Source organism: Leptosomus discolor, chromosome 1 (assembly GCF_034619465.1).
Source record: "Leptosomus discolor isolate bLepDis1 chromosome 1, bLepDis1.hap2, whole genome shotgun sequence".
Lineage (NCBI taxonomy): Eukaryota > Metazoa > Chordata > Aves > Leptosomiformes > Leptosomidae > Leptosomus > Leptosomus discolor.
Genome location: NC_141391.1, coordinates 147,073,935 through 147,362,292, shown reverse-complemented (window position 1 = coordinate 147,362,292; position 288,358 = coordinate 147,073,935). Strand labels below are relative to the sequence as shown.

The 288,358-nt window shown below is 38.0% G+C and overlaps 1 protein-coding gene across 4 annotated transcripts; it reads left to right on the top strand.

Moving 5' to 3' along the window:
- Positions 1 to 100,200: 100,200 nt before the first annotated feature.
- Positions 100,201 to 269,806, top strand: PLEKHA5 (pleckstrin homology domain containing A5). 4 transcript variants are annotated; one of them, XM_086466887.1, is made up of 30 exons: positions 100,219 to 100,298; positions 100,440 to 100,516; positions 103,554 to 103,611; positions 199,606 to 199,689; positions 200,662 to 200,782; positions 207,810 to 207,914; positions 212,271 to 212,343; positions 216,117 to 216,217; positions 217,112 to 217,227; positions 224,675 to 225,142; positions 229,694 to 230,162; positions 232,085 to 232,168; positions 234,882 to 235,001; positions 235,715 to 235,768; positions 242,098 to 242,178; positions 248,114 to 248,176; positions 249,322 to 249,402; positions 249,537 to 249,686; positions 251,090 to 251,191; positions 252,292 to 252,403; positions 252,655 to 252,701; positions 253,624 to 253,812; positions 254,363 to 254,480; positions 258,263 to 258,378; positions 259,935 to 260,144; positions 262,865 to 263,023; positions 264,364 to 264,491; positions 265,321 to 265,466; positions 266,653 to 266,737; positions 269,788 to 269,806. In XM_086466887.1, the coding sequence occupies exons 5-30, from the start codon at positions 200,675 to 200,677 to the stop codon at positions 269,804 to 269,806; spliced, it is 3,504 nt and encodes a 1,167-aa protein (XP_086323013.1). In that variant the 5' UTR covers positions 100,219 to 100,298; positions 100,440 to 100,516; positions 103,554 to 103,611; positions 199,606 to 199,689; positions 200,662 to 200,674. The 4 variants fall into 4 exon arrangements, with proteins under 4 accessions (XP_086322989.1, XP_086322997.1, XP_086323004.1 ...); XM_086466863.1 differs by lacking the exon at positions 269,788 to 269,806 and having other exon boundaries at positions 100,201 to 100,298; positions 266,653 to 266,747; XM_086466871.1 differs by lacking the exons at positions 242,098 to 242,178; positions 253,624 to 253,812 and having other exon boundaries at positions 100,201 to 100,298.
- The last annotated feature ends 18,552 nt before the right edge of the window (positions 269,807 to 288,358 follow it).

Genomic DNA, 288,358 nt, shown 5'->3' with positions numbered 1-288,358 from the left:
TTCTCTGGTTTTCCTACCTCATGTGTTGGTTTTTTTACATTTTGTCTTTTATTGCTCTGAGCTGTGTTTCTGATGATAGCATCAAATCTGGGGCCTATTTAAGTTGTTTCAGTTTAAATGCATAAAAGTAAATAATTTCCAGTTATGTAATTATTGTCACTCCAAATAGCTGTGTCTTTGTGATTTTCTTTATAACTACTGTCACTTTCCAGTGACTACGAGGCATTCAAATACCGGTAGTCTGGCTGAGAGCCATCATTAGCAAATCAAAGCAGATGTATTTGTATGTGTATTTTTCCTTCTTGGTCTTCAGAGTTTTCTGTACTGCTGCTACCTTAATGTTTGACTCCTGCCAAACCATTAGTCTGCCTAGCAGCAGACACTGTTTTGTCTGAATACTGAGATTTTCTAGCAAGTACATTCCTAATATTAAGAACAGAAAAATGGTGTCTACAATGGTTTTATATAGCCTTCAAGGAAGCCCCGTGGCAAAGCCATGATTCAGATGAATTTGTCTGAGTCGTGTTCTGGAGAGGCCAGCCTCATTCCTCTTCGCTGGATTTCTCCCTGGGCCAAGGAGCCGTCCTCTCGCAGGTGCTGTCTTGTCTCATCCTCAAGTGAGGAACCATAGCAGATTTACCTTCCGCAAGTACTGCTGTTTCCTGCTAGGATAAAGTTGATGGCCGTTAGATTTCTTTGATTAATACATGGATTTTCTTACAAAACTATTTTTTCCTTGTTTAGTAGGAATCTTCAACAAGGAAATACTATGATTAAGAGTTCTTGGAGTGAGATGTATGAGATGTGATTTAATAACTACTTCACCAGAGACTTTAGGAAATGACCCACAGACTTTGAGCCACAGCTTGCTCTCTGTCTGTTGAACGAGGATGAAATAGTCTCATTGTTTCAACCTTCTGTCAGCTGTTTAGATTGTGAGCCCCTTGGGATGTAAGTGGTGCTTTGCAAAGCAGAGGTCCTCATTTCAACTGAAGAACCTTCAATACTGAATTCATTACAGGGGTCAGGAAGATATTAGGCAGATTAAACATTGCAGAAATGTCAATCACTGAAAGGGTGAAAGATTTCTAATAGCCAATTCTCACTGAAGAAAGAAGGGGAAGAAGAGCATGTTTCTGTGCAATCATACCTACTCATTAACTCAGTAATAATCATATCTTTGGCAAGAGAACTTATTGCATTTCAGACCTGGATTTTATTTAGCTGATGCTACACTTATCATCAAGTGTCACTCCTCTCTCTCCAGATTATTTTTTAAGTTCACCGTAGCGATAAGCTTAAAATAGGTTAATTTTTGCATGCCTCTATGGCCTTCATGCACTAAGGTCATCAAATTCGTGTCACTACTTTATTTCCTACTGTAAATGCTGACGCCTGGAGTGTGTAGATCACGAATGTGTTAATTTTTTTCATTGCCTGGAACATACAGTTTTGTAACAAAAGCCAAAGATGCAAAAAAACCCTGATCGTGATATTTCGGGAAGACATAAAAAAACCAAAACAAATTTAGAGCATGATTTACTTTAATAGCAGGAAAAAAGATGCAATAAAACCCTAGGTTTGCGTTTGTTTAAATTTTTTTGTTGTTGTTCTATTGTCCCCAGCTGCCCTTAACAAATAGTGTCTAGAAATTAAAGCGTCTTATTCTGGAATATGAAATAAGATTCTTTGTAGAGTAAGACTGAGTGGAAGAATATGGAACTTTACTGACGTGGTACTTACCTCTTAAAAAAGGCTAAATAAACCGATTTTAACATTCATTTTGGAAGAGGAAGGGAAAAGAAAGTGTTAAATAGGTAAAGAAAAAAATAATCGAGTAGGAAGAAAGGTGATGAAAACAGGAAGGACTAAAAAAGCCAAGGTCAGAAAGAAAGTAAGTTAGTTATTCTGCAGAATGACAGCTCCTAATCTGTTTCATCGTTGTTTTGGCTACTCAAAGTCCCAGTTTTACATAACATATTGTGCATTATATCCTGTTTTGTAAACACAAACAGAACAGGTTTGTTTCTGATGTATTTAAAAGCTTTCAAATTCAAAATAGTTGTGAAGAGTACAAAAAAGGAGTGATCTTAAAAAATGTCTCTTGATCACAAATTTGCTTTCAAAAATTTCTTTTAGTAGGGCAGTCAAAAGTTATAAACGTATTGCCAGCAAGGAAAATATTATCCCAACAATATTTTAGAAGACCTTTTATGAAAAGGTAATGCAATATATATATTTACGTCTTTTAGCCATTAAACATACCATTTGACAACATAAATGCTTTGCTTGAGTCCCACAAAAATGTCTTTTCACAAGGACAATAAAATTGCAGATGAAATGTTTTTATTAGTGATTTGGGGATTGTAAAATTAACTGCTGTAACAACATTGGCAACTTAAGGGGTTTGGAAAGCACACTAAAACACTCTTAACCTGCACTAATTGCAGGTCCTTGGTTTTCTACTATTCTACCCTAGTTTATCTCGCAAGGATATAAATTAAAAGACTTAGCAACTATCCGTGTTAGTGAGTACAATATTTTTTTGAGCAGAGTATAAAAGACAGAAGACTAAAATAATAGTGTGTAACACTTGATACCTAAGAAGTGCTGTGTAAATAATTATACTTGTAAACAACAGCTTCCTGACACAATATGCATCTCAACATCTTTTCTATATATATAAGCAGCAGACAAAGCTCAAAGCCAGTCATTTAAAACCTCAGGCTTTGATGTAAGTATTCAGCAGAGATGTGTCCTTCTGACAGTGTTAGGAGAATCCCTGCCTTGTGGAATACTTGAATTACTGTTGAGGTATCTCAGCTATTGCACCACCTGCAACCATTGCTGTTCATGTTTTAGGGGTGGCAAAATTGAAACACTGAAACTGTAATCTGAACCTGCCCAGTGTGCCCACCAGATCAAGCCAAGAACCCAGGAGAGGTCTCTCTTGTGACTAAAACTTGATTTTTTTTTTCCCAGGAACACGCTATACCCTCCAAGACCACTGCTTTGATCTTACCAAGTCTTTAAATAACTGCCATGAGAAGCTAAAGCAGATTATCACTGTTGTTTTGTTAAGGTTAAAAAACCAACAGACAAAAACAACCAGTCATAGAATATTCCTACAGAAATGTTCTTCTTGATATTTGGTGTTTGGTGTTCGGCTTCCTCAGCAAATTCTCCAGAAAAAAATTGTGTAGTGCCGTATAATATGTATATACTCTGCATATATAAAGCCATACACAAATCTAGACATCTAGGTAACTAATCAATATTATACAAAATACATCTTCCTTCCAATCCAGTGCGTGGGAGTCTGTAACCACTTTGCATGAGGTCAGTTCCAGTGTAGTACTTAGACACTGAACTCTGTGTGCTCAGGAGTGGTGCCGCAGACAGCATTACACATCTCTAAGTGGTTTGTTGAAGTTAACATTGGAACTGGACCTTCCTAGTGCTTAATCAGATTTACACAAAACAACTGCTTTGCTTTTAATGGGCATGCGATTACAATAAATACATGTCATGCAGCAGAAGTAACTGAGCAACTGTAACTGGTAGGTTGTGAGAATCCCATTTTCCATTCATGACATTTGTAACTGAATTGAACTATTTTAATGTTTTGATTGGTGAATGTGATAGAATGTTTAACCATTAAATTCAAAATAACCAAGTAGAGTCCTGGGTTTGTCTACGGCAAGAAATAGAAAGAACATAGAACAGACCAGGCTTAGCAGAAAGAGCAAGAACGTAACTTATATGATGTTGTGACTTTATTCTTTCAGTTGTGTAACAGTCTACAATGTAATAGTAATAGGATATCCTCCAGCTGTCCTGGAAAATAGGAACAGAGGAGTTTATTATGTGGTGAGGCTATAATAGTGAACGTGTCTTTCATACTGCCATTTGTTTCTTCTGTTCACAGAACACTGTAACATACTTCTGGATAGACTAGCACCACAAATAACATGCTCTGTGTTTTCAGCTACTAGGAAAGTGATGGCTACTGTGTATTCTTCATACAGATTTTATGCTCTAACAAAGCACGTATTATCCTTGTATATAACAAACGAACACTGATAGCCACAATGAACGTGCCTAATAACTTAGATGTATGTTTTCAGAATAGCACCCAAGAGTGCCCTATTCACTGCCTGATTAGAGGAAGCAGGAGGATTCCCAACTTAAAAACTGACACTTTGTTGTTTCATATGCAGTTCATTTGAAGAAGAATTATTGGCAGAAATACAGCACATTCTAATTAAATGACCATTATTATTTTCTTTATTAATAAAATGACATTTTTGAAGTTACCTCAGTACTTGCCAGTGAGTATCATGTAATTACTACAATTTGGCACTGTGAACAATATACATGCTGGTTAAATAGGCTCAGCAGATAGGAGTTGGAGGTGTCTCTTAGCAAATGCTGGTTTTTTTGCCAGTAAACTCAGAGGTCAAAGTAAAGTTGAAACGCAAAAAATACTCATTACATAGATCAGAAAGTGTATTAAGTTAAAGACAAGAAGGAAAGAGAGAAATTATAGCAACAATTTTGTTGGAAATGAGTATGGCTGAGTAGAAAACCCTTGGGAAATTAACAAAAGTTCCTGAGACAAAAAGTCCCATGTTGCCCCTGCTAAGTCCATTTTGTCTTTATAGATGGCATCCAAAGGATGTGGGTCATACATAGCAGTCTAGTTAAGCAGTCTCTAATTCCAGACATCTAAAATTTGGTGACATCAGAGATTGAATTAAGATTCATGGTGAGCATTTCAGTGACTCCACTGGAGCAGGAATACTGAGGAAAAATCAGACAATAGTTCTCTTCTGTCAAATTTACTTGGGAGTGAAGAATAGACCTGGGTCTTTCTTCGGTTGTTGGCCATTCGCTACGTTAAATACGCCTATTTAACAGACATTCCAAAATTAGTCTCCAACTGGAAAGGAGGACTAATGGGGAAGGGAACAGTACACTTTTATTTACTGTCATAAATTGTGAAGAAGGGAGGCCACAGCCTGGTATTAAAAATTATCTTGAGCTGTTTCTTTCAGTCACAAGAAGAATAAAATACCAAATTAATGACTTTTTTTTCACTTGTGATGTCTTGCTCTCTGCTGTGTTCTTCCAGGTAGCTCAACAAATAATTTTAGTATAGTCTTTATGGGAGCTGTGAAACAGTAGTTGAAAAATAACTTCTTCAAACAACCAAATAAGTAAAACTTTTTTCTCCATCAGACTTTTTTTTTTCTTCCAGAGATTGTTTTTAGAGAGATAAACAAAGTTGTCATATTCTAAATCACTGCTGTCAAACTTTTTTGCCCCCAAAACACTTACTTAATTAGATTTTTAGATAACAAAGCTTGGTAAATTCTTTCAGTACTGTCAGCATTCATTTACAGGAATGTTAGCTATGTCACGTCATCTGTGGTCTTTATTTTGGAACAGTACTAATACTGGAAATCAAACTGTCTAGCAAGCTGTTTAAGAACACAAAAACTGTCTTTTGGAAGAGACAACAAACTTCCATCTGCTTTCATTTGATCAGTGAGCTCTCCCTAAAAGCAGAACGGTGAGTGAAGTGATCCTAGATGGCCACTGCATAAGAAATGGTAGAAGAAACCAACTTCTCCAGGCCATCAGATGAATGACCTACAGTTTCCCATCTAAAGGACTGAGCCATATTAGTGTCAGCCAATATAATCCAGAGTCAAGGAGAGAGGTAAAAGCAAACTCTGTCAGTATTTCTGGAAGACTATGTGGCTTGGATAACAGAGCACAAGTTTTATATTTCTTACAATGACAAGAGCTTGTCACAAAAATTTTTATAGCACAGTATCTTTGCATTACTCCACTCTCTGCATGTGATGTTTTCTGTAGTGGGCTATACTAAAGTTGTCAGCGTTCAGTGTAACTTATTCTGTGATTGTTCCTGACACTGGTGTACCAATCTATTCTTTACTCGTCTAGCACCACAACTTTCAATGGGCTCTTACAGTGTTCTCTTACAGCCATCAACAAAAGCCAGTTGATAGATGGAAAGGTTAGATAGAAAGCTAGTAAAATAACCATTGGACCGGGTACATGCTACATAACTGATGTTATGGTGATTTTGTAAAAGTTTTCCAGTAAGATGGTAAACAGTATCAAGATTCCAGCTAACAGAAAAGAGCAATATTTTGCCAATTTTATGCCATGCATGATGGCTATATCCAGGCCTTTTTTTGTTGCTTGTTAATTAATCATGTTTTGCCATGTCCAAAACTGCAAAAAAAAACCCAGAGTATTAAATGTAATACTTTGCATATAGGTTAATAAACTCCACAGACGATCCTGGTCTCTTCAACTTTCCTTATCTTCTACTGTGTACCTGAAGTGGTGATCAGTATTCTAAGTCAGGCCAACCATTCATTTTCTCACAGAAAATATGGATCAGGCCTTTCAACAAGCAGATGAAACAAGGTGATTATTGCCAGCCTTGATAAATTTTGCTTAATTGGACCTGGCAAACACACAACAAACACTGTGATGTGGACTTAATATAGCACCTACTCTCCTGAACTTTGTCTGTAGTGCAGTTGACATAGCATACAAAAAGTTCTGCTCTCTACATTTAAAGTACTGCAATAATTTATTCTAGAGATTCACAAAGAAATTCAATGTTTTTTTCGGGGGGGGGGGGGGGGGGGAGGGGAAAGAAGAAAAGAAAACAAAACCCACAAGCAAAACAAAACCCACGGCTCAAACTAAGTTTCTTTTCACCCTTTTCAGTCCGTTAACAAATACAGTCTCTGGGAACAATCTGTTCTGGAGAGATGACCCTGCATATAACCTCAATTAACCATCAGAAACCAGAAAAGCCTTGTGGGGCCTACAGCTATTTAAGAACTCTAACACTTAGACAAGAGATGTAGATGATGTTATTTGTTTCATTATAAAGCTACACTAGTGAGGTCTTACCTGAGCCAGAGTAGGTTCCTATTCTACTGATCTGTACAAACCCAACAGGATACAGCCTCTGTCTTATAATTAACCATTTCCAAAAGACAAAATGACATGAATGCTGCATTACACAAGCCATGTAAGCATTTGACCTGATGCCAAACCAGGAATTACTCTCCAAATTTCTTCAGTCTAAGAGCACTGTATTCACCCCAAGACTGCCTAGTACTTGCAGCATAACAAAGTAGAGATCACTGACAGCACCGCAGGAAGGGACTGCTGGCAGAGACCTTTTGCATCATGTCAATTCTGTACAGAGATAATTATTTTTTTTCTTTCTCCTACTGCTTTCCTATTTATAAAACTGTAATGTTTCTGTTCACCATCATGGGCAACACAGACTTGACTCAAGGAAACTAATTTAATTTCTTGCCAATCAAACCCAAGTAGGATAATGAGAAAACATCTCGCCCACTCCACCCCCTCCCTACTTCCCAGACTCAACTTTTCACCCAATTTTCTCTATGTTCTCCGCTGCAGAGGCAAAGGAGGATGGGCAATGGGGCTGCAGTCAGTTCATAGCATGTTTTCTCTCCCACTCCTTCCTTCTTACACTCTTCCCCTGCTCCAGTGTGGGGTCCCTCCCATTGGATACAGTCCCCCCTGAACTTCTCCAGCATGGGTCCTTCGCATGGGCTACTATTCTTGTCGAACTGCTCCAGCGTGGGTCCCTTCCATGGGGTGCAGTCCTTCAGGAACAGAGTATTCCAGCGTGGGGGGTCACAAGTCCTGCCAGAAAAACTGCTCCAGTGTGGGCTCCTCTCTCCGTGGGTCCACAGGTCCTGCCAGGAGCCTGCTGCAGTATGGGCTTCCCATGGGGTCAAATCCTCCTTTGGGTGGACCCACCTGCAACAGCATGGCATCCTCCATGGGCTGCAAGTGGATATCTGATTCACTGTAGACCTCCACAGGCTGCAGGGGGACAGCCTGCCTCACCATGGTCTTCACCACAGGCTGCAGGGGAATTGCTGCTCCGACGCCTGGAGCATCTCCTCCCTCTCCTTCTCCACTGACCTTGGTGTCTGTAGAGTTCTTGCTCTCACGTATCCTCACTCTTCTCTGGCTGCAATTACTGTTGTGCGGGGAAGGGGGTGGTCTCCCTCCTTAAATACATTATCCCAGAGGTGCTGCCACCATCACTGATGAGCTCATCCTTGCCCAGCAGCGGCTCTGTCTTGGAGCCAGCTGGCACTGGCTCTATCAGACATGGGGGAAGCTTCTAGCAGCTTCTCACAGAATTCACCTCTGTAGCCCTCCCACTACCAAAACCTTGCCATACAGACCTGATACAGTCACTTTTTCTTGCCTGCTCTCACATCCTTGTACTAGTACTAGATTATTTTCTTGTAACTTTTCCCCAAATCCTTGCTTAAATCTGCAGTGGACAACCACTTACACTAATCTACTTTGACAGGAAGACTGTATCAAGCATATCTATTAAGTAATTTGGTGGAGATGAGAAGAAAACACAGTAGCCTAAGGAAGACAAGTACCATCTCCCTGAAAATGCTAGAAACACAGCTGCACACAATGGTACAAGCACTCCTTTCATAACAGTTCCAGAACAACTAAGGTGATTACAAGGACCAGACCCAGAAAAATTTGATTTAAATATGTATTTGGAAATATATTTTAGTTCCCTTTCAAGAAATTCTTTTTGTAAAGTTGAAGAAAATATGGTCTTCATTAGGTGTGAGAAATTTTGGACAACCTGGCTGGACTCTGCTTCAGAGTGAAATAATCGTATAACACAAGTCTTTAGAGCTGCAGTTTTAGATGCAGAATCCTTGGCAAAAGAAGCTGTAAGAGACAATCTGTCTTTTTAGGGGATTTTTAAGGAAGGGAGCAAGGATTCACTCAGTTTGAGGTTTTTATTGTTTGTGGGGTTGTCTTTTTTTTTTTGTGGGCAGGAATCTGTCTTCTGCTCACCCCTTATAAAAGAACTGGGATGCTGTAGATTGCTGTGATCTGACTCAACAGCTCTGGTCAGAGCTTTGGGTAGAAATGGTCTCCAGAGAGCAGATTAATGGGAATGGCTAACTGCAAACCAGATTCACAAGACAAAGTGATAGCAGATAGCATGTCCGTCAAGATCAGCAGCCCAAAGCAGCAACTTCACCGGCACTTCGGCTTTCTAGTGAATGCTGACCGTTGTGGGTGGGTTGGACAGCAGCATTCCCAAACCCGGATCCCTGCTACCCGCTGCCCTTGGGAGAACAGATCCTTCTGCTCATGAGTTGTTTTCATCCGCACCTAGACACTAGTGAGCATGTACGATACTGCTGAGGATGGCTAATGGCTGGTTATTTTTACTCTTGCTCACTGTATTCTGAGTGTGATGGCCTTGCACATTTTGGGTTGTTTGGTTTTCCGAGTTGTTAGTCTCACTCAGTTTCTTTTTCATCTCTGCTCCCTAGTAATGTTCTGCTTCTGTAAATCAGTTTAACCCACTGCTTGCAAATGGAGATTCACAAGCACTTCTTACCAAGAAGCCAGATGATTCATATTCATGAAGGACTGAAACGTGGTTTCATGTTTTGTTTCATATTGTTTTAAGTAGTTTTCCAGCGAACCTGGCCATTGTTTTTGCCAGTCAGTGCCTGTCAGAAAGGTTACAGCACTTTGCAAAAATCTGGCTGCCACTTTACTGGATGTAGATAGCTGGATTAGCACATGTGGGATTCGCTGTACAATAAGCACCTTTGTTTAGGGCTTTTGCGAAGTCTGGGAGCGCTGGCTCTGTGCCTGGTTCAATGTAGCTATTAGAGTCTTTTCATTGACTTTAATTGGAGCTGGATTAGGGCCTAATCATTAAAAAAAAATCTTCATCCTGCAGCGAGCAATGGTCACATTTGACCTCAAAATTTCAATAAGAGGCATTGGTAGGGAAAAACTAGAACATAGAAGATGGAAAAATAATATTTTCCTGTCAAACAATGAATGATAGATAACTATATGTAGTACAGTGACCATATGCCTCAAATTTGTCTTGAACTCCCCAAATTTCTTTCAACTTACGATCTGTCCAATTTTGATTTTTGGCAGCTGCCAAAGCATAGTGGAAAAGAGAGCTGTTTGTCTGCCTTTAGCTGGTGTGGGATTTGCTGTTGGCAAGCACAGATGACAAACATTTTGGTTCTGTGACCAAATGCCTTTGCCATTGTTTTTGTTAGACTGTGGGATGTTTTGTCTGATACGAGACAAGATATTTTTGACAAATTATTGCAGTTTAATAAATGAATAAAATATCAGAGAGTAGCGTATTTTATGTGTGTGTATATATATATATTTATGTATAAAGGTCTCAGGGGTTTTTTTAGAAAAGATTTTACCATTCACAAAGCCAATGCCATACCATTGTTATAGATTTGCACTGACTGTCCGTCTGTGTCTCTTGCTGTTCACTTCAATTTCTTTACATTATCTGCGTACTACAGATGAGAGATCCCATGCCTCATGCCCTGTGAAATTTCAAGTGGAGTATGTGAAGTGTAATGGAAGCAGAGCTGAACTGAGGCAGAAAGATTAGTAATGTGGGAAACTCTAAGTGCTGTAATGTTGTTAATATTGTTATAACGAATTTCTGTATCTAAAGTCTATTTTCATTTTCAGGGAAATCATTTTTTGACAGTACTATTAGGGAGCTGTGTTTTGGGTTGGATTTTGTAACATATTATATGACTTGTTACTCTTGTTGCATTCAAAACATCTGCCATTTGGGAGGCATGAGAAGAAAATATTAGTTTTATTATATCTACCAATATGAGATATAAGATCAATGAGATATGGCAAAAAAGATGATAATTTATCAATGTCAGTAACCTGCAGTTATGTGTCTTGTGAAATGAACCTGTCTGATATATTAAAAAATTAAATAGTAATTTGGTAACACTTTCGTTAAAGAAAGACGTTTCTTTAGCAGTTTTTTATCATGTTTCTTCTCAAGATTTGAAGGTTTTTATTCCTGGCATACAAAATGCTATTTGGGTTTTTTTCTCCTCTTTCTCATGATGACAGCATTATTATTTGCATGCAGCCAAATGCGGCAGACAATTGGAAAAACTTCAACATGGGAACAGTATTGTTAGGTTTGGCAACTTGCACGGAAAACAGTTTAGTCAGTGTTCTGATAGTAAGAAATGAAAGTTGCTGCAAAGAAAATCTGTCTTTCTCTTTTTTTTTTGTTTTGTGTTTCCCTTCTCTCCAAGGCAAATAATTTCAGGCTAATCTCTTTGATTCACATACTGATGGACAAACGTGTCAAAACTGCTGGAAGCGAATGCTGTAGGGCATGCGTTTTAAAAGGCTCTTGATTCATTTATGTACTTACAAGTTTTCTATTTTTATTCATGGTGAGCATACTGCCACACCAGCTCAGAGACTGAATGGAACTTTCCCCCTTTAATGTTTTTGTCTTCTGAAATACCTTTAAAGCATATTAGTTTGTCCTTTTTTTTAAATCCCTACTAGATGCGTAACTACACATTCAGTTTAATTCACTATGACTACAGCACACCTTTGCTATCCTCAAAATTGTCTACTCTTGGTTATATCAGATGAAACTCATTTGCCAGTTGAATAATGGAGACAAAGATTTCACATTTGTGCTCCTCTACCTTCTTCAATTTTATTTGTTTTTTTTACTGTTGTGTTTAGTAGCAGTTAAACAGGTTCAAAACACACCCTTGCTGTTTTCATGCTTTTGCTTCATGTGTTTTCATTTTATGTGCAATGAAACCACCTAGATGATAAATACTTTGCAATTCAGGCCACATTTTAGGTGTATAAATAAGAAGTTAATGACCAATTTCCTTGTCTTTATTTAGGGGGTGGGTAGGTAAGGTGACCTAATTATCATATATCTCTGAAGAATATACTAGAATATACAGGATTTATTTTAAGATTTTACTTCTATTTGAGGTGACAAAAATTCTTGTTGGCTTCAAGGAAAGTTGGTCAGGACCCTTCTAATGAATATGAAGCATCTAAAGCTAGGAAAAAGTGGGTGTGGTGAATGCTGAAGAGATCTTTTGGAGAAAAAAAATCATATACATCGTTCTGGAAATTCTGGACTGTTCTAGGCCTTGAAGTACTTTGAGACAGTTGCCATAAAAAGCCCTACAAATTCTGAACTGTTGTTCATTCAAGCTATGAAGTGTGTCACATCCCTCTGCAGCTCGACTCTTGTTTTGGCATATTTCAATGTTAACGGTTTCTGCTGTTTCTCCATCACTTCAATTCTTGGTAACGCGTTTGCCGTGCAGAGGCTAAGGATGGCAAAATGCTTCCTAGGATTAATGGGACTTGATAGCAACATAATAAATGCCAGCAGGAAGCATTCCTCCTGTTTGCTGCATGGCTTTGACTTTCAGCTATGTACATGGAAGACTGTACATTCTGATATAAGTGCAATTTCTTTATGGATCATTTAGTGCTATGTTCATAATGTCATTGCTAGACTTTTAACTTTCAAAGTTGGGGAATACAGGAGAATATAAGGTAATAAATCTGCCATCCATCATAACATGTATTACCTTTCCCACAGTTGTACAACTTTCCTCCAAACATAAATTTTAATCACTATCAGGACATGGATTGAATTGGTCTCTCCAAGCCAATATAATGACCATCATCTAATCAAATCCTCTTTTCCATTCATCATTCAAAAGAAAATTCGGATAGACAACTCTTGTTTTGTTGATGTAATTATTTCATGTGACATTAGAAGCTTCTTGCTTTATTTGTTAACCAAAGTAAAATAAACAGATTTTTCATACGGAAATCTGCAGTATTGCAGATGCACTATAGAACTCTGTAAATACGTGCTTGTTTCTTCTCTGAAAATGGCTGAGCCTATTACCTTGCTTCTAGTGCATAGGTAAAAGTCGTGTCAACTCCAAAGAATTGGTACCACTGCCTCTTAAAAACTTTAATAGTACAGAGAGACGGTAAAAAATATATTCAACTATATTTTCAAAGGGGTATTTTGAAACCAGCCTCTAGTTTTGCATGCCTGCTGAGCTATGTGAATATCCCAAAATCTGTGTGCACAAACAGGACAGGTGTCAGCAAACTGTGAAGCAAATTGCCATACCAGTGTACCCAAAATAATATCTTGAATGACGGAACCTGCTTTATTTTTCTCCTGTAGCTCACTATTACAGCTATTATGGTCATCTCTGAGCCCTTTACAATCTTCCCAGAGCCAGCTTCAGGCTTCTTGAATATTTCTTTATCACAGGGCCAGGAGCTAGGGCTGGTGTTGCACTGCTCCTGTCATGGGAGGGAAAAGTAAGGTGAGGGGAAAGTACAAAAGTGAGATGAGGAGATGCTGTTCACCACTGGGGCCACCTCCAGCCCTGGCTACCACTGTGCCTCAGCCTCCCCTGGCAGCAGCAGGAAGCAGGCTGGCATGTGCTCTGACATTGCACCAAGCGAAGAGCAGGGCTATGACCTTCAGCGAGCCCCACGCAGCCAGGTGCACGAAGTGCTGCCTGCCACACGCAGAGCCAGTGCCGTGTTCTCCCTCCAGCCGACAAATGGGACTGTGTGATTATTTGACATCCCTCGATGTCTGGTTGAGCAACAGAATCGCTAAGTCTTGCTGCTTAATAGGTAGCTTTTGGCAGGTCGTCAGCCCAGATGTCAGTCACAGCAGTGAATTTTTTCCAGTAACTGTATCCAGATGTTAGCTTTTTAAAGCTTTCTTATGCATCCTTTTTAATGTTTCTGTTCAGTTCCACTGTTGGCTCTGCTGACAAGTGCAGTGATGCCAACAGCCTAGCACAAGGACTGCAGTATTACTGTGGTAGTACTTTGTGTCTCTGAATGTCCTCCTGCTTTCAGTGATACAGGATGAAGAATGTGTGCTCTTTCTCTCTTTCTTGCTGAGGTCAAATTCATAAACGCTCTAGGAGCAGAAAAGTGGGTAAGACCCCTTCAGGGTTATCAGAGGGCATTTACTGACGCACGCCACACCCCACTCACACTCCCAATGCTTCTCTTATAACTGACTTTTGTCATTACAGCAAAAGGTAGAATATAGTTCTGTAAATATTCTAATTGCAAATGACAGTTTAAATATCGACAAGTCAGTGACTACAACAACAAGCATGCAATACGGCTGTTGCCTTGAGACCATTGTTTAGCTGCCCAGAAACATGTTATAATGCATCTTTTCTCTCAACCCACAGATTTTACTCTAGTCTTGTCTCTAGTTCTTTGCTAGCTGTCAATTTCCCCTTTCCTCTGCCCATTGCTGCAACCACCTTGAATTTTCGGTGGCTGTGATGTTGTAAGTGTAGAGGTGGGAGGAGGGAAGAGCAAGTGATGGTTCTTCAAACCCTGTGGGAGGGTAAGATAGTCTACATAAAAAATACTCATTTTTTCCCTTTTCCTTTCCAAAATTCCCAACTTGTGAGTGTGTAAATGTACTGTGGTTCTATTGTGAATCCTGTTGGAATAGTATGATTCAGCATGTCCTTAAGTACTCTGTTTCTATGGCTAAAAATAAGAGCCTTATTTCTTTAAATGAGATTGTTCTATATTTGTTACAGGAGAAGTCCTCTAAAGGTGAGGAAGCTAGGACCTTCATAACTGCACGCGCTGTTACCGGATCCTGCGGGGAAGTGATCAGGTGTTCCCTATAAAGAACTAAAAAGAGACATTTCAGGGAAGGATTTTTTTCTTCTTCTTTTCAGAAGATTCTAAAACTAGGGAATTAAATGCAAAGAATTTGCTAGACTAGGGTAAACTGATGTGAATGTATTACGCAGCTGAGTCAAGGACTAGCAGGGGCAAGACAATGAACAAAATTGCTGTTTTGTTTTGCAGCACCTAGTTGGCGTTTTTAGCATACATTTTGAACCCCATTTAAACTGCTGATCTATTACAATCCTTTGCTGTGTGCAAAGTAAAAAAGATTTAGGCTACTGCACTCAGTTCTCATGTAAGTCATTTATATATGCCAGTGCTATCTCTCTAGCTGTTAGCTATAGGTAAGCACTAACTTTTTGACAGTAAATGTTGTGACAGAATGGGTCCTTGACTGATGTTCTGATTGCTGGCCACATCAATAATAATAAATACACATAACTCTCTTGAAAGTGTTTTTTCCTCGAGTGTAATATCTCTAAGTGCTTTGTTTCTTCCCATGTTTGGATTTTGCATAGCTGATTTTTGGGGTTTCAGAAAAGTAAAAGTACTTTAAAAAGACATGTAATGTACAATACTGTGTCTCGGTATTACTCAGGGAACTTCAAATTCCAGTTAGCAGTTAGCAAATGTGTACTGGTGATTTCTCTTAAACAAAAGGCTTTTGAGAACCAGTGTTAAGTTCTGCTCATGAATTCTGCTGGTTATAACATTTTGCAAAACACAGAATTACTAACCATGGTTTGTACAGTGAAAACTCTATCTGAAAACTTTGACCTCTGTATAGGAAACGTATGAAACGCTGCCTAATCCTTTTCCTTTTTTCCTGCCTGATTGTTCTGTGTTATCAAAAAGATTTATTTTCCAGTAATTCGTGCTTCCACCTTTTAATAGCTTTAGCCTGAAAATGTAATGGCAACATCTATGAATTTCTCTTGTTTGCTGTGGTGTTCTCACATTCTATCACAGCCTAGAAAATGCTTTAATAAATGAGAGGCTTGATTGATTATACAGTCAAGGTTCAATGACAAAGCGATAGCTGGAGGATAAAGCATCTTGCTGGTCAAGCTGATAGAGCTTTAAACTTTTACCTATATCCACAAAGCCAACAGTTAATCGGAATGGTACAGTTCACTTATATAAATCTTCAATATGCATGGTGCATTTTGACACAAATTGCAATAGCAATTCAGGATTGTATCATTCTCTGTGAAATATAACGCTTGTGATCTCTCGTAGGAAAGAATCTACAACACTGTGCTGGAAAGTGAACAGCTACAGCAGGGGCTCTCATATAGGCAGACTGTAATTACTAACATTTTGCCAAAAACACGCCGCCTGTACTTTTATTAAAACAGTCTGTGAATCCTTTTGAAGGAACATACAGTTTCCCCTTCATCCTAAAAACATGATTAGGGATGCAGAGGTAAGAAGTGACTTTTTTTTTTGTTGGAAACTTCCAACATATCCTCACAAATGGTTCACTAAGGATACTATTTAACAGTTCGATACTGGTTTGCAGAAAAAAATACTGTGCTGTTGTGGATTCTGGAAGTGTAGTGGGTTCTGTATGTGGTGTTCTCACTTCTCAGTTCTCAGTCAATACAGTTCTCAGAAGGGCTGAGCTATGATGAAAAGAGTAGGGTTCTAGTCAGGATTACAATTGGACACAGAAAGATGAGCTACCATAATGCACACACAATTAAGAGAGTTGGTAACATTAGGAGCCTGACTCATAGGTGCTTTGGAGCAAGTTTTGTAAATCCTAGTTTCTTTAGCCTGTACCTCATCCTTATCTTTATTCTTAATACCGTATCAGAGAACATGATCCTCTCCTACAGTGAAGTATACGGCAATATCTGCCAGAAACAGATTCCTTCCTAATCTTATTGTTTATCTGATGTTTAACACTAAACGTAGTTTCTAGATGCTACAGTCCTAACCCCTAACACTAATTTTAATCCTTGTCACAATTCATAGCCCATGGATATTTACAGGATGTATAACTAAACAGGTATTTAGCGCTGCTGTAATTAGCATTCTCTGCTGTACTTTCTCAAAAGTTACCCTTAGAAATCCTAACCCTAGCCACAGCTCCATACCAGGACCTAACCAAACAATCCAGGAGCACTCCATCACGTTGTGATAGTTAGAGCCCTATAGTCATCTGTTCCCCAGTATAACTAAGGAAAAGCCACTTGCCCTTACCTGTACAAGTTCTTATTGTCGTCTTGCCTTCTTTGAACTCTGCACCACTTCACTAACTCCTTCTCTATAGAGAAGGGCTGTACTACTTGTGGAGTGGTAATTATTCACTGTGATACGGAATTGAACTGGAATTGGGGGTAGGTTAAGGAAATTGAGAGGCTGAGGACTTGTGACCACTTCTGAATGCAACTAAGTCCAACATCTCTTGCAGTAATGAAACTGTAGTTTCCTGTTGCCAGGAAGTCTTAATTCTGATAAGGTTCATGTTGGTTGATGTTGAACTGTTAGCACAAAGCTAAGTCAATCCTGTTAGTCAGCTGTATCTGAAATAAAGAGTTTGAGACTGGGCCAGTTATGTTCTTAAGAAAATAGAGCCAGATTTCAATAGATCTATCTTTCTGAGTAGTGTAGCTGATGGTTTCCACCTTATGCTCCATTAGTTTAGCTACAGAAGCTCATGCTAATCATCACAACACATACTAGTCTTCCCTCCAATTCCTTTCTCTATAGTAGGATAATGAAGAGGGAGATGTCTGTAAATGTAGACCAAAGCATTTGATATGTGATGAATTATTATTATGCCCAGAGACAAATGGAGACATCTATATCAGAAAGTAATCATAGCTCAATTGTAAGCACCTTAACTTCTAATCTCTAGCCAGTTATATAAGTTTTTGGGTCTACTAGAGAGGAAACTTGAGGGAGGCACTTAACGTCCAGTTGCAACTTCTCTCACCTTTCATGCAATTCATCGTCCAACATAGAAAGAGAAAAGGGTTGACACAAGGAGCAGCTCATTAGGTGAAGGACAGGACGCTAGCTCCTGAGAGAGAGGGCACTGCACCTACCTGGTTGGAGAGAGTTGTCTCCTCCTGACTAATATTATTTGGGCAACGTGGCCTAATTCTTTCGTTTCTGGTGGAGGAAGATGATAGCAGTTTAAATTCTGAATTGTTGTGATATTGAGCTGGCTGTCAGCAAGCCTGACCTAGCGACATATGGGCATGGGCAAAGGACATGTCTACCGCCTCCTATCAGCAGCCTCCCAAAGCAGCTGCCTATGTCTTGTGCCAGTTCTTCTAACAGGTCATTTGACTATTGAAAATAATAAAAAATAATAATACCCCCCCCAACATTCTTTGAAGGATATGTTTGCATTGAAGTTATTTCTGTTGTACTCAGAGAGTTAGTTGGCTTGTGTGTAGGTAACATGAGTCATTTAATCCAAAAATAGGATTTGCACACACATTTTGCAAATCTGCTACCAGCCCACATTAGTTCTGCACTCAGTTGTGTTTGCAGCAATGCCTTCTGGGTGCATGCATATCCCTGCTTTCTTGAAATCCATTTTGGTCTTTACTGTTTTCCACTTGTTCGTGTCTCATCTTTTTCTGTTCAGCTGATTAAAGAGATGAGTTCAGTCAAGGACTTCAGTTTTTATATCAAGATGACAGGGAAAGGCCATTGTTTCCAGATTTTCTGATATATACTGATTCTTCTTCTGTGATACCTTTGTACCATAACAGGAAAATTAAATTAAAGAACACCTAAAAAACTCTACTCTCTTGGAGTACTAGAAAAATAGGATTTAGTAGTCCAAAGTTTCTTTGAAAAGCTGCAGGTAAGTGTACCTGTGATAAATCAGTGCCGGTGCAACAAGGCACACAAAATATAATCATTTGAAAGACCATTTATATACATCTCATAATCCTTAAGCAGACTACAGAAGCTGTCCCAAAATGGTGTATTTTGAAACAGATATGGTGTTGATGCCTTTGTATTGTTCTAGTAGATATAATTGATTCAAACCCAGTAGTCAGGAATTATAGCATGTAAAATTGTATATGAATCAAAAATGCCAAACTACTGGTCATTTAATGTGTCACTGCATTTTTCTAAACAGGAACACCTTCTTTTCTGATTGATAAAGAAGTTAGGGGCAGTTAGGGGTTTTTTTGCATTATTGTTTTCTTAAGAAAAAAACCAACTGTTCTTGAAATTTTATATTGTGGTGTTCTATTGTCACAGTGATTAGAACTGTTCAGTTTCCAAATAAGAGCAGCACACTGGGGATCAGACCTGTACAAATCAAGAAAGCGACAGACCATGTTTGCTCTGCCATTAGATACGGAGATCCTTTGGCACGCACAGAAAACTTGAGCCCTGATCCATTATTGGAAACCATTAGCATAAATACTCTGCCAGGTCATTGACATCTGCATTATCAAATCCCCCTGTGGGACTAGATATTCAGTACTTAGATCTTGCTATTAGTCTATCGTATGGTAGTTAAATAATCAGCAAAATTGCATGCCTAGGAATTCCTGAGTTAACATAGAATGTAAATAAAGTTGAAACTGCACACAATTCCATATAGTCTGAGATACATGTTGTATAGTGGATTGCTCTAATGTTCTAAGCACCAAGCTTTGACTCATGTTCAGATTGATCCAAAGACTTAAGCGCGAGTAGAGGAGGTCCTGCTCAGCTCATAATGCTCTTTAAGTAGCTAAATTATGCGCAGTAACCGTATAACAACAGTAGTTGCCAGCTTCCCTAATTCCATGCTCTAATCTTTGTTGACTGCATTACGTCTCATCTCAGAAAGACTTTTGTCTATTTCTCGATAAGGGCAGTTCAAAGCCATTCATTGAAATCTGTGTTAAATATACCTTTCCAAAGCGGAGACAGAAGTACAGGAGGCCAGAAACTCCTTAAGTTATCTTTGATGCCAAACAATTTGCCTGAGAACTAATTTTAGTCAAAAATTCAGAGATAGACGTTATTCTTTCTTGGGAGAGAGAAGGACCGCAGGGGCAGTTTATGTATCTTTAATTTTCATCTTATGATTCTCAAATACTTTTGTTTTACCACATCATCAGAAGACCATCTATATTATTAGGCCATTGTAGGGATTTTTTCAGGTGTAGGGAGCTAATCATCACTCTTGCAGACTGTGAGTGTAAATACGCTTTAAATTATACAACTGCAACACCTAGGCATTGCGGAGAGGTGTCGGGGACATGAATTTGTTGTTCTTCGAGCCTGATACAAATAAAGCCAGCCATAAACTGAGCAGCACATGTGTCTTACCTTAAAATCATATTTCTCTACAACTGTTTATGGTGTTTGGTCTGATGTGTCCTATGCAGAATGTTTTTGGGAATTAACTGGAATAGCCATTTTATTAGAATTAATCTTAACCTAAATGCCTTGATTTGACAACTTAACAACTGTGGAGCAGGAGACAAGCTTTACAACTGTCTTTATCCTAGTAATTCACGCCAGTGTTATTAATAAGTTGCGTGAGATTTACAGTAAGACCCTAGGAGGTAGATTTAAGTTTAACAGCCAGGCAAACTAAATATTATTTGCTCTAGATTCAATGCAGAGAATACTAGATTGTTTTGCTTTACTTTTCAGTAAACTACCTTACAAATAACACCATAAATTTTACACTATAACTTCAATTACTGAAGGCTTTAGGTACCTGAATAGAATAAGAAATTTGCATGCAGATAAATAGATGCAACATTCCTTTAAAACAAAGAAATAAAATGTCTTACAATAAATAAAAATACAAGATCTTCCATGGATAAAACATGTGTCTCATACAAATTGTGAGAAATATAAACAATATGAAAAAAAAGAACAAACTCATAATTCTTACCCAGGAATAAGTATGCAATCATCAACAGTGTCTTACAGTTTTCAGTATTTATGATATTTATATTATAACTTTCCCTCTGCCATTTCAAAGTGTTTTCTTTATATTAAGTTTCACGGAAGCCTTATGCAATAATATTATCATCATCTAGGCAATGGAAATGCAAAGGTAACAGTAGTTGACACCTAAAAAGCAAGTGCCATGCTCAGAGTACAACTAACTCTGACCTTCTTGCACCAGCTTTTATACACATACTCATGTTTGGAAGTATCTATTCAAATATGGGGTTTTTTCACTTTATTCTGAATTTTTTTAAATATATTCTCCTTCTGGAAAAAACCCTATGATCACCAAGTTTTCTCTCTCAACTCCAATATGCAGCAGAGTGTCTCTTCCACACCTACATTAGCACTCAGTAAACACACAGGAAAATGGCTTTCTATTTGGCAAAGTGTGCCGGACACCTGAATACATTTTTCACTTATTTTGGTTGTTGTAACACACTGCACAGTTTGTGGCACAATAAGTTAGGGTCTTTGTGATCTGTATAGAGATGTCACCACAAGCCCAGTATGAAGGTCATGATATAATCATTTCCTCTCTTGGAAAATTTACAGCAAGGTGGAGATACTCAGCATATTGAAAGTATAGCTTTATGCAGTACTCACTGAAGAATGAGTATGCTCCTACAGTCCCCTGTGGCATCTAAAATTTCCTTGGAAACCTCTCCTGAAGTTACTCTGACTTATTTGCCTAACATGACCCTGTTCTGTTTGTGAGATCACAGCTCACAAATAAACAAGCTATAGCAGCTTTAGGCATTGATCCTATTACTCCAGTACTTTATAAGGCGGCACTATATAATTACCCTCGAAATGCTGGGCTGAAGTGTTATTATTACCAAGATACCCTAGATTGCTGGAAGTAACTAAAAAAAAATGTTGAAAAAAATATTAGAGAGGGTACAGAGCACAATTTCACTTACAGATTGCTTTGATGCTTTCTGTCACTAGATCATCTAATTAGCAACTCATGACATCGCCAGACTTTAACCACTTTGGCTGACATTTTCTACACTACTTGCCACAGGCAGACATTGCCGTGGCTAACTTTCCCTTCGTAAACAGGAAGCCATAAGGCCATTTAGCTCATAAAAGTCTTAGGAACCTGTTTAATTAATAATGGTTAGGCACTTAGATATTGTAACTTAAGTAGAAAAGTCCACAAGGAAATGAAAAAATTTTGTTTTCAGAATGTGGTTTGAATCTGTGTGAGGCCTGGGGCTGCACACTGAACCAAATGTCGAAAAATCCTTAGGCAGCAAGTACCATCCATTCTGTGCATGACTGAGTCTGGAGTCTAGAGAAAAAATTAATATGTGATCATGTAATTAGACTGTAGAATAATTAATATACACAAGGGAAGGATAACTTCAAATACAGGTAATCTTAATTCTATTTTTTTCCTATAGTTCATTTTGCAGCCTTTATTTTCTTTCACTGTAGGTTTTCTCTATGTGATACATGTCATAAAGGAACACAGAAGTGCAATACTATTAGCTGATTTTATTAAATGTTCATGTAAAGTCTGCAACAAAGAATGCAATTTCCCATTTAATATTAGACAACATTTCATCTGTCTTTCAATCAAACAGAACTTCTCAGTCACTTAACAAAAAAACCCAGTCAGAATCTTTCACCTTATCTGACAGGCTTCTAGCTCTCTTAAGTATACGCTTGAACTTTGAAATTCCTAACACTGTGTGCAGAAGTCATTAATTATTTCTAGTTCACCAGGAAGGACATGTCTCTATTGCAAATATAGCTATGTTAGGTTATTGCCTTACAACGTTGTTACGCCTTAAATTGGTTTCAACAGTATTAAAATCTGTAGAGTGCTAGGAATTAGCTGTGTTGTGACCGGACTGGAGGACAATCCTTTAGATTTATTACTAGTTATATTGACCTCCCATCTGAAAGTTCCATCCAAGTTCAGAACTTTATTTATGACATGAAAGTACAATTCAGCTTTCAAACACCATTCATAGCTTACCTTCCTGGCATATACTGCAACATACAGCTCATCCCACTGAGGAAGTACAGTCATGAATATGCCTTTGCAGATAAAATAAGCAAGCATGCACATACAGGTATATTCATAGGGAAGTCTGTACATATTGGTATCAAAAATTAGTATGTTTTCCTTATCTTCTAGTAGACTTTTGTTCAATGAAATTGGATTGTAAAATACCCCAGAGCTATGTATTCAGTAAGCAACATGCATTTGTTGCTCCTCAATCGTTAACTCTCATTTTATGCCTAGTTCTCAGGTAGTTTCATGCTCCCCTGTATTTCCTAGAGCTCTGATCCTACTGTTCATGCCCATGTGCAAGCCTCGTTAACCTTTCTCCTCAAAGGCTGCAGGGACAAAGCATCTGTGCTGATACTACGTAGTTTAATTCAACAAACAGGCTTGACAGTAAAAATGAAGGTTCCAAAATACCGAAAGTATTGTCACAACGTTGACAGAATATGCACAGCTATCCTAGGGGAGTGGGCGCGGGGCATCCAATTCTATGTGCTCAGAAGTGAAATGCAGAGCATGTAAAACAATGTTTGTTCACATGTATCATTATTACAGACAGAGATAACTCATTAATTTTAAAGATTCCTCTTTTTTTTCTGATTACTTTAAATATAGAGGTCAGTGATTAGGGCTGCTCACATTTTCCTGTTCACCTTTTTCTCTTCTTACAGGACTGGAAATATGACTCCACTGAAGCTGTAATTTCAGCTTCCAGTCCTGGCTAGGTCACCTCTGGAAGAGAACAATCTGGGGTTTACTTTTCGTTAAAGACATCAACACATCTCTCAGAAGTCAACAGCAAATCTCTCATTGAATTCAGTTATGCAAGATCAGGTTCTAAACTGGAAAATTCAGCAGATATATACCAGTAACTGCGAGAAAAATCAGACCGCTTAGGCAGACAACTTTGAGGGTCTTATTTCTGTCCCTCTATAGTCAAAAGCACACATTGTGGTAATTCATGATTCTGGCTGAGAAACGATTTTTTTAATAGCCTCAAAAATTTTGAAAATATTCTCTTCCAAAAGATGAAATTTAAGACTTAGCATGTCCTATTACAAAAAGATCAAGAAATAATCTTAACAATTTTGAAGGGATTTGCTTTCTAGTGAGTGAAAACTTTGATGAACACAAAGAATACTTTTTAAAATTCCAGTTCTTTGTTCAATAAATTCAGACAAATGTTTTTGACTCAGATTTAAACTTTAACTGTGTAGAATCCAAGGTATGTGACTCAACCACAAAGTTAAATAAACGCCATACTGTTCTTTTGATACTGCATTACAGTTAGAGCTGGGAAAACAAATAAGGTTAACTTCTTTGTCTAATTCCAATAGAAATTGTTTCTGGCTTGCTCACTTTTTTCTTGAAAGTCAGTCATTTCACAGCACCATTTTCAAATATTTATTCTGAGTAGTTGTTAATATTTGAGCCATTTTTATTGTTACTGTACAGAAAGGTTACCTAGAATGATCCTCCTGCTCCTTCTTCTCAATTTTGTATGAGCTTCCTGAACTACAAACTAAAGAATTGCTGTAACAAGTCAAAAAGTGAAGTCATTCTTTAAGGATTAAGGTCAGGAAAGTATATGTGCATGTGGTATAACTGTTCATGTTCTTAGTGTCTTTTTGCCTCACAAGCCTCATCATTTGCATCATTTGCTTCAGCAGATCTTCCCACTTGAGTTTTGCTACAGAGCATAACGTCATCTTAAATAAGACCTACAGGATTCTCAAACATAGACATAATCATTGAGAATATACAACTGATGAGAAGTCTTATAAAAAAATTAAGACAAATATTGATAGAAAAAGTATTGTGGTATCTGCCAAGCTGTCATTGTGCTGTAAAATCACCGTTCTGTCATGCCAACCTAATTAATCAGCCAAATTTATTTCTAAATGTAATGCAAGCTCTACACTTCACCCAACCCTCCTTGAAAATTCTGGCTAAGCTTACAAAAATGAACAAAGTTTTAATTTGGGGATTGTACTGCAATCTGAACCCAAGTAATTTTCACATCATTTAGGAATTTAAAAGGAAAGAATGGAACAGAACTGAACAGGATTCCATTTTTATCTAGAGTATAAAAGTAAAAAAACTCTAGTCCAGTCACAACACAACTAATTTACTTACAGTGGGTGAGATAATCTTTCTTACCATGGATTGCTGTGGAAGAATACCTGACCAAAAAAGAGACAAAGACTGTTCTCAGCCTCATTTAGAATTACACGTGTTAATTGCCATTATTTACTACCATGAAATTTCTGAAAGGAACCTAACATGACACGGCCACAGTCTGTGTTAGGACCACAGTCTGTGTTAATCCCTGGTGCTGTTTTCCTAGATAAGTAGTAAGAAACGCATCTTGTTGGACACGTTCAATCTTTCCGTGAAACTTCCAGTTCTAAATGTGACAGCAACTGATCATCAGGAAAATATTTAATAGCTAGAAAGAAACACCTAATTCATGCAATAAAATGTCAGATTATTACTTCATGTCACTAAGACTTTATTTAACAAAGGTTTATTCCTGCTCTCAGACATATGACTGGATTTGCAATTAAGGTCTTTGTTTAATTTCTTTAAAACATTATTCCTGTTTATACATCTTCTGCAATTCCATTTTTAAATGTAATTGCTTCTAAATCTCAAAGAATATTAATAGCTGCCTGAACTGATATGTTTTAATACTAAGAACTGTGATTTAAACTACTAAGCAAAAACCAAACAAAGCAAACTAGACGCAATTTTAATCATGTTCTCGCAGTTGATTCTTTTTATTTTCTATATTTATCACTTATTTCAGTGTCTCAGATTCAGCTGTAGGTTTACAGTTCCATAAGGCTACGTTGCCTGTGTTTACAGGCATGATGTGAAAACTTAAGCAAGCCATTCCTGCATTAGAAACCACCCTTCCTTCACCTTTACTTAGGGTGAGGACATTTTCTGCTGAATCACACTATTGGTAACTGCATTGCATATTCCTGGTCATCTTGCATGCTTTTCCATGCTTCCATGGGGAAGCTATCACTGAGCTTGTAGCTATATCTGCAGCTCTGTTCAACAGGAACTTAAGCAATAAATTTCTCAATGTGTCCACTGTTAGAGCAAAGGACACCTCTGTTGTGCAGATACCCCAAAACGGCACTGGAAGGCTCTTTCCTCCTTCACTGAGAAGTCAAATTTTCTGTTTTCTTCACAGGTAGACAGTGGAAATGACAGTCTTTAGCTTAGAGAATGCCTGTAATGTGTTTCAGAAACTGACGAGAACAATTTCTTGTTACAGAGAAACAGAGAAAGTGCATCCTCTCCAGACTTTTTTATTTTTTCCCCATTCCCTTTCTGGCTGAATGAATGTCAGACAGGCAGGAATGAACCACCTTCATTTAGTGTATGTGCTTATTGACTCCAGCCACATTTCTTAGAGCACAGTTTCTGCTCTGTTTGAAGACACCCATGACATTTACGATTCGTATGGATGAGCTAGTGTAATCTTCAGAGAACTAATCTTGGTATGGGCAAAGATATACCATCAATGCCACTTTAATAGCAGCATGATCCAGCCAATCTTTTCCATACTCAAGTTCAGTAGATAAACTTCTAGATTATGAGGAATTTTAGCAGTCCACCTCATTACATCCTCTCCTCGGTGCCTTGCAGTTAGTAAGACAAAACTCTGGGGTTTTTTATGTCTTATAGAGGGTTCTGATCTTTCTTGGTTGAATTTTTTTCTCTCCTTTTACTGTTCCATATAAAATCCTGTTTGTCCTTCTCATATATATGTATGCGTGTGTGTATAACATATGACTGAAATTATTTCAATAGACGTGTTCTTCAAAGTGTCTAAAGAAGTGTTCTGATGCCAGTAACATTTTACCATACAGTAAGCAATCTCAAAAGCATTTTGCAAATTGATTCCACCTTTTCTACCATGAAGACCTTGCTGGTGTCTGAATGAGCAGATGAAAAGGCATTTCTGTGTTCTCTGCCTTAACCAAATTTCCCTAAACAGTAGTTCCTTTTTTTTTTCTTTCAGAGAGCATCTTACGCTCACTGAGGAAGGTAGCTATGCCAAACAAAAGCTATATGTAGAGCACCTCCAGAGAAAGTGGAGAGGTAGCAATAAACTGGCTGAATGCTCCCTGGTCACAGATTACAGCAGTCTCAGCTACCCCTAATTATGTGTAGCTGCCTATGGCTTGAATGAGTCATTCTAGCAACCCTGGATCAGCACTGGAGTACTTCACCTGCTGTCCTTTCCATGAGACAAATCCTCTTTTTCAGATTCCAAAAAAAGCCTGGCATAAAATGGTTTCATCACCTCTCCAGCACCTGTGAGTTTAGGCAAAGAGTTTGTGAAGCAGCTGAGTCACAAGTTCTATTCTTTCTTTCAATAACTTTTTCTTTCTTTGCCATTCCTTCTCTTTCAGTCTGCAGCTACTTTCAGTCTCATATCTGTCCTGTCACTGTCTATTCACTTGTCATCTAAGTTCTTTTCCATGGCATTGCATTTTATGCTTCCTGCTCTTTCACAAACATATTCCATACAGCCCTTGAGAGAGCTGTCTCTTCCAGTTCTTGAGAGAGCTGTCTCTTCCAGTTCCATCACAACAATCTGTTCACTTCCTTTCTCCTTGAGTGATGCTTTTCTCCTGCATGGCCGTTTTCTGATCTACTCCGCCTTACTGCATCCTGACTGTGCTTTCAGAATACAAATGCATTTACCTTGTAATATTCTTTCTTTTCTTGTTATATTTCCAAGTTGTTCATAGCTTTCCACGCTTAGCAACCTGACTCTGTGATTTACATCACACACCTACTGTCCAGCAGTCCTTCTAATTATGCCACACTTGAAACTGTGTTATGAAGCCCAGACTAATTAAAGTTTTGTAAGACGTGTCTATGTAGGTTAAGTGGAGCTGCTCCAGCGAACTGCACCTGTGAAACTTTCCAGGGTGGAGACAGCCTCGCCTCCTCAGCATAAGAGCTCAGGCACAAAACTACATGATGAATGCCATAATTCTCAGATCAATAAGATCCTTCATTAACCACACAGGGATGCATTTAAGACATTTCTGGTTTCCCTTCGATTATATCTACCCTGAAGATTTTGCCCAGGCCAGCTGTAAAGACGTTGGCTCAAGAACAGAAACAGTCCAGCTGCAACAGAACGGAGCTAAATTTAGACTGATTTTCCCATTTGCTTTTCACAGCTACATGGGGTGTTTGCAACCAATGGTGTAAACACACCACTTTCATTTCCAAGACTGATAATCAAGGCAGTCAGGCAAAAAGAGTTCTAAATCCTGAGTGGGTGTAACCACCCAGGTTGTATAGCCACCTCCCTTTCACATAGATCCATTATTCTCTCCACTGAATTTCACTGAGATATTGTAGCCAGTCTTACTGGATCAGTTAGAAATGTGGATTAACAACTGCATCAGCAGAGGCTTTGGAAAAGGGAAACAACTAAGAGATTAAGTGTTGCAAAACTGGTAACATATTACATATAATTAGCATGTAACAACGATAACAGTTCTGAAAACCTCCCTCAATCTAAATTTGGTGTAATTAGTTCGCTAGTACTTACAGAGTTGATTTGTGTATTATGGTTAGAAAAGTCTTATTTTCCAGTATGAATAACACCTTGGGTGTAAGAGAAAAACATCTTTTTTTAAAAAAAATCCAAACTTTCTTCCTTTTATAATAGCAGAAATAATGGTTTCGTTTTTCTGTATGATTTATTTGAACAAAAAATTACCTTTTATAGGATCAGTTTAGCTTTACATTAAATACCTTAAATAGATCTCAGCATGATGACAAATGAAAATGTAATGAAGTGTGGGTAAAAAAGGGCAAATTAGTAAGTAGTCCAGTGGTTTTGAACATCATTCTGAGTAGAAAAAAGCCATGAACAACTGACACTCTGTGTTTCCGATGATGGTATTCTTCAATATCCTCTGTGGTTCATGAGTTGTTATATCTTGAATAGCCAATGAACCTTTTGGTTTGGACAAAAGTCCTGTGCATGTACCAGGAAAGACAAGAAGCTCTCAGCAGCTTAAATATTTCTTTCTCTGTCTTTTTCCTTTTCTGTCTTCACTCTCAATGTGCTTTTCAGTGTATCTTTTTTCTTACAGACTAGTGTAAGACTATTTGGAAAGTTTAGAAAGAAACCACTTCCCCAGTTATCTTTTCTTCTGGGTAATGCAGTGTCAGGAATTATGGCCAAAGCATCATTTACACATAGGAAGCTCAAAGTGTTGCAGGGTTGGGAAAAAAAACTCTACATTAAAAAAAAAAAAAACAAAAAAAAAACAAAGAAAGACAAAGCCAGAGAAACAGAAAATATTACAAAAGCATACAGGTTACCTAAATAGTAAGCACATCTTTGATGTATCACTTCACTTCAAACCAGTTGTATTCTTTCCTTAACTGTTTTCTTTTTCTGTTTGGAAACTCCTCTTCTGCAAATAGACATTGCTATTTTCTGAGTCCCTTTCAGCCAGAAAACATGCTCCGACCTTCAAAACAGCACACTGCTAATTTATTCTGTGGAATCCATCTTACTTCAAGTGTTCTAATTCAGCAAGTATATTTTCAGAGCAAGTGAAAAAACTCAACATTTTCATTCTCTCCTGCCTCTTAACTTCAGCTGGGGCTGTTCACAGAATTAATTCAGCAATAATTTAAGTCCATTTGAGGTCTTTGGACAGAATTCACATTTGTTACAATTTCAAGAGCTGGAGACTAAAATTCTTTTCTTTTCCTATAAGCTCATGACTTCAGCAGCAAATGTTTCTTCCTGTACTATACAAATCTGCCTTGTTTGAGGAAAGCTTAGTCATTCTGTTCCATGTCTACAACCTCTCCCCAAAGCTATAATGCTGATACTTCTCCTTCCAATGATATTTTTCCTCCTGAGGCAGTTCTTTCTTCATGAAAGTGGTCAGAGCACTAACATTAGCTTGGAACTCTTTGAAAAAAGATGTCATGGTTTTCACAATAATTACCCCAGAGTGCACCATACTTCCTATGTGACTTAGCTTCTGCTATGGAGTGAAACCACTCAGTTCCTCCAGTCTCAGGCTGAGCCATGTGCAATACACCCTGAGTACCAGAGGGATCATCTCTACAGTCTAATTCAGAGCATTTGCTGGCCCAAGAATAGAGATACAACACCCCCCCCCCCACCCCCACCCCACCCCCAAGGCTTCTGGAAATAGAAATCACAGAGAATTGGATAATGCCATCAGAATACTTCATTGGTCCCTGTCCATACCTGGCACCTGCCAGGTACCAGCTTTCTGGGAGCCATTTGTGCGTGTGTGGAGACCAGTATCACACATATAGCATGTTTACTATTTGGGGAAGCACCAGGGCCACTGCTCACGTACAGCTGGACTGTCCTGTGGCCAGCTGGATCTCGCGGGGAGGTAGGAGGAGGGCTAGCATGTACAGTGCTTCCCACACTCCTGCAGCAGCTTGAGCAGCCTAACCTGCTGCGGCACACAAAACAGTTACTGCACATCAGCTATAAATGTGCCACACAGACCAGGGTACAACTGCCTTTAAAAAAATACACAGCATTTCAATAACTGAAGATGAAGGGATACGACAGTTATTTCCATCAGCATCTCAATCATCTTGTAGAACTCAGTATTTTCAATTTTGCTTCCCTTCTCTCCTCCTTTTCTGACCCATATATCCTTTAATTGTTTGGTAGGGGATCATCTTTTGGCCACATGGTTTCTTGTTTGTTTTCCTTGCCTGACCTCCAGAGGGATCTGTCAGATAGGGATTCTTGTCTTCAGCCCATAATCTCTTTAAAGTCTTTCCCAGCTCATGGCACTCTAGTGTATTCTATTCAAAAGAACGTAATAGCTGTATTAGGTTAGTTGGCTTTATTATTTTTATATTGTTACTCATTAACTTCAGATGAGATTTTAAAAAACACCATGGGAAAAAAGAAAAGAAAAAAAACTCATACAAAATTACACGTATATTCACTTCTATGCAAGTCAAATTCTGCCCTGTACCACATACCTATCATAACAAGTTTTAAGTACATATCAAAGACAAAGCCATGAATAGCTCTGTATTTCAGAGATTGATTGCAATTTTCTGTTATTGCAAACTAGTTTATCACTTTTATTCCATATAAAGATCTTCAGAAAGGCCTGAATATGTATCTACTGCAAATTTAGACACAATTTTATTTGAGATCATAAATAATTATGCCTTTTAGCTTTATGATGACTTGGAAATCAGGTCAATATTTATATATCGGAGGGGAGGCCGTCCCCTATGAGTGGATTCTGCAACTATATGCTCTATCTGTGAGATGTGGGCTACACTTCTGTTTTGTAAATCAACGCTTTTCTCAATAATATTTATATGTAAATAAGCTAGGCTACAGCTATAACAACCTTTGCCAACTCACTCCCTTTGCAAAGGGGGAAGAATCCACTCCTGGAAGGCAATCATTTGAGTGTTTCAGCATGCCTGGACTATACAGAACAGTGAATAGTTCAACTTTGTTTCAGCGTTAGGCTTGCAAAGATAAGCCAAGAACAACAATAAAAATCAAATGTAGATGCTAGTTGATGCTGCTATTGTGATTGTGCAGTTCAATAAGTCAGAAATATCCCATTGCTTATAAATAGAATTTCATCCTACTTTCACCACTAATAAATAAGTAGCTGTTAGTATGTTCAGCAAACCCAATTGTGGGCAAAATACCATAATACAGAGATGCTTGCCAAATGCTATTTGGACACTGACCATAGTTCATGCAATTGTTCTGACATTTTTTGTTCAATGAAAACTGACACACTGTTATTAAAAACAATCAAATATTTGCCAACTAACAAACAGGATACACACCAGCAGCATTCCTCTTTGGCACCGGAGGACAGTCAAACACAGTCCTAAAGAACTTTGTGTCTCTCTCAGACTGTACTGAAAGGTGCATATCCTTTGTCGTGTGCCCAGGGCATGGATGAGGGTACCAGAAAACGTGTGATTCCTCCTGAGCATCTTATGAAGATGAGTTTCTAAATGAAACTTCCAAGAACTGCAGACACTGTAGGGAAATAGTGCTAATGAATTAGATTATTTTTGCATTGTATTAACTATAAATGTGAAAAGATGACACGAGCAACACACCGCAATGTCATGGTAAGGATACAAGTGAATATGGAAAGATTCAGCAAGTTCAGCTTTATTGGGCTCACCACCTTTCATTCCTCTAAGAATGGGTGATGCAAAGAAGAAAAAAGGATTGGAGTAGCTTGTTCCACTAAAGCAATTCTCAGCTGCATCAAACCATATTCATTAACGTTTAAGAACCCTTACATCTCTTTAATAAATAAGCTAATGATGTATATAATGGTACAGTAATAAAAATGCTAATTATTTAATATTGGGAAATAATAGATCTGCTTGCAGTAGCCCCATGTTAATTAGTAGGATTATTTTTTTTCCCAATGGAGTTTTTTTTAATGAATAATACTATGCTGTTTCAACAGAGAATGGCTTCCACTTTGGGATTTCACAACTCTCCAGGGCACACTAGAGAGTGAATCAGTTACACTCAACATGCAAACATTAAGCAAACAGGAGACTCATTGAAGTTATTTCGGTACCTTCTCTTTGATTTATGGGGGGAAATATCCTACAGAAAGAGTGCAAAACTTTTCTGCACATTATGTGCTAAATTAGACCTACTTAGGAAAAACATACATATCGTGCTCAGTATTACTGTGGGGTATTAATTTGACTTGGGAAACTATGTAAAAGATATTACGACTAAAAATGTCTGAAGAAAAGAAAGGAAAATCATTATAGCATTTCATATATATTCTGTAAGGTTTTGATTACACATTAGTAAAGCTTTTGTAATACAATGTTATTGTAGATATTTTTTCCAACATCTATGTACCTCGTGGGTAAACTGAAGATAAAAATATTTACCTAAATTATGCTAGTAGTGTTGAAGCTGTCTTTATTTCCCCATCAGTAATCTAAGCAATGGGGTCCTTCATAGTGTAAACACAGCCTCTAAATTCCTGCACACTTTTGGGAAATTCTCTCCTAAGTGGTAAGAAATACTGAAAATTATCACCTTTACATTAATATCCTGGATTGCACACTAACATTTTTCCATTCAGTCCCTCACAACCGTAAAGCCAGAAACCACTTATATATAATTTCAGTACTAAATGAAGTATACTTTTTTAAATTTCACATTCTGTCTTCACTTTTTTTCCTGTGAGATGGTGAATAACAGTTGCAAACTCTTTTCCTTTACTAATATCTGTTCGACTTGCATAGGGGAGGGACAGAGAGAAAAGATGGCGGTTGAAACAGAAGAACATTTAAGAATGTAATGAAGATCTTTAAATACAGCTATGCCATACAGCTGTAATAAGTCTCTCAAAGGTAGAACCAATTTGCTTGTTTCACCGTAATCTTGCCAACCTTGAAAGACAAACTACATGATCTTTTCTACTGTGTAGATTCTGTCCCATTGTGTGATCAGAATAAAAGCAGCCTTTAAAAATGTAATGTCATGGTGCTATTCTCAAATGATAAATTGTAGTGTCAATTATAATTTACTCACAGAGAGAAAAGACAATATAATTTCAAAAGAATATTACAGGGAAATCTTCCATAACAATCAAGGAAAACTTATATATTATGAGTGACTGCTGGTGGTATTACTATTATTACTAAAGTTACTATGCTTATTATTAAGATAGCCAAACACTACCATTATAATAGAGGTTTTATTAATCTGGCAACCTTTTACTGAAAGGGCTAAAACTTGCCATACTAAATATCTGCCTTGGTCCAAATGTTAAGTATAGCCTGAGCCACTTAATCCAACTGTATCGGTGAATAAGGATATTCACCGACACGAAAATATGAAAAATATTTTTTTTCAAGTTATGCCCGTTGGGAAAGTGAAATGTGTAAGTGTAACCGCCAGTGAAGGGTGGATCTGCCATAAGGGAAGATTCATTGGATGAGGAGACTGAAAAGTGAGGCAGGGAAAGGGAGTTGCAGTGAGTTATCTTGACCTGATGTAGCACTGGATCCCAGAGGACATTTAACAGGGACAAAAGACATAGGGCAGAGCACAAGGAAGGAAGCTCCCCAGCAAGCCATAAGAGAGAGTCTATGTGGCCAGGAACAGCATAGTGTGGAGACCATGGGAACAAGGGGGAAACAAGCTGGACAAGAAGCTGAGGGCAACCGACTGGAGGTTGGCAGTGCAAGGAGCCCAGAGGAAGAGCTGGGAAAGAGCTGGGCCCAGTTAGGGTTGTTTCTGAGTTTTACTATTTTTCTGTCATCAGTAGATAAAACCATATAACAAAGAGACCCATGCTTCTGCAAGAGCAGCTCTGTGGAAAGTGCTGGGGTGCATTACTGCTTGTTGATATAATGCTAGTATTCAATTAAGTTAAATTGCCTTTTTTCGGTTTATTTAACTAAAAAAAAAAGGGAAGGGGGGGGGGGGAAATGGGCAAATTCCGTAGAGTTTCTTTCTCCTCTTTGCCACTCATGTAGGTAGTGTGTCCTTCATTCACATAACATAGTTTTTTGTACTCTTATTCTGTTATTTGGCATTCATGAATATCATGGCATCCACAGCTCTAAAACTCTTCTTCCTGTCAGTAAAGCAAACTGATTTCCCCCCTTGCCCTAAAGAAGTCTGATAAACTTCATGCATTAATAGAAGCAGAAATAGAGAAATTAAAAAATTAAGCTGATAAGAAGCAGGTTGCCCAATATGAGTCGCAGAGGGGTTGGAATCAGTGAGGGTCAGATGGGGACTCAGAGTGGCTCTGAAGAGCAAAGAAATCACAAAGAAGTTGAAACGCCAGAGCATCAAAGGAAAAGCAAGGCAAAAGAATGACCACAGTTATGTGTGTGAGTCATCAGAAACAGCATTTGACAGTCCATGCCCAGCATTGCCATAAGGTATATTAGTATAAAAAATGACGTCGTTATGCTACTTTCTATATCTGATAACTTGAAAATATAAACACCTCTTCATGTCCCGTTAAAATCAGTGGCATTAAAGAAGGATTAATTACATGAAAGGAAGAGATTTACTAAGATGTTGTAGTAGGTTGACACTGGTTGGGTGCCAGGTGCCCACCAAATCTGCCCTTCTCAACTGGACAGGGGAGAAAACATATAACAAAATGCTTGTGGCTTGAGAGAAGGTCGAGATCACTCACCCATCACCGTCACAGGCAAAACAGACTTGACTTGGAGAAATTAATTTAATTTCTTGCCAATCAAACCCAAGTAGGACAATACGAAATAAAGTCTTGAAAACACTTGTCCCCAACACCTCCCTTCTTTCCAGGTTTAACTTCTCTCCCAATTTTCCTCTACCTCCTCCCCTGAAGCAGCACCGGGGAATGGGGAATGAGGGTTGCGGTCAGTTCCCCACATGTTGTCTCTGCTGCTCCTTCCTCCTCACATTCTTCCCCTGCTCCAGCATGGAGTCCCTCCCACGGGAGACAGTGCCCCCCCGAATTTCTCCAATGGGAGTTCTTCCCATGGGCTGCTGTTCTTGTTCAACCGCTCCAGCGTGGGTCCCTTCCACGGGATGCAGTCCTTCAGGAACAGACTGTTCCAGCATGGGGGGTCACAAGTCTTGCCAGAAAAACTGCTCCAGTGTGGGCTTCTCTCTCCGTGGGTCCACAGGTCCTGCCAGGAGCTTGCTGCAGTATGGGCTTTCCATGGGGTCACAGCCTCCTTCAAGCACATCCACCTGCTCCACTGTGGGGTCCTCCATGGGCTGCAGGTGGATATGTGCTCCACCGTAGAGCTCCATGGGTTGCAGGGGGACAGCCTGACTCACCATGGTCTTCACCACGGGCTGCAGGGGAATTGCTGCTCCTGTGCCTGGAGCACCTCTTTCCCCTCCTTCTTCACTGACCTTGGTGTCTGCAGAGTTGTTGCTTTCACATATCCTCACCTCTCTCTCCAGCTGCAGAATGCACAGAGGTTTTTCCCCCTTCTTAAATATGTTATCCCAGAGGTGCTAGTACCATTGCTGATGGGCTCAGCCTTGCCCAGCAGCGGCTCTGTCTTGGAGCCGGCTGGCACTGGCTCTATCGGACACAGGGGAAGTTTCTAGCAGCTTCTCACAGAAGCCACCCCTGTAGGAACCCCTCCCCTCCTGCTACCAAAACCTTGTCACGTAAATAAAATACAGGTATCTTATCATACATGTTCTGTTTCCAAAGCAGGGAGAACCAAGGACAATCTGCAGCCTTTAAAAAGGATACTTTAATTGTATTTTCACATTTTCAAGCCCAAATGCCATTCATACCAATATTTGTGGCACTTCAATTGACTAGTTTTTTTAAATTAAATTATTTACACAATGGGAATGTAAATGATTTACACAAAAGGCTTTGAACAGCTCCTTTAGAAACATTATAGACTATTGCACAGAAGTGTACCTTTTTCAAAGTGAAATTATAACACAACGGCTTTGAGCAGCTGCTCTCAGGCCTCTGTGGTGCGCTGTATGAACCCTGCCTGCAGTACTCCATGCCTCATTTCCTCTAACTTGACATTGTGTGTATTTGTTGAATAATCAGTGAAAACATATCATCATTAAAAATGTTTACTGTTCTATTCTAATGGGAATAGCAATAAAAGAGTAAGGGCAAAAATATGTCATTTTACACAAAAAGCAGCACAACTGCACCATCCAGAGAGGCCTCACAAGGAACAATGAAAATCATGCTGTTGGGAAACTGTTTGGCTTCTTTCAGATTTTCTTACTGCTTCTTTCTTTTTTCCATGTGGTGGATTTTTGCATGAAAACAAGAGGTCAAGTTCTACTCTCAAATCAGCATAAATTTGAAATTCAGCAGAGTTACGATAAACAAATAGCAGTGTAAGCAAGAGAAATCCCACACTGGCTTTCTGAATGTGTTTTATGGCCAATGACCTAGATGTTGGAATGAATTTTTACCCAAACTGCATTGCTCTCAGACCTCTGGAATTATTCCGCTTCTGTCTGATTTTTAAAGGAAAACCTCTAGATTTTTTTTTCTTTTCCTTTCTGTGTTTTTTTTTTTTTTCCACTTTGGATTTAGAGGGCATCTCATTGCTTAACTGATGAACAGCAAGTGTTGTTCCTGGAAGTGTAGAAAATGTGCGCTGGTGCCTCTTTTTGCCCATACATTCTGTCTGACAACGGACAAGCCAGCTGATATATTTGTGCCTTAGTTTCCTCACCTTGGTAGGAATGCAGACTAGCTTTAATAAAAGTTTTGAGGACCACTCAGTGGTACGCAAGAAGTGCTTTGGTTGGAAGGGGATACTGAACTGCAGAGTATCATTATTGGAACAACAGCAGAATAGATTCAGTCATTTTTTATCCAAAGCATCAGAGTAAACAATACAAGTTGGAACAATGTGCCGTTTCCGGAATGTGGTTTTAAAGAATGTGTTATAAGACGATGATGATGTTGTTGCTATGGTTACAAATCCATCTCAAGAAGTGAACGCACTAAACATTATTATGAAAATTAAGTAAATATTAAGCAACAGTTTAAAACACAGGTGTGTAGGAGTTAATGTTTTTATTTTTGTCATTTTAATTACTCTTAATATTTGTGAAAGCAGCAGGCTGAAAGAGCTATCTAGAAAAGGGTGTGATGCCTCGTTAGTGCTTGGAAGGCAGATCTCTAAGGAGCATCTAGATGTTGATAGTCACTTTGTGGAGACCCAGCATCCTTCACCATTTCTCTCCATTTTCTCCCAAACCTATTTAACACACAATGGAAAATCATGCTACAGGAAGAAATGAGAACAACACATCCTTCAATAAGAATCATTGTAGTAAACACAGAATATTACACAGCAGGTGACAAAAAGCTTTCTTTTTACAGCTTACAGATGAGGATAAGAAAGAAGCTCTGCAAGCTCATGGAAAATGTGGGGTGGGTGGCATTTAATTCTCTCTTTGACCATGGTAGCACTTATAGCCCTTACTCAGTATAGCATGACCACATGACACCCTAAGGGGCTTCTATGCTCCTAAGTAAGTGAGCTCCCCAGCCTTGGTTGCCGATGATTCACAGTGCAGGTGTGCCAGGGCCTTCCCAGGCTCCTTTCTGAATGAGCAAACTTTTTTCCTCCAGGAGGAAACCAAGGCACAGTTGGCACAGCATTTTGCTTCAGGGTTCACTCCAGGCAGAAAGCATGAAATAGATGGTGCCAAAATGGATTCCTTCAGCCTGGGACAGACTTCTGACACGATGTCAGCAGGCCCTGTGCCCGCAAAGACAAGCACATACCCTCAGGACAGGCTGCAGGGCAAGCAATGCATGAGTTTGGCATCATGCTCTGGAGTCACTGCTCTGGTAGGCTGCAGTACACAGATTTCACTTTTTTTTTTTTCAGATTATCTCACTTTATTATCACTTTGAAAACACAAAATATTCTAGTTATGTCTCAGGGCCGCAGAGCCAGGAATTGTTTCCTGAGGCAGATGAGTTTAGTAATGTACATGTAGCCAGACATACTTTGCACTTGTCTTGAGAACCATCATGAATGTATTCCCTTCTACCTGAATACCAAAATTTCAGGAAAAGATGGAGCTATTGATTATTAATGAACCTTGAATGTTTAGTACAAGTGTTCACTTTCTGTAATTATAAAAGGAAAATGTGATTTATAATGCATACATTCAAATACAAAACAGGTGGTTGTCTGTCAGAAACTCAAATGTTCTCTAAGAGTTTGTACCTAAAAGAGTTGAGCTTTGGGAGAGACTCGGCATATGGTAGTTAGAGAAAAGCTGTTTTTAAAATTGTACTGCCGCTATATCTAAATATAATCCTAAAAAGAGAGAAGAAAAAAATATCAAAAACCAGAACTGTAATTATGCTTCCCAACCTACTTCATTTATCAAAGTACATTATAAAATGAGCAGAGAATTTAACTCAGGGAACCTGTACCACTTTCAGTTATCAGCCCTATAAATTACACAACCAGTGAAATGCAATGAGATCAAAGACTATGAACCATTTGATTTTCTTACACTTCAGTGACTGGCCACTGGGCATATTGATTACTCACTACTGTTGAATAACTAGGACAATGTTGAACTCTATATGTGTGGCACCGCCAACAATGGCAGAGAAATGAACCAGTGGATACTCTGGAGGTTTGTTCAGCAACAGAAGGCTGGTGTACAGATAAGCAAATGTCTTATGAATGTGCCAATGAGTTTGCCTTCAACCCCATCAACTAAAAACACTGGGGCTAATTTATTTTTCTTTCTCTCTTTAGAATATATGTCATCTCTATAAATTGAAATGCAGTCTCTCAAGTGTATTAAGAACAGTTTCTGATTTCTAATCTATTCAAGGCATCCTCCAAAATTTGGATTATAGCAGTATCAGGTGCCCTATATTATTTCAGTTTATATTTCTTACAGACTATTCAACTTCATGATTTCATCATCTCTCTGAACAGAGAGGGTAGATGGTTTGCCAATATTTACAAAGTGAATTACATAGAAGTTTTAGGAGAAATGATAGAAAACACTGCCTTTAGTTATGAGGCTGATCCAAGACTATTAGCCTTCCTGTTTTCTTTCAATAGCTTTTACTCAGGTCTTAGCTGTACAATTCTGCTTTTGTTTTTTCACATGCACTCCTGAATAACTTCTATATCTACAGTGGGAAAGGAAGCAGGGAGAAGGGAAGGACAAAAAAGGCCATGCAAAAGCCTTTTCTCTCCTGTGCCTCGGAAGTGTTTTGACACATATTTTGCATGCTAAATAATCTGTAAATATTTCCAGCCGTGCTTCTTCCTATGCAGGAATGGAGACGAGCATTGTAGGGTGTACAGGCTCTGCACCGGCCAGCTCCACTGAGTCAGCTGTCGGGGTTTCAGCTGGTACTGGAACAGCAGACAAATCCTTCCTTCTCCGCCTCCTCCCAGTAATAAGGACAGTAATTGAGAAATCGCAAGTCCATCCCTAGGCTTGTCAAAACAACTGTGCATCATTCCTAATTTATGGTGTACTATAAACTGACAAGCAAGCCTTGTGTTCTTACCTCAGACTTTACTTTGTTTCTTTTTATGTATTTGCTTTTACAAAGAAAGATGGAGATTTTTGCTAGTCACACAGCCAGTCTGTGTGAAAATCTGTGTGTGCCAAACTAAGTTTACTACAGAGAATGTTAAAGCAAAGAGTAGACAAGAAGAGGCAGTTCAACTTAATTGATGTCAGAGTTTGTACAATCCACTGAATGTGTAAAGCACTATATAATTGCTAGTTATTACTACTAGTCTTGAGTGACTAATTCATGTTGAATTATCTGTTTGCCAAATGTCATCTCTCTGTTTGTGAACTGTCATTGAAAGAGCATGATTCTTTTTTCCTGGATTTGTTCAAAACTCCTTTCCAAATAGCTTCTGTCAGTAATTCTTAGCCTGCTGCTTATTCATAAGCAATTCATTGTAAGTGTCTGATAGTTGCAATTTGAGCCGTTTTGACTGCCCAGTTAGGTATTTGATATACTTCCTCTCAGACATTTGATGACTGTAACTTTGAACTGTGTAGTACAGATACTCATCCAAGCCAGTATTAAATTTGCTTTCCATAAGTCCTGGCTAATATCTGCCGTAATAGGAAATGTAGCTCTCTTTTAACATTCATGTTGTGGAAGCTACTAGAAGTCAACCAATTTGAGCATACTTTATTTTGAGAATCATACAAATATTGAGTAAATGATAGTCCCTGTTCCAAATTTTTTCTGTATAGAAGAAAGGACTGATCTGTCTAACATTCTTGTCTGTAGGAGAATAAATAGAGTCCCAGTAAGGTGATCTGAAATTGGAAATGAAAGTGAAATGTTTTTACAAGAAAGCATCCAGACCTATTTATCAAATAGCTACAGATTGCTGTATTTCAGCAAAATGTCTGTACATACAAAATACACCCTAGCACATTAGGCTAACTGGACAAAACCACATGGAAATACATTTAACATTTTCTGAAAGAAAGGAAATTAAGATGTAAATCTGGAATGCCAAAGGGATGTGCACTAATTTCTAGAGCATTTGCCTAATTGTATATCAATGCTGCTCCATGCTGAGAGTGCACCCAAGGTTATATTAACTACTATTGTCTGCAAAGCAAAAGTAGTTGCAAACTGTGAACAAGCCTAATTTTAAAAAACATTTAATCTCTGAAGGCCCTAAAAATTCAGGAGTAATATCTCTGTGAAGATCTCATTTCTTATTAAAGTAAGGTGTTTCTTTAAGAAAATAAAATTGTATAACAGTTTGCTACTTGCTGGCATCTAAGCAGCTAACAGACAACGATATGAGAGACCCATAAGAACTGGATGCACTAGGTTCCCTTCACTCCACTTAAACTATAGCTGGTGTCATTCCAAAAAGAAAAAAAAAAAAAAAAAAAATAAATTCTCTGCAGGAGAGGGTTTCCTTTTCAAGGAAAAGAAACAAATTTTAAAGTAAGGGTTGAAATCACTTTGTCAATATATTACAGCATGCCTGTGGAACTGAACAGTCCCATCAGTCTCAATGGAGTCAGAGTTGTTTCCCCCTAACGCTTTTCAATGCACACTGTTCATTCTTTTTAATTAATCACTCTTTTAGTCTGAATAATTTCATTTTTCTGTTTCTTGAATTTGAAGTTGCAGAGCATTTTGGAAAATCGGTGTGCTTACCTGATGTCAGAAAAGAATGCCTTCTGCTCTCACAGAAGGTGCCAAGGAAGGTGGAGAGAGTAACCTGCTATGATTCATCCCTGATGTTATCACGTGTCAACTCTACTAAGTACAAAAGTGCTCTGTTCACTGCAGTTCTTTGTACAAAAGGGGCACAGAAGGCAGAAAAACTCTTACTGTACATGTCCATAAAAAACAGATGCTAATATTATTAGGAACAAGGAAAAAGTTACTGTTTAATTTTACTGAGAAAGATTATTTGCAAGAGCAGCCTTTCAAATGGAAGAACTGGAAGTACTTTGTGTGATGACAGAACTTTCAGATTATGGAGGAACTCCATGTTTCTAAGTACAGTTTACGCACTAGCGATGGAATTTCAAGATTTCTGGAGTATTTGTGCACCTAAAAAGGAGATAGACAGGACTGATATGAATTCTAGCTACTTGCACCTGATCTTGCGCTCTTGGAAATGAGTGGCAAAACACTTACTGACTTCAGCAGAAATAAAACCAGGAGCCATTTAAAACACATATTGATCCATATTCTACCCTGCTGGATGGCTCATTTTATTACTTTTCAGTAAGAATGAAGAAGGCATTTGTAAGTATTATGCCCTCTCCTTAGAAGGATGACTAGATATTTCGTTTTAAAAATCAATTTCTCTTAGGTATCTGGAGTTTCAAAAAAATGAAATAACATAAAATACCAAACTAAAAGAGTTCATGGCCTTATTCTGTCATGATTTATATCCAATGCATATTATTTGACTTTAGTGGGGTTACCCAGACATATGTTAGGATAATTATGGGGGAAAGAATTTAATTGTAGTGTACAGTGCTGGTTTAAGCCGACAGATAACAGGTTGTTATGTATAAAACATGTGCGTACATAGAGTAACAACATGTTAAATATCTGATTACATCTTGATAGATAGATAGTGTTGGGAGGATGGAAATTAGAGAACCAATTATTCTGTTGCAGTGGTAATGAACCATTAGCGTCTTTATTCACATGCATCTATATTTGTGCAGCTAACAATGACTCTCCTTAGGGAAGCAGATTGAATGGCTTGATGTTGACCTCCAAGCTATTGCTCCCACTTTTAAAATTTTGTGTGTTAAAGATGCATGTGTGTGGGAGGAAGGACACCAGTGACAGTGTAAGAAAACAGAACAGAACAGTATAAGCAGTGTATTTTAGAGTGCTTTATTACATAAGAAAACTAGGGAAGAGGGGACTTGAGGTAAAGGAAAACAAGCTATGGGAAATGACATACAGAACAGTGTTTCAGACAGGACAAATACTGTAGAGAGCCAGGAAATTGTCATCATATGTAACATCAGTCTCAAACACTGATTCACTGCTCTCTTTTAAAAGGTTTCCTTACGCATCTGCATTCCACAGTTATTTGTCAGTCTAACAAATACAAGAACTAAGATGAAATGTCAGAAAATATATCAAGCTCTTGCATTCTTCTGTATGTTGTGCTTTCACAAACTGCCAATCCAATCTACCACTCTTCCAGCTCGAAAGATGTAGCTTATTTCAGATCTTGTAGGAGCATGGAAGGGCTTGTATTATGGCAAAAGCATGTTTAGGTTGGATAGAAGGACCAGACTGGCTCTTTCTAAAATTCCTTTTGAAAGTTGGGTGTCTGTTTTCCGCAGATTTTAAAACTGTCTTTTTTAACCTCTTATCTAAATAACTGTTAAATCATGCCAACGAATCCCCCTTCATCTGGTAATAAATAGCTCAGACAATATTTTGAAACAGCAGAAAATACTCCATGCCCTCAGAGATGTCAGGAGACACAGTCTCATGGGAAATGAAGCCTAGTGAAAGCTGGAAAGTATCTGGAGGAGTGCAATGGTCATCTATTGGATTTACATCACGAATGAGAGAGGTCTAAAAGAAAGAAAAAGGACAGAAAAAAGATTGGTAAAAAGTCAATTTTTTCAACAGGATTAACTGAAACACTGGATGGAGAGCATACACTGTCCGCTTAGGTCAGAGACCCAAACAGGCCAAGGGAAGGGGCCACCAGGAGCCCAGGGACATTCAGCAGGGCCGAAGGCAGAGCCCTGCCCCAGGGAGGATGAGCCCCGGCAGCCACACAGCCTGGGGCCTGCCTGCCGGGGAGCAGCTCTGCCAAAAGGCCCCCGTGCCTGGTGGGCAGCGAGCCGGGCACGAGCCAGCAGTGCCCCGGCAGCAGAGATGGCCAGCAGCCTGCAGGGCCGTACCAACGGGGACACGGCCAGTAGCTCGTGGGAAGAGAGGGATCATCCCCCCTGCTCAGCACTTGTTAGGCCGTATCCAGAATGTCGTGTCCATTTTCAGACCCCCAGTAGAAGAAAGTCATTTACAAACCAGCACGGGTTCAGTGGATGGCTGCCACAATGGATAGGGGCTGGAGAACCTGTCCTGTGGGGAGAGGCTGAGAGCTTGGAGAAGAGACGGCTTTGGGAGTCCTAATAGCAGCCTGCTCAGCCCTGCAGGGAGGGTATCAAGAAAGCAGAGGCAAGCTCTTCACAGTGATGTAAGAGAAACAACAGACTTAAACTGAAACAAGAGAGGATCAGACTGGCCGTGAGGAAAATCTTCCCCATAAGGAAGCCATGTAGTGGAGCAGCCCTGAGAGGCTGTGCACCCTGTATCCTTGGGGGCAGTCAAAATGCAACTGGGCCCAACACTGAGCAGCCTGGTCTGATCCAAAAGCTGACCCTCCTTTGAGCAGGAGTTTGGAAACATGACCTCCTGTGGTTTTTCCAACATGAATTATGATTTGATCCTTTGATTTAGGTATCTCCCATTTGGATAACATTTGAGAAATTCTTATTTTTAAGACTTTTTAAACATCCCTGCATAATTCACCCTGCACCTGGAAAACTACGGCAGAGATGATGCAATTCTTCTGACCGAACTTATGTTACCTATCTAACTTTTGGGTGGTATATGCTAATTGACAACACTTTTTCCTTAAGCTGGGGACATTTCAGGGGATACCATACACTAGAGGTTGTTCAGAACAGGATTTTGGAGGTGACTATCTTGTTTTGGGCAGAAGAAAGTTTGGGCATGTCAATATGAATTGGCCACATCACCTGATGTGGGGCCAGGTAGTGGATTCTGGCCTCTGATACTAACTAGAACAGACATAGCCTGTTAAAACCTTACAATGGCATCCTTAAAGGATCATCTTTAGTAAAATTTACTTCTCTAAGTGATATAGATATAGAATTCATATCTAAATTATACTAAGCTGCACAAGTTCAAGGACCTACAAACGATGTGCTGCAGCAGCCTTATTCTCTGAACAAGAGGAAAGATTAGGGAGAGTGATGAGGTGCCCTCTCAATCCATGGGGTTTCTGCAGGAATCAATTTCCATTCCAGAAAGACGTTGTGTGTCTCCTCTGAATTCAGTCCCCTCTCAGCTTACCTGCTGCTTATAGAACATGAGGAGTCTAGCTCATTATTTAGCAATAATTCTGTGCAGAAAATTAAAACACTTCAAGTCCAGCTGTATTACACGTGGAGGGCCTTTCTGAAGGATGAAGCCTGATACAGTATTGTGGAACTCACCATCACATAGAACAAGGATATGTAGGATATCACCAGATACATGGTGAATTCTGATATTGATAAGGAAGCCAACACCTTGAAAGACTCTGTAGGATATTGTGAGAATTTCAACCGAACTAAGGAAATAGCAGGGATTTCAAGGAAAGTAGGACATTCAGATTCCTACTTTGCTTTTTCATTACTTTTGAAAATCAGACCTAGATAGTATACCAATCAAGTATTAAAAAGATGAGCACTGGGAAAGGAGATATACATCCTGGTTGTATCTCTTTTTTTCTTTAAATAGCATTTTAAAACCAAAAATATTCAATGTTTGAAATATCTCCAGCAATTTGCAGAAATTGCACAGTAAAAAGATAGTAATAAAATTTGACTCCAATTGGTGTCTCAGAGTTCTTGTGCGACATTCAAAGAGGAAGAGTTATAATAAACAGCTAGGTACAATAGAGTATAATATCAGAGATACATTGCATGTTTTCTCCCTTAAACTTGGGGGGTTTTAATATTCTTTAGCATCATTTATATACAATTATCAAGTGGGAAGCTTCAGTGGATTTGTCTGTTCTTCCTTGGTTATTAAAAGAAAGAAAATAAGGGAAATCATGGACAGATCATTAAATGCAATAACAAAGCCATGGAAAAGATAAAGGGAAGACATCTGTTTCATGCAGGATTTATATTTAGTGCTGAACAGTGGGGATTTTTCCCTTGTAGTTCTGCAGATCAGGTCATTGGAGGAGGAAAGGATTATAGGAACAGTTGCAGTGGGAAATGGTATTATTTAGGTTTGAAACTGATGAATTGTGAAACATTGATGAAAATGAGGAGTGCTACAAATCACTGCTGTTAAACCCTTTTTGATCATAGTGAGAAGCTGACAATTGAAAAGAAACTAGCTACTTTCTAGAAATATATTGCTACAGTTTGGCTTGAAAGCTCTTTTTGTGAGTCACTCCATCTCTTCTGTAAATAATCATTATTAGAAAGACTTGAACCAAAACTGTTGATTCTGACAACCCTGAACTTCGTGAAAGTCCATATTTGAAATCAAAAATTCTTTGACGCTTGGGATCATTTCAAACTACAAATATATAAAGATTTCTTCATGTGTTAATGTTTTACAAATAGAGCCTTAAATTAATTAAAAGATAACATGGTCTTATGAAATGCACAGAAATTAAGCTACTGTGGAGTAAACCAAAATACTCAGTACTATACTGTGTGTTTTATTTCAGAGTAGGTTACTCTAGGGTAGTTTCTTCTCTGGTTAGGAACAAAACAGAAAAAAATCTAAAATATTTAGTCCCTAATCAGTCAGTCCCAGTCAATCCCATGTGTAGCCTTGTGTCAATTGTCAGGGCCAGGCTTCTTGAAGGACTTGTATCCACTGGGGTATGTGTTTGCTATGGTTAGTCTGTACAGTGAGAGGGCAGTGTCCTCTCTGGGACATTAGCTGGTTCCTCTGCAGATAACATCCCCAGTGCTGCTGTTTTCTTGGCTTTAGTTGCCATATGAGACTGTCAGCCAAGATAATAGCTTGCCCTTCCCCAAGGCAGAGAAGTTGTTATGAACACGAACAGTTAGGTAGCATGGTTATCACTGCAACAATTAGGTGCTGACCCGAATAGCAAAAGCAAGGAGATGCAAGGAAGAAGTGATACTGTTTACCATATGATCAGTATATTGAAGCTTATATATTTTAAAAAGGCGATTGGAAAACACCATCACTCTTCACTCGTTATGTACATTAAAAGTTGGCACATACTTTTAACTTTATTTTGATTAATGACTTAATGTGAATTTGGTAAAACTGTCTTTCATCTGCTCATTGACTATATAGATTTTACAAGTTACTTCTAGATCTACTAAGTCTACTAACATCTTCAGTAATGCAAACATCCAGCTTTTTGCAGTCATATTGGTGAATTAAATGCTAATAGGATTGATATTGGCAAAGATATCAAAAAGAAAATATATGCAGAGCTCAGAAGTGATCGCATCTGTTTAAAATAACACAATTTTAATGGGATATTTGGACAAACTGGAAATCGTGATTAACCTATTTACATTTTAGAAGTTTTCTAGTTTGCAAGAGCTTTTGAAATACCCTACATAATTACCCTAATGATTCATTAAAGGATAAGAACAAGGCTTAGAATAGAAGGTGATACCTTTATACACAGTGATATAGCTGGATATACCAGCTCTGAGGGACCCAAGCTCTCGTTCAGAAGCCACTGATCTCAGTGTAAGTACAGTTTGAGAACTGTTGTCATCAGTTAAAATGACTCTGTTAATCAGACGGGGACTTGAGTCTAACCTGAGAGAAACAGGTGGTTGGAATATAAGGAGCAAGAGGAAATGTTAGAAGGAAACAGGCAAGAAAGTTGATAACTCCAATAAGTCAGAAGGATGGGCAGATAATTGTTGCTGATGAGACACAGAAGATTTTGTAGGAGGTGAGGATCATATGTGCCATCAGAATAATAACGCTAAAAAATCCACGATTTTTGAGCCAGGGACCTCTTCCTTTCTCAGTAAAGATTTCCTAGTGTATTCACTGATAAATAATAATCATGAGCAGCAGAAATATTTTATATATCCTAATTTCCTTGCCTTCTTAATATTTTCTGTGATAGCATACAGATAAAGATTAGAAGTGGAGATGAATAACCAGATACAGATATAGATAGACCTATAATCTCTACCTATCTAGGTATAGCATATTATCTATAGTAACCATGCTACATCAAAAAAAAAAAAAACCTTTGCCAATTTCAAAGGCTTTGGTTTTTATTCTGTAGCTAAATTGCCTACAATTAATTTCTATAAGCTGATGCAGAAAAATACTCAGATGTCTATCAGACTGAACCTTCTGTTGGTCTGAGACACTGCAGGTTATCAAACTTTATAAAACAACTGGTAAGCAAATCATTCTAACCGTCAAATTTTTTACAGTAATTTCCCTTGCAACTTCAACTTTTTCATCAAGTAGCAGAGGCAATATCTAAATTGAGGTGCTATACAGGTACCTGCTGGACAGAAAATACAGCAACCTCTTAATGTTAGAAATACCGCTAGAGAAAAGGAGAAGGAACCTGTCGTTAGAAGTCAAAGTCACAAACAATGTATACTGGTCCATAAAAGTAAACAGGGGAGTGAACTTAAGAATGTAGTGACAAGGAAAGGTGGCCATTCACAGCGGCAATGGGTATTGCCTCAGAGCACCGAGAGGTCCACTGGTCACGATTTAAAACGGGCAAGATGTTAAGAATGCTTCCAAAAACTGCTATATGATTCTGCCAACGTTCAGGCATGAATTTGGATTCCACTTACTTTAATAAATAAGGAGCTCTTGAGTCACACTGGTGGATACTTAGAGAGTATTCTGGAGGTATAAACTGTACATTTGCCATGTCTTTACATCTTCTCTGGGCATCTGCTTGTAGCTGTGGGCAGAGAGAACAGCCCCTTGCTGAGAGCTGTTGTGGCTCTCCTTACAATCCTAGGTACTTTGTCTGATTGATTTTGCAGGTTGAGCTGATAGAGGATGTAGATTTAGAGGGTGAGAGGTTAATAGATGTACATGGGAATGGATTTTTTAACTGAGAAAAGTATCGTGTTGGTTTCCAAATATTGTGGCTCTTTGTACAGCCATTATGGTGTCCCCTGATTTATACAAGGTATCTGACAGATGAAACAGCTACAGCATTGTTAGTTCAGGACTTGCTGTGCTACATGAACTGCATCACAGAATCACTTGTTCAGGATGTGAAGGAGCTGGTGCTCTGTTAACTAGTATTATTGAGCAATCTAATACTAATTTAAATTGTTTGTTATTGTTTCACAGTATTAAATTTTAATTAGAGTGCACAGATCTCTTTCGACTACTGTAAAGTTAAATAATTAAATAATGTTTTAATCCCAAATATTAGCTGCTGTTTTCAGTAACTTCAGCAAGCTTTGAAACACACTGTAGAATGATACAAAAAAAAAAAAAAAAAAAAAAAAAATAGTCTTTGTGTTAGAGTGAATATCTCTCTTGCGCTCTTTGCATTTTAAGCTTGCTTTTGCAATGTATTCTGTTCAATTATTTCTGAATTCCTAATCAGGGTTACCTATCTCCTGTGATGTATTGAATCACCCAGGAAATTGTCCACTGTTTAACAATTAACTAAGCTCATTTCTACTTCTAGCAATAAACACTTAAGACCTTTGAACTGATATTTGCCTTTGAGCTTTTAAAAATGTACCTTTGTATAGCAAATAAGTTAGCTACCAGAAAATTACAATTTCTTGCAGATATCTAGAAAAAAAATTAAGAAATCCCTTGCTTTCACGGGTGTTAGCAAAAAAAGCAAGGTATTGCTTAGCCTTAAGGGCTTGTCACTCTAAATCTACTCTAAAAATGAAATAATGTTTTATTCAAAATGGAGGATTTATCAACAAACACATGGAAATTTACTGAAAGCTTCCAACTGTGGCAACTTGGCAAAGAAACACAATTTGGCATTTTATTCTCTCTGTACATATGTTTCACTCACTTAAATGTCATTGAGAATTAGGATGCACATTCATCAAGAAAGACTACCACTTTAGGACCAGATTTGTCATCCTTTATCTAACAAGTAGTCCCATAGAAGTTAGTGGGTGTAATCCTAATTCTGAAATAGTAAGAGGAGTCAGTAATACACATTTTCAGTAAGGACTGTGGGTTTGTATCACACACTTTTTCCTGGGGAAAGAAAGTGTTTAAGTATAGTAATCTGATGCTGTGGCTCTATCTTGATTTCTTGAGTTTATTTACCTAAATTCCTTTGGAGTTTCACTTGGACAGCCCTGTATTTCTCTTTGCTGTTCCCTTAGCCCAGGTAGTTTATACCATCACCTCTGAGAACTCACTGGTTACTTGGGCTTGTTTTCAATTATGAGAGGGAGAAAAACACAGGCTTCTTTTATTTATTTTTTTCCCTGGTAAATTTATAGCATTTTAATTAACCCCAAACCAGAAATCTTGCAATTTTCAAGTGACGTGCATGCTTTCTGCTGCTAAAAAGCAAAAATAATCTGTCTTTAGTATGATATTGAAAATACTAAAATAATAAAAGAATTCATCTCCTTAAAAATTAATTTTGCCAACTTTTTTCATGAATAGGGGTACTTCAGCTCCCCATATTTGAATAGGTGAGTTCGTTCAAAGCCAGACAGTATAATACAGGCTCTCAACCTGACGCTTGCTCTGTTAGCGCACCTCACGCAGCAGCATACAGAGTAGCAGCTACTAAAGACCGACCTACTGCTTTGTTCTGCAGCAGCAGACCGGTCCTTTAATCTGTATGAAGTACTGATGCAGTCTGAAAGCCTCATACTTAGGAACTCCGTAAACAAAAAATAGGGTGTTTTTGACTTTCATTCCAGCAGCAGTAAACAAAAATGTGTCTGCATATGACTCACATAGACATCAGGCCTTATTCTTAGTTGCTGACAATGAATGTGAGTGTAGCGTGCTGTTTTAAACTCCCACAGGAAAACTTAATAATCTGGCCAAAATGTATCAATTTACATTTGTCAGTCTCCTTCACATCTTTGTAGTGAAGAGCTCTTACAAATCTATGCTGGTACCTTTTGTTATGGAAGAGAACACAACATGTGTAAAACTGAGTTTACAAGAATTTTTACAGGCACTCTTTTTCAACGCAATGAAATATTCCAATATTTTAGGCATCATCTTTCCATCTATTTTAACACAACAAGTTAATAAATGCTTTATTTTTTCCTCTCTGCTGCAAACAGATAAATGGAAATGATAAGTCACTATTTGTGATTGGATTTTCAAGAAAAAAAAACTGAACAGTTACTACAAATGCAGTAATATTACTTACTCTAGTCAGTGCACTTGTACAGACTATTTCCAGTTTCACCTGTGAATGTCTCATGCAAGACCCAGTAAAAGTTTCTTCGATGATACAACGGTGTGGTGGTCACTGGTGCTATACAATCTTATCATTATTCACACAGCATAAGGTTTTCAGGTAAACAGTGAGTTTCACTGCTACCATATTTTGGATTCCTCGCCTTACCCAATGTAAAGCTGACCTAATTGTCAGGAAATGCTGAGTGCCTTTCCTTGTTTATGGTACTTCAAGGATAGGTAGACATCAGAAACAAACCTGGTTGATTTTGATACTGCAATGTACTTGTTGTGTGAAGATAGTGTGAATGCTGTGAGGGCAGAGCTGTTCTTTGGTAACCCCAGTGTGAAGAAGTCCTGTAAGAATCAAGAGGAGGGACTCCACATAACAGCCACAAGAGCACAGCACTTCACAAAAACATGTATAAAAATATTCCCACAGGGGAATAAATTGGTACCTTTTGATTTCTAGAATAATAATGTTCGTAAAGCTTTTTCTGAATTGACAGAAATAACTCTGACTTTAAGTTCCTTCCCCTTCAGCTGTTACTGTAAGGTAGAATGTGACCTTTTAGGACATTTATGATGTGAACCGAACTGCCTTTAAAATTATAATCCTTCAACTGTCAGCATATCCTTGCAAAGTTCAATAGATTCATAGATAATGGAACTTAATATTCCACTACAATACTTATGTAAATTATAAAGGCAGATATATATGGGCTGGAAACAAAAACACAACACTTTTTTCCATTAGTATTACTTCAGGTTCAGAAGAGAAAAAATTACAAGGGTCAAATTCAGAATAAAATTTGTACTCCTGATGCTAGTAAGCTATTTCTTTCTTTAAAGAATGTTAATTCTTGCATTTTCCAGTGTGCTGGATTTAGTCCTTTTGGCACTTACCCAAATTCAAAAGTAGAATAAAGCCTTGATGCTGCAGTAACATTTCCAGCCTCCTCTTTATCTCCATTGTATTGCAAATATTTATCCTTTGCTCTCATGCAGCCTCCCACCCAGAACAGTCTGCCAATCTTTTTAAAAGCTTAGGTCAGGAGATTCCTCTCAGCACAGCGAAGCTTTCTTGGAAACACAGGAAAGGTCATACAACAATAAGAGTAGCATCAACATTTTGGCTACAGGCCTTCATACCTAAATGGCTATGACTACTACTAGCATAATCATTGGTTCAGTAATAGATGCTTACGGTGAAGGGCTGTAATTTAACCTTCCAAAACTGGTGGTGATTTTTCTAGCAGAGCTTTGTCTCAAGCAGGATTCACAAAGGTATTGTTTGCATATATTACTGAGCATGTATTAACGTGTTGGTTTTATCCTTTCTTTACAGAGTTGGGAGCTGAGGTCCAGTAAGATTAAGGATGCCTATCAAATAACAGACTTGCTTATCCAGAAGTAAAAGTCTGTAACTTCTAAGCACCTGCACCTTCTAAACCGCGTTAGGCATCCTAGTTGCCAATATGTCGCATAGAGAACATGAAGTATTTCATAATAAGATTTAGAACAACTAGTATGCAAAGAATCAGCAGCATGTCTAAAACCAGCACATTTAAGAAGACACAAGCTAGTGCCAAGCAGTAAGAAAACAGTAGTCATCAGTCTTGCCCCTTGGAGGTGCTGGGAAGTAGATGCTTTCTTTCCTTTCAAGAACCACCTCTTTTCTTTTTATTTCTTTGAAGAGAAGGGGGAAGGTTTTTTGGTCCACTTTTCAGATCCTACTGTGGGTTTTCGAGGAAGGCTTCACCTCACTGCTGCTCATCTGCAGTCTTCCTGTAGTTAATGAAGAAAGACAGGAGAGAGAGGCAGTTATCTCTGTCAGCAGATTCATCCTATTGTATGATAGAAGACTAAGACAGACAGAAAACATTGTCACCATCGATGTCTGTCACATCTGGTGCAGCAGAGAATATAAACCAAAGCTGAAGGAAGGTGTTTGCTGCACCTGAGAAAAGGCTACACAGGACTTGCTCAGTCAGAAGTGGACAAGCTGTATCCATCCACATATAGCCTTGCCCACATTTACTCCTCCACTCCCTTACTCAGGAGGGAGCAGTAGCTGCCCCTGATGCAGGTACTTGGAAGTCAGCAGAGGTTTGATTTGGAAACACGTGTATGTCCAGATGGTTTCAGACTTCACTTGTCGCAACAGAATTCTGCTGCACTGCCAAAAATCATAAGCCAGCAAGTCACACTGGCAACATGACTTCTCTCTAAACTCTCAAATATGTTGTGAGAACTGTTCAACTGTTTACAATTGCCCCGGTATCTCAAATACTGGGCACTCGCGTTCTCTTCTGTTGTAATTAAAAGAAGTTGAAACTCCAGCAAAAGAAAGAAAGGTCCAAAGGAAAAGAAATTAACATAACTGGATGTAGGTTGCACCAGGCAGAATAAATTCTTTAGCTTTCATCTCCTGTTTATCAGTGTATTGTAACAGTATTCAGGCTATGCTTTGGTTTGGGGATGGACTGGTAAGCTTCTAGAGTGTCCAAAATCTTGAGGAATCCTCTTTCAAGGAATAGCTAGACACATGGGTTTTTTAGCTTTTCATTTTAAAACACTCACCATGGACAGTTTTAACTAAGCTTAAAGTAGTCTGAACATCATTCAAAAAAGTTTGTAGACAATGACTTCAGTGCTTAGTTACATTCTCGGGCACTGCCTTCCTATGGTAGACTCAACCAAGTGCAATTTAAAAACTCCTTTAGGCTTTAAATATCCAATTTTATACACAGTGAAAATCTCTTCTCTTTTTAACCTTTCACACTATTCAGACAAGGGAAAGGTTTCCTGCTCGAAGATTTTCCAGGAATTGCCATACCTTTTCACCCCTCAAAGTTTAACTATTGCCTGTTTACTGTATGTTAAAGAAATTTTCTGCCATCTGAATTTAGTCACCAATCTGGAGCCTGTCCAGGAGGACAACTATTTAAAAATCAAAGTTTTAACACTCGTGGGATAAAAAGAAGACTGGCAAAATGAAAAAAAAAAAAAAAAGTAGAACCGGATACATCTGCGTATTTGTCTTCCAAAGCGAACAATAAAACTGGTTAGCCATGTAATATTTTACCACACAACACACAAAAGTTTGTGCTTTTATGCAGGGGATATCCATCTCAGTCTCATAGCTCACATTTGAGAAGATTTACTATTCGAAGTGGTATAAAAAACCCAAACTGTCAGGTTAATTGTATGTCCGTAAGGAACACAAGCAAAAAATGTGAGCAATACAAAATACTATGAGCTTTTATTCCAACTAGAATATAATGCTTTCCTTTCTTTTTATTAAGCTTTTCATTTCTTCATTTGCATACTAATCACTGCTTGAAGTTCAATAAGGGCAGCAAAACAGAAAACCTCTTTGGTGCAAACAAAACTTTAAAAAGCTATTTGACTTCCATTAATACAGAATTATTAGCTACATTTCTTATTATCACATTTTCTAAGAACTGTGGCAAAACAGAGCTTTTTATTATCTATCTTTGATGTCTTCTAGCAGTTTGGACGGGAGCATATATTTTCACTCCAATTTTTTGTGTGTTCCTGAGATATTTTGTGCTCACTCCCGCTGAAAATCTAGCCTTATGGATACATTTGCATTTCGGTGCGCATGCTGTCAAGACCAAAACTGGTAGCTGGCCACAGGAGGTAAGACCTAGAGTACTCCCAGGGCCAGCTCTAGAGAGGATTTCCTATAATTATTAGGGAAAATCTTGACATACAGAGCACTCTTTAGCAACACCCAAAACATAAAGCAGTCACATGTAGTGTGAAAGGGCTCTGGACCTCGAGCTGTCCCATGTGTCCTCTGAACTCTAGTTTTCTTTGTAAAAAGCCCTAATGGTACCTGCCACAAAGACAGATAAGATTCTTGAGTCCTGGGAAAGGCAAGTTTCAAGGCAAGCCTCCCAGAAGCACTATGACAGGACTGGTATAGACACAGGCAGGGTGTCACAAGTTCAAACCATTCCACTATTTAGCCTGTAAGTGCGTGCCACACTTTTTCTATACACTTTGTATAATACTGCCTGCCTGCATTGAATCTTGTGAGAGTTAACAATTGTAAAGCTCTTTGGAGGGTTAGAAACTTAAAAAGCTTTTAGGAAAAAAAAAAAAAAAAAAAAAAAACCACACAAAAACCAACCAAGAGAACTTTCTCTTGGCAGAAGGAAAAACTTAAAATCTTCACTCATTTTTTGAAGTGTGTCTGGATGGACACATCTATTGAAGCAGATGTAGTGGAACTAATACATAATGACTGACTGACGTTCAATCCGTGACTCTTCTGTGTTAGTTAGCCTAGTTTGCCTAAGCCTTTGATTTCACCTAACTCCAGGCATAATTGCATGAATTCTGCAAGTTTTTGTTTTGCTTTTAACAGTTGTTGGTGATTTTTTTTATTTGCTCTTCCAATGTGGCCACAGAGTGCTATATTTGCAAGTTCATTGTACAATAAAAAGATTTGTCAGTCTACCTTGCACTTTCTTCCATTGGCTTCTGGATGCTTTCTTCTTTTCAGCCTCACATCAATCATAAGTGTATCATTTCATTCACCAAACTCCTTGAAGCTAAAGCCTAAACTGAAGTAGAGACATTGTAAAAAGATAATTAGTCTGGATACTTAAAGTGAGTGAGCATCCACAGGTTAAGTCAATATCTTACACACATTGTACTCATTTTTCAAATCCAAACAGCATGAGCACTTTGTTAGGATTTTCTTAGGTTTTGGTTAGAGCATCTTTAGGTATGCAAGAAGGACAAAGAATAGCCAAGAATACAAAAAAAAAAAAAAAAAAAAATCATTAACTATACATGGGAAGTTTTCTCAATCTCTTGAACAATTCTTTTCTCCCTTCTTCCTCTGGAGAAGGATCAGTCAGGAGCCCATTTTTACTGACAGCTAACACATGGCAGAATGTTCCTTACCACTTGCTGCTATGCTTTAGTACAAGAAGAAGAGCCTATTTCTTTTGTTCTTCACTAAATACATTCTGCATCACTTTCAGATGCAGTTGAACTGTCATAAAACTGATGCAAACAGCAGAATTGCTGTCTCGAGTGGGCGCTAAACATGTTTTCTACAGAGCCTGCCCCGCATGGCCCTAATCACTCCACAATAACTGATTTGTGATTTATATTCTTCTATGAGCTAATCTAAGGGGAGAAGTTTAATATGGTCACTGTCCAAAATACTAGAGCTCCAGAAACGCTGGAGAATTGCTATCTGTTCATAGATATATAGTGACTTAGGTGCACACCTATTCACCTTCACTATTTGTAATCCCACATGATGTATCAAAACCTCCTTTGTAAAGTGAAAACTCAGGTTCAAAAGTTGCTTTGATGTGAAGACAAAAGGCCTGATTCTTCTTTTGACTAGTTTAAAGTAAGTCTGTTGAAGACTGCACTTGAATTCCAAAAAATAATTTCAGTCTCAATTTCACACCCATTTTCTATCATTTACTTTTACTTAGTATCATGATTTAAAATACATTTTCGGGCAAAGAGTAGAAACAATCAAAGAAACAACTGCCATAGTACTTCCCTCAAGAAGTTACTTCCATCTAGAAACAAATTTATTAGTTTGCATTAATTTGCTACAATTATTTCTTCTTAAACTCACATATTTAAATATAATTATCTGCTGAGAACCCTATAGTACAATCAACATTAGTCACCAAGAGTTGCCTTTCTTGCAATGAATAAGTTACAGAAATAGGTATTTTAAGTGAAGGCAAAGATTCATTTAAATAATTTCATATTAGGAAGAAATTCTTCATCCTGCACAAGCTTATGGGAAAAAGAAGCTGTTTCGTTTCTCTACAAACTGACAGAGCATCTGTCAATACTTAGAGAAAGAGTTAGGGGTGGGGTCTATTCCTCCAATGCTACTATCAACACAGGACTAGAGTGCTAAATGGGCAAAGTGTTTTCAAACCAGTGTTATGACTTTGATATGCTTATTACTCCCCATTACTTAATAGACCCTGAAACCACCAGAGAGAATGCACTACGGCCACCCAGCCACGATTTCACAGCCACAGTTCCCTGGTCAGGAGCCTACAATGACTTTGTGCAACACAAGGGCTGACCTAACGCCTTTCCTTTAAAAAGTAAGATTTTTTTCTGTGCTCTGTGTGGAACCCTTCACCTTACACTGCCCTTACACTATGATTTCCTCGCTCAACAAACTTGCCTTAAAGGCCTGACCTACCAAGTATCTCTCCTATCTAGAAGAAAACACATTTTTGTAATTAGAAGAAAATAAAATGATAGCAAGGAAAGAAAAGCAGGAAGAAAATCTAAGAAAAGATAACAGAAAAAGTAGAAACTTTCGTTAGAGTGTAAGAATCACATATGCAAAGTAAATTGTTCAGCAAGTGTATCAACAAGCACCATCTGTGGATACTGACTTGCTAATCAGTTGTAAATGAAAAAAGAATTCTGCACAAAGACGGAGAATACAGACTGGGGGTAGGAGGGTTAGCAGGGGAAGTTCGTGGTATGTAACCAATTCTTTTGGACCTTCCATAACACATTTGACTCAGAAAGGCAGAGAGCATTTAGGATACTCCTACAGAATTTACACGGAAGTCCCATAAAGCAGAGAACCTGCTCTATAAAATTAGGGGATTTTCCAACTGTGCTTCTTTAAGCAAAACCAAAAGAACAACAAAATTTACTTATTAGAAAAACAAGCTACAAGCATATGCAAAACCAAACAAGCTGCCACAAAGCTTGAGTACTGCCTTTCTTCTTTGCTTACCAAGGATCACACACTTTCTGGGAAGCACACAGAGATTCTGAATGCCTGAAAACTACAGTCAAAGAAAGCCTACCATTACAAAAGCAGATGACAGCTCTGTTTGGTGTGAGTTGGGAAATCCAGAGTTTCCTCTCAGGGTGGCCAGTGAACAGAATGTTATTCTTGACATCTCAAGTTAAAATTTGGGATTGTTTTTTTTTGTCCTTTCCAAAAAGGGACAGACACATCAACAGCAAACCAAGCTGGACTGCGAAAAAATGCCAGAGAGATTCTTCAGTTTCAGTAACTCAGTGTCATCTAGACTATGAAATTAGAAGATGTAACTGTTAAAACTGACGTATAAGACATTTTCAAAGAAAGGAACGTTTTGGAGTAGCTGAAAATGCTACCTGCTTTTTAGTTCAGTCAAAACAAAAAATAAGGAAGAATAACTTTAAGATTTCTACCTGAAGTCACAGGGTGTTATTTCCCAATCTGTAAAGAAACAAAAGCAAATCCGAGCATAAAATCAGTTTTCTGCATACCCACACACTCTTGAAAACAAAGAAAATACAGCAAATAAAGGGAAAAAAAGATCTTGATAGCTACAAGCAGCTCAAGTCTAAACCTCAGCGTGCCACTGGAAGTGTTTAGAATATACAATAGAATTACCTTGTTCAGCATTTCTAATTTTGAAATTAGGATCCAGCATTTTAACACCAACTTGTATCAGAATGTTTAGGCCATGTATTTACAAGATACAGTGAAACAATGTTTAAAAACTGGAAGACAGATTATTAGCAGAGCACAGCATAATCTAATGCACTTCCCTTCTCAGTATCATTATAAACATGATCCTCCAAAGAGCCTACACATAGTAAAAGTTCCTGTATGACTGCTAAGTGGAAAGGACATTGCAGACTGCAATATGCAAGGAAACATTTTTATGAATACCAGTGATGTTTCATACCGAGTGTCTGGTACATGTTAAGCAGCCACCTGCTTTTAGGAATAACTGTTACAAGGGATGGCAATGGAATTAAGGCTAAATTGAGATCAGGTGACTGGTACTTTTTCCTTTTTCTTTTTGCTGAGCTATACAATAGCTTATAAATATTCAATCTTGATAAAACACATGAATGAAAGAGATGACTAAGAGTATGCTCCTGCTTAGATAACAAAAAAGTCTTGTTATGACATGCCTGAACATTTTGTTCTGATGACAACCTTAGAGAATCTATTGCAAAATCCAGAGAGAACAGGAGTGAATTGTATTAATACTTAAAATGAAATTAACTGAATTTTCTCTGTATCTTAGAAAACTCATTATTGCCAGTGTCAAGCTGAGCAGGAGAGTGCATGTGTAGCCTGGTTCCAGTGGCTGAGTAGCAAAATGTGCTTTTCTTGCACAAAAGAGAAGATTTGATTTTTTTTAAGTTGTGTATTTTTCAGGAGTACTTGAATTACAGTCCAGCGGTGCTCTAGGAATATAACACTGCAGTATTTCACAAACAAGTTTAACCTCCATTGACTAGCAATAGAGTCACATCAGTAAGCAGCTGAGGTTGTCAAGACTAGTTAGGCTCATAAAGTTGACACAGCCTACTGTGTTCTGCTACAGGAAACCTACTAAGGCCAAGGACAGCCCAAATGGTGCTTTAGCATCTAGTGCCATCAGTCTGAAATGGCACTTGTTTTCTGGTCAGAAAAGAATGACAGTATCTTTAACTTGAAAGGAAAAAGAGTTTTGAACTGCTTTGTAGTGTAGGGAGCTTTTGCCACACTTGGACAGGTGTTTAAAAAGGCGTAAGAGCCACCAGTACCTCATGTTGGTACTTCTGTTAACGTTATTACCTCTGTCTTACATTTGAGGCTTTGAGTGAAGAGGAAAGACTTGGCTGTGACTCAAAAGCAGTAATATTTATTGCAATTAAATATTTTTTAATAATGAATGGTCAGAATTTTGCCTAACTGATATTAATACTATATTGGATGAGGTGCCTTGGTACTCCCATAATTTGACTACTGTATACAACTTGATTAGACAAGGCCCTGCACTGAAAGATCTATAATCTTGTGTTGTATCAAAGGGCTTCCATCTGCAAAATTAGAGTACAGTCTGATTTCAGTATGACTAGTGAATTGATCAGATATATTGCTTCTGGATGCTTCCTACAGCAGGTGGTACTAAAACAATTTCTAATCTCTACTAAACATGCTCACTAGGCCATTTTCATTTTGCTCTCTGTAATGCCTAAGATATTTGTAACACCGCCAGCCCTCAAGTGTGTAGCTTTGTAAACAGCAGACACGAAAAATGAGAAGCAACAACATGTGGGCAACTGGTTGATTCTGGAAAGGCTGAATAGAAAAAAAGAAGAGGAAAAATATATTTTGACTTAATTAAAATTAATTTACGCTTCCAAGTCAAGAATTTGAAAGCCAATTCATCAGTCATTCATCTGCAAACCTTGGGGATTTTTTTCTTCTGAACTAGTAGATACCATTTTACTCCCAGAATAGTACCAGATGAAAAATAGAGACATTAAGGAGTAACCTGAGAGAAATGAGTCAGTAGTTACACAACATTTGGCCACTAGTGGCAATGTGACAGAAGTAAAAAAAAGACTGGAGAAGCAAAACACAATTTTTCAAAACATCTGAAAATGTTAAAGGCTCTATATTATACAGGGCTTTGCACCCCTAAAGCTCATACTAGGCTTCAGTCTGTCACAAGGATTCTTTATGTCATGTATGTTTTCTTTACAAAACAATTTGCAGTGCAGCCGCAGTCTCACCCTGTGCAGTGAGTCTGTGTAACCAGCGCCTAGTCTGCTTACCAGGAACCGTATCAATAAACCGGATAAAAGGCCCTACCCAGGTGGAGACAGGAGACAGTTGTGGGTTCAGCAAGGGAAAAGCAAAGGAGCTAAAGCTTTTCAACTTTCACACTCTCAGACTTGTTGGTAACAATACGCACAACCTGCGTCTGCACAAATGATTATGTCAGAGAGGAAATCACCTTTCCTAACCCCAGAGGGTTGGTAAGACTTCTCCAGAGAACTGTCAGGAATAGCCACATTTACCATTGACACCTGAAATTCAGACTCCAAAGATATCCCATTAGGGAAAGAAAAAAGTCTTTCAGATTGCACAGACTCTTGGTAGTGTTAGCAGATATCCTAAACCTCATTTTAAATGCTGGAGAGCCCCTTAGGTATTCTAGCAAGCAGACACCGGGCGATTAGAAAGGTATCCAATTACCAAGCGAACCTAGGATTGCACTTACGTTTGCTCTGCTTGTCTACCTGCTTTTAGTAGTCTGGCTGATATCCTGGCACAAAATGTTGCTCAATAAATGCAAATGTGTGTGTTTGTGTGGTTGTTAGGGGGGAGTTATACTACCCTTGCCTACCATTATGAGTGCAAAGCGCAGTGAGGTGAAACAGGCAAACCCAGGTTACTCCACCTCCACGAAGGTAGCAAATCCGAATAAAGCCGAATATGTGGATACAGTTGAAGATTCTGTGCTTGCAGAAATATCACAGACATAAGCTGGTAGTATCTCTGCCAAGATGCTTAGGGCCAATGTGAGGGCTGGCACACACAAACATTGGATGTTAGGGATATTTCCTCTCTGTCAAACATAAGCTGGAGCAACAAGCAGAGGAGTTATTTACTCCTCCTGCTTTGAGCAAGTCCAAACAAAACTCCCAATTTATTGAACAGAGTGCAGAAAGTGAAACTGAAATGTAGTTTCACGCTTCTCCAATGAAATACTTATTATTTTCACTGTATTTCCTTACACAAACATCACTCGTAGAAATCGAGCCAATGTAGAACAGAGCAACACTTGTGTCTTGGCCTCCTGTTCTCTGGCCAACATAAAGCAGAAAGTTTTGGTAGTCTTCCAGAATACAAAACGCAATGCAGTGCTAATATTCTGTGTGCTAATAGACAAAAACTGAGTAGAAACTCACACAACCACATGCGGCAATAACAGCTTTCCGGAGCTGTTCACCGAGGGTCAGTGTGCCAGGTGCAAGTATCGAACATGAACAACTGGGTGAAATGTCTGGTCTTCCTGGAGAACAGGAGCACACTACATTTGCGCTAACCCTAATTAAAAGACTCAGAGGTGCTACTCCCCAGTGACAAAGCTAGTGACAGCCACACGTAGTTTTATATAATCACACTGCCGCGCTCTATTTTGCACAAAATAACCCAGCGGGCTACATGGGAAAGGGGCATGGGAAGACAAGATGGAAAAAAACAAGGAGGCCCAGTTAAGGGCCATCGTTTTCTTTATTTTGTCACTTAGTGGTATTTTACATTTCAGCATTAGGCACGGGCGGCTGAGTCGCACAAGGAGCTGTCAGAGCAATGCAACAAATCATCAACTCACCTGCAGCAGCAAGAGCGATTTTTCACTTCTTTGTGGTAAAAGGTAATGGTGGTTAATGAAAAAGGAGCACGTTAGGAACCAATACCAGAAGAAGGTTTTCAATACACTAGTGTGTGAAACAGGTGTTGTAATAGTTTTAAATAGACAGGAACTTGGGGGAAAGGGAAGAACCCTTAAATGTGTACACTTTGACTTTCAGTTTCAATGGGAATATAGTCTGGTTGCAAACTGCAGGAGCAGGAATCCTTTGTCTTATTTATTAGCATGAATTCCAATTCTTTGTGTGTTTGTTTTCCTATTCAAAGTGCAATAAGAGCTTTAAATTATTATATTAAACCTTTGAAATGGCCTTGAAAGCACAGGGATTCAACAGTGCACACAGGGTAAAATGCATCTGCCAAACTTTCTATTTTTATCTCTTTTAAGCTATTTTAATACTACTTCACTTGGGAAAGAAAACAGCATCTCTTTTACTGTTAATAATACATTACTCTGCTCTTTTGATACTCATGTTTTGCTTTCTAATTACCTAAATGTCATGCAGGCCTAATAAATTGGATAAAGGGTATTGATTGCACCTCTGTTTTTTGTAGTTAAACCACAGAGTCAATTAATCTGCATTGTATATTTAGGAAGATCATCAGTTATTAAAATTGAAACAAGGCAGGAAAAATGAAACTGAAGAGTATTTCAGCAAATGAGTCCATATCTACTACATATTCACAAGATTTTCATACAGTTGTGTTTCAAAATAGTAAGCACTGGATATTATTGGAGACCTTGAGCTGCTGGTTTCATGTTTTACCTGCCTTGCAAATCAGGCAAACAAATGGTTTATCAAGCTTCCCAGGGTTTTGCCATTTCTTTAAAACAAAAAAAAAAGCAACTCAAAATACAACAAAAAAAGCACAAGACTTGGAGTTGTCAATGTGAATGTATATATACTTAATCTTCTCACACGCAATCTGAGATAGAACAAAGGAAGAGAAAGATACAGGCAGTCATAACGTTTTACCACTGCCTTTGCTATCGAAATACCACATGATTTTGATAATGTTCAAATAGATGGGGTCAGTCTGGTTGAGGCTGCTGCTGGTATTACAGCTGCCCTAGTGCAGCCATGGCCAGTGTGCAGTGCCCAGGGCCAGAGCCAGCGCACCACCGCTGAGGTCCTAGTAGGGTCCCTTCTCCTCCATCCTGGGGGAAAGTTGCTGGTGGGGTGGGGTGATGTGGGGTTGAAACACTTTGGCATGTGGGGTCACGAAGAGGCTTCCTCTCTGGCAGGTGGGCTGGGAGCTCCCGGACACCCCCAGCACCCTGCAGGCCAGGACAAAGGGAAAAGGGAGGGAATCTGCCTGCAGTGGTCCTCCAAGGGTGGAGTGCCCCAACTGAGCTAAGTATGTGAACGCTGTGTGAAATGAGGCTAATGCTTTCCTATCACAGGGAGGGAGAGTGAAGATAAACATATTAAAGATGTTCACTTACTGCAGCGCTGGCGGCTATATAAGCCAATGATGGCTGCATAGATTAAATGCCAAAAAGCCCTTCAGCAATGATTAGTCTGTGGCTGCACTGACTGCTGCTTCAGCTGTGATCATAATCACCTCCCTCCGACTGTGTACCACCCCTCGTCTGCTCTTCAGTTGTTTCTCATATTCTGCTTAGCTATTGCTTTAGAAGAGTTTTACAATGAGCTCTTCAACGTGTTTGTACAGCACACACACAATAGGGCCCAGTCCCTGACTGAGACCTCCAGGCACTAGAAGCGTACAAATGGCAGCAGTAATTGCATGCTCGTTGAAGGCTGGAGTGTCTCACTGGAGAAAATGTGAGTGATGGCAGGCAAAGCATGCCAAAGAATTGGGCTTGTTTTCTGCCTTTCTTTTCAACTTTCCTTTAATAGTAGCATTTGTTTCTTTTCCAAGGAATATGACTATAAGTGCATTATTGCATTTGTGGGTTTGTTTTTTCACTCTTATGTTTTATGATTCTATAAAATAATCCGAAGGAACCTGCAAATCTTTAATCTTGAAAAGAAAAATGTTATCATTTCAGATATAATTTAAAATATCTATTTTCAGAGGCAAATAACATTCTTAACTTTCAGCCTGAGACAGCTGGTAGGACATACAACAAAATATTTGCATTGTTCTCATCTTTAGTATATGCAACGGTTCTGAGGAAAATGTTGCTTCTGGTCTTAAGGATTTCTAAAACAATATGGAGTGCTAGAAAAGGAATTTTTCTCCAGACTAGTTTAAAAACTGTAATAATTTTTCTTCTGTTAAGGGACTATGTCTAGAATCCTTTTAATATTAGCAAATTCTACATGCTGGAAGGATTGCATTTTCTAATCGAAAGCAAATTAAAAACAGCAGTAAAGGTCATTTTTTTTTTTCTTCAAGTTTTATTTAAGCAACTAGGTAAAAGGGAAAGTTGATTAGGAAACTGTGAAGTTTTGTTTTAAACTTGCTTTTCAGTTTCCTGGCTCAAGCATAAACACACAGCCAACTGTGCTCCCATTAATACGAAATGCTGCGTAAGGGATTCCACTTCCCTCAGGAGGAACTGAATCCAGATTCAGGGTACACAAAGCAGCACCAGTTCCACAGAGTAAACCCACTGAACATCACATGTTGGAGGGGTCCTCTGGAGGTCCTCTGTTTCCATCTGCTGCTCAAAGCAGGGTCAACTTTGAAAGTAATTCAGGTTGCTGGAGGCCTCGTGCAGCTGAATTTTGAAGGCCTCCAAGGATGGAGACTCCACAGCCTCACTGGGCCCCTACTTCACCCCTGCACCATTCTCCTGGTGCACTCTCCATACACTAGACAATCTAAACCACTATTTTGTTATGCAGCATGTATTTCATCAGCCAGCTAGTACATACATATGCAAAATCAGTACAACCAACAATTTGAGCAGAAAAAGAAAGGTTTGTAGAAGATAACTACTCTCTTTTGTCATATCAGTAGTGGTTGGTTTTTTTCTTCTATAATATTCTCTTTTACATTTGGACTACAGTAAACATTAAGAAAAGAAAAAAAATAAACCCAGACACATTCGTGCAATTCATACTCTTTCCCCTTTCTTTCTGTGATTAGTCTTTTTCTAACTCACCCAAAATAACTTGGTTTTAATCACTGTTGCAATCACATTTCCATTGTAAATACGAATGGGAGTGCTGAAAGGGTAAGAGTCACTAAGGCCTGAAGGGTAGTGTCTTGGGTTTAGGCATCAGAACAGCTGTATCATATTCCTGCCTCTCCTGCCTACTCTGTGAAGTACACCCAAGCTGTTTCATCTCCTTATGCCTTTCACCATTTCTTTTTTCTAGGCCCTAAGTCTGCAAAATACATAGAGAAGATTTGCAAGATTGGAGACTTCTTTGAAAACTCTCTTAAGGAGGTATTGTCTCTCTCCATGGTTCTTCACAACTCCTCTGACAGTACCAAGAATGTTACTAAACTCCTGGAGGCTCTCCCCCAAAACTAATAATTAAAGATAAAATTGAAGGGTTCAAAACTGATACTTCAAAAAGCCAGTTTCATTTCATTAACGTGCACTGCACCCCCCCTACTTCAATTAGGATTTTTGTCACATATGTTAAAGTTCATTAATTATCACACTTTGGGATCTTGGCAGGCAGTTCGAAAATAATCACAGAGCCTTCATTATACTCCGAGATTGTTGTATAAGTATCACGCTTGTGCTATTTGACAAACAACAACAACAAAAAAAAAAAAGGGGGGGGATATTTAAGTCAGATTTTTTTTTCTTCATTTTTTTGTTTAAACGTATTTTCATTGTTACTCTGCTCTGAATCCAGGCAGTCAAACATCAAAACATTGCCAATTGCAAAATCCAGATGTCATGGAAGCTTAACTAGCCATATTAGTTGCTTTATGATATATACACATACAATTAAAATCAAGATTCTGAAAGGTATCACTCTGTTGCTCACCTAATCGATGTGCTACAGATATTTAGAAAAAGAAGAAATTGTGCTGTTACATTACAGAAATACCGTAAAAAGTTGGAGGAAAAGAAAACACAGCAAATACAAGACAAGATGAGTTTTTCTCTTGTGAGAATGAGCAATTAGAGAAAATTCCAGGTTACTTCTAAAAGACAGCTGATACTCTTGAAGTGGCATTATTTAGTGGATTACTAGTCTGGCTGGATTCTGACATTGTCAATTTCTATCTGTACATTGCAGGTTATATGTTAGAAAAAGAAAAGCTAATAAAGAAGGTCATGATAGTGGGGGCTATGAAGAGAAGGAGGGAAGCATAGGTAAAGCTACGGTGTGAAAGCAAAACTGAGTGGCAAAACTGTATTTTTTGTTATTGGGGTTTTTTTTTGGTTTGAGGTTTTTGGTTTAAAAATGGAACACAGACATTTTGTCCGGACTCAGTACACAGAGATCCCCATGAGAACAGTTGTTGTTCTTCTGCCAGAATATCAGAAACCTCTGTGCAGCTCTTCCTCCTTCTCCCCATCACCCCTGTGATCTATGATTCATCCTCCAGGGAAGAAACAGTGGGAAGGGTACAGCAAGGCTTGGTAACTAGTACAGACTACATCAGAAAAGAGGTGTGATGTCGGCAATATACCCAGGAAAAAGACCCTTAGCTAACTCACGTAGCTCTAAAGGAAGTATATTGCCAGAAGGTGGGAAAATACACTAGGTGCTCTCCCTTCCAGCAGGTCTCCAGGATACCCAGCAGGTAGAGAAGGAGGCCACGGATTTTCAAAGCCAGGCACACAGCTCTGGCTTTAGCCTCTCTCTGCAAGGATTTAAGGGCATCTCTAAGAATTTTCCTTCCCATACTTTTTTTTTATCAAAAAAGCCATAATCTGGCCAGTAGATTAAAATTTAAATCACACATTTCCTCCCATCAGGGCTGTCATGGCTTCTAAGCTGCCTTTATTACTTTATAACCAAGCAACAGTGTGATGAATGGAGATATTGTGGCATGGGAATAGAGAGAGGTTGGTATCTGCCTGATGTTAGGCACATATGAGAATCTAGTGTTCATTTGGAAGTACCAGCCTTGTTTATCTCATACTGTTGACAGAGGTCTGTGGGAGAAAGTGCTGCCTCATTTAGTTGAGTGAGGCTTTGGAATGCAAAATTTCGCAAATAAAAAGTCCTGTAGACTGGGATGAACTCAATTATTACAAACTTAAGAGCACGTCTTAGGATGTCATAGGAACATATTTAACACTCAAATCCTCTTCTGGAACAGGTCTCAAGTCAATAAAAGTATGCTGAGTGTCTGGCTCATGATATTACATTATATTATATTTTTCATCCCAAAGAATTACAAATTACTTTACAAATTATATACACAGCCTGCCTAACCACTTAAAAGCAATTGCTGACGGGGACAAGCTCAACCAGTGTCAAGAGCCAAAGGAAATGTAGCTGGTGGAAAACTGAGGCTGTAACTTGAGTGACCAAGATTCAGTTTGCTACTCTATGTAAAGCTGACAGGTTGCCACCTAAAAAGCTGTTGTCACTGCATGGTGTGATCCAATAAACAATGCAGAGGTGACCAGAGAAAATTATGATTGTCACTTTTATAGTTCCTTTTGTATATAGCTATAAAGGAGAAATCCTTACCCAAAAAATTACGAAGAGGAGCATTATTTAGTTTTCAAGATCTCATATGGAAAGAAAACACACCAAGTAAATTGTATGAAACTCAGTGTCTGTATCTCAGAATACTGAATGGCTCAGTGGATCTTGCAAGACTGAAAGTGTCTGGGTATTTTAAACATGATGCTAAGCTATGTTTAAAGTAAACTATCCCCTCTGGGAACTGAGTTAATGTTTCAATTTCAATTCAGTTAAAAATTGTCTTACTGGCGTGACAAGCTAAAGGAGTGTTGCCAGAGTCAAGGAAGGTATTCCAAGTGTTTGTCAGGGGTGAATTATTTCATGTTTCAACATCACAAGGAAGCGCTTTCTTCCAAACCTACTCCTACAGCCACTGGAGACCACAGAAACAGTCAGACGGTTCCTCAGCTCTTTGTGTGTGACCACGATGGCCGCTGTTAAGATGGCTACACTGAGATACAGGACCCCTGAAGCTGAGAAAACTGGAAGATAAAGCAAAAGAGTTCAGTAAACAGGATATAGATTCTAGATCTGTAAAAGACTATGAAGGAGAAATTGCCTTGGATAAAATCAGCTGCTGGTTTTCTAAAGGGGAGGAAACGATTGACGGACAGAAACATTGTTGTAATAGTGGAGACTTCTTTCAAATCCATCTGTTGTCGCTCAGGGGAAAAATCAGAATGCTGCACTCGCCGAGAAAAAATGAAGTTGTTTTCTGAGAGAGGGAGGAATAGGGGGGCTGTGTTTCAAAGTTTTTTCCGTCTGAACAAAATGTGCTATCGTCCCTGTGTCTTGCCTACTGCTACTGGCCAAAGGGGCTTGTTCCTCCAGGCGAACTGGAACCTGGTTTTTGCTCTGGCAAAGTCTGCAGTGAGTACCATATTTTCTGAAAATACTAACTACAACCCCTTAGTTAAAATTAGAGATATGCTAATTTGTCCTTTAAAAATTAGCAGCTTCATGCAAATTAAAAACAGACGTCTGCGTCTTCAGCCAATGCCAGTCGGTTTATGCACTTCACACAGCCTGTTTTACCATCTTCCCACAGCCACAACCTCCTAAAACACAGCTCCACCACTGATCGCAGGGCATGTAGCACAGCTCCCCCATCACTAGTGCCTTCTACACACCTCTTCTGTGCTAGGGAGCTCTGTAGCTCGGCAGTAACCATTTCTGTCATTTTAGTATTGTTTTCTTTAGTGGGGTGCTAACCTCTGATGATTTGAAATTCTAGGCCTGGAGCCAATACTCTAGGCTTTTTGAAATTTGCTTGTCACAAGTGTAAACCTCAGGCCACTACTGTGGACAGGTGACAAATTCTCCCCGTTTAAGGTTGTAACCAGCTCTCAGTGTATGTGTTGTTAGTACAGTCAACGCATGTAAATCAAACTGCTAGCACTGAGAATAAACACTGACACTGCTTGAAAATGGTTGATGGTGTGGTGTCAATGGTGCAGACAGAATAAACCTTTTCTGAGTTGCTTTATCACTGAAAATCCATAATCCACACATTTTCATTTTAATTCTCTTTTGAAGTCCTACACTGGTTTTAGGTAACAAATTTTAAATGGCTTTCCAAAGACTCTTGCTCAACAGTATCTGCAGTGCTGCTTCACTATTGCCCAGTGAATCACAGTACCTGCAGAAAAATGACAACTCTGCCTTTGTAGAATACCTACTGCAGTGGGGGAAATAAGCTCAGTGGAAATATAAATAATAGATTCTAATAGTCAGACCTGTTCATAAATGACGATATATACAGACCAATAAGGTCTAGTGAAACAGGTACATTTTTCTCAAAGATTGGCTTGCTGAATGAAGGAATTGCTTTGACACTTTTTGGCTCAGTTTCCACATATGAAATATAAACTGATACAATTCTTACCACTCAATGTAAATAAAATTCTTCAAGAACACGAATAAAAATCAGTGTAGAAGTGCTAACACATTGTTTTCCACATTCTGCACGTGCAACCAGAGAGTGAAGCTGGATTTTTGCTTTTTGCACATCTGTGCCACTAGTGGAACTTTTGCAAGCCAGATTATGTCCTTGGGGACATAAGTGCATTCCTACTGCTCACAGTGTGTTTGTACAGTTGCAAAGTGGCTGAAACTGCTAAGCAATTCTGCTCATGTATGTACAAAAAATAACAGCCATCATCTTACCATGCTAGCTGCACCGGCTCTTCGGTGCTAAGCAAAGGAAAAATTGCACCCATCACGTGAGAAATAGGGAGATACATTATTCATAAAACACAGAAGGAGTTTACAGCCTTATCAGGATGGGAAGAGACCAGCTCTGCCTGAAGAAGCTATTGGCTTCTACCAGCAGAATATTTCTGCTAATTCTGCTTGTTAAGAAACTGTTCTTGAAACAGCAAGAGGCTTCACTTAATTTAATGTTAGCTAGCGCCTGCATAATTTATATTTCAGTTTGGTCAAAAGTCATCAAGAACCCCAAAATACTGTGGCAGAGCTGCGTGCTAAATTCTGCCTTCATTTATATGGCTGCAGTTCCACTGAGGTCTACAGAATACTGTGTGATGATTAGGTCTTCTTAAATTCATTTTACATGGAAGATGAAATATTGGGAAGCTAAATAACTTGCCCAAGGTCAGTGACACAATGGGGAGCTGAATTACCAGGAAACGACGAGTTCTATTTGCTTGCTGAATTCATTAGACTCATTGAAAATTTAATTTCTGCTCTGCTGACTCACATGTAGCCACATAGGTGTGGCTTCAGTATAGGTCTTAAAAGTCTTTCTAGGGACACTGCTGAATCACATCTTGTTTGGGCCAGTTCTGTGTGTACATTCAAAAAGGTCTGGTCATGGCGATAGCAGCTGTTCAAACAGAAATATGATGCTGTTCCTGCTGCCATCAAGCACCACAGTTTTTCTATTAGTTAATACACAGATTTTCTATTTTAAGGTTAACCCACAAAATGTCGTCGACTTAGGGAACAATACTTTTCAATAAAGACAGAAAAACAAAGTTAGATGTCTATATTTACACATACGCTGTCAAAACAAATAATTTGAAGGTATTAATGCACTCTTTAATTTTGAAGTGTACAGCTTTTAAAATATTTTGAGAGACTGTATGACTCAGGAGAATAGTGACAGCATCTATATACTTCCTTTTTTTTTTTTTTCCTAGAATTCCAATCCAGCCTGGGGTCATTCTCCTGCTGCGAGTTAGACAGCAAAGGACTTGGCACCAGCTCTCACTAAGACTTTTACATACGCTTATGCCCAATGACTAGTCCTATCAAAGCTATCAGGGATACTCATATTGTAAAAACTCTAGCATATGTTAAATCTCTAATACATCATGGACTACATCAGCATTAGTTACTGCTGACTAAGTAAGGAAAAACATTTAAGTATTAGAAGTAATCTGACAATCTAAAAATAACTTTGCAAATAAAATCAGACTATATTTTTGTAGCGTTGTAACCCCTTGTAAATAACTGATCCATATATATAAAATTGAGTGAAATACGTTATTCACAAACAAATGACCTATTCACAACCATGCTAATAAGAGATGTGTAACTAACTACATGGTCTTCTATCCACGCATTAACAATTCTCTAGTTTTTTATCATGGCACTGAAATTAAATGTTCGAATGGGGAAGAACAGCTTTCAGATCTTATGTTTTTTCATCAAAGAGAACAAAATTACTTCCATCTGTAAAGTGGAACTTCCACCTGCAAATCAAATGCCAGCTAAATATCCTGAAGGCGATCCTTTTCCTTACTCCAGAGGACAGAAATTACTCACTTTACAATATATTACTCTTTTAGGTGCTCTCTGAGCATGGCTGCCATACTGTGCCCCCTTTCCCACATCCACCCTTGGCATGCAGATGCTGAGCAGGAGCCAGGTTCTTTCCACTCATGATACATTTCAGGAAGGGAGCACATTGCAGAAGCTATGCCATCAAGGTTAAAAGAAATTGCTGGTGAAAGTCTTTGTACACCTCTGAAGAAGCTGTGTATATATCACAAATAAAAGCCCGCCGTAAGGAATGTCTTGAGGAATAAACGTAGCTTTAAGTAATCTTTCTTCATCTGTATCTGAGATGGGCAAGGCTGCGGCATAGCTCCAGTGAAGACCAAGGGGAGGGCCTGGGCTTAGATGTAGCTCCTATGCAAACAGAGGAATCCCCCAGACAGGTTTTTCCCAGCTCTTGTTCATCCAGCTCTTTGCCCAACACTATCAAGCAAAGTCACCACTGCACCGTACCAGCATTGGCTTTGAACGTGGGCAGCCAAAGCCCTTGGTGCAAACAGAAGAGGTAACAGAGCCTTTGCACTTCACTCAGAGACTTGATGGCAAACAGGTTTGAAGGCTCATGGCAATTTCTTCTTTGAAATTCTTGTTCAATCTTGTCAGTATTTTAGACAGAGATTTTCTCCAAAAGGTTTAGAATATGGGGTAGCCAATGGCTTCATGAGATTGTACCTCCTTTTTGTTACAGGATGGTTTTGAACACATTAGGATGGATCTGTGCCCTCTGCAGAACTTCTGTAACTTTTACTTTTGGTTTTATACCTTAGAGGCATAGTGCAGATAAATCGATTAAAGTCTATCGGGGTTAAATATAAAATGATGAGGGCGATATTACAACCTGTGTAAGTACATGAGAGTATTTTGTTTGATACCACTGCTCTCATGTGCAATATGTCTTTGTGAAAAGGACTAACTGGCATCCCAGCAGTAGTCTTGACTAAGAGTGGGTAGCCACACCTTCTTCTAGTCGTGACTGCAGAAAGCATCTGCTTACCCTGCCTAGGAAGGAAGAAGTGTGCAACTGCTTTCAGGATGGCAGAGCAGCAGTCTTTCCCACATGAATCTCACCTCACTTGAGAGCAAAATTGCATTTTCTACAAACCTGCAAACAGTGTTGGTAAAGGTCATCCTTTACAAAACTGCATTCTGTGTAAAGGTGATCTATACATGAAAAAACTTCAAAAAATTAATGAAATGGCAAGCATCACAGCAAAAACAAATTCTGAACATATACTGAAACACAGGGTTGGTAGTTTTAATTTCTTTAATTTCTGTGGTTACTTAATATTTTGGAGAAAAGGGCGTCACGAGAATAGAACACCCCTTCACAAAGTGTCAGAGTAAACATGCTTGTAACTTCCAAAGCAAAAATCTTCATACTACTAACACGCTTCCAAAACTCAACACTACCAGAAAAAAAAAATTCTATAAGAACTTTCTATTTTTATATTTCATGAACAGAAAGGTCACAAGCCCAATTTAAAAAAACATGCCTTGTAGGCATGAAGGGTAAAATGCTGAACATGAGATGTAGTTTATTATAAAATATTGCACATCACTTGTGACAGGGATGTATTCTTAACATAATAAAGCAAATCCAGGAGAGATTTGCCACTTGAATTTACCCTCTTACTTGACCATTAGATGCTCATTCTTCCATTTCTTACTGGACAATTTTAAAAGCATCTCGTTGTCACTGCCATGTTATTCTCCTGACCTTCTGTGCTGAGCTGATCCATTTACTGAACTTAAAGAAGCAGAACTGCCTCCTCTAAGTCACTGAGTACTCGTACCAGTGCCAGCAGGAAACAAGCAGAGAACAGTAGGGTTTTAAAGAGGGGAGGAGGTTTGAAGGTAGGACAGAAAGGAGAATGTTTGACAAGCTTTTGACTTCTAGTAAATTTAAGAGAAAGTTAATAAATGCAGAGAAAAAAGGGGAAAAAATAATTTGTGGATAGAGAAGGTTGCTGGGTAGACATTAAGATTTGAACATGTTGGGGCCACATAGAAAAAGGAACTGAAGACAACAGGCATGAGTGGAGATCTGAGGAGAAGTACCAAGAGTAGAATTGAAGTATTAACAGCTATGCATTAAAGGTCAAATCCTACAGAGAGCATTTAAAGTTTGGTTCTTCTTTCATTTATAATTGCTTAACATTGATGTAACTCTACTGACTTAACTTAACCTTCACCATCTCTGACTTAACTTAACCTTCATCATCTGACCTTGATTATTTTTTTTTTAATAGAGCCAGTGATTCCTATTTCAAACCATCAGATGTATTGATATTCTGAATTGGATTTTAGCCATAAGCAGGAAGGCAGGAAGTGCAAAAGAGCATTTCTTTTAACAAAAGTATTTAGGGCAAAAGATATTGGACATCTGTTAATCTTGATTGCTCTGATTAAAGACAGAGAGAGAGAGAGAGGGCTGAATCTTCAGGTATTCCTATCTTCATGTATTCCTATCATGTTTGTTTCACATTTTTTTCTCAACGCTAGTGTCACAGGGATAGCTGAACACAACCATTGCTATTTGTATATGGACAGAGCCTGTAAACACCAATTCCCCCTTACAGATAATGACTAAACTCCACTTTCAGTTAAACTGGAGTAAAATTTCAATAGTTCCACTGGATCAAGGAGGTGATCTGATTCCAGTTATTACAAAGGCAGCAGATTGTAGCCTATTGAATACAAAAAAGTAGAAAATTAGCAGCCTAATAAGTTACCAGGCAACAGAGGCAAGACATTATTGCTACAAAAACCTTAGCTTTAATATTCACTGATTTTTACCCTAAGTTTACACAGATAAGATGACACTATCCTAGGCTTTTGCCAAGAAAGGTCCTGTATCACTAACATCTTTTTTGATTTTCATGCCAGTCAGCAGCTTCCTCACCAGGACCCCACCAGAGCCCTTAGTCTTTTCTTTCTTAGCTGTCTAACATAGCTGAGCTCTTTTAACATCTGTCACAGATACCATGTTTACACTTCTTAGTGTCGTGTAAAGATACCCAAGTTAGCTTCTTTACAAAGCAAATTATTCTGTGCAGAGCACGCCAGCAGACGCTGCTTCCAGCACCCTACCTAATCTGTAAGAAGTATCTTGAGTATCTCAGCTTGGTACCGCACTGTGTGCTGGAGACATATTATCGTTTGCTTAACAGCTCATACGAATGCCTTGGTTTCTACTTCCAGTATCTTAAACTGGGGTTATTCTGCTGCCTTGTGGGAGTGCTATAGGGATGAAGTCACGCATACTACTGAAGTACTCAGCAGGGTGAAAGAAGCAATGCAAAACTCCACCAGCATCCTTCTGTGAGTGGTGCAAGCTGAGCCGGCTCCTCAGTGAACACGAGGATTCCTCTGGTCTCTCAATGCCCCATGTGACTTTCTCTCTTTCTTCCAAGCACAAGTCAAGCAGTGGGTCAAACATGGAGAAACAAGAGAAAGAAGGATTTCTTCCTATCATCCCCAGTCAGACTAGCGGCCATTCAAACATGCCGTTTGAGAGGAATATGTAAAGTAAGAAAAGAGAAAAATGACTAGGTTGTAAAAGGGCAAGAATGCAGAGTAGCTTAATTAAATTAACTGAGGGAATATTTACACTTCCCATTTCTGAGATTTGCAATTCTGTAAAATAATCTCCCAGAGGAAGATTTCTCCCAGAAAACCTCATCACTGAGCCATTTTAAGTGAGTTGTAATAGCTCTAAGGTGAGCAACAATGTCGGGGCTGTGGACTGGCTTATGGTCCCTCTCTCCCTCTCTTTCTAATCAAGCATGCTCCCCTTATATCTCTGTGGCATGAACTGTGGGATAATCCACATCAACACGTTAATGTATTTTACTTTTAAAAACTGTGTAGATACTTACCCCAAATAAAAATTAGTAAGATTACCAACAGGATTAATATACTGTTGTTTGTCACTCTTCTGTTTTCTGTGATCATACAATATGAATGTTAACCTAAAACTTTTGGCTCACTCTTGAAAACATTTCATGATGTGGATTCCCCATGCACACACATATCTATTGATAGCTTTCCCCATAACTTTGCATAGTACTAAATATTTCTTCTTTTATCTAATCCTAGGAAACTAGGTAAAATGAGACCCATATGGGTCAAGATCCTTTGTATTCTCTTATTGTGCATCTTAGCATAAACATTTCTAAGTTAAAAACTGAATATTTCAGAGGATTTCAGTCCGCATTGCATGGCCCTAGGGACAGAGCCCATCCTGGCTATATCCCAAAGGGATCCTCTGCAGAATTGATGAGAACAGCTGTATCGGAGTGCCTCATTTAGCATTTCTGTGTCTTTACAAAGTGTAGAGTCTTCCATTTGATAATTACCTAAATTGTGCACTGTTGTTTTGCCTCTAATACCTGGTGCTATAATTGTGGAGTAGCTTTTTCAAGTGTTTGTTCACCTATCCATGTGCCAGCTGAGATAGGTAACGAGGTCTAAAAATGTAGGCTTTGCATAGTACACAAGCTTACTCACCTCAGAGTAACTGATTCTGTAGCTACTCTGCAGAATTAATTCCAATTTAGCTTACTCTGATAGTTTGTTTACTTTATGCATAAACATCTTGATTCTTTAGCATAAAAAATATTAAAATTGAAATAAGAAAGAAGGCTGTAAACGATATTATGAGGAGGAAGAGAGTAGTTACAGGATCCACTGACGTTTTTCCTAGTATTTCAATCAGAGACAATATTATGCTTCACTTTCTATTGGAAAATTACTTTTAAAGTTTCCATGAAAAACAGCTGCTGTATTCCACCCCAGCATTGGCAGTCGTTCAGCAATAGATTAAATCACTTATTCCATATATGCTAGTAAATTTAGTCTCCCTTCTGCTAAAGTTGTTATTGACCATGGCTTATCAAAGGACTCATTTTGTAAAAGCAGATTTCTGACTTTTTCCAATTTGATTACTCTTTACAAGTAAATATCTTACTTTTATCTTTCTCTACCATTTGCACCTTGAATGCAAAGATGGCTTCCAGACACACAGCGTTTAGGAAAATTGGGCCATCAGACTTTCACAACCATAACTTAACTTTTATTTTAATCTTGGCTTTTGATGATGATGCAGACACTATTGTTCAGAACTTTTTGTTTTATCACAAAGATCTAATTACAACATGGGCAAAGGTAATCAGGATCCCAGGTGGTTACTTTTCACATTTTCTATCTTGAACTATGAGAACAGCTCATTAGAGCAGGGTTGCAATACAACAAGCACCAGTCATTCCCTGAGCAATGGGGCACATTTGTGCAGCTCACACAGCAGTAGTGTTTTTTTACATATTTGGATGTTTTGGTGTAAAGTGATTTAGTTATCTTAAAACTAAATATTAATTTGACAAGTGGGTTTCATTATTGCCTTTTTGCAATAAGATAAACCGAGCTTTGAAGATCCCTAGCAAAGACAACATAGCTAAATCCACCAGAACACCCCTCCGAGATCTGCGGTTTCCTTCTTCGAGCCACCAGCAAAGGTATTTCAAGGAGAATTATAGAAGTTAAGCACCTAAGTCTCAATGACACTGTCTAGACCATGGGGTAGTTACGCTTCGTGACATGTATTACACTCCTGGTCCACCAGTTATCTGGAACTTTTCCAGAGCACTGTAGCTGTCTCTTATCCCATTCATCCAGGTCTCACAGGTGCACACCCAGGTCTCATCCTGAAGAGAAACTTGGACATGACTGGATACGCACCTGGACCTGAGGTCTGGGGAATGTTCATCGAGCCACAGAACCAACACGGACTGTTTAAGCAAATGGGAGTTAAGGCAATGCGTTAAAAGTTGGGGTTTGTTTTGGGTCTTTTTTTCAGTCCAAGTAGAGCCCAATATTTAAAAACACATTAAGTTCTTAAACCAAAAATGAATTAATCCTATTTTGTGTTTGACCGAGTCAGGATTCTGAATTTGCTACATTGTTGATTTTCATGCCAATGCAATTTGAATTTCCAAGACATACAGAAGTGTTTGAAAATGTTTACATGCATACTTGAGCCTTGTACAATAACTACCATTATTGCACAAAGACCTCTCTTCACCTTAGTGTACAAAGAATCAGTTGCAGAACACTACATGGATCGTTAAGTGGTAAATTATTAGTATCTCTAGGCGAATTTTGTATCTGCCAATTTTTGCACTGCAGAAATTGCCCCTTGTATGTAGTATACAGTCCTCCTACTGGTACTTAAAGATTATTATGTTTGAGAAACTGAATGATTACTTCTTTCTTATAATTCATGTAGTTTTATAGATTTTTATACAGAATACATATACTAATATGTAGGATTGTAATTCTTCTATTGTATCCAGTGCAAGCAGAGGACTGTGAAATAAAATGTCTACTTACAACCTTTATTAAAACAAAACCTTGTTTAAACATCAAGAAATAGACTGTCTATACCTATCATCATTAAAAAAAATAGACTGTGAGTGAGTCCAAACAGGATCTTTCTAAAACTACTCGGAAACTTCCTAAGAGTCATCAACAAATGTGTCTTATGAATGTATGAAGAGAAAGTAATGAGACTTAGATATGCTATGTATGTAAAAGGAACCTGACTGGAAAGTACAATCCTTACGTCTTTCTTTTATTTCTAACGCAAACATTAGCTGAGTAAAGTTAAAAGACAAAATAAAAAGTCTGATTGGAATGAAACCTCTGCAGCACACAGACTGAGGCTTTCAGTCACCAAAAATGAAAGTAATGAAAATCAGGACGTGAACACTCACTGTGTCAGGCTTTGGGGAAATAATAGCCGTCTTTCAAATTACAAGGCTTCGCAAAGCCTGTTAGAGGGTGCACAGCAGCATCGCATATAACTCTGCCCTCATGTTAGAGAATCCAAAACACAATTCCACCAGCAATGCGGCATGCAGGCTTCACAAATATTTGATTATATCTCCTCTAAGAGCCTAACAAAATCTAAATGAATATTTGGGAAGATGACTAATAGCTTAGCATGAATATTCCAAACAAGCCTTCCTAGGTATTTGTATAAAGCCACGCAAATTAACCTGCTCTTTTGTGTGTGTCTGTACATCTAGATCAGTGCATTTTCATTCCTTGTATTTGTTTCATAACATGCATACACACCTGCATGCTGGACAAACATGAATTAAACAAAATTACCTACTATGTAAGAAGAAGCAATTAATTTACAGTACATAGCATTAATATCCAGTAAAACATTATACTTTGAGAGTAATTTGTTCACCTTCAGATATTTTTAACTAGCTGGTCCCTTAATCAAGCTTAACCCATCACCCAGGTTACTCTACCATTTGCCTAATTTTAAGCTCACATTTCTCATTAAGCATATGGCAGGCCGTTTGAGGCCTTAGAACATAGGAGTCTTGGATACATCATCCTCTTCAGCTCATGAGAGCAGAGACAGCTGAAAGATCACAAAAACAGCTCCAGTGGAAAAATCTATTAAATTTTATTAACCGGGGCCCTGAACCAGGAATCATTACTATAACAATGCAAAGTGGAAGTAAAATATCACCTCATCAGTGTGATAGTATTTTACAACCATTTCATACTTATGCAAATGATTGCATATGTGAAAGGCAATAATGAATTAATGGACCAACCACATAGTAGCATCAAGGGTAAAAATACACATTTACTTAGGATTCACTAGAGTGACAGAGCAAAATTTTAAACTACAGAGTGACTCTTTTTCCCTGAAAAGTTCTTCCTCACATTCACATCACACTTTGGCTATCATCAAATTCTAATATGCCTTCAGATGAATGTGAAAAATGTTATAATGCACAAAATTCATAATTGCTACAGGATGTACTAGTTGCTGGTGGAATCGGAAGGCGAGACTCCAATGAGTTGACAATCTTTCAAATAAAAGGTTACATTTCTGTTCATTAGATGATAGGAATGGTAGGGTTTTGATGAGAATCTTTCCTGGATGGCTGCTAATCTTTTTGTTCCACACAGAGATACACCGTTGCCTATTGTCATGGTAACAGGCAGCTCTGCTCCGCTCTGCTCCTGCCTTTTCTTAGGCTATGGACACCCATGCACTTCTCCCCAGGTACAATCCTGTCATTCTGCCAGTCTTATCCTGAAAGTTTTGCATTGGCCCCTACCTTTTTACACACTGGATATCCCACGCAGGAAGGCACTTTTCTTTGTTCTCGTGGACAGGACAGAGTGATGCGAGTTATTTTTTATTGTCCTGCCATGGAAGGTACAGGCACCAGCTTATGTTCACCCTCTACCTCACTGTCTGTACAGGTGCAATTGGATCACACCGCTTGGCTCCTAAAACTCAAGCTGACACTGGGGCACGTATAATGTGATGTAGGCACGCACCAACACACGTCATTATGTTGAAAAATTTTATTTAGTAGCTGGAATAATGCACTATAGAGAGAAAGATTCAAAATCAGCAGCCACATTGCAAGCATGTTCAAGCTTATCCAGTCTTTCACTTGCCTGCAAACTCTGCCCACCTGGCTTTCCAAGCAAAGTGCAGGGACGGACCCAAGAACGCACCCCGCTAACCAGCCTGCTTGCACCTGCCTGCTGTGGCTCCTTCCCCTGTATTCCCTTTGCTATTTGCTCTGGCTCTGCACCTTAAAGACCTTTCTTGTATTCAGATAAAAGGACAATTTGCTTCTGCCTAGGTGCGTAGTTCTGCTAACTAGACAGACCTCTCAAAAGCGAAATATTTATCCTGCTCATAATGCAAACACGCCACTTGAGTGACAGCCTTTTCTAAACTATTACAAATCACCCAGGATCACCCCCACGCTTGTCACACATACCTAGTCTCAAAATGGAACCACACATTGGCAGATTTTTCAGTCGGTTCAGTGAAGGGAAAGCGCCCGATAAGAAGCCCGAGGGCTGTTCTAAACTACACCAACTGGCAATGCTCCCAGAGGGGAAGTACACCAGCTGGGGAGAGGCGTATGTGCTCCAGGGGCGAGCCTCAGCCCTCCCTCCTTTGGGGGCTATGAGAGGGAACAGTGCAAGACACGGAGACGGGAAGGCTGTGACTGCTGAAACCAGTTATCTACAAGGAGAATTTCCAGAGCCAGGGACTTTTTGAGCTCCTTTGGGTAACTTAAAGAGCATAAAATCTGGAATAGACAAGGGTATCTGGCAAAAAGATTGCAACATAATATCAACTGAAAACCTTTGCCCTCAGTTCTAGGCCTTTTATTATCATCTTGTCACTTCTTTCACTGGTCTGGCAGTGTAAAAAGAATCTGAATTTCTGATGTAAAAACCACAGCAGAAAAAGAAAGAACAAAAAGTTGTTTCAGACCCTCCTTACTTTTCATTAAGGAATAAAACAGCATGAGGGGCACTATTTATATTCTTTTTCTGGCCACCTTTGTAATGAACAGGCCAATATAGCCAAGAAGCCTCTCTTGACTCATTCAGTTAGGTTTATGAGTAATTCTTGGTTTTTTTACTTCAGGCTTGTCCGAGTAAAACTTATGTTAAAACCTGGATGGAGACCTCAGGCCCAGTATGTTTTCTGGGTGCAAACGGAATGAATGAATCCATGTATGAATGCATATTTAGTGCTACAGGCAATACTTGTCGTATTTAATAATAATGTTGTGTCCTTACTTAACACTGTTCATTTGAGGCTCCCAAAGCAGTTACTGTTTGCAGTGGTCATATAGTATTGTTATTAATTATTATTGTGTTTACAGATACAAGTTGAAATAAGATACAACATGTTCTCAAAGCCATACAATCTAAATCTGTGGGTTCTTGAGGAAAAGATAAGCTTAGTAGTGACCTGGTTTTCACCTCTTCATGATCTAGACACTTGGCCTGTCGTTTGTTATGGCCCATATAATTTGTCCATAATTATTAATAACAATAGGAATTAAAAAAACTAGGGAGGCTCAAAGGACTTGTTGTCCATAAAAAACTAAAAATAATAAAGGCCACTGGTACAGTGGAATGCCAAAGGGAAACAGTCTTTCTCAACCATGATAATCTTACGAAGCAATTGTAAGTGACATTGGGCTTTAGATACTGAATAGATAATACAGTACTATAAGAATCCTATGAGTAGATTTTATTTTACTTATCTTTTCTACTATAATCTTTCTTTTCTCTCTATTTTTTTTCCTAGCCTTTCTACCCATCTCCCTTATGTGCTTATACACAGAGACTTTCTGAAAACACAAGGAATCTATTCAATCTTCTTTGGAGAAAGTAAACATGCACGAGAAAAGATGCTGGTATTATTCCACACTGTCTCACCCAGCTCTCCGAACGCAAGTACAAAATGTGAGCACCAATGAATGACAGCTGGGGGCGGGTTTTCCATATAAGAAAGAGCTCATATTTACCCCAAAGCACTTATACCTCCAGCACAGCACAGTTTCTATGTTAGTGCAGCAACTGGCTCGTATGTGAAAACCCTGTTATGCATGCTATAGATGCGGTGACAGCTAGTGGCATTAGAAGCAAGCAGACAGACAGCACAGTTGTAAAATAAATGAGCAATAGGAAAATAATGTATGATGTCAAGAGTGAGGACCCCAAACTGCTGATGCTGTACAGAAGGAAGAGAGGGGTGTATAGAAACAGAAAAAAGAAATATCAGTCCACTGGCCAAGACAGAGGCAGAACTTATTGTGGAAACTGTTCAGCAAGATCAACAGAAAAAGGGGAATTTCTCCTCCCTCCGCCCCTTAGATGCAGCTGTAGCTGAGAGAGCGGTATGCCATACACCACTTTTACTTTTACTGATGCTTCACAGAAAGTCACAAACAGGCTGCCCTGTTATATATGACCTTTAATAATCTCACTCACATAAACATGTGCACTAAACCGGAGGATTGATTGTAACTTGTTCCCAGATAAAACATGAAGCATTTGGGCCACAGTCTGCAGTCAATTTCCAGTTTCTGCAAAGGTGAAGAGAGACCTGAATATTTTTTCTCATTCCTAAATTATTACTGGCTCAAATGTCCTGAATATAGATTAGAAGAATTACCTGATTATATTAACCTAGGGAAAGAGCTGAATAAAATCCATGATCGTATTTCAGGAAAATAGTCTCCATTAGAGAGTGAAATCTCCCTCCCTCTCCCCCTCTCTCTAGTACTTATACCCAGCATGTAGTGCTTTTTATAATCCATTTTTGGGGTACTTGAATCCAACTGAATATTGTTTACTCTGTTTGAAAATTATGAAGTTACCTACGACTCATCTCCTAGGACAGCAATAAACCAACCCTCCTGCCAGTCATAAACACGTAACATGCCTGCATTTAATGTTTGCTCTGTTCCGTTTGAAATGTTAATCATCTCTATGTAAATTCTAGCATACTGAAACTCAGTTCCTATTAAATTCAAGTTACCTGATTTAGATACAGTACAGGACAACCATTTATCGGCCTTTTTTTAAAGATCAAAGAAGCTTGTCCCTAAAATATGTCCCATAACATGCAAATGAATCCTAATGTCTCTAATTAGATTATAACTCGAGGGTGCTTTCTGCTGTTGAAATAAAGTGTTACTGTATCACAGGCTTAATACACTCCAAGGATCTGATCTTCTCAGCAAGTCACAAACACACTTCCTACCCTGGTCTATGACTTGCCTACACTCATTGGTTTTGTGACAAAAAAATTCCCATCTTTTTTCTGACACCTCCTCTTTAGCTCTCACACTGATGACATTGTGGAAACGCTCGGGGAGACAAGACTCCCTCATGATAGGTGTACGAGTTACTGTGGCTCTGTTGTGTAAGGTGTTCAGCAATTGTATAAGACAAGGTCTAGAGGCTCTTTGTACTTGCTGATGAATAAGAAGCTAATTCACACTTCAAGCTTATTCTCCAGTGCTGTATGCTATACAGGGAGATACGTATGTCACAGTGGTTATCTAGCTTTAAAATCCCAGTGGTGAGAAACCCTTATACTTCCACTGAGAGGTAGCAAAGTGAGGTCAACACTACATCATATGCCTGTAAGTGACTCCACCTGCTATGTTTCACAGTAAAATAAGAATTTGCTGTTTCCACAAAGCTTTAAAGTGGGAAACAAAAATACAGAGTAGTCATCATGTAGGAAAACATTTTGCTTAACTTGGGAAGAAAAGCCTTAGTCACCTGGTGCAAATGTATGTATTTAAAAATAACAAGGTGTGGTCGGCAACTGGACTAGCACTCCCATTTCCACAGGGGATACTGCAAACTCTTGAACAGAAGCTACTTGGTAAGCAGGAGGTGAGAACAGAAAACGTGCAGAGATGGCTGAATATTTGTTAGAAATGCAGCCCTTCTTCATGCTCATGAATCACATCTTAACTGATGCTGATTTCTTCAAGTATACTTGTTGATATGCTACAGGGTATATCTTTGAAGCAACATTGCAAAGAAGCAAATACCATTGAGTTATGTGCACAGGAAATGGGAGATCTGACCCATCTCTCTCTGCTGTCTTATTATATCAAAACATTATACTGTAAGGTGTTTGGGGTTTTTATCTGTTTTTTCCCGTGTTTCTGGTGGTGTTTTTTTAAATTTTGGTCTCTTAAACCATTCCTCAGTAAGCTTCTCTAGGGCTTCTCTAAGTTAACATTAAAATCAATATATATGTTTTTCAACTCATTTGTGAGAATTAACTTAAGCATTTGGATTTTCTGGAAACACTGAAGTTGGGATATGTGTAAGGTCACTGGGGTCTTGTTACACAAACACTGGATGGCACAAGAGCAGAGAAAGAATTTCTATCTAACAGAATCAGAAAATGGTGCTAATGAATAAGAATTGGGGGACAAAAATTAATAACCTTAAGATGTGTGATTATTTTCAAGAATATTCAACTCTTGCTCACAGATATTTGGTCAACAACTACTGAGGCTGCACAAATAGCAAAATAAACTTGTGATTCCTATTTTTCAGCATGTTTAAAACACAGTTGTTCATTAAAATAAAACAAGCAGTAATTCCAGGATCTGTTTTTAGATTCAAATGGGTTGTTTCATTGTATATTTTTCCCAATATGTTAGAATACTTCATTTGCATGTTCAGCACAGATTTCTAAGAAGAAAAAATGTGCAGAATGGATTTGAGGACCACCTTTCACTGGCGGCCTCCAAGTTTCACGCTGAAATCTGATGTGCAAATGCTAACATTCTTGAGTAATCAGATAAGCACCTGAGCATTATAGACTTTTGGTGTAGGATTTGACCACAGATTGTTTTAATGGTTGGATAAGATGAGAATGGGTGTCAGGTGGTATGAAACGCGATAGGCCCAGGGCAAGGAGAAGGGGCTTCAGATGGGGCTCAGATGGATCCGCTCAGTCTGGGGGGACATGGACAAGGACTTGGGCACTGATGAGCTTTTAGAACACTGTCTGCATTCTGAAGAAGCTAATGAAAGAGAGTGGGGGTAAAGTCCCTAAATAAAATAAAAGTTTTGAGTCTAGGAATTAGAGAGAGAAGCAGAAGCCTGTAGCTGAGGCTTCCCAGAGAAACTGCAAGGCTAGTTTCCTTCACGAGAAGGAGTTGGCAGAGAATTAGAGAGCTGAAATCTTTCAACGAAGGTGTCCTAACACTGAGCTGGAATGGTCAGAAGAGGCTGGCTCATGCAAGACCTAACGATGTGGAGCTTACCAAAAGGAAACTTTTTTCCATATGAGTCATGTTTTTGCAAGAGCTGAGAACCTTACTGTGTCAACAGCGTGCAAGGAATGGGAGAGCAGATGGATGAGACTATGCCTGAGCCCTGCATACAGATATGCAAATTTAAAGAGAACCACCCAAAAAAAATCATAAGCTTATGGTAATAAAGAAATAGATTTACATGTAAAAATTCTAGGTCATTCTTCAACAACAGCAAATCTCTCACTGAAGGAACCTTGCATGTTCCTCACCACTAATTTAAACCAAAAACATAGTCGAGTCATGCCAGATATAGTCAGTATTACAAGATCTACAGGTCTAATCCACTTTCCTGTAATATGAGTTGAATAGCATTTAACCTGTATGCTGCAAGTTAGTGTAGATCCATTTGAGAATGAGCATTTTCACTTCTTGTCTTCCTAAAATCGGTCATACTTGTGTGAAGACGAAAAATTAATAGTGGAAGAGGAGAGCTAAGCTTAATACATAACAAAAACGGGATATAATGAGGATATTTTCTTTTGCTCTTCTACCAAAACAGATTTACTATGTAATTTTCTTATCCATGACTCTATTTGACTAGCACACAGTTTGCTCTAAAATGCTACATGTGTGCTTCTAACACTACTTTAAAGCAATGTTGGATCAGATGTAGTCAAAACTGGCAACAGTAATGTTTTTTCTAATATGTCAGAATAAACATAGAACACTAGGTTTATTATTCTGAGGTTAAATTGCCTTTTGGTTCTAGTGTGGTAAATATTACTGGGATTATTTTTATTCTAGGAGTATCCATAGCCTCTAATGACACTGGGCCCTCACTGATCTCACTATGGTTACAGTCTGTGTCCATTTATGTAGCTGGTGATGTGTAACAAAGATGAAACATTTGGGGTTTGTTTTCTGGATGTTCACTAAAGTAATTTCTAACTGGATTTCTTCGAACCAAACCGAAAAACCTATTTTACAACAGGGGCCTGAGTTTATTAGCCACTTTTTTTCTTATTTATGTTTTGAAACATGAAATACTTGTAGTCCACAGGAGCCTGAAGCTTTACTTGTAAATAAATTATTTGCAATATCTTCATTTATTGTGGTATTTTGGGGCCATTTTCTTCTGCCTGAGTGACACCAATTAGGGTCAAGAGGATCTGCCCACAGTAGTCTGATTTCACTTCTGGCTACCTGAAGCTAAAAGAAGCAACATGGGACTCTGACAGTATCAGACACTTTCTGAAGACAGACCTTTAATTCTATGCTTGCATCAAGCAGAAAACATTGCAGATAATGCACGAATATCAAAATGTTTTGCTCTCTTCCACAGAAAGCTGATCTAAATGAGTTTAAGGACTCAAACTACTCTGTGTTAGACATCTGGAGACAGTGATGTAAACTTCATTACATTATCCTGGATTACAAGATATTTGGACATGTAATTGATCCGGCACAGCTTTAGAAATCTGTCCTAAAATGTCAGGTGAAAACTCCCTGAATTGGTCTCCAGTTTGTTGAATTTGCTCACCAACAGGCAATTCTGAAGTTGGCAGCTTTCTTGGTGGGTCACAGGCTAGAGACCTAGAACTGAAAAGCAAAAAGAATACAATATGTTCCTATTGGCACCAAAGGCTTGGTTTCCTCTGTAATTTAGCGGACTGTGGTTGGTCTGCTTTAGTTTTGATCTGGTATGTAATTGTTCCTTCTCTATCACACGTGTGCTCCTGGGAGCTTCTGGTTCTTGGCAAGCTTGAAAATCAGGCAATTTATTTTGGTAACTAACTATGGCCATAGGAGCCCAGCTTCAGATATCTATTTTCCTTGCTGATAATTCACTGCCGGGCAGCTTCCTGCCAGCAGCACAAATGCCATGAAGGGCTATACTGGAAATTAAAGAGCTTTTAGCCAAATCAGGGCTTCACGAGTATCATGTATTGCAATATTGATTGCTATTGCTCTATGGATGAGATTCTTTAAGCATTATTGCCTGCTCTGTATATTTAGAGATGAAAATAACCAAAACATTTCCATTCCAGAAAAACAGCTTTGTGGCCTACTCACTTCTGAAATCCATTAAGTGACTCTGCAGGGTGGGAAAAGAGGCTGTTTTTTCTCTTTAGGTTATATATTTTTCAGCAGTGTGATAGAGTATGAGCCTGTCTGTGTGGCGAAGGCCATCCATCTGACTGCTGTATTTTTGTCCCACATTTGTTTATATCAGCATCCCCTGTGAATGTCATAAAGCGCTTATTTTCAAAGCACTGACATTTTAAAAATACACTATTCTTTGAGAAACACTTCGTCAGTGATAGGAAGGTCATGGCCAAGATGATAGTGAACCAGGCAGAGGCTTGTTCCTTCAGCTCCACCCAGCTTTGTCCAAGTTTCCAGCAGGCTTTTTAACTGTGCATCTCTAAGTGGCTCCAGTCAGCTGGCTGATGCTGAAATTGCTGTTGTTGTAAGGTCAGCAAAGGCCTCGGGTTTTGTTTGGTTTTATTTTTTTTTCCTTGATTCTAAGCTCTTTCCTGTTGTGTTGTTGCGTAACTGGAGCTCTTGACAAAACATGTGTCCCGAAGACTGCGCTCTCTGGGAAGTGCTCGGTTCGAAAAGAAAGTTGCCAAATTGCAGTAACAGCATTTGTATTCTGGGCAAAAATTTGTTTAATGATTTTGGATTCCACCATGCCTAAAGGCTTAAAGAGGCATTTTTACAACAGAGACAAACCATACCAAATACTGAGTAAGCTCTTCAAATGTCTGTGTCATTACTAAGACTTTCATTTCCACTGGGACATAATGCTGCGTTGGGTTTGTTTGTATGTTTGCAATGCTTGAAATACGTGACAGGCTTCTGGTTTTCCTCTTCATTTGTTCTTACTTCTCAAACACAGTTGTTAAGTGTTACAAAGACGCACTGTTTTCTACAGCACTGAAGCACACAGTGAATAGACCTTTTTGGTGAGCAAAAATTCTACGATTCTATGCATTACCTTCACTTGAGATTCCCTACAGATTTTGGTACACACAGAATCTCTTAAAAATAAATTTAAAAAAATTAAAAGTAATTCTTCTGATCCTGTTTAAAAGTTATGTATGTTAAGGCTTGAAACACTTCTCATTTCCTCTTCAGATTTTCTAGAGTTTTATGTTTCCTTCTATGCAAGGCAAGGTTGTCTTGATAGACCTACATGTGGTATACATTTTGTTCAGCTTTGTGTCCTCTGTCAACTATACCAGTCAGATATTATGCTAGTAATCTGGTCCCCATAAGGCTGATTCTTTCTGAAGACTAACAGAGCACTGAAGAAATGTTTAAGGGATGAGTCTGTAAACACAGGGGCTGTAGTTAGCATTGATTCCTTTGCAGGAAAGCATTTGCCAAAAGCTTCTTGTGTCACTTATTTCGAGTAGTATTTCGACTTTGGATAATCTAACAAATGTCTGACATGCTGAATGAAGCGAGTATCATTCCAAAACCATACTTGTATTAAGTTCTGTGATGTCTACGGAAGTAATTGGTTTTTTACTTTAAAAGTACTTATCCAATGCTTTCTGTCTTGGAAACAACTACAGTGCCTTGATAGTGAAAAGCAATGAATGAAGGACTATGACACCAAAGGAAGTGGCAAATTATCTCAATCTTATTTTGTTCCTTTTTTCTAATCCTGTGAATACCTGTGAAATGCATTTATTTATAGATTCCTCTCAATCACCAGTGTACCAAGCTCCCCTTCTACAGCTAACTCTTTCATTCCTGACAATTACATTAAAAGCAGCTGATAATATCTCCTCTTTTTCTTGGAATATTTTCTTTCCTTTCTCTAGTTTCCTTAGGAACACCTTATAAACAACTTTATTTATATATATATATATATATATATATATATATATATATATATATATATGCAGGATAGTAATACTGCACATATCCAGAATTAAATCAGGTCTCTGTCAGGTTTGCAAGTGAACAGGCTTGGGTTTTATGAGGGTTTTTTTTCTCAGTGACAACCGCTCCAAAACCAATTTTGTCTTTCTTCCACTTACATTCATTCTTCTGTATTGTGGTTCTAGTGGTTCCCTAGGAACTGTCAATCAACATCCAACATAGCTTTACTGGCTGAACATAGAATCTATAGTCTTTTCAGATATATGGCTGAAACAAATGTATTCTTTTGGCACAACTGTCCCTTGCACAACCACCCCAGAATCAATTTGAATTCTCATCCATTTAGATTTATCTTTTGTTTAATATGGTGTTGCCTATCCCATTATGTTATCTCCTGTGGGAATGCGGAGGCATCTTCTGATCTCAGTCCTCTTTGGGTGGTTTATAGTATTTCTAGCTATCTGCATGCCGCTGCGATGCGGTTACATACCACGGCCTTTCCTCCTTCTTGTCACCTGTGCTGGATGCAGCCTACAACCATGTCCTCTTCTACAGTTTATGGTCATTCTTCTCTTTTATAAAGGTGTTCTGGTGTGGCCATTTCTATGGCACTAATATTATTATACTGGAAATACATCTTTCTCATTTCTCTCATATTTCTTTTGTTTGACTTCATAGTGCTACTGGAAATGTTGTATATTCTTCTGGTGGCATAAACAGTGCTGCTAGTCTACATGGTCTTTTCACTACTGATGAACAAAATTTAAGAAATTATTCCCTGGCATAGCTGAACTGGTAAAACTTTCTTTTTTTTTCACAATCACATAAACAGCACTGAACAATTGTTTTTAAAAAAGCATATTCCTTCTTTGCTTGCTTTTTGTTGCAACAGGCAATCTTTCTAAGTGGTGCTAGAAACAAAATCTATCATCAAGCAGGAATCAAGCATGTCCTTTCCTTGCAAACTTTCTCCTTTCCTTTTGACATTAGTAAAGGGACACACAGATGATAACTGCATAGTCCCATCTCCTACCACAAATATTAGGACGTTTATCTGATAGTCTTGTGGCTTCTCAGAATGCAGTTTCATAGACCGACTAGGGTTTACATAACTTCTCTAGCATGGTGGCCATGGGGCAGGGAGCTCTGCTGTTGCAGCTTGCTGTGAAACACCAGCAGCCTTCAGGGCCTCTGGCATACTGCTGCTTACTGCTTTCTTTTGAGCAGAGTTGCTTCATTTTTCTGTGCTTTTGCAATCCCCTCTGCAGTTGCCCTTTTTATAGGATCCATTTAAATGTCCTTCCCTATACTCTGACTCAGGAATTCTGATTTTCTTTCTCTGTCATTTCCCAAGATTTGGGATTACCTAATTTCTTTCAGTTTCAGAGTTCTCTTCTCTTTCTTTCAAGCTTTTCCCAGCAGGCTGATCTCACTGAGATTTTCTTGTGTTCTTCCTAATTTAAGAACAGCATCCATTTTTTTCCCCACAATGTTTTAGGAATAATAATGCACGGTGGCAAAGCTTCGAGAAGCTAATCTCTTCAATTTGCAAGCCTGCCATATGCCTTCTTGTCCTCTCTAAAACCTGAAATATTAAAAAGTCAGAGTAGAGTTTAATGTTCTCAGAAGCTTGGTTGATGGAAGGAACAAGAGCACGCTGAAGTGGCACAAGGAAAGCAAAACAAACAGAGTGCTTATCTGGAGAAATAAAGCAGCTGATTTAGACTTACAGAGGAGGACAAATCTCAGGGTAGAAAATGAAATCATCAGCTACAGAAAGAGCAAAATGGAAAGCCAGAAGCCAGTTGTAACAGAAAGCATAGTACAGGAGTGGTGTCACATGGGCATTAAACATAGGAAACAAATAGGCAGGTAGAAAAAAGAAGTGATAGCCAGAGCAGACTGGAGGGCGGGAATCCTCATTATTCACAGCACCAACATGACTCCTCTGGGGATCAGCTGGAGGTGCAGTTTTGCAGAAATTATCACAAGAGAGGACAGGTGTACAGCCAGTGCTGGAGAGAAGACAGAGCCTTCAGGGAAAATGAAGAGCAGAGGAGAGGACATTCTGTCACGGCTTTTACCTGTTTCTGTGCTATGCTGGTACTCTTCAGAAGGAGCAGGAGGGAGAAAGTGGTCAGAGTAAAAGGGAAATACTGGGAGAGGCAAAGATCGTGATGAGGAAGTAGGGTTCAAGGCAGAATGGGCATCAGCCATTTCAGAGGTAGGAGTTGAGAAAAAGAGGCAAAATGAGAAAGTAAAAGCTAGTGGGAGCAGTGGAGCAGTAAGGCAGAAAGGAAATAGAGGGAAAGAAAATTGATGTGTTAGTGAAAAGTGGTATTTAAAATACTCAACAAACAGAATACAGTGGTATTTTCTGTAAGGTTCTTCTGGTGGTAAGGGAATTGACTGGTGAGGTGACCGAATTAAAAAGTTAAAGGAACTTGATGCAGAAGACAACAGTAATTCTTAAGTAAAAAAACAAAACAAAACAAAAAAAACCCCAAACCAACACTCAGAAGCTTTTGGGTATTTACTGACAAATAATGAAGGGGGGGGAGGGGGGGGGTGGGGCAGGCAGGGCAACCTACAGGGACAACAGGGATGCTAACTGAATGAACACTTCAAACAAGATATTTCAAACATGCAGAAATCTGTAGGAAAAAAAAGAGATTAATATTGCTCAATAAAGAAAATCTGATTTTAGAAAACTAAAGGTATAAGGAAACTACTATAAATCAAGCTGGGTTAACTTTTGCTACAAGCTGGAACAAATGGAATTACCTGGGAAAAAAAGAGATGTATTAACAGCAATATCTAACCAGGGAGCTACAAACTGTGTGTGATCCATAAACTACAAAGTGTTTAATGAAAGACCACCTTGTTTTCAGTAAATACAACCCTGCCTCCCCTGGAAAAGAGTGCTTCACAAATGAAAAAAGGTTGAAAACTCTTTAATGACAATAGTATATGAGAATATACAGAGGATGACACAACTATACAAGCATAAAACTTAATGTACAGTCTAGCAACTGAGATTATGCAAGAACTAGCAAGACAAATGACAGTGGGTTTCTGGTTGTAACCGAGTGACCCGTTGCCTTAGAGGATGGAACACTCTCCAACTGTTGACAGTAATACTTGGTGCCAGCAGCTGGCTTAGTGGAGCATTTTTAGCTTCTCCTTCACAAATTCCTTCCTCTCTTGTGTCTTTATTACTTTTACATATGTGCCTGTTATGTTTTTTTTTTTTTATTAAAAATGTCTTTTTTTACCACTAATCTAGCATTTTCTTTAATGCAACTTAAAAGCCTTACATGTGAGCACCAGCAGAGGTAAAAAAAAAAAGATGGAAGAGAGAAATAAAAGACTACAAGTGGTAAGTGGAGAACACAACGGAGCAGAAACTAAAAAAGTTCGAAACAGATTAAATTCTCCAGAAATGGAGGATATGGTCAGAGGAGATTCAATCAAATAACAGATTTTTTTTTTTTAATAAGGAGATAGGACTGATGAAAAGGAAGATGAATTAAGGTAACTCTCTTTCTGAGTACCGCAAGACCAGAAGTACCAGATTGTAAATGAGAAATCCTGCGCTATAGAAAATACTCCTCTCTTGGAAAGAATTTGATACACAGCAGTTGTATAACTGAAACCAAAAAGGAAACCTTTCAAGATACTTATAATGTTTGAAAGTACTGTCCATCATGTAATTTTCAAAATCAGATCTGAGATCAGAACATTATAGGGATCAAGAGACCCAAAACTCAGAACTCTAGACTAAAACTCTAGAACACAGTTTTAGCTTATTAAAGACTGTGAGAATTAACTTGGCTGCAGAACACAGCTAGATCTGATTACAAGTTTTGAAAGTGAAGCCAGCTGATGCTACAGAACCACATCACAACATGAAGAAGCAGAACAGATCTAAAGATTCAGAGTTGAAGTCTAAAAAAAGCAATCAACCACAGTGAATTTTCAAGAAATAATGGAAGAGACTGATTGGAAGAAAATGCACAGCTATATTCATAAGAACCAAAAACATTTTGTAAAAGCTTCCCATTGGTGACTACAAGTGTCTTTAATGAAATATTCTATATGGGGGGTTCTTTGTGGGAACTGCTCAAATGATAGTTACGTTTCAGATGGGATTTGTCTCCTTTGACTGCAGCAGTTTACGCTATAGGTCTCTACTTCTGCTTGTTGAGGAATCCCTTTGCTGTTAACAGAGTGCTAGTCAATGTATCAGAACAGTTCAAGGTGTGATTCAAGTGAATGCATATAGGTACCTACACTAGAATTATAACTGCACCACAGACTATGTTGACTATATTGACTTGTCCACTGCTGCTGTAAAAGTGGTCTTGGGAGACACCTTCATTTAGTCAGAAAAATCCAATCTCAGTACCTAAACTACAATGATTACGAGTGGGACACAATTTTGCAAGTAAAGTTTCTGTAACTTTTTTTTCAGTTATACACCTATCTGGCACAAGCAGGTAAAACTCACGTTATGTACTGAACAAAATATTCTTACTCTGAGTAAAATGTAAATCAGATGTAAAGGAAATAAATGTGAAAGAACAAAACTCTGTCTTACCTCCCATTGAGAGAGCTGAAACTATGGAAGAACAGGAGTTCATGAAGATAAAATGAAAAAGATGTGCAATAGGAAAGCTGAAGTACATGAAAATATAGCAAAATAAGAATAGAATTTCTAGTGAACAGTCCAGGCCAGAAAGAAAGTGCTAAGATAATAAAAGGTGACTACTGTTAACCTAACAAGTGTTGCAGCAGATACTAGCTCGTGTCTATATATACTCAAGGAAACTTTAGATCAACAAGTTAAGAGGTGGCCTGGATTTGCCTATGATGCTGGGAAAATTACAGCTAAAAATAGATCCCTTTTTTCGTTATTCTGCTATAACACTATTAAAGAATACCACCGCTACACTGGTAATCTTACATCTAGTCTATAAAGACTGACATATGTCTTACACCAACTGTGGTAACTACAGAAAACGGACCATGATTTGATTATGATGTTATATGTCTTGTAAAAAAAAATCACTTAAAGCACTTCACAGCCAAGGTATCCACAACATAATGGTTTTATGGAAAACATCAAGATTGCAACAAGGATGTCTACAAAATTCTCAAGGGTGAAACACACTATTATTTTGCCTTACTCTGAAAACACACTATCAGTTGCTGAATGTTTAATGTGGATAGCTTAAAATTCATTATATAGTTGGCAGTATGAAATACAAAGATATTGCAAATTCTTAGTAGCCCCATAAAAGGGAAAAAAAGCAGGGGAGGGAATGCACATGAGAAAAGACCACATAAGTAAAAGCCCTTGCAGCTGTAGGGCTCTGTACATCTTACATAATGCAAACCACAGGTGAAGCCCTTCTAGATACTCCACCTAAAGTCTCTCCTTATTTGTTCAAGCAATTACTGAACAAAGACAATTCTTAGGAGAAATGCAGGTCATCTTCTGCTTCTTCTAGGGCACAGAAATCTTCTGCACCTCCTAAAGTTTGAAACAGAGAAAGGCTTTTGGGGAGATGGGCAGCAGCAATGAAGAGAATTGTGTGAAGAAAAGCAGATGCTGAGGTCTACCAGATATTGAAGAGGTCTGTGAAACAGAGGAGCCAGCTGTGAGACAGAGAATTGATTTGTGTTGTACTGTATATGATTTTCTTCTGGATGATTCAAATGAGAGGGTTATCTGCAAGATGAAACTTTCTGGATTCAGCCAGCTGTGGCTAACAACTGCTAGTGAGAGGACAAGTGGGATATTGAGATCACTGTATTTCCCTCACAAATTCTTTCCTTCCTAATACTATTTTAAATTAATCCTGGCAGTAAATGTGATTTAAAAATGTCATTTGACTGTTGTGTGAAAGTCACAGACAACCATTGTTATGGTAGGCTTGAAGGCTTCCTAAACAAGAAGGCTGAAACTATGTGAAAGGGAAGAAGGTTCCAGCAAAGCAGCTCTTGATCTTGAGGCCTCAACCTTTTTTGAGATATTATTACACGATCAGTAAAAGAAACCTGAAGGTCCCAATTATGGTATCCATCATCTCAGCCTGGAAGACTGGGTAAGAAGCTCATCATGGTATATATGACATGGACAGTAAGGTAAGCAAGTCTCGGAGAAGAGACTTGTTACAAAAAGAGTGTTCTCTGTTCAAAATCGCACCAAACAGTCAATATGATTATGTCAAGATGATGCTGGTTCTGAGAGTAATAAGCCCTTTTGCTTTTCTGATGTTGCCTGCCAGGGAAAAGCAAATCTCACTCTCTGGTTTTGGAGTTTGTTTTGTATTAGTCTGACAGGATCTTTGGAAGAAATAGCCCTCATATAAAGATTTACTGTCCCAAAGGTAACAAAATTTTCACACAATATCGCTATACCTGGAAATCATTAATCGCAGCTAAAAAAATAAGTTTTTAAATGAGCAAAACTGCTTTTTCTGTCAAGGACAGATTGCAAAACTTAATAAACTGTAAAATTACGCTTTGTTTCTGCTGCCTGACTTAAGTGCAGGCCTTAGTTTTGTATCTCACAGCCTGTGAAAGCAGTCTGCTAGGACATCTTGTGCTAATGACAGGGAGGCTAATGACCCAATGCTTGCTCAGTCCCGTTGATGCTTTACACTAACCCAGAAGAGGACTACTGTGTCTCTTGTACCAATGACCCCTAGAAAAACTTGCAGCCTTCACAGCTACCAGACAGAAGCTCTGAACTGTTCTCAGGCTCTTTACTTTGAGCAAGGGAGAGGCTCCATTCCACTAACATAGCTGTCTGCAGAGGTCATGTTAGACAGTTTTTTCCTCTTTCTTATTTCCTCCGACCTAGGCTAATCGTTTCTTTCATCTACACAGAGACACCCTGACTCCAGAGAACGTCAATCAGCATATTTGTTGATTTATCCCCTCCTCTGTCATTGAGGAACATAGCCTGAAAGGACTGGTTCTTCTCTTCCCACCCCGTGTTGGATCTAGTTATTAAGTGACCTCAGGACGGGTTGAATGATCTTATTGATCTGATGGGAAATGAATTATTTGAGAGGATTTGTGACTTATTTTCTACCTGATCAGAAAACTGATCTAATTCACCGTGGGCTGCAATGACAGTACAGAGGCAAGAAAAACTTAGATTTAGGGCCAGGGCAAAAAGGAACACATCCTTTGGAAGCAGATCCCTTGTGAGACTATGTAACACAAAACTGCGCCCCCAGCAATGGCCTTTTCTTGCAATATTAAGCATTATGTTGTCTTACTAGTTAAACAGCATAAAAAATGTAAACTCACAAACTCCATGAAATAACTTCATCCGATTTGATTCATATTGACAGAATACACAGAATCAACCCTGATGAATACAACTCTGTGAAGAGGTTTTAGGTGGAGCGTCAGGACTGCAGTCCACTCCCTGGTCCAGAGGCTGCTGGGTTTGTCAGATGCTATGCTTAGATGTAGCCTTTTTTTTTTTCTTGGCTCATTGTATGTTCATGGTCACCTCATACCTGTTGGGAGAGGTGTGGGTGGATATGTCTGAGTCTCAGTCAATTAATGTCCTCCCAATGCTTGTTTTTAATTAATCCCATTTAAAGGGATTCATTGTTTTGTGGGCAGGGTTCTTTTGCCTCAGGAATTTTAAATACTTTGATTATGAATACATTATTGAGACAAAATTATTTTTTTTAAACATCAGTAAACTTACTGCTTCCTTGGTACTCCCTGACCTTGAGGGAGTCTCTTGGAAAGCCACTGTCATGGAGAGGTGAAAGAGGAAGGAAAAGAGGTGGGGTCAGAATGGAGAACCAGGGGAAAAAGCTCAGTGGAGCTGGGTTTCTACTTTATCCCAAGCTCCCAGTGATGGGTGGCCAATAATACTGGTGGGACAGCTTTGCCTCCCACACAGATTAACAACTTGCTTCACATTCTCTATCCGCTTCCCCCCGGTGACAGGAGCAGCAGATAGATCAGGCCATACATGCAGAAAGCAGAGAACAGTTGTGTCAGTGGTGGTCACCACTTCAACAGTTTGTCTTCAGCTCTTCTGGGAAAAAAAGCGTTGGCCAGATGGGAGCATCCTGATGTATTTCTCTGAGTCTTATAAAGCAGACTGACCAATTTTATATTTGCATCATTTTTATAGTAAAAAAGATTGATGTAAAAGGTACAATATGTAGTATACTAAATTACGCATAGAGTTGTTATGGTGATATAAACTGCTTTTAAAAGAGATTTTTACTCCCTTTAGTGATGCGGCTTTTTAAAAAATATTATTCCTGGGTCCCTATTTTAAGCGCATTCAAGCACCTACCTGACTGTATAAAAGATGTACGTTTACTGGACCTCGTGAAAATTCAACACGTGATTTGTTTTTATCAAACTTTTAGACTAAGTTTGAAGCAAAAGTTTTAACTATGGCACTAACAGCAGCCTTCAGAAAGAAAAACTGCCGGCACCAGCCTGCACAAATGATGTAGGTGTGGTTTCCCTCATCCTCTTTGGAGTATGCGAGCTCTGTTCCACTAAAGGGTAAAACTGGCCTCCCAGAAATCACCGCGAGTTCATGATGCATGACACCTTGCAGGATTAGTATCTGCAAATACAGTCACAATGTGCCTTCCATGTGCTCCAGAACTAACACCGAATTAAAATACATGAGTCCCTGAACAATGGAGTAGACTAAGATCTTCCATCACTCCCTGGATGAGCTTCCTATTCATGAAACCAGCAAGACATGTCACCACCCTATAGCCCAATAATTATATTTGCAAAATAGTGTGACTTCAAAGGGGGAGGAGGAGCACCTTCAGTATACTCATAGAACAGTCTCAGCTTCAGCATAGCTCACAGCTTGGAGCAAAAGCATTTTCCTGGGAAGATAGTGACATGGTTTCAAATGCCCTTCACCCTTCAGGCTGAAGAGGTTTCCTTTAGTGTTCCTGGTGGTGACTCTGCCGCCAGCCTGTTTGGTATGAGTTATACAGAAACTAATCTTGTAAGTCCTTCTTAGGTGTGGCCTGAATGTGGCCGATCTATCAGACCTCTGTGGCACTTGGAGGGATGCCTTGCCTGAGAATTCAGCCAGGCTCTGATGTGTTTTAGGTCCCACGCTCTTGGTTTTACCAAGATGGCAGCAATTCTAAACATATGCAAAGTAGAAAGATGGCTGCAAGGCAAGGTACTGGCAAAATTTAGTTGCCTAAGGAAGGCGTTTGGCAAAGCACATGCTGGGATTAGGCAGGATTTATGCACCTAAATCCTACCTAAATACCCATCTTATGGACCTGGGCCAATATAAGTCTAGCTGTGCGGCATGTTCTCCTCTGCTAGAGAAGAAAATTGATTCTGCATGGTGGAAGCTATCCAGTGCTCTGGAGATCAGGAGCACTTGCTCTTTGCTTTAGTTAGGCTGCAGAAGGAAATATCAGGATATGACCACTACCACCTCAGGAGCCCAAAACGCACGTGATTTCCCCCATCCTGTTGCCAGGCAGCTTTCCACAGCCCTTCAGAGGAAGAGTCATTATTCACCTTTACTCATCATCCAAGGGCTCTTGCTCTTAGCAGAGGGGACAGTTTAACTTGTGTTTTCTCCAGCGTATCTTTTTTCTGCTAGTCTATAAATCTCAGATGTAGTCAGTGGTGAGTGGAAATGAAGGGTATCGTTGGACAAGGAGGAATTCTTATCTTATATCTAGTTAATTAAAGATAACTTAAGACCTGCTCACATGTTCACTGCTTGTCAGGTCTGGAGTATCTTGTGTGGGGCAACTGGGTTTTAAGACAATGGCCGCATGGCGTGGTGGGGACCAAACCACACAGCAGCCTGTTCTGTCAAATTTTGTTTTTCCCAAGGTGTCCAGAATGGGAGAGAGGACGAAGCTGCCGTGCAGAGTACTGTCAGCTGTGAATTGCAAATGTTTTTGTGGACACACGAATACCATCAGACCTCCCAGTCTCCTGGGAAGTGGTTTTGTAAGTCAAGATTCTCTTACAAATAGCATGGCCACGGCACAGTTTTAGTAATTTACATTTGTCATGTATAACTTAAACGAAAGGTGTGCATAGCTATGGATAAATGCACGTGCAATCAGATTACTGGTGTGAATAAAAGCATGCACGCACACGCACTTTGACTTTTGCAGACATGGATTTTATCTCAATTACTACCACCTCCCCAAACACTGAAAATGCGCACGCATGCCATATCCTGGATCTCTTTTGGAGGACAGGCACGCAGTGCAGAGTGTTGTTTACACGAAGAAAAAATACGGCATCGCTTTCCTCTTGCTTCTGACGACTATACCTTCCTGTAAGAAATTTTAAAAAAAGCTTAAAAGTGGAGGGTTATGAGAAGAGCGTATGCCCCCCCGGAGGGAATTCGATAAAAGTTTTAATTTCCTGTAGGAATGCGTGTCTTTGAACACCCGATGACAGATTCCAGAAGTGGTGCCGCACCTTCGTACTCTGAACCGCTGGGACGCGCGGGGCACGCCCGCACTTCGGGATGGGGGGAGGGGGGGCGGGGCGGGCCCCGGCTGCTGGGGATACCCCCCCCCCCCCCCCCCCCGGCGAGAAGCGCGGGATTCACCCCCCCTGCGCGAAGAAACGCCGAGATGCTCAGCTCTGCACCCGCGACACGGGGCCGACTCAGCCCCGCGCTCCGTTACCGGACTGTGCCCGCCCGCCCCGGCCGGCCGCCACTCCGCTCCCTCCCGCCGCACCACCGCCGCCCGTTGGGCCGCCTCCCCACCCTCCCGGGCAGCCCTCGCCGCCCCCCGGGGCGCCGCTGTCCCCCCGTACAGCCGATCCCGCCCACCGCCCCCCTCCGGACACCGCCCCTCCGGGCGCTCCCGCCCCCCCCCCCCCCCCCCCCCTCCCCGCCGGAACCCGCTGCCCGCCCCCGCCCCGCCCCAACGGCCGCGGCGGGGGCAGGCGGCGCGCCCCCGCGGCGGGAGGGGCGGGCCCGCGCGGGGCGGGGCGGGGCGTGCCGCTGCACCCCCTCCCCCTCACGCTGTGCCCTCCCCCTCCCCAAGGTGTTGGCGGCGGCGGCGGCGGGGACGCGCTCGCTCGTGCCCGCGCCACCCCCCCACCCCCCCCCCCCTTCCCGCTCCCCTCGGCTCTCCCCGGCTGCGCTGGTAGCGGCGGCGGCGGCTCGGCCATGGCGGCCCCGGCGGAGCTGAGCGCGGAGCGGCTGCGGGCGCTGCCCGGCAGCTGGAGTTATGGGATCAGCCAGGGCGGCCGCGTCTTCTTCATCAAGTGAGCGGGGGGCCGGCGAGGAGGGGAGCGGGGCTGGGCTGGGCGGGCAGGGGGGCCGGGAGGGGTGGGTGGGCGGGCGGGCGGGGGGGAAGGCGGCGGGGCTGCGCCTGCCTGACTCGGTCCGTGTGTCCGTCCCCGCAGCGAGGAGGCGAAGAGCACGACCTGGCTGCACCCGCTGACCGGAGAGGCCGTGATTACCGGGCATCGCCGCAGCGCAGGTAGGAGCCCCGCCCGGGGGCCGGGGGCGCCCGGGGCCCCCGGCCCTTCCCGGGCACGGCTGCCCCCGCCCGGCCGCCCGGCGAGCGCCGCCCTCCTCCTCCTCTTCCTCCCCTGCCCGCTCCACGGGGTCTCGCTGAGGCCGGCGCCCCGCAGCCACCCCCCGGGCGGGCTCAGTCCCGCGGCCCCTTCCTCCGCCCGGGCAGCGCCTCTGGCTGCGCCCCGTTGCCCCCGAGGGGCCCGGTCCTAGAAGCCGCCCCGGTGCCGCCGCAGCCACCCGAGAGAACTCCTCATCCCGTGCTTTCCGCGCTCCCCTCACTTCTCGCAGTTGTTTGCCCCCAGGTTGAGCAAGAATGACGTTACAGTGCAGCCTTGCCTGTCCAGCTTGCCCAGCATCGTGCTTCTCATCTTTTTCTTGAAAGGCTTTCCTTTGCACCCGTGTTCTCCCGCCGTGTCTGTGTAATTTCTCTTTCTTTGCCTGCTTTCTGTTGCCTTGTATCACCCCTGTAATGTTGTGTAGTTACCATTAGAGACTGCCTTATCTTTCTCCTGCTTCTTGTGGGCTACCCGGTTATTCACCTGCAGAGCATCCCTTTTCAGTTCGGTGTTAAACCGCTGATCTTATTTCTGTTTCCAGCAGTACCTAGATCTAACCATGATAGTTCTACTAGAAATGTAGACGCTGATTTCACCAGTCACCTAGAAACCCTTTTCCTCCCTTCACTTCTATCTAGGCTGAGAGTGTGGGTGGTTTCTAAGTGACTGAGAGAGGTGAAATAGGTAGGAGGAAAAGGGGCTGAAACATTAGGAATAACTTGGAGAGAGGAGGGTGGAATCGGTCTTCTTTGCTACTGCTGTTTGTTCCACTCTGGAGAAGTAGCAGCAGGAGGTGCTGGAGGAGGAGGATTTACAGCAGACACTCTGGAGACCCAGAGCCAACCTCTGGCTGCTGGAATTGCACACAGGCAACATATGCCACTGGGAGGTGGTGGAGTGTAGTAATAAGTGCAGTTGGTTTTGTGTATGTAATCACTGGGATAATCACAGGAAAATCCGCAAGCGAATTGGACTATATCAGATTATTTGCTTTTTATGTTTGGCTAATACTTACGCATTAAGAAATCAGAAACAGCCTTTTAGAAAACTCTGGGCAGCCTTTTTTTTTTTTTTTTTTTTTTGAGTTGGGAATAGTTCAAAAAGCACAGGTTTCTGGCTGTTGGAACTCTGCAGTTTGATTTGCAATGAAGGTCTGTTGTTTGGAAGTAGTCATTTGATGCCAGGAAATGCAACTACTGATTGCGATCGGGCTCCTCTTTCCCCTGCTTTCACATCTCAGATTAATTGAGAAACTGGCCTTCATCTACAGCAGTATGCATGGGGGCAGATGTATGTGAAGCGCTTTGCTTGTTGGACACTAACATTTGCTGAGTATTAATTCTTTCTTTTTTTAAATTATTACCAGTGTCTCTGTTGACTGATGGTGATTTCCCAGGAATTTTCTAAGTGTCTCATTTGTTTCTGCCATTAAATGCCTTCTAAAGGAAATGCATTTTGCTTTTGAGTGTCTGGAGTATTGTATGTAACATACAGAGTTATTATCAGGTAAATTAAACTTGTTTCTGAGCACAAGAATGAGGCATGACCTTGGATTGGATCAATCGGATACTGAAGTGTCTGCAAAACAAACCTGTTTCTGTAGTTTTCCTCATTCAGGTGTATGTTAATGAATCTCACCATACACAGGTATAATCAAGCAGATTAATTCTGGGGTTTATGTCTTGTTTTGCCCTGACCATTATTTTAGAACCCAGTCAAAATATGTTCAAAATGCATCTTCTCTAAAAAACAATTTTTGAGTGGATTACACTTCTTTTGGAAGTGTATGTTATTGTAAAGTTCCTTATTAAATAATACCATGACATATTTAGTAGATGATGAGGAAAGCTTTGTCCTCCACTATCAGAGTGGTTTTTATTTCTTGAAATATTTGGCACTGGAAAGGTATTTTTTGCAAAGTTGTTATAGCAGCCATAAATACTTCTGATAGAGAGACTTCCTGTTTGCTGTACTTTGCCCTGTGCTGTTATTGAAAGACACCTTGATTTTTGTTCTAGAGAAGACAGGAGTGAAGAAAAAAGCCAGCCAGAGCAAATAAGTAAACTGGGGGGAGGGAATCATGACCCAGACTGAATATTTTTTCTTTTAATTAGGAAATGTATTCTTGCTTTTATAATTCAGTGGGCAAGTCCTATGTATCAGTTGTTGTTTTGATTAATTGGGGAAAGCTTCTAAGGGTGGTGATGTATCTAGAGGTGCTCAATGTCTTCAGAGCTTCCATTACGTCAGGAAGCTGTTACTTGAAAAAAAAAAAAATTGACCGTTAGCAGTATGGTTTTGTGCTTTTTTTTTTTTTTTATGGGGGCTTCTGACTCCTAAGAGCGATATTATGGAAGGAAAAGATGTACCCACTTCCTCCAGTAGATTTGCATTGAAAATTATTTTCATGTAAAATTGAATAGAGTTGTAAACACTGCAGGAGCACTTGTTAGTCACAACAGTGGTGGAATTATGCTAATATAATGCTAATGCTCTGTGGTGTAGTTGATACCATGGCTGTTAAGGTGCTTGTGACTTGCATGTAACGCAAACTCAGTAAATCAATTTTTGTTTAGATCTCTGCCTGTCGGATAATTTGATGCTACTGAAGTTCAAGACAGAGAGATCTGGCAATGACCATCCGTGAGTTCTAGTTACTGATTAAAGGAGGGAACGTTGTTAAATAAGGGCACACTTAAACCCTTATTGTTAAGGATGAGAAATCCAAATCAGATTTTCACGTGTGTAGCTTCTCTTGGATTACAGAATTTAAACTGAGACAGTGTCGTGAGTCAGTTCTAAAGTATTTGTTAATAGGACTAAAGCTTTCAACATGTGGAATCAGACACACAAGGTTTTAACTACTTTAGTTTTAGGGAGTAGACCAGTATGGCAAGCATCATTTCAAAAGTTAATTGGAACGTTTTGCTACTTGTTTTCCAGACTTACCCACAGGTTGGGAGGAAGCTTATACTTTTGAAGGTGCAAGATATTATGTAAAGTAAGTTGAATGTTTATCTGAATGTCACAATACTATAATTTTCAATGAGTTTGCCTAAATGTTTCTGTAATCTTCAATGTATTCCAAACTGAATTTAAATGTTGTGCTATAAATATAAAAGGAGTGTTCAAGCTTGTCATAGTGCATGTAGTCCTTTGTTTGTAGAGTTCTGCACAGCTAAAAGAATTTCATCAGTTTTTGTGTTAATATTTTAATTAAAGCTGCTTAAGGAAGCAGATTCAAATAGAATTTCTGCTGTGAGTGTAACCATCTAGCAGCAGATGTCCTTGCAAGTCGAGAATACCTTGAGTTTGTCTGTTTGACACTTGTGTGTATACACTGTCGTGCCGTAAATGCTTTCAGAAAGGCGAGATCTTCATCACTGGGAGAAGAGTCTTGATTGAGCCCTGTTCTCAAGTAATTACGTTGTTTAAAGCCACTCTGAAGGTGTAATATGGCTGTTTTCTTTGCAGACCTCCTGTTTCTGCTTCTAGCATTGATTTTCGTTATTGTTTAATTCAGGTTTTGGAGTGTGTCTGCTGTGGTAGTCTTGCTGTATGTGTTGTCTTTTTGAATGAGAGGCATGGGAATAGAGCTCTTCTGTAGAAGTCCAGAGGTCGTGTTGAACAGATCTGTACAAATGTCTTACAAGCTTTTCCTCTCCAGACTATCTTTATCTGGAAAATTTTATAGTGGCATCTATGTATATATGTCTGGTTAATACGCTTCTCTTTGTGTTATTTAACAATTTGCAGGCTTTTCTTGATTCATTCAGAAGTTTTTACTCGCTATACTGTGTGCTTGGTTTGCCATCTTTAAATGAATAGCGTCATTGGTGGGATAACTTCTGTGAGTGAAGGTTACTAATAGTCGTAGATGTTATAGGCTGCAGGTAGGTTTTTCTGTGCCTTAGTGTTGAGCAAAAGGTAGCTGCTCTTTGTAAGTTGCATTGTAGACCTTGTGAGATGGGTGTTACATATGTGTTGCATGGTTTATTTTATATAGAAGCGTGTTTGATTTGATCTTAAACAAAGTTTAAAAATAAATACTGAATGATAATGCTTCAAAAATCTGGTCAGAACCAAGTCTGCGCTCTCTAGAAGGAGACTTCTTGTTAATAGGTGACATGTTTGTCTTGCCGTTCTACTCTGCCTTGTAATTTACGTCACCCTGGTGTTGTACAGCAGCTGACAAGAACTACTGCAGGCTGCCGACAGGAATTTACTAAGTATTTCAACTCTGGTGTTCCATTCAGATTATTAAACAAATACAAGTGAAAATTAAAGGACGTTACATTTCTGTGTGTATATAATATAAAAAGAAATTCTTCTAGACTTTCAGATGGAACTTGTTCTCATAGAATAAACCTGTGAACAATGTCTTAGATATAGTAACTGGAAAATAGCAACTTGAGTTTTCTTAGAATAAAAAAAAAAGCGTGTGGACAGCTATTGTAGAGTGACTGATGCGCTTATGCAGAAACTTACGAAGTGGTAGGTTGTTTGTGTACTCTCGTCCTTATAAGATCTTGTGTTCAAGGTGTTATCATAACTGTTAGGACGTACATTGAGCTGATTGTTTTGCTGATAGCCAACACTAAATAGCTCTGTTTATGTTTGAAAGTTATGCTGCATCTTTGAAAACAGGTTGCACAAACAACACTTCTCTGTGATTTGATAGATGTAGGAGGATAACAGGGATGGTGCTGTCAAGCCTGCTGAAAGGCTCACGTGGTACGACCAGTTTTGCATCCTTAGTTAAATACGTGCTTGTTGTGTAGCCTCTCAGGCTGAATTTAAACTTCTGCCCAATGAGAGCTTCTCCTTTTAAAGCTGTCTAGCATTCAGCCCTGCTGGTGCTAGAGAAGATGAGAGCTAATGCAGACAGGGTGACAACATTATAATCACTATCTTACAATCCCAGGCAATGTAACTCTCGATGATGTGTTGATTATAATAATTCTAGTTGTCTGAAGCTAAACTACTGTGGTGCTCCAGCATGAGTTGGACACAGTGCAGGTTCTTGTGACCTTACTCTATACAGGCACCCCCACATGTGTATTTTTAACTACAACCTCATTTGAGCGTACTGATTTGCTAAATATTAATGTTTATTATATTTACAGCATAATAAAACTATATTAAAACTAAAAGTATTGAAAGCTTGATCATGGTCTGAAAGAAATACATTGTTTTATGTTCTGTATGAATTAAGAAGTTACAAGGGAATGAATGTTAATGGCACCCTATTGCTGCATTCAGCCTTGTGAAACTTGGCTGTTGAATTTCTGTAAAGTGTCCAATAAGAGAGTTAGGCAAGAAGGATAGTCAGGTTTCCTGATCACATAAATAATTTCACCTCACTTCTGAGGCACAGCTTCAAATATGTGGGTTGAATAAAAATATTTAACAACCTTGCTTTATGTAAGATCTTATGCTAGACTGTGTTTGAAAATAAAAACCTTTTGAAAATTATTCTTATGGTTCTTTAATAATAGGTCTTCAGTGTTCCAAGTGGGTGTGTCACTGAATCTATTACTGTGCTGTTTCTGGCTTTGATGTAGTAAACACTGTATAATGAAATTGGGATAAGTCGAGGAGATAATCGTCAGCTAAATCTTAACGTTCCTTGGAGTGGCATTTCAAACAAATGACTCAGGATACAAACTGCACTGAAATGTGATTATTTTTAAAGGACACTGTATTTTTCTGGGGATGTGTACACTCGTTTTCAGAATAAGTAAATACCAAATGGTAACTATTTTACACACTTTTTTTTCCCCATGACATTGAATTTGTTCTAGCCTTAAGAAAGAAAGATATTCTGAAACAGGGATAGATAAGGAGTTGTTTCCATTGCATAAGGTGGTTTCATTTTTGTCTAGGGTTGTATTAGCAAGTTGATGCTAGCTAGGACTTTGACCCTTTTTGCAGTTTTTTTGGATTAATGGAAGAACTCTAATACTTAATAAGACAGAATCCTTCACCCACATCCTCCCCATCCCATGTAAATGCAAATGACAAAAGGTGTTGTTTGCTATTTTGAGTAAAAAAAAAAAAAATAAATGTAATGCCGTAAAAATTTGTATATGTTCTCATGAGATGTGGTTACATTGTTAAAGTGTTTTGTCTCTTTGGGAGTGAGAAAGTCTGGTTTTGTTTACTTAATGTTAGAAATGTGCGCAGATAGCCCTTCCGCATCACTTGACGGGAACTTTATCAGTAAAGTTTTCCGAATTAATGCTTGGTTTGGGTGTAATCTTTATACGATAACTAAACTTTTACCTGGAATATAGGGTTGTATGACTGTAGAGCTAACACATTCAAATATAACCTTTAATAATTAGTTTGTTATCAGTTAACTGTTGAATCTTCTGTATTACGGAGTAAGACAAGATACGGGAAAACTCCATTTGAAAATGATGGCACAGCATGCTGAAAAATGTAAGATTTTCTTTTGTTCTGTTTAGAATACTCCACTGGACTAGTTATTTATGCGTAGTGTATCGAGCACTCACTGAGCTCTGAAAAGTGAAGGCTTTATCCTGAAAATAGACTTAAGCTGTATAGTAGTATGGGAGGATTAAGTTAGTTACAGTATTTATAAGTGCATAAGGAAGTGGACCCTTGTGACATGATACTTGTATGATACTTGTCAATAGAGAAGACATACCTGGGCACAGGCTTCAGACTCCTCACCTATCCAGATCAATGAGAATTTTCAGCTTGATGTTTTTAGTGCCTTGTTTTGAGTGCTATAAAATTACATAAATATGTCTTTCTCTGTGTGTGTGGTTTTCATATGCATATGTTTAAGAAATCCTCATTGCTGGTTAAAAACACCTGACTGTCTAAACGCAGGCATTTGCTTACTACTTTTACCTTTTTTCCTTTTTCATTTCAGTAGTTCTGAACATATGTTAGAATTTTTGTATTGATTTTTTTTTTTTTAACCAGGCTTATATTATTTAGGTTATTAATTTACCAAATAGTTTTAAAAATCAATCCAAGGACGATATTTGAGGAATTTTGCATCAGTCTGCCTAGTTTGGCTTCTACAGAAGTACTCTTAGATAAGCTGTGTGGGTGTTAGAATTTGACATTTCTTAACTCTGCTGTAGGAACGATATGTTTTGGGCAGTGCAGAAGCTGACTGAAAAAGTTCTTAAAAACTTAAAGAATTAAGAAGGTTAAAGTTTCATTTTACGGGTTTTGTGTTGAAGTTTTCTTTTCTGTATTTATCAGAACAATTTTTGCTTGTTGATTGCTGAAGCAAGGCATTGGCAAACCCAGGCCAAAGCCGAGGTGAGTTCACTGTTGTGCCAAATAGAGGCTTTGTATGCTTTTATAGAGACTTTCGTCAATGCAGGTTTGCTTATTGTAGGCGTGTAGCTTGAAAATTGGGAAAATAAGAAAAAAATTAAGTGATCGAAGGCGTAAGATCTTTTTCAGCCTTGAGTTTCTGTTGTTTACTAAAATAAACCTGAGCTCATAGAGAATTCAGCTTTTGTTTGAACCTTTGTCTTTTATGTGCATTCTAAAGATCCTCTCCCATTCAGCTGAGACTTTCTCCAGCAAAATCAAAGAACAACTAGTCATGTTTGCAGAGAAGCCCTTTCTTGAAAGGAAAAATGGAATTTGAAAAAAAAAACAAAACCAAAAAACCAACCAACCAACCAAACAGATCACACTGTTTTTCTCCAACAGTAAGAATCACAGCGTTCCTCCCTGAAATTTAGTTCTTGTTACTTCGAACCTTTATTTTACTACAATTAAGGAAAAATTAAAGTCTATTGTTGGCCTTCGTTCTTGCATGGCAAGACCTCTAGGTCAAATAATGGCATATGGCTAGCTGGGTGAACTGGGACATCACATTGCAACAAACTGACCTGTGCCTTTTACCTCAGTAGTGAGCAAAGCTGTTCAGAAAAGGAGAACTTTTTAGGAGTGCCTGCAAATTTATTATCTATTTTAACTTTTACTGCTTTATTCCACTGAAATATTTCAAGAACCAAAAATACTGCAATGGTGAAGCTGAGTGTGGAGGGAGGTGAAAGGATTCTAGACACAGGTAGAAAGGGGCGTGTGTCAGAGGAGAGGTGGGACTGCATCCAAAAAGCAGCTTATGGAGTGGATGTGGAAGGAAGAGGATGGAGGTAGTGGTGTACTGACAGAGAAGGCTAAAAGCGTGGGAGTAGTTGCAGAAGCGGGAGGAGTGGAGGCTAATCCAGGCAGAAAGGAGCGGTGGCAGTGGAAAGTCAGTGAAAGGAATAGGAGTGGGAGCTGAGTTCCTAGGAGCAAACTTAATGGAATTTCTCCCAGAGGGAAGGGTGGCAAAAGTTCACCCTGCAAAAACATATTGTTTGACTCGTGTGCAGGTCTGGCAGGGCCTATTTTACCCCTGGCTTGTGGACCTGTTTCAGAGTTAGTCTGACAGGTAGAATATCAAATGTGAATGTTGGGAATTACTGTGCTTATAAAGTCTCTTTTTGACTGTGACATCTGTGGTTGATATTTTGAGCTGTCTGTTTCCTGAAGTGTGTTTCTAAATTGGGCAATACCTTGAATGCTTCAGTTTTACTAAGATAGACTTGAAGCCATGAGGGAACTTCCTGGGTTTTGTGTTGTTGTTTTTTTAAACAATTACCAAGTTTTTAAATACTTTTAAGAATTAATGGATAATTATTTAAAAATACAGAAAAAAATCTATATGTAAGTTGTTACATGAAATGTTGAAATCCATGAGAAAGGTATTGAAGACACTCCAGCTTTTTGATATCTGTTAACAAATTAGTAAGTTAACTTCCCTAGTTTTAGATCCTTGTTTTGGAAGTGATAATATTTCTTACCTAACTTTGGTCTTAATTGGTGATTGAGTAATGATAGCAGATAAAGCTAATACATACTTTTAAGGTGTTATTACAGTAAAGTGAATTCTTCTGTGGTCTTTCAGTTTTAGTGTCTACAATGTGTGAAGGATGGTAAAAAGCAAAGGAAATGCTGACCAGTCGTAATTTTTTAGGTAGATGGTTGCTGCATTATTTTAGAAATAGTGATACATTTTTTTCCCCAACCCCTCCCCGCTTTGTAAAAAAAGGTAACTGATGTCCCCTCTTAAGAGTTGTATGGGGGCCCATACCAGTATTTCATCTCCCTGTTGTGTCAGGGTGTTGCACAAGTCCTTTTTCTTTTCCCCATCTTGGTACCCATGTCCTGCAGTACCTGGAACAGAGGGACACTTCCAAAACACCTGAACTGCCAGGCAGGTACCTTGTGAACTTTGCCAACAGAGAAGTCTGCTTACTGTAGCCACTATCTGGCAGAACTTTTATGGGTCCGAATTTTACCTTGTGCACATTATGTTCTGCTTTTACTTTAAAGGAGTTGCGCACGCTTTTTTTCTGTGGTCTGCAAGTGTTTTGTTGTGCTGGATCAAAACTAGCATCTGTTGTGGTGCTGCGCTAAGCCTGTTTTTCCTGCGTATGTTTATGTTACACTGGCTCTTATTATAATGAATTACACTTTCATTAAACCTGAGATACACTTTGGTTGGCAGTTCAGAGCGATCTTCAGTACGCTTCTGCGTGCGTGTGAGAGAGGGAGAAAACTCCTGTGAAGCTTGAGGCAAGTGCTGGCTAGAAGCAAAGCTCCACAGTCCTGACTGCTGGGATTTCTGCCAACGTGGTGCCTGTATGTGTGTTTTTTCTGTATTTCAGTAAGTAAATACCTAAATTTAAACACTTGCACCTTCTCTCTCTCTGCCTTCCCTTGTCTTCTTTCTTTTGAATGTGGAAGATGGCCGTTTCTCTCTGTTCACTTCACTTGCTCTTGCATTTGGTTGAAGGGAAGGTATTCTCTGACAGCGATGTTGAGGGGGAAGAAGTTGCATCAGAGCCGCCTTCAGGTGCAGAAGTTTGGGGATGGGAATTTGGTAGCAAAGGCACTCCAGTAAAACTCTTAGGGAAAGATTCTGACTTCCCAGTACCGGGTAGGACAGGGAGCTCTGCTTAAATAGTTGGTTTTGAAGTTCATCTTTCTGCTCCAGACCTATAAAACTGGAATTGAATGCTCGTTTGAAATCTGTGAAGTGGAAAAAAAAGCTTTTAGACAGCATTTTGAATGCCTGTGTGGCCTGTGATGGTCTCGGAGCTTTATATAAACAATTTAAAAAACACTTGCATATTCAGGAGGCTCAAGAAACTTAGTTCTTCATGGCTTTCTCCACAGTGACTTAGTAAGAACAATTATTTGTGAGGAAAGGTATACTGCCAAGTGACCTATCCTTTAAAATTAGCTGTGTGTTTTCCTCATTGAGAATCTGTTACAAGTCATGTTGAATAGAAACAAATACTTAAAAAATTATTTTTGTGCTTTATTAACTGGAAACATTTGTCATACCAGGAAAGAGGCGTCCCAGTAAACAAAGGTCTTTGAAAGGAAAATACCTTGTGAAAGTTTTGATTTTAAAATGCCATCTTTGCCATCTTTCAATTCCAATATTTCATGGAAACTTTTGTATTTGTTACTACTCACTGAGTAAGCAGGACTCCTGAAAATATATAAAGCCTGCAAAAAGATAGCTTTTCGTGTGTCTTTTTTTTCTGAACTCTAGTACTAGCAAAATTCTGTCATGCTATTTTTTTTATTATTCTTCTCTAATTTTTTGTTAAATCCTACAGATTATGCAGCTGCTGAGCAATGTCTAACATTTATAATTTTTGAGGCTATCTTATTGGGATGTATAAAACCAGATGACATACTATCTTTAAAGTTTTTCAGTGAACTTGGATTATAAGGACAGAAATCTTACTTTGAAACAAAATGTTGCAAGCAACAAGAATAGACACATGGTGCTCTCAAATTCCTATGGGGAAGAAAAAAAAACTTTTACTCTGAATTTTGAAAAGGATAACTTGGTTTCTTGATGGAGAGAGTAAAGCTGGCTAAGACTGTTGGTTGATTTTTTTTTTTTTTTTTGGTTGGTTGTGTTTACATTTTGGCCACACTGTACAGTTTATTTTGTACTTTTCCATGTATAAAGAAGATCCCCTAGATAAATTTAAAACCTCTTGGTTGAAATCTTTGATAAATTTTGATACAGAAAGTTGAAAAATAAAATTACAAAGAAAAATACATGTTTTAGCAATCAGTGTTATAACAACAAATGTTTATTTTAACAATTTTTATCAGAACAATTATGCAAGTCAAACCTCGTTAGAAATTCATATAATTTGTTCTGACATTAAATCTCTTTTATGGTACAATCTCTATCTTCTATGCTTGATATATGGATATCAGTTGCTTACCTGGTCTAAAACACTGATATGTTTTCAGTTGTTAAAGCACGCAAATGTTACTATTTTTTTTGCAGTTAATAACATTTCAGCTTTTACTGATTGATCCATCATCTTCTTTACTATATCTGCAGAGCTGAAAGAATTTGACATTTGAACCAGTATGTTTTTAGTTGTTGAATTGAGCACCTAAGAGTGTCTTTAACATAGTGAATTTTATGGGACTGCGTCACCAGAGTTATCCTTGATTGGACAGGAGGTAGTTACTACAATTGTTCTACAATGAATTTGAAGAGTTTGGGAGCCTGAATACTTGCATTCATCAACGGGAGTCTTGGGCCGTCTGTCTGTAGTTTGCGGTCCGTAAAAAATACTTAGGGTTTCTGATCTCTTTATACAAGCACACCTAGGGACTACACCAGGCTGATGAACCTTGAGACAGTATTATGTTCTGATCTCTGCCATCCAATGTCTCCTGCTCATGTCCCTCCTTTTGCTCAACTTCAGATAAAAGTGAACTGACAGTGTTGCAATTAGCAAGACCGCTTAATAAATCCTGCCTTGAAGTAGTATGGAGATGAGACTAGAATGAAGCAGAGTATGAATTGTGGTAGCACTGCTGGAAAAGGTCGTTTGACTTTTATTTCCTTTTGTACTGAGCCTTGTATTTCTTTTTCTGCAGCTTCTCTATGTCTGATAATTCAATTACTGAATAAAAGAGATGGTGGTTTGGTGGGGTTTTTTTTTTGAAAATGATTAAAACACTTTCCCAGATTTAAACTTTCTGTGCAGTATTTGCCCCAAATAAGGTTTAAGAATAGCTTTTTGTTCTTAAAAGCAGATATACTGACAACAAAACCATTAAATCTGCATAATTTTCCAGCTGGGTACATTGCACAGTACATAGTAAACAGCATAAAAGTGAAGTTTTGGAATTATTTAGATGAGTAATACCTAGTATTATGGGTAAAGTGACTTCTGTTTGAATGTAAATTAAGGGTATCCTTTTGGTCCTCTCATTGACAGTAGTGGTTATGTATTATATATATACACACACATATATGTATATATACAGGACACATTGTTCTTCTTGCCTCTTTCAAGGATCCCCACTCCAAATTTCTTAATGGAACACTTGCATTTTGCTTCACTTCCAAAATATAAAAAAATTTCTAGATGTCAGCAAAAATCTGAACCTTTTCCTGAAGCACTCTTTATTCTTATATCCTAAGCTAAACACAGAGCAGATTTTGCAATACGCTTCAGAATAGAGCTCACTCTGTTGTGGTTTTTGTTCAACTTCAGGTGAGAGTGCTAAACCTGTCTAACAAGAAATTCGGGATTTCTGTTGCCTCTGATTGCTCACTTTGTGGTTTAAAACAACAAAAAGTGCTATCAAATTCAGCAGTCAATTCAAATGCCAGTGCTTTATCCTCTTCCTTATACTCTTGTTTGGGTGCCTCCTGGTTCAAAACGTTTTTGAGCTCAAATACGTAAGTTATCTTTGCAGTTATATTTGCAATGGAAAAGAACTATGGAAATGAGACATAAGTAGAAAAAAATTGTTGATTAAAGCAGTGATGTCCTATTAGCTTGTAAGTGGAGTTGGTTGTGTTTCACAGCCCTCGATGATTTCAGCTTGGGCTGCCTGAGAGGCTGCATCAGGCTGAGGAGTTGGAATTACTAGCATCCTGGTTTTAAATAAGAGGGGGAGAGAGTATTTTGCCACTGTTCAGTAATGGAGTTGCTTTTTCTTTTTGACTTCTAGTGATAGTATTTGTACATCATTAAAGCAGACAAACTTCTCAAACTTTTGTTGAGGATTGAATGTACCATCATTTTAGACAGGTATTGCAATCAACGTTGACTTGTACGAGAACTCTTGTGTTTCAGTTATTTTATTACTTTGTTTAAAAATTGCCTTGTGCAATTGGAAATAGGGTTTTCAAAGAAATTATGGTAACTTGACATTTTTATTTAATTTTTCAAGGAGGTAAAGAAGTCTGGAGTTGGTTCAGAACCTGTGTCTCTTGCACAGGGTCACCAGGTCTGGTATATAGGAGATTATGTAGCTGGCAGAGTGAATCTGTAAAGAACAAACATAATTTTTCACTTGTTTGAAGATGGGATAAGCACTTCTGGGAGAAGTGGGAGTAGGATTTGCTGACTGGCTCGTGTATTCCACTCTCACTTCTTTGCAGCAGTAGGGACCTAAATTGTAATGAACAGAGGTGAATATGTTTTGGATTTGATTTAACTGCTGGATTCGACAGTTATCTCTATCGGATATCTCCCACTGTAGTAGGAATGGTCAAAAGTGGAGCTTATGGGGGAGTTTCATGGTTTTGGTTGGGTTTTTTCTGTCCAAACTTGACATAGGTATGGCAACCACAAGATATCAAATGCAATGCAGACAAAGCAGTAGTTGGCAGCTGTTAATTTGTTTTGACCATAGACAAACATTTTAGTTTTTCAGATTAGTTTGTTTTCCTTGAGTTGAAGTAATTTGCTTTTTACTAGTTGAAAAGTCTGTCTGCAGTACTAGTTTGAAATAAAAATTAGGGACGGACTTATATCAGAAAAACAAATGTCCCCAACTCTTGTCTCTTCAATTCTTTTCTTCTGCTGTTTGACCTTCTCTTTCTCTTTTTCCTTTTTATTTTACTTCTATATATATGCCCTTATTGTTCACCCTACTGTTTTCACTGTTATTCTGCTTGCTTCTAGCACTGGTAGCTCAAGTAGTGTTAGACGTGATCTTCCTCAGTTGGACTGCATGCCAAATTTTCTTAAGGGGAATGTAAATACTGTGAGGTCAGTTCAGTATCAAATGCCTGCAGCCTGAAATGAACCCTGCAAGATCTTCTGCTATTCAGTCAAAATTGGAACCTGCTCAGGATATGGTGCTAAATATTGAAAAGTCAAGACTTGAAATTATGTGTTATGTTTTACAGCCTTTTTTTTTTTTAACTTTAAGCTCATTTTTTTTCCCCCTAAACTAAAGGCAAAAGAGTTAGCACTAGGGACAACTCAATATATGGTAATTAACAGGTATGTTTAAAAACCTCTCTGTATATACTGATGGATTACTTGATATATTTCTTTAGGGTTGTAAGCCAGAGGAAGCAGTATATGTGTGTGCATGCTTGCCTGCAACGTATTTAAAACTGTAATACTTAAGCATTGAACTAATGTTTGATAGCAAATAAAATCTTCAGCCCGACTGTTCCTCCATGTTTGCCCTCACCTACTTCACTCCTCCCTTCCTCCCCGAAAAAGAGTGGTAGGGAGAGCGCACTGTGGTACTCGCCTAGCAAAGCAAAACCAAGTTGCTTTTTATGACTTTCTCCTGTACTTCATACAAACCTGCTAGCCATTCTTTTGAGGGAGAAATGCTCAGTGTGTTTCCTTTAGATCAGTGATGCTCTTTAGTTGGCTACATGATAGTCTGAATTACTTACATCTATGGGCTGCTGAGGACTTGATGCAGCATTTCTCATGTTACAAGGAGTGAAAGTGTAGATTAACAATTGAACTCGAGTTTTTGTGCTTTGTAGTGCTGTCAGTAGATTGGCCTGGTTTAGGCATATTTGTCTTTTGAAATGTTGTCTATGAAAGATTGGCTGCTGTTAGTTTTGGCAAAGGAATCCATCTCATTGATGAAACTAAGAAGAAAATAACCTCTGGATGTTAATGGACAAGTCAGGGGTTGAATTGCTTTTGGTGTATTCTGTTGGCCGCACCATGACAAGACTGATTCATTCTCCATTTTATCTCCAGGTCTCTTAAGATGTCATGATAATGTCAGTATGAAATGACAACAGAAAAATGTGACTTGTGGTCGGGGAATTTTTGCTGTCTTTTTATTAAAGTTGTTTCATTTTTGTGAGGAGATGAATAGTGTTGCAGTCATTAGATAAGTCAAACTCCTTTACAATGCTTTTGTAATGTTCCTGGTAAAGTTTTACCAACACATCTGTGATTTTCTGTGGGAGGCTTTCATGATACTCCGATGAAGAAATAGTTGATTATTGAATCTATGCTTCGATTTTCTTAGTGGATTAAAGTGGATATTGAAATTGGTATTGATGGGAAAAGTACAGAGCAGAACTGAGAATAGAAAAGATTTTAGAATGGGAAGCATTTGGAGTTGTCTTGTAAGTGAAGTAATGTTAAGTTCAAAGTAATACATTATGAAATGGCTCATTCTGAAGGAAGGTTAAATGTATTGTGGAGTGTAAAGCAGTCTTTGAAGAATGATACTCAAATACATTTCTTGAATCGTTTTATTAGTACTTAGTTTTGTGCCATTGAACAGCATTTTTTACTATACTTGAAATTATTTGGAGATCAACTTTACATACCTTTTCTCTCTAAAAATGAAAAGCATAAACACTTGTGTACTAGTAGGACAATTCTTAAAATATTCTAGTGAAAATTCGGGTTAATGGCTGTGAAGTGTTAGGAACAGCTAATCTACTAGTTCTGTGCTTTTTTAAAAAAATAAAATAAAAAGCTATTTTTGTTACTTAATCAAAAGAATGTGGTTTTTTTTGTAGCTGTTTATGAAATGATGCAATAGTCCTTTCTAATTTCCATTTTAAAATTATGGGAATTTCACCAGCAGGATTACGAGAAGTCTGGTATGTGACTAGCTGTGTAGGATTTGTGAGGTTTGTTTCGTTTTGTTGTTTTACAACACTGCAACAGTGCTGTTGAAGTTCTAGAGCCTTAAAGTCAGGGAATAAGAATGTTGTAAATAGTAACATGTGCATAACTTCACTGTGCAGATTGACACTATCTTGGCTTCTGGAGCTGCCTGAGTGACACGATGTCTGTTCAACTCATCGTTCCATCAGTGCCTTTCTTGGTCTAATTCTGTAACCCCAGGATTTTTGTTGTGAAAGATCCAATACTGTGGGCTGAGTAGTCTACAAGGGAATGTAGTTTGTTTTTGTTTTGTGAAAAATTAAATATTGGTCTTTTTTAGAAGCTTCTTTTGAAGTATTTAATGAATCCTCCTCATGAGGTGTAATGATTAAATATAGTTCCTGTGTGTCATTAAAACTTGAAAAAAGTGCTGATACTTATTTTTATTTCAGTAGGAAAGGATGCAGGTCTATTCTCTCGAAGTTGGTTGTATTTGCTGTCTTTTGCACAGCTGCATTCCCATTAAAACACTGTTTCTTACCATTGCTGAATGGAAAATAACTGTTCGAGGGCTCTAAGGACAACTGTGGTTTCTTCTACGTCTGAACTGTGTGTCCATTAAGGGTACTCTGGGACTGACATTAGATGTTAGAGTGTAGCCGCTATAGTGTTGTCTCTCTGCAAACTACTGTCAGCTCTTATATCTGTATTTAAGCGATTTGACTATGCTGCCTTTCATGTAGTTTAAATATGACTTTTCCTCGTCAGTGAAGATGGATTCCTGGAGCTCAGAAAATGAGTTCAGTTGCAGTGCTGAGAAGAGGATGGCTGCAATGCATGCGCTCCAGGTGCTCTTACAAGTTGCATCTGTTTCATTTTGTCACTGTAAATAATTTGATCCAAAGTTAGAGGAATTCGTTAGCATCCCTAAAAATGTGGAGCTTACTGGCAAATTCTCTCTCTCTTTGCATACGGGGTTTTTTTATAACAAGTGAGTAGAACTACCCTTTTCTAAATGGTGGGGATTAGACTGAAAACAGCTAATTGTTTCAAGTCCTAATCAGACTGCAGATAGTAAAATGTTGTATCTAAGCAACTACTGGAGTATCATCATCTAAAAATTAAAGTTACAGGAAATTATATTGCTGTGGAAAAATTAGTTTTTCTTTATTCCCACAGGCACTAATTATCATTGTTCTAAACTGAAACATGTACTTTTCTGCAAAGGATCCTTGTAAGGGAAACATAATCAAGAGCTACTAAACTCTGGTCTTATTTTTAGATAAATTGTGCTATTTCACTGGTTACATTCCAAGTTCTGTATTGAAATGGTAAAAACAAAAAAAAAAGTTGCTTGACTTTTAATTGCATATAATGGTGCATACTTAGCACTCAGCACTCAAAAGAGATGGGAAGGGAGAAGAGTCTAATTTCATAATACATTTCCATAACTTAGCAACTTGGATTTCAACTATGTTTTTAAATACTTGCTTTTTTTTTTTCAATTTGCATCAAAAATCACTGTTCTTGTTTCTTCATTTTTCGAAGAAGCTTGACTTTTCATTCTTTCAGATCATGTTTTGTACTGCACAAAATATGGAACTGCTTGTTCTAGAGCTGGTGATACTGCTTTGAGCTATTTCTCTGTGTGTTCAGATCTCTCTTCTTTAGTGTTCTGATAATTCTTTGAACCACCAGAAATTATATGGGACTATTACTGATCTGTAAGGTATACTTAGATATGTAACTAATTAATATATATTTACTTGCTCAAGGTGTAATAAAGAAGAATATATAAATACTGTATGTGGAACAACCTTTGAAGCTGTGATTTTATTTTCAGTAATTAACTGTACTCCTCTTCCAGTGTTACTACTTTCTGCTGTTATGGTTCACCTGGTGGTGTAGTAATGGCCAGGATAATAATTTGGGAAAAACTGACTCACAGAAAGCTGAGGAGATACAGGTCCCAAAACAGATAATGGTACGAGGGTATTGGTTGATGTGTGTCAGTAACTGTAAGCAACCTATTGAGTGATAGAAATATTTTGTGAATTACACCCAGTGAATAGGCAGGGAGCTGAGTGGGGAGAGGCAGTGTGCTTCTGTATGCACACGTTTCTTCAGAATAAAAAAAATGTTAATGGAGGAAAAAAAAAATCTCCAAGGAAGATTGCTTTGTGCTTCTGCAGATACTTGGGAATAGGATTGGCGTATGGTCCCAGCAGCTGCCGAGAGAATGATTAATACCCCACATGAAGTTGGGACAGGAATTTACATACAATTACTGTTCTCTTGAGCTTAAAGGAAACAGCTATGTTTTCAAGATATGACCTGTCTGGGCAGTAGATGAACTGAATAGTGTGAATTCATCAAAAGTTATGTATCTTTATAACCTATTTGGAGGGAGCTGAAGTGGTTCATGTTAAATATTTTACATGGTTCAGCTCTCCCTTTCGAAGAATTTTTTTTTTTTTTTTTTTTTAATCTAACTGAAGTTAACCATCTCCTTGTAGGAGATTTTCGCTACAAAAACAGAATAAAGGTTTTCATTGTGGTACAAGATTAATAGGAGGAAGAATATGAAGTCAGAGGCCAATTAAAATATTTTCTTGTTTACCCTGTATAAGTAGTTCAGCATTTAAAAAAAAAAATTATGATGAGGTCTCTAACGACATTCTGTAGAGAACTTACTTTGGTGAATGTTTTTTCCTCTTTATATACTTGTTAATTATGACTACTTAATTGACTTTTTTTCTTTCTTTTTGTATTTGCCTGGGGAGAGGGACTTTCCCAAAGTAAAATAATAACCAAGAAAAAGCACATCTGTGTAGTGTTAATACTGGTTCAAGGGATTTTTTTTATCTGACCTGTAGTGCTGATTCTTTAGGTAGTGATTTGAAAATTGAATTCCCTTTCTTTGCAGATTCTACCACTGGTTTCTTTAAAAAAAAAAACCAACGTAATAATCTGCTTCTTATTTAAGGTAACTAGGAAGAAAATTGCCCTCTCATTCTAAATGTGCCACGTTGAATACTGAGTTCAGCAGTAACATGCAGTACAGAGGAGAGTATAAGTTTCATGTTCTTTCAGACTCTTTCAAAGATTTCCATATAAATCCCAGTTGTTGTGAATAGTAGTACAGATTTTGTGAAGGGGGCACTAAAGTTAAGCTATGAGTCTTGTTTCCCAGAAGCAGTTACATAATAGCAAATTTTTGTTCCCTGATGTGATTTGAACATCTATACAGGCAATCTGCAGATAATAGATGCTATTTCATCACTTCAGTCTATGGAGCCACCATTTTGGTGATGTCTTTCTAAAGCTGGCGAAGTTCGTGGGTTTTTTCTTCTTTATGTCTCCTTTTGAGCCAATTTCTTAATTGAATCTTTTATTTCCGCTTTTTTAAAATAAACTTAGAGCACATGTCTGTTCACAGAATGAATATTCTTGCAGTTTTAGCAAGGAAGCTCTACATGTGTTAAAAAAAAACTTCGCATGCAACTACATCAATTTATTGTCTTACTAGTACTTCCAGAAAGTGGTGAGAACATACCGATAGATGATCAGCATTCACACTGGAGGGGCAGATAAGTGGAAACAGAGCATCTATACATAACTAACATTTTGTCGTTAAACAGTGTGACCAGTGCTGTCCAGACGTTCGCAATGGTAGCTTGTTTACTGGAGACAAGCAGGGATTGCTCCTACTTTTTAACCGCTTGCCATGCTCTCCTGGCAGTGCTGAGAGCATCCTAAGCTTTTTAGGAAAACATTTGTTTAAATAATTTCATTTGGTAATGAAAAATTCTTTTTCATTCTTAGGTGTGCTTTTTTTTGTTATGATGCCACTGCTTTTGACTAACTTCTCATGCAAGAATTTCTAGCTCTTTTAAACAAGATTTCCTATTTGAAAGGCAGCAGTACTTTCTAAAATTTACTTGACATCTTCATAATGTAGGCTTGTGAATTGACAGAATTAAATGCCCTCAGGATATTAAAAAAATATTGATATTCAGATTATAATTTATCGCTTTCATTTAGGAAAAAAATGGGAGCTGTGGCCTTGATCCACAGAGAAAAGAGACTTCCTAAAATCTGACTCAGTTGAAAAAGTCATGTGACTGTAAAGGCTTGACATCTGAAATAATATTGTTCCAGTTAAGCGTGTCTGGAAATACAAGCATAGTTTTATGCTAAAGTAGTACTGGTTTAACAGGAAAATGATATAATAGAACTAGAGGGGATACGGAGAAGTTTGACAAGGGCGATCAAAGATGGAAGCTCTTCATTTGAAGAACACCTGTAGTACTTCACTGAGGGCTGATACGGAGAGTGCAAGTCTATAAAATTATAAATGGTAGAAAGGAGAGTAAAGGACACATTTGCTGTATATTGCAATAAAAGAACCAGCAGGGAGAATTATGAATCGAGAAGAGTTGACCCTTGTGGCTAACGTTCAAAAGGTCTGAAAGAAACGTATATTTAATTAAGGAAGGAGACTGAAAACATGTAGAAAGTATAGCTCAGGATGCTGTAGGCTATAAGTCTGCATTCATGGAAGAATAATATTTGGTGGCCTCTTTCATTTAGCGTCCCACCCCTGAGGCTTATAATTGCCAAAGCAAGGTATCTCTGTGCGTCTCTTCTGTTCTGATGGGCTCTCCAAGATGTTTGCTACTAATCACGGCTGGGAACAGGGCACTGTCTTATGTGGACTTTTGATCTGACGTGGTTCAGCTGCTCTTAAGAACAACACTAATCACCAAGTTATAAATATTCATTTAGTAGTAGTAAATGAGAGGAATGTTGTTTTAATTATGGTTATGCAGATTCTTAGCAATGGTCTTGCAGAGTATCTCTGACTGGTATCTTATCACTAAGCTTTGATGGATGCTGTGTGTGCACAAAACACTGCTGTATGGGAAGACTTAATACCGTCCCTATAATAATGTATTGGTCTTAACTGGTTTTGAAAATAGACTATGTAAACATGAAAATGCTATTGATCTTCCTACTTAAGCTTTACTACAAGCAGATATTTAATGAGAGGAACATAAAACTTACTAAATCATTAGATACTGCCTGATAGTTGAGTATTGATTTAGAGTAATGTAACTGACTTAACTTTTTGCACAAAGAGGTTTGTGTGGGTGTGGTGGTACCTGGCAAAGAGATTTTAAAGCTGCATTGGTTTTCAGATTGTAAATTGAATTGAAGTGTTAAACTTGTACCCGCTTTCAGAAATCCTACGAGATCATTTTAGAGGTAGTTGGTGATTAACATAGATGATACAAGCTTGGGGAGGGTAGAGTGAGGTATTTTCAACAGTTTAAATGATGGACTCATTACTTATTTGGGAAAAAAAAAATTATATTCACCTCTTTTCTCCCTTTCTTGCTGAAAGACACGGCTGTTCTATCAAAGCACATGGGCATACAAGAATGATTTTTCTTCAACTCTAAATCGGTACTTGGATTATTAGGAAATAACTATCTATACTCTCAAGAAATAAATTCATTGGAAAATATAACAAGTGGGATACAAACATAGTAGAGCTTTAATCATAATTTATACAACTTTAGAGAAAAAAATTACAGATTTTTTTCTTTTTTATTAGTGAAACTGTAGGAATTTGAGCAATGAATTTGGAAGCTTTCTTCCATACAGATCTCAATGTTGGTGTGGTGGTTTGGCCCTGGCCGGATGCCAGGTGCCCACCAAAGCTGCTCTATCACTCTCACCCCCTCAGCTGCACAGGAGAGAGAAAATATACCAACAGGCACGTGGGTCAGATACAGACAGTTTAATAAAGCAAAAGCTGTGTGCGGAAGCAAAAGAAAACAATTTTATTCTCTACTTGCCATCAGCAGGCGATGTCCAGCCGCTTCCCGGGAAGCAGGGCTCCGGCACACGTAGCGGTTGCTCTGGATGACAAATGTAAAATGAATGCTCCCCGCTTCTTCCTCTTTTCCCTAGCTTATATCGCTGACCAGATGTCACATGATATGGAACATCCCTTTGGTCAGTTTGGGTCAGCTGTCCTGGCCATGTCCCCTCCCAAGTTTTTACCCACTCCCAGCCTGCTGGGAAAATGTTGAGGAGACAGCCTTGATGCTGTGTGAGCCCTGCTCAGCAGTAGTCAAAACACTGGTGTGTTGTCTAGCTACCACTGCACAGCATGATGAGGGCTCCATCTCAGACAGAGCCATTAAAGTTGGTCAACTCCGAAAATTAAATTTTGTTTCCCTGCATATTGATGCCAGAATTAGGGTTGCAAAGTGACAAGCGTATTCATAAAGTCCAAAAGACAAGGACTTACCTTACTATTGCTAATACTAAATCACTGTAGGTTGTATGTACAAAACTCTAAAAGGCTTTGGAGTACAAGAACGCTGTATTAGGAGGCTCTGTGAAAGGTTTAGTGTTTTGGAATAAGTATTATCTTGTGTTATTAAAGAGAAGAGAAAGCCTATGTTGTTGTTTCTTTTCAGATATTTTGAAGAGTGGAAAACCAGACTTCCTGGCTGACACAAATTATGTTTTATGCTGTTAAACTATATTTGTGGGAATAGACATGTAAACTGTCTCGATGGATAGAAATCACTTCCTAAATTTGCCGGATGTGCCTCTGGATTATCTTTAAAGAGAATGCTATAAAGAGAATTTAGCTGGTAAAAGCTGCTTAGTGTAACACCACCTGGATTCCTAGTCTAGAATTTGTTTGCATTTATTTATTTCTCATTTGGGCTGGGAGGAACAAGATTAGGAGTAAGTGTGTAATAATACTAGAAATCTGGGTTCTCGTTTTATCTAGTAAACAAGTAAGAGAACTGAGTTACAAGAATATTGGAAACTGATAATTTATAAATCAAATTTGTTCATTTAAGCTACTCATCACCAGGAATTAGGTTGTGAAGCGTTCTACCAGCACTGCCTAAATTTAATCCTACCAGGAATTCAGCCAAGCTTTTAAAGGCATTTGATGACTGTTTTGCATGGCTTATCCATTTCTGAAGAGAGAATAAGAAAATAAGAAAACTAAAGAACTGAGTGAGCTTCCAGATGCTGATAAAGATCTTGCCATGCTTTCCCAATTTTCAGGCTCTTCAATTTGAACTGTTTTGTGACTGCTACTTTACCCAAAAAGATGTCAGTTTAAATCCTGAAAAACAATAGAAGAATTGTTTGGCAGAGAAGTCAGCAGCTAGTGTCTTGGCACTGTCTTCAGCTTTTTAAGCCAGGTTGCTGACAGCAAAATCATGAACAGAACTTTGGAAAGAAAATAATCTCCAGTCTTCCAGAAGTAAGTCTAAATGGAAAATGCAGTTACTTCAAAATTCTTCTGTATAAAATAATAACACTTGAAAAATATTTTTACCTGAAAATAGGTTCTGTTTTCTTTACAGGTTAATTAGCTCTTGTAATTACTTACACCTACTCTTTAATCCATGTGATGGCACTTCCACATCAAAAATGATAAATTATTGGGGTGCAGCTACATTTGTTTCTAATTTTCATTCCCTACAAAAACCTCTTAGGACCTAATTCTTGCAAAACTCTTTGTAATAAATGAAGGAACTGGAATACAGGAAGTGCCACGAGGAATTGCCTTAGAAGTTATGTCAAAGGCTGCCACAGTAGCATTTGCTCTCTGCTGCTGTTTGATGTGTATTTTTTGAGCAGGCTTGAAGCAATGGTGAATTTAGGCTGCTTTAAGTGTTGACAATATAAAGTATGTAAACAAAAAACCCCCAGACAAGTGAATTCTGTAAGGAAAATCTCTGTGCATGGAATTGTCAGTGGAAGTTGCCATTTGTTAATCATAACCATTTTAAGAGATTGGGATGTTGTGCAAAACAATTATTTCATGCCTTGTACATTCTGTCTGAAGCACCCATGAAATCAGTTACTCTTTCGTAACTCTGGTCAAAGAATTGTGTTGTATGGATGTAGGTTTGCCAAGTCCAAAGTTAACGACTCACTCCGAGGAGAAAGTGTTTTGGTTTTTTTAATTTTTAAAATTGGTTTTTTAGTCTACTTTTGGAACACTTTCCTAAGATAGGTTCATCTTAGCTTAAATTGATTTGAAACTATCTAGAAAAGATGAGTCCCACAGATTCCTTTCCCTCTAGTCATGTAGTCCTTCCTCTCTTACAGTGGCTTCTGCAATCATGCTATTGTAGGGCAAGTCAGATCAAACTGAAAATTTGTCTATCGTAGGAATAGTTTTCAGTCAGATATGTGAGCTGACTTGAACCTGTATCTTTTTCAAGAGGTTCTTCTGCAAATACCAGTTCATCAAGCAGTGTTTGCTATTCAGAGAAAAGACTTTTATGTTGGCATAGCTCCATCTGTCTTAAGAGGGTTTGTTAATGCTGAAACGTTTCTCACTAAAGAGCATGCTGCATGGTACTGCTATATGGGGAAAAATCCACCATGTAGATTTGCTTATAGTTTTTATGCAGTGTTCTTGTGTGCATACTTAAGTTACACCAGTATTTCCCTGCAACGCGCTCATGTTTCTATTTATACTTGGACTTTTCTTTGATTAGCTAAAACAGTAGGTGCTATTCCTAGCATAGAAGGCATATTGAAATAGAAATGTAAAAATATTCTTTGAAGTCTGCTTTTATGGCTGCCTCCAAAATCAGCAGAAGCTTTAGAATCCAGCAAAATTGCTGATACTGTTTATTGAATTGAACAACTTGCCTGTCTGTTCACAGAAATTAGAAAAAGAATGCTGTTGTATATAGCTGAAATGGTTGATGAGTCGAGTTAAAATGCAGCTGTACTAATAGGAATAGATGAGCAGAATTAACTGTTCTAGTTTAGCAATATGTGTTGAGATCTTTAATAACTACAGCTATTTGAGAAGAGTTTAAAACCTTTGATTACACTTGCAGGTACAAGTCTAAACTTCTATGAACTTTTAAAAGTGACTTTGGGAATGAGGGAAGGCTGCTTCCCCTTCCTGGATTTTTCCTATCATGTATGTGTGCATGTGTGCACATGTGTGTGTATACATGTGAAAGAAGATTTGAGATTTGCATAGTTTTCTGCTGGTTCCAAGGTCCTCTCTTGGTCTTCTAGATGACAGCTAGAGGATTATTGAAGTTGATATCAGAAAATGAATGGCAAGCTGACTGAGCAGGTAAAGATTTTTTCAGTCTCCAGGTTAATAATTTTATTTCAATCACCAATCTTTAATGAATAACTATGAGAAAAGTTAGATAGATAAAACTATTCATATTTGAGTTCTCTAAAATTCCAGCAAAACCAGAAAAGAATTAACATTGCTAATGTTTCTGTGGTAAAGCACGCAATAAAGGTAGAATAGAAGAGGGGGAGGAAGCACCAAATATAAAATAATGGCAAAAGGAATGTTTACCTTTTCTACAAATTCCTGAAGGAATTTGAATCCTTAAGTTGTCTTTGTGCTTATTACTATAATTTTAAACAAAACAAAACAAAAAAACCCAACAAAAGTTGATTTCAGAAGTGCAAGTCATTCAACACTTTGATAAAATAAAGGAAAAGACCATTCATTTATCTGACTTGTTTGTAAACTTTTTTCTCCACAGATTATTTGATGTGTCTGTTGGTTTCAAAGGCAGAGACCATAAGCCATGGCCGCTCTGCCTGTTATCACAGCATAGCATTGAAAACATGGACCTATATGCCTAGAAATAAAGGAAGTATTTCTGACTGAATACCAGAAGTTTTGTCAGTTTTGGCAAGATGACTTAAGGAAATGGTTCTGCCTTGAAAAATACTGTCAGAAACAAGTTTTCAGTGCAGTAACTCTGTTACAGGGAATAGACAGCTGCTGCTGTTGCTGACTTTTTCAGTGCTGTTTGACATAGTAATACCATTTTGTCAGCAATGGTTGGGGCTTTTGCCAGCTTTTGATAAGAAAATGTAAATATCCTTGAGAAGTGCGTAATCTGTGACTTACCTCATCTCATTTCTTGCCCAGAGAGGCCGTGGGGTTTTTGAAGATTGTCAAAACTTGACTGCATAAGGCTCTAATTAACCTGAACTGGGTTTGAAGCTGGCCCTGCTTGGAGCAGGGAGTCGGACTAAATGAGCTCCAGAGGTGCTTTCCAGCCTAAATCGTTGGGTGATTTTAGACAGTGAAATCTTCCATAAGAAGGTAATATTGCAGTAGCTTTTTTCCCCACAAGCATCAGCTTTTGGCTGAAATGTGGAAGGAAGAATACTAAGCAAAAATGTAACTACGTATACAGGTTTCTCTCTTCTCAGAAGTGCTCGATATCCGGTTGAGTGGAGATTGGTCTTTTGCTGCTTTTGTGTTTACCCGTACAGTTGTAGCTTTCAGAGAGTTGTTAATGTCTCTGAAATTGCACAGTTTACTCACTAATGATGCAAACTGGGCACCTTCATGGATGCCCGTGGCAAGGAGAGGTGAATTTTTTCATTTAGTCCTCCAGAGCTAAAAACTCAGGACAGACTTTGAATATAGAAATTGAAAGTTTTGTCTGCGTGTACCTGGGAGGGAACCAAAGCTTAAACTGAGGTGGTTGGCTCAAGCTTAATTCAGAGCAGACTGATGTGATGCAGTCTGGATTGGGATGAATACTGTAAGCAAGTGCCATCCTCAGGCTTCTGGTAAAAGCTGTAGTTTGAATTTGTTTGCGGTATTGGCATTTTGTATGGTGTTAAGAGAATACTTAAAATGTGTTTTGGGCAGAAGAGCTCCTCGTATCTGAGTTGATATGATGAAAGGTCAATGAATAATAATTGAAATACAGATTTAAAGCCAATGAAATGAGTTAAGGCACCAACTTGTCCTGAATCTGGTGAGCTGAGAAGTTGTTTATGGTGCTTTTTCTTTGTGTAGTATTTGTAATGTTTCTAGTGTGTTCATAGATTTATTTTTTTTAATTTTTTTTTTTTTTGAAGGCAAGGATTATTTCTACTTCATGTTAGTTTGTCTAGTTTGGAAGCCACAGTACCTATTAATAAAAATCCTCTCCATAATATATTGCATTTGGATCTTGGAACTTTGAACTTATAAAAACATCATTGAAAAAAGTCTTAGTAATCAAAGTGGTTTCTTCCTTTAGGACCCAGACCTGTCTAGGACAAGGCGTTTTTCCTGGTCTTGTTCTTTAGTTGACAACTCAGGAGTAAATATAACAGCAGAGAGAGCTTGATAGTGTTAGTGTCTTTAAATGCATTATTTAAAACCAACAACAAACAAACAAAAAGTGCAGCAGATTGGTTATGTTCTTGAGAGAGCTTTGTGGTGCTTTTCAAAATAGAAACATATAGTGAAGCTGCAGAGCAGTATTGACAATTGCTTCATTTCTGGTTTGGTCCTCTAAACTGTTAGTTGGTACAAGAGAGGTACATGAGCAGGAAAATCTCTTTTGCTTTTTAAACTTTCTCAGTACCATGCATGATGGTGATATAGTGTTTCTCAGTTTGGTTAATATTGGTGGTTTGTTTTGTTTTGGTTTTTTTTTCACGTGAATGGATAGCAGAAGATCTCAAATGTTAAAATTTGCGATTTTATGCAAATTTTTTGTTCTTTTGATCTGTTTTCATTTTTTTATATGTACATGCATGTCCATGAAGTATTTGATTCTAAATCATTTAAAATAGAATTGGAGGGGAATTGACTTGACAGCTTTTCTGGATGTTACCAGACAAAATGAGGTTTGTTTTGTGGTTGGTCTGTGTGTGTGTGTGGTGTGGTGTTTTAGGGATTTGTTGTGGGTTTTGTGTTTTTCTGGGGGGGGGGGGGGGGGAGTGGGGGGTGGTGGGGGTGGTGTGTTTGTGTTTAATTCAATAGTAGTTGGATATTTGCTTAGAACTATAAGCATAGATATTTCTAGTTTGCTATGTCCTATGTATTCTCTAAAATGTTGTTATTGTATTACATAAACACGGAAGACAGAGTTAAGGAGTGATAAATTGTGCTATATTTCTTTTTTTTTTTTACCTAGGTAGCTAATAATACAGCTGGGTTTGAATGTCTCGAGTATAATATATGTGAAATAAGTTGCATTAAACAATAATAAATAAGAGTACTGCTGCACATATGCGTTAACAGTGCAGGTGTAAGCTACCATTTCTTATTTGACTATTTGTTCATAGAATGCACTCAAACTGAATGTTATTAAGTCTCAGGTGTATTTAGATTTTTTTAGGTACTAAACATCTCTCTCCTTAACATTATTGTATTAAGTATATTTATTGATGTGATACAGAGGTACTTTAATTTTTTGGTTTTGCTCTTTTAGAAACATTTTTGCAAACATTTTTACTGACCTGTAAGTAGGATGGAAAACAGTGCAATCTTACTTTATGTGTTTCCTTTAGCTTTTATTTATATAGTGTAGCTGTAAATGTTACCTGTAAATACAGTAAAATGAGTCAGAACTTCATTAAATTTGGGGATCCTGTTGTTACTATTTGCACTATGTCAATTTTTTTTTGGTGGTTTGAGTCTGTTGCAGTGCTAATTACAAATAAACCTAATTTAATTTATATTTCAAATATAATTTAAAAATTAGACAGTTCCCTCATGTGTAAGCCTGAAGTCGGAAGAGAGGAACATGGATTTTTATAGAAAAATGTGTGTACTGATGAACTCATCTTTATTTTTTTTGTTTGTTGTAGAGGATCTTCTTTATAGAAGTTAGATAACATACGGACTTATTTTGAGGAGTTTCATTTTTTTTACATTTTGACTATTTTTCTTGACTACTGCTGTTTCATGCCAATAGATTTCCTAACCTTATTTCATAGGTATGTTTTTCTTGAAGAAATAAATTGGGAGAAGAAGGTATGGTCCCACTGATGTACACATAGACTTGTAACTCAGTTGAGGTCACTTTTTGAGTTCACTGGGTTTTCTGCTGTCTCTGCAGACTTCAATTAATATAACTTTCCTGTGGCAAATGCAGATCACTTCACAGAAAAATGGCTTTGCCTTTTTATGTGGGAGAAAAGCGACTAGTGTAGGTACTACTACCCTCTGACATCTTTGTTGTCTCACTCTTCTACCTCTGACAGTCTTCCTGTAGTGCATTTCCCCCCTTGCCTGTGTATATATGGCCTTACTTTGTCTTACAGCTGTTGTCACCTGGAAGGCCATCTCTGTCAGCTTGAGTGCACTGTGATACTCTTACTAAAGGACTTGAACTAAAGGGCTGATGACTTATGCGTTGTTGTCCTCTATCTTCCAAAGGGAAGCCAGGCTAAGAGATTATTAGGGGGCAAATGTGACCATGGAGAGAATAATTGATATGCGTATCTAATGACACTTAAGTACAGTAAATAATGACACTTAAGTACAGTAAAGAATTTCAGGCATACCTGGTGTGCGTTAAAGCTCAGAGATGATTAATTCCTACAAAGTTCTATGAAAGCAGGTAAAAGGATCTGCTCTGTATAGGAAAAAAATTATGGAGAGCCTCAAAAATTAATTCCTGTGTGAGATGTTAGAAAATCCAGTACTTGATTAAGTCCTTCCTGAGTGAATTTTCTGGACCCTAAAGAGGATGTGTTTGTTTGGTTTTTGGTTTGTTTGGTTTTAATCTCTGGCATACTTCTGTACTAGTTCCAGACCAAAGCTGCGTTACTGCGTAGTTCTGTGCTATGTGCTAGTATTTCCAGTTTGATCGCTGTTGGAGATTTCCACTGTGCTTTCACATCTTTAACGTGTCCTGAAGTTCTTAGCATTCACTAGTAGAGCAGAGTGAAGGCTGTCTAATAGACGTCTTCCAAAGTGTGGTGTTCACCAGCGTTCAGAAAATAGAGCAAGCATGAACTTTAGGGCACCTCCTAGAGAGAATCTGTGTTGGCGAGGTCATTTCTGCAGTTAATTTTCGTTCATGCTTCTGGAAGAAATTTGGAAGCATAGATGAAAAAGTGGTATGATGAAGAACAGACAGGAGGAAATTCTTGGGAATTTTTAGGGTGCATGGAGTAAAGTTTTTGGCATTTTGATGTAAGCAACCCCAACTGCCTATACCATGGTGGCGGTAGCTGCTCTGAATAGTGTAGGGGGGATATATGTGAATATACCCCTTCCCTGCCCCCTGCCTTCAAGGAGAAAGAAGTTGGGATGATTCATTTTGAATGGAGTAGTTTCATATGGACAAAGCGAACTATTTGTAAGAACAAAAATATTATTAGCAGCTCATGTTTGGAACAGGATATTGGGCATCCCTTACCTATTGAGTCTGCAACTTTTTCACTTGATTAGTCCTCTTTCTTTCAGTAACTGAATGCATGTGAGTCAGACTGCAGTTCTGTCACGTTATATGGAAGGCTTTGATCTTTTATCTAACTCGTGCTAATTTCATTGACAGAGGTTTTTGAAGTAAAATCAGTGTACATGTGTTGTGGGGTTTTAGGGTGGGTGTTTTTAGTGGTGGGTTATTTTTGGGTATTCAAATAGTGCTCTCCTACTAGAGGTGTTGTCATTTAGGAAAAAACTGCAGTTTAGCAGGGGGCGAGGAACCGCTAATACTGGACTTAAAGGCTGCAAATGATACAGGGCTATTGAGGAGGCTTAATGGGCCCAGGACCTTCTAGAGCTTGTAAAATGAGATTACGCACACCTGTACCTGGTAGGAGTGCTGTCCCTGTTCTAAGGGAGCATTCCAGTTCTGAATGTATTGTTTGGGGTTTGTTTACCTAGAAATTAATCTCAACTTTGCAGCTTGATTGTTTAAGAGTGTAATAAGTGCTAGGATAGTAGTTCAGAAATCTGAGAAAGATTAATTTGAGAATTTAAGACATTGGTTTTTTTTGACTAGGGAAAGCAGATGTGAAACAGAACTTAAGCTTCTTGTTGAAATGACCCAAATATTAAACTGTAGCCCTCACCTTTTCTTTCATAAGGCAAAGCATAAGTTAGAACGAAGTGGAGTAAGCACTTGTATTTTAGTCTAATAATATGCTTCAAAGTGTAAAGCAGGACTTGCTTGTTTTCATCTGTGGGAGGAGTCCTGTTATTATGTTTGTTATTATATATGTTGTGCCAATGTGTGAAAGTGTCTATTTTTTTGAGCATCAGAGAGCTATCTTGTAATATTTTCATCCCTTTACTTTTATTTTAATGCCTTTTTTATGGATTGAAAGGTATTTGGATGTTTAATCAGTTTTCCAAATTAAGAAAAAATCTGCCCAGTGTTTTTCTTAGACACCTATCAAAAATTAGGTGTCCTGTGTCCAAAACTTCAGTACCTTTCTCATTTGATGTCATGAGATAGCAAGTGCTTGTGAAACTTCTTCTATTGGTGCTCAGCATCCCTTTTGATGAGTGTTTGATCAAACATAAAAACCTCACCTTTGGGAGCAAGAAAAATAGTCACTTGCTTTTGTGTGATTCATTTTATCTGAACTCAGTCAGACAATGGAGCACATTCATCAGGAAAGTTAGATTTATTGCTTTAAGACCAACAATATTGTAGTTATTATAAATTATGCAATAAAGCTGCGGTGAATGTAAGGTTTAGTGAAATTTGTTTATTAGTGTTGCACAATGCCATGTACATGTGATTGTAGCTTTCCTGGGCGGTGGTGCAGGTGATGAACTTAGTTTATAGCAATTTGCAACCAGTTTAGGACCTTGTCTTTCAAGTGTATAGCAATGTGTGGTTAATAATAATATAATAACAATAAAATGCTAGCCTTGCTGTTTGTGTTGCTTTGATTCAAACACGGTGTCTCTCAGACTTTTCACTATTTTGTTCCACTTCTCACTTAAAACACATGAGTAATGCTGGGGTGGAGGAGTCTTGGCTATGAATTATCTTACCTCAATCTATAAATGGACAAGGACTAGCACAGAAAGAAAAAATAAACATCCTTTTTATACACCACTACTTAATTGGCGTGCGTTCTTCCTTGCTAAATTATGAACTTTATGGTTGGTGTGGTCAACAGGAAAAACTTGTTTTAGGCCTCAGGGCAAGTAAGTGATGACTGCTGTGAAGTTCTTGTCGGGTTCCCCCCCCCTTTAAATCATTTGGGGTTATACAAACTTAAAGGCTGGTGTTGATTTACCTGATTTCTTAAGAAATAATGCATTATGCCAGTATAAAAGGAGGAAAGACTGAAAATTGTATGACTTCATGAACACAGCTTTGTATCATTGGGATTTATAACTTTTCAGACCAAAATATTTAAATAAATTTGGTTTAGTGAGATTAAAGCTTAATCTTTTTGGAAGAAGATACCACATGAAGATGCAAGGAAAAATCCCTCAAGGCAGGAAGTAGTTTCATGAATGTGTGTTTTGATTTTTAACATGGAAGATGATATATCACATTGGTACCTACCAGAAAAATGAGGATAAATGGAATTTATAAATGACAGCTCGTAAGTTGAATAAATAAAAATAGCAGCAGCAAGATGTAAAACCAAACAACAAAAAAAAGAGCAAGTGCAGAAGGAATGATTGACTCAATATAGTGCTCATAAAAGTTGTTCAGCTTTTAAGGATTTTGACATTTTGAATTCTTTGTCTGGGAAAGGGGGAAGGGTCAAGTATTTTTAAGCAGGAGTATGACTCTTGGAAGATGTACATTTTGTGTTGGCTTGCACTTTATAGCTGGATGCTTATTAGTAATAATGTTAGTGATGCAGCATATACCACAAAGAATAATTTGAATATATCAGTCTGCTTTAGCTCTCTGAAAGTCTAGTAGTATCTAGTAGTATACATGTTAATTAGACTGTTCATTAAAATAACAACAACAAAAAAAAACAAATAAAAAACCCAACACCACAATGTATGAAATTACAGTCTTTGTTTTATTTGGAAAATTATTTGGTGAGTGAGGAGAGGGGAGATAAAGGTAAAAATTTGGGAATTAAGAATTCAAAAACTATATGCGGCATGGTGTGATAAATACAAAACTGGTGAAATTTTTCAGCATTTTTAATGTTTGAGCTGGTGTCAGACAGCGCTCTTCGTGTGCATTCCACTGTCCCCATTTAATTATTCTTAAGGTATTTTACCTGAAGTGGTTAGAATTCACCAGTATCAGTGAAATTAACATTTGAACTTCTGAAATAATGAAGTGGAATAGCTATCAAAAGTGGTAGGTAGTTCAGAACTACTTTTAAGTCAGTCTTCTGGGTGAGAAGGAGCTTAAAGTGGGAGATGCAACCTGAAACACTCAGTGGTTTCTGAAGGAAGTCTCTAATCTGAATATGGCAGAAAATGGACTACGCTAATAAGTTAGATAAATGTAAAGAACAACTGTAGGGGGATAAAGGTTGGAGACTTGCAAGGTAAAGGAAGGAGAGTTGATCCCTTAATGAGTCCACATTCAGGTAGACTTCAGCAATTCATGGTGGTTTAGTTAAAGAGGTTATCTCCCTGCTCTTTTACCAAAGATTTTTTTTTTTTTTTTCCCCATCCTTTTAGGAAAATCAGCACAGCAAGAGATGTGTCTGTTATTTATAGCACAGCATAAAGAAACTCCATGGCTTACAGCTCACAAATTAACATGTATATTGATGGCTGGGTTGCTGGTAAGCGTAATCTGTTTGGAGGTACATAGTAATAGGATGAAAGCAAACAGATACAAGTTGTATAGAGGGAAAATTGAATTAAGAAAAAAAAAACCAAAACACTACGAGGGTAACAGCATATTGGGACAGGTTGCCCAGAAAGGTTGTTAAATCTCCCTCCAGGACTCAACAGGACAAGACCCTGAACAACTTGAGCCATATTGGTTCTGCTCTGAGTGAGGAACTGGACTAAATGATTTCCAGAGGTCCCTTCCAGTCCAAATAGTGCTATGATTTAGGATTCTGCCTCCCCTGCTGCAGGTGTGGAAACTCCTAGGGTTGAGGTGGGGTTGGCAGCTGTCTTTTAATGTGTCTTAGGTCTTGAATTGCCAGAGTGCAGCTCTGAGCTGTCAGGTTATAAAATTCTAGGTATTCTTTGAGGGGCAGGGGATGTATAGAAGTATATTTGGAAGTAGTCTCATAACCTCAAGTAACCTAATGGAACTAATATTTGCATTTTTTCCAAGTACTACTTAAAAAAATAGACATCAATTTGGTATGCAACGTGAGGGGATTTTGCTCATTTGTATTTTATCTTTAATAGATATCAACTGGCATCTTAACTAATTAGTTACAGATCCTTATCAACTCTTAATGGTAGTAGCTCTTACATGTGAAAATACTGAAGTGTCTCGCTTTTTCTTCTGAAAAATGTTAGGGATATAATTTGCTTCTGCAGTAATTTCGAGTGCTAAAAATATTTTTTAAATCGTGCTAATTTTAACACTGTCTGGTAGCTGCAATATGCATATATGTTATGGATATGACTAACAGCCACCTTCTTGTCTTCCCATCTACGTTAAAGAGAATGTCTTGGAAGTCTTCTGTCAGTCAAAAAGTAGTTTATAAATTAATCCAAAATACTGAAGTTGGTGTCTGAGTTTTACTGCACCTTAGGGGCAAGGGGAAGAGCCCTTTTAATTTAAATCCACATCAGAGAGTTCTTTCACAAATTGTACGAGTCAGGATGGTCACTGCTTGACAGTGCCGAAGAGTAATTGTTATCAGGGTTTCTTAGAGAATTATAGAAAAAGGTAAGCTGTAGTCGTCATACTCCTTTGGATTTTTAGTGGCTTTTACACCATGAAAAAAACTTTTTTTGTCTTGCAGTCATGGTTAGACCTTAAGAATCCTTTTCAATAAAGACTTATGTTGTCAGATCATTGGGAGCATGCATCAATTCGCAGTGTTGCCTTCCCTGCCCAGTGGGTGATAAAGCTGCCCCATCTTGATGGTTTGTTACTGGCCTGTCAGCAGACCTACTAATTGGAAAAGATTACAGAATTAAAACTGTAGACCCTTTAAAACTTTCGCTAGCTTCCATACCATTTGTTTGCTGGAAGAAAACACAACCCTCTGCAAGGCTTTTTGAGACACTCACTCCTAGAGCATGCGTTACTGATTTGTAGGCAAAAAACATAAAAAGAGAAGATGTAGACAAAAAGGAACTTTTTTTGGTTTTGAAAAGTGTGGTCATCTTATTGAACTAAAATATCCCAGTAAAACTGAGTATCTTGGTAATTGCTTGCCTTGAAATCTTTTTGTAAAATAATATGACATTTCCCCATTTTTAAATAGCCTGACTGCTGGCGTGTTTAAATTCAGCTTTCTACAAAAGTGTGAATAAGTTATTCTGTGTGGTTGGTTTACTTTTTAATTTTATTTTGAGAACAGTAACACTACTGTGCAAGTTTGGCCAGCTCCCTCTGTTGGAAACTCGTAAGATTTCTGTTCTGTGGTGGGCTGAGCATCTCTGTAAGCTGGAGCACAACTTCCCTGGTGTGTTTCTTGCACAGGTTGTTACCCCTAGGAAATGTAGACCTGTAGCTCTACACTTCGTCAGCCAGGATGGACCACTGAAGGAAGCAGGCAGTAGCTTAAATTTTCCTTCTTCTGTGATTGAACGCCTGAAACAGAGTCAATGGAACTAATCTGTAGCTACTCTGAAAACAAAACCAAACCAAACTGTAGTGTTTACAAGTCCTTGGCACCACAGGTTTTGTTTTAAAGATCTGCTCTTGTTTCCTCTACTTGCTACTGTAGTCAGTTACTGTTAAATGTGCGTGTTATGCTCTTTGTATTTCACACAGGGTTTTAAAATGTCCTTGTTCCTCACTTACCAGCAGGAAATATACAGTGGGTGAAATAAATTAATAAGTTTCTGATGTATTTTCCTGCTTATTTTCCCCTCTGTTCAGAATCTTAAACATTTTGTGAAGTTATGTGCCTTTTTTTAACTAGGGAATCTTTCTAATTTAGCATACCTTTCAGCTAATTTGGACTTCGTTCCTTTTACAAAAATCTGACAGTCTCAGGTCTTGTAAGACTTTGAGAGCCTTTCATTATGCCATTTTTGTGATCCTTTGCTGCTTTCTGTTCAGAAATTTCCTAGTTTTGAAATGTCAGGGCCAATTAAGGCAGCAAAGTGATAATTCTTAATTTGTTAAACAGTTTAGCTTGTTGACTTTTAAGAATTTTCATTAAGGCTTACTTTTTTCTTTTCCTTAGTTTTGCTTAGTGGATGCTAGAGGCCTTTTCAGCAAAGGTGGCTACACAGGATATATTACAGTTACAGGTATTATATTAAGCACTTACTATCCAGAATCTATAAATTTTACACAGCCTGTAACTGGATGTACATGCTTTGTCTGAATACTTGATGTAGAAATGGAAAAGTAATCCATTATCTTAAATACTAGTGCGTAAAGACTGCGAATGCTAGTTTTAACTATAGCTTTTTTAGCAAAAGTAACTGTTGTAGCACGCTCAGCTGTAAAAATACAGAACAAAAATATGAAATATGTAGTATTTTTCCTTATGCCATTATAGAAGAAATTGCTGAAATATGTCATGTTTTAAATCTGAACAGTTTTCACAAAAGAAACTGACTTCTTTTAAAGAACTTATTTTAAACAAAGTTGCATTTAAATAGAGATGCAAACACAAACTCTGGTAACTCAGTTCCTTAAAAGATTATAATCTGAGCTGCAAAGTACTGTGTACTAGCATAAAGGGATATCTGAATTATTGCAAAGAAAAAAGGGGTCCCTTAAGTACAAAATGGGCCACTGGCACAAGTTGTATGTCCCACAGTTAGGCATTGATGTTAGGCATTGGTATGAGTTTGCAATACCTGCTTAGTGCTAGAGTGAGTAGAATCACTGAACTGAAATATGTTTTGGACCCTTGACACAGACTCCTTGGCTAGTTATATATTACTCGGAAACTTACATGCAAGAGGAATACACAGTTGTATCTTGCTGCAAACACATGAAATGTCTGCTTCAGAGTAGAACATACTTACTCATTTCACAGAATCACAGAATGATAGGAGTCGGAAGGGACCTCTGGAGATAATCTCATCCAACCCCCCCCCAAAGCAGGTTCCTCTAGAGCAGGTTACACAGAACTGCATCCAGGTGGGTTTTGAATGTCTCCAGAGAAGGAGACTCCACAACCTCCCTGGGCAGCCTGTTCCAGTGCTCTGCCACCCTCAGAGCGAAGAAGTTTCTCCTCCTGTTCAAGCAAAACTTCCTGTGTTTCAGTTTGTGCCCGTTGCCCCTTGTCCTGTCGTTGGGCACCACTGAAAAGAGCCTGGCCCCATCCTCTTGACGCCCGCACTTTAGGTATTTATGTGTTGATAAGGTCCCCTCTCAGTCTTCCCTTCTCCAAGCTAAAGAGCCCCAGGTCTCTCAGCCTTTCCTCGTATTTACTTGAGCCTTTCAATTTGGTAAATGAGCAGATGGTTCTGGTTTCAGCTTTCTCAACACACAAATTAGACTGAAATAAATCCAGAAGGTAAGCTTCTACATTATAGCCTAGTAGTGCCTTTCCACTGAAGTTTTGCTTGTACTGTGTGCTTACCAATTATTTTGTGTTTAAATTTTCCCTGTAAACATTTGGATTCAGTAACTGTTCTGATATGAGAACAGCACAGTATTTCATGCTCATCAGAAGTCTAAAACATGTATGAAAGCTTACAAATAAACAGGTCTATTTAAAAACTGTTTCGCTAAAAACTTCTTTGGGTACATAATCACAAGAACTAAGTCTAAGCTGCATTGTTAACTGGGGATATTTGTCTTTTTCTGCACAGGAATTAGAGCAGTACTTAAACTGCTTAAATGTGAAGAGTTTGTTAGGATAGGTACTCACTAATGCAGGTCTCTTAAATAACTATTTCTTACCTAAAACATGCAAAGTACTTTCCAGATCCATTACTATGGATTTTGTAAATTCTATAAATTTACAGTTTTCCTGTAAAATTGTTGCTTTCTTTAAAAAAAAAAAAAAAAAAAAAAAAAAGCTTTAGTTTCTACTTCTCTTCTGATCATACTTTTAAGATGTACTGCACTTGTGCAGATTTTAATGTTTTTATACCTGGAAGATATTTGTAAAAGGAGGTGTAAAGACATTCTGCAACCAGTTGTAGAACACTTTTTTGTTTGTTTGTTTCAATATTCTTGCTAGGTGTGCATCTCTTGTTGATGTCCTCCATTATCCTACTATGGTGTCCCATTTTTGTTCTAAATTTTTCTTCCTGGGAGCGCGCTGGCTCCTCTGTGACCCCCTCTGTTTCCATATGAGAAGGCTGGCAAGAATGTTAATAGTTGTTATGGCAATAAGCAATTTATGAGGGATGCCCCCACCCCGCAGTATTTCAATATTTGTTCTTGACAATAAAACAGAAACACAAGTCTCAACTTTTTGTTAACCTTTTTTTCTTGTTTTAATTGTTGATTGATGGAAAATCACACTTGAAAATGTCATTGTTTGAAGGGCTGGACTATCAATGTGTTTAGGTGTTAAAGAAGCGACTCTGGTTTGTTATAAATGGAAATTCAAAAGTAGTGATAAACTTCAAATGCATAGCAACTTCTAGTTGCCATGGTGCTTCAACTTGAAGTAATTTTCTTCAATATTAAAATGCTTCTTGGGTGTCATCTTTGCTTTTAAGAGCCACTATTTAAGAAGGAAATGGCTCTGGGGAGAAGTAATGAGAAACTCTTGGAATATCTAATGTGACAACCAATGAAAAAGTGTCAAGAAAATTCCTTAGTATTCAAGAATCTGTTTGGGGCCTGTTAATTTTTGCAATGTAGGCTTTTATGACACAAGTTCAAAACAGTAAAGTATGGGGTTTACTGCCGGCTGCCTCCAAGCCCTGTGTAATGAGTCAGTTCTTCAAGAAGCAAATATGAAGTTGAGTTTGTCAAAACATTGAGTCAGTAGACTGGGTTAGTCTCCAGTGTATCCTGTCCCTGTGCATCAGTCAGCTAGTCTGGTTCATGGGTGCTTGCTCTTCTCCTCCCCAGTTCTGAATTGACAGTCCTTTTAACGATTAGGTTAATGTACCTGCAATTCTTACTTCTATGATCATCAAAAAGATTCTTTGTCTGACTGGACACATACCACTTTAGAAACACTTAAAACTTCTTACAGAGCTTTGTCTTGCCTTAATGATTTTCGGTGTCAGAGCTGTTAAGTGTTACACTTGGGTCCCCCGTGTGGAATTGAGCTGCACTACGGCTCCCTGCTTTCCCAGCCAAACTGCTGTTATTTACTTGGGTTTTTTTGCTAGTTTTATTTACTCATTTTGTTTCAAATGAGCTCCTTCTATAAGTTCGTCTTGAGTAAGACTGATTTTTAAAAAAATAAAAATAAAAACTCTATCAATTACTAACTGTTTTGTCTTGTTCTTGGAAATACAAGGGCTTGTAAAAGCCTCTGACGTGTTGCATAATGTTGATACATAAGTAGTAATAACTCCAAAATGGTAGTCTAGAAGCTGACTGTAAATGAATTTGTATTTAATTTAATTTAAAGAGTTTAAATACTGTGCATTTCTGTTTGACACTTGAGCTGCATCGCATATGAAGTGTCTCAATAAATAACTTCAGGAAGTTGGGGGTTTTTTATAAAATACTTGGTATTTTAAAGCAATAATATTTAATTGTGAAAAATTTGAATTAAAATCTACTCCTTTGCTGTAGTCACGCGAAGGTTGCAGCTGGTGGAGTAATTTTGTACAGTGAACAGGCTAAATAACACAAGTTGTGTAACATAAACTTCAGATTGCAGCACCGACTTCTTTAAAGAGCTTGCATCATGTTTATTGAAATGACCAATACAGGGTGAACCAAACATGACAATTGACTCAAAATGGCCAGGTTTAGAGGTAATTTGTACTTCCATATTTTGACTGCTAACATGTAGCTTCTGAAACTCAATGTATCTTTGCAGAAAAAAATATTGCAGCTTGTAGATTAAAGGTTTTACCCCTGTGTTCGGTTAGAGTTAGCGTTCACTCTGATTAGTAGTGAACCATCAGTAGAAGTGCAAAATTACTTGTACTTCTAAGAGTGGAAAAAAAAGTTCTTTCCGGTGGGTTTTTTTGGACTTGGAAGCGATGATCATCTTTCTTTCTACTTAGTCACTGAAAACATAACTCTCTACTATTAAATACAGCATATAGATGTTTTGAATGCTGTTATTTCAGGCTAAGGCATAACAGGACATTGATGATCTTAACACTGAAAGATGACCCCTTCAAAGCAGTGTCCTGCAACTGGTCAAAGTGGCGCACAGGCAAAGCTGAAATTAAGTTGCAGCTTTATCCCTGCTTCCGAGTACAGTAGAGCAATGGGTGGTTGTTTACTCTTTCTAGAAAGCCCTATACATTCCAGCAAGGTTTTACGCAATTTCCTCTCAAAACTCCAGGAGACCACTTGTGTAGCTGGAATGCTATAGGCTGCACACCGCTGTCTGGGTGAATGTATTTTATTAGGTGAAAATATGACAATAAACGTTTGCATATTTGACACCTCTGTGTTTGGTTATTTAGCTGGGAAATGATATGGAAAACAATCAGAAAAACAGTAGTGAAAACTGCCTTCTGAAGAATGTTTTTTTGACCCTGTCACACTGCTGCAATTGGTTGTGAGGAGAACCAGAATGTTTATGCTCTGGTTCTCAGTCTATTGCTTGACTAGCTCACGAGCTCTGTCCTTATTTCAGAGCCAAGAATAAATCACATCACCTCGGACAGCAGGTGAGTTTTTGAAATGTGCCTACAGATTAGTTTTTGTGTCTGTCAGCAGTCAGTACAACTTAAGTTGCTTTGTACTCAATTAAGGTGACGTAACTGAGCAGTATGGTGGATGTAGCTGAGCAGTATGTTAAGCTTGAGATTGTTTGCCTGCTAGCAAATTTTGCTGGAACCTCCACATCAACAACACTCAAGTTGTTACTGTAAATGGGATAGTGTTTTGAGTTAGAATTCCTAAGGGATTTAATGTCGTAGCTTCAGGCACCTCAAAAATTATTTCTAAAGGGATGCCTGTGCTGATACTTACACTGTAGTGTAGAGATTCCTGGACTGGCTTTTAAAGAGTTAGCTTATAGACCACAAGCAGTTCAACTATAATGAAAGATGCATCTTGACATGTTTCTGAAGCTTTCTTTACAATGCCTCAGCTCTGCTTGCACCTTAAAACTCCCTCTGCAATCCCTCAGTATAGCGATTCCTATGTTTTCATAGTTTCACCTGTGCTACTTTAAGTACCTTCTATCGTGCCAGCTTTCAGAAAGGGCATACGTGGCTCTTCTGTACTCCTGCTGTTCTGGTAAAGCTCATCATTTCAAGCACATTTGGCAGCTCCTTCATTCCTTCGTTAACAATCAACTTCCTGCTCAATTTTATATGCTTCTGTATTTTTTAACAAGATTGCTTTGTGTTTTGCAAAGTAGAACTGTACATTAAATTATTTCATTCATGTAGTTTCTCTAGTTCAATACCAGATTCTTCCAAAAGGTGCTGTTACTCAAGGAGCTTCTTGTGATGAGAATTTCTCTGTCTCTTATTCCTGCTCACCAGCAGGTATCAGTGATGAGAAGCATAACCTAAAACTGTAAGACTTCCAGTTGCTACCAGGGTGACACCATTTTAGGCAGTAGATTTACTTAAAAAAATGCCACCTAGGATGTTAAGTCCCTTGAGTTCACTATAGCAGCTGTCTAGAAACTGTAGATTTCATTGTCTTAACAGCTGAGCGTGTAATATCCTCATTAGGTTCAGTATTCTTTACTAAACTGATTTACAGTGTTAAGTGCAGTGTGCGATTGTGTTGCTGCATTAAAAATACACTGAACCTTTCAGTTCAGGAGGCTGAGGAATCTCTTCACATCAGAATCACCATCAGCTTCAGGCTTCTGTTTGCATCTGCTCTTTGGATCCCTGTGGCCCTCTTGTGTAACCTTGTATAAACAAAAGCCTGTTTCCACATTGCCTAAATGTGGTCAAGCTGGCTTTTGAAATAAAAATGATGCTTTGAGGAAGTTACTACCACTGCCTTTAGGCTGTCATCTTGGATTCGTTCCGTATGAAGGAAGACCTTGTAACTGACTTACAGTTGGGTGTCAGATTATTTTTTTTTGTTTGGTTTGTTTTTGAGGACCCACGAGAAAAGATGCTAAAGCTTCCTTAATGTCCGAAAAGGGGGGGGGGAGGGGGGGAGGGAATATGTTTACGAAGAGAAATGGAATTTATTTCTAAAGTCAGTAGTAATCATGATCTCTGAAGTAGTGTATGAGGATTAATAGTCTTAAGCTGCGTGAAATGGGAGGTAGTTTTGGATGTACTCCAAGAAATAAGCTACCTTTAAAACACAGTATTTTGTTCTAATCTTTATTTTCCTTACAAGAAACGTGTAGAGATTGTCTGGTTTCTTAATTTTTAATATTAGGGTGGTATCAAGAGGACTGAATCTGCTATAAAAGTAAGTAAAATAAGAAGAGGGAAATTGATGCAAGAGGCAAGTCTGACACAGAAAGGGATGTCCTAACTTGGAGAAGTTAAGGCAGTTGTAGATGTGTGAAATGGAAGAAAGTGGGAAATCAGTGTATGAGAAGAGAGTGCAGAAAAACAGAAGGGAAGTAAGAATACACATTCTTTTGTTGAGGTGGCTCTTACAGGATATATATAATAAATGCCTCATACCTAATGCAATATTGGAAGGGGAAACCTGGAAAAGGGAGTCTAAAAGTCTGGGAAAGGTCTTTGAAGAATAAAATAATTTGTTAGTTTGGCTAAAGTAGCCCCGAAGTGTTTCAGTAGTCTACTATAGGCTGAACTAATTGGTAGCTTGTGAGGCTGATTTTTGCTCCAGAGTTTCTATTTAGCTTTGTAACCTTGAGCTAGAGGATCAGCTACGGAGATTTGAGAGGAAGGGCTGGCATTGGCCGAATTTTCTTCTGCATCTTTATGGCTTGGAGTTTCCCTAGATTATGTTCGGTTTATTCCTTTATAAGTACTGGATCATTTCTTAGATGTCTCCGTACTTGATTATTTCCTCCTTTGATGTCTTTGTATTCTTGTTATGAGATTTGATCCAACTATTAATGGCAAAGCCAGGCTTGCCACTAGTGCAGTCTTGCCCTCAACCCATTCTTCTTCTTTGCTGTTCATTTTATTCTCTTCTTGCTCTCACTCCATCACATCTTGGGCAGGAGAAGGGCAATAAATGGATTGCTTAACCTTCACTAGGGCCGTGCTGTTGTCTTTTGGGAGACTTTTGAGTCTGTTTCCTTGCTGAAGCCATGCCTCTTTCATTCTTAGGAGCATCCTGGAGATTGACCTCTCTGGTCGACCTCACGTACTGTAGAAGCTGATCTAGTCAACTGATGTTCAAGTCCCATTAAAACCAATCGTCTCTATAGTGGTTTTGGCAGCAAAGGCTCTCTGAATGCTTCAGAGGTTGATACTGACAGTAGGATTTCCATGTCTACTTTTGTACGATTTTCTGGAATGATGGAACACTCACATAAAAATGCAAGTATTCGTAGGTAACTTCTAAAATATTATACTAAAGAGGAGATAACTCCTCATTTAAGGAAATTACAATCTTTTGTTAATAATGATTTGCATATTCATGTATAAATTGATCCTGATTAGCATGCTCTCCATGGGCGCACTGTTCTCTTCCTTTTTGTTCTACAATTTGTGGGTGTTTTTTGTTTTTTTTTTTGCAGTAATGGTGTATTGAACAATTTGGGTCAGTACCACTGTTGGAAAAATGTTGTACCTAAAAATTAAGTTTTGAAAAAGCTTCATTCATTTAGTACTTGTTAGAGTTACTTAATCTGGGATTATCACTAGTTACAGCGGGGGAGGTTGTTTGGTATTTAAATAAAACGTAAATTCTTATTAAGAAAATACACAGGATGAGTAAAGAGATGTATATTGTTAGAAATTAGATCCAGTGATGTTTTGTGATGCCTATAGCTATGAAGCAATACTTCCGCCTAGAAGTTAAGCGCGTTTGTCTGTGCGCCATTCCCAACCCATCATGCGCACTAGCGTCGTGGTGGCTTGTTTGTGGTTCTCTTACCGCTGCAGATTTTTTCATTCTTGGAAAACAGCAAGGAAGGACCCTCAGAAAACGCTCCGTTTGCCTCTTGCAAGGGAAAATTAGAGCAGTTACATAAGTGGTGCAGGTCAGGAAAATGTTTTGAATGTTCATACAATGATTGTTGCTTTGGAAAGAAACTCTGAAGCAGATTATTGGGGTGTGTAGGGTAGAGTAAGCATTTCTCCACAAAAGGGAAGTTTATTGAGAAGTTGTATATATTTTAGTGACGTGTTTGCTTCATTCAAAAGAAAATGTTAGTGTTATTCTAAGATCAACAGATTATCCCACTGTATACTGTCCGGTAAGCTTTCAGTGCTACAAGATCACTTTCAAGCCTATCTGTAATTAATTAACTTTCAAAAGCATCTTGATTCCCTTCTGAGCAGTGCAGTAGTTTTATAATAATAACTTGCTAATTCTTATGTCCTTGCTGGAGGACAATCTTGTTGGTATTCTTTCTTGCCAGGAATTGATCATCCTGGATAGGACCTCCAACTGAATATTAGAAGTTACTGGACAACTGATTTGTCTTATTGTGAGAGTGCTGCATAGGTGAGAGTGCTGCATTCTCAGCTGTAGAGCTTTTTGTTGGACATGATCTAAAACCAGAACAGAATTCCTTTGCATTTAGTAATGTGTGGTAGAAGTTTCCACTGCAAGATTGTTGGTTGAAGTGCATAGTAGGTTGTGTGGTATGTAACTAATCCTGAGTGCTAGTCAGCTTCTGTTTCCAGAATTTATTAGATACCTGTGTTTTTATGTGTATCAGTGATTGTATGTCAGTTGTGTAGTATCTGAGGGTTGTAACTGTTTAGATCTTGCCTGGCTTATAAATTTCTTTAAGATTTATTTTCAAAGTGTATTTGTAACTGGAGGTGGGGGTGGGTGGGGGTGTGGGGGTGGTGAAAAAACCTCTAATATTAAAAACATGGAATGTGCCTGTTGAAGGGTAGATGTGCCAGTGATTTCATCAGTGCTGGGAATCTTGGGTTGTGAAAGCCAGTTGTCCCCATCCCCAATCCAGTTGATTAGAGCATGACCCTGCATAACATCATCAGGATGAATTAGACCCTTGTTAAAAGCAATAGTGGATTTCAGAATATACAAATTCCTGCTTTCTTCACCACTCACCTCAAATGTGCTGTAGAAAATAGTGAAATGATTGTAAGTTTGTGTATGTACTACATTTAAGCACATATGAAATCACATCCAGTGAGTGCAGACTTTCTGAGATACCACAAACCGTGCAAGCCAATTGGACAGTCAGGGAAACAGCCTATAAGGAGAGATTACTTAGCCTGCAGAAGGCAAAGCTGAAAGGAAACATAACTCCAGAAGTGCATTAACAGCTACAGCAAAGTGGGAGTAATTGGTTTTCTGTGTCTCTGGTAATTAAGACAAGTAATAATGGTCTTAAGCTGGAGCTGGGGAAAAAAGGTCTAAAAGGAAGAAGGTCCCTGATAGTTTCGTAAGCCTTGATGGGACAGGCTACGATGACAATCTGTATTTGTGTACATTCATGGTGCTCACGTACCTGTGAATTGTTGTTTTGTTTGTTAAACATGTGATGAAAGCATTAAAATATCCAGCTATGGCCTAGATTTGTTGGCTGAAAATGCACTGCACGTGGGTGTCTTTCTTCCCACCATGAAATTAGTGTGTCACTTTAGACATGTGTTAAACTTTCTAAATCACTGTTGAGCTGGTTATTGTTTGGTTTCTTTATGTCGCTCTCTGCATTTTGAAAGACTTTATAAATTCATATTACTTTCAGGAGGGATTGTTTGTTTGTTTTCCTTAAGTAAATTAATCAGTTGCATTGTGTTGCATGTTGTCTGCTTTTTTGGTCTGTCTTTACTCTTCCTATATCTGAATGTAATCTCTTTCAAGTAAGAGGTTTTAGTCTGTGCTTATATGTGAGATAAGGTACTAGTCTTTGACTAAGATCCTTTGTTTTCCTGTATCATGTGTAGTGTACAACTCAAAGTACCACTAGGTTTCTGGGACAAGAAAGAGGTCTTCAAAGTAAAAAGTATCATACTGTTGGTAGCCTGCATACGTTTGTAATGATATCAGAGTATCAAAGTAGTTGTGTTATATGGTATCTATTCAGTGGTTATTAAAGACCGGAACTACTCGTATAATGTGAGTTACTGTCTGGCATATTTAGGTATCGGCTTTGCTTTGCATGCTGGAGCAGGTGTTTCAAACATTCTTCGGGGAGCTGATTTTCTGTTTTTTCCTTTGTTCATCTGATTACACAGTTTTTATCTGTAAGTGCTGCTTCTGCAGGGAAATTTAATTTTTGCCATTTGGGACTTAATGCTGTTTTTTCTTATAATGTGTAGCACATGTGTAGCAATGTCTGAGTAGACTGCTTGTCCTACCCAAATGTTGCTTTCTGTGATCGTTGTTGGCAGAATTCTTGATGGAAAGCACAGTCAGTTCACCTGAATTACAATATTAACCTTGCTGTGATATAATGTAAGGATATAAGTCCATGCAGTTTTAAAGCATATTCTGTAGCCTGTATCACAACTTTGCAGGTTTTGGAAGTTCAGGTTGAAGTCTGAAGTGCCATTAGTAAATAAACTTTGTGCTAGGATGTGGAAATATTCCTGTTGAGAATAATAGATTATTTTTTTTTTTATTGTTAATAAACTGGTGGATTGGGAGTGCAGGCTCTGTGCTATGACATGAATATCAATTTAACATATTATTTTTTAATAGATGAAGGGTAGAAGAGCCCCACAAGCATCAGTTTGCTCTCATAAAGAATTAAATACTAGTTTCAAAACAATGCTAGTGTGTTCCCTAAATGCTTATTCAGGGATAGGATTCTATTGTAATCTTAAATGTTCTATTTTATTATTGCACTGATACCCATGTTCTTGTGGTGGAAAAACATTAAGGCTGCCATAGGGATGTTTGGTCCAAGTGGTGTTATTTTATAGCTCAATCTTAATTGTCTAGTAAATGGAGGGGGTTTGTTTTTGTTGCTGGTTTTTGTTTATTTTGTTATTTTTTTTAGTCAATTATCATCTAGAGTATAACTTCAAAATGGTTGTACTAGACAGACCAAAGAGGTCTGTGTGAGATGAATGTTAAGACCTTTAGGAAATAATATAATAAAACCAGGGTAACTATGAAGAGTGTGGGTGCAGCTAAAAACTACACCAAGTGTGTCGTGGTATTTGTTAGTACTTTATTCTGCATATGCCTGTGTTTTTTTTTTGCTCTCCAGAATACTTAGTGATAAGGAGATCCAGAATTTTTGAAAGTTCCATTTGTTTCTTTTGTTAGACAAGCCTGCTTTTCAGTAAAGTTACTATTAACGTTACCACTTCTTACATCTTGAGAAATGATGAATGCTTCCTGTGTAGAAGTAATTTTCAGTATCACTTTTCGATATCGTTTGTGAATTCAGCGCTCTGTTTTATCTGCACCACTTCTCACATGTGTCTCCTCCCCACTCTCTAACCGTGAGTCCTGCTCAGGTGAGCCTCAGTTCTTTTAGACCGTTCCATGTTTTTGATTGTCCCTCATGGAGTCCTTCAGTACGCATTTGGCATTCTGGGACAAGGCTGGATCTCTGTGCCCCATAGAGCTGAAGGGTGATAGGGTTGTTTACTGTTACCAGTTCCTCTAACGTGTTTGCCTGTTTGACTGCCACTGTGCTGATGCTTTTTGAAAACACCAGGTAGATCTCCCAGTGAGAGGCCACACGTAATTCAAGCCTGATTTTTGCCTCTGTGCTTCTCTTTACTGTAAGAACGCTTTGCAATTAATGTGTTACGTTTCAGTTGCTATCTTGTATCTTGAGCACAGGCTGTTATGGGTTTTCTCGGCCGCTCTCTTCAATCTAGTTTTACCTGTCCTGAATAATTTTGTATCAATTGCAAATTATTCCTGTGCTATTCACTTGCTTTTTCAGATAACTTGTGAATATCTTGAGTATAATGGATTCTTGTATTTTGCATCTTCCTACCCATACAGAGGACTCTGTTTTGTTGCCATTGGGCTTCTTTAAGAGGTCTGAATGAAGTACTTTATAAAAATGATGAGTTTTTTGAGGTAAGCATATGGATATGATTCCATTGCAGTAAATGTGCAAGGTGAGGCTTTCCCCTACAGAGGTGATGGTCACTCTTTTGCAGTATACTGTATATATTCAAATATCTGTTAATTATGTTCTTCATTATAATACCCAATAACTCACCCTATACAGAAGCTAAACTTGAAAAAAGTGGGGCGTTTTATAGCATATAGGATCACCATTTGGCATCTTCATTCTTCTGATACAAAAGTCAGTTTATACAAGAGGTACACCGTTACGTTGTCATACTACTATTTCTTTTCCTTATTTCTTTGGAATTATTAAATAAATACTAATTTGACCTAAGTTCACTTATATCAGCTCCATAAAATAACTCACTTGTTATTTGAGTTTGCATTGAGACAGTTTATAAAATTCTTGCCTATAAAGAAACACTTTGGCACTTTTAAGGAGAACTTTGTTTCTCCAGAGAGAAAAGTATGGCTAGCTCCTTTGCAGTGGTTTTATGTCTTGAATGTTCCTTTTACATCTTCAGATTAAATCACTTCAAATTCTGGAAGGTTTTTGACTGTTTGGAGAAGGTCTCTGTCCAATTTTTGTGCCATGTGCCAGAGGTGATTTTTCTTGGCCTGCCGAATTGCAGCTTTAGTTTTTGCTTTCCGTACTTGGACGTGAGTTCCACTTTTTGAAAGGTCTTTTTTCTTGTGGGTTTTATTTAGTGGCCTTTGTTCTATAGATTACAACTGGGTAAGAGTTGGCTGCTGTGTTTATACAGCAGCTCCTCTGCCTCCCCCCCATGTCTCCACTTGCTTACTGCCAGCCGAAATGGAAAATTCTTGACTTTCTGGTAGATGGCAGCATTTACTGTCTGTTCTCCTGCCTGTCCCAGTGCTTTGCTGGAGGAGCTGGATGGCTAGATGTAGTTAATACATGCTCATATAGGAGTGACATGTTAAAGCAGGGGGGAAGAGGGGGAGAAATTTTTGTCAGCTTTCTCTCAGACTCGGAGTGAGCACTGCCAAGGGCGCGATACCAACTGTGGTGATGTGCCTTTCTTTTTGGAAGCATTGGTGTTGCTTAGTCTGAGCACCTCAGCTGAGGAGTGATTTTTCTTTTCGTATCCTGGTTTGTGTGGCAGCTCTTGGAAGAGACTGAGTAGCACAGACTCTGAGTAAGAGGTGATGCTAGTCTGTTGCACAAGTCTAAGTACTGACTGCAGTGTACATGTACTGTAGATACAGTATATGTTTAAGATTAGACTCAGGCGAGGCTTTGAATTTTATGGAATCATAGAATGGTTTGGGTTGCAAGGAACCTTAAAGACTGTCTAGTTCCAACCTCCCTGCCGTGGGCAGGGACACGTTCCACTGGATCAGGTTACCCAAATTTGAACATAAAGACCAGGGCCCTTCTAGAAAGAAATCTGTCATTAGTATTGCCTTGGTTAATAGCAAAGATTATCCAAACTGTTAAAAATGGGTGGTATTTTCAGTCTTTATTTCAAGCTCTCAGTATTTCTTCCTTTTGTAAACCTGTTTCAAGAACGCAGTCAATGTCCAGTCTAATATTTTCCTTTGGCGTAAACTTAGAAATGGACTTTGAGGACGAAAAAGTAATGTGAGAGTAGGATGTCGAGTAAAATTTAATGGGGCACAAAGGAGGATGGCATGGGAGAAGTAGGTATGTCAAGGATGAAGAAAATTGCAATATTCAATGTCTTCATCCTTCATGTGAAAACAAACATGGTTGGCTTCATTGGGTAGCCATGCTTTAAACTAGTTAGTATTTGTGAGAGGGGAAAAGTGGCAAAATTTTTTTGACTGATGCTCTTTATGTCTTTGAAATGATTGAATGTTATGGGAGGGAATGAAAATTGTTCATTGCATTATGGAAATGCTGACTTTTGTCTCCAAATCAATTCAAGGAACATAATGAAAATGCAGTTAAAATATGTTCATTATGTTCTTCCTGTTAACAAAAACATTTGGAACTTTTTTGCCAATCATGTCAAATCATCGAAACGTATATGGAAAATCTCCTGAAGAATTTGGAATTCACTGACAGGTAAAAAGCATTAGCCTTTATGGAAGAACTTCAGAATACTTGTACTGCAAATGTTAAATCATATATCACTTTCCTAAAGAACATCTCTGACATGTTATACTTTCTTTGAGCTATGAATATACTGGAACTGATCAAATCCTCATGTGTCTTGAAGGCAAAGATCACTGGTGGTTTAGGAGTATCTCAGTGTGACTAAATCAAATAATTGATTGAGGAGAGGAAAGAGAGTGACTTTTGTAGTGATAAAAGATTTTATATGTAAAGTAATTCTGTTATTGCTAGGAATAGAAATTCATTACTCTATTTAATCCATTTTTGCCCTCTCTTTCCTTCTCCCTCCCTACTGTCCCAGCCTTGAGTAGATAGCCCAGAGGAAAGAAAGAAGTTGGTTTTTTTTTTTTCCAGGAAACTTATTCTGTTTTTCCACACTCCAATAGCAAATTCTATTATTTGTATAAAAATATATGTAAGTCCTTTTTCAGTATCTTTGAAACTGTAGATGAAGTCATGGATAAACAAATGTGAGAATGTTTTTTTTTTCTGAATAAATTTACCTTGTGTCCATTCTGCTACTTAAGGTGCATGTGGTTAGGGAAAGAACTATCTCTGTGGCAACCTTCCTGCTCTTGCTATTCAAGCCAGGAAGAAAATATGAGGCTTATTTTATCTTAATAAATGCAGGACTATCTTATATTACGAGCTTTGTTCTTTCATGACAAGCTAAATGATTAGGTGGGTTTAGTTTTTGTTTAGGGGACTGGTCGTGGTGTTTGGGTTTTTTTAAGTTGCATTTATATATTAATTTACACTGCAGATAAGTTACCTCTTTCAGATACTTCTGTGAATAAGTTATGTATGTTCCACACTAAAATATTAATGGAGGATATATTTGACTCCTTGGCACAGGAATAAGATTTTCCAGGTGAAGTGACCTGAGATTGCAAAAGCCGTGACAAGTACTGCAGTGCCAGAGAAAAGGACTAGCTTATGTGTAATTGTTCTCAGATGTACTTCCTACAGTTAATTGTTGCATCGCACTTACTGTCGTGAATGAACTTGCAGTTTTTCCAACTCTTCAGGTTATGCTTATATGAGTCACTTAAATATGAATTGTTCTGGGATACTGGTAAGGATTCTGGGGAAGGAAGTTGACACCTGAGTAGAATTTCTTGATGTTTCCGAGACTGAAGGGGAACTGGAGTGTGATTTTTTAGAATGTTATTGGTAACTCGCCACACTAACCTCTATTCATACGTGAAGAGCCACAAAGGATCTGTTACATGGTTTGAAAGCAGAAAGTTGCCAGGATGGGACACCAGTGTAGTAGTCAGTTCAGCTTCATAAAGTTGCTTTTAAACATTAGAACTTGGGTAAAATATTTTGAGGGTTAATGCTGCTTTTGTGTTAATAAAATTGAAAGCTTTGGGGTAAATGCACATTACAGGCAAACATAAATGCTGACACTTTACTTTTGAGTGTCTCTTACCAAGGCTTAAAAGAGTAGAAATGCTATATCTTCTTTTCAAAATAATTATCTAGGTTTTAAAATCCATATCCAGAAGGAATAAATTTTATAATCATCAAAGGTGACTTCTGTATTCAGATTGAACATGAAATTCGAATGCCTGTCAGTCAACTTACACAAGTCACTTCTCAAGCACACAGAAGTCTGACACAGTTTATTGAAAGAGATTAAAAAGAAAAGGAAAAAAGTAATATGCCACAAAGTAAAAAAATCAAAATACCCCTGTATCTAAGGAAAACAAGTTTGGCTTGATGTTTCTTTAGTACATCATGTTTGAAATGTGAAGTGGTGATAGTAATTTTGAATGATGGTGTAGTAATGGCACTAAAATACCTGTACGCGTATAATTCAGGTGTTTGTATTTCTAACAAGTTTTTGACAACATTTCTTTTTTCTGAATGTGCTCTCTGGATGATTCTTAGTTACATTGGTTGGCAGTGGAGTACTAGATTATTGCTTAGGGAAATTGATTTTTACCTCCCATTATAAAACCTAAAGGAAATAGCAATTCTAAACTCTGACGGCAGGTAGGTGAATGATTTCTCTGAATACTAGCCATATAGCAAGCTATTTAAAAAAACAAACAAATTAAAAACACCACCACCACCACCAAACCCTGCAACTCCTGTGTTTTGTTAACAGCAAGTCTTTAGTAATAATACAGTAATACTTACTTACTGTAACATGAACTTACTTTTAAGAATTGGTAGTATGTGTGCTTGTCTTAAATACATTTATTTAAGAACAAATTTTTTAAAAATCATGGCAGAATTAACTCTTTAGATTGCTCATATAATATTTTGATGGTTCAGTCTGATAGGAACCTGGGAGCGTCTTATTTAGATTTTAAAAAAACAAACAACACAAGTCTGAACCCATCTTGCATTGGAGGGAGGGATGGGATTGCCTACAAAGATTGGGATTTTAGCGTGTTAGCGCATTAATTGAAACTTACTGTTTGAAAAGCACTTTTTACGTTGTCTTCCACTTCTGAACAAGGGACTGAATTTCAGACCCTATTTTTTGAGTGGGGAATGTTTGGGTGTTTGGGGTTTTGAATGTGGGTTGTGTTTTCTTTGTTTGTTTTAACAGTGAATGAATTATTCAGAATAGGGGAAACATGAAACTGAATTTTTTTTAGGCACTGTTGTGCCATCATGTGTATCCCAGAACTTCTTGTTGGGCTGTGGTGTGACTTCTGGTGAGATGGAAGCTGCAAGTATGCGCCTTGAGAGCTGCCCTTCTGTAGGTGGGAAAGTTAAAAGGCCATTAATACTTGATTAATAACCCCCAGTTAATATTTGGTATTTATTTCACACTACTGTCTCCTTAGTCCTTGCAGGTACAAGATATTGCCAGAAGTTTTGTCCCAAAACTTGTGGGATCGTTTACCCAGTGTGCAAGCCAATAACACATAGAGTCGAGGTATTAGCTATTTATTAACATTTGTGCAGAAGAAGGTGCTAGGGGATATTTCCACAAAGCTAGCACACACAGCATTGAAACAGTCATTAATTTATACATTGTAAATTAATGTATTCATTGTTTATCAAGTTTTCATTGGTGCTCCTTATCTTAAAGTTGATTGGTGTAAATTACCTTTGCCTTCATTTAAAGGTACAGCAATTTTTAATTCTAATGCGCAAGCTCAGTGGGTGAGGGTTTTCAAGCGGAGTTGGGCATCCTAACTTCTAGAGGTGTGGTTTTCATGTTAGAATTAGCTAAGTTCAACTAAAGGACAAGATTCAACTGATGCATGCAAGGTTGCCAGGTTTCTTGGGCAATTAGCCCACTAAGGTTTCTGGTTCTTGTTTTAGGTCCATTTGTTCTTTCTATCTCATTGTCTTGCCCAGAACTGTTTACTCAGGTGATTTGCATCAATTACTTATTAAATTAATTTAGAACTACAACCCTAAAGATTTTGGTATCAGAAGTAAACACCTGTAATACACCCTTTGCTAAGGAAATATAACAAAGTCTTATTTTTCACTAGTGGCAGAATGCTGCCATGCTATTGCAGTGTGGCTGTCATTGCTCTACAATTCAAATCACAGTAATGCATTTTTGTAATTCTGTAATATCTGAGCATTATAGTCTTAGCAGCTAAGGATTTACCAGTAAAGAATGTTAATCCATAATTAATGTTGTTTCATAATTCTTGTAACAATACTGCATGTGTATATACAGAGTAAATTGGATCATTGTTTCGAGGGTTTTCAAACATAATAGAATTTGTTTGAAGTGCAATGTAGGATATTATATGGAAATCTGTAGCGCTGCATAAATTGTTTTTAAAGCAGTTCAGGCCACCGAGTTATTTTAGATGGAGAGATTCATGTTACGAAAATGTTAAGCTTCTGTCTGCTTATGATTTTCTGAGAATTTTGCAGCTAGGTGGTGTAGGGATGGTCCTGTAGGGTTTGCTCTGTGCATGGTTGAGTTCTGCATGTCAAACAAACATTGTGAGTTTTGTCTACAGAATCACTTGCTGTAGAACTGCACATTGCAATGCTAAACTTGTGTGTAATGCATTGCAGTAGACAGAGCTGCTATTGGGAAGAGAAATTTGTAGACAAGTTGAAATAAACACTTTTTCAGGTTTTGTCTGTGTATGCGGTTTGCATACTGATAGTGTGCCTGGACTCGCACTGTCCAGCACCAAGATTCTGTTTTTCAAACAGTGAATTACTACAAGTAATTCAGACTTTTTATATTTTTCTCTTTCTTCATTTTGAGTTAAGACCAACAATGGTATGTCATATCTCTTTTTTTTTTTTTTTTTTTGAGGTTATGCAGTTCTTTTAGCAGTCTGAAATCTCGAGTCACCAGTGGCTTAAAAGGTGCAATATCAGCAGCAGTCAATTTCAAGCAGATTTCGACTTGTTCTTCTCATCTTCTCAACAGTGGATTAAAGTAGTAAAGTTCTGGTGTAATCAGTGGAGAATGAAGCATTTAACATTTCTGTTGTTTTTCAAGTAGGATGTCAAAACCGATTTTTTTTTTTCCATTTTCATGTTCAATATATCTTTGTGACTGTATATCTCTCTGTGTGTGTATATATATTTTTTTAAGTAATACCTTAGCCTTAAAAAGTCTATCAGAGGCTGCTTGAAAGTGAAGTTTAAGTGAAGTTGTGAATGAATTTCCTCTGGCTTGCATTGAAGCCACACGTATTGGCTACCTTGCTCATTAATTTTTCTTTTTCATTTTTGGACTAATTGCAGATTTGGAGTTTGGTTTCAGTATGTAATATACCACACTTTACTACTCAGATCTCTGGTGATTTTTTTTAAGTGCTTTGGATGAGAATGCACAAAAGACTCATAGGAAGTCAGATCTCCAGTGTTTACCTTCCTGTTCTCAAAGATACTGTAAATACACATTATTCCCATATCAGTGTGAGTACATCTTAAACATGGATATTTTAAGAAAATACGAATAGCTTGCAAAATATTCATGGTCTTTGCTATTTTAACTAAAATTTGACTGTAGCATTCAAAGTTGAAGAGATTTTTATTAGTCATGTAAATCGAATTTAATTGTTGATTTTCTTGTGGTTTTGTTTTTAGCTTCTTTCCTGTGAATCTTGTTTGGTATCCTGAGTATAAATTGTATACTTTTTGAAGGACTTGCAATGTTGGAGTAATAATGAAACTTTACCCCTGGGCTGTTGGCCTGAAAACAAAAGTCAATTAAAAAAAGCATTTAAAGTGTTGCTCCCTCTAGTTTTTATTGATGCATGTAGGCTTTTTCATATTGAGGAGTATAGTGCTCATTAGATCAGTTAAATTGACTTTAACAAAAGGGAAAGCAATAATATGGTGATTTTCATCTGTGCTGGTTTTATTTTAACTGTCACTTTGATTAGATTTGCTTTCAGCAGGTTTAAGTGGTTGGTATCTGATAGTAGGAGTTCTTGGTGTGGATAGCTTTGCTGAACTGGTGGCAGCTTGTACAGAAGGAAAGCCTGTGATATTAGCGGGTAATCCAGCACTGTGCTGGATCTGGACATTCAGTTGAGAATAAAATTAAGCAGCTACACATTAGCTTGTGAATTTGTTGTCTAAGTATATTAAATAGTATCCCTGTTTTAGGCATCTGTGGGAAATCCTTAACAAAGGCTCTTCCATCAACTATCTGATTGAAAATTATAATCAGACACCTGTGTTGTGTAGTAAAGTTCAACTGCAAATTAGCTGTGGATCATTCAGAGTTTAATTATCCTGTTCACTGGTTTAGTAATCTTTCAATGTCTGTGGCTTGAGAATTACTCTCCTCTCCCTTCCAAGATCCATGCTACATCAATTTCCAGGGAAATAGGGAACAGTCTGTAAGCTCTGGCCTTCTGGAGGTAGATGTTAATCTTTGGCAAGTTAGTGCAATTTGAAGTGAAAGTCAGCTTCATGCCACAAGTCAGTGGATCAGTTCCTTTCTTGTTGAAAAGGATGTTGGAGAAGCCAAGGGAATAGGAAAAAACTGTTTGAAGAAACTTGTAAGTTTGAAAAAAAAACCTAATTTGTAATAAATTGATACTAGAATACCATTCCTACTGGACTTCACAGTAGCTGAGAAAAACAGATAAATACAGGAGAAATTATCTCCAGTAGTTTGGTAACATCCTGTCTTCAAGGTTTCTAACACTGTATTTGCGGTTTTTGCAGCATTTGCCAGAATCTGAGATAGCCAGAGATGAGGATTTTTGTTTTGTTTTTCTGAGAACCAACACAAGAATTCCTGGCCAACAGCAGTTTGTGCTTCAGCGACTTCCAGAGGCAGAAGTGGTATCTTTGTATTTAACTGCAACTAATGGGGTTTTGTATTCATTCTTGAACCTGTGCAAAGTTCTCCATGAGTTGTTTTAGAGACTAAATGGAGCTCTGTGCTGCAACTCCATGTATGAAGGGCTATCACCTTTTTTGGTTTTGAATCACTACCATCTGGTTTTGTTTGGTGTCCTGCTTTTCATGTAGGTTCAGTGGTGCATTGTTTACCATAAAAGCCTGAGTGGTAGAAGGATCTTTATCACATCCTCAGTCTGAAGGCCTATCAATTTAGTTTTGTTCTTTGCATGTGGAGAGTGTTCCACACCCTTTTGTCATCCTTGTTGCCATTTTTTGGTACTTCTATGTTGTTTTTGTTTTGTTTTGTTTTGTATGTGTGTAAGGGTTAATCTACACAAAGTTTCCTGTGAATTCTCTGTGAGATGACCAGTCTATGAAAAGGTATCTGTTATAATATTAAGGTTTTGTTCCATAGTAGAAATGGTCAGTTCATAGCCTGTTATTGAATATGTAAAATACAGGGGTTTTTTCATTTGCATTATGGTATACATTACCACTATTAAATACTGGTTGCTATTTTACTGCTTGTGTTCCTAATTTTATATAGTTCCCCTGTAATTCTTAAAGTGTCCCTTGTTGTTGTTATCCTGAATAGCATCCTTGGTATGAGATACTCACTGGTAAAGTTTTACTTTTGTATTCATCCCCTTTTTGAAATCAGGATGAAGAATATATGTGAGCTGAAGTCCTTCCAGTTCTTACTAATTCATATCCTTTCATTCCTCTGAACCACTTACCGTCTATGTGACAACCTTTCCTCCTACCCTCAGGCAGCTTAGTTTCTTGGAGCAGGTTTGATGAGTGACCTTATTGGATGCTTTAAGGAAAAACAGATTCCCTGTGAGCTGAAAGGCCTGTTTGCTTTTTTCAGTTTTATTCATTTATTTATTTGCTTGATTGTGGTTTTTGTTCTTTGTTTGTTTATTTACTACTATTAAGTCTGATAAATCTCTAAGGTATGCCTTTCCTTTTCGAAAGCTGTGGTGACTCTTCCCTGCTGCAACAGATTTCATACCTATTAATTCAGTTACTTAGGACAGTTCTTCCTGCTTTATCTGGTACAAACCCTGGGGCTTACCTGGTCTGTAGTCCTCTAGCTGACCCTAGGAGCCCTGTAAAACTTGATGTAGGGTCGGGGATCTTCTGTGGAACTGAGGCAATTTGGATACCATGGACAATAGGTAAGCTCTGTGGTTACAAACACCATCTCACTGCTTCACCCTGTTCAACCAATACATTGTCCAATTCATTGGATGATCTGCCTTGAGTCCATTAGGTGAAAAAGGGTGCCATAAAGGCTTCCTCAACTGTGAAAACAAATACAGAAATACAATGTAGCTGCGCTTTCTGCAGTGACCTTACCTTCTATCAGCCCTCTTGTTTTTTGTTTTTATTTTTTATATTTATTTATTTATTTAAATTTATTTTTTTGGTTGAAAAGCTTCCCGATGCTGAAGTTTGAAAGAGGAGCCATATTAGGCTTGAGATGCAGGGTCTGTCTCTCTTCACCCTCTACACATTTGCAAGTGATTCCTCAGAGCCTGCAATGTGTTTTTTTTTTTTTTACTTGCCTGTTTGTGAGCTTTCATTGAACCTAGTATTCTTTTTCTTGTTTGAACACTTTCAGAATTTTTCCTCCATTCTGTAAACTTCTCTTACCTTGCTATTAAGTGATACTGAGCTGTATTTTGCTTTAAATAATTTTGAAGTAAGTGATACGCATTTTCGTGGCCATATATTACGTTTTCTGTAATGCAGAAGAGTTTGCCCTCCTCTCTTTCACTGCAGGTATTTCATCAACTTAATTTTTGCATATCGAGAGACTTGGGATATGAGGCAGAGATCTTAGTGCTCATTTGGATTGCTTCAGCCAGTGCTAGTCTCTGTAATTCTGTGTTAAGTATGTGTTAGGTTAGCAAGTTGTCAGAATAGCATGTTTATCTAAATAGTTAATTTTAAATTCATTAAATGACTGTATTTGTTTAATAAATATTAAGTGATAACTCTACAAAAGGATATTTTTACTGTAGGATTGCTTCCATTAATATAAAGAAGCTTGATGGGTGCATGTGTAACTGCGATTCAGTATGAGTTTTAAAACTTGGCAAGTTTGGCTGGCTAGTAAGTTAGAGAGGAGAATTCAGATATGTTCCAGATGGGGTCTCAGCAGTTTTAGTTCTGGCTTTATTAGTTAATAAAAGGGATTTGTGCAATCTAACAGTTACTGAATAAGGATTTGAAAATGACTGTAGGTCTTGCAGTGTTGTCCCACAAGTAGGGTCCGGTACCCAGTGTGTAAAATGCCAATATACACATAAGGTATTTTATATCATTGTTGCACATTAACGGGTGTCTCTCCCAAGACAGTACACCAGGCCTCAGAGTTTCCCATAATTATGCACTTAACTAATATATGTTCATCATTATTCCCTTCGATGATTGGTTCTTCTTGCTGGCTTCTGATGCAAATTACTGTGCAGACTCTTGTGTTCTTCTTTTGTTGTCTTTTCCTTTTTGGGTAGGTGGTCATTGAGTCAGTGGTCATGATCTCCCCTTGCCGCAGCTACCTTTTGCCTGCTTCTCTAATCTTGGCAGTCCCAAGCAGTTCTTCATGGTTTGCTGGCCAAACCACAATCCATCACCCTTTCTGACAGAGCCACGTTGTCTAATAGGTAGTTCCTAAAACTAGTCTTAAATCATGTCTAGTTACTGTTTCACTGAAATTGGATCAAGACCGTACAAAGGGCTCTTGGCAGCTTCCCAGTTGCTTCAATCACATTTTACATTTTTTTTAATACCAATGACAACAGCGGCACGAGAGGGCTGCTGAGCTTCAGTGTTTCTTACACAGAAACTTGTATTTGATGGGTTGTTTAACTTGTGTTCTGTGTTGCATCCAAAACTGAAAAATATTTTGTGCTGCTTTTGTTGATGCTAAATAGAATTGAAGGATGTATTATCAGCCAACCAGGTCTGTAGTGATGTTGGCCTAAAAAAATTTCTTGGACATTTTACAATTTTTGCACTGTAAGAGATTTGCATAGAAATGAATTGCATTGGACATTAAGAAAAGTGTTCAGATTGGATACCTGAGATTGTCAGGTTTGAGCAGAATGAGCATATTCGTATATGGAATCACTTACTAGATTTTTTTAATGGAAATTGTGAATAGATGTAAAATAAAAAGGAATAGCACTAATGGGTTGAATTTTAGAAACAGTCAAGCATTTGCCTTACCAAGTACGGTTCTTTTTTTCAGGCTGTTGTTCTTTTGCCCATCATGAATGTGTTTCTAAAGCCAATAACTATTTTTAAAAGAAAAGCAGATTTGTTGAGAGAATAATGGCTGAGGGGGAATTCTGTTTATTCTGAGGATAGGCAGTGGGTTGTCTGTCTCCATGTAGGTAGAGGTTGTCATCAGGATAGGCATGTATGTAGCTTGTATTTATGAAAGATGGATGGTTCAGACCAGGTCTTAATCTCAGACACCCTGTAATATAAATATATATTTAAACCCGGAAAACAGCACTAACAATTTGGGCAGCAGTGGCAGTTTTATGTCTTCTGGCATATTTTCTGATATAATTTTCCAGATGAATCATCTATAGTCGTATTTTAAAGACCAACATGCAGTCTGCTTTTATAAGCTGTGAACAGCAGATATAAAGCTTATTTTTCCACTATACTTATGCAAGAGCACAGTCACAGACTATTGTATCTGTAACATTTAGTATACCTATATTTAGGAAGGAAATGACAATATAAATGATAATGCACAAACTCATAGTTGTCTATTCAGTCTCGCTGTGGGCATATGAAGAGTGAAAGACTATAAAAAAAACAGACTTACCAGGGATTTGGAATAATTTAATACGGAGTAGAATACATGTCTCTGCTCAGCTGATGTAGGAAGTGTATTTTGTGGATCCTTTGCCTCATTTTCCCTTTCATGCCTTGTCATATAATTGTCACGTCCTCCATCATGAAGCCCTTAAATGAAGAGATGAGGCAAGGAGGATGTCCTTTGGAGGAAGTTCTTTGAGTCAGTAATGGTAATGCCCTTTTTCTGGTGGGTTGTGCCAGCCCCGCAAGATAGTCGAAGACTATTCTTTTTAGGTTTGCTGCAGGTATGCTGAGAGTGCTAAACTCAGGTAGAGTAAGAGAGTTGTTGGTTCTCTGAATGTCTGGAGTTAACTACTTGGATAAACTGTGAAAACATAGATAGTGACAGAAGTAAAATAGATGCTACAAATAATAAACACTATCTTTCTATGGTGTTTTTATGTCCCAGTCCTGGTTTTGGTGTTAATCAGTTTCTGATGCTTTTAGCCATGATATGTGCATTAATAAATGTTCAGAAGATTTGTGTGTTCCTTTTTCTGAACTGTTTTTGTTCCTCGTTGTTCAAAGTTGCTATTCCTGAGTAATATTCAACATCTATTTAATTTGCTTTCAGTATTGAAGGCATGGGGAGATGGGTTAACAACGGGAAAAAATAAAAGAAAGTTGAAGAAGGCAAAAATAACAGATGGGATGGAAAGGAAAGCTGCAAACCCAGAAAGTATTTTCAAATGAGAGGCAGGAATAATGACCAAAGGAAAAAAAAAAGGAGAAAAATACTTATTAGTATAGGAAGACTTAAATATTACACAATAGGTAAACTGGAAATATGTCACGTGGGCAAAACTATGAATAGAAACAAGAATGTAAATTATATTATGTAAATAAGAGAAAAATGACTCATCTCTTGAACTTTGCATATGTAGTTTTTCTCTTGTGGTTGTTTTGACCCAGATACACACTTTTTCTTGCTTTTGTTAGAAAAATGGTCTTTCTGCTTGAATAGGTCAGCTGATAGTTAAGATGTAAAACATAATGGCAAACAGATTTTAAATTGCTACACTTTTCTGGAGAACATAGCTTTAAACTATATAGAAAGGAAGATATTTTAGATATCTGTACTATTTGAGAGAGGCATTTTGAGGTATTACTTTTATAGTAGACCAAATGTAGAAAATCTGCTTGTGAGATCATGCCAAAGCCAAGAGAGCTGAAAGAGCGCATGTATGAGACACATAATTGTGGAATTCTTTTTAGGGTGCCAGAAAGTCTTGTGAAACTCAGCTGTATATAATTTACTGAAGAATTTATCATGTTTAGTTAGAAACATTAGTTGCCTAAGTCAAAGCTTTTAATAAAATCCATATAAAGCCTAGTTATAAGCTTAAAACTGAATCGTACTTCATTCTGAAATAGTGGTGAGTTTGATACTGAGACTTAAAATGACCCTAAACATAATGTAGAACACCAATCTTATTAAAGTGAGCTGCTCTGCTGTCAGAACAGGTGATCAAAGGTGTTTATGTGTGAATTGTTGCTAAGAAGATGTTAGGAAGCAGCAAAGATGTCTTAAGTATTCGCCACCTGATTTCTTGATAAATACGTTAAAAGAAAAAAAAAACCCACCACCACCTCAGTCATTAAACATTTTCTATGGTGCCTTCTAACTGTGTGCTGTGTTCACTGAAATACATCTTATTCCTGTAATACTCTCCTAGGGCTCATTGAACTCAGACTTTATAGCAGCACACGGTAGTCTGGCATAGTTCTAGTGTGCTGTGCAATAACAAGGCTTTTGTTTGGATATCAGTGCAGAAATTTCGGAAAAATGTTTCAGCTTCCAGGTCTGAAGTTTTTAAGCTAATACCAGCTTTGTCATGTTCAGATGAATAATTTTTTTCTGGAACTCCTACGTACAGGGTGTATTTTCCTACTTATATTACTTTTTTTTTTTTCTTTCGAGAGATGTTTATTAGATTGGAAATTGGCAGATGTATACTCACTCACTATAAACTTTCTTATCAAATGTACAGATCTTGAAACTCAAATTTGTGTCATTGTGAAGGAATCCATTCAAGTTCAGGGAGAGACTTATTTGCAAGTAGCGTTTTACATGAGTTGTGGAATCAAGGTATTTTGGTTTTATGTGCTATTCATAGCCCCTTTGCATTTTCATTATTGTAGCTACAATTTGTAGGTCATTGAGAGAATAAAATACAGATTCATCAAAAGAAGGAGCAGAAACTGTCCGGAAACTTCTTTAAGCTCCTCAGAGAAGTTGGGCAGATGTCCAAGAAATGCAGAGGGGTTTTTATCCATGAAAATTTGTCTCTTGGGGGAGGATGTACCCACAAAAAATTAACTTCAAGCAGACCATTTGAATTTGTGAATTGTTGTCTAGCTCAAAGAAAATTCTCATAATTTGTGCTTCGCTTGATGGGATTTTGGGAAGCAAAGGTGAATAAACCTGAAACAAGAGAACAGTGTTTGCTTCAATTTTAATGGATTTTGTTAGTGTCCTCTTTTTCCCCTTCTCTTCTATATGTGGAAACTACAAACTACTGGTTAGGTAGATACAGATTTCTTTAGATTAGGTAGATATAGATCTTTCTACAATGGCGCCTTTTTTTTTTTTTTTTTAAGAATGAAGCTATATCATACATGCCTGGATGAAAACATTTTTCTCTCAGGAGAAAACTCTTATTTTAATGACATCTTGCATTTTAAAGATAAGTTGTATTCCACCAGCCTGAACCTCTGCCGAGGTTCAGAGAGTAATAACAGAGCAAATGATGAAAAGTTAGGTGATGAGAGAAGATAAGCTTAGCTTATCTAAGATTAAAAATGCAAAATATGATTTAATACTCATTTCCTTTTTCTTTAAAGAGTTCATTAGCTGGCAAGGAAATACTGAAATTCTTATCAAGAAGCAAACTTTTCATCACCTAATGATAAACTGTAGAATTTGTTTGAATTTGTGAACTGGACAGATCTTGTAGCAAGGGTTGTTTTTCATATGTATTGGTGTACGAAAACTAACTACCACTACATGCGATTAAAAATCAAATGAATGCAATTAGTGTTACACGATTATAAATAAACTTCTTTTTATAGTGATGTAGTATTATCTCTGGAATACGAAATGGGATGTTTCAGTTTGTTCATGCAAATCAGGTTTAACTGTGCCTTAGCTCTGTTGTGAGTCTTGGCTTCTGGGTTTATGCCTGTAAGGAATTTCCGAAGTAAAAGTACTTCCTATCATTTTGTGTGAGTTCAAAGGCAAAGGACAAGGATGAATGTTAATATGATTGCCTCAGTAAATATTTTGTTTTCATGCCGAGAGGATTTTGAAAGTATAGCAGTGTAGTGTGTGTCTTAGACTCGCAGATCACTGTGACTGAAGCTGCAGATTCTCATACTAAATACAGCCATTTTTGCGTAGATACGAAAGCCTCATTTTTAAGTTAGTTGTAGACATTAGTGAAGAAGATCATCTTGCTTCTCACCAAACACTGTAGTAGCCTTTATCCACTGTACTAAAAGTAGAGGATTTAATACATGCCTTCCAAGTAGTGGAGTTTATTCCAAATTTGGTTAAGTATTTCTATGCCCAGCTGTGGTAGAGACCAGGAGGTGGGCTATGTTGGTTTTTATATAGCATGTTTTAAAATACAGCATTTATAAAGTAGGCTGCCTGGTTTGCTTTCAGCTTGAATGATAAGCAGGAAAGCATTTTTAAAAATCCAAAAGTGCCTGGGGCATAGCTTTTGTCTTCCCACGAGAGGGGAAAGATGTAGTGTATTCATTTTAAAAAATGAATATACAATAAAGATGCCTGCGAGATAGAGAAAACCAAAACATAGAAGACTTCTATACTACTTGTGGCTGTGGGTGAATGAAAAGATGTTAATCTCTAAAGGGAAAGGGTTTGAATAGCTATTTTCTTTGACATAAGATTTTTGCATGTGAATAACCTGACTTTTGATATCAAAATGAATTGTTTCATTAAGAAGCTAAATGGTTTCCTTATGTATAAAGAGATTTTAAGTGGAGGTAAACTGCTTTGGAACATAAATCACTTGTTGGATAGATAGTTGTCTAGCCTTCCTTCTTGCCTCCACAACCCTAAAAATAAATAAAATAAATAAAAAGCTGCCCAGAAATCAAGGTAGGGTAATTCTTGAATGGATTTGGAGAATATTTAACAGATTTATTGTCTTTGTCTGATTTATAAATTGTGCTGCTTAGTGTTCAAATCATATGCTGTCCTGAAAAGGTTTTCAGTCTATTACACTGGCATCATGTAATTACATTGAAGCACATGATGATGGTGTTTAAGCCTTAGGATGCTTTGCAGAGAAGTAGTGCAAATAATTATTTGTGCATCAGTGCAGATTTAAAAAAAAAAAAAAAAAAAAAACAAAAAAAAACCCCCACCAACTACAAAAACCCCACACCAATATTGCTTGGTGGCTGAGTTTTTTGTGTATTCAATTAATGATTTCAGATTTGACTTTAAGTTCTGAAATTGTTTGGAAGTAGGCCATCTCGTGCTGAGATGAAGCATCAGGCCGTTTTAAATTGGATACTGAGCATGCTCATATCAAGTACCCACTCTTAGATTTTGCAGTGTGTGTGTCGATTCTCTGTTAGTAGAGCTGTCATTCAACTGAAGTAGAGGAGAGCACAGCATGCCCTTTTGTCATCTTTCTATCAGTGCACATATGATTTCTCTTGGAACTGGAAACTTGAGATGTGAGACAAGCCTTGCTGTTAGATCGCCAGTGTTTTTGGTGAGTTGATATTCATCTCTCCTTTCTAATGCCTTTAGATATCTCAGATAAAACTCAGCTTCATACTTGTCTCTATTCTCTGATAATGGTATCTACTTGAAATGCCTCTACCGTCGCTCACTTCAGTAAAATGATTCTGGTATGTATATATTAATTTCTTTATTGGAAAAGAATTGCTTTTTTTTTTTTAACAAGAATGCTAGGCTGTTTGACTCTGAAGTAAAAAAATGGGTATATTTCTTTTTTTCTCCTGTCTTCAAATTAGCTAACTGGTCTAAATATAGCAACAGTTCTTCAATCGTCATTTCTCAGTCATTTTTCATTTTCTCTATGTTCTTAGTAAATTGGTTTAAAAACTAGATTTTGTGTGTCTCATATTTTAGAGGGAGTTTGAGTAGTCTTGCAAAAGAGAATTTTATGTGAGACAATGCTGAAGGATACTTACAGTATGTGGTTTCAACACAAATTGCTAAACAGGGTAAGTTAACTGTTGTCATCTGTATAGTGTTGCATGTAGATATACATGTATTTCCTTCTTTAGCCAGCCAAGAAACAGAAAAAGGCATGTCCTAGTTCTTCGTTGTGTCTGAGATTTTGCGCTTTTGTAGGATATAATGGGAATTTCTGAACAAATTTATAGTCCTTATAGTAGCTAAAGTGAATGTTTGATCCAACTTAACATTTAATTAACTTTCAATTAACTGTGGGAAGGCAAGATTTATGATTAAAAGTATTATAAAAGCTTAGTTCTTGCACTTGATTTTAAATCTTATTTTCCTCCAAGAGCATCTGCAAAATATAACTTTTAAATTCTTTAATGCAATGTGTTTAACTTGTAGCAAAAAGTCAGCTGGCAATAATATTTTGTAAAACGTCTAAACTAGGATTGTTAAAAGCAGTGAGTGAATTGATTAAATTCTGACACCACCAACCCCTCACTCCAAAAAATGTTGGTTCCTAATTGCACTTATCTCCCAGTGAATAAAGATCATTTACTGTCATGACTGAACTTCATGTGTGTTTTAAGGTTACAGTTGTGACATACCAGAGTTACTTCCTAAAATACAGTTCACTTGATTGAGATTGGAGGTCTTAATTATAATACATTCATATATATTCTTGGGTTGGGGGGGTTGTTTTTTACAAGCAGATAATCTTATTCCTGTTGTGATTGTGTGTATATGCTTTAAATAGTCTTCTGAATAAAAGATTTGAATTACAATGGGAAAAACTGCTTGTCGGTGAATTCAGTGAGCCTGACAAAAGAGATTCTTGCTAAACATAACCCCTGTTATGATTCCGATTGACCTGATTTATGGGAGTAAAATCAATAAACCCATAAGCTTCATCATTGCCTTGACAGTCCCGCTTGGAAAGGAGACAGGACAGAGAATGGTGCGTGTTAATCTTCAGTATTTGGATGTTAGTTTGCTTGACGCCCTGATACAGGGTTCTCGGGGGATCCAAATGGGTGTAATAGTTAGGATTTTTGTTAAAGCCTGAGGATAACTCATTTAATGAGGCCTTGCTGTGGCAAAGGGCTGTCATAACGCATCAGAAAACCTGCACTTTGGCTGCTGAAACAGGACTCTGGCATGCGGCTCTGACAAATGATGAAAAAGAGACAGCAAGGGGCAACTGCAAACCTGTTTTGTGCAAAATATATTACTCTACTGACTTGTTGTCTTCAAAGCACGTTATTTCTAATACTACGTTTTTGCTCTTATAACTAGAATATGGCTCTTCACAATCGTGGTGCCTTGAAGTGCCATGAGCTGTGTATCTCAGCAATCTGGAAAATGCTACAAAACTGTACAGAATTGCCATAGGAAAGTTTCCAGATGAACAGCAAACCTAGAAAACTTAAGACCTTTTAGGAAGGGAACAAAGAGAGGAGAAAGGTGAAGACTTGTGTTAGTGGCTGCAGAGCAGGCAATGGGAATGGCAGTATAAGAGAAAGAGTTATAAAAGGTAAACACATGCAAAGAAAGTAGCATTTAGCTGTTTTGGCAGTGTTCCTTTATCACAGCATGTGAAAATGTGAGATTCCTGGTTTGGATTGCTGAAGAAATTTGAACTTAGTATGGTTCTATTGATATATCCCTTTGAAATAACTAAGATTAAAAGTGTAAAAAGTCGTATTTTACAGATTTTGTAAGGGTACAATTGTTAGTGTCAAGGAAAGCAGAAATTTGCGAGTGTTAAACATCTCAAGTTATTTTTATAACCTTGATCTTGTCTATTTTACTCCTCGGAATAATGTTCATCCTTTCCTTTGAAGTAAGTGCTGACTCTGGTTAGTTTTCCAAAAAGAGGAATGCTTATATTATAGTTAGAAAGGTTAACTGAATTTTTGCAGGTGAGATACTGTCTGCTCTGAAGTGCTACTCTTGTCTATACCCATTTTATTTAGCATATAAGTCCACTTTTGGTCATGGTTAGCATGCAGGAAAATTTACCTTGTGTTTAGAATCTTAATGGTGATTGCACATAAATAGGTGAATTTGAGATCTCTGAGAACCTGACACCCACATATTACCTTTTGTTTTGCTGTAATTTTACTCTGTGTTAGTTTTGTTAATATCTTTGTGTATCTCTGTGCGCGTGTGTGTGTGTATGTATATACACACACAGAATATGCAGAGAGCGAGGGTGAATGTGTGGAAGGCTGCTGGTTGTACAAGCTTAATCAGAATGCACTTAAATTGCACTGAATTGAGAACTAAAATGAAAAAAAGATACATCAGTTTTATTTCTTTCAAAGAACATTATGATTCAGTCATTTTACACATCCTAGTCATCAGCAAGATTGTACTGTATTGTATTGTGGTTCAATATATTGTAACTTGCAAGAAAATACTGGAGTGAAAGTTTTGAAGTTTTTATGACTATGTAGATCTGTGTTTCAGATTTTCAGAAGCTGTAGGTCTCTGTAAGGATCTTTGAGGTGCTCATTCACATAACTGGCAATATAAGGCACAATTCACCTGGTTCAGTTATGTTGTGAACGGATGAAAAAAATTATTCTGTTTTCCATATGAATAAAAAGCTATTGACTTGTGTGGCACTTTTTCACTAGGAGAGCAGTACACTCCGAAGAATGTGGTAGTGACTTAAGTCTTTTTGAGGAGGCACCACTGCTGAAGTAATATTTAGATAAACTTGGTGCTGCTTGAATTTTTTAAATATACATGTTTATACAGAACTAAGGGAGTGGGGGTTTGATCAGAAAAGGACGTGGAAGTTAGAGTTGTGGGATGATGTGGAACCTCTTGTATACATATTACTTAAGCTGCTGGCCAACTGTTTTTCGAATGATTAAAATCTTTTGGACAGTGAAGGCTCAGGCTTTTTCTGTTCACATTATCTTCTAATTGAAAGATTTTACCGCTGCTGACAATTGCACATACTCAATTCATGTACCAGATGGAGAGCCTGTGACAATTTTAGACTGAAGGTTGTGTCTAAAAACCTTGTCAGCATTCTGCATCAAACCTTGACCCATTTTAGACGGTACCCTACAATCCAACACTTGTAAGAGAATAATGCCATTCTTCAGTTTCTTTTTTCATAGACTGGAGGAAGGAGCGGAGCTAGGTTTTACAATCGTGATCTAAAATTACTTTTCCAAGTGAAAAAGAAACGGCATGCCAGCACTCATTTAAAATAATTGACTGTAATGTCAGCACTGGGACAGATTTTTATGGAAAAATAAAGAGTGTATTATTAGTTCTTTCTATGTGTATGTAGTAGAAGTTGAGAAACAGGTTTGTCAAAGTGAAAACCTAAAATGTTTTAAATTGTTTTACTTTTAAAAAATCTTCAGATTTTTTGTACCAACAGAGTGGAAATTGTAGGGAGTTGGCTAAGTCCTTGCTGAATGAGCTGAGAATTGTCTCTACTTTTTCAGTACCTTGAGGTTTAAAATAGGTATTAGAAACAGTCGTGTGAATTGTGGCAGATTTTAGTTGTGAATATACTAGATCATTAAAATTCAATAATGAATAGGTATTTAGTAGGAACGTCTGTCAATAAAAATTTGGAAAATTATTTTGTATGAAGTGAGCTTTGGGAGCTTTCCATTTACTAAACAATGACCAAGAGTAAACCATTCCTTTTTGTAGTCAGAATTTCCAGACCCCTAAAAGAGCATGGGGAAGAGATGAGGGAAAAACAAAAGTATGGGAGTGTTTCTCAAAATAGTACGTAATTTGAATTTTTTCCATGTGTTTTCAGCACGATACAACATCACTTGCCTTATGTGTATACATACGTCCGTATTTTTAAAGAGAATCTGGAATGCTATTTTATGCTCTAGAGAACATCAACATTTGAAATATTTTTAGGATATTCAGTCTCATGCACGCTTCAGTACTGTTGATAGGGAAACAATAGCTTAGTATTTTAACATCTCAGCAGCTTCAAGAAAACTACAATTGCATTGTGTGTTCTTTACTTACAACATACTATGGAAGTATGTGCCATACAGCGACTTATTTGTTTCTAAGCCAGTCACAAATTTGTGTCTTCCAAAGCATGACCATCGAGAAAGACAAATAAAAATTTAATTTTTGTGTAAATCAGGCCATTAGAAGGGGCTTGTATGCAATTCATATCTTGTGATACATTCTTTTCCAAAAACCTCAACCACCAAAAGGTTTCCATGTTCTGTAGTTTCCTATTTATATAGAAATTATTCATTTAATCAGTATTTCAGATTTAAAGTTTGTTCACAAATCTATCTGTATTTATATTTTAGATGCTCCCTTTGCATCTTTTGTGTTTACATATAATGTGTGCAGGTTTTTTCCAGGAATTACATAGGCATCATGTAACCATGTTGGTAGATAATCTGTCATTTATATGAAAATTGGCTTAAGGGCAATTAAGTAGATACTTTTTAATCAGTGAAAACATGGTGTTTGGTGACAAAACTAAGTAACACCCTTTGTGGAATGACCTTCAGGGTTTTGGTAGAACAGTATTTGCTACGGAGGTCTTTTGTTGTTGTTGTTTAGGCCATATTAAGTGTTATCCATGATTAAGTTTTTAAAAAAAAAAAAAAAAAAAAAAGGCAAAATGGCTGTATTGCACTATTTTAAATTGTGCCAATTCTGTCTGACAAGATGTGTCCAGCATATGATGGAAGTTTTTGAGGGGAAAATGTTCTGAGAATCAAGAAATACAAAAAGGGTATCATTAAAAAACTGTCATTAAAAAACCAGGAGATCAGTACAGTTTTGAACAATTTTACTAAATAGAAATTTGTCCGATATGAGACATTGTATCTTACCTGGAAAATCTAAAATAGACATTTTCTTTGTTTTTCACTGTTCTGAGAAATAGCATGAAACTTTTTTTTTTCCTCCTGTAGAAAATAGCCTGAGACATCAAGGTTGTCATATCTAAGCAGAGAACGAAAAGGCATGACTTAAACAATGCCATTTTGTGTAATACCATCTGTTTCATCCCACACTTCCCAGTACATTTGTTTTCTCTATGAGCAAAGAAAAGGCAGATATCTTTAGTAGCCCTCATGTAGAGGCTGTCAAAATAAGTACTGTAGAGATGCCTTTGAAAGTATCTCAAAGTACAGTGTGGCTCTAGCCATAATGTGTTTCCTGCAGAGGCAGCTTCAGTTACCTGTCTGGTAAAGTCTGGCTGCTGCTCAGTAGATCACAGCACTGCCAGTGGGAAGCAGGATTTGCACACAGGATGAGGGAAAAAGGAGGTGTTGTGAATCAAAGAAAATAATTATAAGGCTGATGGAATTTCACCAGATTCTTAAAATTATATCCTAAAATGTATCTTACAGAACCATCTGTAAGATGTAGCTGGTTATGGGTGAGCACTGGTCAAGAGGAAAAGGGAAAACCAGCTGCTGGATGGCTTACGTGAGCTCTTTGGAGTACTCCTGAGGCTAAGCAGTTGAGACTTTTCTTAAGTTTTCTAGACCCAGTGAGTTTGATTTTTAAAATATGTACTTCATAGCTTTAGGCTGAATTTAATTTCTTAATGCTTCAATGATCAGAATAGGTTCAGAACATTCCCCACAACTTTTCATTACAGCATTAATATCTCACAGTTTCAGTTGCATTTAGTTGCTTTAACAATGGGGAGTATTTTATGTCATGATAGTACAAATTGGAAATGGACACAGAGGTTTACTTAACCAAGGTCCCATAGAAGGTCTTGTGAAGCAGAAGTGAAGCCAAAGGGCAATCCCTGATGCAATTAGCTTGGTGTTATAATCCCTGGGTGACTGTCAGTGAAATACTTCAGGTGCTGAAATGCATGTCAGTGCAAAGCTGCACCTGGCCACATACGAAGAAAAGCCAAATTGCTCCAGAGAAACTTTTTGCTCATGATGCTGGACTGTTTTTGATATTTTAGCTACCAGCTTTGCATTATCCCATCTAGAAATTCCAGATCACTGTCAGCCCGTTCTGGTAGCTTAACGTGGCACTGCCCTGTAACATTAAGTTTAAGGTCTTTACTCCATCATCTTGGGACCCTGAGCACTAAGGTATTCTTGTCCTCATTGTGTCATGTAATGATTCTCGTTTGCAGGATATATTCAGATTGATAATTTGATCAATTGGATGCATGTTTTTATTTCATTAAGATGTCTGTGTTGAAATTGATTAAGAACTGTTTAGATTTTGTTTAAACAGAGCTATTAATTATATTAATCAGTGTGGGACTTCACAAAATTAGGTTTAATTTCTTCTTTTTTTTTTTGTTATTGTGCCACATCTATTAGAGCAGCAATATGTCATCTTCTCACTACTGTGTTGAAGTGATGTTGAGAGATTGTGACTGCAGTCCCCTCCTCCATTTCCACATAAAAATTTCTGGAAACTTCTACTGCACCTATGTAAAGCTGGAACGAAGTCTGAGAACTATATGAAAGAGTAGTAACCAGCAGTGAAGGGAATAGAAGCTAAGAAATGTCAGTCCCTGCAGTGTGAGTGCATGGAGGTGTGCACATACGTGTCTATGTGAGTCTAGCCAGTGCTTTACATTAACCACCTCCACGTTGAGTTTCTCTAACACTTTTAGACTTTCTGGTCCAGAAAGTACTTCAGCTTTCCAGACTGAAATTTTTTCTTGTTACCTCTGTAGTTTTATTTAAAAGATTAAATTAAAATGGGAGAGTCATTTCCTTGAAAGACATTAAAATAAAAATATTCTTCATAATATTAAAATATTTCCAGCTTGTTCTCTGCAAAGCTCTGATACCCCTGTGGCACTGAAGAAAAGTTTTCAGTTTAGAAGAATGGACCCTTTTTCAGTGAAAAGTATTGCAGTCTGTCTGCAAATAGTGTACACTTTTTATTTTCCTTAACTTGTGGGATCTCTTGCACACAGCAACAGCATTATTACTGCTAAAAGTCTAGGCATTGTGACTGGTGAATATACTTCCAGTTCTCTACAGCATTCTCATATGGAATGAACATAGAAGTTTAATTGAAGAATTACAGTAACAAGTAATAATAGTCAGTGAGACCCTGCTGCTCTTGATTTAGCAAGTAAATTAGTTGGAGACCGTAGATTCCATTGCTGATTCTGTTGACGCTGCAGTCCTTACTCTGGAGGCAGAAATTAGGATTTACAGATGTTATGGTTTAAAGTTACTGACAAATAACTCTAGCATGTCATCTGTTTTAGAAACAGAACCCAAATACGTGGAATAAAGAAGCTTATAACTTTTGAGTAGCTGGTGTTTCAGAGTGTGCCAAATCCTTTACGAGATGGTTACCAGTAATTCTGTTTCTGTCAAAATATTACATTCATACTTTCTGACAGGCAGTATTCACTTGTGTGGCCAATAGATGTGGATCATCAGAATTTATTCTACAAAGAGTTGAACTGTTCAGAATGTGAATCTTCCTGTAACTATTGGGAAAAAAAAATGTGTCTTCTCAGTCCTGAGTACTGAATATTTGATATCCCAATCATTTTTGAGTTACCAAAATGGCTGACCTAACAGTATTTTGCTTGATGTACCTCAGTGGAAAACAGTCATGGAGACGGTGCCAGTGAAGCTAAACAACTGCTGTGCACTGGTATGAATGCTTTCAAAATCATTAAAAGAGAGTGGGAGAAAAATTCTTACAAAGCTACTTCTTGCACCGTTGTCCTAATCCTTAAGGAAAGTCTGCAAAATGCATTTGAAAGAAAACCATGGGCAGGAAATTCAGAAATCTATTAGATCTTAAAACTCAAGAATTCAGTGGTTTAATACCACATAATTTTCTTGTCCATTTTAGCACCTTCCCCTTTAGGGGGAGGAAAAAAGGCATAATAGTAATAAAAAAAGATATTAACAAAGCTCGCTCCTCTCTACTGGCCTCTAACTCCTTTTCTTCTCAGCTGGTCTGATAAACATACCTAATTTCAACTCAGCATGACGGTTTTCAGCTTTCCTGAATCAGTGAGCACTGCTGCCTTTATTTCAAGCTTGAACAATGGCTTTTGCTTCGTAAGCTTGTAACTCATTTCCAGCATTGTCAGTAGATGTAACAAAAGATGCTGATCTTTGTGTAAACCTTGCCTTGCTGGCTTCAGTGCTGCTTGTAGTTAGTAATGCTAATATCAACATTTGACATGATTACTCTGTGCAGATAGCATTTCTTTTCCTGACAGAACATATTCCTTCTAGATGGGTTGGTCATTTCATTGTTTTGTTCCTCAGAATAAATGAGGGATGTGAAGGCTGGCTAGAACCACTTTGTGGCAGTCCAAGTGCTTTGACTTAATTGCACAGAAGAACGTTGAAGTATGTGACAGTAATGAAGGTTATTCTTTTTCTGAGTTAGAAATAAAGGGAGGGTACAGGAATCCGTGTAAATAAGAGGAAAAACTCCAACCTAGAAGTTCTTTAGATGCAGGTTAAACCGTATATATTGTAACATCCTTTGGGGCCGCTCTAACCTATTAGATAGGTTTGAGTTTGTGTAAACATTGCACATTTTAAGTATATTAAAAGAAATGCAGCATATAGGTGGTTTTCAATGTCCATGTTAGAGAATTTTTTGATTGCTTAAAACCTCTGTTAAATTTAATAATTAAGTTTTAAGTTAACTTTCTTAAGTTATACTTATCTGCAATGTGTTCAGTTTGGGCCAGTGAGATTTGATAACTGATTTTCTTAAATAGAGTGTTTAAAGTCTTATGATAATGTTTTGGACCTTCAAATGTGGGTTCAGTATCTCACCTTATTCAGTGCATGAAATAAAAAAGTCCTGGGGTTCTTTCTTACCATTCCTTAAGGTTACTGAAGGTGACTGGTAAGTAATCACAGGATTATTCAATTTGAAAGTGATGCAGGATGTCACTTGTCCAACCTCCTGCTCAAAGCGGGGTTGGCTCTGGCCTGAGACCAGGCTGCTGAGGCATTTATCCTGTATGGTCCTGAGAGCCCCCAAGGATGGAGACTCCACAGCCTCTCTCGGCAACCTGTCCCACCACCTGACTGTCCTGCAATGTTTTTTCCTCATGTGCAGTCTGAACCTCTCTGGTTTCTTTTCAAATCTGTTGTCTCTCAACCTCTGGCCATGCTTCACCATGAAGAGTCTGGCTTCATTCTCGCAATACCCTCCTCGTTAGGTGCAAGCAGGGTGCTGGTAGGACCCCCAAAGCCATTTCCTCTGCAGGCTCAACCTGCCCAAGTCCTTCATCACCTCCTCACAGGGCAGGTGCTCCAGCCCCTGACCATCTTGGTGGCCCTGTGCTGAACTTGTGACAGTTCATCAATCTCTTTCTTCTATTGAGGGGCAACAAATCTTGACACAGTCTTCCAGATATGGCCTAACAAGTGCTGAGCAGGGGGGATGATCCCTCTCTTCCCACGAGCTACTGGCCGTGTCCCCGTTGGTACGGCCCAGCAGGCTGCTGGCCATCTCTGCTGCCGGGGCACTGCTGGCTCGTGCCCGGCTCACTGCCCACCAGGCGCGGGGGCCTTTTGGCAGAGCTGCTCCCCCGGCAGGCAGGCCCCAGGCTGTGTGGCTGCCGGGGCTCGTCCTCCCTGAGGCAGGGCTCTGCCTTCGGCCCTGCTGAATGTCCCTGGGCTCCTGGTGGCCCCTTCCCTTGGCCTGTCTGAGTTCCCTCTGGATGGCAGCCCCTGCCCTGCAAATTGGTGTCATGTGCAAACTTAGTCTAATCTACCTACTTCTGTTGTTTGCTTGAAGGCTCCTGTCCTCCTCTGTGTTCCCCATTGGAACTTTAACTTCTACCTATTGAACCCATCTAGCCTGTTTGGCCATCTCTTAGCATTAATCCAGCTGGATCATAGTCTCCAGTGAAATCTTTAGTCAACGTATTGGATGTTGCCTGAGATGCCATTCTCTGTGTTTTATCTCGGTTTGTGCCCCCGCTTGCTTGCTGCCAGGCCTTCCCTGGAATGTGTAGTTTGAACAATACCCTATCTTGACCAAAACAACAGTCCTTCCACGTTTTTGTTACTATATTAAAAACAAGTTTGTCAAAAGGCTGCCACTGCAGAGTATATATGGTATTGCTTATTAACAGCTGTTGGCATGCAAGCAGTTAGAAAATAGGACACGACACTTTTCAGTAATACCTCAATATCCTCGTCAGAAATTTTGAAATGTTGCAGTGTTAATGTTAGTAGATACTGCTGTTGCATTCCTCTGTTCCACAATTGCTAAATTTTGTAGTTCATTAAACAGTCACATCACACGTCATACCCATTATGCTTCTCTGTGTCTGTGGCTTCCCCACATTGAATTCAGATTTCTAAGATTCTTAGATTAGAATTCACTTTTCATAAGCGGTGTACAAATTTTAAATAGAGGTCAGTTAGTTGTTAAATGAGGCTAAATTGCATATTAGATGCCACTAATATAAGTAAAAAATATTCAAAGTAACATAATTTTGCAGTCAATCTTTGAATATAGAAGACTGCTATTTACATAAGTGTTTACTGTATCTAAGGCATATCCTCAAAGTTACACTAAATGTCAGAATTATTTTTTTAAATACTTACTTAGTACACCTTTCAGAAAATGCTATTCTCACTATGCTCACTTTTTAAAAGTTTTTGAAGCTTATGAGAAGGGATACATCAAAACGCTGATAAGAGTAGGCAAGTGGTATCTGTGCAGCCGCAGCTTTCTATGAGATTTTTCTTAAACAGAAGACTGCCACTAATACTTCTATCAACAGTATTTGTATTTGTAAAGATGGCCTTTTTACTTTATCACGACCTGAGAAAATGACTGTCAGCTTTAGTATTATAGATAATTTTTAAATCTGTTTTCATTATCAACTACTTTATCAGTTCCTAAAACTTTTTTGCATAAGTATGGATTCAAGATGAATGTTGATTTAAACTGTTTATTTTTTGTAGACCAAAAATCTTCTTTAAGTACTAGAACTTTTGTGTTTGAAGAACCTTGAAGAGCAGTACTGGATGAACAAGTGATGCTTCCTTAATGGCCGCCTTCTGGATTATTATTTTTTACCACTGGGGGGAGCAGAAGACTGTCGCAGGCTTCAGGGAATGAAGCAAGAGCGTTTGTCTTGTTTCAGAAAATTCAGGTCTTAGCGCTGAGCTGTGGGAGACGGCAGGTCCTTCACGTCTGGCACATGCTTGAAAATCTGTTTTACAGTGAATAAAATTCCTAGATAATCAGGTTTCATGATTGCTTTTTTCATGAAGAGCTACATTCTGAATTTGGACTGGATTAAACATGAAGTATATTTTAGAAAAGGAAGGGAAGAAAATATCCTCTACATTATTATTAGCATGAAGAGTAGATTGTGACTGCTGTTGGCTTAAGTAGGGTGCTACAACTTCTCTGAAACTTTTTGTTGCATCTGTACCTAGCGACAAGCTCCCTCTTAACATGAGTGCAATGTGAGTGACAACATCACTTGGATTGGGGTGCAGTTTGCTTTAACAGAAGATGCAGTAGCTCAGAAATGTATATTTTTTTTAAATTAATATGTGCATGGTTGTTGCTTCAATCCAGAATTTGCTTTCATCCTGGTCTTTCAGAAGTAAATCTAGAAGTACTGTTTCCTTCTTCTAAAAGCATTGGAAAGGGGGAAACAAATTCATTTTCATAGTTTCTTTTCATTTTAAATGCACAGAGTCAAAGGCTATAATGTGTAGGGTACTATAAACACATTATTCCAGAAAGACTAGTAACTCTAAATGCTGACTGTTTATGCCCAAGCTTATTTGAGGTTCTCTGACGGTGTTTATAAATCACTGTAATTGAGAAAAAGTGTCCCACAGGCTGTTGAGGCTTGGACTTCCCTGCTAAGTTTGCTGGACTGGTAATCTTTGTGCCGCGTGCAGGTTCTTTTACATATTTTTAACCTTTTGATGTCTGGGACAGAACAAGACATTCCAGTTGCAAGCCAAGGTTGGGCTTTCCCTTTGGAAAAACTTGTTCTGTCTGTTCTCCAACAGCAAGCAGGCAAAATTCCTACCTAAAAATTGGTTAATGTTTTTGTTCATGGTGTATAGAGCAAGCTTAAAGAAATGCTGGAGCAACACATCAGTGCTTTCGGTTACAGATTTACAGCAATTTTGTGGGTACAGCAGAAATAGCAGAAGACAGTCGGCAGGTCCTGAAGCATACCAGCAACTGGGATTTGGTTGCAACCAGAACCACTGATGTCTTTCCTATGGGGTCATTTGTTGTTCCACTTCTTTTTTTTTCTTGTTTTGACAGATACAACCTGCCTCAAGGCCCTTCGCCCTCCCTTATTTTTGTAAATAGGACATTCAGTTGTAAGTTATTTTCTGACTAGTTTTTGAAACAGCTATGGATTCTTATTCTAGAAACATAACCATTTGAGGGTGCTGAGTGAGCTGGCCGATGTCACCACAAGACATTTTTATCAGCGTGTATAACCCTGATGACTGGAAAAAGGCAAACATTACTAATTTCAAAAGAAAAGCAAGAAAAAGAGTCCAGGGAACTAAACACTGGTCAGCTTCACCTCTTTCCCTGGGAATATTGTGGAGCAAATTCTCATATAAATTATTTCTAGGCTTGTGACGGACTGGAAGGTAGTTGGAAACAGCCAGCATGCATCTATCAAGGAAAAATCTTGCTTGACCAACCTGACTACCTACGATGACTGCCTCTTCAAATGAGGGGGAAAAACAGTGAAAGCTATATATCTTTAGCAAGGCTTTTGATGTAGTTTCATGTAGCATCCTTGTATCCAAACAAGGGAGTATGAATTGGATGAATGGACTACAAGGTGGGTGAAAAACTGATGCATCATGGGACCTTAAGGTGTAGCAATCAATAGTTTGAAATTTTGAATGAGTGGCTGTTCACAAGAATTCTTTTTTGGAGTTGATACTGGGGCTGAAACTTTTAACACTCACCGGCAAGTTGGGCAGTGAGGCAGAATGCACCATCAGCAAATTCCTGGGTAACACCACCCTTGGGAGGAGGGTTCGGTATGCCAGAGGGCAGGGCGGTCATTCACAGGGACCTCAGCGAACTAGAGGAGTGAGCAGAGAGACTGAAGGGGATTGGTGTGTTTAGCCTGAAGAAAAGACACCAGCAGGGACAGAATTGCAGTCTTTCATCACCTACACGGGCTTTTTAGAGGAGACAAACTCTCCTCAGAAGTGCGCAAAGAAAGGGCAAGAGGCAGTGGTCATAAATTGCAATAAAGTACATTCCAGCAGGTTAAAATAAAAATAAGTAATAACAGTAAAAAAAAAAACAAACCAGAAAGCTGTTGAGCACAGAGAAGCTATGGAATCATCGTTCTTGAAGATCTTTGAAACTCAACTGGACAAGGGCCTTTGCAATCTGGTCTGGTATCAAATTTATCTCTGAGCGTGGGGTTGAATTTAATGACCACCAGGGGTCTTGTCCAACTTACATTTTTGTATGAGTCTCATTTATATAGAAAATCTTTTTCGCTTAAGGGTTTTACGTAGCATAGCATTTATCCTAAGACTGTCCAAAGACAACCTGTTGCATTCATCAGAAGTACATTCCCTAAACCGGATAACTAAAGACCTTAGTAATAACATGAACATAAAACCCTAAATTCTGTGGAAAACCTAGGTACGGTTGCCATGTGGTCATCTGTACATATGTGCCCAGAGCAATTTTATTTTCCCCTGCTCCTTTGACCCAGTTATGTTGTTTTGTCTTTATATTGGCTTGACTGAAAAACAAAATAATTTTTCTTCTTACTTGAAAATAGCAAATTAGGTTTACTGAAACAATCCATAACTCTCTAAGATAGTATGCTTAACAGTGACAATTGCAACCAGCTGTTCTGCTCTGATTTAAATTTTTCAGGATTGATCTCTGCTATCTTACATTTTTATGATATTAAACTATTTGTTTAAAATGATAATGCTTTGTCACTGGGTGCTATCTCAGTTTGCAGGCCGTTCAGAAGTGGGAAGTTAGCTTTTTGCTATGAAGTAACTTCTTTGTTTTTTTTTTTACTAAAATTGAAAACTGGAAAATACTAAGTATTTAAAATTTAATACTAAGTTTTTCTCTCATTCAAAATTAGCCCTTATCTGATGATAAGCTACCATGTCTCGAACCTGATAGTTCTTCTCTCTTCCGGCTGCCTTGGTCCTGCTTGTCTTTGTCTTCAAACATCATGTGCTAACACTTTATCAGATCTTAACTCTGAAGTGAGGGCTGGAGGCTAGTAATGAAACTTAGATTCTTCTGGAAATAGTACAGCTCTTATAAAGAGAAGCATTAATGCCATGGAACTAACAGGGGATTAATTACTTCTATAAAGCTTATTGTATGCTGACAAAAGAGGTGGAAAGATTGCCAGCTTAATTTCAGGCAGTGGATCAATTTTGTATGTGAAACGTGCAAGCAAATGAGAAAGGGAAGCATAGTGTGTAGTATCGACCACTTAACATGTGACTGATGGTAAAACTTTTCCAACCGATTTCTGGATTGTTAACTTTTAGCTTCAAGTCTCGTATTCCATACCTTTCTGGAAGCAGCTCTGCTCAGGTTTTGCCCTCCAGACTTTTGCCATTTTAAGTGTGATAGGTGAAATTGTTTCAAATTAAGTCACTTGCTTTAAGGGTTAGCACTTGTGGATTTTGAAGCCAACCTCTTTCTGACACTGAAAAGTTGTATGATCTCACCCATAAACAAGACCAGCCTCATTTTAAAACTCTTTATTTCCAGTTTACATATCTCAGAAAACTTTCTTATCAGTTTGTTCTAGCCTCAAGCTTTGTTTACCTTTCCAAGTGTTTTGTCTATACAGCTTAGAATCATCTTCCTGTAGTGTAGTCCTGTCCTACTTCATACTGCTTGGCCAGGTGAGGCTTATTCCTGTAGTTGTCTTTCTTAGAGTGAATGGTCATATTGGTAAACTTTTTTTTTTTGTTCTAGTTTAAAGTAATAGGTATAGTTAATTGGCATGAGTACACTACTTAATCATACTCTGATTCTGCTGTCTTTCAGCCTTTCTCAGATTATGGACTCATTAAAAAAGGGACAAAAAAATTCAGTGGGAAGTGCAGCCTTCTCCATGTTTTACGATAGAAGTAGCCACAGGACATAGAGGTAGAGGTCTCAGGTTAGAACCATCTGTGTGCATACAGAATGCCATTAACATTCTTCTGTATTTTTTGCCAGATGTTTTGTTAGTTAGAGGTATCACCTTACATTTATACTGCTGAATTTTGTTCCACCATTGTTGCTCCTTCCTCTTGGTTATCCATTTCTTTCTGTATGAAACTCATCTGTTTCTCATATTTTATCAAGTATAGCTTATATATATCTCATGATACCCCATGGCACCAGCAGACTTCAATACATATGCCTTTCTTTTTTATTACTAATGAAAACACTAATTTTAAGTTACTCCTCTGAACAGGATTGAATCTGGCAGTAGTCTTCTGTGCATCAGTAGTTTTCTGGTTTTGCACTTGGCTGCTTCTCTTTAACCAGTGCCCCAATGGCAGCCTGTTCCTGTATATTTCTGTTAGTTCATTCTGATTCCCAGCTGCTGTGGTTGATACTGTTTACGTTGAAAACTGAGGAAGAATATTACTCAGGTTTTGGTCCCCATCTCTGCTAACTCTCATTTTAACCCCTTTCTGACTGCATATGAGTTTTGGGATTTTTTTTTTTTTTTTCCCAGTCCTTGTTCTTTCTATCACAAGAGTGTTTTTAGTGTCTAACTTGAGTTGCCAATCTTTACTTTGAAGGCCTGTGTGTTCTTTCTGGTTTGTTCCTTTATCCTTTCCTTAGAATTTCTCATCTTACTTGTGCTGGATCATTTTTTAAAAGTAGTGATTTTTTGTGAGTTTGAAAGCTTTTGTTTTATAGGTTGAAGATAATTTTATTAATTATAATGTAAGAAAATTTCAGGCCTCTTCTGTACTGAAAAGCTTGCACTAGCCTCAGTTTAGTTTACTGAAGGCAGTACTTTCCCACACAGTGCCCCCGTTGATTACTAACCGGCTCTAAATTAGCATACTGTTGGTTCAGGACTGTTGAAAATCCGTGGACTGTTGTATTTAAAGATGTGTGACATTAACTTGAAAATATTCATGAAGATAATCTTATTTATGATATTAAGATATTTATAATTTTAAGATGAAAAGTCTCTGTCTGAACTCTAGTCCTAAATTTGGGGATTTGTGGAAGACTTCAGCCATCCCTGTAGCTGAAACTCTGGTTTTTACTTTTGTAAAAGTGGATTTTATGTACCATATAATTTATTCATGCTGTTCATCTCCTTTTTCGTTTATACTTTTAAGGTTGAACATTATTCCTTATTTTTTATGTATAGAAATTTCCCTCAATACCTTTGTTATGATCATTCCTTTCCTTTCTGTGGTGTTTTTCACAGTGTGTACAGCTTCACATCCTACATTAGTAGTTTGGATGCATCCATTTTGGTATCAAAGTTCCTGGTCTTAGCACACAAGGATTAAATTTTTGCTGTTTTTTTCCTTTTCTTTCTTTCCATCCAGTTTCTTAGCCTTTTGTTTCCCAATGGAATTAGGCAAGTGCTTTTTGAGGATCTTAGAGTCCATTGTGCTTCCAAGTACTCCCTGCGACTGGGACAAGGCATGCAGAATGAGAGAAAGGATAGTGGGGCGAATTGGGGCAGAAGGAGGTCAAGAGAGTGAGAGAAGTGGCCTGGCTGAGGGCCACGATGCGGTGTTGAGAACTTCTCTGCTGGATTAGCTGGAGCCCTGTAGAGAGATGCCCAGTGCTCTGGTGGTCTGTGCTAATCTTCCAACTCAGGAAGTGTTTTATAAATATTACTGCACCAAAAAAAACTTTGCAGGTTGAAGGTAAATTAGAAGAGCATATTTAGATAACATAGCCAGCATCTGTTCCTTTTCACTTTTTCTGACTGTAACGTTTTGTCTAACCCCATGATATGCTCTTAAAAATCTTTGCTGTTAGCTCCTGTTGAAACTTAATCCTGTTGTTAAATGTTTTGTTTTCTGTCATCTAGAGGTAGAGATTTTATTGGTAGAAGAGAGTTGATAATTTGGAGCTGCAGTAACATTTCAGAAGTATGTGACATCACTCTGGTATCAGCTTTCTCGGAGACTAGCAGTCCTGACAGCTAAGTTGCTTTTTCTCTGGGTCAGAGTTGTGCAGTACTCATTGGGGAGCAGCTTCCAAGAGAAAAAGGTTGTATCGCACATCCTTATGTGGTTTTTGTTGTTTGTGTGTCAAGCTTTTGGTAAAGAATGAATTTCCCCGGAGACTGGTGAGTAATTCTTATACGTTTTAACAACTGCTTTTCTTTAGACATAAAGCATTTCCTCCTTCTTTGGAAAAACACTTTTTTGAAATCCAGCATTCAATAATCCACAGTATATGCAAAGTAGCACAGAACATTTATAGCATTCAAGTTAAGATTTTAAATAGAAACCTAATTTTAGGTAGAAATTAAGTGTTTGCTGATTTATTACTTACTCTAACTTTGTATAACTTCCAAGATTTTTATTCAGACATGCTTGTCTGCTAGATCACATGTCCAAGAGATTGAATGTATCAGGAATTTGAGCTTTTTTAATTAGATTGCAACACTGAATGGGAAGCGCTCTCCAGATAGCTACTTGTAAGTTACCTTAAGATACAGCTCCTATGGCAGTGTTAATAGCTGACCATCTTTCAAATGTTGTTTTGAGGGTTGTGTATCTGTGTAGGGGGGAACAGAGTGGAAAAATAAATGCATTTATAGACAGTGTATGTGTCTGTATGTATATCATCTGCCAAGCTGTATGTTTATTTCTCTGTGAATGTCATATATTGAGCTGCAAAATCTGTCAGCATGAAAATTATTTAGGAAAAAAAAATCAAACACAAAACTGTATCTGGTTATAACTTTGTTTTAAATAACTGAAATATACTTTAGTTTCCACTTCATGGTAACTGTTTTCTCATCACAGAAGAGTATAAGATACATGCCTCCTTTTCTGCTCCCTAGGACTTAAAGGTCTAATTGTCCAAGCGCTGCAGTAATATGACATTCGGAAGTCTTGGCAGGTTCCAATTTTGAAAGGGTTTTTATTTTGATATGCTGATTATCTTCCATATTAATAGCTAGAAAATTGCAGCACACCTGTCTACACAGAGGTATTTTGCAAGGGAAGCCCAGGGGTTTGCTGTGTTGCTCTGGTTTTGGTTTCTTTTGGTGTTTTCTGTAAGGGTGACAAGTCTTGATGGATGAATACATGCAAAAATATCTTATTCATCTGTTTGAAGATTCTGGGGAGTAGTGAAACTCGTCTTGATAAAAGTTAGATATTGATTCCCAGCAGGAAATCATTTCCAGACTGAATTTAGATGGTCTGAATCAGAGCTGTAGATAGCTGTGTGGATGTAATATGTTAGCTTTCAGAAGACTGTGCTTAGGATAATTTCATTAATGCGTCAACTGACAATTTTTATTATGCACTAGTGTGATGATGATATATTACGGATACAGAATTGATACCGTATTTATATTTATGTGATTTGACAGATTACTATTAGCATAAAAGTTCCTTTGTAGCTCTGACTCTTCGTGTAGGTGCTTGGCTTCCGACCCAGAATTAAAAGCAATGGGCTGTGGGAAATGCTCTTTAAATTATATTGTCATGAATAGAACTATTTTCTATGTCATTATAGTTTCCACATAAATTTTAATGTTGAATTTAGATGAATTTTAATGTTTCATTTTAGTGAAATGTTTATCGTACCTACTTTGCTTTTTTTTTAAAGCTTGGTAAGTTAAATTTTATTACCAGTTTTATCACTGGGGTTTTTTTTGTGTAATTGGGGCTTAGTCGAAATAGGTTTTTATAGGCAGTTATAGCAGACTGTCTTCAAAGATGTTTTAAGTGTGTTGTGCTTTTTTGATATATGAAAACCTTATTGAATGTACTATTAAGTGGAAAAGAATAGAGAAGTTACACACAAAAATGAGTTTCTGGTAACATTTTAGGTTAGGAGTTGTAAGTTGAATAGCTATCTTCCTTTTCTCTTGACTGGAATTTGAGATTATGCCTAAACTTCTAATTTGCTGATTTTCTTTACCAAAAGAAAACATGCGGATACACTTTTAAATTGATCAGGAGAACTTGCTTAAATCCTTTCCAGGAAAAAAAAAAAAAAAAAGTGGAATAAGAGAGTCTTAAATGTAAGTGTAAAGTTACTTACTACATCAGTTAGCTTTATCACATAATTGTTAATACGAAACTGTCTGGATTTGTTGGTTAACTGAGTAGAGCCATAGTTAGTTTGACTTAGAGTGGTAATGGCTGGAATTTTCCAGTTACTTTTTCCTACCTGTATGAGTAGCAGTCTTGCTCGTAAGTTTCCTGTTCTCTTGCAGGATTAGTTTTTTTTTTTAAAGGAGAAGAGGATACAGTTTAAATATGAGCAATTGTTTTTTAAACCTTAAAGTATATCTTGATTGAAGTGTGTGGCTACCTAATATAAGTTAAAAGAGGAATATATTGATGTATTTAAAGTTATATGTCACCAAGCCAAAGAAACTTCTGGCTTTGCTTCTAAACTAAGCCAGGCGTATCAGTCTGCCTATTTTATTGGAGGAGAGGCGGACAGGGAGTGGGGTTAGATATGTTTCTTCTAGTATTGGAACTCCTATTTTATCTAAATAATATGATTCCTAAAGAAGCACAAGCTGTGAACATGCATTGTGATTTGCATTTTCCCTTGTCTGGCTTTAGAAACAAATTTCTTCATGAAAAGAGTGAAAGCTATCATTCTGCCAGAAATTTTCAGGCTCTTAATATCTGGTGTTTATTTTGGGGGGTGGAGAAAGGAAGGGGCGAATTTCTGATTTCACTTGAACAGTGAAATAGTTTAGAGCAATGATCATTGCACAAATTCTTTACCTCAAAATGCCTTCTGCCTAATGAGGAAAAGTATGAACAACATTCATGGCAAGGCATTACCACTTGTTCACACTTGCTGTAGGTGAAGCTGATGAATTTATTGCTTGGTCTTAACATTTGCCTCGTACATTGGTCTGTTTTCATCTTCTAGAATGTTTGAGGGGTTTTTTTCATAATACTGAAAACTCTTATTTTGTGAAGCTAATGTTTGCTCCTATAAAATACATACTATGGGATCAAACTTCCAGCTTAGCATTAAATCATTATATACTTAAGTTATGTAGCAATGCCAATCATTTAAGGGTTGTAGCTATCCAAGTAAAAGCGAAAATAAATTTTATCTGAAGTTCCACCAGTTTATGTTTTAGCTTGTGCATTTTCTGCTCCCTTAAAATGCATAAAGTAGGTTGGATTGTTTGATTTGGATGATTTTGCCTCAGTTATCTCCAGGGAAAGGGCATGAAGAGGGAGGAGACCATGGCAAGCTTTTTTGCTGACTTGTCATTGGCAGAGCCTTTTCAGACTCCCTGACTGCGGCAGTCAGGGAACAGGAACAAATTGAGTGTTAGCACACCCTGCAGCCAACTGACATCTGGAAACTTCCCAGCCTAAGGCAATAATATGGCCAAACTCCCTACATTCATACTCCATGGAAGAATTATTCAAGTGGCATTTTGTTTTCAACATGCAAGACTTAGTTTTGTGCCCACTTTTCATGTGAAATGAGAAATTGCTGGTGAGTTGTCTCCCCCTCTGCCGCCCCCCCGCGCCCCCATAGCCTTTCACTGTTAAAATTCTTGACCCTTGCTTTATGAGACTCAAATGAAATAGAAGGAGAACTAATAATATTCACAAAGAGTAGTTAATTTTACCCAGCGAAGACCTGGGTTATGGAGTTCCTATCTTTAAAGTTGGTGTTGCTTTGTGATCTCTCGATTCTCATTGAATGGTCAGTCCTAAACATGATACAGAAAGATTTTCAAGGGCTGTGTCTTCAAACAACTTTTTTATTGTAATGTCCGCCATTAAGGAGAAACTTTATTGTACATACAGCTCTAGACAGTAGCCTTTTTTTTGTTTGTTTTTTGTTACTATGTTGATGAGAATCTTGAATGGATGCAAGGAGTCTGGGTTTAAAGCAAACAGGCAAGCAAGTGAACAATACTCTTCTCAGCCAGGAAACAGCAGGGGTCTTTTTGGTGCAACACCTAGTTAGTTTTTTTTTCCTTTCTAACAATTGTAAAGTATTGTGCTACTATAAACCTTCTGGCCATAAATGTATTTCAAAACCCACACACTTTGTAGGTAGGAGAGTGGGTATGCCCCTATAGAGACTGGGTAGCCATAAAGAATGCTAGGAAACTGTGGATACCAGAAGAAAACCATTCTGAAACAATTTAATGTCAGAAGGCGCATAACATGTAGAACTGTACTGAGCATAGTTACTTTATAGATATGGAATATCTCTAAAATTGCTGACTCTGTAATGTTCTGTAAGGTGAGAGATACTGTAAAAATGTCCTTTTTTACAAATACTCTGTTTTATAGTCTTGAAATGTAGCCTAAAATCTGCTTTTTTGATAAGAATGGGTAATCCACAAAGAAAAAAAAATGAGGGAAGGAGTTTTCACTTCTGGGTTTAGTATGAAAATTGAATGCCTCGCAAATCTCTTCCTTATGTTCATGTTTTCTAGCAGTAAAAGGAGAACGGAGTAATACTCCATATGGTAAACTGCAGTTAATTTATGTTCTTGGATATGATTTTACTAGTCCTTTAAAATTCTTTCTAAAGCCAGATTCAATATATGGAAAAACTTAAGCAAGTTACTAAAGAACTTGATAGAAGATAGTGTTCCCGCCCAATACGGAGAGTGGTATTGGATTTTCTTTCTCATTTAAAAATTCCATTGATATGACTTTGACGTTGAGTGTGATGTCTGCTGTCCAAATGTCCCTTTGTCCCTGACCTTTTGTTCTGACACAAATGAAACAAGCTGATTTGTCATTTTTATGTAAGGTGTTTCTTTATGGAAAGAGTCTTTACTGGGATTTTTTCATTACCATGTAGTTACACTCTTAGAAATGTCTTGTACAGATGAACTGCTCTGACGTTAAAGTCATCACTTTTGCCAGCTTGAAGCTGAGGGTGTAGTTACACCAATGCGATAGTCAGATGTTGTCAAAAAGGCCAGTGCCATCTCCCCTCACTGCACCGTGTGCTGTGAGCCTGCAGGAACATTAACGCCAGGAGAAACAATTCCTTTTGTGTTACGTGAACTGGATCACTGCATGACTGCTTGAGCGCTGGTGCCAGCACAAGAGCAAAGGATGCAGTGGGCTTGTCATTCTAGAGTCGTTCTCTCAAAGCCAGTTGTAAGAGAGTACCCCCAAGACCTGGCCTTAAGCGGAAGACATGGATCTGCAGACAGAGCGTGCCTGATGACAGCTGTCTCAGTTCGGGTGGGCTGGGCGTATGCTCTTCCGATGCAACAGCTATGTATGTACCTGCCTTTCTGTGGCACTGAAGCTGAAGCCTGTGCTGCTTCTATGCCAGTTGCAGGTTGTGGGCTGTATTTTGTGTGCCACATCAAAATACTTCAGTTTTACAGCCACCCCCGTGTTATATTAGTTTCAGTGGTCCGTGGCAGGTGTGTGAGTGTGTGTGCTTCACATGAGAAAATTCTAGCTGTCGGGATTAAAGCTCAAGAGGTCATCACCAACGCTGTTAACATTTTATTACTCAGTATGTGAGAGAGCAGCCTACCACAGTCGGTCAAAGATGGCTTGTGTGTATACTTTGAATGGCATGCCACAATTCCAGCAGCTTGGAGTCTCACAACAGCTTGAAAAAAACACCTGTGAAAGAAAAGAGCTTCCAGTTTCTGGCTCTCACTGAGGTATGAATTTAATGCAAGAAAATGCCAGCAAGGTCATCAGAGGCATCATGTCTGTTCAAGAAGAGGTATTGTCCTGCAGTTTTTTCTATTGCTGCAGTTAATCTACAATTGTAACAGAAAGAGACAACCTGGTGTGCCATTTTCTGAAGGGTTATGTGTTGCTGGGTCAGCAATAGTCTTTAATAAAAATTAAGTGTTATTTCAGTTGTATTGTGGAATAAGGATACAGTTGTGAGGGTCAGGATGTAAAACTAATAGACTGAATTCTGATTTTTTTGCTGTGTATGCTTCCAGCATAGCTGTCAAATCTGCTGACAGTTCATTTTGTAAATAAACTGTAGTTGTTCCTTTGCAATTATGAAAGAAATGGATAATGCAGAACTCACCACACAGAGTCTGTGTAGGTGTTGAAACTGAAGAAGTGAAAATACAAGAGGAGGCAGCCAAGAAGTACTTTTTGTCAAATGGAAATTTCCAAACTTCTAGAGCTGATGGTTTGATTATATGAGACCAACAGGCATCAAAGTGATTGACAATCTGCATATAAACACTGGGTGGTAGAGAAAAAGTTTTGATCAGATGAGGTGCTAAAATTTCATCTGCTAAGTTGAATAAAGATGTAGCCTATATCTAAATGACCTTGTTCTTATGGTACTTTTGTCCAGTTCACCTCTTAAAATATTTGACTGTATGCATTAAACCACATTCTAGAAAGTAAATCAGTGTAGTGCAGCTATTTCCAAAAAGAAAATACCTTAATACTGTATTTGAAAGGGGGCTCATCTTTTTGCATTTTTGGTATGAATCTGACTAGTCACTTCTTACCTAACCTTGGACATTTTCCTTTAGATCACTGCCTCTAAATGCTCCCACTCTTCCATTTTGTGGCAGGTAACAAAGAGAGGGCACCAATCTTCAGTTCCCAGCTGTAATTTGGCTCTGCCTGTTTCCATGGCATATTTCTCAGCCCTTTTCTTGTTGTGTAAAACTGTGGGCTTCCATTGCTTTTTGATCATATGCATCAAAGCAAGGAATTAATGCTGTAGACTAATAGCATTAAACAGCATGAAAGATAGATTCAACACTGTGAAGGACTGTTTTTGCTAATTGCTGACAGGTATTTGTAGCACCAACAAATAGTCATAGACAGTCACTGAACTGTGACAATCAGAGTTAAACTCACCATAGGAGCATAAGAGACGTTGCCATAGATCAGACAGTGGGTCCATCTGGCCTGGCATTCTCTCCCTGGTAAGGACTTGTGCCGATGTTGAAGATGAAGGTGTGAGAGGAATTAACACCACGTCAAAGTGTGATACTCTTCAGTATTTTTTGTGCATAATATTATAATGTTTTGGGTTTTTTTCTGAAAAGTAGTATTTGCTGAAGTGTTGAGGCCTCCCTGATTTTTAGAAATAATTGAAGCTAACAAGATGAAGAGTAGGGAATGATGAATTTAAACCAGTGGAAAGAGAGGAAGTGTGGCCTCTCTGCAGTTAGATCAGTTCTCAAGGTTTCCCGGAAGCCAGATTGACATCCACACCTCCGGATTAAAATGTTACATCTCCAGCAGGATCCTTAATCTGAAACATGAGCAAATGAATGTTAAGTGAAGGCACGAACAGTGAGTGTGGATGTTTCAAGAAAACAATGAAGGTTTTTTAAAAGATGTGAGTGTGCAGAGAAAATCCTGATAATTTCTTATCTACCTATGATTTCAAATAAATCCCAAATGAATTTTATTTGTTGCTAATGTTTCAGTCTTTTGAAGCCTTCTAAACCAAATGGCTGCTATTCTTCTAAAACAACAACATTATTGTTTTTCTGAAATTATCAGCTCCTGAAGCGGAGCCCAAATGGATTGAAAGAAACAAGAGAGCTGAGTGAGGCTGAGCTGTGCCCTCAGACCTTGGAGATGACAGCTGACACGTTCAGCGTTCCAGTTCAGTGCCACGCTTTATACCCCGTGTGTCTCTGTACTTGAACTTTACGTCATAAGCAATGAATATTTTTAATAGAGTTTGTACCCTTTTGTCTGAGATGAATGCAGGCCCACACACAGCGTAAGCTTCAATTAATTATCCTCTGGGGTCTAGTGCACATATTTGCATATGCTCTATCAGTGGACCACCAAGATTATTCAATTAAATCCTTACAATGGCTCTAAGAAGGCTGGTCATTAAAGCGCTAGTGAAGACTGTTCATTTATAAAATAATTATTTTTATAAATTTCGGTGTCTACCCTTTTTTCTTGCAAAGCAGGATCTATTGTGAGGAAAAGCCTGAAAATACAGGATGTGACTGAATTGGTAACATAATTAAAACTCGTACACAAGTGGATGCACGAAGATTTCAGCTGCTGTCTTCTGTCAGACTGTTAAAAGAAATTTCTAAGCTTTTCCCAGATGATAATGTGTTTACTTAGCAGCAGCTTGCCAGACCATTTTCCTCTCTCAGCAGACTGAGGAAGTTTCCAGTTATGACCTAGTATATTTTGATATAAGTGCTTGAAAAGCATGACTTTCTTTTAAAAGTTCTATTGGGTTATTAATAGAAGTGTGTTGTTACTTAATAAAAATGACTGTTTACTAGAGATGTGATTGTAGAAGTATAGTAACTCCTAAGGCAGTGGGAAAGTGATCAAGAAATCATGGCAATCATGAGCTTTCTGAAGACAGTGTTGTGTTATGTTATACTTCTGTGTAAACTTCTGTGTAACCTTGGCTAAGATAAAAAGGGATTTGCTTCATAGACAGCTAATGCTGTGATTCACGGAATCTTAAAAAACAAAACTCAAAAAAATCCACCAGACTAATCATAAATAATAGCAGATGGGATAAGGGAAAGATATCCCTGGAAATCTGGATGAAGGCAGAAAACTTTTAAGAGAGATAAGGTATTTAACGACTTCTGTAATGTACATCAGATTCTGATCCTCATGTGCTTAGCTAGATTTGTGAAGCAATACAGTGCAATTTCACCAAATGCCTCTTGAAAGTCTGCTGTTGAATTTGAAGTAGTAATTTACTGAAATTATATATTTTTTATATATATTGATATATATATATTGCATTTATAACTCAATAAAATTAAGCAGCTTTACTTCTTTGCAGTTCTACAGCAGGAGTTTAATTGAACAATTGACTTGTGCTGTAACTCCTTCAAGTGTTCTTTAAAGGCTGTCACTGCTGTAAGCACTTTGAGACTAACTCGAAGAGAGCTTGTTCTTTGTATCAGAACAGCTGTTGACTGTGGCTTTTTGTTGTCCTCTCCACAAGTTAGCTTTTAGTTCTTCAATTCTACCTCTTCAGGAGAGACTGAAACATCCCTTCTGCATTGGGGAAGTGAGCTTTTGGGCACCATTAGCTGATCAGACATCTGCTGGCAGTCTTCAACAGGAGTAGGCAGTAGCAGCCAGATTGGAGCATCCAGTGCTGCTTCTGATCCACAAGCCACCTGCTGAACCATGCTACTCCAAGTTCCGTTTTTCCTTAGAAAACAGATTGTGGGTTTTCACTGCAGAATTGTTATGTTGCTCTAGTACCTGGAAGCTTTCCAGGTAGTTAACCATTAAGGGATGCTTACATTTCAGCTATCAAATCTGAGGCTTACAGATAGTTCTGCCTTCTAACACCCATCTCGCTATTTTCTCAAACTTCTCTTGAACAGCAAATAATCTATCAGAAATTTTTACTACAGACTAATACTTTCAGCCTTCTAAACCAATTTGCTGCTATTCTGCAATTTTCTTCATTTGTAATGTTATTGTCAGGGTACTATATTAGACACTGTGCCCAGGGCTTGAAACATATGTAGTGAAATGTTATATGAATTGGTGGCACGTGGCAAGTACGTCTCGCAAATTGCCACACTTCTGTTTAAAGGTGCGTGGCTTTTGCAGTCTTTACGAAGTCTTGTTGTCTTACAAATTCTCAACAATGTTATCTACGGAGTGAAAGACATCCTCCCACAAAGTTTTGGGAAAACTGAAAACAGTAACACTTTTTTTCTTCTGAAAATGCAGTGCTTGATTAGAAGGAACAGTTGCTAACTAGAAGGTTCTCAATCTGTAATACAGTATATGCTATTTTAGAAAGTATTTCATCCTAGTGTTTTGAAAGAGTTTTTAATTGGGCTTAATTACACAAACTTACAGTTTTAAACTGGAAGTATGTCATGGGAGTATGTTAATATCTGCTCTAGTGAGAAAAGGCTTTAGTTTTACATAAATATTTTCATTGGAATATATGTCTGGTTTTAGAATGGTCCCATTGAAAGAAAGGTTTACAATTTCAGGGCAGTAGTGCTTAATCTTTTGGAAAATAAGTATCAATAATAAATAAAAAGCTCGAGTAGTCAGTTGTATAGAAACGTCCAAGTGCTTTTTCACTACAGCAGCAGCAAGGCTATCCAAGACTCCTGTAACTGTAACTAAGAAGGACTTAAAAGGAAAGTCTACAGGGTTGACACGTTGCCTGAAAAAATAAACTCATAGTAGACCAAAAAAATGGTGGCAGTAGCAGATACAGTTCAGGTGTTGCCTTGTCTGCCATGAAAATTAGTAGAATTCTGTAAGCACCATTACTGAGCGTGTGCACACACAAAGGATTATAAACACTTTCTCTTAGCAGCATATGTGATGTTATACAGGTCTGTCAGCACTTCGCTTTGAAACTTGCCATCTCTTTACACGCTCTTTTGTTCAGACTCCCTGATGTTAACTTACCATATTCATATGTTTTCCAGTGGAGCCATGCAGCCTGGTTTCTAAAGTAGTTGTTTAAAAAGCTTAATTGAAAAAAGGCTCGTAATTCTAGGGTATGATAGCACTGACAAAAAAGTGCTTGCATTTGCTATTTACTGTACAATGTGGCATTACAGATTTAGTAAAATAGAAGACTTGGTACAGCCACAGACCACATCCTTGCTAACAGTTGTGTAGGCGCTGCATTTACTTAAATTTTTTCCAAATTCGGACAACTTTTTGATAGATAACTGTAAGTTACTGATTTTATAAGGACACGAGGTAAAAATTGCTGATGTGATTTCCTCTTCGTGCCCCGATACCCCCCACCCCCCCTGGCTGACCAATTAAATGCTTCACAGAAGCAAAATAAAGCTGGCCTAGACTTGTCTTATGTTTGTCTCCCATTGAACCTTACGTCTGTAGAGAGGATGACTTTATTGCTCTGGTAGTTTTGGTCTTACCTTATTTGTAATCTTTTAAAGTATTTTGTCATGAAGCAGGTATGAAAAATGCATAAAACTGCTTCTCATAAGAAATACCTCTATGTACTCTGGGTATATTTGTGATAAATAGGGATTGCATGTTTCATAATAGAGGTTATATTGTCAGATGGTGAGTCTTATCTAAGATGCAGCATAAATGTTAGGAGGCAGATAATTGGTATAGCGTTCTTCAGTGTTCACTTCTCAAAAGGAACAGCCTTTCTAAATTAAAGATATGGAGGCCTGTTGAAAGTTGTGTCCTGGTTTATGATTTTGTTTCTATTCGTTCAGTGAAGTAGAACTCAGCCTTTGCTTTGATGGTCACATCGAGAATGAGCAAATGAGAAGGCCTTAGCATTTAGGAACACATAAATAAGGTCTACAAAGAAAGGGCACGAGAGAAGCTTTGAAGTGGCATCTAGTTTTAATTTTAGTGGGAGAAAACCAGATGTGTCTTTGGGAGTTCTGGCCCAGCTTAGTTCTTTTGAGAGGATAGGGAACTCTACCAAATCAAACAATGGAGAAGACCCCAAACCAACTGTCCCCACCCTAGTACTTTGATCTTTCTTGCCGCTTCTGAATGAACTGGTCTGTTCCAAAGGAAAGATGGTCTAACCCTTCGTTTTTAATTGTGTGCATCTTCCTGTACAACTGGATTACATTGCGCTCTTTTTTTTCCATTCCAACTGCTATTATCTGAGCTTATTCCCTATCCAAAAAATCCTGGTACTGTTAAAGATGATAGCAATTTCAAAATGGCAAATCTGGACAGAATTTTGAATTTGCTGATTTTGCGGTGGTGCGTGTTAGAATGAAGTATTGGTACACAGCATTTTTGGGTCAGCCGTCTTGTAAAGCACAAGGTAGAACAAAAACAAAGAATCAATCCTACTTGTGCAGGACCTGTGTTGGCAAGTGCTGTTCCTGGAATTATGCATTCTGTTGCTACTTACAAATAGAATAATATATATTTGAATTATATATTTGAAGGCTTTTCTTTAGTAGTCCTTGGTTCACATTTGGCCATCAAAAAGATTGTTGTTGACTATACGTTTAGTGACTAGATTAAGACTACACAACAGGGTGTTTTGAACATGTCTAGAAAATAAGTAAAATAATCCTGTCTTCTAAAGAGATTAAGGGTCTCGAGGGATGGAAAGGAGAAAAGAGAGTAGATAAGAAGGCAAATAACATGAGTCGAATTCAAGGTTACTGTCAACTTCTAACCCAAACAAGATAAATCCTTTTGCTCTGAGGGCTTGTCCATGTGCCAAAGCTAAGCTACCTGCAAAATGATGCCAAAGCTTGCATTGTTCAAAGGAAAGGATTGGGAAGAGAAATTTAAAAATTCTGGAGATAAGAGGTCAAGTTTAGTTTGTGCTGTTAAGTTGGTATCAGTTGTCTTGCACTGAGCTAGCTAAAAATGGAACTTATCCCTGCATGAGCTGTTTTGGTGTGGTTAGGGTTTTGTGTTATGGGATGTTTTATTTCTTTATTTTTGGTTTGTTTTGGTTTAGTTTTGATCCTTTTATAGCAGGTCATTGTCCCAGGCTACTATTGGAATCAAGAACAGAATATTATCTTGATACATGCAAGAACTATGCTTTATTTCACATTGAAATGCTTATCTCTCCTGTCATCTTAGTCAGCCCTGTTGATTTCTGGAGCCCAACACATCCCAGTAGCTAATATTAATGAGGACTAGTTTGTGCCACATACTGAGTGTGGAGAGTATGCTCATGAATACTAATAAAATACACAGAGAATTTTTTCCATCTTTGGCTCTAGTGTTTAGCATGCCATTAATATAATCTAGCTATGGATGCTAAAATAGTAAGGGTGAGCTATATCACAATGTGTGTGTGTATAATTACTCTGTGTTCTCAAAACATGTTGATACGAGAAATTGGTTGGAGAGAGAAGGAACAGGAGTGTTGTTTCCATATGCCTCTTGGAGGCTGTGTCTCTGTGTAAGCAAGAAGTTAACACACTGGCTTCTAGCTGCCTGTGTCAAAGTGAATCACTCTTTACCGCGTAATAGAAGTACAGACACATAAATATGCAGAGTTGAAACTCTGAATTACACAAAGGAGTTTGTATAAAATTGAAATTGGAGTTCTCGGTAAACCAAACAAAAATATTTACTTTATTTCCCCTGAGATTTATTGACGAGATCTGTATTATTATAATGTAATATATGAAATACTAAGCGTGTGTGTGGACCTGGAAATTCATGGATAACTGAACAGCTGTCTAAATTGGATATTGAAGATTGTGAATATCAAATTGTAGCTTGGTTTTAATGAAAGTCTCTGTAGTCGGCAAGATTGAGTTTAAAACAAGTGCCTTAACCTACTTTTATGTGGGAGGGTTGTGACAATAATTATCAAGCTACTCTACACCTTACACAAGTATTTTGAGGAGTCTTGTCAAAATATCAGCTAAATTAATGCCAAAAATGCAGTAATTCAAATGAGTAATGAACAAGTTTCAAATGGAAGTATTTAAAATTTATTCATCCAGTTAGACATATTTACAGTTGTCACACTTCTTAGTTGTACAAGCTGAATTTCCAATGTTCACTCATGACATTTCACTTGCATCTAAGCTGAAGAGAAAGAAAAGGTTGTTCTTCCTTTGCCTTGACTTTTTAGGAGGTGGTGACTATGAAGGTCTCTCAGATGCTAGAAAGAAAGCATTGTATATCCCACAGGAGAGTGTTTCAGGTCTATGATTTCTTTTTTTTTTTTTTGCCTTTTTTATGTAATGTCAGCTACACCTCTATACATCTCAACATTAGTGTGAATAGTAAAGGGAAACTTATTTTGTCCAAAAATGTTTTGATATTTTTGGAATACTGACTTGATATATGACTCAAGTCTGAAACAAAATTCCCTTGTATAGGTTTGTGTCAGTGCTTCCTCTCCTCTCTCTTTTCCTTTCCTCCCCCTTCCTGCTTTCTTTCCTGATTTTGCATGACCTCCCCTTTCTAGTCTTTGAGTGTGGCCTTTTCCTGTGTCAATGTGAGCCGGATGCTCTCCTACAAAACATGGGAGGTGCCCTCTCTGTAGCCATCCTGAGTATTGATGGTCCTTGAGCCAAAGTCCCTATTCATTTAGTTCTACCTTTCTGGATGCCAGCTGATAGCTATTTGTCAAGGTTTAACATGAACAAGACGATAACATTTTTGGCAAAGCTTGCAAAGTGCCAGCTCATCTCCATAATGATTTTTTTTTTTTTTTTTCGGTTTGGTGTGAGAGTTTCTGAAATGTCAGAGGGAACAAAACTAAAGTTTTTGGAAGTGAAGAAAAAGAGGAATCACAAAAAAACCCTGGATGCTTCCTCAGGAATGTTTTGAATCTTAATTCTTTTCAATCTCGGCCATTTTCACTTGGAAAGGCATTGTAGGACCGTGGCAATTAGGAATGGCACAGCCATACTCAGGTCATCTCTTTTCTGTCCCCTCATTGTAATGGATGCATTTCTGCAACAGAAGCTTCTTTAGAAGCTAAACTTAGAATTCTGCTGAATTTAGCATTGAAGATAAAGTACTGGCGTTTGCTGGCTCATTAGTTAAGCTCCATAACACATCTATCCATTTAGGTATTAGTAGTTTTTAAAATCTCAGAAAAGAAAGTGCCAAGAATTGGGCTATCTTTCTATTCTTGCGCTTTAGGTTTATGCAGATTTATCCATTGACCATGAAAGTAGTGTGAATATTTTATTAGTTTTTTTTTGTTTGGAGGTATCTTTTAATTAGTAATGCTCCATAATTGCAAAATGTTACGATCCAAAGGAATTTCCAAGAAACCTGGGGAATGTTAAGATAGTCTTGTTAAGTCTAGCATATTTTGAGCAGCAGGAAGTGTAGAGGGCGTAACTTTTACAAGAAGAGCTATGCTTCATAGTTTTGAAAGCTAAAAACATTAAATGAATGGGCAATAAAAGTAGTAGGTGTTAAGGATAAAGTGCAATTCAAAGCTTTTGTTGCTCTGCACCTTTTCTTGTCTTGCAACTAAAGCACTTTTTTTTTTTGTCCAGGTTTGTTCTTTGTCCAAGAATATTTTTCAGGGCTGAACTTGTGATAAGAAAAGCACAGTATTATAAAAGATACCTTACATGAAAAAGATTATCATCACATATTCTTTTCAAAAGTAAATACTATCAGATGGAATTACTTTCTTTGTAATTTACATTGCTGATTTCAGATACCGTTGGGTTGGGGGTTTTTTGCATTATATACTACTTTTGTTTATAAATATTATTTAAAGTGTTTAAAACAGAAGAGGTGAGTTTTTCAAGCCCATGTTTTATATCCGAATTTGCATTATGTACTTGTTGCCCTTTCTTAGTCTGATCTCTGCTCATCTGCCTTTTAATCACTGAACGAGGTTTAAATTTTTGAATTTAAAATTAATTTACGTTCCTAGTCTCTCTCCTACATTTGGGGGCCAGAGTGTTCAGAGGGGATTATTGCAGCTCTGTGCTCCAAGGAGTGCTCATCGCATAGCTGGGGCTGGGACCTGTTGCTGCATGGAGGCTGGGGGTAGAAAACACCCAGTCTGCAGCAGGCACAAGTTTTAACTCTCAGCTGATTGAGGTATCTGGTAGGCAGTAAAGGCAATTCCTCCCCTTCTCTTCCTTCCCCTCTAGGGCTGGAGGGCTCAAGTCAAAACATTTCCTTCTTGAGTGGCAGCAGCTGATAGTTGTTGAATTTTGGCAATTTATTCCAAATTGTGGGAGCTGCAACACCTGCAGCTCAGGGCAACAAGATACTGCAAAGTGAGCGTTTTGTGCTGATGAGGGTGAAGCTCTCAGCTGGCAGGCTCCCTGCCACTTGAAGGTACTCCCGAGATCGCTGCAGGGGAGTAGCACTCTGAATTACAAGGTCACCAGCAAAAGTAGAACTGTGATTGCAACGCATCACTCTCATTCTAATCAGTGAATATTTATCTGTATTATTGTAAAATTCATGTTCTGAGTTAGAAGACAATTGCTTTTATGTAATGGTATTTTATCCTTACAGAGCAGTTGTTTCTATCTTGTGTTTAACTTGTCCCTGTCTAGCTGAAATCCTATTTATGATTATATAAAGACTTAGCTGAAGTGAATTGTTGTTGATCGTACGTGAACTAGTAGCACTCTTTCTGCTCTAGTTTTTAAATTCAAAACCATTACAAACCCAGTGCCGATGTTTTCAATCTCTTTCCAGAGTATTAATGATGATTCTTTATTAGTTTTTATGTGATGATTTAATAATGATTCTTTTTATTAGTTTATATATATATATGCATTTGTGCGTGTATATACACATACATTGCTATATGCCATAATTGAATATTCGTAATTGTTTTCAGTGGGGTGATACACCTGATGGTACTGGATTTATATTGTTGAGTTGGAAAAGCAAAGAATTTTTGCCTAATAATTTTCCTTGTGTCTCTTCCACAGTCATAATGAACGAAAAGTAACCTGCAAACATCCAGTAACAGGACAGCCATCGCAGGACAACTGTATTTTTGTTGTGAATGAGCAGTAAGTGGCATCTGTTTCAGTCTATAAAATACATGTTTTAGTACTTGTTAATATTGTAGTAAGATTCAGTGATTGCAAATTGCAGTATTTATTTTTTTCCAAGACAGATTAGAATGTGTGAAGTTTTACTTATTCAATTGTTTGCAAGTAATATTAAATATTTCATACTAATATAAGGTAAAAACCATAGACCAAATTAGTTATGTGATAGAAATGCACCATGTTTATGCACTGTGTCAATTTCCCCATGTCACTTCACTTATTCTGTAGTGTTAGCAAACGACCTATATATTATATACTAATACAACAAGCTTCCAAAAAGGAATAATTTTTTTTAATCACTTAAGGACAATCACATGCCTTTCTATCATGTTTTGCCTGATAGTTTCTCCTCAATTGGTTGTTTTCTTGGCCAGTTGAGACACTTTCTGAATCATTGGATAATAACTTGGTTTTGCTATCTTTGTATTAGCTTTGTAGAATACACAACAATACAAGAAAGTATGCGTGGAAGTCATACTTGACCTCAGGATTTTTACATGTGGCTGGGTATTGGGTGTCCTGCTTGCCACCATTGCTGCAACACGTTATACAGTGGCTAGAGTGAAAACTGTCAGAACTGCAGTATGTGAAATTTCACAAATGTACATGTTCTCACTGAAGTGGGACAAAGCCATATGGGGTCTTTGGAGAGCATTTCTTCCCATTTCCATCTCAGGCTCATACCTGTCTTTTTCCCTCCCACCAACACCTTACACTAACAAAGAAATCCTATTTTAAAACAGCATCTTAAAATTAATCTATAATAGATTTAAGTTTAAAACACAGTACAGGTAACTTTACAATGATGTGAGAATTCTTTCAAATTGGAAAAGTAGGACACAGGATGTATTAGGCTGCATCTAGGGGTGCTTTTTAATAGCAGTGTGCACACACAGCATGTTCTAGTGCTATTGCATATTCTATTTTCAGGACTGCTGCAGCAATGACATCTGAAGAAAAGAAGGAGCGACCAGTAAGCATGATATGTGAAGCAACTAACTATAATCTGACATCAGATTATGCTGCTCATCCAATGAGCCCCGTGGGCAGAGTAAGTCTTTATGTCCAAATTAAATTAAAATTAAAATCATTCAGTTATTCCAAAAGGTACTAGACAGTGCTATATATTACTATTCCATTGAAAAGAGAAACAAAGCATATGTTTTTTTCGGGGCACTTTGCTCCTTTCATGATTAATTTGGAAACTGACGTATCTGAAACAAGTTTATCACTGAAGCTGCAATTTTTTTTAGGTATCTTAGATCTTATGACTTGCGCATACTTAGAGTGTTTATAGGATCTGACCTTTCTAATCTGTGTGAATAGCAAAATCTTGAGTGACTGATCAGACATCTGGGTAAGCATTGTTATGGAAATTGCTCAATCACAAACAACTGGCTAGATTTCTCTAGGTAAAATAGAGAGAGTTACAATTGTGTGTAAGAAGTAGTTACAAGAGAGATGGAAGGTGACCCTGTGGTGAAATTAAAGGGCAGCCGCCATGTTTCTCTGTCAGTGGACCAGAGGTAGAAGTCCTGGTTTCCTAGGAAAATTCCTGAGAAAAGTCCTGGAGACTCCTAGGTTACCTTAATTTGTGTCCCACTTTCTCCATTCACCCAGCTTCTCAGAAGATTAAGGTGAATGCCCAGATATTTATTGAGGTGATGGGTTCAATTATATCAACTTCTAAGTTTATTGGATAAAGCTGATGAGTCTGTTGCACGTTTGGGTTTTTTTCCATTTTCTAGACAGCTTTCCTGAAAGAATTTCCTTAAGTTTGCTAGGACACCAAGATAACAACTTTGATCAACTATGACAGACAACAGCCTTGTAATCTCTTCTACCCAGCAGTTAACATTTAAACAAGGAACAAACCCATACTTTTGCTAGTCATTGAAAATTTTTACTGCTTTTCATCAGATTAATTCGGCAAGAGAAATATGAACTTTAGAATGTGTTTTTAACTGAGCAAATTCCTTAATTTCAGAAACTTGGATTGCAATATTTTTTTTCTGTGGTGGGAAATATTATGAGGTTTCTTTAAGTGCATTTTGGAAACAGTTTTTTGTTGCTTTAAATGTGTCGTTAGACAGGCAGAATGTTTGACCTACATTAGAAAACTTATTTAATGAGAAAAGTGTCTTAATCTATTAGTGTTGCTGGGGGGAAAGAAGAGAGTCACAGATATAATTATAAACAGTAACAAAATCCATCTCAGCTTTCATATGATCATGTTGAAGTCCATGCAGGAAAGCCAGTTTAAACCAAACCAAACCAGAAAAACCCTAAACAAAAACAAAAAACAAACCCAAACCCAGCTAAGCTCTAAATCAACCAAGCAAACAAAAAACCCAAGATAACTTGTGGTTACAGTTGCAATAGTGATGTTGATTGCAAGTTACATGGAAAATGAATTACAACAGAACTAGCTAGGAAGCACTGTCAGGTTGAATGTAGGAAAGGAATTACGCTTTAGAAGCACGTGTTTCACAAACGTTTTTTATACTCTTTCAAAAGAGAAGTTTAAAATGTGCTTTAGCATGTTTGTTTCATAGTGTTCTAGAAGGAAATAGACATTGCGGTGGCCGTTATTGTAATTTCTTTACTTGCATCGATTAATGACACTTTAGCTTCCTGTCGAGATTATTATATTTTTATAAAATATACTTTTGTCCTATTTTTCATTTGTCCTGTCTGTTCTAGTTATTTAAATGCACTTTAACTGTTAATATGATTACTGTGACTGTATGTACAATTACTGTACATCAGTTTTCAAATGTAAATTTGTCTGAAGTACTGCATCACTATTTAAAAGGTTTTGTTTTCAGGAGACAAATGCTTGCAAAGTAGAACAACAGCTAATTTTAGTCAGCATTTTCTGGTGGTTATTTAAGGCTAATGACTTGAATCATTTTTGAAGATAACTATGTAGAAATTGTCCAGTGGTTGTACCTGGATACAACAACTGATTTTATTCTATGTTTTTATTCATGTCTCCCAACAGCAGAACCTGAAATTCTTAGCTGTCTTACCAACCTTTGAATATAATATGTAGCGTCTCTGTGTATTGCAGCACAATAAAAGTGGAGTAAAAAATTGGTGAGGAAAGTAAGTTACAGAGTGGAAGAATGCCTCATGTGGTTGCCACACCTATTTTTCAGGTGTGTGTGTTTTCAGAGATAACCCGTGAAGACAGCTAATATTGGAAGGTAATGAAGAATGGAAGAAAAGTTTGTGATACAACTACAGTTTCAGACAGTCGAGGGGTATAGAAATAAATTCTCTTTTTCATTATTGTTCATTAATTCTGAATAGATGTGGTCTTGGAGAAGTTGTGGCAGAAAGACTCACTGGAGTCTAATGCTGCTGCTGTGTAGAGGTTAATATAAGCTGGGGCAAAGGTCAATCTCTCCTCAGTAAAAGTCTTATTTCTGGTCCTCTTTTCCCACTGTATACATGATGCTGGCCTAATAACACACTACAACTCTGTTAAGTGCTACTTCTTCCCTATTAGCTTGAAGTGTATTTCTAAACGGGAAGCCACTAGCACAGACCTCTGACTGTGAAAAAGATCTACGTAAGCTTGAGATTGCTACAGAGGTGTATAGAATCATAGAATAGTTTGGGCTGGAAGGAACCTTTAAAGGTCATCTAGTCCAACCCCCCGGCAGTGAGCAGGGACATCTTTAGCTGGATCAGGTTGCTCAGAGCACTGTCCAGCCTCTCCTTGAGTGTGTCCAGGGATGGGGCTTCTGCCACCTCTCTGGGCAACCTGTTCCAGTGTTTCACCACCCTCATTGTAGAAAATTTCTTCCTTATATCTAGTCTAAATCTTTAGCTTAAAACTATTACTCCTTGTCCTGTTGCAACAGGCCCTGTTGAAAAGACTGCCCCCATCTTTCTTATAGGCTCCCTTTAAGTACTGAAAGGCTACAACGAGGTCTCCCCGGAGCCTTCTCTTCTCCAGGCTGAACAACCCCAACTCTTTCAGCCTGTCCTCACAGGAAAGGTGCTCCAGCCCCCTGATCATTTTTGTGGCCCTCTTCTGGACCCACTCCAACAGGTCCATGTCTTTCTTGTGCTGGGAGCCCCAGAGCTGAAGACATGCTGCCTGTCTCGAATCACCTCCCTGTTCTCCGTGTGCCTTAGCATAGCTTCTAGGAGGATCTGTACTATGATCTTCCGAGGCACAGATGTGAGGCTGACAGGTCAGTAGTTCCCAGGGTCCTCCTTTCTAGCCTTTTTTAAATTGGGTGCAATGTTTCCCTTTTTCCAGTCACCAGGAACTTCACCTGACTGCCATGACTTTTTAATATTTCCACGCCTCTTTTTAAAATGAAGAAGTAGTTTTTGTAGTTGTTGTCTTTTTTTATTTCATCTTTTTCCAGCTGTTAAAAACGCTACTTAGACAAATATGGTTATATATCCTGAAATGCATTCAGAGAATCAGCTTTTTAATGTGTAAAGTCAGTCGTATTACCAGTCACCATCCACTGTTCATCTCCCCTGCTCTTCATTACTGTCCTGATTATCAGCAGAATAAAGCTAACAGTCTTCTCATGGTAAGTGGAATGGAGTGTTAGGCCAGGACAGCTACTGCAGAGCTCCTTGTGCCTCCATTACAGCTAGGATGTATCACATTGCTTATTAATATTCTCCAGTTTGTTTATAGTAATTTCATACAGTGCTTAAGCCAGTCCAACTTTAAATGGCTAGTTTAGGTATAGCCATACATGTCTTCTCAGGATTCACAGTAGCCAGAAATTTTGGAGTAACAGTCATGAGAGAGATTAGCAAACAGCATAGCAAACAGGAGCCATGTGCAGGGCAGTGTTGGTGCTCAGGGCCAAAAACCTGTGCTGTGTTTTCATGGTTTATATTCAGACTAGCCCAGTAGTGCTCATTGTGCATTTTACACTTTAGTTTTACTTTAAATAAATCCAGGTTGCTCTACTATCCAAACTAAAGCACGACAAGACTGAATGATGGGAGATTTGCTTCAAGAGCAGTCTCCTGTTCCAAGCTAAAATGCTGAGGCAGAAACGCAACTCATGGAAAACTGCAGCAGTGGAAGGCACTGAAATTGCCTACAAAACCCAGAAGGCAGCATCATGTTGGTTTGTGGTTTGGAAGATAATGTAAGCCTTGAAGACTGGAAACATATTTTTAAATAGAAGTTGGAAGTAATAAAACTTTAGATTTCCATTCTTTTGAGTTCACATGCAGAAAATTTCATTGTCAGCAAGGTTCTCAACATATGTTTTTCAAATATAGATGCAGTAAGTTTAATGTTAATTACTTTTTTGGTAGTTTTAAAACTGGGGAAAAAGCCTCACATAAATTGTGTATCCTCTACCAGCTAAGGAGAAAGAAGAGAAGCTTGCAGAGTGATGAAGTGGGCAGCCCCAGCTACTGACTAGTCTGTTGCCCAGAGTTCAAAACTCTTCAGGTTTGGGAAAGAGTGAATATCACTAGCTGGACTTCCTGACTTCTTTCTCAGTACTGGAACTGTACAGGGTCCCTCCTATAGGTTGTGGTTTTGGAGTCATCACAGTTGCTGGGACCATTCCTTAGAACAGGTCAGATGGTACCAGATGTGGCTAAAGTTTGCTAGCTCTGTTAGGCTGCTACACCTTCCAGTGAGTGGTTAGTAGTTGGACTCTTCATTCACTATCCTCCTTTTCTCTTTGCCTTCTGGAGAAGCTGGAGCTGTGCTGTATGTCCTATATTTTTAGTGCTGTGGGGTAAAAAGTAGATGAACCCTTAAATTCTTATATTTTTCCTTTCTTCCTGTTTCCCCAGTTTGAGATATATTAGATATGTGTGTGAGAGGACATGGAATGACCCCAGACATAATAAGAGGAGGACATGATCTAAAAAGTTTGAAAACTCATGATGAGTTTATATGTACACCTACAATGTTTCAATATCCTAAAATACTTGTTGTCTCCGGGCTCAGGATTTGTTGTGAACAGTTATTCTCTTTATGCAGCGTGTGGTAAAATAATAATGAGTCATCTAAAGTGTTCTCTGTATTCGCTAAAATTAGAAAGCACTTGTGATAATGTGTTTAATTGAAGGAAGTTTGTATTCATGGTTGGTAAGATGTAATCCATTAAAACTTTGCTTTGGAGTCAGTATGGTTTGTTATCAGACCTACCTAAGAGATACCCGTCTAAATTAGCTGAATGTGTTAGTAGACTTGACATTAGTAGTACTTGTGCTTGGTTGTGTTTTCAGAAGCATCCTTAATGCATTAACCCTTTTCCAAGTATAGGAACTCTGGAACACTCTTGAGAAGTTTCGAACCTTTAATACCTAATACTAGAGCAGGTATGAGTGTTACAAGTTATTTCTGATCAAAGTCTTGGCACAGCTCTTGTGTGATGTGCCAATCTAGTAGCCATACAGGTTAACTGAGAAGGATGTAGGTAACTTCATAATGTGCTCTGGATTGTTATAGGTTCTGTGTATATTCCCTTTTTACAGTTGGATGTCATAATTCTCTTGGCTTCTTACAAACCTTTGTCAGTTTTGCATTGACAGTGTTTTTCAGAAGAAAATGTGAAATAATTTTAGTTTTATTTTTCATTAGGTTTTCAATTGCTTGCTCTTTCTTGCTTTCCAAACAGAGTTGAGTCAAATTTTTATATCTCCAAGGGAAATTAAAAGCATTCTGATTGTTTTTATATTCCCTCCTGATTCTTTCAAAAAAGAAATACAAAATGACCTTGTTTCATTGTGTTGTAGACTTAAAGCAAACACACATAGTTTTTGTAATGTTATTCTTTTTTGACTAAACTGTGTTGCATTCTTCTGTTAATGGCATCATTGACAAAAGCTGCACATCATTTTAAATTGCAGTTTTCAGTTTATGATTTTTAACCTACTGTGGAATTCTCTCTGAAGCATGTATAAAACTCAATTCAGTTCTGTGATGAGTGTTGAGAGAATTTCCATAGAGAAACCCCATACCCTAATCTGCAACAAAAACTGGATTCTTATTTAGTCTTCTTCCTTTAGGAACTTTGCATAACCTTATGATTAGTCTCAGTAGTAGAGATGAGGAAGCTGAAGCACAGGATTATATTGTCTCAATTCAGATGGTGGATTTGGAGCAGAGACATGAACACAGCTTAAAAAACTTCATTTGAACTTTACTTCTTCTGCAGAGTGTGGGATAGTTTGCTGTATCACATCGCATGTCTCTGAGGCACCAATTCTTACAGAATTTGAAACACAAGTAAATGTTCAGCTCAGTTGCAGAACAAACTTTCTAAATGTAGGCTGAAAAGAATGAAGTATGGCTTGGCAAAGCACTGCATGTTTCTCTATGCCTTTTCCAATTTCTTTTGGTCACTCAAGTAAAATAAGGATAAAATCTAAAAATGAGTTATTTATCCTAATTCTCTCAATGATCACAGATAATTACATAGCTGTAAGGTTGTCAAAGGTGTAAGCAACAGCTGATGTAAGCACTGGAGTTTCAGGGCAAAGATTTCAAAGTAGGCCATAGTGCAAGCGGGTAAAATATGAATGTTCAAAACAGCCAAGAGATCACAGACTGAAGGGCTCTTGAGAGGTAAGAAAGAATAAAAAAGAATATATTAGGAAAGGGGGAGTTACGTTTTGTTGAAATCTTGAACAAGTTCACATGTGTTACGTCACTGTTGGAAGCGGGAAAGAGTAGAATTTTTTGCCCAGGTGATGTAATTTTTCATAATTGACAGTAGTGCTGTTTGTTAGTTTTACTTCTCTTTCTACAGCTTGGTAAGTTTTCTACCTACCTTATAAGAAGGTCAGATATGTATTTGGTTGTTTTTTCTTGTTAAAAAAAATAATCTTTAAGTACTTGTCTTGGGATTTGTCTTTAAATTTTCTGCAGAGGAAAAAGAAAGAAATGCTGAAGCCAGCAGAACCATCATAATTATTATTTATCTAAAAAAGGAATATAGTTTATATACTACGGTCCCCCAGAGGAACATGTATAAGAAAGATCTTAAAGAAAAGAAAATGTTTTATGATTTTTCAACAAATATTGATGTCATGTTTTCTTTAACTTGTTCAATTCAATTTAGACATCACGATCTTCAAAGAAAGTTCATAATTTCGGAAAGAGATCAAACTCAATAAAGAGAAATCCTAATGCACCAGTTGTCAGACGTGGCTGGCTCTACAAACAGGTACTCTTCCCCTTTTCACCCTCTTCTTTTTTTTGGTAAGGTGTACAATGTACAAAAGATAATCATTTGCATAAAATACAATTATAGCAATACCAAAGTGAAGCTATTAAACTGTGAGGAACTGACACATGGTATTTCAATTAATTAGCTACTTGTGGATAACATTCTGATACAAATGAGTAAGGGCATCAGACAAGATGAACATAGATATATTCCAACCCCTAACATTTTGTGATATATGCATATTTCTCTCTAAAATACATGAAGGGCTTGAGAAATCTAGGCAGATCTTGGTAACAGATAGCTGAATTAGTTTCAGGCGTGCTGAGGTGATAGGACAAGGATGTAGGTCCCAGCATATTGGAGTTTTTTAAATTCTGAAGTTTCTCTTGTTAGGCTGTATCTCTTAATTTATTTTTTTTTCCAAGTAAGTAAATATTTTCAGTAACAAATTGGAAATCAAGCAATTTTTTCCCATATGAAAAGAGAGAGGAATGCTTATTTTCTTAACTCAAAGATAATCATCTTAAAACCAGAGATCATTTTAGGTTTTCCTCTAGAATGTAAACTAATCTGAAGTATGTGCTCTTTAATTTTTAGTGACAGTGTATGTTGCCTGCTGTGGATTTGCTATTCTGCAATACTAGACCACTTGCACTTTCGTGCTCTGCAGGAAATGAGAGCAGAGTAGTTTGATCAAAAAATTGAACAACAAAACTGATTAGGCCATATTAGGAATATATTCTATAAATCCACCAAGAACCCTGTAAGAATTTGTAATTTAAACTCAGATGAGGTAAATGTGTATATGTAGTTTAGAATCTACATTGTCATTTACTGTCCCTACTCTGATAGACTGGAATGACCCACATAGCTTTCTAGATGCTGTTGATGAGTCAATTTTTAAAAATACTACCAGATAAAAAGATGTAGAAGTATCTGTTTAGTAGAAGATTTTTCCATGTTTAGATACGGTTGTGGCATCTACTCTTGTTCAATGCTGAGAGTGAAAAGTTGTCACAAAGGTGAGAGATTTTTTTTGCTTTGTTTTGGGGCTGTTAAACTTTTTAACTTGGAAAAAAAAAGTCACTCTTCTGGATTTTTTTAATTGAATGAGTCAATTAACTTGACTGAAATACGAAGTCCGAATTATAGCACAGGTGGTTGTGCACGTGAGTATCTGTGTTATGTTATCTTTGCTGCCTACTTCTGAATAAGTTAGATTTATGATGATCTTGCTTATCATTCCAAGGTCCTCTGTTGTGAGTTTTACATGTATGAAAAGATACAGTCACGTACCTGAACTAACTTATTGGAATGCCCTATAGATTCTAGCTGGTTTACGTCTCGTTTCACGTCAAACCATGGATATTTAGCATATAAGGGAGTACAAAACTGTTGCTTTCCTTAAAATTATACTGTAAGTTCATTTTACCAAGTCCATTTTAGTGTACAATTGTATTATTTTGTTAGTGAAGAAACAGTAGCTGTATTTTAAGATCACAGAATCGGAGAGTTGTAATGGTTGGAAGGGACCTCTTGATGATCTAGCACAACCTTCCCTGCTCAGGCAGGCTCAGCTAGAGCAAGTTGTCCAGGACTTGGTCCAGCTGGGTTTTGAATATCCTCACAGGTGGAGGCTGCACCAGAAGCTTGCTGGGCAACCAGAAAGTGCCAGTTTGATCACACTCACAGTAAAAACGATTACCTCTGCTCAGGTGGAATTTGATGTTTCTTAGTTTGTGCCCATTGCCTCTTGTCCTGTCACTGGGCACCCCTGGGAAGAGTTAGGCTCCATCTTTTTTACACTCTTCTTTCAAGTGTTTATACATGTTGCTAAGATGCCCCCTGAACGGCTCTTTCTCCCAACTGAACAGTCCCAGCTCTCTTAGCCTCTCTTCTTCTGAAAGATGCTTCAATCCCGTAACTGTCTTTGTGTCCCTTTGCTCAATTCGCTCCACTGTGTTCTCATTTCTCCTGTACCAGTGGGCCCAACACTGCACCCAGCGCTCCAGCTAGACCTCGGTAGTGCTGAGTAGAGAGGAAGGATGTCTGTCCTCCCTCCATCTGTTGGCAACACTGGTAATGCAGTGCAGGATGCTGTTGGCCTTCTTTGCCATGCGGGTGCGTTGCTGGCTCATGATCAGCTTGTTGTCCACCAGGACCCACCAGGTCCTTCTCCACAGAGCTCCTTTTTAGCTGACCAGCCCTGGTGTGTGATGGTGCATTGGTTATTCCTCTCCAGATGGAGGACTGAGCATTTCCTTTTGTTGGACTTTATGAGATTATTCTCTGCCCAATTTCCCAGCCTGTCGAGGTCCCTCTGAGTCACAGCACGACCATCTGGTGTATGAGCCACTCTTTATAGTTCATGTTATCTGCAAACTTGCTGAGGGTCACTCTGTCCCAGTGTGCAGGTCATTAATGAAGTTATTAAGTAGTCTTGGCCACAGTATCAATCCCTGGGGTAGACCACTAGCAACTGGCCACCCTTGATCACCACTTTCTGGGCCTGGTAGTTCAACCTGTTTTCAGTCCACCTCGCTGTCAAAATGCATACTGTTGGACAGGGTTTGTGTGTAGAATAATTTAAATGCTGTGATAGTTGATCAGGTTTTGTAAGAAAAGGCGTTGCTGTATGTTTCCACGTTGTAGTAGTAACTGAAAGCCAATTTCATCAAGGGTTTTACCAAAAGATACTATCTTCAGGAACTTACAGTGAAAGCTTGTGCAGGTTTCTTTGTGATAGTAAGATAACATGTTTATGTAATCACAGAGAACAGCAAGTTTTGTTTGACTCAAGGTATGCTGTCTCATTGCATGTAATGCTATCCTTCTGACATTTTTCTACTAATTTTTAAGTCCAGAGTCAACTCTTTTTTTTTTCTAGGGAAGGTGTTTATTGTGAAAGTACAGTTACCATATTAGGACATAATCGCAATCAAGAGGAGAAGATAATTCATAAAACCACTGATACAGAAAGGATGTACTTTAAAGTAGGAATGAATTTAAATTATGAGAACCACACAATCATTTTCTGTGCCTCTGCTACGTCTGAAGAAGGCCAAAAGGTCATTCCTAGCATTTCTCATTGGTGGCAGAATTTTACATGTGGCCATGTAGAAACCTGTTGTTGTTTGAGTGATGGGATAAATGTGATGTTGCGTAACAGCCTCTTCACAAAGAGGGTTTGTGATAACCCTTTATACTGAAGAAGTTTGGGTATTTTCACACCATGAAGTTGATTTTTATGGCCAGTGTCCTTTGGGCCAGGGGTCCAGCATCCTGCTCCAGTACTGAGTCAGTGACCTTGTCAGTGAGGTGAGGAAGGCAGTCTCCTCTCTCTGTGTCTGCCTTTCCAGCTGTGAAATAGGAGCAGACTGCTACAGGCAGTGCTTCCAGACTTCATGACTGTTTGTTAAACCACTTTGAGGTCCTCAGAAGGAAGGTGCTATAAAGTGTTTAGTTACTGTATTTATGAAAATGTGTGTGGCAAAGGATTTTTTTAACTACTTTTGAACAGTATTTCCTGGCTCATGCTTGCTGTACCCTTTCTTCTCTCTCCCTCAGCTTATTTCTCCCACCCCAAGAACAGCAGAGCTTGAAATACGAGGCTGAAAATTATGCTGACTTTTCTCAAAAAAAAAAAAAAAAATCCTTAAACGACCCGAAAACCAAACCCACCCCAACCCACAGTTTTTCATTATAGAATCCCTCTTCTTGATTGTCACAAAACCTATTTACTACAAGAATATTGATAATTCACATGTACTTTTTTTCTTGGAACAGATTAGCATATTTATTAAATCTGATTCTACTAGGATGTGCGCGCTACAATGCTCTGGTTTATTTACATTGCAGTGGTGGTGGCAGTTTTTCATTCTGAATTCTGTAGTGTAAATTGGTTAGAAGCATAAAAGAAAATGAAATTACTATAGGAATAAACTTTATTTGGGAAAGAAATTTGCTCTAGATATGTGAGAGGTGGTAGAAGATGGAGTTCAGCAGAGGGTTTCTTCAGAAAACAAAGGAGGGTGTACCCCAAGCATTACCTTGCTCTTTTCCTTTTTTAAAAAAGTATTCATTTTTTTCAGTTAACTGTAGACTGTAGTCTCTAGCATGCTAAAATAGCGGGCTCTTATTTATTCTTGAATCATGTTAACTTCAGGCTTCCTGGGTTATGATCTTTGTTTGCAGTGTAAAGTCTGTGATGAGAAGTCAAAGATACTTAAAATATCTTAGCCAAGAATACGAACTACTAGCACACCACCACAGTTATGTAGCACCTGGTTTACTTTATGAACTATTACTATTATCAATCTGAAAGTTTTTACTTGATCATTTTGATTAATGCAGGATAGTACTGGAATGAAATTGTGGAAGAAACGGTGGTTCGTGCTCTCAGATCTGTGTCTCTTCTATTACAGAGGTAAGTTCTGCTCAGGAGAGCTGCATTTGCTAATTCTACTAAATTTAGAGCAGATAAACTTTGGCATACCTCTCAAATGTAAGAAATAAGAAGCTGCTACTTAACTTAATGGATTAATAGTTGTGTAGCTGTCAATATCCAGATAATGCTACTTTTATCTTTTTTTTTTTTTTTTTTTCCTTTCTTAATTACAAGTTTCACATAAGTGCTTCCTGCCTGTCAGGTATGCTTGAAGGACAAACCCCTTCACAGCCACCTCTTTTGTTGAAGTCTGGATTGTAGTTTTCCCACTGCTTCTGTTGCTAGGAATTAAATATGCCAGGTTAAATCTGATCTTTCATGCAAATTAGGTAACTGAAATGAGGATAGGAAAGGCATAGTGCAGGGGAGCTGAAACTCTGCCTTTGGAATGGTAAAGAGGATATATGTGCCTTTTGGGAATCTAATCAGTGTTCATGAATACTTATAAAGTAAAATGTTGTCCAATTCCATATGAGTAGTCGTCTCTGGTTTATTTGTAACAGGGAAATCTGTTACTGCCCTTATGTAGCTACAACAGACTTATTTTACATGGGAATAATTAGCTGCTTATAATTCTAGTCTGGAGATATGTACGTTAGAAAACTGATTCCTTCACGATTACAGATTATTAACTGTAGTGCTCCTGAGGGGATAAACAAATGGGATTTGTGCATATGGAAACGAATTCAATCCTGAAATAAAGTGTACAATTGTAATCGTTTAAAGGAGGCTAAAAGCAAAGAAGATTATAAAGCATGGCAAAATAGGGGAAAATAAACAGTTAAGACCATCTGCAGCCTTGAAGAGTAAGAAAGGGTTTCAGTTTAGGATAAGACTGAGACTTTAGAACTGATATAAGTGGTGGTGATGCTGGTGATGCTCAAAGCCGTGACAGATGAACGTAAAATGCTGTTCTGGTAAAGTGCAGCATGGTTCTAATCTAATCGAGACAAACCAGGTCATGAAACATAAAAGCTCTGTAACTGTTTTAGTTAACAAATTCTGAATTATTGAAATATAATCATTAGGCTTTGTTTCTTTACCCCAGGAAGTACCTGTAGTTGGATAAACCACCGCTGAGTCAAAATTAGGCTATAATTTCAGTCATGGAAGCATCGATTGTGATACAGTTAAACTGCATTTAGTTAAGTGGTCATTATATACTCTGTTCTTTTTTGTAGGGTTTTCTTATTTTAAACAAGTCTTCTCTTTTCCAGAGGTTCTAAAGTGCTACTTTGTAGCTGCCTTAACAGATTAAATTGACTTAAAGCACTGCATATGACATATCTCAAAATAAAGCAATAAGCGAAGCCAAAAGCAAATAAAATAAATCTGAAAAGCTCTATAATCTTACTTTTTCATTTTTGACGTGTTAGCTTGCCAAATAAGCTGAAATACAAGCAGAATAGTCTAAATTGTTTACATGATAAGCTTCATTTTTAGCTATCACTTGCTAGAAAGCAGGTAAAGCTGATGAACTGTAATTAAACATGTAGCAATAGTCTTAAAGGTCTTAGAAATGGCTACTTAATATATTAAAAAAATGCACTCTAAACCCTGTGCTTTTGTGGTTTTGTTAATTCTGTCTCAGATAATGAAAAAATGGGAAGCAGGGAGCCATGCACTTACTCCCAGATTGCAAACGGTGTTTCTGGGTGTGTGATTGCAATTGTTGGGGGGGGGGTTTGTTTTCTTTTTTGGTTTTGTTAGTAAATCTTACTGAACTTTTACAATTGTGTTACAATGTTAGCAGCTTAAATGTAATTTATACATTAAAAGAAAAATTATTTTATTGTATTTTTTCAGAGCTTAGAGAATACTTTTTTTTCTGTTACATTGGGGAATAAAAAGACTGCCTGCTTTCATATTGGAAGGTTACGGTTGTAGCAAATAAAAGATCTTAGAGCTGGACGGAAGATCTGCTATTTTTCTCTTGTATTATTTATATGGAGCATACAAGTAAAGATGGGTATAGGGTGGTGTAATGTGTAGATAAAAGCTAGTCTGATTGGAAACAGGTTTTTAAAATCTGGAAATGGAATGTGGCGGTATGTCTTTAACAAAGACCAAAGTCCTCCAGACATGCAGCTGTTCAGTGGGCAAAAATGTTTAATGCTTTTATATGACACTAGCGGGTGTGACTTAGTAATAAGTCGAAGTATAATCTAGATGAAGGGAATTTTTCCCCAAAACAGCGGTCCACATAAAGTAAACTCCAATATTTGCCTTGCATTCCGGGACAGGGGGAAAAAGGCAGATTTTTTTGGTGTGTATGGATGGCAAGGTGTAAATATGTGAGAGGGGAAGGTGGGATGGTTTCAGGCATACTTGTGAGTACCTGAAAGTTAAGTCCACTCTCTTAATTTCTTTTCTACCTTTTAATCAGAATAATTTTATGCTCAGTTCTACAGTTAAAGAACTATCCAGGAAAGCGTAATTTTTACATCTAACATGTCATATAATGCTGAAATGGCTGAGCAGAGCTTTCCCCATACAAATAACTTAAAAGAAAGTTGTGGCTTTTCAGAATTTAGTAAACAGGAACTGTTTTTTGGGAAAAAAGGTTTTTGAAACCATGTATGAGGTGGTCCTTTTGTGCTGTTTACAAGTATTTTAATTTTAACAGTATTGATTTTCCATACTTAAAACTTCAGAATATCTGTGTTTTCATTTTATATATTTCATAGATACATAGTCATTTGTTGTGGGCGGTATCTTCCAACTAAGAGAAGTGTTACGGGGGGCAGTCTCCTGAGATACTGGTTGTAAATAGAAAGTCTGTATCTGAAATACAGTTAAGATTGACCTTGTGAATTGCATCCAATTATTCTTTTATTAAAGTATAATTAGATTTAAGAGTTGTTTGTGGCTTTCAATTAAAATGTCAATTTATTATTACAATGTATCATTCTAAAATTTTATGTAAAACAAGGTTCTGGAAAAAGGGTGTTTGCTTTGGGGGAGAGTGGGTTTTTTTTATTGTTTTTTGTTTGTTTTTTGTTTTTTACAAATTGTCTGAAACATACGCATTCTTACATATAGAATGCAACTGAGTGTCAACTCTTAATGAGAATTGTAAAAACTTGTAGCTTAATATGCCCGATCTGAGAAGAAGAATGTGCAAATTTTTTCAAAGGCCAACAATCATAAGCAGTATTTTAAAATACTTCTGCTTCATAGGTATTTGCAGTTTTTACTAAGCAGGCAATAGATAGCAGGTACTGCTCTTGTCACTGAATTAGAGGCTTGACTTCCAGCTGCTTTTTGGTTTTGAAGTCATATGCAGGTAAGCACTGATCCCCAGGAAAACTCCAGGTAGCTATTTGTGGTGTTTTACATAAGGCAGATTCCATAAGGTAGTCACATGCTTAAACTTTTACAGAACTAGCACACTCAGGAGGGTTTTTTACGCTTGTCCATTGTGGGAAAAAGTCGAAGGTGGCCGTTTTCAGATGGCCTAGATTTCACGGTGCTTAGCAGGTTTTTGGGGGCACACATTTGCGTCAGGGCATGTGTTGGCAGGAGGAGGCTGCCCAGGTGCTCTTGTGGACTGCACACTTCTGAGACTGTATACAGACACCTGCGTAACAAGTCAGAGTGGCTTTCTTGATTCTCTAATGCATTTTCTTCTGGGGTAAACTTCTTGGTAGTGGTCTTGCATTGTTAAAAACAGAGTTGCGCTGAAGTGTCTGAATCCAAGTATTATGTGTCAAAACATTTTGTTTCTCTAATCAAAGACTATACATTCACAGATGAGAAAGAAGAAGGAATACTAGGTAGCATACTTCTACCTAGTTTCCAGATATCTGTGCTTTCTGCTGAGGACCATATTAACCGCAAATATGCCTTTAAGGTAAGGGAATCAATTTTTCGGTGTAATGTTATGTCTGAAAGCACAATAGCCTAGTGATCAAAACTCCTTTTACTGAGTTATTATGCAAAACAGGATTGACAAACAGCTTCTGAGACTGATTTTTGCATAATACAGTAGCAGAGGATTGAAGTATTTAGCCTGATATAAATATAGACATAATTACTAGAATGAGAAAATGGATGAATATCACTTATTAGTAGTCTTTAGTTCATGGATCTTAAATACTGTGTGGTGTTTTAGGATTGTAGACTGCATCTGCTAATGGAAGTTCTTTCGTTATTTAGATACAAAGTATCTTTTCATATAAATAAAAATAAGGTTTTATTATCATTTAAATCACAATATTACATGAATCATTGTTCAGTGTTTCACAGCTAATCTTTTTAATCATGATAGAAGTCTGTACTAAATATTTTTTCTTGACTTTTTTTTTGTTTTATGAGCTCCTCTTGTCTCTTCTTTTGGCCTCCTAAGCAACACGTCATTTGTTTACTATGGTAAGTACAAATAAAAACTTACTGTATCATTCAGACAGCAAAAATCAATGCCAAAATCTTATTTGTGATAATTATATTAATTTACATTAATGGATAATCAAGATAGTTTTTAATAGATTGAAGACATTTAAGGGGGTTTTATTGAGTGCATTAATGAAGAAGCAGCTATGATTGAAAATTGTAGGCAATTATTTTGAAAATATGAAGTGACAGAGAAATATTGAAGTATTCCTTCCGACATGTTTGTTCTGATAATATTATTTGCAGAAATCTTATTATAGAAAACATTAGAGTGAATATACAGTAACATTATTTGCCTCTTTTCTTTTACAGAATCTTGTATTTTTATTGCAATGACCATGTCATTTCCAATCAGGCAGCTCATCCAAACATGAGGACCTATTATTTCTGCACAGATACAGGGAAGGAAATGGAGTTATGGATGAAAGCCATGACAGACGCAGCACTTGTGCAAACAGAGCCTGTGAAAAGGTAGTGTGGATTGACAAAACGGTGGCACAGTGTATTTCTTTCTCATATTTAGTTTGATTTATTTAAATGAAAGGGCATACCTTAAAACAGAACATAAATTGGCTGAAGTAGTTTCTTCTTATATTTAAGACTTCTTTAGCCAACAATATTGGATAAAATTTCGAAGTAGTAAAAATAATCTATGTTCTGAATATGGATGCCTTGAGTATAAGGGGCTAGAAGAAAAAAACCTAACTGATTCCTTTAGCCAGCGGCATCAAGAGAAGTGCAACGACGAATACTATGTGCAGGCATGTTTGACTTCCCCTGCCCTCCCGACGGAACAGCAATAGCAGCTTAGCTGGTGGTAGGTAGTCTTTGGCTTAAGCCAGTCATAAGTCTGAAATTCACAACTATAGTTTCTTTCTAAATTAAACAGTTGTACCTGTGGGCATCATGTGGAGAGACGTTCTTGTTCATCATTAAGCTGTCATCAAATTTAGACTTACCTGATCTGGACCCTTATCCTTTATGTATCCATGTGTTGATAATGAAAAGCAAGTTATCACTGGAAACCTTGTGTTCTCAGAAACTGACAGTTGTCTGCTGCTGTCTATCCAGTAAGAATTGTTTTGTCTCTGAATGTGGTCCCGTGGGTCGGCTCCATGACATCTATAATGGAAACCTCATTAATTGAAAATTTAAAAGCTCCTCATTATTGATGGCACAGGAGTTAGTGTTGATGGCTGCTGTCACTTGATCTGTTCTGCACTCTGTTACTTTGCACTGTGCTGGAGCTAAATGAACAGCAGCAATCCTGAGAAATTTTAAGTTAAAAAAAAATAGTAAAAAATCACAGACACACAGGTACCAAAGAAGGAAAATTTTTGCAGAAAAGCACGTTCAACTTGTCATAATACAAGCATTCTTTCTGAATTTTGCATTCCTGTTAACTTGTTCCTGACATTTCTGTATCCCATCTTCCAGTGTGGTGCTGGCAGAAGCATAGAATGGAATGCAGAATGATTAGACACTCTTAATGTTACATGTTTTTATGTTTTGTGAGCTTCTCAGTCAAACATAATGAAAACTTTACACCAATCTCAGGACATTCAGAAGGATAACAGTAACCTAGGAACACTTCTAAATTTGTACCTGTGCAACTTTTTAGTGACTGATCTTAAACAAAAGGTTGAAATCTTAGCTTTTGTCTCTAGGATCCTTTAAATATATAAATAGTATGTGAAGTATTTCATTCTCTGCATTGAACTGCATAGTGAAATAGGAAAAAATACGGTATTCTCTCTGCTTTGAAAAATTAATACATGTGCTTCAAGCTCTCAAGTGTCATGTGTCTTTTCAGTAATTTGGGGAAAAAGAAAGGATTTCAGCTTATAGAAGGGAGGAGTGGTAGGTCCAACTATCACAGTAAAATTTGATCTGATTATGTATGTTATTACATATGAAGATGTTACAGGGAAGGGATGAGCAGATTGAGATTTAGCATAAGCAAGTAGACACTTAGTAGCATTTTCACCTTTTACTTTCTCCATTCAGAGCTTTTAAGAGACTGCTATTAAAAGAATGAAGTTACCTTAACAAAGTAAAATACCTCATTTAACTTAGTTAATAATAAACTTAATCTGAAAAATGAGTTTTGGGTTGCATTGTAAGTGTATTGCAGGTAGTTGTGGTAGCTTACAGATGGAGAAATGATTAAACCAAATCCAGACCCACTTAACTTCAAACACATTATGTATTGATTGTGTAAGCACTTTGTAGGGGGAATACTACTGAAGTGGGTCGTTCTGAATCTTTTTTGAACTGGTGAAATGACCTTCCTTTGGTATTTGCAATACTGTGAAGACTGAACATTTGAAGAGGACATCTTTGTAGCAGAAGAAAATTGACGTGAGAAAAGTGTATTTCCATCTGACAGAGGCTCCTTAAGTGTCGCCTTCATAGTCTCTCCTATAACAGTCAATGCTGTATAGATGATATTTAGTAAACTTCATTATATAGATGTTAGGTTACTTGTGGCATAAGAAGCAATCTAAAATGTTAGTGTAAATATCCACTATTTTGTGCAGTTCATTAATACAGCTGCCTCAGTGATCTCCCCCTGGCGCCAGTGCAGCCTAGTTGTCCTTCTACGCTGCAGTGCCGTGGCTGCTCTAACAAGACAGATGTGCAGCTCACTGCCGTGAAGGGTGTCCCAGCCTCCCAAAACACTTGGTCATGCACTCCTGCCCGCTTCCGTCAGCCTCAGTGCCTCTTGTAGCACTGATATCTGCCTGTTTGAGGTATTTGGCAGTGTATAGGCAAACAATGGGGATTCCCAATACAGCTGAGCTTATCTAACACATTTCATCCAGCTGTACATGCTCCTGCAATTTGCCTTGCATTGCTTCGGGTGCTTATCTTACTCCTCAGTGAATCAGTGTAGCACACTAAACGAGTAGAAGAGCACTCAGCAGCAAAATCAGTAGTTTTCTGCCTGGATATCACAGACAGAACAGGCTTGCTTACAGCTAAAACGTGTCAGAAAACCCCCAAGAAAAGCGACTTATGTAACACCATCTTGTTTTAATTCAGACAGGAAACCTTAGTACAAAACAGAAGTAGATGTGACCTCTTTGAAAAGTTTTTTAGTAGTCTTGAAATAATTACTGGAGAGAAAATACATTGCAAGCCCAGTAAAGTCTCAAAGACTTTCATGTCTATTGGCTGTAATAATGAAGAAAATCCTTCGGACATCTGTTTTCTAAAGAATCCATCTTTTGGCTATCAAACCAGTTCTTAAAATGAGCCATGTAGCAGGATATGATCTTATCTAGAAGAAATACTGTTTCTTCCGTGTAAAAAATCTGTGAAGTGTTAAGTATTGTATTACCTCATCTCTAAGTAACCTAAAGTTTGGCAGGCACATAGCTCTAAGCATAAACAATTTTGGCTCAATCACATTCAGCCGGTGCCTTTGTTTCTCAGTTCTGTTTTTTCTAGAGGTTCTAGCATTATACTGAATAGTTTTCTAACAGACTAGATACTTACTTATGATACAATAGCTAGAATTATTAAGAACTTACTTCCTTAAATATTTATGCAAGCTGATGCTGAGCCACTATTAAGTGCTTGTTAATATAAATTGCCCAAAGATAGGTCAGAGTTTTTACAGTATATTTCTTTAAATCTAGAAGTCAAGGTACTTTGCTGCTTATGATACTCTGTAAATCCAAACCCAACAGTCTATTAAATTGAATGTTTCAGCTTTAAATAATTTCAGAGCTACAATCTGTATCTTTATTTTTCTGAGAATGTGAGTTTCTTGGAGAGAAAAAAGATAAAATGAGTATTTAAAAGATTATATGGGGGGGCGGACTGTCCCCTGTTTTCTGTAAAGTATTCTTATTTTCCACATACAATTAGCCACATAATACAGAAATGAGATACCAAGGTGAGAAAATGAAAATGTAACCGTTTCTTTTAGAACTGATCTGCAGTCACAGCAGAAAAACTCCCTTCTGATGTGTAACTACAGGGAAGGACAAATATTATTTGGTCCTATTGACTTAACTGTAATTACTTCTTTCTAACATTTTTGGTTTAATTTTACCTAAGTAGTAAATTGAAGTTTTATGATATACTGAGAGACCTATCAAAATAATTAAACACCAAATACTTTAGTCAGTGAGGAACTATTTAATCTTATGACTCAAAATATGATCTCAAACAACCTCTCTGGTTTAGCAAAACATCTTACTCATTCTGTGTTGCATCACTGCAGACCACAGTTGAGTTGTATCTGAATGCTTCTGTTTGTAGATATTAATATCCACCAACATACTGATTTATTATTTTTACCCTAAATGCTGTTTTCTCTATTCTCCCATGTTTAAGAACATCATTTCTCTATCCTTTCACTGTCAGCTGTGTGTGCTAGAGCCTTTGTTTCTTCTGAGTGATGCAGCATGTACTAAGAAAAGATTTTACTTTTTTTTTTTTTCCCTCCTCCTAGTGTAGTTACTTTCTCTGAACAGTATAAAATAAGCTGCCAAAAAAACGCTTGTTAGCATAGCGACATCCACAGTGGGGGTTTACTGACGTCACTGTGTTTGGAAATGATGGCTTTTTCTTTTCAAATGCTTCTGCCTGGCTTTGTTAAATCAGAGTTCTCACGTCCATCTGAAATTTAATTACATGCCCCCCACCCAACCCTTTCAGAATTATTTATTTGTCTAAAGCAGCAGAAAATATTTTTTGCTGTATTACTGTTCCATACATATCATTCCTGTTCGGTTGTAGAAATCTTTAAGTTGCATTCAGTATGTGCTGAAAGACATGTTCAATGCTCATTCTCTTCGTCTTCTCCCTCTCCCATCTCCAAAATACCCTGCAAGTCTTGTTGAATATGTCTTTGAAAGCTAGATAGAAGTATGGAGCCAAATATAAATACAGATTTATGTTTCTTACGTTTACCTATTGGTTTCTGATAATTCTTTCCCATTTGGATCTTTTGCTGTGGAAAGAGATCTCTTGCTTACACTGAGTTGAGTGATTTGATGCACAAAGTTAAAGGAGAGCCCAGAAGTCTATTTGAATGCCAGTCATTCAGCCTCTACACCGTCGCAAAGAATGTCAAATACAAATGCTTGGCTCTGCTGTGTATAACCATAGTAACGAGTGATACAGCATAGCGATTGCATGGCAAAACAATCCTGTGATTTTGGGGTTTGCTGTTTTTTAATTAAGGCAGACAGTGGAAAATAGTATGATGGTGTGAACTGAACACTGTGCCAGATCTTAACTTTGCCATGTATCTGATGAACATCCTTAGAGATGCCACTCTCCCTCTGCGCCACAGATTTTCCATCTGTAAAAAGGCAGCTGCTTCTCTGCTGTAAAACACCTTGAGAAAGATTGATATAAAGTGCTATATAAGGGGATAGGTGGTACTATTAAGGCAAGTTGCATGTATTAATGCCTGTGTTTAGGACTATTTGCAAGGTCATCTTTAGATTTATTTGGAAAGGCTTGAGTACTGGCTGAAAACTGAAATTTTAACACCCTCTTTTGACTTGATAATTGTGGGAAATTGAATTCTTAATTCACTTTCCTTTTGGGGGGATTCCTTTACTTTGTAATAGAACACTGGGTAGTACAGTTTTGAGGTGAAAGGGAGGAGGTGATTAGGCTTTTTTCCATAACCTTGAGAAGGAACCGAGGCAGAAATGCTTGGTCTGGGGAACAGTTGAAAGTCTTGGGGGAAAAAATAACAAGAAAACACCTCACTTTTAAATTGCAGTAGGAAAGTAGCATAGCATTTCTTTGCTGATGCTTGGAAATTAGAGAAAAGGTGATGTAGGTATAGCAGTTTGCCCACGTGTGTCCTGCCCCACAGAAATTTGCATAAAAACTGGTTCTACATCAACATTTTTTTTCGTCTAGAAGTTACAGTTAGCAGAAATATTACGCTTTCCTTTCTGCTAGTGGAAAACATCAGATGTATCCAACCTCTGCATTTAATAGTGATGTATGAGAAAAAAACACTGTGTTTAAAAATAGTGCTGACGCATACAGCCAGAGATGTTCACGTTAGATTATTGATATGAATGTTTTCATTTGCAATACGTTTGACGTGTGTATACGCATTCATGTCGGCAGCTCGGGAGTAATCTATTTTGAACTACTTATATTAATAGAGTGAATTTTGGAGGACTTTTATAACATTACGAAGTATCAAGCAGAGATTGAGATCATCACAACTATGTCAGGAGGAGGCATGGGGAAAAAAATCATACCCCTTGTTAACATGCAAAGTGCAGGAGCATACAGTATGCAAAGGACTTTGATGTCTTGCTGTTTCTGACGGATGCATTTGAAATGGTGTACTTGTCAAGGCAGGTGTCTCTTGATTCCATTCACGTTATGAAGAATTCATAGCAAGAGTAGGGTGGTAATGGGAGGTGCATTTAAAATGAAGTATCCAATATTATTAGCAGTAGGTGGTATTTTATTAAGGACCTTACACTTTTCAGTCCTTTTTGTATTCACTGGAGTTCTGTCCCAAGTAGCTGTTGGTCTGTTGGGAATTCATGGCTTAACCTGTTGGGGAGGTGTAGACTTATTGGAAATTTAAGCCTCCCATTAAGATGGGGTAAGCAAAAATGCTTACAGCTATTTATGTAGTTAGCCTGCTTGGAATCGGAGTGTTTTTCAGAGGAGCAGTCATACTTATGTTCTTGGTCACTTGTGTACAGGATGACCTTTTATACATGGATTAGGCACTTGAACCGGACACAGTTGAAAAGATGAATAATACATTTGCAAAAAATGCAAAACAATGTGAAAGGTTAATTTGACATCATCTTAAAATAAAGTATTGTTCTTGGTTTGGTTTTATACAGAGATGTAATTTTAAAGAATTATATTTCTTCCTCTTCTTTTCTCCCGTACCAAAAAATGTTGATCAAAACATTTTAGGGTTTTTGGTTTGGTTTGTTTTTTCCTAGTAAACAGGAAAAATAAAGTCACTGTCTGACCTGGATGTTCAGTTCATGTCCTAGTATGGAAAAAGATACAGCTTCTTGACGTTTTGAAATTTTAAAAAGATAGCTAATAGAACTGCACACATTGAGTACTTGTTTAAGTACTGTAAAGCAGTAGCTGTTTTAAAAATATCATTATTTTTGTGGTACAGTTCCCTAAGTCAGAAACTATTTTCCCCCTTAAAATTAGGGAAGCCACAGTTATTTTCCACAAAATGTATGCCAGCCAAAGTGATAACATACCAAAGAAAACTAATTGATGCCAGTGACCACGAAAAGTTGTTTGCTTCTTTAAAGGAGCTCATTATACGTTAAATTCAGCAGTATTGTGAATCACAAACTGGTCAGCAATGTAATCTGCTACCGTTTTTAAAGATGGCTTTTAAAATAGTCTGAATTTCAGTCTGTTGACACGTGGAAGCTGTAGCTCTTGGAGAGCCACTGAGTATTTTTACTGTTTGAATGTCCAGCCCTCCCGAAACTGAACATCCACTTTTCAGACTCTGGCTTTATTTCCTCTTGTGCACATTATTTCTAAGGAGTTAATTGGAAGTTGGCTTAAAAAATTTACCCCATGTTGTAAATGCTTTTTAAATAGCAAAGAAATAGAGAAACACGGAAGAAAAAACACTTTCCAACCAAAAAAACCCTGAAAACACACCAAGCAAAACACCACCACCATGCCCAAAACAAAACCAAAACAAAAAAGCCCAAAACAACAACAAAAAAACCAACCTGTCCTTGATTATTGTGAGAATGTCGGGGATTTTTCTTCCAAAGACGAGGTACTGATGTAAAATATCTGGGCAGGGGTTCACTGAAATAATCCTGATAAACACCAATATATTCACTTTTCATTTTCTATTACTATTTTTTAATGAATGTTTTGTTGATATTATAGCTTGTCATGTATTTCTTTGCAGAGTAGAGAAGTTAACAGCTGAAAATACACCACCTCGAGAGGTAAATAATATTTCAAACCATCGGGTGCTAATTAAGCCAGAGGCACAGAATAACCAGAAAAACAAAGAAGTAAACAAAAATGAGGAGAAGAAGGCTTTGGAAGCTGAAAAATATGGATTTCAGAAAGTTGGGCAAGATAAACCATTAACGAAAGTTAACAGTGTAAAGCTAAATCCTTTGGGATCCGAATACAGGACTTTACCCATAAGCACGATTCAGGCTGGACACTTCAGACCAGTTCATTTAAATGGGTCTGAGAATAAAGCTGTTGGTGTTGTCCTGGCAGACGCTGGAGATGGCGGTCAGCACAGTACAGTTCTGTCACATATGGAGTCTGAACGAGTTATGCAGAGAACTAACTCAATGCTGCAGTTGGAACAGTGGATTAAAATACAAAGAGGAAAAGGACAAGAAGAGGAAACAAGAGGGTAAGTACTAGCGAATAATACTTAGACTTGAATCCTGATTAGATTCTTTGGTTTTTGGTCATTATTACGTAAATATGTAATGAATTGTTCTCTGTAAGAAGTGCCTGGATAACTGCTCAGAACAGATTTATTAAAGTTTCTCTTTAATTAACATTTGAGTGCTAATATATTAAACTATATTAATATATTAATAAATAAAAACGGCCAGAAGCTCTTTTTGGGTGTTAGAAATTTATCTATCCTTGCAGAGAGCTGGTGTCATCAATCATAAGAATACTTTTTCCTCTTAAAATCTGTTCTTGAAATTGCCTTGTCTTCTGCATTTCTGTCCATGAATTCTTGTAATAATATTTTATTTAAAATCCTTCAAAAAAATATTCCAGGGAGGTTTTGAACTTTAAACAAGCTTTAATTGAAGAGAGAGAGAGAGGCTTTACCTAAGAATGAGTCATAGAAATATAACTAACTTGATGCTTAAAGCTTCTGGTCTCATGAAATTAAACATCTTCTGGTTCTGATATTGTGTTCCACTGCTTATTCATGAAGCTTTAAAATTATGCATGAATGACTGACAATATTAAGTCTTGTGCCAATAGCGATTTCTCATCAGACAGAAGTGTAGGGATGTTGCTTCCAGGCTGGCTTAAAGACAAGCAGCTCTAGCAGTAAAATACAAAAGTTTTTGATACTACATTAGATAGGTATTATGGAGATGCTATCACAAGAGATACTTTGAAGACTTGGAAATTAGGGAGCTTGCATATAGATAGATGGCAGAGCAGAGCTTAAAATAGAACCCAAGTTCAGAAAATGTGTTTTCTGCAAAATTCAAAATGTGGGGGCTGGGGGCTTTTCAGTTTTTGCAAAAACTTGAAAAATTTAGTTTGATCAAGTTTGAATTTTCAGTGCATGCAGCAACTTGCGCACTCTGACATTTATTTTATTATTCATGCCTGCGTTATGAGAACTGAGAAGTCTCTTTGGTGCAATTAGTTTGTTGGGTTTTTTTTTAGATGAGACTGTAAAACTTGCAACCAAACGGTAGAAATTTGAGTAGCTGTGGCGTTTTTCAGTTGTGAAGAAGTATAACAACCCTAAAACTGTTTTCATTGTGGGAATCAAATAGAGGGAAGTACTGTTAACAATATGTTACTAATTAACAATATTTTATTCTTGACTACGGAGAACACTTGTTGCTTAAATAAGGGTGGCGTTGACAGCGCGAAAGGGTATGCTTTCAAATGAGTTTCTACATAAAAGTAGGAAACTGAAAAATAATTAGCCTTGAGCTATCTTTTTTGCATTGTGTGGAAGTGGCCTTGAATAATGATCCAAATTTCTAATGTATAGTGATGTCTTCAGAATGTGGTTTCATTTAAATTTTAGATTTTATTTTTGTTCAGATTGCCAGTTTCTGGCTGGAGACAGTTGTTTAAGTAGAATTGAAGTTGGTAAATGAGGGCAGAAAGAAGCTCCAGTTTATGTTAAAGCTTATGGGTGGGGTGAGAGGCTAGTAAGGCTGTTTGTAGTAAGACCTGTTCAACTCATAACTTGAATTTTTGAGAAAAGTAGTCTTTAGTTAATGAGGAAAAGTTGCTGACTTTTAACAAAGAAGCTTTCCATTGCATCTGTCTCTAACGTTGGAAGTCATGGAGGACCAAACCAAGTATCTCTGATGTGTCAGACTGAAAAAGAATTGGGACTTAAAGAATACTAGAATGTTGACAAACAGATTTGATTAAGTAACTACATATACAATAGCTGTTAGCTGTCCTCAGTATGGAGTGAAGAGTGTTCACTGCAAAACTACTTTTTTTTTTTAGGAATTTTTTAGTTTTGTTGCCTGAGAAATTAATGAGAATGATGGCAATACAGTTTTTAATTCTTGAAGCTGTTATCTGCCATTTCTGTGGATCTAGACATCTAGTTTTCTAAGAGCCACACAAATAAAGATAACTGATGCCTTGAGGAAGGCCAACCTTTTTTTAAACCAAAATTTTATTTTTTTTTAATTAAAAAACTTCAGTATCATTTTATTGAATTGATTTTGCACAGGTCAGTTACAAGTAAATGTTTTGACCAAAAGTGTTTCTCTTTCAAACGTGAAAAAGTACATGTTGCACAGTACTACATGAGGTTTTTTGTTGCTGCTAACCCAGGATGCAAGCCCCTGTCTGCCTGCCTTGTCGATATAAGCCTCATCCGAAATAAGAAATTCCTGCTGTACAGCACCAGGTTTTCGTCTTCGTTCTGCCACCCTTTGCTTGATTCTCGTGTGGAAGTTCTGTGTTCTGAACCAGTTGGTATTTGCATTCTTAAGGATGAAGGACTCTTTTGAGGTTTCGATCAGAGGGTATTCATAAAATTGCAGAACTGAGCCCCTGAAGGTTTATCAGTGGAGTTGCTTTCCCAAATAGTCCACCTTGGACGCCAGAATCAGTCTTGCCGACCCAAGAGTAATCCTAGAGACGGCCTCTAAAGGTGTCTGTAAGGAGTCTATAGACTCATGTGGAAGCGTTTTTTTTTTGCATATGGGAACATTTGCAGGGAGCTATTTATGGTGACAGTTGCAGAAATATTTTGCAACCTTACGGTGTGCATGACCGCTTGACTGGCTGCGGCAGCCTCCCCTTGTGTGTAAGGCAGCTGTAAGCTGCAGTACTGTCTAGGGTTGGTTTTGGATTTGACTAGAACGATGTTTTCACAAGTATCAACAGGATGTTGGTGAATCTGTTTTGATTTTATCAAATGATGTAAAACAAAGGTTAATGTTGAGGCAGTTGGGCTTTTTACAGTTTTTGTGGTTTACCAATATAAGACGGATGTTATCTTCCTAAACGTTCTAGAATATAAGTAATTGCATGCAGACTTTAAATTTCTATCCTTACATAGTAAGGACTTCAGACAACTTTTCTTCAAGTTGTCCAGCGTATTTAAAGGAGCTAACAGGATTGCACTGCCCATTTAATTACTAAAATGGGAGAGGAGTTTCAGTGAGTGAGGTATGTCTAGCTACTGGATATCATCTTGAAAATATCAGGCTTCACCATTCCCATTTGTGAATAGCTAAAATAATACTTTGAAAGTTAGAAATAGAACCCGGAAGTGTCTTGGCTGTTTGTTTTTTAAATATGGAGATGGAGAAAAGCTCTTATCATATGTTTCATGAAGAAATTCAAGGTATTTAAGCAGGTTTTGCAGCAAAAGAATAAGGTCTAGAAGCTTTTTTTTTGTGAGAGTGGAATGCTGTCCAATCTACAAAATTGGGATAATATTTCATTAATTCTTGAAAAGCTTCAGAAACTGTAGCAGATTTTGTATGTAAAGCTCTTTATAGCAATTTTATCTCCGAAATGTTACAGGTGATCATAAATACTCAGCTTAACTATTTTCACTGGAAAAGTGGGGTTTACCATCATCAATTTCCTTGATAGTTATTCCATAAGGATCTAAAATGCATAATGCTGGCTTACCTTGCCATTTGCTCTACATCAGTTCTTTAATGTTTTCGTGGCACTAAAGTCATTCAACACCATCTTCAGATTGTGGTGTCTCGCAGTGGCAGGGATTTTAGTTTGAATTAGTCTGGGGTGTAGCTAGAAGCTGCTGCCCTCTGATGGCTGAATCGTGTCCAATTTGAAATCAGTTTTGTTGTCTCTGGGCAAATCTATCATAGATATGTGATCAGTAGCAAAAGGCTTTTAAGTGGTGCTCATCTGAATTTCAGATAAGGGTTGAATTAATCAATGTTTATGACCTAGATTTTGTCCTCTGAAAAAGCAAGCAATGCTTTGTCATACTTCGGCATGCATTGATGCTCGGTATGGAAAATTTTGCATTTCAACTAATGCTGAAAGTTGCTAAATGACTGTAGCACTTCAGAATTTTAATGTGGCAACAAATTAAAGAATAAGCCTCTGAATTCATATATGAGTTGAAAAGCAATACAATATTATTATCAAATAAATAAATATTTTGCTCTTTGTTTCACTTGAATAGCTGATATAGAATGGCTTGTCCTTGGCAATTGCAAAATACAATTTCATTAGACAATTACTGCTATTTTTCCTTGGTCTGCTGTTAATTTTTTTTTTTTTTTATGTCCATAGTAATTGCTCAAGATTTTATTAGGGAAAGAACAGGAAATATTTTCGGTTTTGAAAAAGTGAACATTTAAAATGTGCTCGTATGGAAACAGTATAGAACTTCAGAGCTTTCAAAACTTTGACCTATGCAGCATAAGGAGAAGTGAAAAGATTTGATCTAAACTTGACGCTACTAGACTGTTAAACTGGTAAAAAGATGAAATGTGGATTGTATAATCAAGCACCTAATCAGGGAGAGGATCCAGTTTCGTCTTCTACAGTGCATTCAATCAGTATAGTTGATTCCTTAATTGTCATCTTGATTTTCTTGCATGTTTTTAAAATGACACTTGTAGTATTAATAAAAAGTTAAGAGTTAGCTATAAAAACCTAACCAATATTGAAAAAAATTATATTGCTAAGATATTAATACTGTCCACTAATAAAAAGAAAATTTGCGTTTCAGCATAATCTCGTATCAGACTTTACCGAGAAACATGCCAAGCCATCGACCCCAAGTTTTACCCCGGTACCCAGAAGGCTACAGAACACTGCCGAGAAACAGCAAAGCACGGCCAGAGAGCCTCTGCAGTGTAACGCCCTCGGCTTACGACAGAGGCGTGGGACCAGTAACGGCCGAAGAAAAACGGAGGTCGATGCGCGATGACACAATGTGGCAGCTCTATGAATGGCAGCAACGTCAGTTTTACAATAAGCAAACAACTCTTACTAGACACAGTACTTTAAGTAGCCCAAAAACTATGATAAATATTTCTGATCAGACGATGCATTCTATTCCCACCTCACCTTCTCATGGCTCAATCACTGGTTTCCAAGGATATTCCCCACAGCGGACCTACAGATCAGAAGTGTCTTCGCCAGTGCAAAGGGGAGATGTGACTATTGATCGCAGACACAGGACACATCATACTAAGGTAAAAATACTGCTTTTAGTAGTTAAGAATCTTGTTTACAAGCATTTTTAGTAGAAAGTATACGGTTACTATAAAACTCATGTCGCACTGTAGTATATTTTATTAGAATGAAGATTGTTACATCTGTTTTCATGGAGAAAGGTTTGATTTTAAAAAGCATTGAAAAATCTAAATGTTCTAAAAAGGTGTTTTTCTGATACACTAGGCGAAAACATACTGTCCTACTATTACTGTCCATTATATGTTTCTCTAAAGGAAAGAAAAGGAGTCACTAGGCAAGTTATTCAGAGTAGTTTGTCATATGTAGAGAAATCTTCCTCCTTTCAAGGTTTTTTCGGCTGGAACTCTTAAGAGGACTGAAAATCCCAGATTTCATTCTGTGTGCTGTTTTCTGTTCCTCAGCCACAAGTTTGGCTGCCTCGGGTTCCAGCAGAAAACAGTGTAGTCCTTTCTTTTGATGCCTTTGAGTTATTAGGGCGATCACTAAAGATCAGAGTCTGTTTGCACACAACTGTAGCTCTTGACTAGTGTATTTTTGCTGGTCTTCATCAGTGAGAGGGAGACACGAAGAACTGTAAACCTGAGTGCCGTATGTGGCTCTGCTATATCCATCATGCTTGTGTTACACATGGATTTTATTAGATTGGAGATAATGACATAAAAATTACTCTTTCAGTTGGGTGTAAAACTTGAGTTTGTATAAAATGCTCCTGAACGTTTTTCTTTAATCTTTGTCTCAGGTGTCTTTTTATTTCTTGATGCAGGAAAAAAAATCTTTAACTGCATCTTAAAACAGTTTAAACAACTTACAGCTGATCACCAAGTCTTGGTTTTGGAAGTTTTTAGGTCCCTGTCAACAAAGGAGTGGGGTTTTTTGTTTGTTTGTTTGTTTTTTGACATCCTTTGTCTCGACTGCACTGGAAATGTAGTGATCAGTGCTTCTCACACATCTGAGAAATATCATTAGGGTCAGTGCTGCAGAGCATGTGTTTCCTTGTACTTTCAGCCGTGTTTTGTTTTCTGATTATTTTTTTTTTCCTTTGTTTCATATGTAGTATCTTTTATACAAGACTCCTGTTTTCCTTTGGTTTTTCATGTTATTTAATTGTTGGGGGTTTTTTTAGTTACAAAACTAGCTTTTTCCATTAACACAGATCAGTTTTTAAGAGGTATTTAATTAAGAGACTGGTTATTTGAAATCAGTGAGGTAAATTTAAGATTTAAACCCCATCTATATAAAAATCTTATGTTTTTAAACAGCTTTCAATGATGGGTGAAAAACTAAAATTTTTTTTTACACGGGCTGTCAGTAAGGTGACAACTATGAGGGAGGACTGTTAATTAAATGAATGATGAAAGCTGGGATATTTCTAAAATTTAGAGGTAGGCTAATCAAGTGTCCTAGATAGTAGATCAGCAGGGAGCATGACTGACCAAAGCTGGCACAAATCATAGAATCATAGCATGGTTTGGGTTGGAAAGGACCTTAAAGACCATCTAGTTCCAACCCCCCTGCCATGGGCAGGGACACCTCCCACCAGACCATGTTGCTCAAAGCCCCATCCAACCTGGCCTTGGACACTGCCAGGGAGGGAGCAGCCACAGCTTCTCTGGGCAACCTGTGCCAGAGTCTCACCACCCTCCCAGGGAAGAATTTCTTCCTAATATCTAATCTAAATTTCCCCTCTTTCAGTTTGAAACCCTTACCCCTCATCCTATCACTACACTCCTTGTTGAAGAGTCCCTCCCCAGCTTTCCTGTAAGCCCCCTTTAAGTACTGGAAGGCCGCTGTAAGGTCTCTCTGGAATCATAACAAATTTGTCATAAGCATGAAGTTGGCTTGACTTTTTTTTTTAGTCTTTAATAATTTTTGATTCTTTAGATAACTATGCATCATACTGTGCTATTTTGTTTTTGTACAGCATGTCTTTGTGCCCGACAGAAGGTCAATGCCAGCAGGTCTGAGTTTACAGCCTGTTACTCCTCAGAGCCTCCAAGGCAAAACAGTGAGTTGGATTTTTATTTGGTACATCAGGGTTTTTTTAATAATCCTTTAAGTATGAAGGTGCAACACTGAAATTTTATTCTACTCAAAGCTTGTATTAAATGTAGCCTTTATTTTAATTATCAGGGATTTTTAAAGCTAATAAAGGAGTACTCTGGTTCCATTGAATTTTGAGAATACTGTGTAGCTGCTGAGTCCAGATTGTCTTTGAGAAATACAGATTTTTATTTTTTTTTCTAATCGTCTTTGATATATTACAGAAAATCCTGGGAGAGGGTAGAATACATCACAGAAGACTTATTTCTCCATTAATTATTTAGAAAGTCCCAGAAGTAGAGTTTACCTTTTTTTTTTGGGAAATCTTAAGGATACTAAAATTGCAGTTGATAAAGTTGTGTCCTTTCTGACATCTCCCATTTTACTGCAGTAGAGCTGGAATTCTCCTTGAAGGTAGTTCATCAAAGTAATATTGGTGAATACTGTCCATGTCCCTACTTGAAACATGACTCAGCCAAAAGCTGAGATTGTCCTAAATTTGCCATTTCTTCTCCAGTTTTTGTTTCCTTTCCATAATCTTCTATGTCCATCTGAAATTACTGTTTGAGTGAGTTATGACTTAAGAATACAGATTTTGAATCATACTGTGGGCACCAGCTCGTCAGTCAATCCTTCCACTGCCTCGACCCCTGTTTCTTGCACTTCCCAGCATGAATCCCTGGCACCTTCATCAACTTACAGGCTGGCCTTTGGCATCTGGAGCCTTATCTCTGCACCTTGTCTTCTGCAGACATTTCTTTGGGTTCACGGCCCCATCAGTTCTCCTGGGCTCTGCTGCTGGAGCTGGGCTGATGAGTGGGGTAGGGGGCAAGGCGGTCCAAGCTTCTACCTGTAGAAACCAGAAGTCCTGCCCGCAGCACAGGCGTTGCAGGGGCCAGAGGAAGAAACCTGTAGGTAGCTCCGTAAACAAAATTTTGTGTTGTGGTTGTTGCAAGAGGCCCAAGAGCTGTATCAAAAGCACAGGACTTACAGCAGTGTCAAAAATGTTTGCAACATTATGAACAGTTAGAGAGGAATAGGAATTACTGTTTGATGGGCTTCTTTACGGAAAAAAAATTTGCTTGCAAACGTTGCATTTAAGTAGCATTAAATAGTTTATTCCTAATGCGCTAAAATTGGGCTTTTGCAGAACGTCCCAAGAAGAGTTTTGATCTTGAAAAAAGTGGTTCACTGTTCCTTTTGCTTGAAGATGCTGCTTTCAATTCTCTTATTTCTAAAATTAAGTTTTCTTGTGCTTTGAAGTTATGTTAATTTTCGGACTTGAAAGCATTGTCACTGATTTTTGGAGAGAGCTTTAAAATGTCTTGGATAGCAGTATAGATTCTTACACTTACTCTCTGAAATCAGATATTTTAAATCCAGGTATTGAAAGAGTACTGTAAGAGGAAAATTGGCTATTAGACAGTTCGGCTTTGGTGTTGATTTTTCCCTCAAAGCAAATGGTTTTGACAACTGAAGCTATGTGGAAATCCCTTGCTCCCTCTTGTGGGCTACTTCGGTACGAGCTCACAACGGTGCCAGTGCCATGCTTCTTCTCAGGGATTTTTCTTCTTTATTCTGAGAAACTGGTATTTGTTTTTCAGTCATTTAATACGTGGTTTTCTGGAGCTTTTTTCTTTACTTCTTGCTTTGGGCATATTCTCTGACTGGGAGAGAGCAGGCGGGGTTTTAGGGTTTTTTTTTTTAACTCACAGGGCTTGTGAGAAAATCAAAATGCTGGATGAATATTTAACCTCTTATAAGAATGACTTCTGGAGAAGTGTAAGAAACAGAACCATCAGGAACATAACAAAATTAATTGTGATGTTAAGTCTTTGGTTTTCTTTTGAAGTATTGCTAATAGAGTTTCCCCAGAATGGTTCAGGTAGAGTTTCCCAAACTGACCTAAACTGATCTGTGTGAAATTACCTGACAAATACTCATTTGAGTGTGACTTTATTTCCATTATATATATATATATATATATATATAACATTGGGTTTTAAACACTATTCTTCATCCCTTCCTAAGGCTGTATTGTACATCTTAGTCATGAAAGTAAAGCAATAAATTAACTGGTAGCCTTAGACTTGTGGAAGGTGGGATGGAAAATTACTTTTGTCATGCTTGTGCAGTTTTATTTTGTGAAAGGTGATTGCTTCTGATGTAGTTCAGTTATCATTGGATTTTTATTATTTTTACTTTAATTTTGACGCATGAATTGGAAGAATTATTTTAGAAAGTAAATTTTGAGGCCATTTTTTGATTCTTTCACCAAGTTCAAATGGCTGTCCATGTACAGGTAATGGTATCCTAAGGGCTGGAATTCTCTCTCCCTTCACTTAAGTCAGTATCATCAATTTGATATGCATGTCAGGCAAAGTTTGAGGGCTGCACAGACTTTCTCCTGCAAAATCCTCACTTATTTTTGTTCTCTATACAGAATCTTCCACTTTTATGGCATTTGCAGTATCAGTTGTTTTGCGTAGTTAAAAGTTAACCCTTCATTATATATTCAAAAGTGGTCAATTTGGGGAAGAATGGTATATCTTTTGTTATATTACTATGGGAAGTTTTTGTAAGAAAGATACTAAGAACCCTTATTTTAATTAACTGTTGTTTAGGATACCAATTAACCATTTTTCTACTCTTTGGCTTCTCACACCGCACTCCTTCAGCCAGAGGAGCTCACGCTGCTGCTAATAAAGCTGAGACGGCAGCAAGCTGAACTGAGTAGTATCCGGGAACACACACTAGCACAGCTCATGCAACTAAAACTTGAGGCCAGCAGCCCAAAGGTCAGCTATAAAGCAATGTGTGTCATGTACCGTTCTCACTAACTTGTAGTCATTCATCAATCAAACTTTGCATTGTACCATTAGTGCAAAATTTTCTGACTACTATGGGAGTAGAATAGAATAACATTTGTTCTTTGTGTATGTGATGTTCTGCTATTAACCCTTTGAGGCTTTAGTCATACTTTTTAACATTTTTTTAATACTTTTTTGATATTGGCTGAGTCAAATTTACATAGGAGTATTTTAAAACATATTGTAGTTAAGTCTAAAGTTAAAGGTTTTTAACCTATTTTTGTTATAATGAAAATTAGTAGTGACAGATCATGAGATTAATTTATTGTTTACACTGCCTCATATCAGAGGCAAATGTATTTGTAAACTGTGTACAAAAATCAGGACATGTTTAAAACAGATTTATCAAAGGGTTTATAGTTGTCTGTGTAGTAGACATTTACATGAGCTTACTGTATTTTATTTGTAAAACCAAAATGTAATGTAGCAGTTTGTAGCCTGATTGGTGGCAAACTTTTATCACATCTATTTCGGGATCAAAACTTGTTAACAGTTCACCCAAAAAAAGCAGATAAAAGCAGCATCATATTTCTACGTAAAACAGAAAGATCACTGTCTAGTTTACATCTTTTAAAGCTCTTTTCATGCATTCTGCACCTTCTGTCCCTTTCCTTTTTTCCCCCCTGACTGCTGCCTGCTAGAATGAGATTCTTTCACATCACCTTCAAAGGAATGCCATATATTTGGATCATCAGGTGGGATTTGCAATTTTCTTGTGTGTTTATGTTTCTTAATGCTTTTTGCCTACTCCTATCAAGCTGGAAATATTTGGGGAGAAGGATTTTCAGTGCTTTTTATGAAGTTGGATATTTAATACTTGGCCTTCTTAAGTAGCACAGAATATCTTAATCTGTTTCAAATTTGACAGGTAATGGGGAAAAAAAAAACCACTAAATTTAAAATTCATCAGAATACAGTATCCATTCACCAATTAATTTTTGCGTTCTTCATTTATTTCTTAAATAACACTAACTGTAGCATTTTATCATCTTTAACCAAAGTTGTAATATATATCCAAACTCATATGACACACATGCTATTTATAGAAAATGCATACTTCTGATAATTTTGGTTTTCCAAATTAAGAAGAGTTAGGTGTTTCTACAGGACATTAAATGAAAGGGTGATCAAACAGGAAAAAATGCTTTAAACAAATCATAGTGTAGCTCGTTACTTTCTCTCCTTTTACTCAGTTATTTCTTAAAGATTGATATAAGAATAAGATTTTACTTCTTTACAATGTCTGAGAACTTAGAGAGTGAGAGTGTAATTCTGTTTTCACTAACACAGTTGATTGCCAAGTGAAGAATTGTGATATCACTTTTTCTATGGTTTTGTTGCAAGATCAAATGGGACTTCTGTACAAGTTGTGTGTGAGAAGATTTTAAATGGGAAATTTTTGCCATAACTTAACAAAAGACAGTCATAAATGCTTAGAAGAAATATAAGCAACTAGGTGTCCATTAGTTAAAAATATAAAAATCACCAGAGCTTTTTCCAATATTCATTCTTCTAAATGAAATTTCTCAACCTTACGTTTAAACCCAGCTGTTCTCAGAACTTTTATTTCCTACATCTTCCTGTGGTACGATTTCAGTGAATTACTAAGAGCTACACATGGACACAGAGGCATACACGCAGGCTTGGTGACTTTATTTTCCTGTTACCCCTTGGAAACAAGGTGTGAATTGTGACCAATTCAGTTAGATGGCAGTTGCATTTCTAAACATCGCTGTCTTGTCTTAAGGGGTTGTGGGAAGTCCAAAACAGTAGGGAAAAACTGCTTGCTAAATTAGGCCAAAATATTTTATCCAACTCAAATATTTCCAGTTTATGAAGTTTTGGAATAAGGGAATAATTCTGTCTTCAACAGCGTAATTCATTGCCAGGAAAGGACAACTGTCCATGTGAAGTGCAAAACTCTGTACCATGCTGTTGCTTGATCAGCCAAGCTTGTCAGTGTAATAGATGGGATTAAATGGAGATAATTGCCTATGTATAACATGCAAAGTGGTAAAAAGGATTTTCTTTTTACTTGCATCAGATAAAATTTAGGAATGTAATGTGATGTGTTAAACATTAGTTTAGGGAAGCATCTAAATCTTACAAATGTGCCATAATTACCCCTACCAGAGATGCAAGAAATCACTGTGCTTCTTACAGTATGAAATCATAATCAAGTCTAAAATATGTTACCTTAAGCACAAAATCATGGAACAGCAGTTTCTGATCAGTTTTTCCTTTTTTTTCCCCCTTGTTTTAATACAATACTGCCACCTACCTGTATGAAATAAACCCCCCTGAGATCTTTTGCTCCTTCTAGGGGTGGTTTCTCATTTATATCTTTATTACTTTGACCGTAATCAGTTTTTCTTTATGTTGGGAAGAAAAAAAAAAATCAAAGTTTCTTTTAGTCTAATTGAGGCCTTTCCTCCTCATTATCCACATCTGTAACCAGCTTGCATTATCACTTGCCCTCTCTGAATTTTAAATGTCCAGTGTACTTAAATTAGATATTTCCACTCATTTAATCTCTGAAAATAGTGTCAAAACCTGCTTTGTCTAGAGCTTAGAACTCCAGTCCTTTTATCTTTAGTGCTCACCTTTTTTGGTCACAGAGAGTACAGTACCATATGTAACAATTAGTAAATTTGTACTGAGGTTGCACAGGTGAATTTTCAGACAGACTAAAGTTCATATGTAGGGAGGGTAGCTTTTATGCTGTTGCTGTAAGTTGTCTACTGGTTAGGTGGCTTTCTTATCAAGACTTGAGGATATCCCATAGCCTTTTTTGAGTCATGGTTCTTTTTTGTACTGCTGTTTCCTTTTGAGATGCTTAGAAATTCTTGTGTCATGCTTTTTGATGGTTTTGTATTATGCTTTCAGAATTTTTGTTGTTGTTGTTGGAGTTCAGAGATAGAGGAAAAAAAACGATGGAAGAGAATTGACACACATATGATTTCTTTGATATTTTACAGCCAAAAGAATGATTGCCAGGCATCCTTTTTTTTTTATTTTTTAAAGTGAGGTTGTCAGCCAATCTGCTGACTCAAGGTTCGCAGAGAGGTGGGAAGAGAGGCTCATTTGCCTTTTAAGACATAGCTAGCAACCCTAGGCAATGATTTGTTTGCCAACATGGGACGTGTTATGAGGGTACATATAATCTCAGTCTTCTGCGTTATCAAATTTTAAGGGATCGCCTATTGTGTATTACTAAATCCAAGCCAGCAGTCTCCTTAATGTACTTGTACCCAGTAATTACAACAGTAGTGAGAAGTAGGAACATAATTTTTTACAAATAAAAGCTAGACATGCTTTTTTTGACTTTGTAATAAAGCCATTGTAGGAGGTCCCACTTGAATCTTTGTTACTACTGAGAATTCCACCAAACCAGTCTTTCAGTGCATTTCTGAATTTTATGTTGATAGTAAAACTTTTCTTTGGCTGAAAAAGCCTTTTCTACTGAGCTCAAGCTATCTATGTAAAACCCTCTATGCGTGTTGGCGTATTGATCTCAGATTATCCCAGGTTGGTTTGTCACATTAGAAGCTCTATTAAATTTCATTACGTCTTTTATTTTTTCCCTGCTTTTTGAAATTATTTATGTAAATAGTTTAGGTGTTAAGTAGTTCCTGTACTTTTGCTGGTACTCTCATTTTTAGTTTCTTTCAGTTTTCAAAGGGTACATAAAAATAAACAGAACTTGGACAAGAAGTTGTCAAATAAAGGAATGAAGGTCCCACAGCCAACGTCCATGCTGTATTGATGTTTTGCTTCTGTTTTCTCCTCTTCACTGCCCTCTTTCTGAAGGTGGTTTGGGGAAAATGTAGTAAATTAAGGGAGGCTGGCATAGTGCAAGGGGATTTAGACAGAGCTGACAGATATCCTTTATTATATCCTATATCTGGTGTTTCAGCCTAAAATTCTATGCCCTATAGTAGCAACATAGAGGATACTACTTTTGTATTTTTCAGTTATCTGGAAAAAGGTTAAGTGAGCAAACCCAGCCACCACTGTTGATCTTTCAGCTGCTTTTTCCCACCCCACCCCCGAGGAAGCAGGGACCCTCAAGAATAAGGGCTCTGTAGGGTGAAAAAAAGACTGAGCTGGAGGCAGCATTGCTGCAAAAAAGGCGGCAGGAAAGAAAGTGCTTTTTCCTTCTTTTTTTTGGACAGAAGATTAATGAGCAGAGGAAAGGTGGGAGAAAAGCTTGGTCAGGTCCTACTGCAACTGTGTTTACTGTCAGGAAGCTTGAGAGGAGATGGATAAAACTGCCAATCTGAGCTTTGTCTTTCGGCACCCATAGCATGTGGTCTTAGCAGTGAGGTCAGCTGTCCCGACCTACGGAGCTGCTATTCCATCTGGCTGCTGCCACTAGAACGTTATATACTGAAATGTCATCTGTGTAGGGTGTTACCAGAAAAGGAGGAGAATTTATGAAAAGGAAGAAAGAGAAAAATTGTCAATAGCTTGGCTTTACAGTTTAAAACACAAAATACCCACTCAGATGCTCGGTCATAAATAATGTAGCTGTTCATGTAGATCACATGTCAAGCAGGTGTTTTTTTCGTTGTTTCCAACTGGAAAAATGCTTTCATATACTACATCGGTAAAGAAAAAAGCAAAGATGAAGCATCACTTCTGGGGAGAAAGAGTTATTTACTGGGAGTAGAAAGTGATAAAGCCAAGACTGCTGGATTTTCTTTGGTTTTACTGCTATGTTGCTGTGTGGCATCAGGCAGTTCACACTTCAGTTCACTTATGAAAATTTTAATTCTGATTTTTGTGGCTTCTTTAATTGGAGAGACTCTCTGTGAGTATTAATGCTGTTAGTATTATACATAGGATCTAAAAGGTGTCCTTTACTGTACAAAAACACTTTTTTTTTTTTTTTTTCTGAAGTGAGAGAAAATCAAGGCTTATTTCTATTATAGCTCAAGGAAAAATATTTACTTTTTCATTAATTCAATGTGAATAGTGTCCAACTTCAGTTTGGGAGTAGCCTCATGATAATGCTTTAAGAACACAAAATAGGTCTCCACCTTTTAGGCATGGGACTTGCTGTTGTGTCCCGTGGAACTCTGGTTTACTTTGCCAGTTCTTCAGTATGTGTTGCCTTGTGTGTGCACTGGCTTTAGTTAATGGAAGGTTTGTGACTGATACATACTGCCTCAAGACCTTAAGTTCTCAATAGTTAAATGTCAGTATTTTTTTGGAACATTATTTCCTAAAGGGGGAAAAAAACTTGCTATATTTGACTGCTACCAAAGCTCTTTGGTTGGCATTACTTTACCAGTTATCTGTGTTTTGATCTTTGTTCTGTAAGAGCTTAAGGAATGGGAGCTGTTCTGGAAGTAACTGGCCTTTGCAAACAGTGTTAGATGAGCACGGTTAAGCACCAATGGTAGTAAAAATATTGGAAGTTCTATAAATCAAAGTTGGAACTGGCTGGAGGACAAAATATTACTTCAGAACATATTTTGAGGAAATCCACTTCGCTTCTTTTGTAATCTGGATGAAAACAGTCTTTGAACAGTTCCACAGAAATTAATTCCAGTATTGTCTGTTATCAGTCAGAAAGAAAAAAAAATGAAATATCATAAAAAAGAATGAGCCAAAGAGCCTGAAGCTGTTGAAATCTTCCTCACAAAAATGCATCCAAACCAGTATACTCATAGTAAAATATTTTGGCCTGAAAAGAATTTTTCCTTTACAAATATTTCAGTTGGCTGTAGTTTGATTGCTTGGCTTTGGACCTTATTGTTGATCTTACTATTGAAATATCTTTTGGTATCACCCAGTGCACTCACTCTCTGGACAAAATTTTAATGTAAAGGGAGAACAACTTCTTGTGTCAGTTCTGGTTTTCTGTTTCTGTATACTGTGGGAGGGGGTTGCTTATTTGGGTTTTTCCCTCCCTTGAATAAACAGAGCATCATAAGCTTGCCTTCTTAAGGTAAGGTCATCTTTAGTGGATGATGAACTTGTCAGATGATGAGACTTTAGTATGTATAAAAAACAACAACAACAACAAAAAGGTCCTCTATCTATAACAAGAAAAATGTGTTTCCCATCAGGAAAAAAAAAAAAAAAAGTTCTCCAAATATACATAAAGACAGAGTGAAAGATCATAAATATTCATAAATATTCATACACACACTTCTTTCCTTGCTGAAGTTTCCAACAGGTCTTAATGTCAACAAAAATAGGTGGGGGGTTGTGCATTAAGTGATGTTTCAGTTTCTTTTGGAGAGGAAAATTATCTGTTTTCATCGTTTTTCCCTTACTGTTAGCAAAGTTTCCTTTTTAAAACCAAAAATCCTATAATATTTTCTGTTTCATACTTTTCTGAAATCGTAAAGGTATGCAACTTCTACTGTAATAATCAAAGGATCTGGTTTTTATATTTGCACACATATCAATAAATAGGAATCATTATAGAAAATGTCTGACCAGTTCTGAAATAGTTTCATACCTGTATATGGGGGTGGATAGGTACAGTGAGTACTGATTCAAATTTCCTAAGTATAGAAATCAGTGCAGTATATAAAGGCATTTCGTGATACATGAAAATAAGTCTAAACCTTGCTTCAATATTCAGAGGCTGGGAATGCTTATGTCTTTTTAATGTACATTGAGTTATTAAATCTATAATTTAAAAGGTTTTCTGATAAAGGTTTGAGTGTTCCTATTGTGTAATCCGATAATACTGTTCTTTTCAATATTGTGCAAAGCTCGGCTTATTTTAAGCCTTTGTTATTTTTAAAAATGGAGAGTGTTGGCGAATAAATATTACATTGGTTTTGAGCATTTGTGTGGTTTTGATACATTAGTTTGATATTATTAAACTTTTCAGATGTTGATATTACTGAATGATGGAATATATAAAAAGCATGGGATAAAATGTAATCTACTGCATTATTAGAAAAAATTAAAGTAGAGGCTATATTTTACAGTGTCGTCTTTCAAATCTAGCCATGCTGTAAACTGATGTTTGCTGTATGCTCCTCCTGATTTGAAATAGATGAAAGAGAATGAACCTTTAATCACCATGGTTCACACTATGATTGAGAACTCGGCGCTAAGACCGCAACTGTACCAGCAAGTAAGGTCTTGGATAGTGAATGAAATTGCTTTATCATCTGCGAAAATTTTCCTTAGTGACAGTTTTGGTTGTTCCTCAGATTTATTCATGACATTGGTGTTTCTCTTATTTGCTTTGGAAAACCACAAGTCATCCATGCTTTATAAAATGCTGCAATATCGTTAGCATGGCTTTTGCTGCGTTTTTGTTGTTAAGTATTAAATGTACACTTTTGAATAACTTTTCTGTCTAGATGATTTAATTAGTTGATGTTTTATGCAGGTGTCCAGTAAATTCATAAAAAATCCGATAAGCTTCCAACATTTGTCTTAGCATGATTCTCTGCAATTAGTGTTCAAAGGTGCTTCTTTCTTTTGACCACTGCAAAAGCATGTGAGTGGTGGTTACCTGGTCATTTCTGGCGATTTTGTTTTGTTCTAGGAAGTGGATTTACAAGTTTTTGTTTGCACCTACTAAGCCTTTAGTAACTGAAGAAAGGAAGGATCAAAATTATTTTGATCTGGGGACTGTAAATCCAAAAGGCAGTGTCTGTTCATAAAGTCACAGCAGACTTAACTGTGCACACTTACTGCATATCTAGCGATGGTTGTAAATGGTAAGATGGAAGAAGAATCAGAAATGTGAATGGAAATATTGTCTGTGAGTTGACACCTGCATTAACTTATGAGCATGGCCAATACGAATCTGTTGGCACTGCAGTGTCTTAGGGGTACTGGAGCTTAACTGAGTAGCTGCTGTCACATCAGGGAACATTTAAGAAGTTTCTAGCCTCAGCTGCAACAAAGATGTGGTTCTTACTTAAATGACTATGATATTTTGCAGCAGATGAAGAGTGCAATTCTGGCTGCCAGTCAGAAGGGAATAGCTGGCCAGTTCCCTTACACTTGCATTTATGCCCTTGTAAGCCCAAATGACATATAAAGGTTGCATAGTTTGATGAAAAGGAGACATTCTGCATTGTAGAACAGTCATTTATTAATGATTAATGCTTTGCCATGTTTCTAAAGAATGCTGCAGCTTAATTTCATGTTTCGTTTTTTTTGTTGTAAGTCAACTCCACATTGTAGATTTGCTTGTGATCCAGAAAAGTTGCAAAAAGTTCCAAAAAAAGAAAAAATCTCTGCTTTCCAAAGGAAATTGGATTGTGACTGACTGTGATTTCAGGTTCATCCAATTTGTGCTAGGCACAAAAAGGGGACTTTAACATGGAACCTGAAGGAACTATGTGCAAGAGAAATGAGAGAAGGTGCCCTCTAGCCCCAAATGAAATTGGTTTTTGTTTTTTTGTTTGTTCGTTTTTAAATAAGCCTAGTTGTTATGCTTGTTGTAAAGCAAATCCATTTTCTGTAATAAACTGTATAAGACAAATAAGTCAGCATACATGTAATGAACAGAGGTGCTTTGGATGTGTCAGGGTAAAGTAGCTCAGCTTCTAGTATTAATGTGGACAAACTTGAGGTGTAGCTATTCCTGGGGTAATCTGCCCGCTTATTTAGGGATGCTGATGAATTTCAGAGTGCTGTCTTGATGAGGCCGTGCTGTCAGCTAAGGTATCACTACACAGCACTGCCTTCACCTTGCAGACGTAAGCACTGCTTTGTATTTGACGTTGAATAAGCACCTTTTTTGACGTTCTTGTCAAAGAAACAGTGAATCCAACAGGTCATGAAGACTGAATAACCTTTTGTCACTAGAGATATGGTCTCTTCAGGTCGAAGTGTTTGTGACATGTTGGCAGGCTTGTGCAGAAGAACCCACATACTGCTTAAACTGGAGAAAAGCAAGACCTTCTGCTTTCACGATGAAGTTTCCTATACAAAATACTGCATTAACTAACTTCCAGGAAAGGATAAAAATACACGTAAAATTTCACTGCCTAGATAGTCTTCTAAACTTTTGTAATGCAAAACTAACCTGTTTAAAATTCAGGCAACTTATTGTAAGTTTAAACAACATATAATTTTTTCATTCAAATAAAATAGTTTTTACCATTCAGCTTTTCCCACTGAAGTTTTACAGAAATGTAAACAATTGGGAGAAGCCTCTGTGTAAGGAACTGAAACCTGTTTGGTTGTCAAGGTGACAAACTAGTTTCTGATGGCCATAACCATTCCTGTGGGTAAAAGAAAGGATCTTTCTTTGCTTCAGTTTATTCAGTTCACTTTTATGACTGAGCTCATTTAGAGTTAAGGAAAGGAAAGCAATAAAAGCTAGTATTTAAAAATTAAGGTGTCTTGCTTCCTGTTTGCTTGTAATGATTAACGGTTCTTTAGTAAAATAGCTAAAATATATACTCCTTCAAATGTGGTTCATGTAAGACTTTTTGCGTTTTGGTGGTGGTGTTTTTTGGTTTTTGTTGGGGTTTTTTTGTTGGGTTTTTTTTTTTTTTTTTTACATCTTCAACAGTTATTTTAATAACTTTGCCTTACACCAGTCTGCTCTACAGGCTGCACTGTAAATTTACAAGAATAAGCCAGGGCAATGATCCCGTATGTACAGACAAGAAAAATAGTGGCTTTTTACAGCCTGGACCCATTTGTACCTTGGGTTTTTTTGTTTCTTTCTAGGTGAGGAATGTTAATCTTGTTTTCTAAAGCAGTATATGCTGATTTTAAAAAGTAGAATTATCCTCAGTTCGTCTTATGTGTGTGAGTTCCCTAAAGGGTGAAAAAATGAAAATCTGAGTGCAACAAGCTAACATCCAGGTCTTTGCTTGGATAATTGTTCTTAATATATTAAAAATGTATCAAAATAGTCCTTGATTTTTTTTGCTTCTATAAGGATAAGGTGATCTTGTTTATTGCATCATCATAATCATTATTATTACTTTTTATTATTATTGCTGCATAAATTTAAACTGTTATGCATGTTAGATTTTGAGATTTGTAGGTAGAAATATTTTTCAGGTCTTGTTAGAAACACAGGAGATGGTTGTATTTGAGCTAAAAATCTTATATTTCCAATTGGTATTTAAATGTTGTGTGTCGCATTATACAAAATTAGAGGAGAGTCTTGCTTACTGTGTGGTAAAAGCCCATTTGCCATGCTTCCTGATAGTAAGAAGTACCTTAAAAAAAGAAAACGGAAAAAAATGTATCTTGAAAGTCTGACTTCAACCTCATACTCCTCACAAAATGTCCTGGATTTGATTTCCTAAATGCAGTAATCTTAGAGAGATGTTTAGTGTGCTCTCAGGGTGTGAAATTTCCTGCTGTATATTTATTGAATCAAAGTGGTTAGGGGAATTTGAAAATAGCTTATAAGGTAGTGAAATAGCACTGTTCCTTAAATGTTTTTAATATTGACTGCTTAATTGGGTTTAACATCTGATGTCTCAAGAGAGAGATTTGCCTAATCTGCATTCATTTGGGAAGAATTTCCCTCTAAGGACATTTTACATTGTGTCCATTGTGGTGGATTTATCCACTTCTGTGATTCATCGGTACTGGTGTTCCAACAGAGACAGGGACTGTGAAGTAGATGACACATTAATTCTAACATAGGATAGAGGTTCAATTAAGGTCACTTTACCTTGTCACTTGTAAGATATGTGTTTGGCCAAACTCTGCATGTGCACTTTGCCTTTCAAAAACGGTAAGTTCTATTTGCAGGTGTTCAGGCTGCTGCTCCTTAACGTTTGGGAGCCGTGCAGGGTATTTCACCATGCTAAGAGGAATGGATTTTTTTTGTATTTGAGTAGGCAAATGTCGAGGAAAAGTGAAGTGAGCAGCGAGTCATGCCCTTGGTTCAGTAGGTGGCACTCTTTCTCTGAAATTACTGTCCCGGTAAAGTATTTGTAGGAACGGTTTGGTGAGAGTGACATAAAATACATTTCGAGAACTTGATCGTTGGAGCTCTTATAATGCATTTTCCAGGGTTATGAGGTTGTTAACCTTGCTTGTAATGCGTAATTGCATTTTGTCTACTGCAATTCCTCTCCTAATTCCAGCAGGATGCAGTAGCATTCTGCACTTGTTGCCTTAAGCTGATTTATAGATGTGCTGTGGAAAGAGAAGCTGCTGTTTTGTCAGAGATGGATTAAGTGTTTCATACTATTTTTAGAGTCTTTGCACTAAGTCTATGTAAAATGTTGCAGTAGAAATGTTAAAATGAAGCGGCTCTCCAGCAGTGCCTATTGTGGGAAACTAGTACTGCTGACAAAAGCAAGAAGTTGGCAGCAATTTTAAAAGTGTGATAGGAGTTTAATAAAAAGAATTAGCACGTGTATAGTGTTCTTTGAAAATGTGTTTTTGTTTTCTGAATATTTAAAATATATTCCTTTTAGGAGGTAGGCAGGGGTAAGAATGCTGAATTGGCAAGCTGTTTTAAACTTGACTGTAATTAAGGTTGAAATGCCAAAAAAATAAATGTCTCTTTTTAAAAAAATAAGAAGGTGTAAAAATACTGGCTTGAAAAAAATAACTTTACATTTTTCCAGGCAACCCATATAAATGCTGAGCAGTGTCTTGGGAAGATGTATTTATCTAGTAAGGCGTAATCTTTCTTTTGTAAAATCTTTCTGTCATGAAATATAACAAGGTTTTCTCTAAGTTAAAGACATTTGGCCATGTTTATGAGTTTTTTTTCAAATATTTCCATTCCTCATTTTTCTCTCATTGTGATGAAATCAACAGTTAAAAACCACAACTCTACAATAGTAGGGGTTTAAATAGATATCTTAAATTTTGTGACATTCATGAGGTGCAAAAGTGCTGTGGCTTTTTTCATATTCCAACACTCATTTTCATAAAATGTCCATTTCAAAGAAAGTTACTGTGTGGTTTTAATACACTACATATGTTTAAATTATCACCAGGTGCATTTGCATGAGGTATGTGGACATAATGTCTTGAAATGAAACACTTAACTGTGTTGAAGATTTACTGTATGTTTGGAATGCTTGTCTGATTAACCCTTCCCTAATCCTTTTATTTATGAGTGTCCTTTAACGTGGGCTTGTGTTTTTATAGTCTTTCTTGCACTGTTAAGTCACAATGACCTAATTATGACAGATACACAAAAGGAAAGCATCTATGTTGGGACTCAATGCACACGTTTTTAATTACATAGAATACGAAGGTTGATAGTGTTATGCCAATACTTGCTGTGTAGGACATTAAGTAGTTACTGTATGTGACAGTCAACTCTAAAAATGGGGAGCTACCTTTTTTCAAGTAGAATATTTTTAAATCTTGTTACTGGTCAGTTCAGAGACTGAAACAGTTAAGATCTTAATGTGAGGAGCTGTATGAAAGTAACTTGAGGATACCTTTCATGCTGACTAGCATGAGGAGACAAGTTTGCCTAGGTCCAAAGATGAAGTAGAAGGACTTCCATTTATGGCATTTCTGGTTATACTCTGTTGGAGGGGAGGGAATCCATATGGAAAAAGCAGGCAGAAAGGTATTTGGTGGCACTTACTGGGCATTCATCTGTAACGAGGTAGTTTATGCACATTTTGTATACTTAACATTATTCGATTCTGATTTTAGATTCACATCAGAATGTCTTCCTTGTGAATACACTTGACCTTAGTGGGCCTAGAGCGGTTAATTCCAAATGGAATGAACCCCTGTATTTAGGATGCACATAAGAAAGCGTACATAATGATGTGTAACTATGTCTAGGTGTACTCTGGCAGTTTCATCTTCCTACATAATCCCTATCTGATTGAGTTAGTTGTACATCTTTAAAAATGCAGTTTGCATTAGAAACAGAGCCTGTTAAGTTAATGCAACTTTCTGCTGACAGTCTGCTTGGCATTCCATTTACTTACCTTCATTAGTTTATATTGGCTAAAAATACATTGTTGAATGTAGTATGTTTGACTTTCAAGCAAAAGCTGATTTCTGTATTAAAACTCTTAAGCTGAACAGTAGTTTAATTTTTATCATCCAATTAAGTTGTTTTATGGCAATGTTATTCTTCCTTATAGTTAACACAAGAAGAGTGTAGGGGTACACTATACAAATATAGAACTGAAGAGCTGGATATTGATGTAAGTCACTTGTATTTCTTCATTGGAAATGTTGGTATTTGTCTCTAAATTTTGTTAATAATTTCCCCCTTGACTTTTGGGTTTGAAACACACTTCACACAGGTGATTGCCAACAGAAATTGCTTTGTGAGATTGAGGGGCATAAGACTCTTTGTAATAAGCTTCTAACTCACAGGAAGTATTACATTTTAGGCTGAAATTTCAAGTAGTGTATCTGTTCAAAGATGAATTTTTTCTCAAGAGGAATTAATTACTTTGGAAGGGGAAAACTCTGTAGCTGTAGTTCAGCTATAAGCATGAGAGATGTAATTTCTCAGGAAATACGACCGATACTCCAAAACTGAAATTTGGCATGGGTAGTTATCATTCAGAGTATTGGGTTGCTAGTTACTAAAGAAAAGTGCTTGGTGTGAAGTTGATGCTGAAAAATACACGCATATAGTCATACTGTATATGCATACATATGCACATCTAGTCATTCTTGCACAATGCAACTAAAAGTAGGCATAACGATTTAAGGGATGTTACTTTTAAGAGTAGAAAAGAAAGCAGGCTTCCAGTGTTATCAAAGAGCTAAAAACTCAGAGCAGCACAAACTGAACGACAAACGTTGTTCAAATATAAAAGTAAACTGTTTCAAATTGCTGAGAATGTACTGAACAGTTATTTGCTCAACCTGGAGCTGAAGTGGAACAGTTTTGGTCACAGCCAAGCCTTGATTGGGGCTGAAACTGAGCACAGCATGGGTAGTACTAGTGGCTAGCTATTAAAAAATACCACCTGAAATAAACATGGGAAAGACTGTGATTGTGTACAATATTGTATATAATACTGAGGAATATGTAAATTATAATTGTATTTAATACCTATTATTAAGTTGTAAAGTTTTAGCTGTAGAATCGTAAATTACCTGTTTTGAGCCGTCTGTTTCAAGTTATGATAACACTTACTTCATAGTATCTTAAGAGGGTTTCTTAAGGTTAGGTTGAAAATGCAAGACTGATGCCTTCCTAATTTTAGAATTCATATGTTGTGGTAGTAACATTTTATTTAGATTCACGTAATGATTTGACCAAGTTATATTTTGATTACTGAAGATGTTAAGAATGAAATCCTAATTCTGATCATTTTCTGTTTTATACTAGGCTAAGCTTAGCCGTTTATGTGAACAAGATAAAGTTGTGCAAGCACTGGAGGAGAAGCTTCAACAGCTACACAAGGAGAAAGTAGGACAATTGTATTTATTACCTAAAGTGGATGTTATTTTACGTGCTTATTATCAGAACATTGATAACTGAAATAAAACAAAAATCAGCCCAATGATGCAGAACATTAAAAATAATTCTTTTTATTACAATAGTACACGCTTGAGCAAGCTTTGCTATCAGCAAGTCAGGAGATAGAAATGAATGCAGATAATCCCTCAGCCATACAAAATGTAGTCTTACAGAGAGATGACTTGCAGAACGGACTACTTAGCACTTGTCGAGAAGTATCGCGAGCTACTGCAGTAAGTAATACGTTCTTGTCAGTAAAACTCAATGAAGTGTTAAATGATTGTCTTCGTATTCTTAATTGGGTTGTCTTTGGTTATTTTTCATTATGTTCCAACAAAAGTCAGTTGTCTTTTGTGTTTCTGTCAGAGGCAGCTGGAAAGTGATCTTATCAATATATTAATTGAATAGTCTTTCTTTAATTTTTTTTTTGACAGAAATAAATAAGGGCATGCAGACTTTAATTGGTGTGGTAATTTTAATCTTTATAATATGAAAAATTGATTACAGAAGTAGTAAATAATGCAAATAAGCTATTTTATGTGATGGCAAAATAGTAGCAAGCACAAACTTTATCAGGTATTTGATCAGATAGGTGACTTATTGTAAGTAAAAAGCAGCTGCAGGATAAAAAGAAGAAAAGATTATACTGTCATGGTCACTTTTAATAGTGGGCCATTATATTTAAAAAAAATCTTTCAAGTGAATGCAATTTCATAAACCTTAATTAAAAAAAAAAAAAAAAAAGGAAAGGAAGGGAATTGCTATTTACTGTCCTTTTCCACTTCATGATGGTTTCTGCACTAGGCAAAGAATCATATTTGCCTACTTGCATATATATCCAAAAAGGTATTTCAGTGTCAAATTCCAGTGGTTTGCTGTGATGAATTGATATGAAGTAGGCCCTGAAATACTGGTTTTAGTCTGAGTGTTAGACTATGTTGTAAAAGGAATTGGTTGGACAGAGAAAAAGGAATCAGGGGAAAGGAAATCCTGAAGATATACTTTCCCTCATTAACTTTTTAATTTATGCTAAATTGAGTAAGTTGCTTGATGTCGGCTTAAAAAGTGAGATGGCAGAGCTGACCTCAAAGATTTTCTTTTTGTACCGTCTGCCTTCTGGTGTTTGCAGTTTCACATATGTAAAATCATGGTGTGTTAGCAGGCCTGGGGCATTCACTGGTAGCCTTACAGGCAGGGTTGGATGACTTACATCCAACTTTGTCTTGCATAATTCATTGCATATACAGGTACGTGCTGTGCACTCACACGTGTGTATTTTGTGTGATAAAAGACACAAATTTGAATCCATTTCTGTGGGTTTTCTGCCTTTGTGGAAGGACAGCTTAAGACCCACGTGCCTGCTGACTATAAAGACGTATTCTGAAGATTTTGCCCTTGCCTATCTTTTCTGTTTGTGAAAAGACAAAATGCTGTTTGAATTCCATTCGATATCATTAGAAAATCAAAAAGCTGTTTAAACATTGCATTCTCTAAAATACATGTTTGTTTATTGCTGATACCTACTTCTGCATTGCTTCCTGAAGTTTCATGCCACTGAATAAGGAAAATTTTTATTTTTTTTTTTTTTAACTTGAATGTACATCTGTAATTCTTTACTTTTGCATTATATACTTAGGAACTGGAAAGAGCTTGGAGAGAATATGATAAATTGGAGTATGATGTAACTGTAACCAGGAACCACATGCAGGAGCAACTCGATCGGCTTGGAGAAATTCAGGTGTGGCATAGGTCTTAAAGTACGCTTAAGTCACTTTCATTTTCTATGATTTTGTTTAAAAACTACACAAATGAAAAAAGGAGGACATGTGGTGCATTAATTTACAAGGTATAAATAGAAATTAAAAGTTTGTCCGTTCTGAGGAGGTCTTCAGCTTTTCCTATTTTTTTGAAACTACAGCACTGGTTTTCCTGTGTCTGGAAGCTGCCTCTTTCTCTTTCAGCGAGGGGGTCCAAAACGGGGTAGTTTTCTCAGACCTTAATTGCAATGACAGTCGTACTAAATCTTCACACAAATCCTTCCCTTTAACTGAATATTTTAAAAAGTAATTAAATCATTCTATCAAAAGAAATTATAATTAAAAATATTCTAGGCGTTGCTTCAGGTCTTACATATGAGGAGTTCTGACGTGTATCTTATTACCTTACTGTGCTGTGGAGGATTGGACAGTTAGTGTAAATTCTGAATTTCTAAGGAGATTTTTCCATCACACACACGGAGATGTGCATACATTATCTGGAATAGGCAGATGGGTGTGGTTCACGCTGGGAGGCATTAAAGACTGTTTGCTCCAGGGACTGATTTTCTATGCAGCTATGAAAGGGAGATTACAAGGAAGCCCAAGAGCTGAGAAATTTGTGTTATGCAGTCCAAAGCATGCATGACCATGGATGCAAATAGGTCTACAGTTTTTATGCTAGTATGCAAACACCATGTTCATCTCCACCTATTTTAGGGTTGGATCTGATGACTCCTTTTCTTTTTGTTGGACGTAGGTCTCCTGTGCAAAGTTTGCTTGGATTTTTTTTTCGGAGACAGTAGATAAAATTTTATTCTTAAGTAGAGTTTGAACCAGCAAATTGCTGTCATAAATTAACTGACACATTATGAAATTAGTTAATCTTATGCTTTTTGTTTCTGACAAAATTTGAATGTTGCACTTTATGGGGCAGGAGAATGTCTGTCATTACTGCACTTTGTTTTCCTTCACTGGGAAAGGATATGCACTGTAGTCTAAAGAAAGAAAAAGGTTTTCTATTTTATTCCGCTTGCAATGTACTCCAATTTATTGCCTATATGTGCTGTTTATTTACTGGCAGACTGAGTCAGCAGGGATACATCGTGCTCAGATTCAGAAGGAACTGTGGAGAATTCAAGATGTCATGGAGGGTTTAAGTAAACATAAACAGCAAAGAAGTGCTTCGGAGGCAGGTAAACTGATTGTTTTTATCTCGTAGGAAGTGGGACTGGATCGTATATATTTTTAAAGGATAAGCTCCATAGTTGCTTTTGTATGTTTGAAAAAATTATACAATTGCTGAGAAAAGAAGAAAGCAGTCATCTGTTTCAAGTTGATGCTTTGTGCATTTGATAGCAACAGGTTATAGTTCCTATTTTAAAAGCTGTTTATTGAAAACAATTTTTCTCTTTCTTTCTACGCCTTTCCCCCTCCCCTCAAACAGGCATCATGGGATCAAGGACATTTTCAGCTATTAAATATAAAAATGAGGTATGGTTTTAGCATATTTACCATTTTAGCATCACTGAATTTCTAATATAACTATGATAAAAATGAACATTATTATAATTGGCTTAGGGATGTCTGAAGTATGTATTCAGTATGTTTCTGTGAAAATAATGCATTATGAATTAGTTTTAAAGACTGATATCTCCACTAGTAATTCTAACATTTTGATTTGTTCTGTGTCTTTATATTCTCACCAGTATGTTTCTATTTTCCATTTCTCACCTTTTCCTCTCCCTAGCCTCTTACTCTAAAATGTATACCCTGATTTATGGATTTGTTTTCTACCCACCGCACTTTTCATGGGAAGAAATACATTGCTTTATATGTCTATTCATGTATTGAGCCTGGTTCTCAGATGGGCAGAGCACCCACAAGAACAACTGAAACTGTGGGAGCTCCCGAATGTTCATTTCCTCTGAAAATCTGGCTAGAAGTTACAGTTTTAAAGGGACATTGTCATGGTTACCTAAAGTGTAAACAGTATACATCTGTCTTGCTTTCTAAACTTTATAAAAGTCTTAATTTATGTAAAAATCTTTTAAAAGATACTGAATTTAATTTTTAAAAGGATGATTCAGAGAGTTCATACATGTCCAACGGAAAGTGCAGGTGTTAGAATTGAAAATCTTGGTAAGCTGAATAATGAAAATGTTGAAGTGTTTGAGTCTAAATGGTAGTAATAAAACAAAATGCAAACTAATGAACAAAAAAATCCCCAAAGAAATACAGAGAAAATAAAGTTCTCTTGGCCTTTTTTTTTTTTTTTTTTTTTAGCGTGACATTGTCCCTTTAATTCCACAATCTGTAGCTGGTGTAGCTATGGTAATATATTTTTCTTTTTAAGTTATAAACAGTTCTAACAGGTGTGCACATCTAAATAAGGTGACTATTCTACAATCTTTAGGAAGAGGAAGTAGTCCCACCTCGTCCTCCACTCCCTCGGTCCTATGACTTTACAGAGCATCCTCCCATAATCCCCCCTCTGCCCAGTGATAGCAGCTCCTTGCTCTGTTATAGCAGGGGCCCAGTACATCTGCCAGAAGAAAAGAAGATTCACCAAGTTCAAGGATATCAGAGAAATGGATCTTACTGTGTAAGTGGCTTAAGCTGCCACATTGTTCGTGAAGCATCCCCCTTCCTTTGCGCAGTCACAGTTTTTTTTGGTCATCTGGCTACTTTTGTGTTACGTTTTTACTTTTGTTTACTTTATAGCTCCATCATTTGCTCTTCACATTTCCCTGTCATATATTCTGCACATATACAAAATGTTTTAATATTTGAATGCTTATATCTGAGTAAATTTCAGAAAATTAGATTATTCTACTCACAAGTTCTTAAAATGCTAGGCTCAGATTCAGTTTTTGCTGAAGGTTTATATAAATTTGTCTCCTGAATATCAATTAAATGAAGGGGGGCGGGAAGCCCTCCACATTTTTATGGCAATTTTTTTTCTGTAATTTCTGAAAGCCTGCAAATGTACTTACTCAAATTAACTACAAAGAAATACTGCAGCAATAGCACTTGAACAATGAAACGTTGTCTTGAAGTGAGAGCGGAGCCGTCACAGAATGTTTTGAGTCTTAAGACATAAATGCTTGTACAAAAATGCCTCTTTATTTACCTCGTGACTTCTTGTTCCTCAGGGTCCTGATTATAGACTTTATAAGAGCGAACCGGAGTTAACTACAGTAGCAGAAGTGGATGAGTCTAATGGCGAAGAAAAAACAGAACAGATTTCAGAATCAGAATCTACTGTTAAAGGTTTGTGCCCAGGCGTGGTGTTTACAACCTTTCAGCCTTTTTCACAAGGAATACAAAGCTTTAACTGTGTTATAGAAGCTGTATCTTTTGTATTTTTGTAGCCTGTCCATTTCTTAATATGATGAACAGCTTCCACTATAAAATAATGATTTAATTATATGACAAGAAAGATTTCAGTCAATTACACCGCAGAAAAATCAAACATTACACTCACCAACAACCCTGAAATCCTTATTGACACCATGTCTAATCACATCACTCACATTCCCCACACACCATTCCCTTGAACAATTACCCATTTTATGTTCTTGCCCTTGAACAATTATTCAGTTTTTGAATCAAGCTCCCGATGTTATGTCACTGGAACGTCCAAAAAGGCAGCACCACAGAATTTTCAGGCTCTCATAAGGCAGGGAAACAATGTCTTTTTCTTTTTTTAATCTTGTAATTGTTGAATTGCCTTCTGTCCTCTGATATAATAGGAATAATGATCATGACCTTGGAGTGTACAGACAATAAAGGTCTTTGCAATTGCTAAATGCTTTAGATTCTTCTCTTCATCTAGCTTCCATAAAAGCTACTAATTGCTTGCTAGAGTCTTTTACCAGGAAGTGCTTCTCAATTCTGTTTGTTAAAACACACAGAATAGTTTGTTAAAGGTGACTTCGGGAAAAGCAGCTTGAGCACCTCCCAAAAACCATATTAAGAGCTTTTAGAAAAAGTAGCTAAACCTACCCATTTTTTTACCGTAACAGTTGATGTTTGCAGAGCCAGCAAGATCACTGTCTTCTGTTCTGGTAGTTTGACTAAGCATGTATGTAGCAGGCTGGTGCAACAGTACCAGAATTTGACCAAGAACTATGATCATGTAAGGATATTATTTTAAACAGAACGGTAGTGGAAGTTTTTTAAACTAAGGTTTAGCATACCTTTTGGGTGTAAACAATGTGAACAGCCCTATGATATATGATACAATTAAGCTTGCACTTACCAGACAATTAGTCATTCAGATTCACTGTGGTATTTGCTGAGGTATAATGTTCACTAGATGTTAATTTTCTTTTAACTTGGTGGCGAAAAATGCAAGGTTTAGCCTGAGGTTTGCTGATTATCAACAACCAAAATTGAGGAAGTTGCCTTTCTGACAACATGCCTTGGTTTTGTTGACCTGTGGCGATCCAGATTATGTATAGTAATTTATGACAAGAGGGAAAATAATTATCAAGACAATATAAGAAAGCTTACACTGACTATATAAAGCAAACCAATACTTGTTGAGCACCCCAATCTGCTTTGTATCTTCTGTAAAGACAGGAGTAATTTTATTATGTCCATTTGTAGAAAAACAGTCCTCAGTAAGGGAAAGCAATAATACAAATTCTTCTAATCTAAATATTATTTAGGGGCAGGGTAGAGAATGACTGCAGTGGTAGCAAGCAAGCAGTGAGAGCCTTTTCATCTTCTTAAACAAGAGAGCGAAGTAAGTTTATCGTAGCTGTGTTTTATCATCCCGTCCACACTTTTGAGCATGTGAATTTTCTAACAAGATATTTCTTGTTCTGGGCATTCAGTTACAGTAACAGTCCCCATGCAGTAGGAAAAATACAACCATTCCTGGTTGGTTAGTTTCCTTATTGTGTGTATGCCGTTGCAGCTATATGCTGTTTCAACACATTTTTATGCAATTCTATCTTAACAGTTTCTAAGCTGAAAAGAAACAAACTCAAAGGCAGCTCATCTCTCTTGCTGTTTTAAGAAGTCATACTTAAATGACATTGTTTCCTATTGAGGGTGGTTCTAAAATTAGTAAATTTCAGAGGAAACTTAAAAATGTTTTTCTAGTTAGTTGTGCACCTTACTGTACTAGACGCTTCTCATGTCAGCCATTTCCCTCTCTTTTCAAACATCAGCAAAGAGAATGTTTTAATGGGGCTATGTAAAGTAACCCTTACAGCTGTCTGCAAGCAGAGGAAATTTACAACCCGAGTCATAAATATAAAGGTGATACAGAAGGAAAATGGACTTCTGCAGTGTTTTATCCTTTTTATGTCTAAAGGAGACCCAAACTGTTGCTTTATAGTTTTTGTTTTGAATGATGGATTTTGCATTCAAATACCTCCAGACTGTTTTGTCAGTCTGTTAAACAATTTGGAGAAAGATTTGAGCCTTCACTGGGTCAATATATTCTCTAAAATCTGTACAACCTCAGGAAAAACAAGGAGAAATAATTTGGCTAGCAAATACATTATATCTATTTTTTTAGGCAAAATCAGCAAGGAAACTTTTTAATAGTTTGATTTCCTCCATGTATCAAGAAGCAAAAATAAGCACATGTAACCAGTGGTGGATATGGTTACAAGTGGACATCAGGACACAGAATATCCTCAGCTCCTGACCAGACGGAGCCTGGCTGCTGCGGTTCCATATCCCTAAGTACAGTGAGCTACAAGGCTGAGGACATAGTCCCACTGTGCACAAGCACAGCCACAGCTAACCATGGCAGATAACTCAAGGAGGTTTGAGAGTGGTGCTATTCCAGGCACCACAGAAACAAGACCAGCACTCGCATGAAAGTGGAACACCCCAAATAGCATGATCCTGTTCTCACTCGCCAGCTAACCAGGCTCAAAGTGTGCTCCCTGATCTCATGCGCATACAGACGTGAGCACACACGCGTGCATACGCACAAACAAGTCCCTCCAAGAGCTGGCCAGACCTATGGTGTCTTCATCTGTGAACTCTCAGTACCTCTGACCTCTCCAGTATCTGAATCCTAGACCTAAGGTCTGTTGGACAGCTGGCTCCCGCACCTTGTATTCTCCTTGCCATCTAGTCTTCTCCTGAGTTCGTTAGCATCTCACAGACAGAAGGCTTCCCCCCCGGTAGCAGGCCAGACCTATGGTCCCTCCAGTAGCCAACCTGCAGACCTGCAGTCTTTCCTGTCTTTGGCCCCCAGACCTATGATCTCTCTGTAGCTACCTCCTACTCTCAGGGTAGCCTGGTGTGAAGATCACTAGCATCTCCTGTGCTCTCATACACAGAAGGGAAAGCATACTCACGTGGAAAATACTTAAGCTTAACGAGAAGATAGGACACACTGCCATGCTAAGGCATGGGGTTTGGTCAGACGAGCATACTGGCAAAGCTGGTCCCTTTTATTCCCCACCTCCTCTCTCTTTTTCCGTACTTGTTTGTTCCTGTCTGCCTTGCTTCATCCCTTCACAGCCTTTGTTTCCTCCCAAATAAACAACCCACCCATAGTTACTTTTGGTTTATTGGTCCCACTTTTGCTAAATTTTCCTTCTTTGACACCGTTATCTAGGTAAGCTTGGCCGTAACTGGTAGCACTGGTGTGGCTACCTAGACACTGCTGGCCTTGTAAACTCTGTTCCACAAAAACTCCCCAGTATGGCTGTCCAATTAGCTGTGAAGTTTGGCTGTTTTTCAGGTAATCCCCCCTCAACTATCTGTGAAATTTAGCCATTCCATAAAGTGCTGTCTAACTTCTGTCTGTTTCTCACAGACAAAGTTTTTATGTTTATATTTTTATGTCCAGCATTTTCTTGTGCCATGTGCAGTAGTTTCCATGTTCTCTTCAGTTAGCTGAACCTCAGGCCAGGGGCTTCCTGCATGCCTTAACAGATGTGATAGTTAAGCATAAAGATCTTCGTTGTCATTTGAAGAATAGTTTCCAAGGTGATAACATGTATCTTCTAGAAAACAGTAAACTGTTTTTGCAATGTTTTGCGTAGCACTTAGTGTATTGCTTTACTGTTTTGCAGGCTCACATTTTCCTGTGGGAGTTGTGCCACCCAGAACCAAATCGCCAACGCCAGAGTCTTCAACAATAGCATCCTATGTCACCTTGAGGAAGAATAAGAAGATAGATCTAAGAACGGTACTTTAAATTAACCTTTGAGCATTAGTGGGTAGTTATGTGTTAATTTCTAAGTTTAATTTCTGTAGTTACTTAAAAAGTTATAGTTACATTTTTAATTTTCTTTACATAAAATTCACTGGTATAAAAATATACTAGGTTCATGGAGACAGCTGTAGAAAGAATGACAACATTATAAAGGTCATGTATGTTAAACTGCACAGAGATTTCACTACACTCGAACTGGGCAAGAACTAAATGAAAATGATAAATCTACTAAGCTACTGAAGTTCACGCTTGAGTTGAAAGAACAGGAAGAATCTTTGGTTAAAACTTATGAAGGACTTGTACTTGGCAATGTAACAGCCCTTGTATAACAAATACTGGTTTTATTTATTTTATTACTAAAATTATTTGGGGGGAAAAACAAGCAGACAGAAAATAAGGATACAGTAAGCAATATGGAGGTAATAAGCCTGGAATTTCAGATTAGAATGTCCTCTAGTCTCTGGGTTGAAGACAGAGGTTTACAGGTAGTTCAGGCAAAAGGGGGAAAAGTTTTGCCATAGTTGTTAGATGAATAGAAAAGGAGAAGTTGTAGGAAAGAATAGGAGAAGAAAGAGAAATTCACAGGATGTTGGCTGGAGAAAGAATACCACTTTTGAGAAGTGAAATCAGTTACTGTGAATGTGCTGAATGCAGCTGATTAGCCAGAAGTAATTTTTTTTTTTTTTCTATCCTACCAAGTACAGAACTATCTGAAAATCAGTGAATTTCCAGAACAGAGTGGGTAAAGTGACGGTTATTATTTTGGGAATAATATAATGCTTAGGATTACAGATTTTTAAGTGATGATAAATTCATAGAATCATTTAGGTTGGAAAAGACCTGTAAGATCATCGAATCTAACCGCAAACCTAACACTGCCAAGTCCACCACTAAACCATGTCCCTAAGTGCTGCATCTACACATCTTTTAAACACCTCCAGGGATGGTGACTCAACCACTTCCCTGGGCAGCCTGTTCCAGTGTTTGACAGCCCTTTCAGTGAAGAAATATTTCCTAATATCAATCTAAACCTCCCCTGGTGCAACTTGAGGCCATTTCATTTTGTTTTAGCCTGCACTTGCCATTAAATAATGGCCAGCTGTAGTTTTTCATGAAATAAAAAGGCAGAAATCACTATTAGATCAACTGGTATAAATGTCCTGGATCATTAAATTTCGATTATGTTTCTGTCTCAGTCAAGTAACTTAGGTTTGCCCGTTGTGTAATGTCTGGTAAATTGTTTCGACTTGATAGGATGGCTTTGAGAGAGCACCTCCCCGTTATCTTAATGTTTATCTTTGGTGGTGGTAATGTCACTGTTCAAAAAAAGCAAATTATTCCTTTTATTTTGAATTTCAGTGTTCATTTATTAATAATTGGTTCTTGTACTTTCTTCACATACATAGGAGACCTTTACTTGTCCACTATTTTTCTGTTTTTCAGTAAATCATTAGGTGATCTTTTGTGATAAGCTAAACAGCTTAGACTCTTGCTTTTTTAAAACAAATACATATATTCTTCCATTTAAGGAAAGACCAAGAAGTGCAGTGGAGCAGCTGTGTCTTGCAGAAAGCACACGGCCTCGAATGACTGTGGAGGAACAGATGGAAAGAATAAAGAGACACCAACAAGCTTGCCTGAGAGAGAAGAGAAAAGGACTCAATATTATTGGTGTTTCAGACCAATCTCCTTCACAGAGTCTGTCATTTGTCAGAGATAATCCGTTCAAATTGGCACAGGTGGGACCTACATTACTGAAAAACTTTAATGTGCCCAATTACCAAAAAAAGTTACAAAATTGTTCTTTTTCCAAAATCACATGATAATATAGGTGTCTATTTGAGGCTGCTTGTATAGAGTAACAGTCTCAATTCTCTGCCATACACAAGACAGGGAGAAGACGATCTTCATGCTTATACCTAATGGTAGTTGAAGTCACTTCTTTGTCTTTTTGGAAACAAGTAGTTCAAATCTACATATGTTTGATTATGCATTGTGATGTTTGTTAACAGGGTTTTTTGTCAAATGTAGCAAACAACATGAAATTGAAAGCTTTGTGACTCAAAGCAGTGTCAGGGAGAATCATGATTCAGTTGATGTATAAATTATGAAGATTTTTCTGCCATGTAATATATTCAGACATCTGTAACATTTTTAGGTAGGAATGTATATTTCTGATGATAGCTCCTAACTGGTGCTGTTTTGCTGTGGTTTTTGAGCCCATAACTACATAAAAATAGAATCCTTAGTTTTGTTTTCACTCAAACAGTTAAGGCAAAGAAGTGAGTTTATTAAGTGGTTACAGGTGGGGAGAGAGGAGGAATTTATAACTGCTTGTCATTACCCAGGAAATACTATCCTGAATATATGTCTAGAAAAAAATAATAAAAAAACGAACCCTAAACCAAACTAACAAACAAAATACCCCACGCCACTTCAGGACAAAAATACCAGATTCAGGGTAGCAGATGTTAGACAGCCTACTACTTTCTAACTGCGAAGAATTAGTTTTCTTTTTCAATAGCTTGAGGGAGTTATCTTTTTTTTTTTTTCCCTAATCTTCTGGCATGCTTTTTTCCGCAGACCACACTGGTTTTGGTTTCTTTTTTTATTTATTTTTTACACTGTCATGGAAATACCTTCTTTTATGTTTCATAACATTTTAACATCTGATTTTCCAAAACCAGATTAAATGCATTGCACTGTTAAGAAGTCACGCATTGCCAAATAAGTCTTAGGTTTGGGGGTTTTGTTGGCTCTGAGCATGCTAAACTGCCTTCAGAGCTATGCAAAAATTACTTTTCCTTCAACAGCGCTGGATCCCCCAAAGACACTGAACTTAAGTTTTGCCTTTGCATTAGAGCATCTGTATTTGAGATGACATCATGGATGTTGTATATGAAGGGGGCTCCTACAAATATCTTTGTGATTAACACTGCCTTTTCCAAGAAAAGGATGTGCAAAGCAAAGCTTTGCAGATGTTTCTTTTTGTAGTTTTTACGGAGGTGTTTGAGCTTTACCACTTCCCTACGGTATCATTTTATACCTCAAGGTGGGGAAACTGCGGCGATGTCTCTGTCATACCTGGTTAGCCAGCACGTGGGGAGCAGAGTGGGCGAAGTGGACAAATCCTCTGTGCCAGCACAACTTGGTGTACAGAACTCAAAAGAATTTTGTTCATGTCAGCATGTTCTGTAGTCTTCTGTGTGAAATCAGTGCTACGTGGAGAAGAAATTTATAGAATAAGTTAGAACTTGTCTGAATTGAATATTTAGCTAGCAGTCCGTGCTACAAAATCACTTTGTTTATCACAACTTTAATTCTTCCAGAACACTGTTTGGCAAAAAGCCCCAAGATGAGGTATTACTGTAGTAATAGCTCTTATTTTTAAAAGCATAATTTCTGTGCCTATTGATTTTTACACAGAAAAATGCTGCAATGGCATTAACTGCTGAAAGTCTTTTCAACAGGGGTTTGATTATTTAAGAATTGGAGGGGAAAAAAGGATTTTATAAACAGTCCACTGTGTCATTTTTAAGTGATTACCAAAATACAAAAGGAAGTTTCTTCACAATTGTTATTTTTGGGACAAGTGTATGATATGGGTGCATGTTTAGTTAGGAAAGTAGAGGGATTGATTTGTGAACTGGCTTACGTGAAATTTCCTCTTAACAGAGTGCATGTGCTAAATCACAGGAATTCAGCCACAAGATTTACTACTTTCATGGCTCCTATTTTCTCTAGCCCTAGTACTCAGTTTGGTAAGACGTATATGAACCTCACTTCAGTGCAGTTTGCTACTCTGCCAACATAATATTCGCAGTCCACAATCTTAGGTCACCTCTCCCATCCTTCCTCAAAATTTTTATATCAAATTTTTCTAGGTGCAATGCATGTATTTTTAAGAAATAAGTAATGTCCTCTTGCCATTATCAAATGCTATATTGTTCTCTGTTGAATCAGTTAACAGCATAGGCTTGGAAGATACCCAAGATAACTGGAGAAAGTGCGCGTGGGTGCACTGTGGATTTTGTACTGAGAGCAGATTTTTATCCATCCTTTTTTTTTTTTAACCAGGAATAGCTATTTTTTTTAAAAAAAACAGTGCTTATGAATGCAAATAAGAATGCTAGTAAGCCTGTGTGTGACTAAGTCAAATATGAATGAAGTTTCAGAAGATAAAAGTGACTCACTGGAGATTGGGGGCGGGGGGCAGTGCAGAAATTACAATAATCTTACAGAGAAAAAGAATTGTTAGAGAGGCTGAACTGTTTTGAAATGTACAAAAATGAGCAAATTCCAAGTGCTTAACAATTTCCATTTTCCTTATTGCAAGGTAGTATACTTAAGGGGTTTTAAGTATTTTTTTGTTATCGCAGTCAGAGGAGAGCGCAAAACTCGGAACAGAGACTGTGATAAATTTTTTAAGAATACGTCTATATATCAATTTGTTCCACAGAATCGAAAAAAGGATGATACTGTATCTAGTAACGTAAAGGAATTAGAGAGCACCAGTAGAGAAAATAATTTGAAACAAAATAATGAAAGTCCTGGAGAAGAAATAGTGCAACTAAAACATGATGGAGAACAAGAACATAATTCACGTTTTACTAAAGAGGTACTAAACTGTCTCTTACTGAACTGTTCATCGGCCTGTCTTGCAGCAGAAAGATATTTTGAGCCACAGACAGCAGAGCATGGGAAATTGAGCCAGTTCCTTTTGTTTGGAAGATTTAGATTTCTTTTTGGGTATAACAAATACATCCAACAAAAATAGAAGCGCCAAATTGTGTCAGATCTGTCTATAGCTGAGATAGTGAATTTTCTGGTATATGGATTTCCTAAATTTCTTTTTACTTAGCTTTATCTGTTACTATCATGATTGACTGGAAAATTACAAAATTATAGTCTTCACTTCTTTGGAAACAGAACCAATACTAATGCATCTTTAAATAATAATCATTGATCTGTTCATTGCTTAAGATATCTCAGTGTCGTTTTTGACAATCATTTAATACACCTGACTTTTTTGTTTGGTTGGCTATAGTGTTTTTGTTTGGTTGGCTATAGTGCCTCAGTTTATAGGAAGCAGGATAAAGCTGACACAACAATTTATACACGGAAGTAGGCAGTAGCTCTGGTTTGTGCTGTTTGGTCACTGGATTGATTTCTGTCTTGAAATAGTCTCAAACTCACTTGGCAGTGAGATACCTTGGTGTTTCTGGTACTAAAGTGACCTGAATGCTCAGCAAAAACAGTCAGACTGTGAAGAATAGATTACTGGAGTTGTTTCTACTAATCGTGTTCTGCTTATAGTTTAATATGTTTTTTAAATCTTGTGTAGAGGGGTTTTTTTTCTTCTTTTCTATCCATATTCTTTAATTTATCATCCTTTACTTTTCCTTTTCCTCACTCGTTTTTCCTTTTGTTTTCCTATTTTATATTTAATTTTTTTAAACATGTCTGATGGAGAATGGTATAAAATCAGATAATAATCTGTTGTTATACTTTAAAAACACTTCTTATTGAGAGTTAAGTATGCAAATCTTTTAAAGGAAAATTATGTATTACACTTACGTTGGTTATATCTAATCAGACCTTTAAAAGCAATGTTCAGGCTTCCCAGCAATATATTCCAGTAGCTGGAATCTCTGTTGGGGTTGTAAAGAGAAGGGGTAGCATGAAAAAATAGGCAGACTGCAATCCAAAGAGTTCAGATAAGTTCTGGAAGTTATTAAGCCGAGCCCTGCCCATTGGCTCTGGTATAAGTTTCAGGATAACTCTATTAACTTGAATGGTATTGATAAAAATTTCTTAAGTTATGTAATTCTGAGTTACTAAGTATACATGATGGCAAAATTTGTCTGTTAATAAAACTGTTTCCTGATACTGTATTTCTTATCTGCCACTTCGTATGTGTAACAGCTTTTTGTTTCATTATTTCGATTTTTTTTATAGCTGACAAAAACTGATGATCTTTTATCAGATGCACATGTTGTATCTGACTCAAAAGAACTGAGTAATGAAGAGAAAGCAGAAAAGGAAAAGAAAAATAAATTGGAAGAAATACATGATGGTGATATAAGGTAAAAATAAAACAAGATGTTCAGAGGCTATTTTAAACTTGCACATTGTATTTATTAGCTGAACGGACCAAGCAACTAATAAAATACTGCCATAAATACTTAAAGGTATATTTATATGTTTTTGAGTGGTTTACATATAGAGAAATCTGGTGAGAAACCTAACCACTGCAAGGGTTCAGTAAGAGGTGATGAGTTGGAGGGTGAACCAATGTTTATTTTCAAGTATTGCCCCAGTTATAAACAGAATATGTTCATAATCCTTGCTTTGGGATACAAAATGTGTTTAGTAATGTCAGCTCAAGCTTTCTATCAGTTTATTATGAAAGCTTCAGCCAGGGCTTCCATAGCGAGCTCTCTAGTGCTGCTATTTAGGAGCAGACTAAACAGCTTATTCTAGATCTCCTGCTTTTAACTTTTGTTTCCCTAGTTTGGAGCATTGCTGAATTAGAGCAATATTGTGTCTAGGATATTCCTCTTTAAGGATTCCTAACTGTAGTGTAAATTGCACTGCAGGTCCTAAGTGAGTTCTTACATTAGGTCATAACTTTCTCACAGCAGCCTTCAGCAAAATAGATATCTTGCAGTAGGAAACTGCATGAGTATATAAAGGAAAGGAATTCAGTTTCCAGAACTGTTTGGGGTTTTTTTAAGTCTAACTTTGCAAGGTAGAAGGGTTTCAAAATACCTGATTAATTTATATTACACAAACTTGCATGTTGCAACTTTTTTCTAGTAGCAGAAGAAAATTAAATTGTAACTCCTATACTTAGTGGTTAACACCTGAAATTAAGTTAGCGTGAGTTCTAAACACTGTGCTTTTTTTCACCAGCTTGCAGTGTGTGACCACAGTTACAAACCACAAACCCAAAACCAGCTCAGAGGAAAGTGAAGTAGTTAGTGCTCAAGAGCAAGAAGGGATTATGTCTTCCTTTGAATTAGCAGCACAGTCTTCAAAAGGAAATCAGGCAACAGCAGGTACGGAAAAGTTTGACTGAAGCACGGCTTACACAACACATCTGTAAAGCTTTATTTTGTTTTGGTTATGTCTTTTGATGCTCTGAAACCCTTGCAAATTGAAAGTGCTGAGCTAGTCTAGATGTCAAGCGTATGGTTTAATAACATAGAGAAAAATAGTTTCCCCGCGGACAATTACAGAAATTCCATTTTTCTGAGGTTTTAATGTAGAATTTGTGGTTGCATTTCATTAAGGGAATTGAATATCTATTGCCAGAAATTGAGTCATACTATAGTTGTTGGTTGGAGCAAATCCTTCCCTGTTCATCTTGTAGAACAGCATCTCAATCCTGGATATGTATAGATTGTTTACCCTTGCCTCCTTGCTAATGGATGGCCTCAGGTATGCCAAGATTGAGCAATCCTTGAGAGTTTCCAATATATCTAGTAGATTTTGAACTAGCAAGTAAAAGACCCCAGTTTGTTCATGTTTTCAGGAGCAACAAAAGATGAAGAAACAGAAAACACTAGATGATTGGTAAAACAACTGGTGGTGTACTACTTTGCAAGAAGAGAAGGCTGGAATAAAGCAAAATCGTTTGGGAAATTGAGGGGAAAAAAAAGAGGGGAGTGTGTAGGAGAGGAAGAAGATAAAATTTTAAACATTATTAGTATATTTGGTGATGGGAATGGTTATGTAAACCAAATGGTTCAATTTATGGATATAAAAGGTGACCTGGACCTTTGTAGTGCAGTCAGCAATCTGTTCTGTGACTTGATAATCAAAACCAGAACTTGTAAATACATTTTATAGTGCTCAGCAGAATAGAAAATGCTTAGTTAATCTGAGCTGGGGTATAAAAGTGGGTCTGGGAGTATCACGACTAGTTAAATTTTACTTTTTTTTTTCCTCTCTCTTTGCAATGTAACACATCAGCATTCATACCTCCATTGTTTGTTCCTTTGGTGTTCTACTAGTCATTTATAGGCCTGAGTAATGATCTTTCTTGAGAACAGCTGTGCTCTCCCCTGAAGTTGTGCTTATTGTGCTGATCAGATTTTAAGTCTTTACTTGTGTATCTTTAATTTGGTTCTGCTTGTATTTATTATGGCTTGAAGTGGTGGTTTTCAAGCTTATATTTATTATGGTCTGAAATCATGCCTTCTGTAACTTGTATTCTTATTTGTCTTGCTGTATGACTTGCAGTGAAAAGCTTGCCTTCTTCACCAGAGTCATCACTGTCGCCAGCTCCATCTACACAGACACAGCTCACAGAAGGATCACATTTCATGTGTGTATAGTTGCAGAGAAGTACGTGGTTTTTTCCCACCCCTCCTGCCATCTTCTTAATATTTTTCTAAGTATATGTATTCTAGTTATTCTTCCCAGAAACATTTGTAGACAATGCTTGGCGAGACAAAGTTCTCTGCAGTGTTGAATATAAACTAACCAGAAAACAAACCAATTACATGTATTGATTTGCTTGCAAGTAATGAATTCTCTATCCAAGTACAAAGAGAAAGGACTAATTGGCTTATCAAGCACATTCTGCACAACTGGCAAGATAATAGCCCTTTGAATTACATGAGAGACCTAAGCTGTTACAAAACAGAAACCCAGTTAAGGTGTGAGCATCAGTGCTCGGGTGCAAATGAACCTTGATGCTTCAGTCATTGTAATTGGCAACTAGAGCTCCATCTTAGTGCTGCTGCTTAGGAGGGAATGGTCTGATGGCCCAAGGAGTTTATGGTTTAAGACATGGATGACTCAGGCATGACAAACAGGAAGGGAAGAAAGGAGGATGGAAGAAATGTAACAATTGCAAAACTTTTTTTGCTCTTTCTATAGAGATAGGCCTACACAGCTTCTCTTCCCTTGTTATAGTAGGTGACTTCTTCTAGGAATCAAGTCAGAAAGCATGAGTTAGGCTAGATTTACATGTTCCGACCTGTAGTGTTACCTACTTAATGAATGGAAATATAAGTAAGTATATTTCTTTATGCAAGTATTAAAAGAAATTAATAGGATACCAGTGTGAATACTTCAGCACTTTACCAGCATTTAGATCAGTCCACATTTCTTTGTTGTCAGGAAGTACCTGTTTAAATAAGCGTTTAATGAAAGAATGAGCTGTGTTTCAATGGTAATTTTAAATGCCATAGCTAAGGTAACTTAAGAAAACTTTAAAATCGAGATGGTTTCAGTCATTTAGCATGAGGAGATCCAAAAATGCAGTTTTTCATTTACTGTCCCAATCTCCATTGCCAAGCTTTCATCTTAGCAAAATTAGATGACTTATTAATCACAGACACCTTTCTTGTATGAACTATGGGCAGGAAAATATTTATTCTTCACCAAGAAAAAAAGGAAATTATTTTCAACTTTTTCTCCTTTTGAGAGAGTGGAAAATGCACTCTTCACATTCAGTACTGCCACCTGTGTTGCTGGCTTCCTAATGGATGTGGTCTGTCATGATTAGGTTTAGCTCAGACATTTGGACTTCTATTCAAAAGTTTTATTACAAAAATATTTTTAAAAGATAAGTGGGACTATTCAGATTTTTCTGAAAATAGTGATTTGTGTTAATGCTTTTCAGTTTCACCGTATAAATACACATGCATTTATCACACATCTTCTTTTTAAGTAGCACAAACATTACCCCATCCACTCAATTTCAGGTCAGCAGTGAAACTGAAACTACACTGCTGAGTTCCGTCCATAGCCACAGCACGCCTGTCTTGAAAGGGGAAGCGACCTGTAACTTCAACAGAAATTTATTACCGATTGCATTAAGTTGCTTTCCGCTTTTGTCATCAGCTCCAATGATCAGATCAGCAAATTGATTTTCTTAAGGGTTTATGCTAAACATGAGACTAGCAAAAGTGAAGCACTCATATAGTGATGTTCTTTGTAACTTAATGCCCAAGCCTTGACATCCCACAGCGTGGTGTATCCTCCCAGGTAATGCTGCAGCTGTAACATTAAGTTACAGTTCAGTACGATTTTACAAATAGGCCTTAATCGCTTATGACAAAACGTTGCACCTGGGATGGCGCTGGTAAAACTAACGCTCTGCTTACCCATGCCTCACGGTAATGAAGGAAGGGTTCTAGAACTTGAAATATGTTTATTTTGGCTGTTCAGTATTTGAATTGAGTTGGAAAAAGCATTCAGTGATGTGCAAATATATTCCACGTTTCTTTGCTGCCCTTGATGCCTCTGTTGGTTGTTTCCTAGGAGCTCCAAAACAAATTCATGCCATGGGCTGGGCCTAGTATACATAGGAGATGTGTGAAGCGGTATTTACTGCCCCTCACCTTCTGGGGCTGCTGTTCCAGTATTCCAGGGCTGTTGCGCTTTGCCGGAAGGCAGCTCTTTTTAACATGTGAGCGCTCAGTGTCTCTCAGATGCAAGAAATCCCGTGCAGCAGAGGGAACTTCGGAGCTCTGGGATCAGCCCTGTTCACATGCAACCAAATTTTTCAGGCAGCATCTGGAAAATGTGTGGTAGATTTCAGAGAATGGTGAGGTAATACCTATATTTGGCTTTTATGGTCAATTAGTAAACTGATACTCTTGGCACAATGCCAGGGGAATTTGACGTAGGAAATTGGTGGCATAGGATATTGTAGGACTAAGGAAAAACCCATTAACACAAAAGCTGCTTTCTTTGTCACGACTCTTGCTTTGCAGAGGCAAACCTGGATGTGCACCACTAACATTGTTGCATTCTAAGCATTACATTTACACTGAGTAATGGAGGGGTAATGAAATGTCATACAGGCACCTGAATCCAAAGCTCAGAAACGTTTTTACTAACAAACTCTTAAAAGCTATTTATGGAAGTCCTTTTAGCAATTGCCAAAATGCAGCAAGCTCTGGGTGGAGCACTTGAACTTCAGAACACCTTGCAGCTATGCTGCCATTATGGTGTAGCAACTGAATAATACTGCATCCCTTTTCAAACTGTGACTGTCGCTTGTAAGAGCAATTAGGGTCTTTGCTATTATTACCAGGTTTATATGAAGAACATTTGGATGTGGCCATGTACAACAGGATAAAACTCAGAATAAACAGGCTTTCATACAAAGTTCTGTGAATTTGAAAAACAAGCTTGCTTTTGCATCTTGCTGCCAAAGTATCTTGACAGCAGTATTATTCATCAGAAAAACTGATTTTGGAAAGAACTGATTTCTAAGATGCTTTATTATGTTCTACACCATTGATAAGACCTGCTAGGATGAGGTCAGAAATTCCTTGCTGTGTTTAATCCCAGGAGTTGCTTTATATGATACTCTGTTGTTGCTAAAATAGAGTAACTTAATCTATGTCTGTCTTTCAGCACTAATGGCTTCTGTTGAAACAATTCATGCCTGAGATGTATGGACCTGACCTATGAAAATATGAGAAGATATTGTACAGTATATTTTAAATCTATGAAATTCATAGTTCTGATGCTTTTGGCCACAGAGCATCATTTTATCACTTCCTGGAAAATGTTTATTCCAAGAGAGCTTTAAATGGCCCACATGTACACTCAACAACCTTCAGATTGTTCTCCTGATACCAGCTTGCTGCTATGATTTCTGTGCACATAAAATAAAGGCTTTTTTTCATGTGCAGCCTCCAGTCAGAACTTTTTTTGGTATTCTCCAGAATTTAATGTTCTTTTAATGATGGATCATATAAGTTTACTTTTTTGCTTCTTTTACACACATAACAGTTAATTTTACATATCACCACTAAACCTTGTTTCACACTTTTTCGACACTACAATTTATTGTTTTAACATTTTATTTGTAAAATTTTTATATATATATACATATAGATATATTTAAAATGTGCCATTTTTATTATTGCTTAGTAAAGTATGTCCTGTTTCTGCTGTAATTATTTCTTGGTCAGGTTGCAATGTCAGCAGTTACTGCCACACTTCTGTCAACATATACATTAATGTTAGTGGTTACTTTTTCTTAAATAAAATGGAGTGTAGGTATTTTGAGGTACCGGGCTTTTCCTTTGTTGGCTTAGGGTGTGTACAGCAATAAGCAGGTTTTCAATCCAGTACTTAGTTTGTGTACAAATGTAATTATGTTCATTGTGTATATACTATACAATGAGCACATACGATGTAAGTATAAGAAGCCACTTATTATTGTTCAAATACAAATGTTCATATCCCTTTTCTTTTATATCATATTAAATAAATGTTGATGTTCTTAAGGACTTGTATGGTTAGTATTTCTTCCAGCAAACAGATGTCACAGTGTGTTCCACCTTTTGATGTGGGGAATGCAACAATTCTTATCTCATTGGCAACATCACCTGTCAACCAGAGTATCAGTGACAGACTCTTAAGAGATTCCAGTCTTCCTCTACGGGAAAGAATAAGGCTGCAACACAGAGCAAAAAGACAACCTGACGCTGAGACGCAAGAAATACAGGTTCAGCTCCTGACTCTCCCAGACTTGTATTGTGATGTTGGAATAATCACTTAGTCATTCTGTGCCTCCATTCCCTGCCTGTTTACTTGAGAGGTAACAGCCTGTCTTACTGGGGTGTGGTGAGTAGCAATTCAGTATTTGCAAACGCTGAATGCCACGTTCAGTGGGGTTAAGGAGAGAAATAGGATGATTCCTTACGGCTTTGACATCTGCAAAGCATCTTCCAGAAACTGAAAGAAAACCTGAAATAATTTGTCAGGTGGCATCGTACTACAGATGTTGCTAGCTTCGCTTTTCATCGCACACAGCTGTCTGAATTTGCCTGAGACAAAAGAGGTTTAGAAGAGAATGATGAAAAATGAAAAGATTTAAGGGAAAGCTTTTGAATCTAGGATGTAAAGCTAAGAAATCTTTTAAAGGTTCAGGCAACTGCTGTGTGCTTCAGTGCATGTGTGTGCCATAAGTGGTAAGGCAAGTTTCACAAGAAGATGACTGCCAGCTCCTGTTGTGCTTTTTTATCATACAAATCATATCCTGTTCAGGTTAATATTGCTGTACTAGAGACTATATAATTCATTGTGCTTTTCTATAGAGGAGTGCCTGAGATTGACACACAGTTTGAAATTAACCCTTTGTCATTACCCTCTAAGTAGGAGTTTGTGTTCATTGTACTCTTCTGCCCCTCCCAGCTCTGCTGCCAGTTCTTCCTGGGGCTCTTTGCCACAAAGACACAGAGTATGCTGTGTGTCTACCTGTTGTTTTGCCGTTTGAAAAGTGAAGAAATAGGGAGCAGAATTTAGCAGCAGAGCTTGGAGGGTCATTGTGAAAGAGGTGGCTGAAGGAAAGAAGGTGAATTATGATGCAGGCAGACAGCATCCAGCTGAAAGTTTGACCCAATAGCCTTTCTTCTTTTTTTTTTTTTCTTTTTTTTTTGAACAGTAGCCCCAAATTAGTGCATTCTTCCATCCAAAACAGAAAGCAAAGAAGAGGAATGTGACAACCAGCAGAGGTTTAAGTTCAGCGGCATCACTGGAACACCTGGGGCAAAGCAAATAGGACACACCCTGTTCTCTCCCTAACCCTTCTGGAGAGAGCTGTTCAGCTGTCAAGCTTTGCAATCTTTCTGTCCTTGCTGCCAAGAAAAGAATTGCAACCAATAAAGGAAAGAATGACTAAGTGGTTTTTGGACATTTATAGTTCTTGTCTGTGTTTAAAGCAGGTGTCAGTTTGGTGTATCTGCAGAGTACGTGCAGTTTATACTGAAGCTGGGGGAGGGTGGGAGAACTAGCAAGTTTTTGCGGGTATAAACTGTTGGCAAAGACAGCAAACGTAAATGGTGCAGGAATGTAGTAATGCTCATAGACTATAATTTTACTTCCTGTGGGCACTTGCAGCAAAGACTTGCAGTTTCATTGGGTGCTCTTATTTTTTTGTGGCTTATGGAGAAAATGTATGGCTTTGTGTTACAGTCACAGAGCATCTACTGTCTCTTACCTCATCAGAATAACTCATCCCAGTGGTCATACTCCTGAGATACAGAAATATCAGAATACTGATACTGTCAGCCTTCGAACATCTATTTTAAGTTTGTATCTAGGATATTTTTATATTTCTGACCGGTTGCTCTATTGGCTATTGCACTGACACTTGTATATATGGAACGTGCTTTTTTTCAAAAGCAAGAGTCCTTAGGAATAATGCAACACATTCTCTACAGATGTTCATGCTTTTCAGAATCAATTATATCTATTTTTGTCTTTTGTTCACCATTTGCATTGTTCCAAGACTACTAGAGAATGTGATTCTTTTAAGTCCCTTAATAAAGTGACATTACTCAAAAAATTGTAGTTGGTGTCTGGCAGTTTTTGTATGTGGTGGACTGGCTCAAAGAGAAAGACCTCACCAGGCAGTTGAAACCCAAACCTTGATTATATTATTGCTGAAGGGGAAAAAGTAGTCTTCAGTTATTATTTCCTCATAAATCTCGCTGTCATAACATGAATCCACTAAGTTCTATTTTCAGGAAATCAGAAAAATTTTAAACAGTTCACTTCTATCTAAATCGCTGTAATTGGACAGTATGGGAAAGAATTATTGCCCATCCTATTGGATCCACTAGATGTAGTAACCAGGAGTACATACATGAAAAACCCTAGTGGATGACAGTAATAGAACTACTAAATTCTCTAGTACTTGGACTGGTGACTTAAGTTATATCCTGGTTGAGTAAAGCAGCAGAGTGAAAGATCTTTAATCAGTAGTGGTGCTGGGTGACTCTTGCCCCAAACTTCTCATTATATTGTAACAGTAAGGTGGGGTTTTTTTCTTTTCTAATAAGCCATAAATAGTACTCATTCAGATCGCAGAAGTGGGTCATCATGTCTTTTCTGTGCAATACTTTTTTGTCCCTGTGATCCTGGATTTTGCTATGCTTATTTACTTAAGATATTCTACGGTGGTTTAATCTTATTTCAGTTTGAATCGTCAGTTAAAATGTCATTTTCCATCCTTTGAAAGTTGACATTTAAATGGCCAATGAACAAATTGCCTATACCTGGCATTAATAATATATCCGAAACAACTTAATTTAACTTTCTTAAGGATGCACGTGAAGATAACAAAGCAACATCTGGCCTTCATTTCTTCTGAAGAACATTATATATACTTGCTGTTATATCCTTGGAGCTGTTTAGCTTGTCCATATGGGAACACTGAAGAAGCTGCTGCGAAATAAAATGGAATATACTGGTGGCTGAGACCAAACGTCTGGCCCAAAATGCTGAAAGCAACTGCTTTCTGAACTTGACACGCACAACTTGTTACCCAGCTGTTCCAGATGTGTCAGTATTCAAATGTTACTTGTGGAATGAAGTTTTTTTGGGTTTTTTTGTGATGTTTCTTCATTCTGTTATATGCCAAGGAAAATGTTTTTAAGGTCTGTCTAAATATTACCTAGCTGCTGTTGTGAAACTGCAAGCAACTCTTAATTGTAGCTATGGGTGAGGAACATCACCACAGTGGTTGCTAATTGGCTCATGTAGCAGTCTTGCGATGGGTGTGTTTAAGAGCACTTGCTTAGGCTGGGTTAGGTTCTGTTTGGAATAAAAGAAACGGCTGTAAGCAAATGGTGCTGTTTCCAGTGGACTGCTGTAGAGTGTATCAGGACAAAACCAGATGTGATCTCATTAACTTCTTTATTGCTGAAACCAAACCTAAAATAAGGAATGAATTTTTTGTCAAATTCTATCCAGATCCCTGTTCTATGGAACAGGAATACTTCAAAGAATTTCAGACTAAAAATGGAAACACACTCTTCCTCTTTTGAAGGTGAAATGAGTACTGTTTAAAAAAAAAAAAAAAAAAAAAAAACAAGCAGCCCCTGCAGGTTTAACTTTGTACATAGAAGCAGCAAAAGATTTACTTATGGCCTAGAGAGCTGGTCGGTGAAAACTTTTCAGAAAAACACCTGATCCTCATCTGCTGTCATCTGGTAGTTTTCCTGAATGACAGTGAAGTGACTGGCACTGTCCAGGACTTTCTTGTGCAACTTTAAATGCACTCCAGCCCAATGTGTAAAATGTTCTGCGTTCCTTGTGTAGAGAAAAAAAATGTCTTATCCGTACAGCAGCTGTCTGTCCCTACAGAAGGAGCTGAATCCAGGCCACCAGTTTCTTGCTTTAAATTGCTAAACACTGCAGGTGCTTAGCATCTTGAAAGATCAAGCTCAAAGCATATCATCTGAGGCACCCAGCATTTCCAAGTAACTTGCATGTGAATCTGCCATATTTTCAGCAACAGATTCTATTTAGAAGAAAAAAGATAGTTTTTTTCAAAGTACTAGTCCTATTGCTAGAAATCAAATAGTATGTACAAACAAATACATAAGAATTTATTTGATAAAATTGTCATTAATTGACAAGAGTGCATTTGAAAGTGATTGGGAAAAAAGCTGCATAATTCAGCAGCTCTCAACTCAAAGATCACCTCTTCAGAATATGAATTTCTGCTGAGTCTTGACGCTGATTACATGTGTAGTTGACTGCTCTGTATTGTGCAACTTTCTTGTTGGTAAAATCCCAACTCACCAAGAACTGGGGCTGTTTCAGATGTTTTAGCTCTAAAGATGAATTTATTTTTTTTTAATTTTGTTTTATATTTTCACGCTCACCCACCAGTCTTGGAAATGGGTATTAGTGGCTATTGCGTTTATTCTTTTTATGCACTGAAATGGTCCTATCTAGACAGAGAGAAAAAAAGACAACTTTCTGATCAATGGTTTCTGATGTTTGTGACTGCTGCTATTTTGTGATTGATTTCTGGCTGCCTGGAGACTGTCTCAGAGAATTTACACATGCAAGGGCCGGTACTGCACGGAACCCAACTTGTGTATGAGCGAGGACTAGCTGAAGGTGTCATTTTGTGAGCTAGGAGATTGCTTGGAAACCTGGGAGTGTTTGATCTAAAGCACCTCTGAATAACATTTCTGGCTGTTTTCTTAGCCTATGCCGACATACCTATAATATTTTGTAACTACTGTTTCTAGTATATTGTGCCTACAAATAATAAATATTTTTAGTAAAGTGCCTGGATAATGTGAAGGATCCTGATCACTATTTACAAGGTAGCAGTTAGTAATTACAGAACCAGCCTCCCAACCATTTAGGAGATTGTGTTAGCGAACAGAAATTGGTTAATACTCAAATGAATTGTAAATTTGCGAAAACCGTACGTTGTTATACAATCTGATTGCCATATGGGGGGATAACTACTCTGAACTCACAGCATTTTATTTTAAAACTGTTATTTCATGATCTTAAAGCTGTTCCATTCTGTGTAATCAGCTGAATATAACCTAGCTAAGCTCCTCTTCATTTCCATTTTCCAGAATTTAGGATAAGGAAGAACAGAGGTCATGACATTTTGATCATTTTTGGCTCATTAAAATCTTGTGGACCCCAAGGAGCACAGTTAGGTCGTGTTTGTAAAAGGCAGGAGTCTGAAGCCTTGCTTTGAGCCATGCCTATTTCAGAGAAGTGCTCTGCATGAATTACCATACATCTTTCTCTCTCTCTCTGCTTCCAGGCTAGAGCACTTCAGTTATTTCACCTTTGAACAGAACCCCTAACTTTTACAACATTTTCAGGCCGTTAAGCGTAGGCAGTCTGTGAAGTCTAAGATCTCTTTACAGTTGATGGCTCTGAACTATTAGGGGAATGTCTGTATACAGGAGTGAATCCCGGTAAAAGCTTAAGCACTGCAGACTTCCTAGGCAATTCCCAACCCCTCAGATGCTGTAACTGCATCTTTGTCTGAATGCAGCAAACCAGATTTCTCTTCAGTTGATCAGATGGCCTCCTCCAACAATTATTGCAGAGCTCTTGATTTTAAAGATGCCCAGCAAGCTGAATTTGTGTTCTGAACAGTGTTGCTTGCAATCAATATTACTGCAATAGGATGCTTTCCGTCCTACAGCCCTCCCTTTTTTCCTGCAGCTGTCAGCAGGCACAGACTCGCGGGCTTGTGCTGTAAAAACAGTGTCATTACCTGTTGGCCGTGATGCAAAAGGAGCCAGTCTAAGCTTCCTTCCAGTATCTGTGCTGGGAAGATAAGCTGTGTTAACAGGGAAGCAGAAGATGAAGGGCAGGTACATTATCAGCCCAAGTTCAAGTACTCACCCGGAAGGACCCGGAAAGAACAAAGTTGGCCTGGCTGCAGCTGCTGCTGCCGCCACTTTCCCATTTTAGCTTTCCCCCTTTTTCCTCTCTGCCTGTGCTTTTGTCCTCATGGCGTGGTTGCCATTGTATAGTAGTTGTGAGGGATGAAAACAAATGATTGCTGATGGGTGACATGATAGTGCTTTAAATGGGAATGCAGATTGGTCCCAATACCAGGCGATACAGTAACGCAGACAAAGCAAGTGCTGTCAGCACAATAGGCCTCGAATGACGGCCATAACCACAAGTGACTGGCAAAAGACACCGCGATATACAAGTACCAATACGTGTTTAAAAAAACACCCTGATGTTAAAGCATCCAGAACTGTCCAAGATCCGGTGGTCTGGGAAACTGTAACTTGCAAGCTGTCCAGATGCAGCACAGACTGCGGCTGACCTGTCATCTTAGTAATATTTAGTATCCTGTTCCCTTCTGCCTTTCTGGGAATCTGGGTGCTGAGCACGCGCAGGAAATCGGGGATTACAAACTTGTCTGAACTTTTCACTGCCAGACATTAACATGCGGATGCAGCAGCCTGTATGTAAATGATGTTATCTGAGCTGTTTTATGTGTGTGTTTCGAGGATAAGAAAGGAGATTATTTCATTGTGTGAACTAATTACCTGTGAAGAAAAAATTAGAGCCTTTTTAATGTTAATGCCAGGCTGTGTTTTTATTAACCTTCATACTCAATGATCCGGTGTTGTATGTTTATTGTGTATTTTCAAATATTAAGGACTTGATCCTTTAACCTAAGTGGAAGAAGTTCTTCATGTGACTTTGCATAAACAGGTTTTTTTTTCAAGGTTGTAGCCACATCTCAGAGCCTTCCTTTGCCCATAAAATGGGGTTGCTTCAGCAACCATAAAGAACAAACTGACTTAATTGTCATGGTATTGCTGCTTAATCATGCAACAATGAAAGATAAAAAGTGGACAAGCATATTCAACTGGAACTACAGGGCAAGTTACTGCAAAACAGAAAATACGTTCTTGGCCTAATCTGGAGTTGCATACAACCAGGGCAACAGAGTTCATGTTCATATAGCAGACCTGAGCCCAGATGAGAGCAGCCCTTTTGGCTTCAGGTGCACAGCTTGTATGATTAAGAGTTAAACATGATCATACTGCAAACATTATGATACGAGAGAGAATTTGTGTGCAAGTCTGATCTCTTGATTACTGCATTTCAGCATGTTGCTTATTAATACTGTAATTAGGTAAGGGAGGAGGGGAGCAACTCTCAAATATTTCACGTTTTAGTATTTGTACAGCTTTTAAACCAGCATTTATTTTGTCATACTTTGTTAGGCGTAACATAAACTGGGTTGTTGAGGTTTGCGTATGTATTTCACTATAGAGCATAACCTGATGATAATATGTTGTATGTAATGAAAACGATTATCCACGCACTCTGCCAAAGGCAGTTACCGCAGTACAGTGCAGGTGGTGGACTGAGGTCACCTACAGGGATAAAAGAAAGTCGCTAAATCTGACTCTATTAGTATAAAGACAACCTCCAAAATACGTGCTAATATAACAGAACTGAAAGACAAGTGGTTCACGGCCATTGGTCCAGCACTTAATTTATGTGAAAATAATCAAGGGTGGTGGGGTGGAATGTTTGGGGTTTGGTTTTTTTTTCTGTAAAGTCCCATTTTAAACTGGCTGCTTTGCTACTTCTTTACATGGAACTTGGGGTTGTGAAACTGGGAAGTGAATGTGGCTGAGGAATATTTGTCTAAGATCAGGTCCTCAAGGTAGCAGGGAGCACAGAAACCGTGGCTTGAAGTGGTGCCAAAGGATTTTCCGTGGAAGAAACAAGGCAGAAGTAGGTCATCGCTCTCTACGGAGCATGATACCTTAACACTTTTCAGTGCCTGAGTTACACTTCTATAATACGTGCCTCTGTTGTACTTCTCATGCACTAGCACAACCTAAACCAGTTTTTTCAAACTTTTTATGTAAAGACATGTAGGTATGAATTGTTGTAAGGTGCACCACATTTAAAATTAGATCTTTTTCACCTTGTTCTAAAGTGTTATAATAAAAATGTTTCCTTTCTTCTCCAGGCTTTAAATAGCTGAATCTGTTTTTCACCAAGATGAGAAAAATCCTTAGCACTGCCAAACCCAGCTAGAAATTCAAACGTAAAGATAGTGGTTCTGATAATTATCTAGGTAAATGTAATATAAAGCCAAACTGCTGCTATTTGTCCTGATAGCAGCCTCTATAGCAACAGCTTGCTAAGAATTTATAGTGTCACGTTTTCCTACAATATTTTAAGTAGTATAGTAGGTTGTTTTGGGGCACTGAACTGCCTAGGAAAAGTACCGGTCAGTATTTGTTTCTTCAATACAGTTTAAGTGTGTCACTAGGCAAAAATCATTAAGCACATAATAAACGGTTCTTCACTGAAAAAAAAAAGTTTTAAAAGACTGAATAGAATTAAAAGCAGTATGTGAATAAGAAATAGGCCCACATCTATTTAGAACACTGCATGTGTATGTATAACAACAGGTTTCACTGGAAGGCTTCAGAGACAGACAACTACCTCAAAGCAACTCTGGGAAAGAGATTCTATTATGCACTTTCTAACCGCAGTTAAATTGCTGCATCACAAAACAATAAAATGGTTTGCCCACTCCTCTACAGTCAGTTGCTTTGGAGAGTCTGTGAGCAACTGAGCTGGGAATAGACATCAAGAGAGGGGAATCGCTGCTTTGCCTATTAGAAGACATGCAGTGCATCTGTACGGCATGTCATTGGGGCACTAAGCTAATTTAGGATCTAGGTCTCCCAATTCTGCAACGTATTGCAGGCTTCCTGAGAGAGGGACCCTCTGAACTATTTAAATTCTGAATTATGGAAGGGTCACAGCGCAACTTAGATTCTCGTGTGTGATACGTGCTGAGTCCCCACCTCCAAGCAGCCATCCTCCATAGGCCAACAATATCAGGATTTGCTATGAGTTCTCAAAACTCCTTAGTTCCTCAGCTCTTGGGTTGACTTTGACATTCTGTCCCAGCTAAGGTCAATGGGAATTTTGCAATCAATACCAGAGAGGCCAAAGTTTCAGACAAGGCTTGTAGAGTTCATCTGAGAGCACACATCTCTGGTCATTTAATTTGCGATAAAGTTGACTATGTGAGATTGGGTGTAAAGCACTCGATCTCAGTTTCCATTCTGTTAGTGATAATCAGCAGGAGCATAATGCAAATTTCCAAATGTTCATGTTTATATTTCCCAGTGCTTCAAATAAACAGTATTGGAACTTGATCAACACATGCATAGTCACAAAGACCTGACTTTCTCTTTCCTTGTTTACATTATGAGGATCTCAGCCATGCAGCAACCATTTTCAGTCATTTCGGTGAAATAAAAGCCTCACTGTGAATGGAAGTCTCATAGATACCCCAAAACTGGTGTTTGTGGTGATTACAGCAGGGCAGCTGGCATGGACGGCAGGTCGCCCAACTGCAGCATGAAACACAACGCATTTACTTGGAATGGAGCAGCCGGAGTTGACCAGATAGGATCCCACAGTTGTCAAAAAGTATGACCTCGAGCAGGTGATACTGCCCAGAACTCCACTCAGCCTCTTGCCCCAAAGCTGCCACGCAAACATCACAGCATACAGACGGGCTGGCCCATAACATTGAGATAACGGGAGTGGCAGTTGTTACATTGATGGAGCTGGATTGCAGAACATGCTGGTATTCGTGTAGGCTTTCCACAGATCACTGCTGCCGTCTACATGGCATTTTTGTTGCCAGGGCAGTGCAAAAGGGAGTAGAGGAAGGCTGGGTGCTGCCCTTGTTAAACCAGATAGATGAACAGGAGGTGCGTGGTATATTGAAGGGGGAGGAGCGGGGTGGGAGAGTTCCATTTTTGCCAGATTGCAACGATGTTCCAGCTTCAGAGGGCAAGAGGTGGGAAGTCTGCAGCATAAAACCAGGGAGATTTGACAAGCAGGCATTCCCCTGGCTCTCTTGTCAGTATGCAGACGGGCAGTGCAGTTCCTTTGGCACAGAACTGCTGCAGTGAGCTGATGAAGATCTTTTCAGTCCCTGGGCTTCCCAGTGCTGTCATGACAACAGCTACTTTCTCGGTCCTGCTGAAACCCCTTTTCACATTCAGTGAATGCCATGCACAGAGAAGTAGGTTGTTCTCATCAATCTCCCTCTCTCTCTCAGATTTGATTGATTGAGAATAGGGAGGGACGCCGTACTTCTATGGACTTGGCTTATTTTCCATGAACATGACAGATCCTTGATCTTACAGGAAAAGTTTGAAGGGTTACAAATTGGAAACATCGTTTTAATAGCTCAGAAGACAAATACAGTATCTGTAATAAATACTTGTTGTTAGTGGCAAATGACAAAAAAGTCATCCTGCTGGTTTTGTAATTGTTAAATTAGTTTCGATTACTTTGAATATGACTTCTGCTGTTCAGTGAACACCATAATAATGGAGAGGCTAGTGAACTTTTCTGAAATTCATGTGTTTGCTCACGCTCAAGCCTACCAAACAACAATTTCTATTTAAATACACTAATTCTGTATATCTCTAGCTGTTTGATAAACATTCTATGACCTCAGTTTTTCTTGTAACATAATCAGAGCAGTGGGAAGAGAAAAGGAATCGTCCAGCTGTTAAGATTTCTTTTGGGAAATCTGGACTTTGACACCTTCTCCATGACTAACTTACCCACGGCTGACCAGACTGTGTGACAAATGCCTCTCTTAAGGATAACCTCTCTCTCCCTTAACTCTCTAGCATGCCAAGATCTGGCAGTCATGGAAAATATGTAATCTTAGTTGCTTATCACTTTTAATTTTCACAGAATTTAGCAGGCCCCTAGATTTGTCACAGACACTGTCCTGGGAATTCTGAATGTAGTCATTGGTCTCAAGCTGCATCTAAAACCTGCCTGCAGGGATGCACTGCTCGCTTCCAGTCATGCAGCTCGGCTCAGCTGCTGTGGCTCCCGAGCAGGGCTCCCTTCCCATCCTTGGAAATCATGGTGCAAGGCATGACCGATGTGAACGTGGTTTTCATCCCCATGTGAAGCTGGGGCAAAGCCAGGGCATGTGGTTATATCTGGGAACTCAGAAAAATATTTACTGGTTGTGCAGATTTGGTGATGCCTGTGTCTCTGTGTAATGGAGGAATAATATCCCAACTTTACAGAATCACAGCATAGTTGTGGTTGGAAGGCACCTCTGGAGATCGTCGAGTCCAACCCCCCACGCTCAGCTAGAACAGGCTGCTCAGGACCGTGTCCAGGTGTGTTTTGAATATCTTCAGGAATGGCAACTCTACAGCCCCTCTGGACAATCTCTTCCACTGCTTCACAGCTCTCACTGTGAAAAAGCTTTTCCTTATGTTTAAATGGAATTTTCTGTACTTCAGTTTGTAGCCATTGCCTCTTGCCCTTCACCAGGTATCACTGAGAAGAGTCTAGCTCCATCTTCTTTACTCCCCCCCTCAGATGTTTATACACCTTGGTGAGATCCCCCTGGGCCTTCACTTCTCCAGGCTGAGTAGTCCCAGCTCTTTCAGCTTCTCCTCATCTGACATGCTCCACGCCCTTAATTATCTTCAGGGCCCACCACAGCATGTTCTGGGAAGCTGAGAACAGTGGTTGGAAGGACATGTGTTCACAAGAGCTTGATCTCAGAAAGACAAGAGATTCATTCAAAAAAAAAAAAAAACAAAAAAACATAAACATGATAACTAGATTTCTGCAAGGGAATTTTCACTTAAATTTTATGAAATATTAATGTAAAAAAAAAAAAAAAGACTGTTCTATGAAAAACCCGTGTTCTAGTTATGACCACAAATTGAAGAAGGAGAGTTTTAAAGTAATCCTAGAAGAACATGGAAAAGCTGCTGTAAACTTGTACTCCTTCCAAGCTGTGATTTGTATTTAATTAGCATTCAATTCATTATGCATTTCTGTTTGGTTGTAATGGTTACACACCGGCTTTGCAACATGCAAGATCTTGATTACTTTTATGGTTTTGAAAAGAATCTCCATGTGTGTAAAGAAAGCCTCTGCTCCTGACTTCACATCTACATTTTTAGGAAAAAGCTGCTGGGATTTACTGCCTAGCATGCTTGTGCAGAATTGCCCCCTCCGCTGGGATGACCTCCCCCTGCTTTTAATGTAATGCTCTGTAGTAACTGACCTGCGGAAAATAAATGGACATACTGGTGGCAACCCTGTATTTGTGGTCGGGCGCACACCTTCATTTAAAGCTGGAATCCAGCTCTGTTTTGCATAAGAATGTAGAAAACACGCACTCCCAAAATTAACAGCATGTAAAGACTCTTTAATCTGGAAGCAAATATGTTAATTACCTCTGGTTAAAACTAATCTAAATTGCACCCTTTAAGAATGTTGATTCTTCTGAGACTTAAGGATTTTGGCTGCCTTTTATTGAAAAAGAGCAAACTGGGCCAAGTAAAAAATGTACACAAGGAGGTACAGGATACTTTGGGAGGAAAACCAAATGTCTCTGATAATTTATATAAATTTTTGAATCATAATATAAAAATATTGACAATGTTCATGACAGAGAAGAGATGCTCTGTTTGCTTGTACAGTACCGCATATATTATTCTTTTACCTGTTCATATGACGTATTGCATCAGCTATTTAAATTTTCCACTGTAGCATTTGGAAAACTTTCTGAATAGTTTCAAAGAAAAACACAACACATTTTTAGCATATACTTAGGTAAGTCCCTGGAACTCATAAGAATGTAGAGGCATGAGGTGACAGGATTAATATTCAGATAGATATACCAGTGCAGAAGTATTGCAAAGAGCTTTTTCTTTTGAAGCAACTTCTGAGTTTGTTCTCAGTGGTATCTATAATAACGAGCAGCTCATCATAGCTAAATGGTGTCTATCTGAAGTTCTGTGCTTGTATTTCAGTTTTTGCACCAAGCTGCAAAGCACGTAAAAGAACCACATTATGAGGCCTTCTAATGCCTTGAACTCCGAGCTTTATGCCTTTCAGTTACAAGACATCTCCATGCTTTTTCCTTTTGCTTTTTGTGTTTTCCTTCAATATCACTTGACAGCAAATTCAGCATCAATTAGCCTGCATTTTAGAGAAGAGGTTTTATGCGCTTGTAAAATATCCGATTCCTTTCAATTATGTCAAAGCATCTATGGAACATGGGCTGCTTCTTCCTGTTTGTGTTTATAGATGGCTTAATGCAAAGATGCCCTCATCTCCACTGGGCTTGCAAGTTGCAAATATCATGAATATTAGGATGTGCTTTTGGATGAGCTCCAAAATAATAGAACGGAGTTTTCCATTCCTGAACTAACTCCTGGTCCTTTGTGTCACATTAATAATGCCTTATTTTTTCTGTTCCTTTTTTTCCCCAGAGTGGGCACAGTTACATTTAACTGAGCTGTCTGGAGTTTTCTGAAGTTTCACAACCTAACAGCAACAGAATGCCTTTTTTTTTTTTTCTTTTTTTTTTTTTTCTCCCAGTTACCACTAAAAGCAGTTCCTCGGTCTAGCTCGTGGCATGAATTTCAGACAGCTGTGCTGGCACAACAGAAGAGGCAGTGTGTCACCGCGAGAGCTGTAACAAAGCACTAGCAGGGAAGAGGAGGAAGGACCCGAGCAGTATCTAGATTTCATATTGCTGCGAAGTGTTCTGCAAAGCCCCAGCGAGGGCTCACCGCCCGACGGGGAGAGAAGAGGGACCCCAGCCCAACACGCATTCCCAGCAGCCTTCCTTTGGCTGACCCAACCTAAGCAAGGCTTGAAGTTTCCTATAGTCATGGTTTCTAAGCAAATGGTACGGGGAAAGATTAAAGGCAGCCTTAAAAAGAAAACAGTGTAGAAGCCGAGTCTAAAAGGAGAATTAACTGGGTGCTGCAGGAGAGGGTGGGGTCAGAGTTGCAGAATGAGGCAGTTTCAGTCTGGTCTGAAGGGAAGGGTGAGAACCGAGGGCTGGATGCTGACTTGGAGCAATGGGAGATTGCAGCCTCTTCCTCCAGACCTTGCATTTGGATAGGGAAGGGTGGGGCAGAAAGAAGGGAAGGGTGCAGTTTCCAGAGGCTGCTGAGCAAGCAGAACCTTGGGAGCACGGTGAGTCATGAGGTTGGGGCAGCAGGAATTTCCTGCAGTGCTGAGGACATGCACATGGAGGCAGGGGCAGGAGAAGGGAGTTCAGTGACCAAATGTTGTGTTTTACAGAATTTGCTGTGCTATCCTAACAAGTGCAAGACGGGATGTCACTTTTCCTGTATCTTAGGCCTGTGGCATTTTTCATCATTTTATAGGCCTTTCTTACCCTTTTGAAGTGTTTTGCTTGCATACCACCATGGTATTATGATGCTGATCAACATTAGGAAAAAAACCTCAAAAAACCTGCCTTACATGTACAAAATTTTCTGGTGATCTCACCTAACTGTCCTTCAAAAAACCCCACACAACATCAAAATCGTTATGAAGCAAAGAAGAAACTACTTCTTCGGAGTGTGCTGATTATTGATTCTGCCGTCAAAGAGAATGCCCTGCACCCCGAGGTAAGCGAATGAAATCTTAATTTCTTCTCCCTGCTCTGCTGTGTCTGCAACGCTGTTTGTTCTTGCGCTGGTGGAGGACGGTTCTGCTGGGACTCTTTGCCCATCAACAAGCTTCTCCTGGTTTATCTACTGACATTTTTTTTTTGTTTTGTGCTTTGTTGAGAACACCTTCCAAGAACCACAGGTTAGTATGCCTCAACATAAATATCTTGGCTTTAAAGCGTTGTCCCTGTTGTAACATGATCATACCGAGCTAGACGGAGCCTTTGTGTGAAGGACAGAGTAACACCCGCCCTCAAAGCCTAAGTGAATGTGTAAGTTCTTTTTTCCAAAGGATTTCCTAACAGCGTGTCTCCTGTTTTGAGCTTTTATTAGACCGTTCAAATGCAAGTGGTTCAGATGCCTTTGCAAGTTCTAGACTCACCTGTTCTCAGACAGATCTCCTCTTTTTTGAAAAAAGGCGATTTACCTTTCGTAAGCTGGGTATTTTTGTACAAACAGAGAACATTCGGTAACAAGAGACTCAGGTAATCACTGCTGCTTGCACTCGATTAGGACTTTATTATATAGCCCTTAAGGACCAAGCCTGGATGCAGAATTCTTTGGTTTTGAAAACTGAGAGCAGGACATCAAGAGATTATCACAGAGTGTTTCTTTGAGGACTGCCTGCTGCAGTAGTACCCCTTGGGTACTTAGTGTAAATGCTAAGTGATTTCCATTAGGCAGGTTCACACGTCCTTCCTATTCAATTGTGTCTTGAGGTTTCCTTCCCTGACCCTCTTTGAATACACAAACTACCTAATGAGCTGGCGTCTCTACCACTCTGCTTAGGGAAGTGGAAAGTCTGAATCACCCTGCTTGCTTTCGGCACACAAACACGACGAGCCTTGCGTGTACACACGACCTCCAGAAACCCAGAGAGGCCTGGAAGAATCACAGTACGCCCACGGGCGTGTGAACACACAGTGGGGTGGATTTGGACCATTTACACTAGGGTACATGGAGTTCCTTGAGGTAACTTTTCCCCCTTTTTTCTCATATTCTTGGGTTGTGAGAGGTGTCTTTTACCTAAGTCCTTCATCTATTTTTGGTTTCTTATGACTTGATACCTCTCTGATTCTGCCCCTCGCTGCAGCAGAGAACGCCAGAAGGGAATTGATGGGTGGAAGAGCCATAAGAATTACTTCAGCTACTGCCGTCTTCTGACTGAATCAAAGGGTGTCGCTTGGTTTTGAAACCTCACGCTTCGTGACAGACTAGTGACAGCACCACCCACCTGGGAGTGCCGCATCTTCCTAAGGGGAGAGTCAAGTACAGGGCGCGTTGTTACCGGGAGGAGGAGGAAAGGCAGAGAAGGATGTAGAAGCTCAGGGCTTGGTCACTATTTTGGTGGAGTTAGGCCAGCGACATGTGTATTACACAGATGAAACAGCATTACAGCTGTCCTCGTCTTTTTTTCTACTTTTTTGTTTGTTTGGTTTTTTAAGCAGTCTTACAATTTCCACTTTCTAGCTGAGGCTGGTTTCTAGAAATCCGGGAAACTGTCATCACTTTTTTGCTGTTGTTGGTTTCCAAAGTTCGCTTATGCTCCTCTGCAGGTTAAAGATGTCATTGGTTTGTTTTTAAAGACTAATCCAATGTCATGTCCCTCTGCTCCCATCCCTGTAGCTGTTTCAGCAACGTGGCATTCTATTTTGATGCTGCTGCACCACAGGGTGCCGGTGTTGCTGCTAACAACTGCATTTGTTGATGGGCTGGGAGCCATCTCCAGCTATGGCTAATGCAGGTCTAGCGCCCTTTCCAGATTTTAATCCTACGCAGTTAACTTCTCCTGGAATCTGGGATCTCTGGGGGTATGCCAGATGCGCCTGCTGCAACTTGAGTTGGTGATGTTCTTCCTCTTGCACAGAAGGCACAATATTTTCTCTGGACTGAGTTGTGGTTTTGTGTTTTGTAGTTTGTTTTTAAACTAAACTACCGTAACATCATGATTTTTTAAGTGTGGCAAGCTCCATAAGAGTTGCGTAAAGACCGACAGATATATGTAAGACATTTAGAGTTGATGTGGAATAGTATTTTATGCTTTCAATTACCCTCTTCATCCCTCCAATAATTTGTCAAACTACCCGACTTCATCTCTGTGTTCAGATTCCACCCACCTTCCTGTTCTACTACAAACCCCCATCCTATGAACTTTTGCTAATCACTTCCACACAACAATTTATTGAACGCTTTCTTGATGTCCACGTAGACAAGACTCGTCAAAAAGACTGTCACGTTAGTCTGCCACGATCTACCTTTAGTAAACTCTATCCAGTTTTACATTAGTTGTCAAAATTACTTTAATTTTCAGAATTCGTTCTGAAGTCTTGTACACGATTGACAGTCATTCTGTTCAGCTGTCTTTCACCCTTTCAGAAGGGGAAACTTCTACACACACAGAGCTGTTTTTTTTTTGTTTTTTTCAGATGGCACAATTCCCAACTCCACAAATTTATTAACCCCATTCCTCCAGGTTCATAAGAAAAAAAAAGTCACCAATTTCCCCAGCTTCAGTACATTAAACTCTTTGGTTTTACTTTCATTTAAACACAGTAATCTACATTTCGCATTCCCCTTTAGTCATACTACTTTTGCCCGATAGCCAACATGCCTCTTCACTGCAAATGGAGGTTTCAGGCCACATCTCGTTTATTCTCTTTGCCCTCTCTCCATAGCGCAACTGGTTTTTCATCCTTTTTTTTTTTCTTTTTTTTTTTTTTGTTGTCAGTATCGCTAAAAACCTTTTTCTGCCTCTTTTGTGTCTGAGCTGAGGTAGTGCTTTGACAGTTCTCACTGGGTAATGTCACACGGTGACCTGAACCCTCTAGTGCTCTTCGCGGAGGAGCTTCGTTTCTCCCGCTCTCGTGAGCTCTACGACCCGGTTCCCCCCTCTTTTAGTTACTCTCCGGGGGCTCCCACAGCCGCCTCCCACCCTCCCCCGGTTCCTCTCACGGATCCAAACGTCACTCGGTTTCCCTCAGCCGTGACACCCACCTCTCTGCCCCCTCCCTCCGGCAGCCCCGCAGGCCTAAGGCCGCCCGCACCGGCCAGCGGCTGCTGAGGCCGAGAAGTGCGGGACGCCTCCGCCGCCGGAGTTCCTCCCGGGGCGGGGGGGGAGTGCGGGGTGGGGTGGGGCGGGGCGGCGCCCGCTG

Bases quoted from the DNA above. Each gene is read 5' to 3' on its own strand.
- PLEKHA5 (XM_086466863.1), top strand. From the start codon at position 100,201: ATGGCGGCCCCGGCGGAGCTGAGCGCGGAGCGGCTGCGGGCGCTGCCC. The intron at 199,690-200,661 runs GTAAGTGGCATC...TTCTATTTTCAG, and splicing joins ATTTTTGTTGTGAATGAGCA to GACTGCTGCAGCAATGACAT. The intron at 254,481-258,262 runs GTTTGTGCCCAG...ACTGTTTTGCAG, and splicing joins ATCAGAATCTACTGTTAAAG to GCTCACATTTTCCTGTGGGA.